Below are 236,798 nucleotides of genomic sequence, written 5' to 3'. Positions count from 1 at the left end.
TGCTTTTGGAGAGCAGCCAGGTACCACCCAAGTAACACCCCAGTAATGCACACAGCAAGGGTCTCCTATGATAAGAAATTCCACACTGAGCCTTATTCAGTTAAAGGTATGACTGAAGAGACCCTAATGAAATAGTTAAACATATGGACTGTGGTCATATGTTTATTCATTCAACAAATATTTACCGAGTGCGTAATAAGTGCTAGGCACTGGACTAGATAATGGCATACTAGTAAACCAGCTCTCCAAAAACAAACCGAAAAAATCCCTGATTTGAAGCATTAGCCAATTACCAGGGTGTAAATACTACCACCATAGTCAATATCAAGCTCTGTGACATCTCTGAATGTGGAACTGGAAAGAAATGGGCACAATTGGTACAAGCTGGCTCCAGCACACCACTGGACAATGAACAAGATACATACAGACCCTACGTTCATGAGCTTATACTAACAGTATAACAATAACTAACATTTGTTGAGTGCTTACTATATGCCAGCTAATATTCTAATAACTTTATAGTTATAAACCATTAAATTATTACCAAAACCCTATAAGGTTCAATATTTTTTAAAAGATATAGGACTATTCAGATTGTGTATTTCTTCTTGTGCGAGTTTTGACAGATTGTACCTTTCAAGGAACTTGTCTATTTCATCTAGGTTATCAAATTTGTGGGCATAGAGCCATTCATAATACTCCTTTATTATCCTTTTAATGTCCATGAGTTCTGAGGTGATGTCCCCTCTTTCATTTCTGATATTAGTAATGTGTGTCATCTCGCTTTCTTTTTTTTTTTTTTTTTTTGCGGTACGCAGGCTTCTCACTGTTGTGGCCTCTCCCATTGCGGAGCACAGGCTCCGGACGCGCAGGCTCAGCGGCCATAGCTCACGGGCCCAGCCGCTCCGTGGCATGTGGGATCTTCCCGGACCGGGGCACGAACCCGTGTCCCCTGCATCCGCAGGCGGACTCTCAACCACTGAGCCACCAGGGAAGCCCATATCTCGCTTCTTTTCTTAGTTAGCCTTGCTAGAGGTTTTTCAATTTTATTGGTCATTTCAAAGAAACAGATTTTCATTTCATTGATGTTCTCTATTGATTTCTTGTTTTTAATTTCTTTGATTTCTGCTCTAATTTTTATTTCTTTCCTTCTTATTTTGAATTTAATTTGCTCTTCTTTTTCTAGTTTCCTAAGGTGGAAGACTAGATTATTGATTTTAGATCTTTTGTCTTTTCTAATAAATGTATTCAACGCTATAAATTTTTCTTTAAGCACTGCTTTCACTTCATCCCACAAATTTTGATAAACTGTATTTTTATTTAGTTCAGAATATTTTAAAATTTTTATTTATTTATTTTGGCTGTACCGGGTCTTAGTTGCAGCGTGCAGGATCGTCGTTTTGGCATGTGGGATCTTTTTAGTTGCAGCACTTGAACTCAGTTGTGGCATGCATGCAGAATCTAGTTCCCCAACCAGGGATCGAACCCAGGCCCCCTGCATTGGGAGTGCAGAGTCTTACCCACCGGAGCACCCGGGAAGTCCCCAGAATATTTTTTAATTTACCTTGAGATTTCTCCTTTGACCTATGTGTTATTTAGAAGTATGTTGTTAAATTTCCAAGTATTTGGGGATTTTCCAGCTATCTTTCTGTTATTGATTTCTAGTTTAATCCCATGGGGATATGAGAGCAGATACTGTATGATTTCTACTCTTTTAAACTTGTTAAGGTGGATCTCATGGCCCAGAATGTGGTCTACCTTAGTGGATGTTCCATGCGAGCTAGAGAAGAATATATAATCTGCTATTGTTGGGCGGAGTAGTCTACAGGTGTCAATTATATCCAGTTGATTGATGATGGTGTTGAGTTAAACTATGTCCTTACTGATTTTCTGCCTGCTGGATCTGGGCATTTCTGATAGACAGGAGTTAAAGTCTTCAACTATAATAGTGGATTCATATATTTCTCTTTGCAGTTCTATGAGTTTTTGCCTGATGTATTTTTTGCCTTATGTTGTTAGATGCATACATACATATAAAGATCGTTATGGCTTTTTGGAATATTGACCCCTTTATCACTTTGTAATGCCCCTCTTTAGCCCTGACAACTTTCCTTGCTCTGAAGTTGGCTTTGTCTGAAATTAATATAGCCACTTTTACTTTCTTTTGACTAGTATTAACATGGTATATCTTTCTCCAACCATTAATTTTTTAATAAAAAATAATTTATTGTCAACAAAGGAGACATATACAACAGGAAAATAGGTGAATCTTTTTCATTTACTTTTAACTTATATATTTCTTTATATTTAAAGTGGGTTTCTTGGGAGTTCCCTGGTGGTGTAGTGGTTAGGACTCAGTGCTTTCACTGCCATGGCCCAGGTTCAATCCCTGGTCAGGGAACTAAGATCCTGCAAGCTGCATGGTGCAGAAAAAAAAAAAAAAGTGGGTTTCTTTTATATAACACATAGTTGGGTCTTGTTTTGTTTTGTTTTGTTTTGTTTTGTTTTTGCGGTACGCGGGCCTCTCACCGCCGTGGCCCCTCCCGTTGCGGAGCACAGGCTCCAGACGCGCAGGCCCAGCGGCCATGGCCCACGGGCCCAGCCGCTCCGAGGCACGTGGGATCCTCCTGGACCGGGGCACGAACCCGCGTCCCCTGCATCGTCAGGCGGACCCCCAACCACTGCGCCACCAGGGAAACCCGGGTCTTGTTTTTTGATCCACTCTGACAATCTTTGTCTTTTAATTAGTGTATTTAGGTCGTTGACATTTAAAGTGATTATTAATATAGTTGGATTAATAGCTACCATATTTTCTATTTGTTGCCCTTGTTCTTTGTTCCTATTTTTGTCTTCCACACTTTTTCTGCCTTTTGTGGTTTTAATTAAACATTTTATATCAGTCTATTTTCTCTCTTCTCTTAGCGTATCAGTTGTATTTCTTCTTTTTACTTTTCTTAATGGCTGCCCTAGAGTTTGAAATATAATACTTACAACTAATTCAAGTCCACTTTCTGGCGGTCCAATGATTACGACTCTACGCTTCCACTGCCGGAGGCATGAGTTCGATCCCTGGTTGTGGAACTAAGATCCCACATGCCTCATAGTGGGGCCATAAATAAATACATAAATAAATAAACAAACAAAAAAACTGCTTCACAGGTAGTGCAATACCTCATAATCATAAGATATTCCTAATTCCTCTCTCTTGTCCCTTGTATCACTGCTGTCATTCATTTCACTTATACATAAGCACATATATACATATTTGTGTGTGTGTATATATATACATGAATACATAATCAAATATATTGTTGCTATTATTAGTATTTTGAACAAAATGTTACTTTTTAGATCAATTAAGTTAAGAAAAATAAAAGGTTTTATTTTACCTTTGCTTATTCATTCTCCAGTGCTCTTCTTTCTTTATGTAGATTAAGGTTTCTGACCTATATTATTTTCCTTCTCTCTGATGAACTTTTTAAAACATTTCTTCTAAGGCAGGTCTAGTGAAAAAAATTTCCTCAATTTTCGCTTGTCTGAAAAAGTCTTTATTTCTCCTTCATTTTTTTTTTTCTCCATTTTTAAAGGATATTTTGCAGTGTACAGAATTCTAGGCAGGTGGATTTTTTCTCTTAACACTTTAAATATTTTACTCCACTCTCCTCTTGCTTGCATGGTTTCTGAGGAGAAGTTAGATTCATCCTTATCTTTGCTCCTCTATAGGTAAGGTGTTCTCCACCACCCCAATCCCAGCTTCAGCTTCTTTCAAAATCTTTTCTTTATCTTTGATTTTATGAAGTTTAATATTATATGCCTAGGTATAGTCTTTTTTGGCATTTTTCCTGTTTGGTGTTCTCTGAGCTTCCTAGATCTGTGGTTTAGTGTCTAACATAAATTTGGAGAAATTCTCAGTCATTATTACTTCAAACATTGCTTCTGTTCCTTTCCTTCTTCTCTTTCTAATACTCCCATTACACGCATGTTACGTTTTTGTATTTTTTCCCACAGCTCTTGGACATTCCATTCCATCTTTTTCAGTCTTCTTTCTTTTTGCTTTTCTATTGTTGTATCCTCAAGCTTGGAGATTCTTGCCTCAGCTGTGTCCAGGCTACTAATGAGCCCATCAAAGGCCTTCTTCATTTCTATTACAGTGTTTTTGATCTTTAGCATTTCTTTTTTGATTCTTTCTTAGAATTTCCATCTTACCCATCTTACATCTTACAGCTTACATTATCCATCTGTTCTTTCATGTTGTCTACTTTTTCCATTAAATCCCTTAGCATATTAACCATAGTTTGTTTTTAAATTCCTGGTTTGATAATTCCAACATTCCTGCCATATCTGACTCTGGTTCTCATGCTTATTCGGTCTCTTCAAACTGTGATTTTGGCCTTTTAGTATGCCTTGTAATCTTTTGTTGAAAGGTTGACATGATGCCCTGGGTAGAAGGAACTGAGGTAAACAGGCCTTTAGTAACGTAGTGGTAAGGTCTGGTGGGAGGGGAGTTTTTCTATAGATCTATGATTTGGTCTCCATCTTTTAGTGAGCCTGTGCCCCTGGACTGTGAATTTCACCAGGGCTTCTCAAGTTTTCCCTCCCCTAAAGGGGGCTGGAGTTGGATATTTTCCCTTCCTCCAGATAGGTTAGGCTCTGATAAAACCCCAGCAGCTTGAGCCCCGGTAAAGTAGTTTCTCCTGAGGGCGCACCTTATTAAGACGGACAGACGACTCTAATGTATTTCTCCTCCCCCCCAACCCACCAACCCCCAACCGTCTGCCAGAACACAAAGGGATTTTTCTCCATTACTCACTGTGAAGTCCTGGTAGCGCTCCTAGAGGCAAAACTCACAGAAATGGGTGCCTCCCACCCACCCGTGACTGGGTCACCTGCAGTTTTTAACTTTCAGACTTGTCCACACTGAGCCTCAAGCAATTTGTCAATTACAGGTCAGGTTTTCCTACCCCAGCTCTGGTTCCAATAGAAGTTTCTGCTCATGGGTTTCTGCTCTGGTCAGATGTGAGTTTCTGTATCTGTGTATCTATGTCTCCAACTTGGGAGAGCAGCAGTTTGCCCCGTGACTTCACTTATTTGGTAAATCTAAGAATTGCTGATTTTGCATTTTGTTCAGATTTTACTTTTTTAAAATTTAAGATGGAATGTTAACTCTAAGCTCCTTACGTGCCAGACTGGAAACCAGAAATCAACCATCTTTTTCCCCCCCTCATAAAACAAGAGTGAGAAGGGATATGGTGGGGAACACTTGAGGCAAGTGGGGAGATTTACAAGAGTTGCTATGGAGAAGAGGGGAGGAGTTGATACCGCTCAGAAATACACAGGATCACAGGAATTCATGGTAAAAGACCATGAATTTGTACTAGTGTTAAATTCCATGGTTGGGTAACTCCCCACAGTCCTCAGCAGAACAGACGTAGGGTCAGAAAAGGGGGACAGATGTGTTGCTCTTGGGTTAAAGTTTACAAGAGAGCAATGCATTTGAGAGCGTCGATAAGTGAGTTAGTGAAGTGATAGATCATAGATCTAAGCCGATTAACTAGAGAAATTGGAGGACGGGTAGGGTAGGAAGTTGTAGCCAAGGATATTGAACTTAAAGTAAAGAATCAGGTGATAATAAGGCCCATGATATGGCCATAAGAGTAAGTGGATGGTATAGAGCAAAAGTAAAAGGAGTTGAACATTAGAAGGTAAAGAGCTTGAACATTGGACAGTCATTTATTTTGACCCTGGAACTGTGCAAGATGATGGTAGCATCCACAAGTTACAGAAAGACTATGAGCAAGATTCCAGAATCTTAGATATGACCAGTTCCTTATATGTCAATTCCCTATATAACAAATAGGAGTAGATAGTCGTGTAGTTAGACGATAAGAGTCTCAAAGAGGATGGAAGACATGATCATCTCTTTGGGCTTCCATTTTCTCTTCTAGGAAAAAAAGGGGGAGGGATTAAATTGGGTCGTCTCCAAGAAATTTCACAGCTCTAAAACTCTGTGAACCCCTGTCTAGAAGATGACAGCCTAGAGGTGGCTCCCCACCTCCCAGTACAGTACTCCCTACCTTTGCTGCCCGCACTCTGCTGGGATTCCTGCATATCAATGCTCAGCTTTTCTGCACTCCTCAGTCATAACCAGGTGCTTCCCTGGCTCGTGGGCTGAGCTCTGCTACCTAAACTCCATGGACTCGACCTGGGTGCTCCTTGCTGTCTGTGCTAACATGGCTTACCTAGCTTGGTCCATCTGCTTAGCACATAAGTGGCTCTCTTTATTAACAGTCCATCTTTGTACCCATAGCCTCCATATCCCTCACTCACTCACCTCTGCTGAGATAACTGGTTCTTTGCTGACTCCTTTCTATTGAGCTAGGCATGCGGGGTGCTAGTTCCCTCATCAGGGATCAAACCCGTGCCGCCTGCAGTAGAAGCGTGGAGCCCTAACCACTGGACCACCAGGGAATTCCCTTTTTATTGGGGGAGAGGGGTATTTGTTTTATTTATTTAGGCACCACCACCTTGAAGATTTGTAACACCATAAGGAAAATTCGACGCTTCCAAGGGCTTCTCCCAGTACTACCTCTTATTTGATTAGAGTTGCCCCCTTCATCCAATGCCCATTTTACTCCAGTTAATTTCTGCTCCTCCATCTTCATTCATCTCAGAACTGAATTTTTGCCTGCCCCACACATTCATTCTGGGACTCCCATTTCCAGCTTCAGCCTTCAGCCTATCTCACGACACACCCCTCCAGCCTCTCACTTCTATCCTTCATGTTAACCCACTTTTCAGAAAAGGCCAGGTCTTTCCCCCTCTTGGAGTCTTTGCAATCTTGGTGGAGAATCTCTCCAGTTTGACTGCTATGTGCTTACCAGCTGTGAGGATTAGTGAGGCATCAGAATAGTTTGGCAGACATGCTGGGCTCTCCCTGAAGCTGCCATGCGCGCTTCTCAGAAACCACCAAGCAGGGAGCCCATCCTGCCAGCAGAGAGCTGCAGGCAGCAGCAGCTCCTTGTGACGTCCCTCTCAAAATGCAGGCGGGAAGGGTCATTATGTGTGCAGGACTCCCCAAAAGCTTCCAGTGAAACTCACTCAAGTATATAAAGAAGTGGTCATCAGAATATCTGTGTCTTAACCATCCCACTTTCCATACTGCTGCTAGAATTAAATACTGTATTTACCCTTTTCCTTCTCCACCAGATAATCTTCCTGGCTCCCTGCTGTCCTATATTAAAATTAAAATCATTTTTTAAATATATTAGATTTTTAAATTATTACTACAGGTTATTGCTGAAAACTTGGAAAAAACAGAGAAGTATAAAGAAGAAGATATAAATCACCTGTGTGATATTCTGACTTATAATGACATATATTTGGTCTTTGTCCGGTTTCTGGAACAGAGCTCCTAAAACCCTTGGAATTTCCTAAGTGATGAGAGCAACAAGTATGTATTTTGTTATGTTAATGAAGTGACTTTTGGACCACACTTAAGGATGGCTGCTGGTTGCCAGTGGACCCAACCACGTGACTAGGGGGTTGGAACTTTCAGTCTCCCCATTTAGCTCCCACTACCTCCAGGGAGAGGAGAGGGGCTGGAGATTGAGTTCAATCATCAATGGCCAATGACTTAATCAATCATGCCTATGTAATAAAGCCTCCATAAAACCCTGAAAAGACAGGGTTTAAAGAGCTTCTGGGTTTGTGAACACATGGAGGTGTGGGGAGAGTGGCATTCAGAGAGCATGGAAGCTCCAAGGTCCTTCCCACACACCTTGCCCTCTACATCTCTTCCATCTGGCTGTTATCTAGTACGTAACTTGTTTTCCTGAGTTCTGTGAGTTGCTCTAGCAGGTTAGTAGAACCCAAGGAGGGGGTCACGGGAACCTCTGACTTATAGCCAGTTGATCAGAAGCACAGGTGACAACCTGGACTTGCAATTTGCATCTAAAGTGGAGGGCAGTCTTGTGGGACTGAGCCCTTAACCTGTGGAATCTGATGCTATCTCCAGATAGATAGTATCAGAATTGAAATGAATTATGGGACACTCAGCTGGTGTCAGATAATTACTTGGTGTGTAGAACCCAACCACTCCCACCTCCCACTTTGGAATTGGGTGACAGGAAGATAACCTGTCATTCCATCTCCCAGAAATAATATTATTAATATTTTGGAGTGTTGCCTAACAGTCGTGTGTGTGTGTGTGTGTGCGTGTGTGTGTGTGTGTGTGTGTGTGTAGAAATATTTTTCTGTTTCTTGTTTTGTTTTACACAGTTAGGATACCTAATACTATTCCAGGATATAGCTGGGCTGTAACTCAATTAATTGTTTCATATCGTCAGGCATTTTTCCAACTGTTCCTTGCTATAAACAATGCTGCTGCCATGAACATCCTTGAGGAATTACTGGATCAAAAGATATGAGCAGTACAATGGAATATTATTCAGTCATTAAAAAGAGGGAAATCCTGCCATTTGCGACAACATGGATGAAACTCGAGGGCATTATGTTAAGTGAAATAAGTCAGACAGAGAAAGACAAAAACTGTATGATTCCACTTATATATGGAATCTAAAAACACTGAACTCATAGACACAGAGAGTAGAATGGTGATTACCAGGGGCTGGGGGGTGGGAGAAATGGGTAGATGTTGATCAAAGGGTACAAACTTTCAGATATAAGATAAATAAGTTCCAAGGATCTAATGTATAGCATGGTGATATAGTTAACAATAGTGTATTGTATACTTGACAATGCTACAATAGTAGAACTTTTATGTTCTCACCATAACAACAACAACAACAACGAAATGGTAATTATGTGAGGTAAAGGATGTATTAACTGACCTTGTTGTGGTAAACATTTCACTCTATATACGTGTATCAAATCATCACACTGTACACAGGGTTATATGTAAATTATACCTCAATAACTTTGAGGAAAAGAGATATGTCCACTTTAAGGCTTTTTATTCATTCTACCAAATTGTCCCCCAAAAAGTTAAAATTAATTTTTACTTCACTCACTCAATATGAGTTTTTATTTCATGGAATCCTTCCTGCCCACAATAATTTCATCTTTCTAATGCTTTGCCAATTTGATATTTATAGGTAAACAGACTTATTTTATTTGTGTTTTGTTTTGTTTGTTTGGTTTTGGGGGGTGGCCTCATCATGGCATGTGGGATCTTATTTCCCCGACCAGGGATTGAACCCGTGCCCCCTGCAGTAGAAGCACGGAGTCCTAACCACTGGACTGCCAGGGAATTCCCATAATCTTATTTTAATTTATACCCCTTACTAGGAGTTGTACATTTTTTCATGTGCTTATAGGTCTATTCTATCTCACCTAAACCCAATAGCCCAGTCTTGCAGCCTTCTTCCGCTGCACCCATCCACCTTACCAACCTCACTTCTCATGACTTCCCACCAATCTATAGCCTACACTAGCCAAGCTCATCTGATTGCACTCTTCATACATATGACTAGCTAACATGTGATAATCACCTGCTACGTGTTAGGCAATGCACAGTGCTTTGCAAGTATTAACTCATTTAAATCTCATAACAACCTTATAAGGAAGGTATTATTATTATACACATTTTAAAATGTGTATAAATAAATAAGCCATAAATAAATTAATTAACATTCCCTAGACCACACAGCCTGAATCTTGAATCTTGGAGGATCCAAAATTCAAAGACAGAGAGTTGGCTCAAGAGCCCATAACAGGCTGCAAATCCTCCCTTCTAAAATGGTAGCATGGGGCTTCCCTGGTGGCGCAGTGGTTGAGAGTCCACCTGCTGATGCACATGACATGGGTTCGTGCCCCGGTCCAGGAAGATCCCACATGCCGCGGAGCGGCTGGGCCCGTGAGCCATGGCCACTGAGCCTGCGCGTCCGGAGCCTGTGCTCCGCAACGGGAGAGGCCACAACAGTGAGAGGTCCGCGTACTGCCAAAAAAAAAAAAAGAAAAATGGTAGCATGACAAGCCTTCCTTTAAAATTTAATTCCACCAATGAGAAAATTTTTCAAATTTTAAGTATAGAGTCGGGGTTTTAAGTTTGAAAATAAAAGGCAAGCCAGAATTTCCGCATCCGGCTAAGAAAGTATAATAGGGACTGAATTCCATTGTTTCAACTGAAACAACTAAACAAATAGACAAAATATACAAAACAACAGTTCTCAAGACACTGGCGACCAGGCAATGCAGGATAGTGATTCCTGGGAAATGGGAAACAAATGAGGTGAGTCCTTCTGTTAGTTGCTCCAGCTTACTTCCCGGACAAAGTTTCCAGGCCAACGCACAGGGAGGGGGAGCCCAGGAGGAGTGCAGTAGTGCCCCAGAGCTGAGGAGACAAAGCTGAGAGTCCTGGAGGGCAAGGTGGCTAGAGGCCAGAGGCCAGAATATCAGAAGGAGAATGCTGCACAAAGAGAGGACTCCGGAGAGCTGCACTGGGCCCCCCCTAAGTATTCAGCTGAGTTTAGATCAGTGCATGTGTGGGTGGATAATATCCTAGATTGAAGACAGAACTACTTGAAAGGATTAGAAAGAGGAATCCTTGAAACTCACACAAGGCCAGGAAAGGTGCCTGTTCCTACCAGCCAGAGTGAAAGATCTCATAGTTTCTAGGCCGTCGTACAGAGTACACAGAAGACCTAACCTCAGTAGCTGTGGATAGGGGGAGGGAATCAACTTTAGACTAAATACTGTCCTTGTTCCACCTAACAAAGCTTAAATGCAAGACCTGAAAGGGTTAAACTGCTTCCAAGAAGCTTAAATGTGTTCTATAACAAAATTTAAGAATATATATAGGAAGACAAAAATATCCAGCACCCAATTAAAAATTACCAGGCATGCAAAGAAGTAGGACATTAAGGCCCATAATGAGGAAAAATATCAATAAACTGAACCTGACCCAGAAATGACACATATGATAGAATTAACACACAAAAATAGTTATTATGACTGCATCCCATATTTCAAGAAGCTAGAAGAAAGACTGGGCATATTAAGTATAGGTATACGAGGAATTTTACAAAGAATGTAACTGAACTTCTTGCAAAAAAAACTACAATGTTTGAGATGAAAAATACACTGTATATGATTAACAGTAAATTAGACATAGCAGAAAGAAAGATTAATGAATTTGTAGAATAGCACTAGAAACCATCCAAAATGAAACATGAAAAGAAAAAAGACAGAGTATCAGTGAGCTGTGAGACATCTCAGTGGCCTAACATACACAGTCTCCAAAGGAGAAGAAAGAGATGGGGAACAGACAAAAATATCTGAAGAAATAATTAATCAATAGATTTCCAAAGTTAACTAAAACCATAACCCACATATCTAAGAAGCTCAATGAACCCCAAGCACAAGAAAGTAGAAAATAATTACACCAAGCACATCACCTACACCAGCAACAAGAAATGTTAAAGGAAGTGTTTCAGACAGAAAGAATGATACCAGATAAAATTTCAATTTACACAAAGGAATGAAGAGCACCAGAAATTGTCACTATGTAGATAAATACAAAAACTTCCATTTTTATTATTTAAATAAGTTTAAAAGACAATTCACTGTTTTACAACATATTACAGGATTTACAACACATGTAGAAGTAAAGTGTATTATGCTAACAATAGCATAAAACCTGGGAGATTATTATATGTGAGGTGGTATAATATCATTTGAAGTTAGTCAACGATAAAAATTAAGAATTATACTATAATAGCACAACAAAAAGTTATAGTTAATAAGCCAGTAAGAGAGATAAAAAGAAATCATAAATATACACCTGTACATCGTAAGGAACTAGAAAACAAAGAGCAAACTAAACCCAAAGCTAGCGAAAGGAAAGAAAAAACAAGAGTGGCGATAAATAAAACAGAATTTGAAAAAATAGACAAAGTCAATGAAACTGTCTTAGTCAATTTGGGCTCCTATAAAAATTACCATAGACTAGCTTAAACAACAACAACAAAAACTTTTTTTAAGGAATTCCTTTATTTTTATTATTTATTTATTTATTTTTGGCTGTGTTGGGTCTTTGTTTCTGTGCAAGGGTTTTCTCTAGTTGCGGCAAGCGGGGCCACTCTTCATCGTGGTGCGCGGGCCTCTCACTATCGCGGCCTCTCTTGTTGTGGAGCACAGGCTCCAGACGCGAAGGCTCAGTAGTTGTGGCTCACGGGCCTAGTTGCTCCGCAGCATGTGGGATCTTCCCAGACCAGGGCTCGAACCCATGTCCCCTGCATTGGCAGGCAGATTCTCAACCACTGCGCCACCAGGGAAGCCCAACAACAAAAATTTATTTCTAACAATTCCAGAGGCAAGAAATCCAAAATCAGGGTACCAGTATAGTCAGGTTCTGTGAGAGATCTCAAATCAATGATCTCAACTTCAACTGTAAGAAACTAGAAAAAGAAGAGCAAATGAAATCCAAAGTAAGCAGAAGAAAGGAAACAATAAAGATCAGAGCAGAAATCAATAAAACAAAAACAATAGGGAAAAAAATCAATGAAACCGAAAAGCTGGTTATTTGAGAAGATAATAAAATTTATACACCTGTACTCAGATTGGCTGGGAAAAAGAAGTTACAAATATCAGGAATAAGAAAGTAGACATCACGGGCTTCCCTGGTGGCGCAGTGGTTGAGAGTCCGCCTGCCGATGCAGGGGACTGCGGGTTCATGACCCAGTCCGGGAGGATCCCACATGCCACGGAGCGGCTGGGCCTGTAAGCCATGGCCGCAGAGCCTGCGCGCCCGGAGCCTGTGCTCCGCAACGGGAGAGGCCACAACAGTGAGAGGCCCGCGTACCGCAAAAAAAAAAAGAAAAAAAAGAAAAGAAAGTAGACATCATTACAGATTTTATACATCTTAAAAAGATAATATAGGAATATTATTAACAACTTTATGCCCATATATTCAAAAACTTAGATGAAATGAATAAGTTCTTTACAAAACTGAGTCTATTAAAGCTCAATCAAAAAAAAATAGACAATCCAGATGGCCTTATACATATTAAAAAGACTGAAGTTGTAACTTAAAACATCCCCACAAAGAAAATTCCAGGCCCAGATGGCTTCATTGGGGTATTCTATGAAACGTTTAAAGAAGAAATAATGTCAATTCCACATAAACTGTTCCAGAAAATTGAAGAGAAGGGAACTCTTCCCAGTTTATTCCATGAAGTCATCATTGCTCAAAACCAGACAAAACATTACAAGGAAATAAAGCTACAGTCTAATATCTTTCATGAATATAGATGTAATAATTCTTAAAATTTTAGCAAATCAAATCAAACAATATATAAAATCATAACCAGGTGGAGTCTATCCCAGAAATTCAAGGTTGGTTCAACACTGAAAACTCACCATCTCAACAGAATACAGAAGAAAAACCATATGATCATCTCAGTCAATGCAGAAAAAGAATTTGATATAATACAACATGTATTCTTTTTTTTTTTTTTTTTTTTTTTGCGGTATGCGGGCCTCTCATTGTTGTGGCCTCTCCCGCTGCGGAGCACAGGCTCCGGACGCGCAGGCTCAGCGGCCATGGCTCACGGGCCCAGCCGCTCCGCGGCATGTGGGATCTTCCCGGACCGGGGCACGAACCCGTGTTTCCTGCATCAGCAGGCGGACTCTCAACCACTGCGTCACCAGGGAAGCCCGAACATGTATTCTTGATAAAAACTCTCAGCACACTAGGAATACAAGGGAATATTGCATGATACTACTACACCAGCGGTGCTACACTAGGAATACAAGGGAATGTCCACAACCTGATAGCAGAGCATCTATGAAAAACCTACAGATAACATCATATATAATGGTGAAAAAAACAATGCTTTCCTCCTAAGATCAGAAACAAGACAGGGGGCTTCCCTGGTGGTGCAGTGGTTAAGAATCTGCCTGCCAATGTAGGGGACACAGGTTCAATCCCTGGTCCAGGAAGATTCCACATGCCGCAGAGCAACTGAGTCCGTGCACCACAACTACTGAGCCTGCACTCTAGAGTCCGCGAGCCACAACTACTGAAGCCTGCGTGCCACAACTACTGAAGCCTGTGTGCCTACAGCCCATGCTCCGCAACAAGAGAAGCCACAGCAATGAGAAGCCCGCGCACCGCAACGAAGAGCAGCCCCTGTTCACCACAACTAGAGAAAGCCCGCGCGCAGCAACGAAGACCCAACACAGCCATAAATAAATAAATAAGAAACAAGACAGGGATGCCTGCTCTTACTAGTGAGGTCAACATCACACTGGAGGGTTTAGCTAGCACAGTAAGACATGAAAAAGAAATAAAAGGAATGCATATAGGAAAGGAAGGAGTAAAATTGTCCTTATTCTCAGACAACATGATCATCTACATAGAAAATCTGATAAAACCTACAAAATATCTACTAGAACTAATAAGTAAGATTGCAGGATATAGGATCAATACACAAAAATAACTGTGTTCCTATGAACTTACAATAAGCAATCAAAAATTGAAATTCAAAAAATGCCATATAGCAATAAATTGACATATTCAACAACACAGATGAATCTGAAAATAACTGTGCAGAGTAAAAGAAGCCATATCTAAAGGAACACATGCTCTATGATTTCATTTATATAAACTTCTAGAAAATGCAAACTAATCTTTAGGGAAAAAAGCAGATCAGTGATCGCCCAGGGACTAGGACGGGAGTGGGGGTGGGGGGGTCCAGTTGGAAGCAGTGGGAGGGAAGAATTAGAAAGGAGCAAGACTAAGCTTTGAGATAATAAATATGTTCATTATCTTGATTTGTGGTGGTTGTTTCATGTGTGTCAAAACTTATCAAATTGTACATTTTAAATATGTGTAATTTATCGTATGTCAAAATTTTTAAAGGACATTTTTCAGTTTTTAAAGCAGGCTTTGGGCAGGTTTTGTTTTTTGCTTTTTGTTTTTTTAATCTTCCCCTTGGTAGCTCACCTTTTTTGTATCTCGCATTTGATCCTGGGTACTTTTTCCTATTGGGAGGAAAAAAATAACACACCCAACTTCCGAAATATTAACCTTCAATCTAAAACTGGTTTTCTTTCACACATTTCCCTTTACAACTTACCTTGGCACCTTCCCTGTTATTCAATTCGTCTCAGCTACTAGGGGTGTTGATGGGAGAGAGCTGGTTTCTAAGGTAACAACAGACAGGAAGTTACCACGCTTGGGAGGCTGGAGTGCACACCTGAGAGATGACACCATAGACAACGCAGACCTCCCCTCAGTGGGAATTAAGGTGAGAAGTCCCTTCTCCACTGAATGCCTTGAGATCCTCAAAAGTGATGAGGGAGCAAATTTCTGGGGGTGATATCTCAAGGGACACTGAGAAGGGAGACGAAGACGTGAGAGCACTAAGATAAAATTTGCTGTTCACTGCATCATGGGAAAAATGACTCTCTGGAGGGCTGAGGACTTAAACCGCTGACCTCTACTACCAGCTCCACCCTCCCCAGTTTCTCCTCAATAAGCCCTGCACCTCTTCTTTCTGATAAGCTTTTGTCTGTGCGTTGTTCTTTGTTTTGGTTTGGTTTTGGTTTTTGGGGTTTGTTTTTTTTTTTCACCAGTGCCTGTAACATACAGCCAGTACAGTTGACAGTTAAGCATAGACTCTGGGGCCAAACTGCCTGTGTCCCCAGCCCTGTGACCCTGAGCAAGCTACTTTAGCTCTCTGAGCCTCTGTTTCCCATCTGAAAATGAGGATAATAACCACCTCAAAAGGTTGCTGAGACGATCTAGTGGTTAATACTCATAGTTTGTTTAGAAAAGTATTTACATAGTAAGCACTATGTATGTTTTGGGTATTATTATTTGATATTTCTTCATATTAAAATTTTATTGGGAACTCAACAGGTTGAATGATCAGAATGTTCTGAGTGACAATGAAATGATATCTGTAATAGAGGTTTAATATTGGTTATTCTGGCTACCCAGAAGTACTCTAGAGAAATCTAAATCAGCTAAAACATAAACCATAACATTTTCTCACCCTTAGGACTAAACAATATCTTAATTAAGCAAGTCTCTCTGCATCATTTTTCCAACTGATAAAGGTTGAAGAGGGATAAAGGTCTTCAATAAACAGTAGCACTGTCCCTCCATTGGTGATTTTATTTGCTAGGCCTGTCTCCTAACAGCATCCCAGAAGGAGAATGACTGAAACCTGGAGTCTGTCTTTCTAGACTTAACTCCTGGTTTGGGCTGAGGCTGTCTCTGCATGAAAAAGTTGTTTCTCTAGAACTCACACTGGGAACCATTCAAGTTTCTCCATCACAGCTCTCCCTCAGCTATGCAATTAAGTATTAAGTTTCTAGACTCCCTCTCAACACACACACACACACACACACACACACACACACACACAGTTTTTTCCTTTGCTTCTCTCACCTAAAAATGAGGAGGTATGAACTCAAGCCTAAATGTATCAAACTAATGGGATTTCATGCAAATTACCTAAAACTTCTCTGTGCCATAGTTTCCTTAAGTGTAAATAAATTTAACCTAACAACTAATGAATATAACAATGAATGCCCTACCTATCCCACAGGATGTTGGGCAGAGAGAGTTCATTTATTAATAGAGCTCTTGGAAAAAAGGTAAAAGGACTCTGTCGATTCAAGATATCACTTCTTAACGTTTATCCTGATTTTCCTGCCCAACAATCTGTAGTTTACAGAGCCCATGCTTGACCTTACTTAATCCTTACAACCTGCAAACTGCAGGTCACAAAGCTAGAAAGGAATACAGCCCCAAACAATCTCTGTTCTTTGGATTCGTAGTCTAGTGCTCTTTTCATTAACCAACAGCTGCTTCCAGATTCCTACAACCTAGTCTGTCTTGGGTACAATCTAATATATTTTTTTCCCTGAACTGAGACTGCAGTTCACTTAAATGACCAGCAAACTTCAGGGAGTTCTATCCTGCTAAGGTCACCCCTCCATCCCCACAGTCTTCAAAGTGGAGTATACAAAGAGATACACTGCTCTGCAAGAGGAAAATACTTAAGTGCATTCACAATAGTATTTAACAATAGTAAAAATAACTATTTAAGCTCTATATTAATATTTATTATTATTTATCTTTAATATACGGTCTGACGCCTGACCTAGCACTCTCACCGGGTCACTACTTCAGAGGTCATCTGTCACGTGCAGTATGTGAGATGTTTCCAGGAACCCGCAGTAATGCCACACACAGTTCAGACATTCAGTTTCTTTATAATGTATGCCATCCACTGGATGAAAATAAGCCTCTTAATTGCTACAAACTTTACAATTTTTAGTAAAGACAGGGAAAATGACCATGAAAATTCTTGTTTTGCTGAGATTCATTGGTTATCTCCTGGGAGAGGCCTAAAAAGAGATATAGAACAAAGCAGGGATACACATTTTTATTTTAAAAAGTTATATCAAAAATGGCTGGCAAGAGTATACTATCTAGCACTTATTTTCAAAAACAAAAAACAACAAAAATCCACTTAATCTGTCCCTTCAAGGTGAAGGTGACAGTCTATTAATTAGTGGGAAAGTTACTGCTTTTCTAAAGAAACTCATGCTTATTGAGAAAGCATTTGGAAAATGCCTGGCTGAAATGGTTCCAAAACTGTTACTTTAAAATTTATTTTTGGGTGGCACTGCGTGGCTTGCAGGATCCTAGTTCCCTGACCAGGGATCAAACCCGCACCCCCTGCATTGGAAGCTGGGAGTCTTAACCACTGGACTGCCAGGGAAGTCCCTGTTATTTTTTTAATCATCAAAAACAGTGTATTTCACCTGTAAAACTTTTGTCTGCACACTTGAAAACTAAGAAACAAAAATTTTAAATCTGTTAAAAAAATCTAAACGACACTTCCAAGGGGGTTTGGACCCATTTGTTAAAAATATAAAATGTAAAACCTTCCAGTCACTCAAGAAGGACTGATTGACTTCAGCTGTAAATTTACTAGTTGAATTTCAATTAAAAGCCTTTGCCTCGTGGTGAATGGGATAGGAAGATGAGTTATCATAATTTAATAAATGCAATCAAGAATGCACTCCTTCTGCTTGACTCTACCTCTTTGACAAGCATCTTTTCCAGTCATGACAGCCATTAACTTCCACTAAAAAGTACGATTTTAAAATGCACTTCACCTTTATTTTAATCTTTTAATATTTCTACTCTAGAGCAAGATTTATAACGTATGTAATAAAATACATGTAAATAATTGTTTAAAAATATTACATAGATTAAGAAAGCATGATAAGAAAAATGTTTGGTGACCACTGGCCTATCACCATAGAACAAGTGTCCACATTTGGGAACATCATTTTTGCAGGTAGTATAGGAAGGGAATAAGCAACAAAGTCAGTAGAAATTTGAACTGTGGTGCCTCAGATTCCGGGCAGACCACCTGTCTTTGGGGATTCTGGCCTAGGGGTTGGTGGAGATGAAGTGAAGTCCTTTCTTTTATTTACCAACTTGTACCTGGTATAATTCAGAGGAAGGTTCTAGTTCATTCTGGGTCCTCAGCGGATGCTTGTTAGTTTCTTTTTCCTCTTGCTGTTTGCAAATTCATCACTTCTAACACTGCTGGGGTCACTCAGATCCCGCTTTACTGCTTATGGATGTGTGTGGGTAAATACACATATACGTGTATCTTCCCCCAGAACAATCAAGGTGGTGTGGAAGGGAGAGAACATATGCAAACACACCACCTCCGCAGGGTATTTTACAATAGCATTTACCCAGGCAAGAAGACAAAGTTCACTCCCCAGTCCTAATGAAAAAATTTCCTTTTTGTCTTAATTATTTTTAACCGTAACGCTTGGGACCTTCTGACTAATGTCATGCTACTTGGAAAGATTTAGAAACCGTGATTCTTTGAGAGGGGGTTATGAAAATAGAACTGTCCTTGAAAGGATTTTCCATCGAGTTCAAAAACACTTTACCCAGCCTGGTATTAAGATGCCCAAACAACCGGAGCGGGAAGAGCAGAAGGGTCTCTTCCCGCAGTGTCGGTGGGTGTTAGAAGTGAGGGGGACCACCGAAACGGGAGGAAAAGGTTAAAAGAGCTCCTGGCATCCAGGCAGGGGGCCGCGACAAATTTTTGAAAAATAAGATGAGAAAAGAGGTGGAGGTAGTGTGAGCAGAGGCGGTGGGAGAGCAGGCGTTAACGATGGTGAACGCAAAAACCAGTCCACGTGGGGAGGGGGCCTAGGAGCGCCGGGCACCGCAGCAGGGTGGGAAGAGGGGGAAGAAACAAAGGTCAGGTCTTGAGCTCAGGGCAGTAAAAGGGGGAAAAGCACCCAAGGGAAAGCAGCGAGAAGGCGGCCGGGGTGGTGACGGCGGCGGAGGCAGTGCCGTGTGACTCGCGGGGTCCGGGCCGGGGTCGCCGGCGAGCCAGGCCGGGAAAAGCCAGGGATCCGGCTAAGCTCGGGATCGGCTAGGCCGCACCGAGGGGCAGGGCCAGCGACTGTGGGGCCGCGGAGGGGACCCGCCGAGAACCGGCGGCGAGGGGTCGCGTCGGGGTAGAGCGCACACGGAGACCTAGAGAGGTGCCGGGGGGCGGGAGCCGCGGCCTCAACACTCAGGGAAGGGAAGGGCGGTCGGCTTCCCGCCCCCGCCCCTAGCCGCGGCGTGAGGGGAAAGGCCGGCGGGCAGCGCTGGGAGGAGGAGCCTGCGGCCCCGCCCCCGCCGGAGCGAGGGAAGGAGAAAGGCTCGCGGGGAAGGAGGAGGGAGGGCAGCGCGGGGAGGGGGCGGCCGGCCGGGCCTGCGCCCGAGCGAGCGGCGAGCCGGGGGGGAAGGGGCCCGGAAGGAGGCGAGCGCGGCCGCGACGCCGGGAGCCGGACGCCTGCCCGTGCCGGCCTGCCGCCGCCGCCGCCTTCCCTGCCTGCGCCCGAGCCCGGAGTCCCGCGGCCGTCGAGACCGGAGCGCGGCGGTCGGGCGTGGGGCGAGCGGGCGAGCGGGGCCGGGAGCCGGAGGCCGCCCGCGGTCCTGCGCCAGGCGCGGTGGGCTTCTGCCTGCGAGATTAGGCGAGGGGCGGAAAGGGAGGAAAAAGAGAGGCCGAGCGAGAGAAGCCAGGCGATCGGATTGTCCGGGAGGCTGGTGTGGAGGAATATCCCACCTCGAACTCAAATCCACAATAATAATCTAAACTATTAATAATAAGGGAGCAGTTTTTCTGGCCAGGCGAGAGGGAGAACAGGGGGAACGGGAAGAAGCGAAATCTCCGTTTCATGGAGGCTGAGGCAAGAGAAAATTTCGGATCCTGGATGTGGAGGAGCAAAACAGAACTAACTCAGGAAATTGTCTTTCAGAAGAAGGCCGAACCTAGGCTGGGAGTCAGGCTGGGGTAGGTGGAGAAACCTGCAAGTTTAAAGGAAAAAGAAAAGGAGAGAATATTTTCAGAGATTTTTCTCTGGTTTGTGGTATTGCTACCATTTTAAAGGTAAAAAGCATTGCATTTCAGGTGTTCTTTGATTTTTTTTTTTTTTTTTTTTTGGTGCGATTGGCTCATTTAAGAATTTCAAAACCTTTCATATAAAAGCTTTTTTTTTAAGGAAATTCATAATTTTGGTTCCCAGGGTTGCACTGGACTTGGAAGGAGTGCTGTTGTGTACATACTAGTGTATGGTTTTATTTATTTTTTTACTGTGCAAATCAGCTGGAAGATTTTTTCCAGGTGTCAATTTGGATTTTTTTTTTTTTTTTTTTTTGGTCCCTCAGTATATTTGTTGTCGTTTTAAGCATTGGAGACCAGAGCATTATTTTTTCCCCCTTTGGAGCTTGAGGCTGTCTTGCCAACAGAAGGACAGCTAGGAAAACTAGATTAAAAGGATGGTTTTTATCTATATTTTGCAGTTAAGATTGATATTTTGAAGGCACATTCTTTCTGTGATTTTTTTTTTTTTTTTTAAGCCCATAGCGCTAACCTTGAAGAGATTTGTGGTTGGGTTTTTGGTTTCTAAGAAGGTCATAGTTTTTTCTCTTCTTCTTTCGGGTTTTTTCTGGTTTTTTTTTTTTAAGGGGGGGGAGGGGAAAAGGGGGCTAAGAAAGGAGACCATGTTAACTGGTAGAAGTAGAATGGAGCTTCAGTTACCAGGGTCCTGAGAGCTGGAAGAAAAAGGATTCTGTCTTCAAGTTGGGAGGCCATCCTCTCACCTTTCTTAAAAATTGCAAGCGATTCAGTCCTGATCAAGACATCAAAACTACAGGATTCTGGAACTGTGGAGACACTGAGAAACCATGAGTGTAAGGTTACCCCAGAGTATAGACAGGTAAGTTTGCTAATAATGTGGTTTTTCAACACTTACTTAAGGAAGGACTGGGAGGGAAAGTGTTGCATTTTGATAAAGGGTTTCAAAAGAAGGGTCTCTGTTGGGCTGTGGGAATTGGTGGGGTCTCTGGGGGCTCTCCAGGCATGTGTGTTTATGTTCCCTCTGTGTGTGTCCGTGTTCAAAACATATCTCCTGATTCAGTGTTTTTTAAGTATAAACAGTAGGCAGTGACGCCAGAAGTGGGGAAAGAGGGGGAAATGCTTTCCAGCCGCCTTTGACTTTTGCCAGGCCAGAGGCTGAATTTGAGTCCCTAACTTGCCAGCCTAAGGGTGGGAGGCGGGCACAGGCCTGGTCACGTGAGACCCCAAGGGTGATTGGGACCGGCTTTAGGTGTCGGAGCTGCTGGGGGAAGGGCCCTGGCAGGGGCGTGGGCCTCCACCGGCTGGTTGTTGTGGAATGGTGGGGCTTGGTGATGGGGTGGATCCCATTTCTAGAATGAGGAGGATGTTCTTGGCCTGAATGATGGGACAGAAACAGCCTTTGCACCCATACAGGTCTGGATTTTTACCGGTGGTTGATAATGGCCCCCAAAATGCATAGGTCAGCACTAGAATTTCTTCCTCTCCAAGCTTGGGGTTTAATTGAAATCTGCCAAACAGCTGATGCCCTAGGTTAAATCTTCCAAGCCGTTTTTAATAAGCTTGACTCTGCAAAATAGGCCTTCCCTCTGCCTAGAGCCCAAAGGAGTTGCTTTAGGCTCTTAGGCCTGATGGGCAGAGGCACTGGCCCTTAGAGTCGGAGCACAGGATGCCCTCCCCCACCCACCTCCCCCAAGAGTCTGCCCAGTCGCCCCATCACCGGTAACACTACAGTTTACAACTTTGTAAGGTGTCTGCCTTTTCCCTTCCTCTCCTGCTCAACCTTTTCTCCTTGAGAGTCTTTAGGGTAGTTTTGTGGGTGCTGGATGGATGGTTGGTTGGAGGACTGAACAAGCAAATGGAAGGACTGGGCCTGGAAAAAAAGAAATATATTGGAGAGATAGGGAAGAATATTTGCAAGGGAACAATTGTTTTCTCCCTGTCCAGTTAACCTCTGATAATCCATGCTGATAATAATTTCTTTTGGGCTGTGGAATGTGGCCTAAAATGATACAATCTCTCTCTCCCAAACACTAATCTCTGTATTGCCTCAGAGTCCCGTTTAGATTAGTTCAGCAGTCCCCAGATGGGGACCTGACTTGGCAGTGGAGAGAAGGCAGATAGCCACAAAGGACAGATAGTATATGTGGCTGCTTGAACCTCCATCCCTTCCCCTTTTTGTTGGCTTCTCTCTAGTTTGACTCTTGTAAAGGGAGAACTGAAGCGTGTGTCAAGGCAAGAAGTTGAAATGGTTACATGGCTGCCCTTCTCTTCATCCTCTTGGAATTCGGGAATTAGCGCACTTGCCTTTTTGAGATTTGGGGGTGAACTGTTTCTCTGAATTCAGAGATATAAGCAGATGGAAACCCAGGTGTTGGGGGTACAAGAAAAAGGCAATGAAGGTTCCTGGGCTATAGTGTAAGATGCTCCTCTGGGAGTTTGCATACCCTCACAGTCTCTCAGGATTTGTATAGCATGGTTTTTCTGAGTGCTTTCATAGGAATGTATCTCATTTGAGCCTCCCAATATTTCCGTGAGGCAGACAAATCAGAGGTTATTCTTCTCATTTTACAGAAGGGGTGATTGAGGCTCACAGGGGATACCTGGCTAGCCCAGTGCCACCTTCCCTGACTATTGGCAGAATCTGGACTCAGTCGCAGGTCTTCTGATTCTGAACCCGAGGCTCTTTCTCTTGCCCCACCCTGTCTAAGTAGGTTTGCATACTGGTCCTGTGGAATAGGGGCGGGGGCCCCGTTTTATTCTTTCTGGCAGTAGGGTAAGATGCTTTTCAGAACCCCCTTGCACTTGGGATAATGGAGCTTCGCAGGGTGAGAGTGTTCCTCACCTCTACCACTACCCCAATTCTCTTCCCCATTAAAGGATCAGTTCTGGGACTTGGGTCCCCTTCACGGTATCTCCAGTTGTATTGGATCGTACCCCTTTAGCAGTAGGTTCATTCTATGGGCTATTTTGACATCTCAGATTCAAGACCCTGTGGATTTTAAATAATTTACAGTTTTACGCAATTTTACACCATACTGGAGAGATTGAGTGGAGGGATTTCAGATTATAGAGTCAGGGATTCTCTTTTAGTTTATCAATTTGCTGTTTAGAGAGCATAGTGTAAGGTGCTGTGCTCAGTGTTTCAAAAAATTTAAGTATGCAGTTCTTGCTTACAAAGATCGTGCAATCTACTTGAGGAACTAGGAAAGGTTTAAGACTCCTGAAGACCACATAAAAGCAACACTGGACTATAAGCTCTGTAAAGGTAGGAACTGTGTTTTGTTTGCTCAGTTATAGCCTGCACGCCTGGCTTAGTGCCTTGCATGGGGTGAGTGCTCACTAAATATTTGACAAACGAATATTGGATTGAGTGAACATGTCAGCCTGTATAAATTCATCCGTTTCAGATTTTTCAACATTCATGTGTTAATTTCAAGTGTAGTCAAAGTAAGGTCAATTAGAGAAGGCTTCCTAGGTGATGCGTGTTTTCTAGGACATATGCATGGAGGACCATGTCTATGGAGAGAGATTGTGGCTCGAAGAATAGAAGGCTGTGGAATATTTATCCAGCAGAGTCTTTAATCCTCTCTTGGGAAGTGACTTCTGGGTCCAAAGAAACATGAAGTATTTGCAGCTCATCTTGATCTTACAGTGTTAATCAGTTGTTAGCGAAAGATGGGCTAAATTGTAGCTGTTCATGTCCTTTTCAGTTTTTGTCCATGGACAATTTATTGCCTGTTAATGTGTGTTTGATAGTGCAAGCAGAGGTAATAATACTGACGTATTTTTATAGGAATGGTAATGAGTTTTGCTAAGCCATCTATATCCATTTGCCTAGTTCTCCATGGCAAATGTTTTTGAGATGGCCAGATGGGTTAGGAGTTTGCATCCATAAAACAGCTTTTCTCTGTTCAGAGGTAGTTAGCTTATGTGAGGACCAAAGCAAATGGAGAAGTACTAGATTTAAGCTGAGAGTTCTTGGTTTGAGCCCTGGCATTCCCCTTAACTGTGTGATCTTGGGCAAATCACATGCCTCCTTTGGTTTCCTCATATGTAAGGCAGTAGCTCATTTATATGAAATGCTTTCCGGTTCACAAACATTTTCACATAGCTTGTCATTTGAGGATTGTAACACTTATTGTGTCTTTCTCACGGTGCTATTGAAAGGAGCAAATCAAATTAGATAGGGACTTCCCTGGTGGTCCAGTGGTTAAGAATCTGCTTTCTAATGCAGGGGACACAGGTTTGATCCTTGGTGGGGGAACTAAGATCCCACATGCCGAGGGGCAAGTAAGCCTGTGTGCCACGGCTACTGAGCCCACATGCTCTGAAGCCAGCGTGCCACAGCTAGAGAGCCCGAGCATCACAACTACTGAGGCTGTGCGCTCTGGAGCTCATGTGCCACAACTAGAGAGAAAAGCCCGCACGCCACAACAAAAGATCCCGAGTGCCGCAACTAAGACCTGATGCAGCCAAATAAATAAATAAAATATATTTTTAAAAAAACAACATTAAAAACAAATCAAATTAGATGATATATTTCAAATTGCTTTCTAAACCAAAACTCTATAACTTGTAGATGGTAAACTCATGGATTTGATTTAACATCATGCACTACTTTCTGAACTGGCCCAAAACAAATTAAGAGTGACTGAAAGATCTTTCCATTGTTTTGAAGAATTTAACCAGAGCGAACAGGCATTTTTGTTGCAGAAGTGCATGAGGTTAGAAAGAAGGCATACTTTTCTAGTGGTCAGGGTTGGGTGATGATACTAGAATATGAGAAGGGGAAGGTTATTGAATCTCCTTCCCAGGAATTTTGATGAATGGGAGAGGCTTGAGCTACCTTGGCTTCCTTAGATGGGGATAGAAAGGATTTGTTTTATGATCTCTGGCTGTTCCTTGTTTTAGAAGCATATGACTTGCCTAATTCAGAATAAACCCAGAGCCAGCAACTGTTCCTTATCAGGGATCTGAGATTGAATGTAACTTTTCCCTAGCCTGTAGCCTTTTTTTTTTTTTTTTTAAGAAGAGGCAAAATCTTTCATGAAGTGTATGGAGGAGGAGGGAGAAAAAGGCAGAGGAAGGGGGAAAGAGCCTTCAGGCTGAGTGGATGTTTGTAGAGAAGAAAAGCTGGTAGCCTAGGCTGAGGAGACTGGGCTTGTCTGAGAAGGAGGTGGGGGGAGGTTCGTCCCACCTCAGGCTCCCCCTTTGCACTTCAGGTTCTTACTGAGCCCTGGGAACAAGAAACCCCCAGACATTCAGCTGAGTTTCTGCCTAGTTTCGAGGTTCGCCTCCCAGAACAGTGACAGGGATCCAGAACTACAAAGAGTAAGTCCCCTGAAATGCTGAGTCTTCTCCAGAATGTACCCTTGTGCTCTCCAGGCGTGAGATGAGAGATGGCAGTGGATTTGCAGATGAAACATTTGGTGATTAATCACCATTATGAGCAGGAAAAGGCTGAGCTTACCTTCACATACTCAAAAACATTTCTGAAAGAGCACCCTTTGATGAACAAATTGATTTAGCTTTTTTTTTTTTTAAAATAGTCAGAGTCCCTTTTGTTCTGTTTAGGAGGGTAGACAAAAAATGTGACAAGTTAAATGACAATGAGTTCATCAGAAATAAAAAAGATTCTGTGAAGGTCACATGGCTAATTCCCAAATTGGTATAAAGACAAAAGAATTCTGGAAGCTCGCAACCTTCGTGGAATAGAGTTTGGAAACTTTTGGATAGTGTCTTTTGGATAGCAGTGATACTGCTTTAAAGATCTGGGAATCTGATGTATGTGAAAGGGCTGAATGCTGAAGTTCCATAAAACGTAAGAGGAATTGGTTTTAATCTATACTGACTGAATTTGCTTCACATCTTCATAGTGGCACTGACTTTAAAAATCCATTTTATTGGTTTATTATTTTTAAAACTTAATTTCAAGATTTGTCATGTGGTTTGGAAACCCTTTTCCCCATGGACTGTGCATTCTTCTTTCCTCAATCACCGTATTGGGAAAAGACCCAAGCATAGACCTGCTAGTGGCATCCAGGGTCACTCCTTTGCCCCATGGAGGGAAGCAGGACTACAGAAGTTGCAGATTGTGGTCTCAAAAGAAAAAAGTAATCATTACTTTATGAAAAGTTGTGTTAGATCCCCTATGAAAAGAGGTTTGGAGCCCTGATGGAAGACCCCCAGCATCCAAGTAAATAGCTGAGTGAATTAGGGTAGCCAACTTCTCAGATTTGATTCCTTCTAGCTGTTATGTTCTTTGAGCCTCTGAAAACATAATGCCTGTGCCCTTTCTTTCAGTGAGCCAGGACTTTTTTTTCAGGAATCCTATCTGCCTTCCTGAAAACCAGTGAAAACGAAAGTTTGAAAAAACCAGGGAACAGAGCTGTCTGATGAAATGGGAGGGGAAAGTGGAAGAAGCACAGTGATGTGGAAGTGTGGGGAGAGGCGGGGAAACCTGTGGCCCCCAATAAAATTGGAGTAGGATTTGGAAGACATTTTCAAGGCCTGGAAGAACACCCAGATTTATGGTCCTAAAACAATTGGACAGATTTGAGGGGAAAATCACAGAAGTCTTAAGTCTTAGGGGATCCTCCTCTTCCCTTTCCTCTTGACTCCAAATAGGGCATCTCCTGAGCTGGTCCAGAAGGTTGAGGGGCTCCCATTTTCAGTGATCTCTTGTGGTTCCATGAGTTGAACAGTTGTAAATTCTTTTGAATCCCAATTTTTCCTTTGCTACAATTTTTTTTTTTTTTTTTGGCTCCACTGTGTGGCTTGCGGGATCTTAGTTCCCCGACCACGACCAGGGGTTGAATCCAGCCCAGTGAAAGCGCCGAGTCCTAACCACTGGACCACCAGGGAATTTCCTCCTTTGCTACAATTTAAGTCCATCTTCCTGTCTTTTACTTCTGATTTCAACATAGGCCCTAAAGTCACTGGTATCCCTCTGTCGTCCTCATTGACTTCTTCAGGATTCTCCTCATTCTAAAGAATAGCAAACTAAGACGTGAATGTGTGAGAAGGGAGCTTTGAAAAGTTAGGGTGAAGTGATTTCAGAGGCCTGATTTCCAGCACTTTGTCCTCCAGTGTTTAAAGCTACCATAAAATGGTGCAATGGGATCTATAGTCACCAGTCGTGGACTGGCATCAAATCACAGAGGGAACGGGACCAGTCTCACAACCTTCCAGATGATGACCTATGATCTGTGGCACTTGCAATCAGTCGGTTGGACGGCAGATATTTATCAAATAGCTCCATGCACAGCTCAGTTCTTAGTGTTCTGACAGATAATTTGCAAGAATGTGGAGCTTACATTCTTGTTGGGAAATGTAATTAATGAAGCAACACAAAACAATAAAAAGGTAGTACATCATTACTGAATCTTGATGTAGACCAAAAAGGTACATTTAGAGACAAGTAGAAAGTTGGCGCTAGTGAGAAAAGCCAGGGGAGGGGTGGTTAGAAATTATTTAGGTTGAAGAAAGAGAGGAAGCTGTTTCAGACCGGGGAACAACATAAGCAAAGGTTCTGGGGCAGAACCAAGCATTGGGTGGTCTCAGGATGGTAAGAGTATTGGTCTTTGTAGAGCAGAGAAATTAGGCTGTCAAGGTGAGTATGGTGGGAGCGTGGGGGGGATAAAGGTATTCAGACTGGATGTGGTAGGAGAAAGGGAACCAGCAAGGTTTGTGTAATATATGGTGATAAAAGGAATGTTTAAGGAAAGAATTCTAATATTATTATGTAGGTGGGAAGAGAACAAAAGATAATGTGAGAACAAAGAAGGGTAGGATTTGAAAGACATTTTGGAAGGAAAACCAACAGGATATGTATGTTAAGGCTGAATCAGATTTGGTTCCCAAGTTTTGGAGACTGGCTATTGCTTCAGAGATTAAGACCATCATTAAAAGTCATTCTGCCTCCCATTGGTACCCAGCAATTCACTGAACATAGCATATCGAATGATACTTATCTTGCTGAGGGCCTTAGGTTAGGCTGTTTCTACCAAATAGATTTAGAGGTCTTCAGTGCAGTCTTCTAAAGAGAGGGAGAGAGGCAGTGAGTTCCGAGAGCTCCCTTAGGAAATGGGGTCATGATTTGAGGAGATTAGCATATATTTGATATCCTGATTAATTAATCATACCCCACTCCCCCACTGCAGACCAAACTCCAGGGCTCAAGGGATATCTCTGCAGAAACCATCCTAGTAGCATGATTATAGAGAGTATAGGACTTGAAGTGAGAAGAGCTTTGTGTGAGTCCCAGCTTTTCCGCTAACTAGCTGTGTGATCAGGACGATTTGTGTAAAAGCATTTTGTGAATTCTGTAGTGCCAAACATTTGGTGAGTGTTGTTGAGGCATTTGGTTTGGCAAGGACCCCAGATTGGCCTGAACTCTCCTCAGCTGCCGCGAGAAGACCTGTGCTTGGGTGCTGAGACCTGTGCTGATTCTAAACTGAGGACTGACAGGCATGGCTCTGGGAACACATTGAGCAAACACAGGACGGTACTAGTTAAAAATAAGGTGCGGAAGATCTCGTCCTAAGTCGATCCTTTTTCACTGGAAACCTTCTTTGCACAGTGTCTTTCCTTTCCAGCTCGAACTCCCCAGCTTGGGATCCATGTCTTCTTGCTTCAGTTCAGCCCACATCTCACTAATTGTAGGTCTTATTACTGTCCCCTACCATCCCGCTTCAGGTAGGCTAGCCTGTTTCCCAGGCCCACATCACTCTTTCCACATCTTTATATGAGTGTTCTCTTTCTCTCCCCAACTCCGGCTAGTCTTAATTCCTTCAGGGTGACCTTTTCTGGTTAATATCATCAAACTCTATAGTATATTTATATTATTCAACATTCCTTTTGCACATACATATAGCAATTGGACTCATTATCTTTCGTATGTTGGTATAAAATACTTTATATAAAAGATCTAGCAGAATCCCTAGCACGTGGTCGACTATTATAAATAAATGTTGGTGCTCTTCCATTCTTTGCATGTTTTATGTTGGTTATTGTGTCTTATCCTGTTTCTCAGGGTTCAAAAGCGATGTCTCTTCATTTTTCTAGATTGTCTTCTCGTGCTCAGTAGAGTTCTCTCTATACGAGGTATACTCCTCCCTCAGTTACCTGACTTGAACTGTAGTTCATTCTTGACATTTCCAATTTCCTCCATGCCTACCCAAGGGATTTCAAGAAAGCAACTCTGAACATTGCTGCTAGGAAGGGAGACCAAGAATTCCCCTTGTTCTTACTGGGTGCTAGGTCTTGGGCACTTGGTATTTCTTCTTGGGACAGAGCAGCCTTGTTGCGGTTGCTTGCCTTCAGCTTCTCCCAGCTCTCGGGGGGATTTCCCCATTGGCGGCCTGGTTTCCGGGCTGCCGTTCCCTGCAGGGGTCTGACGGGGCACAGGGCCCACCCTGCCATTGTCCTGCCTGCCCCAGGCTGGCCCCATTCATTTCCCAGAGCACAGCCCTCAGAAGCTTCCTTCCAAGAGACTGCTGCTGCAGAGAAAGGCCACTGTTGTTCTGGGGGGAGGTGGCTGGAGAGAGTGTAGTAAATAGCTTTGTGAATGGGACCTTGTATGAGACTAGAACCGCAGACCCTTTTCTCCGAGCCCTAGGGATGGGGGCAGAAAACCACTTGGGCTTCAGTGGGTTCACAGGAATAGGGTCTGAGGTTTAGGAATACTCATGCTATCCCTCAAATAAGGGGATTGGTCCATTTAACAAGTCTTCACTGGCTGGTGCCCCTCAAGCCACTAGGATTCAACGTGAATAAGTTGCTTACCCTGCCCTCTGGGAGCCTGTGGTGTTTTTTTTGTTTTTTGTTTTTGTTGTTGTTGTTTTTATTTAGCAGTACGTGGGCCTCTCACTGTTGTGGCCTCTCCCATTGCGGAGCACAGACTCCGGACACGCAGACCCAGCGGCCATGGCTCATGGGCCCAGCCGCTCCGCGGCATGTGAGATCTTCCCAGACCAGGGCACGAACCCATGTCCCCTGTATCAGCAGGCGGACTCTCAACCACTGCGCCACCAGGGAAGCCCGAGCCTGTGGTTTTGTGTGGGGAGCCGGCGGGCAAGCAGGAGTTGTATGATACCACCCTGAACTCTTCTGTGATATCAGTTGAAGCAAATGGGAGGGACGATAAAGAAACTTTCCTGGAGGAAGTGACCTTTAATTGAGGCCAGAAAATGAGAGCCAGGCTTGAGCGAAGGAAAGTCCAGGCAGAGGGAACAGCATGTACTGAAGACAGAAGAAAAGGAAGGACATGGTGTCGCGGGAGCTGAAAGTAGCTATGGTCTATAGCGAGACCTTGGAACAATTAATTAAATGAAACAGGAGCGTACAGGAGCTAGAGCCTGGGAATCATGTAATCCTCCCTATTAGGAGTTTTGGACTTTATCCTGAGAGCAGTGAAGCACCATTGCAATACAAGTAGGGAGTGACATGGTAAGATAGGCTTTTAGAAAAACAAGATCACCCGACTGCAGTGTGGACATTTAAATTGAAAGAACAAAAGAATAGAGAGGGAGGACAAATTAGGAGCCCATTGTGGTAATCTGGGCAGGAGGTGAGGGTGGCCTCTACTAGGGAAGTGACAGTGGAGATGGAGAAAAATGAAGGATTAGAAGACTAAGTAGTTGGTTATGGGACGGGGAGGGCGAGAAGGCGGGGGCAAGGCTGACAGCCTTTTCCTTGGCTTGGGCTGGCGGGTAGTACTATTCAATGAAAAAGGGAACTGAGGAGGAAGAGCGTGATTGAGGTAAGGAGTCCCTTTTGGACATGATGAGTTTGAAGCGCCTGTGGGAGATCCCAGGGAAGCTGTTTGGTAGGTTGGCAGCTGGTTATACAGGCCTGGAGGTCAGGAGGGCGTGCTGGGATGTGGGTCATCAACATCTGGACCGAGTGGTGGAAGTGTGAGGCTGTCCAGGACAGGGTGTAGAGTGAGAAGAGGGCCTTGGACAGAGCCCTGAGGGACACTGCATTCAAAGGTGAGGCAAAGAAAGAGGATCCCACACAAGAGACTGGTGGGGAGTGGCAGGAAAACAGGAGCCAGGGCAGTGTGGAATCTCAGAAATGAAGGGAGGGAGTGGCCAGCAGTGTCAAGTGCTCCCAAGAGGCAAAGGATGGAAAGGATAGAGAAGTGTCTGGATTTAGTAACTAGGAAGATTTTCACGGCCTTGGGGGGACGTGGGGAGGAGCCAGTTTGCAGTGAGTTTAAGAGGGAAGAGGCAGTGAGGAAAGGGTGATAGTCTGGTCAATTCTTTTATGAAGTTTGGTCAGAAAGAAGAGAAAAAAATGGAGCCCCTTAGTCCCCATCAATAGGCCTTTGAGTTCATTTTTTTCCAGGTAGAACTAGGTTGTCTTAAGTCAGAGGTTAGCATACATCAGAGTCTGCTGTGGGACAGGCAGGAGGGGAGATGTGTGACAGGATTGAAGGAAAGATTAGACCCAAGAGAAGAAGTCAGCTTTTAAAGTAGGGGCGGACACAATTGACAGGGAGAGAAAGATGGAAGGTTTATAAGGCCGAGATAACAGTGCCATAATGACGCCGCTTCTTTGTATTTCTGCGGTATGATATGTAGTTTGCAAAGTGTTTTTGGTCTGTTATCTTATTGAGGTAGTCCAGGCAAGTATTTGCATTCCCATATTAGAGGTGGGGAAACAAGCTCAGGGAGGCTTTAATGATTTGCCTAAGTCTGTAAACTAGTAAACAATGGGATTGGGATTAAACAAAAAAAAAATCTGTGTTTACGGAGCCCTAGCGTAGTGCTCTTTCCATTTTCCTGTCCCCCTGGCCAGGTTCACTGGTAAAAATGTGTAAATCTTTGAGGGAGCCAGACATCAGGTTTGCTTGACACAGGTGAAGGATGTCCTCCAGGAAAAGAGATTGGTAAATCGGGAATCAAGTCTCTTGAGTATTTAATCTCTTCCCGATAAGCTTTCCTTGCCCATGGCCTCCCCATAGGACCTGAGGTTTGCATTCACTGTCCAAGAGGAAGGAAACTTCCCTCCCTCTCTGCCTCCTGGTTGGTTAATGATGGGGAAAGAGTGGCACTCTGGGGCCGGGTAAGTTCAGTGACTTTGGGAAGAATAAAATCTCAGAAGTGACTGAGCATTCTTCCCCTAAGCAGTGTGGCACCTTTAAACTACTCAGGGGCCTTATCTGTGTGTACCCCGCGGTGCCTGGACTGTGTAGTGAATGGATGCTCAGTGAAGTTTTACTAAATGAATGAATACAATATTTATTTGGCCACAGTGCACAGCATGCAGGACCTTAGTTCCCTGACCAGGATGGAACACACACCCCCTGCAGTGGAAGCGCGGAGTCGTAACCACTGGACCACCAGGGAGGTCCCTGAATACAAGTTTTTAATTAACAGCTTTATGATATATAATTCACATACCATAAAATTCATAACTTTAGAGTGTACAGTTCAGTGGGTTTTAGTATATTCAGAGTTGTGCAAACATCCCTATTATCTAATTCCAGAAAATTTTCATCACCCCAAACTAAACCTCCTATCGGTTAGCAGCCACTCTCCACACCACCCAACTAGCCCCAGGCAACCATGAATCTACTTTCTGTCTCTGTAGATTTGTCTGTTCTGGACATTTCCTCTACATGGAATCATATAATATGTGGCCTTTTGTGCCTGGCTTCTTTCACTTAGCATGATATTTTTCCAGGTTCATCCATGTTGTAGCACATATCAGTACTTTATGCCTTTTTATGGCCAAATAATATTCCATTGTATGGATACACTACCTTCTGTTTATGCATTCATCAGTTGACGGGCATTTGGGTTGTTTCCACTGCTCGGCTATGATGCATAATGCTGCTATGAACATTTGTGTACAAGTTTTTGTGTGGATGTATCTCTTCCTTTCTCTTGGGTATATACCTAGGGTGGGAGTTGCTGGATCATATGCTATGTCTGTGTTTAGCATTTTAAGGAACTACCAAACTGTCTTCCAAAGTGGCTGCACCATTTTACATTCCCACCAACAAACTGTGAGAATCCAGTTTTCCCACATCTTCACCAATACTTGTTTTTTTGTCTGTCTTTTTGATTATAGCCATCCTAGTGGGTATGAAGTGGTACCTCATTGTGATTTTGATTTGCATTTTCTTAATGACGTTGAGCATCTTTTCATGTGCTTATTGGCGATTTGCATGTCTTCTTTAGAGAAATGTCTATTCAAATCCTTTGTCCATTTTTTGTTTGTCTTTTTTTAATATTTATTTGGCTGCGTCAGGTCTTAGTTGTGGCACACGGGATCTTCGTTGCTACATGCGGGATCTTTCACTGCAGCCCTCGGGCTTCTCTGGTTGCAGCATGAGGGCTCTAGAGCGCACCAGCTTAGTTGCCCCACGGCATGTGGGATCTTAGTTCCCCAACCAGGGATCGAACCCGCGTCCCCTGCATTGGAAGGCGGATTCTTAACCACTGGACCACCAGGGAAGTCCCTGTTTACTTGTCTTTTTATTGTTGAGTAATGGATACAGTTTTAAGCTAAGTCACTTAACCTCGCTAGGCCTCTCAGTTTCATCAGTCGTAAAATAGGAAAGTTGGATTTGATCTCTGAGATCCATCCAACTCTCATGTTAATCTGTGGAACTTCGGTCACTCCTTTAAGGTTCTACTCACCATGTTGCAGTACAGACTAGTTGTTAGGAATATGACTTTTGTGTCAAATAGACCTGGGTTTCCTGTTACTCCGTCCCTCTCAGCCTCAGTTTTTCCTTTTGGAAAATGAGAAAAAGTGTATTTCTCTCGTAGGGTTCTTGCAAAAATTAAGTAAAAGTAATGCATGTAAGGTGCTCAGCAAAATACCTGACATAGTTAAGAGTTCAGTATATGCTAGCTATTATTATTCTCATTACTACCTCCTATCTTATAGTCTCTAGTTGGATGAGCCAGGTCCCCATCCCTTAGGTGTGACTTAGCTGTCCTGGTCATGGAGGCTTTGCACAGATCAGTATTGTTCAAAATATCCATTGCTGCATAACAAACCACCCCAAACATTGGCTTAACATAATACTAATTATTTTGCTCAAAATTCTGGGGATTGACTGGGTTGAGCTAAGCAGTTGTTCCCAATTGGGATCTCTCAAACAGGTGCAGTTATATAGGGGCCGACCTGGCCTGGGCTTCAAAGGTCTCTCTCTCTCTCTCTCTCTCTCTCTCTCTCTCTCTCTCTCTCTCTCTCTCTCTCTCTCATCTCTCATCTCTCATCTCATCTCTCATCTCTCATCTCTCATCTCTCATCTCTCATCTCTAATCTCTATAGATTCTTAGCCTCAGAGATCACATAGTGTCAGTTTTGCCCTACTCTTATTAGTGGAGGGAGTCACAAAGGCCTGGCCAGGATTAGGGAAGGGATATGGACGCCACCTCCTGATGGGGAGTGCATGAAGAATGGGAAATACTGTCGTGGTTACTTTTGGAAAATTCAGTTTGCCACAGTCACTTAATTTCTTTATGGTTAATTTTTGTCCCTCCTGTCCTTCAAATACCACTTCCAAACTTACTTCCTAGTGAGGTCTTACCTGATTAACCGCGTGATTCAGGTTTCTCCTTTTTCCTGTATCTCTCACCACATAAATCCCTGTTGATTTTTATGTCGTATCTGCTTATCTTTTCTGGCATCTGTAATACTCCTGTAGTACTTACAACTGAGCTCTGTCCTCTTTACGTGGTGCCCGCTAGTGCCCTAAATTCTCCAGTTGGGGTGTTTCCAATAACTTTAATCGGCGAGTGTTCAAGTGTTGACTGGTTCTCTCTTGGTTAAAAGTTCTTGCAACTTTTCAGACTTACTAACTGCTAACTCTAATCCATCTGGCCCTGTAGGGAAACCCAAGTCCTACACCCTTTTGTTCTCTCATATGACGCTACATCCAACCGTATAAGTATATAGAAGGGTGGATAGGGGAAGATCCGGAATAACAACTGGGGTTTGTCCAGCACTTTACTATTTTTTGGAAAGTGCTTTAACAGTCATTCTGATATATACTTATTACAGTTGTTTTTCTCCTTTATATACGAGAACACGGAGGCTCACGGGAGTTGAGACTTGAAATCACAACTGTAGTGAACCTAGGTCCCTGGCTCTAAATCCTGGGCTTCCTCTCCTTGGTTGAGGAGGGTGTCTGGTTTGGGCCCTGTTTAACACTCTTAATCACCCAGAGCTCCGGGGAGCCCCACAGGACTGATCTCAGAAATCGCTTTCCACCTCCTAGTCTTTGCTGAAGGAGGTAAACGCAGACAAAATCTTCTACCATTCTAGCCCTACCTTCTCTGTAACAGCCATACAGTGATCTGGGACTCGGAGCTGTGTGTTCCTCCCATGGTCTCGCCCCTGCCGCTTTTATTCTTTACACCAGAGATTGAGTTCCTTGGGAGCCCTGTGAGCTTGGTTACTTTGGAAAAGGATCCTCCCAGTTGGGGAAAGTGTGTGTGTGTGTGTGTGTGTGTGTGTGTGTGTGTGTGTGTGTGTGTGTGTGTTTTCTAGCAGGAGGGTCTGAGAAATAGTGCTTATAGGCTAGGAAGCATGGAATGAGCAAAAGGATGGGAAGGTAGCTAGAGAAGATAGAAAAAAAAAAATCTCCCAAAGTGGTTAAAGTTCTCTTGTCTTCAGTTGAGGGAGAGTAAAGTCAGATGCAAAACTGATGCTTTCTCTGCATCTGACCCTGCTGGTGATCTGCCACGGCCTCCAAATTGATGCTTGTGTCATCAGGGGCTCTTGAGTGAGAGTCTGCTTCATTTCATTTCCTGTCTTGGTGATCCAGTGCTTGGGGAGTTTTATTAGGGTACTGTTGGAAGAACTAGGACACAAACCAGACAAAGTAAAAGAACCACTTAATATAATAATCCTTGCAGTACCAACCATATACAGTGCTTTTATTCCTCAAAGCACTTGCCATCTATTGTTGTACTCTAACCTCACTATATACTTGTGAGGAAGAGCCTAGGGCATGAGGGAGGCATCTCTCTTCAGCTGGCTTAGTTTCTGTTTCTTCCTCTCCCTCCTTGGAGGCGGGTTCCCCCAGGACACACTGTTTCGATAGCTCTTTCCAGCTTTTGGAATTGCCTCCCCTCTGATACAACTTAGCTCGTCCGTCTTTCCCCTGAATGGGGTGCCTTCCCTCCCTGGTGTTTATTAACAGGGGAGCCTGCTCATCTGTGGGGCCGTCCTGTCTGTCACCATCAATCTCATGGAGAGCCTTTTATATGAAAGCTACAAGATTAGAAAATAAATTGGCTGAGGCAGGATTACTGACTCAGAGGGCTAGGAGCCCACAGCTTCGGGAGGGCATGGAGAAGGGGTGGTGAGGAGGGAAGGATGAGATAACAAGCGGGCAGCATGAATCCCACTGGAAACTGAGGTTCTTCTTGCCTCTGTAGCAGATTTATCCCCCATCTCATTCTGGCTGCCATCATCTCCATCAGCATCTACTCCTGCCCTGTATTATGTGCTTACCCCTCTTCTAGATACCTTGGGGAAGATAATGGAGACTGGTGGTCCCTGACTTTAGGGAACCTAAAGGCTAGTTGGGAAGGCACCTGCAAAAGATCTAAGCACCCTTAAGCAGCAAGGGTGGAATAAAGGCATCACAGCTCACAGCCAGGGAGCTTACTGGCAGCTTGGTAGAGATAAGGAATCTCCTCTGCTTCCTGATTTTACCTTCAAGTCTTATTTGGCAATTAATTGACTTGAACAAGAAATGTGTATTGATCCCAGGTTGGTATGTCAGCATTGTGCTAGAGGTTATGGGGATTTAATATTTACAGGCAGATATTTAACCTGAGATATGTGTTCAAAAAATATGAAATGAATAATAAAGGAATAGTCACTCAAGATGCCAGAGAAGTGACGTATCTGATGCACCTTTTAAAAGATTTTCTCTGGTATTACGAATAGACTAGGGGTTCAAGAGAAAAGCAGGAAGGACTATTGAGCTCTTGCAGTAATCTAGGCAGGAGATGATGGGCATAATTACTGAGTTAAAAATCACTACTGTTTTTACTGTGGCACAGATACAAACATCTTTTTTTCCCCCTTAACCAACAGACTGTGCTTTTATTTTTAAAATTGAGGTAAAATTCACATAATATAAAATTAACCATCTAAAATATATAGGTCAGTGGCATTAAGTACATTCACAGCGTTGTACAACCATCACCTCTATCTAGTTCCAAAACATTTCATCTCCCCAAAGGGAAACCCCTTACTCATTAGCCGTCATTCCCCATTCTCCCCTCTCCCTTACCCCTACAAACGTCTTAAACTTAGGAATAGGGTGGGTTTCTATGGGATTTTGTTCCCTTCCCCCATACATCTTAGCTTTAATATATCTTTATTGGTCAGAGGTGAAAAGCGAATTGTTTATAAATGTACCCTAAAGTCAAGAGATAAATACATTAGATGTAAAATACATAGCAGGCTGGGCACCTCCCATACCTGCAGACAAGATTTTTGAGGGTTAGTGAATTGGCTGATTTAATTGCTACTTCATCTAACCTTCATGACTTCACAATCCACAGCCATTTATTTGCGTCATAATAATCCCTTGTGTTTGTGCATTACTTTGCAGTTTTACAGTTTGAGTGTTCTCACATATATTCTTTTTTTTGTAACAGATTTATTGAAATATAATCCACATGCCATAAAATTCACACTCAAGGTGTGGAACCATCACCATTATCTAATACCAGACATTTTCATCACCCCCAAAAAGAAACCTTATACCCATTAGCAGTCACTTTCCATTCCCCTCTCCCCACACCCTCGGGCAACCACTAATCTACTTTCTGTCTCTATAGATTTGCCTATTCTGGACATGTCATGTAAATGGAATCATACAATATTTGTTCTTTTGTGTCTGGTTTATTTCACTTAGCGTATTTTCAGGTTTCATCTATGTTGTAGTATGTGTCAGAGTTTTATTCCTTTTTATGGCTGAATAATACTGTATTCCATTGTGTATATATACCATCTTTTGTTTATCTATTTACTTATTTGGCTGTGTTGGGTCTTCGTTGCTGCATGTAGGCTTTCTCTAGTTGCAGTGAGCGAGCGTTACTCTTCGTTGTGGTGCGCGGACTTCTCACTGCAGTGGCTTCTCTCGTTGCAGAGCACGGGCTTCCGTAGTTGTGGCTCACAGGCTGTAGAGCGCAGGCTCAGTAGTTGTGGCACACGGGCTTAGTTGCTCCGTGCCATGTGGGATCTTCCCGGACCAGGGCTTGAACCCGTGTCCCCTGCATTGGCAGGCAGATTCTTAACCACTGCGCCACCAGGGAAGCCTCACATTTTGGTTATTTATGAATAATACTGTTGTTAACATTGGTGTACAGGTATATGTTTGAGTCCCTGTTTACAGTTCTCTTGGGTATATACCTCATAGGAGGATGACTGGATCATAGGATAGCCCTGTGTTTAGCATTTTGAGGAACTGCCAAACTGTTTTGCAAAGGTGGCTGCACCATTTCACATTGCCACCAGCAGTCTGTGAGGGTTTCTAATTCTCCACATCCTCTCCAACACTTGTCATTATTTGTCTTTTTTATTATAGTGGGTGTAAAGTAGTATCTCATTGTTTTGATTTGCATTTTCTTAATGACTAATGATGTTGAGCATCTTTTCACGTGCTTCTTGGTCATTGTATATCTTCTTTAGAGAAATGTCTTATGCTAAACCACCTTGCATTCCTGGGGTAAATTCCACTTGGTCATGGTATATAATCCTTTTTACATGTTGCTGGATTCAGTATGCTAGCATTTTGATGATAATTTTTGTGCATATAGTCTTATTTAATCTTTAGACTAGCACTATGAGATTAGGGTTCCCATGAAAAACTGAAGCATAAATTAAGCAGTTTTCCTGTGACTGCATAGTGTCAGGACTAGAATAGGAAAGTAAGACTTGAATTTAGTCTAATTTTCTTACCACTGCTTTACTTTGCCCCTCTTTTTAGCATAGATAACCAACAGTTGTTTTCATTTATTTGGGCTGTTTTCCTTTTTTGAAATCCTATCATTATTGCTTAGATTGAAAACTCCCATTACATGGCCACACAATTAAGACTTAATATTAGATGCATTTTGAATGATAATGAAATTTATATCCTTGATGGTTATTAATTTGATTTTAAATGTGTCCTTGTCATTGTCTCCTTTTTGAATAAGAAACATTGCAGAGGAAGGACGTATCTGTGATTCTTCTCTCTTTTTTAGTGCTCAGCATTTGCTGTGCCCAAATAAATACTAAATAAAGGCTTTAGGACTGGAAGGATGCATCTCTGTAGTGCCCACCTGAAAGCATCTAAGAACAGCTTATTCTGCTGGCCTAAAATCCTCTTGAACAGCTCTCTTCTACCTGAATTGTGTACCCCATCACACCTGTCTCTCTCCCTCCTTCCTAAGTAGCAACTGGCTCATCAGAGACTGTAATTGCTGAGAATTTACTGACAGAATCTCAGCATTAAATCTTTGGCTTTTGCCACCTTTCACACTGAGGTACAAGCATTTAGAGACCCAGAAAAGCTCTTCTGGAGAGCTCATGAGAGTGAGTGGGGAGCACGTGGGCAGACATTTCCCTGTAAGTATATAACATTGGTGGATATGTGTGAATGCTTTTAATTCAATTGCTTTATCCATGTCAGCATTGTAATTTATCCTTGCCGCCTCTGAACTCCTTAGCTCCTGCTCTAGTAAAAAATAGGGGGGGAAAAGAATTTATTTTAACGTTAGTCAAAGCCCAACATCCCTAGATATATCTTCTGAAAAACAAGACCACGTGTTCGATTACAAAGGCAAATGAAAATGATTTTTGTATTATACGTTTTTGCTGAATACTTGTGCTGCCTCTCCATTAATGTGGGTATTTAGGACTTGCCTGTGCACCAATTGATTAATCATTTGTGTGTGTAAAGAGATAGAATGCAAGTGTGTATGTACATATTGCGATTTTCTCCTGTTTTAAATCCAGAAGCCATTGCCTCATTTTACGGTCTAGCAGCACTGTGACCCGGAATAATGAACAGAATGTCTTGGGACACACTTGTGTTACCAGTTAATAGAGACTGCCTGCATCTCTATAATTGAAAAGGGCAATGTTTAGTTTCCAGTGTGGACTCAGAATTTTTTTTTCCCTTAATGCGTTTTTTTTTCCTTTTAATAGTTCTATTCTGGTATATTTGATCTACAATCAATGTATACATTTACAGTATATAATTTGATGCATTTTGCCATTGTGTACATCTGTGGCACTATCCCCACAATTAAGACAAGAAACATAGCCATCACTCCCAAAAGTTTCCTTATGCCCCTTTGTAATCTCGTTCTCTCTCTTCTCTTCTTTCCCATCCCCAGGCAACTATCCTCAGGGATTTCTTTTCTATCACTGTAGATTAGTTCACATCTTCTGTAACTTTATATAAATGGAATTATACTCTATGTCCTTTTTTCTTGCCTGACTTCTTTCACTCAGCACAATTATTTGAGGTTAATCCATGTTGTTGTATGTATCAGTAATGTATTTTTTTATTGCTGAGTTTTATTTCATTTTATGGATAATCTATGTATCCAGTCTCCTGTTGATGGACATTTGGACCACCACAAATAAAACTGCTATGAACGTTTATGTACAAGGCTTTGTGCGGACACATGTTTTCCTTCTTCTTGTGTAAACCCTGGGAGAGGATTGGCTGGGTTATATGGTAAGTATATGCTTAGCATCATAAGAAATCGCCAAATTATTTTCCAAAATGGTTTTACAATTTTACATTCCCACTAGACAATGTATGAAAGTTCCAGTTGTTCTACATCTTGGCCAACACTTGGTATGGTCAGTCTTTCTAATTTTAACCATATTAGTGTGTATGTAGTAATATGTCTTATTGTGGTTTTAATTTGCATATCCCTCATGACTAATGACGCTGAACATTTTTTATGTGCCTGTTTGCCATGCTTATGTCCTCTTTGGTGAAGTGTTTGTTCAGGTCTTTTGTCCATTTTTTAAGTGGGCATAATTGCTCAGTATTAACTCAGTTATTAAATTGTAAGAGTTCTTCGTGTATTCTAGATACAATTTCTTTGTCAGATATGTTTTTGCAACTATTTTCTCCCAGTGACATGCTTTTTCGTTTTTGTAACGATATCTTTTAAAACTTGTTTCACATTTGCATGCAGCAAAATACAGTGCCTTTGAAGACCAAAAGTTCTTAATTTTGATGAAAGCCACTATATCAATTTTTTCTTTTATAGTTTATACTCTTTGTATTGATTAAGTAAATCTTTGCCAAATTCAAAGTAAGATCTTCTAGAAGTTTTATGATTCTGGCTGTTACGTTAGATCTGTGCTTTATTTTTAGTTATTTTTTGTATAGGGTATGAGATAAGAATTGAGGTTATTATCTCTTTTGGCTTATGGATATCTAGTTGTTCTAGCACTATTTATTGAAAAGAGTATTCTTTCCTCATTGAGTTGCATTGGCACCTCTGCTGAAAATCAGTTGATCATATGTGTGTGGCCTGGACTCTACTTTGTTCCCTTAATCTGTCAGTAACACTGGTTTGGTTATTGTCATTTTATAATAAGTCTTGATATCAGATGATACAAGTTTTCTAGCGTTGTTGTTGTTGTTGTTTTGGTCGCGCCACACGGCTTGTGACAGCTTGTGGGATTTTAGTTCCCTGACCAGCGATCAAACCCTGACCCTCAGCAGTGAGAGCGTGGAGTCCTAACCACTGGACCACCAGGGAATTCCCTCTAGTGTTCTTTTGTTTTCAGAATTATTTTGGTTATTCTAGGTCCTTTTCATTTTCATGTAGATTTTAAAATCAGTTTGTCAGTTTTTACAAAAATGCCTCTTTGGGGTTACAGTTGAGATTGTGTTGAATCCATAGATCAGTTTGGAGAGGATTGGCATCTTAACAATATTCAGTCTTCCGATCTCTGGACATTGGATATTTCTCCATTTAGGTCTTTAATTTCTCTCAGCAGTGTTTTGTAGTTGTTAGTGTACAGGTCTTACACATCTTTTGTCAAATTTATCCCTAAATATTTCATATTTTAGATGCCATTTTAAATTATAGTTTTTAAATATCAATTTTCAGTTATTTTTTGTCAGTATGTATGGATATTCATTTTTATGTAGTTATCCTGTATCCTGCTACCTTGCTAAAGTCAATAATTCTCATAGCCTTTTTGTTAAAAGATTTTAGAACCGCTTGTTTGATTCTAAATCATGTTGTTGGCAAATTATGAGCTTTGCCTCTTCATTTCTAATCTGTATATTTTTTGAGTTTGGGAGAAAAATCAGGATTTTATAACTTTTTGCTAGACATGTGAAGCATATGTTGGATTCTCCCTCACTAGGGATTCTTTAAAAATAAATAAAAAGGGGATTATTAAGTCCTTCTATCCATTCCTTTATTCATTCAGTGAACATTTAGTATCCACTGTGTGTCAGTCACTATCTATTGACTAATGGAAGAGACAGACATATAAACAAGTAATTTTAATTTAACAAGTAAGTACAGTAAGTGCCATAGTAGTTATGATGCAGAGTACGTTGGGAACTTCGAGGCAAGGCGATTCAGAATCAGGGGAGAGAATGAAATGATCTCTGCAGGCCTGCTGCTACCCTGGATGGGTATGATTGATAAAAGAATACTCAGAGATTATTGATAGGAAAATGTTTAAACTACACTGTCCTGAGAAGTTCTACATCCTCCCCATCCTGATTGTTAGTTACAGTCGGCCCTCTATGTCCTGGGTTTTTGCATCCATGGACTCAACCAACCTTGGATCAGAAATATTCAGAAAAGGGCTTCCCTGGTGGCGCAGTGGTTGAGAGTCCGCCTGCCGATGCAGGGGACACAGGTTCGTGCCCCTGTCCGGGAAGATCCCACATGCTGCGGAGCGGCTGGGCCCGTGAGCCATGGCCGCTGAGCCTGCGCGTCCGGAGCCTGTGCTCCACAACGGGAGAGGCCACAACAGTGAGAGGCCCGCGTACCGCAAAAAAAAAAAAAATTCCGAAAAAAAAATTCCAGGAAGTTCCAAAAAGCAAAACCTGAGTTTGCTGTGCACCAGCAACTATTTACATAGCATTTACATTGTATTAGGTATTATAAGTAATGTAGAGATGATTTAAAGGATATGGGAGGATGTCAGGGGTTATATGCAAATACTTTGCCATTTTATATTAGGGACTTGAGCTTCCGGGGGTGGCAGGTGGAAGAGCCCTGGAATTATTCCCCCTTAGATACTGAGGTACAACTGTATTTACTTTATTATTGAAAGTCTGAAAGGACTACATCTTTATCTATAGTTAGTTCTTTTTCTCTTTCTTCTTCTTATTTTTTTTTTAATCTTAACATGAAGGCAACAGCCTTTGCTTCTAGCCTTAAATCTCACTGACCTGAGACCAGGAGCCATGGGAGCAGGGATATTTGATACCATGTTACTCTTAATAGTAAATTATGCTGCTGTGTTCTTAAGAACCCTTTGAGTTCGGTACTATTGCCCCCATTTCTGCAGGTTTTGTTTTTTTTTAATAAAGTGAGCTTGATCTTTTTTTAAAAAAATATTTTTTTTATTTAGTTGCACCGGGTCTTAGTTGCAGCAAGCAGGCTCCTTAGTTGTGACACACGGGCTCCTTAGTTACAGCATGCAAACTCTTAGTTGCAGCATGCATGTGGGATCTAGTTCCCTGACCAGGGATGGAACCCGGGCCCCTGCATTGGTAGCGTGGAGTCTTAACCACTGGACCACCTGGGAAGTCCCAATTTCTGCAGTTTTGTTTTGTTTTTTAAAAAGCACTTTAGCATGTATCCTGTTATTTTTTAAATTCTCATAGCAGCTCCTGAGGTCTTTACATTTCTCCTGTCATGTACATTGAAGGAGAAGTAAGCTTCTGACTTCGTAGCCCCAGCATATTTCTCGGAATCTGGTGAGTAGGAGGTGCTAAATAGACACTGATGTGTGTGTATTGGCATAATTTCTCTTATAGCCTAGTTGTCATGCTTTAGGCTCCTCTAAATAATATAGGATCATTCCCATTTTATAGATAAGGAAATTTCTCCAGGCCACCAGAGAGTAAATGATCGTAGGTTCTTCTTCTTCTCCTTCTTCTCGTTCTCCTCCTCCTCCTCCCCCCCTCCTCCTCCTCCCCCCTCCTCCTCCTCCTCCCCCTCCTCCTCCTCCTCCCCCTCCTCCTCCTCCTCCTCCTCCCCCTCCTCCTCCTCCCCCTCCTCCTCCCCCTCCTCCTCCCCTCCCCCTCCTCCTCCCCTCCCCCTCCTCCTCCCCTCCCCCTCCCCTCCCCTCCTCCCCTCCCCCTCCTCCCCTCCCCCTCCTCCCCCTCCTCCTCCTCCCCCTCCTCTTGCTTCTCCTCCTCCTCTCCCTCCTCTTGCTTCTCCTCCTCCTCCCCCTCCTCTTGCTTCTCCTCCTCCTCCCCCTCTCCCCCTCCTCTTCTCCTCCTCCTCCCCCTCCTCCTCCTCCTCCCCCTCCTCCACCTCCTTCTCCTCCCCCTTCTCCTCCCCCTCCTCCTCCCCCTCCTCTTGCTTCTCCTCCTCCTCCCCCTCCTTCTCACCCTCCTCTTGCTCCTTTTCACCCTCCTCCTCCTCACCCTCCCCTCACCCTCCTCTTGCTCCTCCTCCTCCCCCCTCCTCTTGCTCCTCCCCCTCCTCCTCCCCCTCCTCCTCCTCCTCTTTTTTCCTCTTCTTCTTTCTTCCTTCTCCTTCTCTTCCTCCTCCTCCTTCTTCTTCTTCTTCTTCTTCTTCTTCTTCTTCTAGAATTTAGTATTTTATTCGTTTGTAAAATGATATAACTTAAGAAACACTAACAGCACTCTTCATTTTAGAGGTGAGAAATCTTGCTTGCTATCATAGAGAAAGGCTAAAAACTTAGACATATCCACACTCCTTATTTGTTTCTGAAATGAGTCATGACTTCATTCTTCCTGTCACCCTGGCAAAAAGAATCTCTCACTTTCCTGAATTGAGAACTCCCAGAGGGCAGGGACCAATATAGCAAAGCGACTGGCACATGGTAGGAATTGAGTAAACATTCTTGACTGAGTAAATGAGTGTATCCGGCTCACCATGGGAAACACGCCCATCGGACCAATGCGCTAAGAATCTGGTGGCCAATTTTCCATTCCAATGCTTCTTCCTCCTTCGGGGGTAAGAAGAAGTGAACTGCACATACCTATGCTGCATGTGTTAAAGCCCTCTGTGATTTTATGATCGTTAGCAGACACACCCTACGCCTTAACGGAGGGCTACAGTGCATGTGTGACAGTAGACCTTCAGGCTGCAAGAGTGAATAAGACAATCCCTGCCTCAAGTAGCTGACAGACTATTAAATAGATAACTTAGTGCAGGGTGAGTGCAGTGATGGGGATGTGCACTGTGAGTTAGGGGCACAGAATAAAGATAACTGACCCAGTCATGAGAGCAAAGTGAGGTTGCTTTTTGTTTGTTTGTTTGTTTACTAAAAACGAATACAGTGTTTGTTATGTGCCAGGCACTGTTCTAAGCAATTTACACATAAGAACCCCTTTACTCCTCGTAAGAAATTGTTCTAAGCAATTTGCACATAAGAACCCAAGCTAGGTTCTGTTAGTGTCCCCATTTCACACTGAGGATAAGGAGCTACAGAGAGTTAAGGTCACACAGCTGGTAAGTTGTGGAACTGGGATTCAAACTCAGGCACTGCGGCTCTAGCGTCTGTGCTCTTAAGCACAGTGCCAACTGGGTCTCTTGTAAGTCCTGAAGTAGAGGGGGAAATAATGAGAAATATAAACATTTGTATCCAACTGACAGGATTTCTTGTTTGACTGGCTATGGGGTTAGAGAAAAGGAAGAGTCGAGATTGATTGCCAGAGGCTCTACGTTGGGTGAGAGAGAGAATACAGGAGTGGTAAAGAGGTGAGGTGTACGGAGATGAGGTTTTCAATGGATTGAGTTTGAGTGTTTACGGGTCGAGGTGTCTCCCCAGAAAGTTACATATAGAAATCAGAAACTTGAGAGAGTCTAAGGGCTGAAAAGAAGCTTTGGGAGTCGTCAGTGTTTTGAGAGCTGGTTAAAAGTACCAGAGTAGACACTGTCTCCTGTGAAGAGAGTGGCAGAGCCGAAGGAGAAAGAGAGAGAGAGATCAGCATTGTCAGATGCAGAGAGAAATCCAGTTTGATGAGATCTAGAAAAGAAAATCCTTCAAACTTTCAGTTAAGGGACTATTAACAGTTCAGGGTCAGCAATCTTACTGAAAACAATCCCATCCGTGTCCGGAGGTAGAAGTCAGATTACAGTGGGTTGAAGAGTAAGTGGGAGGTGAAAACGTGAAGATAGTAAGTGTAGACTACCCTATACTTTCCAGAAGTCTGGGTGAGGAAAGAGGTTGCTTGGTAAAAGCTAAAGGAGCTTTCTGGGTGAAGGAAATACTTGCTCCTCAGGCTAAGAGAGATTTGGATACATTTATGGGTTGAGGTGGTAGAGCCAATAGTATTAGAGGGATCCTGAAGATTTAGGAGAGGAGGAGTTCCTGAGGAAGCAGAGGGGAGTGGAGTCAGGGACCTCGTGAGAGGGCCTTGACTAGAGGAACGTAGCTAAGATGTGTGTGAATGTTGATTGAGGAGCTCACAGGTAGAAGTAGGAAATTGAAGAAGAATATGCCTGAGGACTCTAGTTATTTCAGTGAGGTCAGAAGAAAAACAATCTTAGGATAGCTTGAGGGCAGGCTTTAAATACAGAACTTGAGGAAAGCCATGAATGTTTGGAGTGGTGGTGGAGAGGGTGTGAAAAAGAGAATTGGGCTAATAAAGCCCTGACTAGAGGCACTAAAGGCCTGACAAAGGTTGGAGACCTTGGATCTGCACGCAGGATTGCATGGCAGTGTGGTTTTTCCCCAGCTAACTGGCAATAGGAGCAGAGGCCACAGATGGGAGTTTTGCTGCAGTGCTGGTTTGCTGGTTTGCGCCTTTGAAATAAACCCACCCACTGGACAAGGCTTCTGATGTGTGTGGGTCGGAATGGGAGATGCAAGGAGTTGGGAACAGACCCAAGTACAGGTGATGGCAGGGAAACGTAATTCAGTCCTGGAAATAAACCCCATTTCTCTAATGTAGAGCAACCATGGCCAGTGGTCCAGGCATGTAGTTAATTACAGACGTTCAACGCTAGATAGCAGAGCATAGGATGAGGAGTCCACATGAATATTAGCCTGTAAACTCCAGGTTCCCCTTCCCGTATCACTGCCTCATCAACCACCCAAAATGGCACCCTTATCTAAAGACCCTCAGTGACTTTGCATCAGACAAGGAAGGAGAAACTGACTTGTGTCTTATTTTGCTTTTGAAAGCTAGCAGTGCTTCTTCATACACATTAGGCACTCAATAAATTCTGTTGAATGAATGGCTCAGAAATGATGATGATGATGGTGATGATGATGATAGTAACTTAAAGCTTAAATAGCGTTTACTATATAAAGCACTGTTCTAAATAGTGCTTAATATTCAACAACAGTACTGTGAAATAGGGCTTCCCTGGTGGCGCAGTGGTTAAGAATCCTCCTGCCAGTGTAGGGGACATGGGTTTGAGCCCTGGTCCCGGAGGAAGATCCCACATGCCATGGAGCAACTAAGCCCGTGTGCCATAACTACTGAGCCCGCATGCCACAACTACTGAAGCCCCTGCGCCTAGAGCCCATGCTCTGCAACAAGAGAAGCCGCTGCAGTGAGAAGCCCGAGCACCGCAGCGAAGAGTAGCCCCCTGCTCGCCGCAAGGAGAGAAAGCACACGTGCAGCAATGAAGACCCAATGCAGTCAAAAATAAATAAATAAATCTATTTTTAAAAAATACTGTGAAATAGGTTCTCTTTTTATCCAGATTCAACATAGATGATTGAGCAAAAATATCAAATTAATACCTAGACAGAGAAACTGTTTACTTTGGATATATGAAGGATACGTATCCATCTGGAGTAGAGGATGTGGAAAGTAGTCGTATGAGAGTTCTAGGAAAGATCTTTTCTTCTAATCAGTAAACCCAGGAAAGTGTGGGGGTGGATGGCTGTTTGTTTTTTGTTTATGTTTTTGTTTTACACCTTTATTGAGATATATTTCACATACCATAAAGTTCACCCATTTAAAGTATACAGTTAATTGGTTTTTAGTATATTCACAGAGTTGTAAGACCATCACCACAATCTAATTTTAGAATTTTTCAGTACCCCAGAAAACACCGCCCTGTTCATTAGCAGCCCTTCCTCTTTGCTACTCCCCGCCCTTCACCCTAGCCCCAAGAAGCCACTAATCTACTTTATATCTCTATGAATTTGTCTATTCTGAACATTTCACATAAATGGAATCATACAATGTAAGGTCTTTGTGACTGGCTTCTTTCACTTAGCATGTTCATCCATGTTGTAGCAGGTATCAGTACTTCATTCCCTTTCTTCTCGCTGCTTAATATGTCATTGTATGGATACACCAGCTTTGTTTATTCATCCGTTGATGGACATTTGGGTGGTTTCCTCTTTTTGACTTTTATGAATACTGCTGCTATGAACATTTGTGTACAGCTTTCTGTGTAAATATGTTTTCAGTTCTCTTGGGGATATACACCTAGGAGTGGAATTGCCGTGTCATATGGTATTCTGTGTTTAATACTTTGAAGAGCTGCCAAATGGTTTTTCGAAGTGACTGCACTGTTTTACGTTCTCACCAGCAATATCCGAGGGTTCCAATTTCTCCACATCCTCACCAGCACTTGTTATTTACCATCATTTTGGTTCTAGCCCTCAGGGTCAGTGTGAAGTAGTATCTTACTGTACTTTTGGTTTACATTTCCCTGATGGCTAATGATATTGAACATCTTTTCTTGTGCTTATTGGCCATTTATATCTTTTCTGTAGAGAACTGTTTATTCAAAATTTTTGCCCATTTTTTAAATTGAGTTATCTGGGTTTTTTTTTTAATTAATTAATTAGGTTCCGCCGGCTCTTAGTTGCTGCAGGTGGGCTCCTTGGTTGCGGCAGGTAGACTCTTTAGTTGCGGCTCCAGGGCTCCTTAGTTGTGGCTTCTGAAGTCTTATTTGCGGCATGCATGTAGGATCTAGTTCCCTGACCGGGGATCAAACCCAAGTCCCCTGCGTTGGGAGCGTAGAGTCTTATGCTCTGCACCACCAGGGAAGTCCCCTGGTTTTTTTGTTTGTTTGTTTGTTTTTTATTGTTGACTTACACGAGTTTTTTAAAAATCTATTCTGGTTACAAGTCCCTTATCAGATATTTGAGTTGCAAATATTTTCTCCCATTGTGTGGATTGTATTTTTACTTTCTTGATGTTGCCCTTTGAAGCACAAGTTTTTAATTTTAATGAAGACCAGTTTATTTTTTCACTTGTTGCTTATGCTTTTAGTTTTATATCTAAGAAGTCATTGCTTAACTCAGGATGACAAAGATATACTCCTGTGCTTTCTTCTGAGAGTTTTACAGTTTTAGCTCTTACATTTAAGTCAATGATCCATTTTGTTAATTTTTGCGTGTGATGTGAAGCAGGTCCAACTTCATTCTTTTGTTATGGATTTCCAGTTGTTCTAGCACCATTTATTGAAAAGACTGTTCTTTTTCCATTGGATTGTCGTGGCACCCTTGTCAAAAATCAGTTGACCATAAATGTGAAGATTTATTTCTGGATTCTCTAGTTTGTTGACCTATATGTCCATCCTTAGGCTAGTCCTATTCTGACTTGATTACTATAGGTTTTGAAATTGAGAAATATGAATCCTCCAACTTCTTCAAGATTGTTTTAGCTGTTTATTTTCATATGAATTTCAGGATCAGCTTGTCAAGTTCTGCAAAAAAAAAAAAAAAAACACCCTGGGATTTTGATAGAGATTTTATCGAATCTATACATCAATTTGTGGAGTATTGGCATTTTTTTAAAGGTTTCTGTTTATTTAGAAGACACAGACTAACATTATTAGATGGTAAGGTTCACAAATGGGTTCATTTCTTTCCTTAGCTTTTTTTGGCTGCATTGGGTCTTTGTTGCTGTGCACGGGCTTTCTCTAGTTGCGGTGAGCAGGGCCTACTCTTCGTCGTGGTGCACGGGTTTCTCACTGCAGTGGCTTCTCTTATTGTAGAGCACGGGCTGTAGATGCAAGGGCTTCAGTAGTTGAAGCATGTGGGCCCTAGAGCACATGGGCTTCACAAGTTGCAGCACATGAGCTCAGTAGTTGTGGCTCTCAGGCTCTAGAGTGCAGGCTTGGTAGTTGTGGTGCATGGGCTTAGTTGCTCTGCGGCATGTGGGATCTTCCTGGACCAGGGATCGAACCCGTGTCCCCTGCATTGGCAGGTGGATTCTTAACCACTGCGCCACCAGGGAAGTCCCGAGTATTGCCATTTTAACAATCTTAAATCTTCTAACCCACGAACATGGATATCTTTTCACTTAATTTCTTTCAATGGTGTTTTGTATTTTTCACTATACAAGTCTTTCACTTCTTTTGTTAAATTTATTCCCAGGTATTTTATTTTTATGCTACTATTAAAAAGGAAATGTTTTCTTAATTTCATTTTTGTATTGTTCATTGCTGGTGTATAGATATATAAATGTTTTATATCAGCATTGTATCCTGTGGCCATTTATTAGTTCGAATAGTTTTTTGTGGATTCCATAGGATTTTCTATATACAGGGTCACATCATCTGTGAAGAGAAGTAGTATTACTTCTTCCTTATCAATCTGAATGCCTTTTATTTCTTTTTCTTGCCTGATTGCCCTGGCTAGAACCCCTAGCTCAATGCTGAAAAGAAGTGATGAGACCAGACATCTTTGTCTTGCTCCTGATCTTGGGGAAAAGGCAGCCAGTCTTTCACCTTTGATATTAGCAGTGGGTTATTTGTTTGCTTTTGAGGAAAGGATGAGATAGAATTTAATAGGTGCTCCAGGAAGCAAGTTCATGTTGGGAGAAGGCAAGAGAGGTTGAGTGAGATTCAGCCACTGAATATTGAACTGGGGGTGGCATGCTTTTGTAGTGGAATGAAATGGCTCAGAGCTGGACTACTTAGTGTGTTGAGGACTTTGTAGCCAGGTAGACGAGCTTCACCCCTGTAGAAGTTTTCCACCAGCTAGCTCAGACTAGCTAATGAATCTGCGTTGATAAGGAGTCCCCTTGTGTTTAGGTCAAATCATGGGTCACTTTGGTTTAGAAGCTAGGAGAAATAGAAGAAGGGTGTTTATCCCTTCTGGCTGCCCTTTAAGAGTTTAGTGCAATACCAGTGACCTCAGGATTACTCTTCTTGAAGAGCCCCATCTTCTGATCACTGTATTTGTTACTCAGTACTGTTTGTAAACAGTTGGCTCTTTGTGGATTTGCACTTAACTTCTCTTTTGCCTTTGTCTTCCTAACTCCTCAGATTGTAAATTTCCCAAGGACAAGAATCATGCCTCTACCTTAATATATGCCTCAGATGTCTAAATCACTTCTGAGTACCAATAAATAGTTATTAACTATCGATAAAGATAAATGTGATTATAAATACAAAGATTTCTGAGCCGTTTGGGAAGCATATTAAGTATAAATCCATTTTATACTCGTTAAGTGGACTTTTGGAAGAGATAAAGGAGGTCACCTGAAAGTCATGATTTTAAAGTTTAATATACACCCACTTGAGTTTTTAAATATGTGCACGAGTGATATTTCTAACCTGCCCCTAGAATTTATTTCAGTTCATTTCCACTTACCTACAGGTGACATACCAGGCAATCTGACTTTTCACTTCCTATGGACTTGGCCTTTACTAACTCCCACTCCTGAGTGCAACTTTGTGACTCAGCAACAGCTGGGAGGAAAAGCCTTTGAAAGCAAAGCTGTGCCTTGCCTTTTGTTCCTTTCCCCACCTTGTGAAGGAATGAAGCAGGGCTTAGGAGAGTAGCTCTCTTTGTATCTCTCCCAGACGCGAAGCCATTGGCTCTAAGTATAGAGTGAGAAGCTCTGAGGAGTTGAATAAAGGGTGAGATAGAGACGCTGCTGAACCCATTTTTCCGGCTTCTCCCAGTGTTGTTATCTCCAAAATGGCCAACACCTCTACATTGATGTGCAAACACATTCCAAGGCCTTGGTGTAATAGAAAGCACCAACCTGGGATAGGAGCCCTGGCTTCTAGTTCTCACCCTGTCACTAGAGGACCCAGAAAAATTCAATTAAAGACCTTCTTACTCAGCATAGGCTGCCATAACAAATACCATAGATTGGGTGACTTAAAACAATAGAAATTGATTTTCTCACAGTTCTGGAGGCTTGAAGTCTGAGTCCAGGTTACCACCATGGTTGGGCTCTGGTGAGGGCCTCTTCCTGGCATGTAGACAGCTGCCTTCTCATTGTGTGCTCACTGGCCTTTCCTTGGTGTGTGCACCTGGAGAGAGAGAGGGGGCCAACTCTCTGGTGTCTTTTCTCATAAGGGCACAAATACCATTATGAGGGCCCAACCCTCATGACTTCATTCAACCTTCTTTATCTGCCAAAGGTGCATCTCCAAATACCATTACACGAGTGTTGGGGCTTCAAAATAATAATTTGGGGTGGGGGGGAACACAGACATTTAGTCCATAACAAAGGCTCCAATCCTCAGTTTTCTTGTCTGTGAAATGAGGATGTTGAGATTCTTTCTAGCCCTTAACATTTATGATTCTGTGAGGTTGCATTTGCATTATTTTCTATTTTGACTTATTTATAATGTTCCCCGTTACATTCTCTCAGGCAGCTGAATGGGTTTAGATTTAAATGGAGTTAGGTTTATTCTTTTATTTAATAAGTATTTTTTTGAGTATCTGAGCATCTTCTTTGTGCCAGGAACTATTGTAAGCACTGAGACTATAGCAGTGAACAAAAGAGACAAAAATTCTTGCCTTCCTGGAGCTTACATTCTAGGTGAATTAAATAAGGAATAAAAGGATAATGTGTTAGGTAATAATTGCTAAAGAGAAAATAAGAAGTATCAGAAACGCAGGGTTGCAGTTTTAGATATGGTGATCGGAGAAGACCACCTAAGGTGGCATTTGAGTAAAGAGGGAAGAGAGTGTGTTTATTTTATTATTTTTTAAATTTTATTTATTTATATTTTTAAAAAGCAGGTTCTTATTAGTCATCCATTTTATACACATCGGTGTATACGTGTCAATCCCAATCTCCCAGTTCATCACACCACCACCCCCCACCCCCGACGCTTCCCCCCTTGGTGTCCATACGTTTGTTCTCTACATCTGTCTCAATTTCTGCCCTGCAAACTGGTTCAGCTGTACCATTTTCTAGGTTCCACATATATGCGTTAATATACTATATTTGTTTTTCTCTTTCTGACTTACTTCACTCTATGGCAGTCTCTAGATGCATCCATATCTCTACAAATGACCCAATTTCGTTCCTTTTTATGGCTGAGTAATATTCCATTGTATATATGTACCACATCTTCTTTACCCATTCATCTGTCGATAGGCATTTAGGTTGCTTCCATGACCTGACTATTGTAAATAGTGCTGCAATGAACATTAGGGTGCATGTGTCTTTTTGAATTATGGTTTTCTCTGGGTATATGCCCAGTAGTGGGATTGCTGGGTCATATGGTAATTCTATTTTTAGTTTTTTAAGGAACCTCCATACTGTTCTCCATAGTGGCTGTATCAATTTACATTCCCACCAACAGTGCAAGAGGGTTCCCTTTTCTCCACACCCTCTCCAGCATTTGTTGTTTGTAGATTTTCTGATGATACCCATTCTAATCTGTGTGCGGTGATACCTCATTGTAGTTTTGCAATTGTTGTTGCATTTCTCTAACAATTAGTGATGTTGGGCAGCTTTTCATGTGCCTCTTGGCCATCTGTATGTCTTCTTTGGAGAAATGTCTAGGTCTTCTGCACATTTTTGGATTGGGTTGTTTGGTTTTTTGTTTGTTTGTTTGTTTGTTTTTGCGGTACGCGGGCCTCTCACTGCTGTGGCCTCTCCCGTTGCGGAGCACAGGCTCCGGACGCGCAGGCTCAGCGGCCATGGCTTACGGTCCCAGCCGCTCCGCGGCATGTGGGATCCTCCCGGACCGGGGCACGAACCCGTGTCCCCTGCATCGGCAGGCGGACTCTCAACCACTGCGCCACCAGGGAAGCCCTGTTTGGTTTTTTAATATTGAGCTACATGAGCTTTTTATATATTTTGGAGATTAATTCCTTGTCTGTTGATTCATTTGCAAATATTTTCTCCCATTCTGAGGGTTGTCTTTTGGTCTTGTTTATGGTTTCCTTTGCTGTGCAAAAGCTTTGAAGTTTCATTAGGTCCCATTTGTTTATTTTTGTTTTTATTTCCGTTACTCTTGGAGATGGATCAATAAAGATCTTGCTGTGATTTATGTCAAAGAGTGTTCTTCCTGTTTTCCTCTAAGAGTTTTATAGTGTCTGGTCTTACATTTAGGTCTCTAATCCATTTTGAGTTTATTTTTGTGTGTGGTGTTAGGGAGTATTCTAATTTCATTCTTTTACATGTAGCTGTCCAGTTTTCTCAGCACCACTTATTGAAGAGACTGTGTTTTCTCCATTATATATCCTTGCCTCCTTTGTCATAGATTAGTTGACCATAGGTGCGTGGGTTTATTTCTGGGCTTCCTATCCTGTTCCATTGATCTATATTTCTGTTTCTGTGCCAGTACCATATTGTCTTGATTACTGTAGCTTTGTAGTATAGTCTGAAGTCAGGGAGCCTGATTCCTCCAGCTCCGTTTTTTTCCCTCAAGACTGCTTTGGCTATTCGGGGTCTTTTATGTCTCCATACAAATTTTAAGATTTTTTGTTCTAGTTCTGTAAAAAATGCCATTGGTAATTTGATAGGGATTGCATTGAATCTGTAGATTGCTTTGGGTAGTATAGTCATTTTCACAATATTGATTCTTCCAATCCAGGAACATGGTATATCTCTCCATCTGTTTGTATCATCCTTAATTTCTTTCATCAGTGTCTTATAGTTTTCTGCATACAGGTCTTTTGTCTGCCTAGGTAGGTTTATTCCTAGGTATTTTATTCTTTTTGTTGCAATGGCAAATGGGAGTGTTTCCTTAATTTCTCTTTCAGATTTTTCATCATTAGTGTATAGGAATGCAAGAGATTTCTGTGCATTAATTTTTTTAACATCTTTATTGGGGTATAATTGCTTTACAATGGTGTGTTAGTTTCTGCTTTATAACAAAGTGAATCAGTTATACATATACATATGTTCCCATATGTCTTCCCTCTTGCGTCTCCCTCCCTCCCACCCTCCCTATGTGCATTAATTTTGTATCCTGCAACTTTACCAAATTCATTGATTAGCTCTAGTAGTTTTCTGGTGGCATCTTTAGGATTCTCTATGTATAGTATCATGTCATCTGCAAACAGTGACAGTTTTACTTCTTCTTTTCCAATTTGAATTCCTTTTATTTTTTTTTCTTCTCTGATTGCCGTGGCTAGGACTTCCAAATCTATGTTGAATAATACTGGTGAGGGTGGACATCCTTGTCTTGTTCCTGATCTTGGAGGAAATGATTTCAGTTTTTCACCGTTGAGAATGATGTTTGCTGTGGGTTTGTCGTATATGGCCTTTATTATGTTGAGGTAGGTTCCCTCTGTGCCCACTTTCTGGAGAGTTTTTATCATAAATCAATGTTGAATTTTGTCAGAAGCTTTTTCTGCATCTATTGAGATGATCATATGGTTTTTATCCTTCAATTTGTTAATATGGTGTATCACATTGATTGATTTGCATATATTGAAGAATCCTTGCATCCCTGGTATAAGTCCCACTTGATCATGGTGTATGATCCTTTTACTGTGTTGTTGGATTCTGTTTGCTAGTATTTTGTTGAGGATTTTTGCATCTATATTAAGCAGTGATATTTGTCTGTAATTTTCTTTTTTTTTTTTTTTTTTGTATCTTTGTCTGGTTTTGGTATCAGGGTGATGGTGGCCTTATAGAATGAGTTTGGGAGTTTTCCTTCTTCTGCAGTTTTTTGGAAGAGTTTGAGAAGGATGGGTGTTAGCTCTTCTCTAAATGTTTGATAGAATTTTTCTAAAAATGTTTGATAGAATTCACCTGTGAAGCCATCTGGTCCTGGACTTTTGTTTGTTGGAAGATTTTTTTTTTTTTTTTTTTTTTTTGCGTTACGTGGGCCTCTCACTGTTGCGGCCTCTCCCGTTGCAGAGCACAGACTCTGGATGCTCAGGCTCAGCGGCCATGGCTCACGGGCCTAGCCGCTCCGCGGCATGTGGGATCTTCCCGGACCGGGGCACAAACCCGTGTCCTCTGCATCGGCAGGCGGACTCTCAACCACTGCGCCACCAGGGAAGCCCCTGTTGGAAGATTTTTAATCACAATTTCGATTTCATTACTTGTGATTGGTCTGTTCATATTTTCTATTTCTTCCTGGTTCAGTCTTGGAAGGTTATACCTTTCTAAGAATTTGTCCATTTCTTCCAGGTTGTCCATTTTATTGGCATAGAGTTGCTTGTAGTAGTCTCTTAGGATGCTTTGTATTTCTGCGGTGTCTGTTGTAACTTCTCCTTTTTCATTTCTAATTTTATTGATTTGAGTCCTCTCCCTCTTTTTCTTGATCAGTCTGGCTAATGCCTTTTCAATTATGTTTATCTTCTTAAAGAACCAGCTTTTAGTTTTATTGATCTTTGCTATTGTTTTCTTTGTTTCTATTTCATTTATTTCTGCTCTGAACTTTATGATTTCTTTCCTTCTGCTAACTTTGGGTTTTGTTTGTTCTAATTTCTCTAGGTCCTTTAGATTTAAGGTTAGATTGTTTATTTGAAATGTTTCTTGTTTCTTGAGGTAGGCTTGTATAGCTATAAACTTTCCTCTTAGAACTGCTTTTGCTGCATCCCATAGGTTTTGGATCATTGTGTTTTCATTGTCATTTGTCTCTAGGTATTTTTTCATTTCCTCTTTGATTTCTTCAGTGATCTCTTCGTTATTTAGTAACATATTGTTTAGCCTCTATGTGTTGGTGTTTTTTACGTTTTTTCCCCTGTAATTGATTTCTAATATCATAGCATTGTGGTGCTTGATGCTTGATATGATTTCAATTTTCTTAAATTTACTGAGACTTGATTTGTGACCCAAGATATGATCTATCCTAGAGAATGTTCCGTTCGCAGTTGAGAAGAAAGTATAATCTGCTGTTTTTGGATGGAATAGCCTGTAAATATCAATTAAATGTATCTGGTCTATTGTGTCATTTAAAGCTTGTATTTCCTTATTAATTTTCTGTTTGGATGATCTGTCCATTGGTGTAAGTGAGGTGTTAAAGTCCCCCATTATTATTGTGTCACTGTTGATTTCCTCTTTTAGAGCTGTTAGCAGTTGCCTTATGTATTGAGGTGCTCCTATGTTGGGTGCATATATATTTATAATTGTTTTATCTTCTTCTTGGATTGATCCCTTGATCATTATGTAGTGTCCTTCCTTGTCTCTTGTAACATTCTTTATTCTAAGGTCTATTTTATCTGATATGAGTATTGCTACTCCAGCTTTCTTTTGATTTCCATTTGCATGGAATATCTTTTTCCATTCCCTCACTTTCAGTCTGTATGTGTCCCTAGGTCTGAAGTGGGTCTCTTGTAGACAGCATATATATGGGTCTTGCTTTTGTATCCATTCAGCAAGCCTGTGTCTTTTGGTTGGAGCATTTAATCCATTCACATTTAAGGTAATTATTGATATGTATGTTCCTATGACCATTTTCTTAATTGTTTTGGGTTTGTTTTTGTAGGTCCTTTCCTTCTCTTGTGTTTCCCACTTAGAGAAGTTCCTTTAGCATTTGTTGTAGAGCTGGTTTGGTGGTGCCGAATTCTCTTAGTTTTGCTTGTCTGTAAAGCTTTTGATTACTCAATCAAATCTGAATGAGATCCTTGCTGGGTAAAGTAATCTTCGTTGTATGTTCTTCCCTTTCATCACCTTAAGTATATCATGCCACTCCCTTCTGGCTTGTAGAGTTTCTGCTGAGAAATCAGCTGTTAACCTTATGGGAGTTCCCTTGTGTGTTATTTGTAGTTTTTCCCTTGCTGCTTTCAATAATTTTTCTTTGTCTTTAATTTTTATCAGTTTGATTACTATGTGTCTCAGCATGTTTCTCCTTGGGTTTATCCTGTGTGGGACTCTCTGTGCTTCCTGGACTTGGGTGGCTATTTCCTTTCCCATGTTAGGGAAGTTTTTGACTACAATCTCTTGAAATATTTTCTCTGGTCCTTTCTCTCTCCTCCTTCTGGGACCCCTGTAATGCAAATGTTGTTGCATTTAATGTTGTCCCAGAGGTCTCTTAGGCTGTCTTCATTTCTTTTCATTCTTTTTTCTTTATTCTGTTCTGCAGCAGTGAATTCCACCATTCTGTCTTCCAGGTCACTTATCCATTCTTCTGCCTCAGTTGTTCTTTTGTTGATTTCTTCTAGTATATTTTTCATTTCCATTATTGTATTGTTCACCTCTGTTTGTTTGTTCTTTAATTCTTCTATATCTTTGTTAAACATTTCTTGCACCTTCTCAATCTTTGCCTCCATTCTTTTTCTGAGGTCCTGGATCATCTTGACTATCATTATTCTGAATTCTCTTTCTGGAAGGTTGCCTATCTCCGTTTCATTTAGTTGTTTTTCTGGGGTTTTATCTTGTTCCTTCATCTGGTACATAGCCCTCTGCCTTTTCATCTTGTCTGTCTTTCTGTGAATGTGGTATTTGTTCCACAGGCTGCAGGACTGTAGTTCTTCTTGCTTCTGCTGTCTGCCCTCTGGTGGATGAGGCTATCTAAGAGGCTTGTGCAAGTTTCCTGATGGGAGGGACTGGTGGTGGGTAGAGCTGGCTGTTGCCTTGGTGGGCAGAGCTCAGTAAAACTTTAATCCGCTTGTCTGCTGATGGGTGGGGCTGGGTTCCCTCCCAGTTGGTTGTTTGGCCTGAGGCGACCCAACACTGGAGCCTAGCCGGGCTCTTTGGTGGAGCTAATGGTGGACTCTGGGAGGGCTCATGCCAAGGAGTACTTCCCAGAACTTCTGCTGCCAGTGTCCTTGTCCTCACGGTGAGGCACAGCTACCCCCCGCCTCCCTCCAACACTAGCAGTTAGGTCTGGTTCAGTCTCCTATGGGGTCACTGCTCCTTCCCCTGGGTCCAGATACGCACACTACTTTGTGTGTGCCCTCCAAGAGTGGAGTCTCTGTTTCCCCCAGTCCTGTTGAAGTCCTGCAATCAATTCCCACTAGCCTTCAAAGTCTGATTCTTTAGGAATTCCTCCTCCCGTTGCCAGACCCCCAGGTTCGGAAGCCTGACGTGGGGCTCAGAACCTTCACTCCAGTGGGTGGACTCCTGTGGTAAAAGTGTTCTCCAGTCTGTGAGTCACCCACCCAGCAGTTATGGGATTTGATTTTATTGTGATTGCTCCCCTCCTACTGTCTCATTGCAGCTTCTCCTTTGTCTTTGGATGTGGGGTATCATTTTTGGTGAGTTCGAGTGTCTTCCTGTCGATGATTGTTCAGCAGTTAGTCGTGATTCCGGTGTTCCCTAAAGAAGGTGTGAGAGCATGCCTTTCTACTGTGCCATCTTGAACCTGGAAGAGAGTGTGTTTAATTTTGCACAGCCAGATTGGAAACTGAGACCTTGCTAGGGAAAGCTCTGTAATCCAGAAATCCTGCAGCAAACCTGGTTCTTGTTTGCCAACTACCCACTTCTCTCTCCACTAATCCTTCTCCCCACCACCGCGTCATCCTGTTCTCTGCCAGACACTCTGCGTTAATTAATGATTTCACAGCCCTTTTATAAATCTCAGCCCAAAGACTGTAATGAGTTCCATTTAACACCCCTGCTGTCACAGTCTGGGAGAATCTGGCTGCCTTAGAATCTGTACCAACTCCTGAGCTAGTTTGATGTTTAAATAGTTCTACAACTCCCTTCTCTCCCCTTTTGAATGCTTTTTCTCATTTGCCCTAATTTCCCCTCTCCTTTCTCCACATCTTTCCACATAGCCCTTGATCCCAAATCCTTTTATCCTGTCATGCTCTTGCTTTACTCTCCCCTTTCTTTTGTAACTTCCCTACTTCCTCCCCTTCTTCACTTTTGTTCATCTCACATCTGCATTTATTCCATCTCTGACTCTTCCCTTCTGCCTTGTATTCCTTTCCATCCTCTCATTCTCACCGTGCCCTGTGATGTGTGCAGAGAACAGGCTAACACAAGGTGAGGAGCTCTCTCCTTTCCTCACAGAGTAAGTCACATCTTGGCCTCTCTCCTGTCTCCCCCTCACTGCTGCCTGAGCGCACAGAACCTTATAGGGGAGAAATTCTAACACAAGTCAGTTAGGATTTAAAGGGCTGCAAATCTCAGCCAGGCTGTCCCTGCAGGAACCCCATCCTCACTAGGCCTGTGGCATAGGCCTCATCCTACAGGTCTGTGGCTGCCACTTCATCTTCTGGCTCTGGCCCTTGGCACATTTACAGTTAGTGGATTATGGGGATGGTTTCACATATCAGTCAGATCATTAAAGGTTCAGCATGATCCAGGGAAGGAGGTGCCAGCAGGTGGTGAAACCATTCATCGGTCACTGCCATCTTCACTGCCTTTCTGACCTGACCCCTGTCCAAGTGCCTCCCGACTTCCCCTGTGTTTCCAAGAACCAGAGCACTGAGTCCCATTCCAAAGCAGACTTCTGCACCAGAGGGCAAACAGGATCAGAGAGGTGTCCACTTCTTGCCCTCAGAACCCTTTTTTTCTAAGCCCTGCAAAGAGTGACAGAGAGACTAAATTCTATCCTGTTGTTATAGTGCTTTTGATGGGATGCATCCTTGCCCCCCACCTCCCTCCCTCAGTCCCACTCTGTCTTCAAATCAGAATCAGCCTCAGGATTGGAAGGAATCTTGGTAGTCATCTAATTAATCCAACCCTCTGATTCTTAGCCCATGTGGTTGTGTAGCTCCATCTTGAATATCTCTAGTTTTTCTTTGGCTATCTGGTCCCTTAGATTTGTGACTTGTGTCAGTGGCCATTTGTCAGCTGGTTTGTCGAACAAGTGGATCAAGCAGTGCTTTGTAGAATTCTGTATTTTGTAGTGGATGCTGTGTGTGTGTGTACGTATGTGCTTGTGCAAAAAAACCCACCTATTTTATCCAGGTGGCTGACAGAGGGGAGAGAATACAAAGATATTTCAAAAGTGGAAGACACATCCTTTCCTCTTAAGGAATTTACAGCTTAGTTGGGGAAACCAGAGATGTGGAAGTATATTGATTGAAGAATACTTAGAAAAAGAGTGTCAAAACAAGTGTCATTTAATGCACAAATTAGGTCTTTGTGGAGTGAGTTCCACAGAGGTGTTCGTCTTTGGTCATGCTGGATATGACAAATATAACTTGAAATAAATGGTTTGAATGGCTGTTTGTTTTTCACCGAGGTTGTTGTAAGTAACTAACCAATAATACAGAGTGAATTTATGAAGGCTTAGGTTACGCCTGCCAAAGGGGAGAGGTTGGTTAGGAGCAAATCAAGGAAAGCTTCTTGGGATTAATATGTTTTCTTTTTTAAACATATTTATTTATTGGCAGCATTGGGTCTTCGTTGCTGTGCGTGGGCTTTCTCTAGTTGCGGCGAGCGGGGGCTACTCTTCATTGCGGTGCACGGGCTTCTCATTGCAGTGGCTTCTCATTGCAGAGCACAGGCTGTAAGGCGCGTGGGCTTCAGTAGTTGCGGCTCACGGGCTCTAGAATGCAGGCTCAGTAGTTGTGGCGCATGAGCTTAGTTGCTCTGCGGCATGTGGAATCTTCCCGGACCAGGGATTGAACCCGCGTCCCCTGCATTGGCAGGCGGATTCTTAACCACCGCACCACCAGGGAAGTCCCAGGATTAATATGTTTTAAGTACGGTTTTGATGGGTGGAATTGGGTCAGTACCGGTCTGCTTTGGGGCTTTTCTCAGTTTGCTCTGTCAACCACAATTGTGAGGGCTCTGGACTGGCCTCAAGAAACTGCCCTGACAACCTTCATTTCTGGCCTCTGAGCCATAACTGTTCAAAAGCCCTCTAGGATGTTGAGGTCCACTCCCTATTTGGGATACCACCCCATCCCTATCCTCTGCCCTATGCCACATTCACTTCACCTCCTGAGAGTTCCTGGAGGTGATTCTAGGGTACTCAGACCCAGTGAAAGCCTTCAGCATTGTGGGGGCAGGAAGTAGGGACAGCCCTGAGACCACTGGCAGCAGTAGGGGACAGCATTCTGTTCTGTAATGGTGTATCCAGAGCAATCATCAGAGCTAAGCTGAGCAAATCCACCACCCAAACAATGGACGGTGACAACAGAAGGGAGAAGGAAGGTACTACATAAAGTACCCTTGTGCTGGAGTTTGAAATAACCGGAACATCAGTCCCATGTTTCAGAATAGAAGAGCAGCAATTTTAGAAAAGAAGGCGAGGTCTGACGTTCTTTCCTGTTAGCCAAGATTAGGAGGCACTCTGGGAGCAGTAGATTTCCTACAAGACTTTTCTAGGATCTTAGAGATAAGAGTTAGAGTTCTAGATCCCTTTGGCCTTCTAGATGTCATCTTTTTTTCATTCTGCGTCCAGCCAAGATTGTTCCGTCTGGAGAGATTGAGGTTACTGTTTCCTATTCCACAAGATCCCCTTCATTTTCACATTTGGGGGTCTCATCCACAGAATTCCTTCCCGACGTCATCTTTGTGGGACATTGGGGATGGATTGAGGGGAGGGGCCTCAAGAATGCTTCTCTTTCTGTGAAAATAACTTTCAGCCCTTGCTGCCATTCAGCATTAGTTATATCCATGAGATGGCTTCTTTCCCCCCTCACCCCACCCTTCTTCGGTTTTCTGGAAATGGAGCAGGGCTGGAAGAAAGAAAGGATGGAAATTCCCATTGCATCTCTCTGCACTGAGCAGTGGTTGAGATGGGATTTGGGTGAGGGGGATGGGAGAGGTAGAGAGATGGAGTCAGCCCTGGAGGGAGAGGCCAAGAGACTGCTGAGCCGATGGTATGGGCGTAATTACTCCTCTGCCTTGAGCTTGCCTGTAATTGTGGTTTCTGGGAGCCAGCACGTCCTGGAAATCTGCTGGAACAGCAGAGATTTGGGGTTTCCGCCTGGGATGGAGTTGAATTTTCCACTTGGAACAACTTGCCCAGCACCCGTGTTTGCTTGGGGGGTGGGCAGGGTGAATCCCTAAAGCTCTAAAGGGGCAATTAGGATAGTCTTAGGACTACAAGGCCCTCCTTTGGAACTGAACGAAAGGTTGTATATTCTGAAATTCTGGACATTAGAGAGGCGGCAGATAGCCAGATCTGGTGAAGAGTTGTATGCCGAAAGTTAGGAGATGAACTCTGTTCCTAACCTTGGGTAAGGGTCTTAATGTCTCTAGACCTTAGTTTTCCCATCTGTCATTTGATTTGAACATCTGTTTTTTTTAAAAAAAAAAATAAATAAATTTATTTATTTATTTTTGCCTGCGTTGGGTGTTCACTGTTGGATCTTCATTGCTGCGCGGGCTTTCTCTGGTTGTGGTGCGCGGGGGCTTCTCTTCATTGTGGTGAGCGGGCTTCTCATTGTGGTTGCTTCTCTTGTTGCGGAGCACGGGCTCTAGGCATGCAGGCTTCAGTAGCTGTGGCATATGGGCTCAGTAGTTGTGGCTCGCGGGCTCTAGAGCTAAGGCTCAGTAGTTGTGGCGCACAGGCTTAGTTGCTCCGCGGCATGTGGGATCTTCCCGGACCAGGGATTGAACCCGTGTCCCCTGCATTGGCAGGCAGATTCTTAACCACTGAGCCACCAGGGAAGTCCGAACATCTGTCTTTTTTACAAGGATCTTCCTAAATAATACATGAGGAAATGCTAGACTAATGTAAGGGAGCAACTCATGGTATGTTGATAAGAGTAAAAGGTAATAGTGCATTTTTGGTATTTATTGTGTACCCTGTGCTAAATGCTGTAAGGAATGCACCGTTTAATCTCATAACAATCCAGCAAAGTAGTTACTAACCTCTGTTACAGATGGGAAAACCTGAGGTTGAGAGATTAAATATCTTGCCTGAGGTCACAGAGCCAGTGTCAGCGTCAGGATTACCAACCCCGGGATCTGATTGCAAAGCCTGTGTGTTTGGCCAGCAGAAGTATAAATGGTAATCCGCACTGTGTTTTACGCTTGTGCCAGGAAAAACCCAGAGCCAGCCGGGCTTAATGAGGACTGGCTATTGGACTTGGAGACAGGGAATCTGAGTTCCAGTCCTGGCACGAGCCATCACTAACCTTGGGACCTCAGGCAAGTCCTTTATCTTCTCTGAACTGTAGCTTCCTCATCTGTAAAATACTTACGTTCAGAGTTCTGAGAATCAAATGAAATACTATTTAGCACTACACCTGCCACCCAGCAGATGCTTAATAAATGTTAGCAGAATCTAAATTCATATATGGAAAAATAAGCAGCCAATCCCTGTCATCTTGAATCTGTGATCTGAGATTTCAAGAGAACACTGACGTAAGTTAAGGATGGATCTGTGGCAAAAACAAACTTATGGTTACCAAGGTTCGGGGTGAGGATAAATTAGGAGTTTGGGATTAGCTGATACAAACTACTATATATAAAATAGATAAACAACAAGGTCCTACTGTATAGCACAGGGAACTATATTCAATATCTTGTAATAAACCATAATGGAAAAGAACATGAAACAGTAAATATATCTGAATCACTTCACTGTACACCAGAAACTAACACAACATTGTAAATCAACTATACTTCAGTTAAAAAAAAGAAGGATCTATGGTAAAGTAAAATAGGTGGTAAAAACTGTCTCGAACTAGAGAGCAAAGCATTAGCAGAGAACAGGCTCTGAAGTTAAACTGGTTGGAGTCAAATACCAGCTCCATCTCCCTCACTGGAGGCATGAAATTAAGCAGGTTACTTAACCTCTCTGTGCCTCAGCTTCCGACTATAAAACCACAACATTAATAGTACCAATTCATAGGGTGGTTGTGAGGATTAAATAAATAAGAATGGCTGGGGCTTCCCTGGTGGCGCAGTGGTTGAGAGTCCGCCTGCCGATGCAGGGGACACGGGTTCGTGCCCCAGTCCGGGAGGATCCCGCATGCCGTGGAGCAGCTGGGCCCGTGAGCCATGGCCACTGAGCCTGCGCGTCCGGAGCCTGTGCTCCGCAACGGGAGAGGCCACAACAGTGAGAGGCCCGCGTACCGCAAAAAAAAAAAAAAAAAAAAAAAAGAATGGCTAATATTTATTGATTATTCTTACTGTGACCAGGCCCTGGCTTAAGCATTTTAGTTTTACGTTTTAAATAATTAAGTCCTAACAACAATTCCAAGAGATGGGTACTATTACTATCCCCATTTTAAGGATGAGGCACAGAGAGGTTAAGTAACTTGTCAGGTCACGTAGCTAATAAGTGGCAGGACCAACATTTACATCTGAGAGAGGAGCTCAGGAGCCTACACTCTTAATCATACTGTCTTGTCTCAGTAAGTGCTTGAGAAACATTCTAGCTCTCATCATTGTAGTCATCACTGGTATCCCATCTATCAATCAGTTACCTCACAATTAGTATTTACTAAGAGTACATGGTTGCACTGTGCTCGTTACTGTGGGCTCTGTCAACAAGGAATATAACAGGATTTCTGCTGTTAAGTTTATTATCTATCTGGAGGGAGACATGATCAATATGGATGAAAAAATTTGAAAACAATCAAGTGCTAAGTGATAGAGTATGGACTCAAAATGCAGCAGAAATGAATTTAGTAAATAGTAAAAAGGTCATTGGAGAAGTTGCACTAGTTAATGAGAAAGCTTCCTAGAGCAGGTAATACTTGCCTTCAGCCATGGAAGACTGGGCCAAAGGACAAGGGTAAGCTATTTGGAGCACTGGAGTTTGGGAAGAGTTAGAATTTCAAGGTCGGTCATTCACCGTTCAACACATTTTCATTGAGTATATACTACGTGCATGGATAAAATCAACACTAGTTCTCAGTTGCCATTGTTTCTCTCCTGGTCAGTCCAGGTTGGATTCCTAAAGATTATGTTTTGGAGACTGGCGATTTCCAAGTTGAAGTACTGTTACTGCCCTGCTCAAGGTGGTCCCTTGTTGACATAATAAAACTTCATTATAATATGATTTGTGCCTGGATAGAATAAAGAGTATGTTTTCCAGGCCCCTGGAAAGGCGCTTCAGGGAACCATCTGGTTCATCCATTCCTCTCCGCGTCGCTCCCTCCACATGCGCATGCCACTACACTCTTTGCTCATAAGGAAACGAAGGCCTAGAAGTACGATTATAATCCAGAGCCCCCAGGATACTTTATTTAAACTACCCTGTGCTGCCTGATAGTAAACTGAGTCAAATTATGTGCTCTAAAATGTAGCTGTGTAGAACAAATGCTTGTCATTTCTGTTCACCTACACAGGGGGTTATAGTTACATTTCCCAGCGCCAGTGATTTTTGCCTTTTTTTTTTGGACCGTGCCGCGAAGCTTGCAGGATCTTAGTTCCCCAACCAGGGATTGAACCTGGGCCATGGCATTGAAAGCGCCAAGCCCTAACCATTGGACCACCGGGGAACTCCCTAATTTTTGTGTTCTTAATATCTCTTCCACTGTTGTGCAGCCCCCCACCCCACCCCAGTATGAAAGGTTTCATTCAGTAGGAAAGGGTATAAGAGGCAGCAGCACTTGCTGGAAGTGGTCAACAGCCATTGCTCTAAAAACCCTTGTCTTCCCACAAAATGACCTGGCATCTCCCCCAACAGAGAAGGCAGCAGCTGGTTTCCTCTCTTTGCGTGTATGAGCTAGATCAGCAGACTCGAGAAGTACCCAGCTAGGCAGAGCCAGTGGAGTGTTCTCGTTTGTGGTCTGCCCATTCTACCTCCTTTCAGGCAGGCATATACCTGAGTTGTTGCTTGGAGTTGTCTTAGACCAAGTTTATGTTTTAATAACAGTGGCTGGTCCAGCAGTCCCGGTCCCATCAGTCAACATGAGGGAAGGGAGTAAGGGTCAGAGAGGTCCAAAGTGGATCACTTGGCGATGAAACTGCGACGAGAGCTACGGGGATCTGGCTACTAGGGAAGTTGACTCACATGTTCTCTGGCTGGCTTTCTATCAGCTTCCTACCAACTATGTCTGTAAAGTACCCCTTGTAGAGCTCAGTTATTGGTTGGGGGGCCCAGGTTAGGTGGCTGGAGATGCAGGTGCTAACGAGACACAAAAATAGAAGATAGTGAGTCCTTCCTTCAGAACAAGTATTTTATTAGACAAAACACAGAATACTTGAGTTCCCTTTTAAAGTAATACGGAGGCAAGGATATATGTGTTTATAGCACAAGTCAAATGCTTAAGGGCTAGCAGGATGCAAAGAATAGGAGTGGTCATCATTAGAGAGTTAATTGAGGAAGGCTTCCAGAAAGAGGGGAGTTTCCGGGCAGTTTTTAGGAGGATGGAACAGGAATTTGTAGGGAGCCTGTTGCAGGCTGGAGAAGAAGCCCCCACCCCCACCCTTCTTTCTTCTCTCTGCCTCGGGCAGGGCTTCCTGAAATCACTAGCTGAGAATGTGGAGGGTAGGGACGCTCAGCCTGTGATGTTCTGGGTCCCCTCCCCCATTACAGCTGGTAGCTTAGATGCTATGACTAGATTTGCATCTTCCTGCAGTTACCTCAGCTGAAGAAAAGGGTACCACCTCCCTGAGGTAGGAAAGGGATTGCAAAGAAGAGCAGATGTGCTACTGTCAACGCACATCAACTCAAGTTACCTCTGCTAGACACTCATTTTATGGTTTAACCTCGGCAGTTTTAAAATCGAAGACTAGCTTTCTTCTGCCACCAAGTACTTGCCTCATGATTGTGTTATGAACTCAGGGAATTGAAACCACGAATTTAAAATCCACCTTAACAAAGTAAACCAAAAAGGTGAATCTTCTGAGACAAACGACCAAACTTTTTTAAAGCAAAATGGAGACTTCTTGGACTGGCTGTTATTCTGGGTTATTTGTTTTCTGGTTTGTCCTTTATTTGTGCCAACAGTAAAAAACTGACTCGAATAACAATTCTATTTTTACGGAGTAGAAAGCAAGGTATGCCTTGCTTTAAGAAAACCCAGTCTTTTGAAAGTTTGTTTTTAAATTAGTATCATCACCTTCCGGAGGGTTCACTTCAGGACACGTTTACTTATCTTTCCAGGAAAACTTTAGGTAAAACAAGATATACCTGTAGAGTGATTTTTGGTTTACAAATAATTTAGTTATCACAGTGCCCTGTGAGAAGTGCAAAGCGTGATCTTCCTGTTTCACCAGCACGAAAGCTGACACTTAGAGGTGTTATGTGGCTTGTCCACTGTCACACAGTGGGCATGATGTAGGCAAGGAAGAAACCTCCTTCCATAGATGGAGGCCCTCTCCACTCCACCCTCCTAAGCCTTGGGCCTTATGACAGATGCTTATTCTTTACCTTGTGAATTCTAGGCTTTGCTTCTTGTTCCTTTGCTTTTGTGAAAACTGGGAAATGAATAAAAATATTCTTAGCCATCTTGTGGGCCTCATTACCAGTGCAGACCTTGAAGTGCTTCTAGATGATTGTTGGTGAGGGTGTCGACTGTTTTCTCCCAGTCGAATGAATTTAGTTCTACCTGAGCCCCCTCTGGGTGCAAAGACCTGATATGCCAGAGAAACGTGGTGAGGGACAAAGAATCATGCAACGTTAGTGTGAGAAAGGACGAGAGATAATGTGGTCCAGCCCCTTCATTGCAGGAGAGGAAGTCAAGGTGCTGAGAGGGGAAGACTGGACTTTGGTCAGGCCAACGTAAGCTCATGTTCCTGGCTCTATCATTTAGCACCTGTGTTCTTGGGCAAACTATTTAACTTCTCTGAATCTCATTTTCTCATCTGTTAAGGAAAATAACAATGTCTACCTCACCAGGTTATTGTGAGGATTAAATGAATGCCTGTAACATATTAGGTGCTTGTTCTATATAATTTTCTTCTCCTTTTTCAAGGGTAAACAAAAAAATAGGGACAGATTTGGTCTAGAACCCAGATGTCTAGACTGTCAGTCCTGCCCTCTCACCACTTTGGCCTGTTCCCTCCCTGCTGCTATGGCAGCCTCCATGATCTCTATGATTTCCCTTTCTGTGTGCACCGCCACACCCCCAAACCCCCCCCCCCACACACACACGGAATTACACAGCTAGTGAATGGCAGCATTAGCACTGGTATCCAGGTCTCCTGGTCTCCTCTTTCTGTCCTGAAGCACATTATTTTTATCAAAGGTAGCAGTTTGGAGGATACTTAGACAAAAGCAAATGAATGTCAACTGATATAACAGCAATAGGTCATTTGCTTCCGAGGAGATCGGTGAGATGGTTGCGCCTGTATTAGATAACTCAAAATTTGTTTATTTTGTGCTGTGAGGCAGGATATGATGGCTTTAGCAGTAGCTTACTAATTATGTTTGACTTAGGGTCTCATAAATAACAAGAATAGCAATCATTTTTTGAGCATTGCTCTGTGCCAGACATTGTGCTAGAGACTTCACTTACATTACACCAGTTCTTACAACAGCCCTGCAGGACAGGTAGCTAGTATTCCAGTTTTGTGGATGAGAAAACTGAGGATCACAGAGAGCAGCTTTGCCTCGGTCACACAAATGATCAGAGACAGAGCCAGGACACACGCCCGTTCTAACTCCACACTCCCCCACGCCGCTCCTCAATATCAGTTTGAATTCCTGGGCATAGCCTGAGCGTTGAGCTTTTCCTGAGGCATGTGTGACAACTTGTAGACATCAGATGTGCATCTATACCTGTGCTGGTAGAGCCTGGGAGGCTAGTGGTTCTGAGTGAAGAGAAGGGTGCACAGCCAGAGTCGTGTGGCATTGTTCTCTGCTTAGCACTGCAGACAGCCGCCCCCAGAGCAGGGCTCACTGCTTCCTCACTGGGGCTCCAGAGATGCTGTGGCGCACCCTCATGGGCTCACAGTCCAGCAAACAAGGGAGAAAGGTCGGTGCCCATGTACGAAGTGCTTTGGCAGAAACGTGTAGCAGGTGCTGTGGGAAACAAAGGAGCGTGGGAGGAGTGACTCTGGGCAGATTTCTAGCTTCTTTTGACTGGTCTGAAGGGCACGAGGCCCTGCCATGGGAGAGAAGGCACGGTGCAGTACAGCTGTGGCCAGAGGAGGCCAGACCAGCACTGTCCAATAGAAATAGAGTGCAAGCCTCGAGTGTAACTGAAAATTTTCTAGTAGCCACATTAGAAATAGTAAAGAGAAACAGGTGAATTAATTTTAATGTGTATTTCATTTAACTCAATATATTCAAAATACGTTATTTCAACATGTAATCGATTAAGAATTATTAATATTTTACATTCTTTTTTTTTTGTACTTAGTCTCTGAAATCTTGTGTGTATTTTTTACTGACAGTGTCTCAGTTCAGACTAGTCACATTTCGGGTGCTCTGCGGCTTCCCTGTTACATAGTGCAGGGCCGGAAGGTACTCCTCATGTCGGCCTCCAGCAGCCACTCTCAGTAGTCTCTCTCTCTCCTGCCTTTGCTATTATATCCCAGCAGCTGGGCTCTCATTCAGGTACACATCATCTCTGCCCCACCTGTTCTCTGGGCCTCCAGCCTTAATCTCTTCTTGTCCACTCTACTCACTGCAGTCAGACCTGTCTTTTTTTTTTAAACATCTTTATTGGAGTATAATTGCTTTGCAATGGTGTGTTAGTTTCCGCTTTATAACAAAGTGAATCAGCTATACATATACATATATCCCCATATCTCTTCCCTCTTGCATATCCCTCCCTCTCACCCGCCCTATCCCACCCCTCTAGGTGGTCACAGAGCATCGAGCTGATCTCCCTGTGCTATGCGGCTGCTTCCCACTAGCTATCTATTTTACATTTGGTAGTGTATATATGTCCATGCCACTCTCTCTTTGTCCCAGCTTACCCTTCGCCCTCCCCGTATCCTCAAGTCCATTCTCTAGTAGGTCTGCGTCTTTATTTCCCGTCTTGCCCCTAGGTCCTTCATGACCTTTTTTTTTTAGATTCCATATATATATGTGTTAGCATACGGTATTTGTTTTTCTGTTTCTGACTTACTTCACTCTGTATGACAGATTCTAGGTCCATCCACCTCACTACAAATAATTTCGTTTCTTTTTATGGCTGAGTAATATTCCATTGTATATATGTGCCACATCTTTATCCATTCATCTGTCGATGGACACTTAGGTTGCTTCCATGTCCTGGCTATTGTAAATAGAGCTGCAATGAACATTGTGGTACATGACTCTTTTAGAATTATGGTTTTCTCAGGGTATATGCCCAGGAGTGGGATTGCTGGGTCGTATGGTAGTTCTATTTTTACTTTTTTAAGGAACTAGATCTGCTCCTGTTACTCCCTTCTAGAAAACCTTCAACAGCTCCCCTCTGTAAAGAATAAAATCCAGAACCTACCCTAACCTTTTCCTCTGTCCTTGTACTTCCTAACATGAATATGTTGTTTTAGTTTTGAAAACCTTTGATATACCCTATCTCATTTAATTCTCACAGCAGCTCTCTGAGATAGGTAGAGCAGGGCAGGTGAGTTATCCACATTTTTTAGGTGGAGAAACTGAGACTCAGTGAGTTTGAGAGAGTTTCCTAATGTCCACCAGCTGTTAAGTGGCAGAACCAGGACGAGAACCCATGTCTTTTCAGTTTTATCTCTTGTTGACTCCTCTTGTCTGGCCCTTTCCTCTTTTCTCCCCTGTGATGCACTGACAGCCTCACCAGATTCGCTGTGTTCTTGACCTCCTTCTGTGCCTCTGCTTATGCTGTTTCCTCCCCCTAGCATGTCCTTGCACAGCACAGCTTCCCATCAGAATTCCACCCTTCCCCAGACTCTGGTTAAATGTCTCCTCTCTGATTCCTCCTTTGGCCATCCCCTCAACCAGATCTACTCTGTAGTTACCAACACATCCTAACATGCATTTTCTTGTTTAGTGAATGCTTCGCTGCTTTGTTTACAGAATTGGATTCTAGAGATCTGAGAGATGGAAGGCTTTAGGAGCTTAACCAGTTCTTACAGCCAGGTTGATGTCACTCCCTGCTGTAAGTGCACGGAGAGGCTAACACCTTCCTACTTCATTTAGCCTTTGTTAAAACTGTGAAACTGTGGGTTTAACCCGAACATACATGCGTTGTGGAGGTTACTCAGAACACTTTTGATGGTAAGTATGTGCTTACGATATTTTGATGTCTGTAAAGTTCTTTTGTGTGTATTATCTGATTTCATCTTTCAACACATATTTATTTGAATGTCCACTATGTACTGTGTTCTGGAGCTGCTGCATGCTCTAGAGAATAAGAGACAATGACGTTTATCATTAAATGAGGAAAGTAGACATTAAACAATCAGGAAAACACCCAAATAACTAGTTACTCTTGAGTTAGACATTGCAAAGGGAAATTTCAAGGGAGACTCAGCTTCTTGGGTATCGGAGAGAGCTTCGCTGAGAAGAAGCATTTACGCTGAACCATGAAGAATGAGTGTGAGTTGGCCTGGCTGAGGTGGGAGAGAAGGCCCCTAGGTTTGGAGTATAGTGAGCAAGGTGGGGGGCAGCGGGGGAAGCACAAGAGATGAGAACCTGCCAGGCCATGCAGAGGATTTGGAACTTTATACAAGGACAGCGGGAAACCACGGAAGGGTGATGTGTGTTCTAAATTATCTTTTGAAGAAACCCCCCTGACTGTGTGTAGAGAATGGGTGAATTCTAAAGGAGTGGAGGCTGGAGGAGATGTGAGGAGACCAGTTGTTCTAGGTGAGAGGTGTCTTCCAACAGCGTGTGACAGGAAGGGGCAAAAGTAAGTGGATTCCAAAAATAATAGTAGGTAATATCAGTAGGAATTGGCGGTTGGTTAGATTTGAGGGGGTGTCAAAAATAACTCAGGTTTCTGGCATGAGTGACTGTGTGTGGCCCTGTTTCCTGAGGAGGAACTATTTGCTCAGGAGCCAGGGTCAGGCTTGGGCTGAGGAGATTGATTTCAGTGTGAACATTTTAGCTTCGAGGGATCCGTGATGGTGATTTGGTTCCGCCAGTCGCCCTTTGAGGAAAGTGGAATTACCCACATTTGTTACTGAGAAACTGAGACTTGGAGAGGTTGAGTGGTTTGCCTGAGACTACACAGTGAGGACAAGGCTGAGCCTGAGCTGGAGCCCATACTTTACCCCTAAAGCTGTGCTTTCCAGACCATACCACATGGGCCATGTGCTACCCTGTCAGCCTACCAGTTCTCTGCCTCCACACAACCCCGTCTGCCAAGTTGTCTGCCCTGATCGTCAAACAAGTCCCCAAGCCTCTTGTTCTCCAGGAGTCCTTCATGGAAGTGCAAAGGAGAGCTTTCCTGGCTCTGCCCTACCTAGAATTAGAACACACCAGGAGTCATCCCCACTTTTCCACGTATTGTTCACTCACTCAATCTTGTACTGTTCCGCTCACCCCTGACACATGTTGAGTGTAGGTCACCCAATCTGGACCTGGACAAGACTTCAGAAAACACAGTAGAGCCATTTGCATAGGACTTTACACTTCCAAAGAACTTAACAAACATTACCTCTTTGATCCTCACCTCAGCTCTGGGAGAAAGAAAGGACGTGTACATTACTTCAGCAAACATTTTGGAGCAGGTGCCCACCACGCACAAGACGCTTTGCTGGACCTTGGCCGGTGTTACAAGGATGAGTAAGATGCCGTCCTTGTTCTCAAGGGGTTTAAGGTCTACCAGGGAAGATAGATGATAGACTAAGAAGTTAAGGAACTTGTTTTGAGAGTTCCTCAAAGTTACTGTCCTCTAAATAAGGAATCACTTGGACTGCCTGTTGAAATAAAAATAGTATTCATACCACAGACCTGCTGAGTTGAACCCGCAGGGTTAGAGCCTCCAGTAATGCATATGCTGCTCCTCAGCTAGTAAGTGATCCACTTGAGATGTGAGCCTCTTCTGGCTACGTTGCCTACTTTCCCACTCCATTGTTCTGCCCTCTGCTTTTACAGATGAGAGAATTGACACGTGTAGAAGTCAAGTGGGTAGTGGCCCACAGTGAATTAGAGACAGAATTGGAATTAGCACCTGAATTTCCCTGATTTCCAAGCCCAACGCTTTTTTCTGCAACATCATTTAAAGGGTTAACTCTGCACTCTGGTTCTGATTGAAACCACTGCTTTTACTTGATCTGTACCCTTTTTTCCCTCTTAATGTCTTCAGTTATATAAGCTCTTAGGGAGCATTTATGTCATATTCTGTCAGCAAGGATTGTCTGCAAACTGGCCTCTTTTATTTACTATAGGGATGTGCTATGTTTCCAGCCTCAGACCATGGGGAAAATTCTACCCAGAGGCAGAATCCTTGGAAAGTTAGGGTGCCAGGAAGCTGCTTAAAGCTCCACCCTGGCAGATAAGGGAAACCAGACCAGTAGGACCAGGTCAGGGTTCAGTGAGTGTGGACTTTATCTAGAACTAAGGTCCTGGCAAGGTAGCTCTTTCCTGGTTACTACTCCTCGCTTTGGGCAGGGATTCAAGAACATTACTTTGCCCCAGACTCAAAACACCTAGGTCAGCCTGTGTATAGTGTACTTTTTATATCTATCTGTCTATCATATGTGTTCTATATCTTTATATACATGTATTGCATATATGTATTATGTATTTGTATCTCATGTATATATCATCATATATATTATATATGTGTGCACATGTAAGATGTATATATTATATGTGTGTTTGTATATGCGTGCATGTGTGTACATATGTATGTAAAAAAGAAAATAGAGAAAGCCCAGTAAAGACCAATTAGGTCTGCATACGGGCACAGGTCATATAGCTTTTTGTTTAGGAACACAGACCTTGAAGTCGGTTACTTAACCTCTGTTCACTCATCCAAGAATGGAGATGTACTACCTGCCTCACCAGGCTTTTGTGATGGTTAAATAAGATAATGTATGTCAAATGTTTAGCATGATACCTGGTAGCTAGTAAGAACTTAAATAATTATTATCACAGAACAGGGATATTCTCGGCTTTTCCCTCATTTACACATTTGTGGTGGAGTGGGGCTGAGGATGAAGAGACCTCCCATTGGAAGGGGCTGATACCACCCAGCTTAAGCCAGTTGTCACCATATGAGACTAAAGCCCCAGTGATGCCAGAACTTCTGCCTTTTCAAGAGAAACCAGAAACCTGTATTTTTAAATATGAAATTGCCTGATTTTTAAATTTTTTAACAATTAATTTTAAACACACATATATATATATATGTGTGTGTATACACACACACACACACACACACACACACACACAAATACCATAGGCCAACAGCAGGGAATTGTGGGCTGGTACCAGTCTTCAGCTTTGCTGTCTGGAAGGTCACCAGAACTTTCCCTGCTTCCTCACACACCCTCTAGGCTAGGATGAGGAGGCTGTTTCACCATGTATTTGCAGAGCGCCCATCCTGTGTCTGATGCTGGAGAGCATACCAGGAAGAACACCCTGTAACCATTGCCCTCTGGCAGAGAGGCAAGACTAACACAGCAGATGATAGGGAGCAGTGTAGGAAGGAGGAACATTTGTGAAAGAATGTGGGCTGCATTGTAAAGAAAAGGATGAGGAAATGGAAGATTTCTGGGAACTGATACGGAGTTTCTTTGAGGGTATATTAAGTGAGAAATCAAAGTATAAAAGGTGTAGGATACTACCTGTTGTGGAAGCAAGAAAGGAAAATAAGAGTATTTATATGTGTTTGCTTAGTTTTTACAAGAAGAAACACAGAAAACCAAAAACAAATGAAAGTAGTTACTTGGTAAGGAGTGGGATGAAGGGACAGGGACACTTCTGAATATACCTTTTAAATTGCATTTTGAGTTTTCAACCATGTAAATGTTTGACAGATTCAAAAAACAAAATTAAATAAATAAGCCTGAAAAAGCAAACCCTAAAATTACAGACAAATATAAAAAGAAACCTAGGGACTTCCCTGACGGTACAGTGGTTAAGACTCTACGCTTCCACTGCAGGGGGCGCAGGTTCGGTCCCTGGTGGGAGACTAAGATCCCACATGCTGGATGGTGCAGCCAAAAAAAAAGTAACCTAAATGCATTTCAAATTGATAACATAAAGAAGAATTAATCCAAAGTAACTTTCACACACAGTACTGGCTGTATACCTTTAGTGGGATATAGTCTAAGGACAGAAGGAATTGCAAGGAAATGCTGAACTTTGCTTAATAAGTTTGCTGTTGCCGGTGTTACTGATGTAGGAACTCTGAAAACAGTATTTGATGTATTACAGAAGAGAGCAAATGAGTAAATGTATTACTGTTGTTTGTGAACAAGGTTCTCACTATGGGAAAAGGAAGATAAAATATGGAGTTGGGGAAGATGAGGAAGAACCCTGTAGTGTTGGAGTCGAACAAGATTTTATTGTGAACTCACAATTTCTTAATCAATTTATTTCCTGGCTCTGTCCATTGAAAGGGCCTAGAAGCAGTGACAGCTTAGCAGCAATGAGCACCTAGCATCCAGATCTTGTTTCTAAATACATTTCCTACTAAAAGGAACCAGGGCTCCTTAGAGAAATGTTTGAGTCAAAGTCTGACATAGGGAAAATACAAGGTGAGCCTGGAGTATTTGTGTGTGTGTGCCAGAAAATAAGGATGCACTCAAAGACAGATAGTGACCTTTAAAGGACACAGCTGGCTAGTAGAAGCTCCCACCAGCCAAACTGGGACAACTTTAACATTTTTTTAAAAGCAGTAATGGATTATAATGCATTGCATTGGGGGGAAAAAATTCGTGAGTTCATAGCACTATTCCAGAAAAGGGACAAAATGACCTTCTTTACAAGTTTGCCTGCTAATAGATATAGAAGGAATGATAGAATTCCTTCACCTCATCATGCTGCCCCTTCAACTTTAATGTAGGTTTGAAAATTTTCCCAAAATGCCATTTTGCAGCCACCAGTGCAGTAAGTGGTTCAGGCCAGGATCATCAATGGATAGTAAAACTATTGGGTGGGAAGCTGTTGGACAACAGGATATTCACCAGTCTCAAAATATCACCCCACAGATTTCCCACTAATTCAAATGGGAAACTATACTTTTACCATTGAGAAATCTTAGGAGCACCAACTTATCTAAGTAATCAAACATAGGATCACCAGAAATGGGCAAGTTATGCTACATCACTTATCTAATATTATTTTAAAATGTTTAATCTGAATCTAATCCTGAGGAGACAGGCAGATCTGTTACAGGCCATTCAATAAGACAACTGGCCTGAACTCTTCTACATGTCAGTGTTAGGAGAGACTAAGAAAAGTGGGCAGGCAGGGGGTGATATTCTAGATTAAATGAATCTAAAAACCATGAATGAATGCAATTCTGAGATCTTTGACTGGATCGTGTATTGAGGCAGTTGGGGAACAACTATGTAGGAGATTAATGAAACAATTAGGGAAATTTGAATAGAGACTATATATTAGATAATATTATTATTTTTTGTTTTTATTTTTTGGCTGTGTAGGGTCTTCGTTGCTGTGCACGGGCTTTCTCTAGTTGCGGCGAGTGGGGGCTATTCTTCGTTGCAGTGCGCGGGCTTCTCATCGTCGTGGCTTCTCATCGTTGTGGCTTCTCTTGTTGCGGAGCATGGGCTCTAGGCACGCGGGCTTCAGTAGTTGTGGCTCGCGGGCTCCAGTAGTCGTGGCTTGCGGGCTCTAGAGTGCAGGCTCAGTAGTTGTGGCTCACGGGCCTAGTTACTTTGTGGCATGTGGGATCTTCCCAGGCCAGGGATTGAACCCGTGTCCCCTGCATTGGCAGGAGGATTCTTAACCACTGCGCCGCCAGGGAAGCCCTAGATAATATTATCGTATCAAAGTTAAACTCTTTGGGTGTGCTGATGGCATTGTGGTTATATAGAATTCCAAGGGTCTTGGGGGACATATGCTGAAATATTTAGGGGTAAAATGTCATGATGTGTGCAACTTTCAAATGGGAAAAAGTGTATAATCATAGAAAGATAAAGCAAGTGACAAATGTTAATTGGTGAATCTAGATGAAGGGTATATAGGTGTTCATCATGCTGCCCCTTCAACTTTAATAATAGGTTTGAAAATTTTCCCAAAAAATGTTGGGGTAAAAGAAATGTGAGCTGCAGTGGCCAGGGAATACTTCATGGAATCAGTGCCGTTTGACCAGAGCCTTGAAAAAGGAGTAAAGGAGGGATAGAGAGGAAAAAGGATGGAGGGCTTCATAAAGCAGAGGTGAGAATGAGCACAGAATCTTTTAGGATCCAGTAGAGGTAAGGAAAAGTGAACAAGTAATAAGAGTGAATTTGAAAGGTACTTGGATCCACTTGATGAAAGGCCTTTAACACCAGGCAGATGCACGCACATCCGATCATATAGAGAGTAAGAAGGGAAATCATAGGTTCTTGACCGGGGGGGACCCAAAGAAATATTGTTTGGGAAAGTTAGTCCCTTGTGGTAGAATGCTGGAGGGACTGGAGAGTGAAAACAAGAGGTGGTTTTTTTTGTGGTTTTTTTTTAAGTCATCTAGACTTGAGGCAATGGACATGTGGCTTAAAGTGATGGATATCAGTGATAATGTAAAGGAAGGAGCAACTCTGGGAAAACATAAAAGGACTTACCAGTCTCCATAACTGACTGGATAAATATGGGGGTTACTGAGAAGTTGATTCAGAAGATCTATCTCAATGATGCTGTTTAGAGAGCCACAAATTTTGCGAGAACTTCTCTACTCTCCTGGGCCTTCTCCATGCCCATCAAACTTAGGCTGATTGGAATCTGACCTCTGCTGCCCAGTTTTGATGGGAATATCATCAGGAAGAGGGAGAGCCCACCATTAAAGTCTTGATCTGCTGGTACAGGCATTTCTTCCTCCTCTAATTCAGTGGTAGTTTTTCCTCCTTTAAGCTCTCAAAGAGAAAACAAAATTTTTTTTGCATCTGTTAAAATTATACTTATGTTGTAATCCCCCATGTCCTCCACTGTCACTGCCCTAGCCTGTGATTTTTTTTTTTTTTTTTAGAGGAACTTTCAATGGCTGCTGAAATGATCCTTGTCTTTGCCCCTAACAGTCCTCTACAGCCAGGTACACAAACCTTGGCTTCATGTGCCTTGAATTACGTTGAACAGCTCACAACCTAGCTCAAATGCAAAAACCAAACCAGGTTAAGTTACCAGACCATTCCTTCTAAGCTTAAATGTGGGCATAGGAAACCAGTTTCCTGCAGAGTCAAGCAGAACAAGGCAAGGAGGAGGCCCAAGCTGTCCCAAGACAGAATGGGCTTTCTCCTGAAGTAGTAAGGAGGGAGAAGTGCAAGCCCATTCTGGGTAACCCAGGGGTGGGATGTTGTGGATCAAGCCAAAGACAGCAGATGAGCAGCTGGAATAAAAAGCCTTTAATAGTTCATTCTGAGAATCCCTCACCGATGTGGGGAGTGGAGCTGTTGCCCTTCAGTGTTTATACTAAAGTTCTCTATGTATATCTCATCCATTACCTGCAAGTGACTGTATCTTATTCATTTTTGTACCCCGTAGTGCCTGGCATAGTATGTAGTGCGGCGCTGTGCAATTGAACTTTCTGCAGCGATGGAAGTGTTTTATTCTGCACTGTCCTGTATGGTAGCCACTAGCCATAGTACAACTGAGAAACAGAATTTTAAAATTTAAATATCTACATGTGGCTAGTGGCTGTTGTATTAGATAGATAGCACGGGTCTGGAATCTAGGACTTCTTTTTTTTTCCATTTTATTGAGGTATAATTGACACACAGCACTGCCTAAGTTTAAGATGTACAGCATAGTGACCTGGCATCCATGTATTGCAAAATGATTACCACAGTACGTTTAGTTATCATGCATAGATTCTAGGACACTTACTAAATGATGAGCTAAGTTGAATCTTTACCTTGGATGAGGAGGTGGGGGGTGGCAGGGCATGATGGACTAGGGTAATTTGAAGAAAGCCAGAACTTCTGGAAGTTCACCTTCTTGTCTGGCTGCCAGGTGTAGTAATGGGGAGTAGAGTGAGAAGAATATCTAGGAAGAAGGAACAGTATGGGCAAAGACAGGAGCCGGAAACCATGGCAAGAGAAAGAACAGTGAAGAGCAGGGACCAAAAATAGGACGGAGCATTCACTGTGTCAGGCACGGGGTGCTGATCAACAAGACCACCCTGACTTCGTGGACCTTACGGCCCTACGGACAAGCGCACAAGCAGCTCCACTGATTGTATGCAGTAAGGATAGGTACTGGGAGCTGTGGGAGACAGCGGAGGGGCATCAGGCAGTACTTCCTTTTCGATGCTGTGCCTAATGGCTTCGCTTGAAGACAGGGTGACCTTTCTCCCAAGTACAATGGGGAAGCTCTAAAAGGTTTTAATCAGCAAAATGGCACAGGTAAATCTGCATTTTAGTAAGGTGGTTCTACTGCATTGGCCAGTTTCCACCCCGGGTCCTTCTTAGCTTGATTGTGGTTTTTCTTTTAAACCAACCACCTCCAGTGTCTTGTCTGGTTTATGTCTTGTTTCGTTTTTCTTCCCTGCTTCCTCCTTTCCTGCGTCACTCTCTCCTGGGCCCCACGCTCTCTTCTTCCTTGATGTCCTTCTCTCTCTGATCCAAAGATCAGCCAGTAAAAAGCAGTCTCACCTGTCCAGGTAAGTGGGGTGCCAGGGTGAAGGGGGAAGAAGACCCCTCTTTTAAATTTAAAAGTTATTTATTTGTACTGTGTTGTATTTATTATTTGAATAGTTAGTACCTTCACATGACTCAGAATTTAAATGGTACAAACAAGAAGATAAGGAAAAGATTCCAACTCCATCCCTTTGCCCCGGCACAGTTTCCTTCCTCAGAGGCAACCAGTGATCTATGTTTTCTTTTGTACCCTTTCAGAGGTATTTTACACATTTTATATATATGTAAGCAAACATATAAACAAATCGTTCCTTCTCTTTTACCGTCTACATAATTCTGCATCTTCCTTTTTCCACTCAACAGCATGTCTTGGAGACTATTCCTTATCATATGTAAAGAGCCCCCTCATTCTTTTATATGACTGAATACTGTGTCATTATATTGATATACTGCAGTTTATTTAACCAGTCACCCCTTATGAACACTTAGAGTCTTGGCAGTGTTTTGTCACTGCACACAGTGCTTACATGAAGCCCCTTCTACATAGTCATTTGCTAGATACGAATAGGAGACATCCTCTGGAGGGGCAGCAACTATTGATTAGGAACTGGCAACTTGTACACTTTTCTGAAAAGGAGAGGCATAGCAATGATCTGAGCTTCTCCTGTTCCTGCAGGGGCCCTATTATTCGATCTGGTTTGGTGATCCGTGGTACCTTGAGGTTGTAGGGCCTTAATAGTTTCTAAGCAGGGTGCCTCAAGCTGGCGGTAGGAATGGGGTTGCAATACTACCAGCAAACAGACCAGATTCCTGTTCTCCCATGATACACACAAAATAAATGGAATTTCAGAGGCTTGGGTCATCATTGTACGCCTCCTTTCTAGAACAGGGTACAAGCTGCCAATTATCCAACAGGTAAAGTTGCCAATTACCCAACTAAAGGCCTAGTTACCCTCCTAGAGACACTTGTTTTGGAGAGGGACGAAGAGACGAAGCTAAAGTGAGAGTGTCTCTGATACAGCCACTGCAGTCCTCTGCTGTGTCCCTGCAGGCTTCTGTGTGTTTGTGACCCTCCCATCCTTGCCTTCCAGTCCCCCCTTCCTTACAAATCATCACCTAAAACTAACTAGCTGTTTGTTTTTTTCTTGTCTTTTTCTCGCATTCATTTTCTCTGCTGCCTCCGTTCTGTTCCATCAGCCCCATTGCAGCCTGGTAAGACCCAACAAGCATGTATATTTGTTCACACCCTGTTCTTGCTATTGTCTCTTTGTCTCCTGACTCCAGGAAGGGCTATTTCCCTTCATGCCTTGCTGGGTATTAAAGAGATCATGCTTGCCTTGCCAACCTAGGATTCCAGATAGGTGATGTTGCCAGTGGGGTAGATGTGGCTGATCTCCCACCAGATTGAGCGGGTTACAGGGTGAGAGGGTCGGTCTCTTGTTACCCAAGACTCAGGGCCCCTTTGACAGAGCTTCCTTCTGCTACAAGGCTGGTCCCTCCCTGCCCAATTCATTGTTGTGCTTTTCTTACTCTTTCTCCAGGTTAAGTAGCCTGTCTTTGGGAGATTCAGCACCTGAACGCAAGTCCCCTTCCCACCACCGCCAACCCTCCGACACCTCTGAGACAGCAGGTAACCTTCTCAGGGCATTAACACGTAGACACAGAGGTGTTTACTCATACAGACAGATCTGTATACCCCAGATGTAAAACAACTTAGCCTTTATATTGAGCTCATAATGTGTGCTAGGTATTGTGTTATATGTTTTATACAGATTACCTTATTCAGTCCTTTTATCAATTGTGGAAAGTAGATTTTATCATACCTATTTTATGGATGAAGAAACTGAGACACAGAGTGGTTAAAAAATTTGCCAAGTGTACAGGCTTGTAGGAGACAAAACCAGGACCTAAAACCAGTTGAGTTTTAACTCTAGAATTCATGCTTTCTCCATCACAGGAAGCAGTCACACATACCTGCAGACGTGCACGATGTCTAGTACATGCCCACAGGGATGGAGTCAGTTAGGAGTTATAGTCTCTCTTTCTTTTTTCCTACGCTCTGCATATGGTTGTATGTGTGACAAACAGGGTTTTCTCTTGTCATTTATCCTTCCCTGGATTTTGACAAGGGGCCAGCCCTCAGTCACCCCACGTGAGTTACCCAGCTCTGCAGGACCAGCAAGCACTGGTGTCCCACCTGCTGTATTCATTGGACGTAATTTGATGGAAAACTTCCAGTCTCACTTAGGCTTCAATCCCAGGGCTGCTTCTCTGTAACACTAGCCTTCAGGCTGGAGTTGGCCATGCCCCTTCTTCGACCAGTCTCACCCAAACAGGCCTAAAAAGACAGACATACATGAGAGAGACAAACATCTCAGCACCTCAGAGAAAGGAATTTCTTGTATAGCATACAGAGTAGATGACCGGGTTTTGTCGATCCCTGAGGAAGGCAGGCATTGCAATAGTGTGTGTGGGCAGGAAAAGTCTGGGGAACCTGGAAAGGCTTTCTGGAGGAAGAAACACACTGGGACCTCCCTGGGTTGGTCTGGCTTGTGTGCACTAACTTTCTGATGACAGTTCCTACCGAACTCCCTTCTTTCTCCTCCTTACCTCTCACCAGGTCTCGTTCAACGCTGTGTCATCATCCAAAAGGACCAGCATGGCTTCGGCTTCACCGTCAGCGGGGATCGCATTGTTCTGGTGCAGTCTGTGCGGCCTGGTGAGTGTTGCGTCCCTGCCACCTGCAGTGTACAGTTCTTACAAAGCCACCATGTATGCGACAGTGCCATAGGACTTGAAGGACTTGCATGTGCTTTCTCTGGAGGCCTGGGCATCCTGGGGCATGAATGATTCATTCTAGAACTGGTTCCCCAGGGGCATCTGGGGAAGTCTCCACAATGCTAAGCTTCCAGGCAGAATTTCTAGGGATCACACTCCAGGCTTGTTTCCCCTGTTGGAAGTGTGAAAATGGCAGAATAGCCTTCAGGTCATCAGGCTGGTGCCTGATTGCCCTCCAGGGGAGCTCCTCGTCCTGGGTTGGAAGATGCCGTGGAGAAATCGAAGACCCGCTTTCTTCTTTCTCACCTTCACATGACCTTGCTCCGTGCACGAATGGTCACTGTGCTGCAGCAGTTCACAGTTGAGACAGGCACACTGGTCTAAATGTATTTGCAGATATATTAACACTAAGTAATAAATGACCTAAAGATGTGTGTTGGACAGTACGTGGGAGGAAAGGGTGTTTGTAAGTTTGTATTTGGGTAGTTGGTGGTTCGAAGCTAAGTATTTCCCTTCTGATCAGTTTAGGAAGCCTCCTTAGAAGAAAATAGGATTTCAGGAGTAGTTTGAAAGATGGCCATGGAAAACACATTGGCAGGATAGAAATTTGGTGGGAAGGGAGGGCATTATAAGCAAATCGATTGAGTAACCAGTGATGTGTGAAAAAGCTTCAGATATTTCAAAGCACTATCATACGTTAGGTGGTAGAATCATTGTTGTTAAGTGACCCAGACTGAAGAAGATGATCAGGAAGGAGATGGGAGTAGGGGAGAGTATGAAGCAAGTATCCCTAACACAAGCAAGTATCCGTAACAGGAGTGAACTTCAGTGTAGCCAGTGGGATTGGGCCTGGCAACGTGGTGCGTCATAGGCTTGAAGAAGAGTACAAGGAAAGGGGTAGGGGGCAGGCCAGCATTTTCCCACTAAGAACAGTGCAAAATGGGAAGGAAATATACTTACATAATTTGGGAGAAATATTTGGGATTTATTTAATGGGAAAAGTGAAAAGAGTATTTCAAATTTATGACCAAAATGAGGTATGTGGATCATACAGGGATATAAATAATTATAGCTCCTTATGTTTGGTAGTTAACTTTTGTCAGTGAGAGGTTTGTTTTTCATATCCTAGGGTAGAGCTCTGAAAAGATACTTTTATTCTTTGCTTCCATATTCTCTCAAGGTTCCTGGACTAGGGTGAGACAGAGCAAGTGGGACTGCCAGTAACTTGTACTTTGCCTCTATGGTCTGTTTGATACAAAAAGTATGGGGACCCCCTCCAGTGAAGTGTGAGTTCAGCACTCTTCCAATTTTGCCTCCTCTCAGACCTGGAGAGGAAAGAACAAAATGATGGCTTGCAGTAAAATACGAGTTTTGAAAAATCTGTGTATGTATGAGTACTTCGGGCAGGAGAGAAGAAGAGACTTCATTTGGATTGGCATTGAAATCACAAGAGCAACAAAGCAGTTGTTGTCTTTTCCAGATTTTAGGCTTCTCAGTTCACTGTTTCTCAAAGTGTAGTCTGTGTTCTGCCTACATCAGAATCACCTAGGCCCTTAGGATGATTGAAATCCTCATTCCGGGGCCCAGTCCCAGAAGTACTGAATCACTTGCTAGCAAGGGGGTCAAGGAATATGCTTTTTAACAAGTTCTCCTGGTGAGTCTCATGCTTACTGAAGTTTAGAACTTCTGCTCTAATTCCGTTACTCTGAAAAGTTTAATTTCTTTTAATCCCTAAGTTATTAGAAGTCACCTCATGTGTTTCATACATTCAGGCAAAATAGCTCTTTCCTCTCCACCTTTAGTTTCTAGATGACAGTGTAAAAGAGAGTTTTCAAGCTACTTGCAAGTACTTTTCCATAAATAGCACACTTAAGGTGAAGGTAGTCTGGGTCCCAATACTGAAAAGCCAAATTGGAATGTAGTCATCACTGTAATTTCTCTTTTCAGACTAGAAACATCTAGATGTGCTTTGTCGGAGTTTTGTTTTGATCAGATGAATGCAACTTACAGATTTAAGGATCATCTTGGGGCAGATTTACAAGAAACATAATTTTTATGCTTCTCGTGAACTTCTTTCTTTTTTTTTTAATACGCTTTCTGAATGAACGTATTTTAAATATTTATTTATTTATTTATTTAGCTGCATCGGGTCTTAGTTGCATTACGCGGGAACTTCCATTGCAGCTCGCAGGCTCTTCGTTGTGGCACACAAGCTTCTCTCTAGTTGTGACGTGCAGGCTCCAGAGCACGCAGCCTCAGTAGTTGCGGTGCACAGGCTCAGTAGATGAGGCATGTGGGCTCTGTAGTTGTGGCACGTGGGCTGTCTAGTTGAGGCAGACGGGCTCAGTAGTTGTGGCACGTGGACTCTCTAGTTGAGGCACGTGGGCTCGGTAGTTGTGGTGCGTGAGCTTAGTTGCCCCGTGGCATGTGGGATCTTAGTTCCCCACCCAGGGATCGAACCCGAGTCCCCTGCATTGGAAGGTGGATTCTTTACCACCGGACCCCCAGGGGAGTCCCTCATGAACTTATCTCATCATTAGTGTTTCTTATGCTTCCTGGGTATAACTTAAACTAGGACTCTAACTTATTTAAAACTACATTTGGCCTTCCATATGCGCGAGTTTCGCATCTGAGAATTCTGCATCCATGGATTCAACCAGCTGCAGATTGAAATTTCCATCTGCAGTTGGTTGAATCCACAGATGCGAAACCTGCAGGTGTGTACTACTCCATTTTAAGTAAGGGGCTTGAACATCTGCAGATTTTAATATCTGTGGGAGGTACTAGAACTAATCCCCGGTGGATACTGAGGGATGACTGTACGTGGTGATCAAAACCACTGCAGCTCCAGAACAATTTTTTAACAGAAAATAAAGCAGTGATCATTATCATCCTTAATGCTAGGAACCCCCATAATATCCTTGTGAACTTCTCAGGGCTTAGGGACCACAGTTTGAAAACGCTTGTTGTAATCCTTTTCTCATATTCCTCTTAAAAATGATTATTACTTCAGCAATTATTTAATACAGTGAACTCGTTCTTCCCACTGGATAATAGAAATAACTCTTATTTGACCTTGGAACATCTAGACACATTCAAATAAAGCACACATTACTCTCCCCAGAGCATGGCCCTGCCTCTCTGCCACCTTGGCCTGGCTCTCAGAGGAGAAGTCTGGCTTCTGAGCCAGGTGGAGGAAAGAGCAAGAGATGTGTCCTTATACAGTCCAGTCCAGCTCAAAGGTAGTTGTGTCACTGGAGCAGAATAGGATGTACACCCAGCATTTGAGGCACTTAACACAGAGAGGTGAGAAGAGATTTGAGGGGGAAGGTGACCTGACAGGGTTGTTGGTGTAGATTCAGCCACCTCTGGAAAGGTCGTGGGGCTCTGCTGACCAGGCCTTCTCCTTCCTCACAGGAGGTGCAGCCATGAAAGCCGGTGTGAAAGAGGGCGACCGGATCATCAAAGTGAGTGACCTTCCCTCTCCGCCCCAGAGGAGGGGGTGCAGCGTCACTTCTGGCCTTGGCCATCCTCCACACTTCCGTTTTCGTACCAGCTGTCATCAGCCACTGAGTAGGGGGGTGGTACCATGAGAGTGAGTAGTATAATGTGACAGAGACTGGGGACTAAGATAGCTGGGTTCCATATTCTAGGCCCTTCTTGACTCTGACCAAGCTTCTGTAATGTTTTACTATGCTAGAGAACATTGATAAATGGCTCCCTAAAGGAGTGGCAATTGACCACTGACCAGGAGAAGGATCCCCTGGGCTTCCACTGCCATTAACTCAATAATGTTGTTTGTCCCCCAACAGGTGAACGGCACCATGGTGACCAATAGCTCACATCTGGAAGTGGTGAAGCTTATCAAATGTGAGTTGGGGAGAGCTGACAGTGAAAGAAATTAGGGGATCAGATGGGGCACGGGTGGAAGCAGGCCTGTTGCCCCAGGAGGCTTCCTTTGTAGACGTGTGAGGCAGCCGAAGTCTTTCTTCTTGGCCTGATCATTGTAGACTACCACAGTTCCCCACTGTCATTTCAAGTGGAGACACTATTAGTCTCTCATCCGACATCTTTATTTTTCCACCCATCTTTGCCCTATGTTTTAGATCATATTCTACTAAGACCAGGTCTCACTCAGATACCACTCACTCCCCTCTCCCAGTCCCAGGAAACAAGGGACTGGGCAGGCAGCTCCCACATAGTTACGGGTGGGATTTTGGTTGAGGTCTCTGCATGAGGAAAGGAAAGGAAGGGATACTTGTGTTGATGCAGGATGGAAGGACAGGAATTAGAGGACAGGTGGGGCATTAAAAGTGAGGAGAACTTTACCTGCAGAATTATAAGCTTAATGGAAGGAGAAGGGAGAACCCCCTCCTTTGTACCTTGAATGTCTGCTATTGAGAACAATACCACTTGAGCAAGCCTCTCTTTGCCTTCCTCCAGCTGGTGCCTATGTTGCACTGACCCTCCTGGGCTCTTCACCCTCGTCCATTGGTGTTTCTGGGCCCCAGCAGGACCCAGTCCCAGCAGGAGCTCCCCGAGTCACCCCTGTGATCCCACCACCACCACCCCCTCCACCTCTGCCACCTCCACAGCGCATCACAGGACCCAAACCTCTGCAGGTAATGGTCTGCCTACTCCTCTTCTCATTCTGGTGTCCCTTTGAAGAGCTCCCCATTGGAATGAAAGCAGGTTAAATCAAATGGCAGGCTGGCAGAAAGAGACAAGCCAAAGAGCTGCATGAAGGCCATCAAAAAGTAGAGCAAAATGAGAACTGCATTAAAGGGGTGCTCCATGCCTTAGTGTCCTCTTTCCATGTAAGTGCATATGCAGTTTATCAGATAGCAGCATGCAGTGTGTTTCCTGTGTGTGTGCAGGACTCTAAGGAGGCCCTTTGAGAGTTCTCCTCCCCGTCGGGGAGAAGGTGCACACCTCCAGCCATGGTCAGAGGCATCTGTAAAGACTGTTGCCAGTCATTGTTACAAGGGTGTGGAATAAGTCAAGGAGTAGGGGAAAAGGCTTCCTGGGGAGAAAGGCTGCTTGGAGGAATGAAATATGGAGCCTAGTCTGTAGGGGAGAGAGTCAGGAAAGGACAAGAATAGTAGGGAGAGAACCCAAGGACCAGGATAACCTGTGTGAGGAGTTAAAGAGGACAGGAGGCAGATAGGAATAGGGAACAGGATTTTCTGGTTGGAAAGAAGACCGACCAGCAAGTCCTGGGAGACTGCAGAGAGCAATTGATAACAGATGTGATTACAGCCAGGGTTTCTAGGAAATTAGGAATGAAATCAAAATCAGATTTTATGTTTACTGAATTTCAGTCAGATACTGAGTGTTATACAAAACATTCTTACGACCTAGGCTCTACTCTCATAGCTTTCCTTGACCAGGAATCAGCTAGTAGACGAGAATAAAAGCTATTGATCTGGTCCCCAATTCTCACTACTATCATATTTTCCATTCTTAGGATCCTGAATTTCAAAAACATGCCACCCAGATCCTTAGGAATATGCTGAGGCAAGAGGAAAAAGAGTTACAGGTAAGGTCACTGCTGAGGGTAGATTGGCCATTGCCTTAATGAAATAATACTTTATCAGAGCAGTCTGCCAATGTGTACAACTTAATTTGCAGGCCATATCCTATCACAGTAAAACCTTAAAAAGTCAAACTTCAGGCCTACTAAAGAATTGTCATAGGCCAGTGGAATTTGTTAAAGCAGAATTTGATGGATAGAGTGAATAGGGTAATAGAGCTTATGGTAATAGATTAGAATGGTGACTATGTAGAGAAAAGACAAACAAGTGATGAGACAGGTAGAATAAAATGAGGGAACATGAGAACTGAGGAAAATCAGTTGGAATTGATCTTAGAGGTTCTGGGAAGGGAAGGATAAGAGGGAAGGAAGGTGGGGGTGGGGGGTGAATGCCAGGCCAGGCTGATGGAGGAGGGGATGCAGAGAGATTTCCAGGCCTGGGGAATGATGCACAGGGAGAACAGGAAGAAGATTAATTTGGCTGGACGGGAATAACCGGATTCCTATAACAGCCATGGCTTACAATGGGCTCCTTGCCCCTTCATTTCAATTCAACAAATTTCTAAGTTCCCACTGTTTGTAAAGCATTGCTTTAGTTCCTACAGTATACAGAGATTAAAACGATTAGACAGTTCTTGCCCTCAACATGTTTACAATCTCATGGGGAAAATTCACATTACGGTAAGAGAGTGGGAGGAACAAAGAGCTTGCAATAAGAGAACAAAGAAGAGAGCAGTTAATTAATAATGGGAAATGTGAGGGAAACTTCACTGAGAAGATTGTATTTCAGCTGGGCCTTGAAGGATAGGGCTTCAGTAGGCAAAAGAGATGAGGAAGAGAACGCTGGTAAATGGACAGCATAGGTCAAAGGCACCAAGACATGAAAATATACTCATTTATTTAACAAACATTGAGTTCCTGCTGTGTGCTAGGTACTGTGTGTGTGCTGCAGTGGAGGCATGGGCCAGTGCTAGGCACAAAGGTTAGAATGGTTATAAAGATAAGTGAGAGATGAATCTTTCCCTTAAGAAGTTTATAATCCAGTAGAATATCAATGGATGAATGAAGATAAAGTTATACTGCACTATAATAAGTGCTGATCCTTGCATTTTGATGCAAGTCATAGAATAATCAAGATAGTGTGATACTGGTATAAAGATAGACCTATAGATCAGTAGAATAGAATTCAGAGTCCAGAGATTAATCCATACATCTGTGGTCAATTGGTTTTTGACAGTGTCAAGATAGTTCAGTGGAGAAAGAATGGTCTTTTCAACAAATGGTTCTGGGACAACAGGATATCTATATGCAGAGAATGAATTTGAACTCTTACCTCACACAATAAACAAAATTTAACTCAAAATGGATCAAAGGGCCTTCCCTGGTAGCACAGTGGTTGAGAGTCCGCCTGCCGATGCAGGGGACACGGGTTCGTGTCCCGGTCCGGGAAGATCCCACATGCCGCGGAGCGGCTGGGCCTGTGAGCCATGGCCGCTGAGCCTGCACGTCCAGAGCCTGTGCTTCTCAACGGGAGAGGCCACAGCAGTGAGAGGCCCGCGTACCGCAAAAAAAAAAAAAAAAAAAAAAGGATCAAAGACTTAAATGTAAGAGCTAAAACTATTTTTAAAAACTATAAGACTCTTAGAAGAAAACACAGGTATAAATCTTTATGACCTTGGATGAGGCAATGGTTTCTAGGCTGTGACACCAAAAGCATAAACAACCCCCACAAAAAGATAAATTAGACTTCATCAAAATTAAAAACTTTTATCCATCAAAGGACACTGTCAAGAAAGTAAAAAGACAACCACAGAATAGGAGAAAATATTTGCAGCACATATATCTGATAAGGGTCTAGTACCAGAATATGTAATAGACGCTTAAAACTCAACCCAATTTAAAAGTTAGCAGAGAATTTGAATACACAGTCCAATAAAGAAGACGTACAAATGGCCAATAAGCACATGAAAAGATGCTTAATATCATTAGTCATTAGGGAGAGGCTAACCAGAACTACGAGATACCACTGCACACACACTAGGATGGCTAGAGCCAAAATAGCAGTTATTGGTGAGCATGTGGAGAAGTTGGAGAAATGTTTGTTTATATTTTGTCTACATATCCGCTCTCCTAATCTACTCCCACCGTAGTGCAGCCAGTTTGGCAATTCTTCAAAATATTAAACGTACAATCTGTCAATTCCACACCAAAGTATATACCCAAGAGAGTTCAAAGCATAAAAGCTGTACATAAACATTCATAATAGCATTGCTTAATTGCATAATGGCCAAGAAGTGGAAACAACCCAAATTCCCATTAACTGATGAGTAGATAAACCAAATGTGTTGTATCCATAAAGTGGGATATTATTCAGCCATAAAAAGGAATGAAGTACTGATACATGCTTTAACATGGAAGACCCCTGAAAACAGACTAAGTGAAAGAAGCCAGACACAAAAGGCCACATATTGTATGATTCCATCTGTGTGGAAGTCCAGAAGAGGTAAATCCATAAAAACAGAAAGTAAATTAGTGGTTGCCAGGAGGTGGAGGAAGGGGAAATTGGGAGTGACTGCTTTCTTGTTGGGTTGATAGAAGTGTTCTGGAATTAGATAGTGGGGATGTTTGTACAACTCTGTGAATATACTAAAAACCACTGAACTGTATACTTTTCTTTTTTAATATTTATTTATTTTCTTTATTTTTTTGGCTACGTCGGGTCTTAGTTGCGGCCTGCGGGATCTTTTTCGTTGCCGTGTGTCGGCTCTTGGTTTTGGTGTGCGGGCTTAGTCGCCCCGTGGCATGTGGGATCTTAGTTCCCCGACCAGGGATCAAACCCGAGTCCCCTGCCTTGGAAGGCGGATTCTTTACCACTGGACCACCAGGGATGTCCCCTAAATTGTATACTTTAAAATGGCGAAGTTTATGTTATGTGAATTATATGTCGATAATAATTTTTAAAATATTTTTTAAATGCCATTAAAGCCCAAAAGAAGGATTAATTAATTATGCAGTGATCAGAGGAGGCTTCATGAGATGACATTCCAGTTGGGTTCAGTCTTTTTCACTCTGGAATGTGCTTTGGGCCTTCAATGCCATGATGAGCTTGAAGTTTATTCTGAAAGCAGTGGGAATTGATCAAAGGATTTGAGTAGGGGAGTGATCATATCTTCAAATCAGTTTTCTTTAGAAAAGTGTGTTAAGTGGATTGACACATAAGGAAACTATCTCGGAAGCTGTTTCAGTAGATAAGAAATGATGAAAAAAAGTTTAAAAATAAAGTTAATGAGAAATTTAAAAAAAAGAAAGAAATGATGACCGATTTAACAAGAACAGCAGGAGTAAGAACAGAAGGAGGGATGGCAATGTGAGACACATTGAATTCCCTCCATTCCCTGGCGGTCCAGGGGTTAGGACTCTGCGCCTCCACTGCAGGGGGCATGGGTTCAATCCCTGGTCGAGGAACTAAGATCCCTCATGCCACTCGGTGTGGCCAAAAGAAAAAAGAACAGAAAGGGTTGGCAATGGGAGACATCTCAGGGGTCAGGTCAGTAGAACATATCAACTGGAAGGGGGAGGTAAAGAAGAAGAAAGCAAAGATAGCCCCAAGTTTGTGTGCCTACATAGATGGTGATACCATTGATGGAGTGAGGCGGAAGAGAGGAGCAGGGTTTAGGGGAAAGGAGTGAAGGTGATCTTTGGATGTACTGAGTTTAAGCACCCATGGGAGGTTCAGATAAAAAGATCATCCACCAGGCGCATGGAGATAACAAGGATGAACCTCAGGAGAAAAGATTGGGTTGAAATAGAGATTCGGGTGGCCTCAGCATACAGGTGGTAGTTGAAACTGGGGACTAGACGGTATCACCTAGGGCACCACTGCAGAAAAGAGGAGAGAGCTGAGGGCAGAATTTCGGAACATCCGTGCTTCTGTAGCACACCGCACCAACCTCTAACATCACACCAGTTGCTGTTGTATTTGTATTTTAATTATTTATTTGTCCTCCTCTATTGGGCTAAGTTCCTTAAAGGCCAGGACCATGCCCACATTTGCATATTCCTCCTGCACAGCTGGCACAGGGCCTGGTGTGTATCAGCTCCCTGTAAATGTTTGCAGGGCTGAAGGCTCACCTAGATTGAAGAGAGGAGGAGGGGGTAAAGCTGTGGTTGGGGAGAGGGGTGTGAGGTGACCCAAGACAGTGTTGAGTTAAGAAGTCAAAAGAGGATAGCATTTGGAGGAGGTGGGTGTTTAAAGAGGTCTGGAGAGATGAGGACTAAGAAGAGACCATTGGATTCAGTCAGTGGGTCATTTCGCCTTTGGAAGAGCGAGGTGATGAGCGGAACTCAGCTGTGTATGCTGAAGAGTGGCTGGAAGGCTACGAAGTCTGGGCTCTGCATAGAGACTCCTGTTTGGAAACATGTGGCTGTGAAAGGAAAGAGAAAAGACTGAGGCGGTGGCTTGAAGAATAATCAGACTTGATGGAAAAGGTTTTGTTGTAGTGGCTTGTTTTTGTTTTAAGACAGGAAACGAGCATTTTTGTAGGGTGAGGGGAAGGAGCCATTGGAAAGAGGAGACTTTGGAGATACGTGAACGATGCCCAGGAGGAGCCCGAGGCAGCTGGAGGCACTAACCTTGTGGAAGATTTAGACAGAGTTTCTATTCTGAGAAAGAGGGAAAGGGTGGCTGCAGATGCCTTGAAATGGAGTAAAGTTGGGAAAGTTCTTACCAGCCGATACTATGTGCAGAGACTAAGAGGAGGGTTGGGGGCTTGAGAGGCGTGGAGAAGATGAGACGGCAAGCATGGCCCCAGACGATCTTGGAGAAAATGTGCACCTGACGTCTTTATTTAACTACTTAACCCGCCAACTTCACTGAGCATTTCATTTGGTAGTAAAACGATAATAGCTGCCATGTATTCAGTCAAGTAATTATGCACCAGACATTCTGCTCAGCACTTTCCATACGTAATCTCATTCAGAACGTACAGCCATCCCCAAAGGCAGGTACCGTCGTCTCCATTTGATCCATGAGGACGTAGTAAAGCTTGCCCAAGTCTACACAGCTAGTAAGCCAGAATTCAGAGCCAGGCCTCCCTGACTGCAAAGCCCAAGCCCTAAACACGCATGCTGTGCTCTGCCATATGCTGGGAGGATGCTAGATAAGTCTCAGAGTGATTCCCAGCTACAGGGCTGGGGGACGGGGGTGCTTCTTCTTCTCATCTCCTGTGGTTCTCACTGTGTGTATGTTTCCTCCTTAGCACTTTTTTGTGTGTGCTGGTCTGGCCAGTCACTTAAATATCTAACCCTTCGGCAGCAGTCAAGGAAGACCTCATTTAGCAAGTAGGCCTTAAGAACAGGTCAGATTAGGACGGGCCTTTGTGTCATGTCTTCTTTCTCTAGTTGCCTCGTGTTCTTTTTCTCACCATTTATACCTCTTTCTGCTCCTGAGTGATGGTGAAATAACATGTATCTCCTAGGAGGCAGAGATCTCCTTTCTCTCCTCTTTGTTTTGGGATAACTGCCTACTCTCCCCACTGGTGAGTCGTCCATTCTCTACTAACCACTCCTCTGCCTTTTCCCTTCCTCCTTGTCCTCCTTGCCCCCACCCCGCCCCCCAGCGTATCTGTGAGGTGTATAGCCGGAACCCCGGCAGCCTGCTGGAAGAGCAGATCGAAGGCGCCCGGCGGCGAGTCACTCAGTTACAGCTGAAGATCCAGCAGGAGACTGGTGGCTTAGTGGTGAGTGATGATAGGCGTAGCTCTAGGAAGGGCACGTGCAGGTGGACGGAGGGGAGAATAAGGGAGAAATCTAGGACGGAGGCTTCCCGAGTCATACAGGACCGCAGGGCTGAGCCAGTGAGTGTTTAGTGTTTTACAAAGAAACAGGTCAGCAGTTCTTTATATAGCACCACAGAGACTGAGCACTGTCCTGACACTTGGGATCTCATAAAAAGAAATAGCCTGTTTCTTGCCCTCCAGCAGCTTACAGTTGCAATAGAAAGAAATAAATATGAAATAAATCAGACTGTCGGCTTTAATCTCCTAATTATCCATCCCCTTCTGGGTAGTTTCCTCATAGCTGATGTATATTCTGACACTAATTTTACTCAGTATTCATCTGGTAGCTTTTCCCATCACCTCTCCCTTCAGTAATGGGTCTTCTCAAAGAAGTACGAGCACTTTTAAAAGTCAGCCTAAGTAAAGGATCTCCAGTCAGTTGAGAGGGGTCTGTAGCAGTACTAACCACACTTTGTGGGAAATCCCAGAGAGGAGGCACTTCCTTATCTGTTCTAGTCAGGGACTTATTAATTAATAAGTATTAATTAGTGTCTTACTTCTCTCCGTCAGGCCTTAATTCTTTGGGTAAATAAGTAACTCTCCAAAAACTTTAAGATCTCCAAGAATAATATTTGCCAAAGCCAATAGAAAATTATTTGAGGATTATCTACTTTCTCTTTCAGAACATCCAGATCAAAAAAGTCTGGGAAACACAGGCTAATCAAATTTAAACTTTTATTTTCTGAAGGACTTCTCGGTATCACACGGTTGATAGGAGCTCAGGTTTAGGACTTAGACCGTCTGGATTCACCTCCCAGCTATAGTGCTCACCAGCTTTAAGACTCTTGGGCAAGTGACTTAACCCCTGGGAGCCTTGGTGTCCTCATTTATGAAATGGAGCTACGGCAGGATCTGCCTAGTAGTGGTATTGTCAGAATTAAAGGATGCCCTCAGCACGGGGCCAGTGCATGTTTGCTGCTGCCGCTGCCTCTGCGCTCGTGTGCTCTGTAAGTGGTTGAGTCTGAAACATTCAGCTTGGAATCTAGGGGTCTGAGCGCCAACCCTGGCTTTATAGTTTACCTGCTGTGTACCTTGGGCAAGTTACTTAAAACCTCTGGGCTTCTGTTTCCTCATTTATAACATGGGAGTACTATACCTGCCTCAGAGTTGTTGAAAAACTCAGTGAGATATAGACTAGAGTGCATCATAAACAGTAAAGCACTGGCAACATAATTCCCTCCACAAATGGCTGGTCAGCCCCAGTCCAGCGCCTGTCAGTCTTCAAAGATCTTTAGAGGCAGAGCTTTCCATCTGCTAGAGCTTTTCATACTCCTTGATAGTTCGGAAGTTCTTTCTGTGTCCAGCCCAACTAAGGCAATAGAGGCTTTGAGGTCCAGGGTGAGAAATCAAGTAAGTTTTTAGAATTTTGCTAATAGTAAAGCTCCCTTTTCACCATTAGGGGTCACCATTCTCCTCAAACTGTACAAATGAAGCAATAGCTCTTCCAAAGGGGCATTTTTCAGGCAATGAAGCAGAAGAGGCCACTAATTGTAAGCAGATGTTATCTGCTGAGACTGAGGGAAGGGTTGATTGGAGGAAAACAGTAGGGGGAGAGGTTCACAGCATATGTCCGCCCTCCGGACCTTTCTTTTTTAGGACATACTTCCGCTATATGGTGACACCAGCCAGAGATCATCAGAAGGTGAGTCCCGTCAGCACGCCTTTTCTCTCTGGCACATCTCTAGTCTACATTGCTTATCTATTCTGTTGTCCCGTCCCTTTGGGGCAGATTCAGGGGGTAAAAAAAATATATACCTGCCTCTGAGAAATAGAATAATGAGAGAAAGCAGTACCAGTGACAGGGAACTTGGATACAACTTATTCAGTAGAAATGAGTGTATAACCAGTAGCCCTGGATAGATAAGTGCCAGGAAAATACTAGAATGATGGTGGTCCAGACAACAGCATGCCTACCAGCACCTAGCAGCTAGGAGCTCAAGAGATGCTGTCATAAGAGGAGATGGATGGGAACCAGAAGAGGGTTGGGATGAGCTTGAGGGCTAGCACTCGTTGCAAGGTAGAGCTATGGAGGATTATTTTAGGAGGTGACACTGCCTGGGTTCAGGTGTACAGGTAGGTAAAAGCTAGGTTTAGAGGTTCTCGGGGAGTCGTGTAAGAGAGATGAAGGGAAACTGGGAAAGAAAGGCAGGTGGCAGCTTTGCCCTCCTGCCCTGGGCACAGGTTCCCAGAATAAAGGCCCTTCTTTCCCCCCGGCCACAGCTCCTTCCTCACTGTGTAAACTCCTTTATTCTCAGGCCGACTCTCTCTGGATTCCCAGGAGGGGGACAGTGGCCTGGACTCTGGCACAGAGCGCTTTCCTTCCCTCGGCGAGGTGAGTGCCAAAGCGGGGGGAGCCCCTTTTAAAACCATACATTCAGTTTTCCTTCTCTGAACACCTAAAGGTTCTGTGCTCACTGCTTACACCAAGGCCTCTGGCCTGTCATCTGTGGCCCTCTGGTATAGTTCCAGTTCTAAGGGTTTTAGTCATTCTGCTCTGGGATCCAAAAAAAGGGGGTTCAGTTGCATCCTGCACTCAAGATCAGCGAATCTGGCTTCTGTTTTATCATCGTCAACTCTGTAGTACAGAGTCGGGTGGAGAAAGAGGCCATTTCTTTAACTGTAGCAAGCCTTTTTTGAGTGTAAGGGAGCAGAGACGAAAATTCTCTAAAACAGTGACTGGACCAGAAACACATTGCCAGCTGGCTGCGAATAACACCATCTTGGAGTAATCGGAGGGGGCAGCCTCTCTTTCTTTGTCACAGATTTTTCTGTACTTGAACAACTTATCTTTTCTGGAGTGGTCAGAAGAACTTCAGGCTTTGGCTTCAAAGGTTGTCTTCTAGGTGTTCTCGGTCTGCATATATTAATTGCAAATATAAACTTGCAATATAAAAATAAGAGTGAATGGAAGAAGTAATAATGGTGTGAGCAAAATATTTACTTAGCCAGCTTAATTAAATACATGAATAAGTAATTGAAAACATGTTTAAAACCTAATTTTAAATAATAGTGGGAATTTTATTTCTTTACTGCTCCTGTCTATTCGTGGGAAGATGATGAATGTACGTGGAAGGATCAGTATGTCAGAAAGACACCAAGAAGGGGGAGGAGGGTCCTAAATAATCCACAGTTGACATTCCCCTGCGGGCTCCACATCTGGAAGCAATGCAGCCTAGTGGGCAGTGGGTTGAGACTGCTCAGGTTGCATCCAGGGAACACCACATTACTAACTATTCGACCTTCAGCAAGTCCCAGAACCTCTCCAAGTCTTAAGTTTCCCTGTGTGAGAAGTGGGAGGAATAATAGTTTCTACCTCAAAGGGCTATTGTGAGCATTAAATAAGGTGGTACATAACCAAGGGCTAGTATAATGTCAGGCACAGAGTAAGTACTGGACTTTTATTAGCCAACGAGCAGAGCCCTGACGGTCTTCTGGATGAGGTTTTTTTGGGTTTTTTTTAATTTTTGGCTGCGTTTGGGCCTTCGTTGCTGCATTCAGGCTTTCTCTAGTTGCAGTGAGCGGGGGCTACTCTTCTTTGCGGTGCGTGGGCTTCTCACTGTGGTGGCTTCTTTTGTTGCAGAGCACAGACTCCAGGCACGCGGGCTCAGTAGTTGTGGCTCGCGGGCTCTAGAGCGCAGGCTCAGTAGTTGTGGCACACGGGCTTGGTTGCTCTGCGGCATGTGGGATCTTCCCGGACCAGGGCTCAAACCCGTGTCCCCTGCATTGACAGGCGGATTCCTAACCACTGAGCCACCAGGGAAGTCCCTGGACGAGTTTTCTTCTCACAGAATTCTCTGTTCCTCTAGTCATTGGTGAATCGGAACTCAGTACTGTCAGACCCTGGGCCGGACAGTCCTCGAACCTCCCCTGTGATCATGGCCCGGGTGGCCCAGCACCACAGGCGGCAGGGCTCGGATGCATTGGTTCCCCCCAGCGGTGACCAGGTGAGTGATCAGAGCCACCGTGCGCTTTTGCTTTCCCTGTTTTCAGAACTGGGTTACCCATACGTGGCCTTGAACGATCAGACTAAACCCTGTTTTGAGATAGACACTAGAGGACAAATAGTAAAGGAAGAACATGGTTTAAATGCATACATGGAAGTAAGGCTATCTCAGTTTCTGGGTGAAGAGTCCGTGAATGCATCTGTAGGGAAGTGATGTCCAAGGAGCAGATCGCTGGTCTTTCTCTTAATGTCTGTATAGAATGGGAAATAGGTTGGTTCAGTGTTTCTCCAGAACACTAATTTTCAATCTTCTCTTTCTTTAGCGAAGTCCTTTTCTTGAGCAAAATCTTATTATTTGGTACCCTAATACAGAAAACAAATAAATGCTCAGCTATCTGGGACTTTTCCTAATCAATCTCCCCACCTCGGCCCCCACCTCAGGGGCACTTCTCCAGAGCCCTAAGGTTCTGCAAAGCCTGATTTGAAAGCCACTGCTTTCAAGGGTAGAACTAGGTCCAGGGGAGATTTCAGGAAGACAGTTTTTGGCTCCATACAAAAAGCTTGCAAAGAACCTGAGCTATCAGACAATGGAATGGGCTGACTTGGGAGCCCGGGAATTGCCTGTCATTGTTCAGGCAGAGGTTAGGTCATTCCTTGTTAGAGACAGTGGCAAGAAAGCTCCGAGTTTTGTAAAGCAGTGTTTCTTAAAATTCATCTGCTACCACCATAATTTTTTTTCCATATCCTCATACCAACTATATAATGTTACTTAATATTTTTCTTTAAGCTAACTCACTTTTTAAAACTTAAATTTTTTTTAAAGGAAATTTGCCATTATATTAAAACCAACATCATACGCCGTTTGATGCGCTAGTTCTCCCCATAGGATAGAGTTTAGTTACTTTCAGATCTTGGAGGGGGAAAGGCAGGGAAGTGGATCTCACATGTATTAAAATGCCTAGTGTACCAGCTGCTGTGCTAGATCTTTTAGGAACAAATCTCATTTAATTCTTACCACCAGAAAAGGAGATAGGCATTAGAACCTTCATTCAGTGAGAAAACTGAGGCAGAGACAGGCTAAGGGACCATTCAAGGACTCAGCTTGCTAATGGCAGCATCAGACTAGAACTTAGTTTTCCTGAGCCCCAGTGCAGGGCTGCCTCCTGTCCTAGATGCTCTTTGATCACCCCTCCCACTCCTCCACCACCACCACCACCACTCCCCCTTAGTAGTACTATAGGGCCAAGGTCAGGCTGCCAGGCAGGGTCAGGTGCACATGGTGTTCTCTTTTTTTTTTTTTTTTTTTTTGGTTTTTGGCTTTTGGGTTTTTTTTGCAGTACGCAGGCCTCTCACTGTTGTGGCCTCTCCCGTTGCGGAGCACAGGCTCCGGACGCGCAGGCTCAGCGGCCATGGCTCACGGGCCCAGCCGCTCCGCGGCACGTGGGATCTTCCCGGACTGGGGCACGAACCGTGTCCCCTGCATCGGCAGGCGGACTCTCAACCACTGTGCCACCAGGGAAGCCCCCACATGGTGTTCTTAAGGGAGGTTTTCATTTAGGTGGCTAATAGAGGCAGGTGTAGAGTAATTGGTCTTGGAGTCCTTTTCCTCCTTCTCTGAATTTGTTTCAACTTCTGAAAACTATTTAAATTGTTATTTTTGAGTGATAAGAGCAAATATAGTATAGTTCCAGTTTCTTAATAATAATCTATGTTAGTAAGAGCAAAGGTGGAAACCTGTACTATCCATGAAACTTGCAGCAGCTGGGGGATGGAATCATAGGGAATTCGAACTTTGTTATGTAATTCTGCAATGTTTGATTTTCTTATGATAAACATATTCTGCTTTTGCAATCAGAAAAACTGTATGTTTGTAAAGACTTTAAAAAAATAAATCCTCCCGCCCAAACAAGCAACAACCTAGTGCTTTCAGGTTTCACTAGAGAGCCAAGCAGAGACAGAAGTGATCACCCCACACCCCCTGGGCATCCTGGATCCCAAGGGATTCAGAGACTAAGGTGTTAGGGGAGAGGAGGATACTCAGAATGCGTCTGAGGAATTCAGGTCCAGCGCATCAGGCCTGACTCTGCAACTTCCAGCATGCCATTATAAGTGAGTGCTAGACTCTGATCTCTGAGATGCATCCTGGGTCTCTCGAGTTCTATACTCAGTCATTCTGAGCATAGAGTCTGTAAATACCCAGGAGAACAAAAATGAGTGAGGTGTGTCAGGGAGGAACTGTCAGGAAAAGCCCCTTGAGGAGGTGGAATAGGAGGCTGTCTTGGGCCTGAGAAAAAGTGGGCATGAGAAGTGCCTCCTCCAGATGGGTTCCAGAGCAATAGTCCTCGATGAGGAATCACTGCAAATGGGGTAGAGTGCATTGAGTGAAAAATATAGTTGGTAAGAAATCTTTGAAAGCTCAAGGAACCTTTAGGAGAAAGGCTTGTCCAGTGAAGCGTCTAAAATGTTTATTCGGTATGAACTCTCTCATCAGACCTAATCGATGGCATAAGGGGGACAGAGAGAAAGCCAAGCTGAGAAGCTTGGATTTTAGACTGGAAATGGGGAATCTACCATAGATTCTTGAGCAGGCAGAGAAGATGATGGAGACGGTGTTGGAGAAGGCAAAGCTCCATTCCCTTTTGCTCAAGGAGGCAGAGATGGACCACAAAGCTCTCCTCCAGCAGGGGTAGAGGGCACACCGTAACTGTAAAGGAGCGCTGTGGAAGACACTAGGTTTGGAGGGCGTGTTTTTGGGGTGGGGGGCGGTCTGTTGAGGAGAACAGAGCCCCCGCCCACCAGTCCAGCAGAAGCTCTAGGTTCTTATTTTGTGGGCTGACACTCCCTCCTCAGATCTTTCACAAACAGGAAGAGAGCACTTTCTCTCACTTCCCATCTTCATACGTCATGTGACCAGGCTGCTCTGAGTCTGCCCTGCCCCACCCAGAAGCAGTTGCCTTCTTGCAAGTGGAAATCATTCTTTCTGTTCTCTGAGATTTGGGGGGTGGTAGTGAGATGCCGGTGTTTACCAGCCCCGTGTGGCCTTCCACTTCAGTGCCATGCTGTCACTAACCAAACTCCACTGAGGGGGCTGGATCCCTGTCCTCTGACCTCTCATCTCTACAACTCGACTCTCTCCCCCAGGCTGTAGATCAAAGCCCAAAGCCTTTAATTATTGGCCCAGAGGAAGATTATGACCCGGGTTATTTCAACAACGAGGTAACAGTTTCCTGATTTTCTCCTTTCCTCATTCTCTTTCGTACCTGCTGCTCTGGACTAGAAGCGCTTGGACTGGCACCAGCTGTGAGGGAGCGTACGGGAGGGGCCGCGCTTATCAGCCCTGGCAGGCAGGGAGCATGGGGGCTGAGCTGGGGCAGGCAGTGCTTCTCTGCCCCCCAGCCCTGCCCGTCCTTCTGCCTTCCAGAGCGACATCATATTCCAGGACTTTGAGAAACTTAAGTCACGGCCGGCTCACCTGGGGGTTTTTCTACGGTACATCTTCTCTCAGGCGGACCCCAGTCCACTGGTAAGTCGCAAGTATCTGTCTCGATTGAGTACCTCCTTGTGCTTGGCCTCTGTCCCTGCTCTCTAGATGTCATAAGTCAGATCCATGGGCGTGGTCAGGCATCTCGAGGACAGAGACAAAACAGAAAAGAAGGTGCAACCTAGGTGGAAGGGATTCTTCACTGCTAACTGCATCGATAGCACAGGGAGGAACAGGAGAGCTGGGCCAAGAAAGCTGTCGTTCTGGGTCTGCTTGGAGGAGATGGTCTTTCTAGGTTTTTGGAATGAAGGTGGATACAGACTGACAGTGGGGAGTTGAGAGAGCAGCCCTTTGCAAGTATATAGTGTTACTGCAAGAAAGCTTGGCAGAGGGGGAAGGTGGTAAAAGGTCTTCAGTCTGAAGGTGATGACAAGGAAGATCGTGACGGGATGGAGGTCGGGGTGCTCTGCGACAGTGCCCAGAGCCAGCAGCCTTGCCAGTTTCTGTCGTTCTGCTCAGCTGCTTAGGAAGGGGGATGAAGGAGAGAGGCTGCTGTCATGTTCTCCAGAATAAACTTGTTGCCCGTGGCATGCACTGCGGCTCTTCCTTTCCGGGGCTACCACTGTTAGAAGCCAGAGTCAGCATCCGTTTGCTCAACAGGTGTTCAGTGAACACCTGCATGTACATCCCAAGCGCTGGTATCTCAGAAGCATTCCTGAATGAAGACGAGGCACAGCACAAAGAGAAATAACACCTGAACCCTTTAAAACAACAGATAAACAAGTACAAGACAAAATGTCAAGTGTGGAGAGGATACAGCGTTGAGGAGAGATTGCTTTGGGGGAATGTGTGTGCGCGCGCCAAGGGGTGGGGATGACTTGCCACAGGTTTCTGAAACGTGCTAAGCCAGGGTTTCTCAACCTCAGCACCACTGACCTTTGGAATTCTTTGTTGTGCGGTGCTGTCGTGTGCACGGCAGGATCTTTAGCTGCATCACTGGACTCCACCCAGTAGATGCCAGTAGCACCTCTCCAGATATAAATCAAAAATGCCTCCAGACATTACTAGCTGTCCCCTGGAGGGCAAAAGCACTCCTGGTTGAGAATCGCTGCTCTAATCCATTTTCTCTCTCCCAGCTTTTTTACTTGTGTGCAGAAGTTTATCAGCAAACAAACCCCAAGGATTCCCGAAGCTTGGGAAAAGACATCTGGAATATTTTCCTAGAGAAAAATGCGGTAAGGCAGTCATAGACTGGATTACAATTTTCAATTTTATTATATTGTTTGACCATTCAGAGGCAGAGGAAAAACTAAGCAAAACACTCAGGCCGAGTGGAGACAGTTTTTTTTGGTTTTGGGTTTTTTTTAATATTTATTTTATTTTTATGGCTGCATCTGGTCTTAGTCGCGGCACATGGGATCTTCACTGAGGCATGCGGGATCTTTTGTTGCGACGTGCGGGCTCTTTGTTGCTGTGCGTGGGCTTCTCTCTAGTTGTGGCGGGTGGGTTTTCTCTCTCTAGTTGAGGCGTGCGAGCTCGGTAGTTGTGGCACGCGGGATTAGTTGCCCCACGGCATGTGGGATCTTAGTTCCCTGACCAGGGGTCGAACCCACGTCTCCTGCGTTGGGAGGCGGATTTTTTACCACTGGACTACCAGGGAGGTCCCTGGAGACAGGTTCCTAAAGAGGATTCCTGGATTCTGTTCCTAGCTCCACTCTAAAGACTGATCTCCTCTCTGGACCTCTTTTGCCCACATGTAGCAAGGTAGAGTGCACATTGCCTCTCTCTGAAATGTTTGGAGAAAAAGAACTTGCACCAAGTCCTAATTACTCTCCCCTGGATCAATGCCCTGGTTCCCTTCAACTCTCCTTGCCTTGCCCATCCCTGGGATGCAGAAACAGAGACCCAGAGACATCAGATGATAGAAATCAGTGAGCCAAGAGGCGAGCCCAGATTTCTGAAGTTCAGCCTGACGTGCTCTTACTGCCCCGAGGCAGGGTTCAGAGGGAGGGGACCCCAGAGTGTCTGGGGTGGATGAACACGCTGCCTCTGGACACAGCTCCCAGGGATGTGTCAGGGATCCCCCCGGCGGCAGCACCTCAGCCTGCAGAGGGCAGTTCCCATCTTAGACTTCCTAATCTGATCAACTAAACTAATTCCAAAATGACTTTATTCATCCGGCAGTAAGCTACTAGGACTAATGAGACTGGGGAATAAACGGCTTTTCCCCAGGATTTTTATTTTTGTCCCCTTCAGTGGGTCTTGAGTAAGGAGGTTAGAGCTGCCCGTTGTTCCCTGTTGGCTGTTACGGAACCGCCGCAATGTCCAGCTGGTAGGTAGCCATAAAGCAAAGGCCAGGCGCTGTGCTCACTGGAAGCCTTGGTAACATGAGGCCAGTTTTCCCCTGGGAGTGAAGGAGCGGGGAAGCCCATCAAATCGCCTCATCAAGATTTCTCCCATGCTACTAAATTGGTACCAGTCCACTTTTGGGAACCTCTCCATTCCATGCCTCTTGACGTCCTTGAAGTAAGAGTGGGAAGAGTACAGGTGCCACCCTCGGAGTAGAGTCCCAGCTTGCCTTGCCACCTCAGATTCCACTTCTCAAATCCCGAGCCTAGAATTCAGCTGGAGAGAGGTGAATGGAGGGTAGGGTAGTGTAGGGAAAGGGGGAGAGAAGCTAGTGTTCTGGAGCCCTCCTTGCCTCTGCACAGTATCTCCCACATCCCCTGGGGTGTGTGGATCTCACCACTTCTGCCCCCACCCTTCTGTCTTTTAGCCTCTGAGAGTGAAGGTCCCAGAGATGTTACAGGCTGAAATTGGTAAGTTGGCTCCTAGGACGGTTAGTCTCCTCTTGGTGTCCGCCTTGCTGTGCTGGGCCCTCGGGAAGGGGCGGGGGGTCGGGGGGACATAGTCCCTGCCTTGGGCAGCTGTTCTCAGATAGGGGGAAATAGGGACAGTTCCTCCAGAACTCCTCGCGGTAGCTTATGGACAAGCACAGACAGAACGGACCCTGCCTGGGAGCTTGTTGCGGGGAGACAAGGCTTGGTTAGGAGAGCGGGGTCGTTCCTACCAACCTTCCATGTGACCTCTCTGGGCCTCAGTCGGCTCATCTGTACAAAGAGGAAATTGGATTCCTAAGCCTGGTCGAGCATCAGGATCCCTTGGGGAATTCTTCTTTAAAAATACAGAAACCAGTGCCTCACTCCACCCCACCTGAGAGTCAGGATCTCTGGAGTATTTTTGTTCTTTTGGTTTCGTTTGCGTGAGTTCCTCAACTCACACAGAGTGAGGAGGCAGGGAACGAGGCAGTTGCTCTGCTCCCGTCTCACTCTCAAGCCACGACTAGAAGAGCTGAGGAAGGTGGTAGAAAGAGGATATTAGTCTGAGAGGCTAATCATGGGAGCTTTCTAGACGTAATAGTTTGAAGCTGCCTTGGAAAAGAGGCACTTTACAGGCCCAGATGATAGGAAAGCTTATGGGCACAGGCAGAGGGTGAATGTAGGGACAGGAGAGACACCTTCCAGTTTCCGGTGGGGAGTTGGGTTTCCTTGCCTTTTTCAGCCTTGTGAGCTGTCCCTGGGTCAGTGGAAGGAGAATGAGCCTCTCAGAGGTTTGCACATGATGTCAGAGGGCAGCAGAGTCTGGACACATCCAGAGAGGGACTTTAATATTTCCCCACTTAATGGAGTGTAGAACACCCTGAAAATGTTTTTGTCCTTGCCTCGGGACTTGGATGTCAGGATTCCAGTCCTGAATTCAGGAATGACCTGGTAGGTCCAGGCCTCCACTTCCCTTGGTTAACAGGAGGGCAGAAAGCCAGCTTTCCCTCGCGGTACCCCAGGGAGCTAAGAGGCTTGAAGATGCTCAGCAGATATAACCTCCTCCTCTTGACATCCCTCCCCTATCTGTCTCCCCTCGGCTCCCACCGCAGACCTGCGCCTGCGGAATGGTGAGGACGTGCGCGCTGTTCTCTGTGAGGCTCAGGAGGCAGCCATGCCAGAGATCCAGGAGCAGATCCATGACTACAGGTGCCCGGCGCCCCCCCTCCTGCTCTCTCCCCTGCCTCCTCGCCCGTTTTCTTTCCCCTGCGGTGTATGTGCATCTCTTGTGATGTGTGTATGTGTGCCTCACTCTCTGTCCAGCAATGATGTACATGTGTTTCTTTCTCTGTGTGTCTCTCTGGCTCAGAACAAAGCGCACTCTGGGGCTGGGAAGCCTGTATGGTGAAAACGACCTGCTGGACCTGGATGGAGACCCTCTCCGCGAGCGCCAGGTGGCAGAGAAGCAGCTGGCTGCCCTAGGAGACATTTTGTGAGTCTCCGATCCACTTCTACCCCCTGAACATGCTGCACAGATTGACGTTTTGTGGGTCTGTTTCCCAACCTCTCCCCCTCTTCCACTGCTTGCCTGATCTGTCTTCCCCTGAAAGATGGGGAGAGTCCAGCCCTCTTGCTTCATTTCTCAGGCTGGGGCTGCAGGAATTTCAAGGGAGTTGCAGAGCCTGGGGCTCCTGACAGTAATTTGGTGATTATGACAAACCACGGGCTCCAGGAACGCAGGGAGCTTTCTGCTTCCCCTCCCTAGCCTCTTCTTGACGGGTCTCCCTTTTTGCTCTAAGGTCATATCTGATGCTGAGTGTGAGAACCACGCTGTGATTCTCCAGGGAATAAAGTTCCTTCAGGAGGCAGGCGGCTCATGGGAAATTGGGCTCTTTTTAACTAATCACATCAGAGGACTAGCCTAACTAAACTTATTAAGGAACTTCTGGCACAGCTGCTGTGGTTGCATCTCTCCAGTCTTATTTTCTAAAAGTGTCCCAGGTGCCTGGGATGACTTTGTAGGGACACTTGCAGGCTTAGAGGTAGATTTTTCACCCCAGTACTTCTTTCCACTCAATAGTTGTATGACTTTTTTTTTTTTGGCTGCGCTGCGAGGCATGCGGGATCTAGTTCCCTGACCAGGGATCAAACCTGTGCCCCCTGCAGTGGAAGCGCAGAGTCCTAACCACTGGACTGCCAGGGAAGTCCCGAGTAGTTGTGTGACCTTGATCAAGCTATGTCATCTACCTTGGTCTCATCTAAAATGACAGAGATTGGGCTAGATGATCTCGATAGTCTCTACTAACAGTGATATTTCAATCCAGCAAATTTCTGTGGAGTCCCCACTGACGCTAAGCAGTGTTCTAGCTCCTGGATGCATTAATAAACAAACAGCAGTGCTTGTGGGGCTTATGTTATCGTGGGAAGAGAAAGCAGTATGTAATAAATAAGTAAGTTATATACTATGTTAGAAAATAAGGCTGGGGGGTGGGGGGGAATAGAGCAGGCTGAGGGGAGTCAGGAGCACCTGAGCTAGTGGGTTGCAATTTCAAATAGAGCCTCATCCAGAAAGTTACATTTGGGCAACTGAAGAAAGTGAAGGAGTCATCCTTGGAAATATCCTGGGGGAAGAGCATCCCAGGCAGAGGGAACAGCCAGGGCAAAGTAGGAATGTGCTTGACGTATTTGAGGAACCGTAGGAGACCAGTGTGGCCAGAGAAGATTGAGAAGCTCAGTGCTGAATCAGAGAGGTAACAGAAAGAGCAGCCTTGCAGAGCCTGTGGACTGTTTTAAGGTCTTTAGTTTTTTTCTCTCAGTGAATGAGGAGCCACTGGAGCTGTGAGAGACTCGAGGGTGGGTGGTGGGTGGTGAGAGAACAAGGAGGGGTTCGAAACAGGGAGATCAGTTACGGGAACCCACGCTCCGACCAGAGAATTGGCGATGGAGGGTGTGAAGAGAGGTCAGCTCCAAGTATATTTTGACAGTAGAACCAACAGGAGGATTTCCTAAAAATTGATGTATAGGATGTGAGAGAAAGGAAAACCAAGGAAGACTCCACAGTTCTTACCTAAACCACTAAAAGGACAAAGGTGCCATCAGTCTAGTTAGGGACAGTCGTGTGAGGGACAGTTTTGTGGTAGAAAACCGGAAGCTCAGTCTCGGACATGTCAAAATCTGAGATCTTTAGACATCAAACTGGAGATTTGAGTAGACAACTGCATAGATGAATCTGGCATTTGACAAGAGATCCGGGGTGAGATGAGACCAGATGAGGTCCCACAGGGAGGGTATATTCTTTGAAAACAACCCTCTGGCCCTCAGCCAAACCCGGAATCTTTCTGGGCCTTAGTTTCCCTAGGAGTCAGATGGCACTAATCACCCCGACCGTGCCAGGGATGGCGGCAAATCCTGACCGAGCCTATTCTGAGGTCATAGGCACCACAGAGTTCTGTGGGGTTATAATGGACAGCACAGGCACCCTGCTTATAAAGGCTTCTATTTAAAAGAAGGAAGTGCTAGCCTCATTAAATGGAGATATGGGACCTATTATTTTGAGTAATAAATTATACGTGTAAATATTATACGTGTAAATAGCTTAGAATAGTGCCTGGCCCGTAGTGAGCACGCAGTATTAGTTGCTGTTACCATTAACCTCTTTTAAATAGGTTCCTCTGAATCAGGTCTCAAGGTATTATCTCTGCGCCCTCATCTTCTTTCCTCTTGCCTCAGTGTCAGCCCAACCCTTCTAATTTAGTTCTAGGTGGACACAAAGAGGAGACTTTTCCTCCGTGGTAGCTTCAGAGGCTGAAACAGATACCAAGCGAGAAGCTGTATTTGCCTCATTCCCCTTCCTTTTAGCTGGCTAAGGACACCATCATCACCATCACTCTGTGCTAATTGAGCCCCTCGGAGGAATGAGAACCCTCACCTCCTGAGCCCCAAGCTGGCTCCAGAGCTGAGACCAGGAGTCTGAGTCTGACCTTTTATCATCCTCCTCCCTTTCCTCACCCGCTCCCTTCCTCTAGGAAAGAACTTACCCTCCTCCCAGTATTGCACAGGCGGACGAGCCTCTGCCTTTGCAGTCTGAGTCGTCTGTTCTTTTCTTTTGTTCCAGGTCCAAATACGAGGAAGACAGGAGGTGAGTGAGTCTGTGCGGTTGAATCAAGGTGGGAAGGAGTGGGGTTGAGCTACTGGGCGTTGCATCTCTGCCCATCATAGGCGAGTCCCTAGCTCCAGAGGATCACCGTCTGTCCAAGTTTAGTTTCCAGATGTCTGTGTAACCACAAGGAGGTCACGAGGCCCAGGCCCTGGTACCCGGGGATCACTGCCTGGGACGTGGGTCTGCTCCTCAGTGTGAAGACACCAAGCTGCCAGCACTCCCCTTCCTGGCCTCGTCTTCTCCACCCACATTAGCCCTGTGTCTTTCTCGTAAACCACCGAAAGAAGGAGCAGTGACAGCATCAGCCTGTGTTAGCAGTGCCTGCAGAGGGGAGCTAGGGTACAACACATTTCCTCTGCTGACACATTTTGTTTTCCTTGAAGCCTATATGCATCCCTTTGTTTCTCAGTAGCCAGTGTTAAAATGAGGGTGCATTCCTTGAGCATACACGCACTCAATAAGGGAGAGAAGATGGGGTTAGAAGTCTGTTTCAGAGAAGACGAAAGCCAGGGCCGAAACATTTGCTTCATTGAATCCACAAAGTGGATAATCTGTCTACCGAATTGAGAGGCAAATACAGTTTTAAACACAGAGCTCTGGACAGTTTCATCTGTGGCAGTTGGAAGCTACTTGACAGATCATTTCCATCTCTTTTTCTCCTTGTACTTGGGGTGGGTGGTGGCAAAGGCAGCTTACCTGGACTTGCAGGGGCCGGTTGGCGTTTCTCCGCATCCCTTTGCCACCCCACCCCTGTGTATACGCTTGAGGACATTAGCTGTGGGCCTCAACCGTCGCCCATGGCTTATTAGTTGCTTATATTTTGGGGAACTGACGCGTCCTTCCACTGACCACTGTCCCCTCGTTAGGGAGCGTTCTGCATAGGAGAAGAATACGATTTCTTCTGGGAGTCATGCCAGCCAAGACTTTTCTCCCGCTTCTGCCTGCTGTCCCATCTGAGTATTCTGGGCCTCCCGCTGAATGCCCTGGCCCTTCGCCACCCCACTGGGTGGTGGTGAGGAGCTTGTGTAAAGCAGTCCCTGCTGGCGCTTTCCGATTCACCGCCCCCATTCCTCTTTTACAGTGCCCCCATGGACTTCGCCCTCAATACCTACATGAGCCATGCGGGCATCCGTCCTCGAGAAGCACGACCTTCCAACACGGCTGAAAAGGCCCAGTCCGCTCCTGACAAGGACAAGTGGCTACCCTTCTTCCCGAAGACCAAGAAGGTGACAGAGCTCCCCTAGAAAGAATCATCTCTTGGCACGGTTCCTGCGCTGAGGCAGACCGGGGAGAGTCATTGAGAATCCCCAAACTAGAGCAGCCCTCTCCCTCCCTGCAGTCCCAGACCAGAAGCAGATGTGCGAGATCAGATACAAGCATGAGTCTGCTTTCCCACTGCTTGTTTAGGGCTAGTCATAGAGGCAGTAGCACGGTGACCAGTGGCCCGGTCTGGGTACTGGGACCTTCTCCAAACCCTAGTGTCTCTTATCTCAGCAGAGCAGCAATTCCAAGAAAGAAAAGGATGCCTTGGAGGACAAGAAGCGAAACCCCATCCTCAAGTACATCGGGAAGCCCAAAAGCTCTTCCCAGAGCAGTGAGTATTTGGGGAGCAAAGCCTTGGACAGGGACCTCGGCCCCTTCACAAGCCAGCATGTTGGCAGAGGGCCTTCCTGTGCTTCAGGCAGCCAAAGGCCCAAACAAACTCTGAGGTCGCAGCTTCCTCTCGGTGCTATTGCATTCTCCCCTTGCCACACCCAGTGACGGCCCCTGAGGTACAGGGAACTGCTTCAGAGCCAAGGAGGCCAAGCCAGTCCCTGGGTCTAGGAACTCAGAGACAGTTGTAGACACTGAACAGCCATGCAGAGGAGTATTTCCCCCTTGGCAAGATTGCCCTGTTGACAGTCAGTGCCTCCTTCACCTTCATCCATGGACTTGTCTGTCCTCCTGAGGGCCTGTGTGTTGGGAGCAATTATGGGCCCTTGATGGAGGGTTTCAATTAAGCAGAACTAGGTGGAAAGGGAGCAGGTTTGGGACCCAGAGGCTCCCCTCATGCCATCAGTAATCCAGACCTCCATGGATCCTGTCACCGATCTCTTCCCAATTGTGTGTCATCTGTCTGGACATTGCTGCTGGCCCTCCCAGTCATTATCTTAAGGCCCCAGTGTTAGTCTTGGGGATCTGGGAAGGGCCACGGCATGGGCCTCCTGCCTTTCCCGAAACTGCTGCCTTGGGGGAAGGGGAGAGGAGGGGACTCTACTAGATCAGCCCTGATTTTTGCCACTACCTTTCATTTTCCAGCTTGATGTAATTTTTATTTTGACTCTTGAAACATTAATTTGACTTTTCATGGTTTACTTTTGTTTTTGTTTGTTTTCTTTTAGCATTTCATATTCCCTTGTCCCCTGTGGAAGGTAAAAGGACCATTTTCTTTGGGTTTTTCTTTGCATTAGCATTGAGTTTCCATTTCCCAAGTCCTGTCTGCCCTTCTTCCCCTCTCCTTCATCGCCTCCTGCCCTGGCTCTCTTTCCTCCCTCCCTTTCCTCACTCCATTACTCTTGTATGTTCCTCCATGCTGCTAAAGCTCCCCATGACACAAACGCCTGCCCAGGGGTGCCTGCCCAGGGGCTCCTGCGCTCACGCTGGGCGCAGGACTCTGCCTACCTAAGGCAGGGTGGGAGGGGCCGGGGCACTGCCCCCCGGCACCGTGCAGCTCCTCCTGGCAGCGCTGGCAGAGGCCAGCTTCTAGGCCCTCCAAGACTGGTCCACGGCCTGCGGCCTTTCTCATTCTGTCAGCTCTCCGTGGATGCGGCTCCAAAAGTCCAGGGCTCTATGTAAATGAGGGAAACCCTCGCATGTTGAAATGTCCTGTACAAGTTCCTCAGATTTTTGTTTTCAACTGAAATAATAGAATCCTCAGTTTTGAGTGTTGTATGGGGTTGTTTTTAGTACCTAATGGGTCTTCAGCAGTTTTGCCTTGGGGTATTTTCATTTCTATCATCTCCTTTGTTTAAGTCCTTCACTGTAGCACCTTCATCTCCTGACTCTTACCTTTGCCAGCACAGCGTCACTGCAACAGTTAAAGAGAATGACCCTAACGTATGTATGTTAGAGGCCTAATATCTTCTAGAATCTATGTATCAAAAATAAATACATATATAACATACATTAACCCAGAGGAGCTTAGAACCCAGAAGTGGGCAGGTTCATTTCCCATCAGTGAGGTCCATATGCATACAATTAAAGTGATTAATATTTTCTAGGTTCTGCAGTAAATCAAGGGGAGAGATAGCAGTGAGGGGCAATCAGGAAATCTGTTGCTAGAATTCACTTTCTATAAAGTGACAATTAAAGATAATGATTTTCAAAATAATTTTTAAAGTTAAATTCCTAGACTTGTTATGCTATTTTAAACAATATAAGTAAAGAAATATTAGGGGGGGAAAGTCTATAAAACAATGGAAAAACTAAAAGAATGGCCTTGAAACCCAGGCCCTTAGTTTTTAACACATACTTCCTCCCATCCACCCTGCCCGAGGCAGGCATGAGGCAAGCAGCAGGCCTGAGACGAGCAGCCCTGCCCAAGCCGCTTGCTTTGTGTCAGCCTGAGAGGCAACAGGAACACCCAGGGTAGGGCTGCTGATCCCCAGAGAGGATAAGCATGCTGGGTATTCACCATCTCTTTGAGTCATATCATTCTGTTGTCATTTCATGGTTTGATTGGATGTTCTCAAGTTCCCAGGACATCAGACAAGTCTGTATGCGTATCTAAAGACCAAACACCCACCAAAGCTAGAAAGCCTCAGCACTGAGACCCTTGCTGTTTAGGGCCATCCGCTAGTGCCCCTGTTTATTAGTGAAGGCATCTGATTGTTAGTGACATATAATTCACTTTTGTTTAGTTTCATTGTTATTCAGAGAATGGAGGAAGGGAGAGCAAAGGTTACTGATGAAAACTTTGCCCTTTTCAAAAACGCGTTCCTTTCTACATGTCTTTTTCCCCTGTTACTCTGGGTTATTCAGTTATACCAAATCTCAGGGCCACACCTGTTCCTTGTCACAGCTAGGGTGTAACTATATCCCAAGAACTGGGCCTTTTCCAAGTGGCCCATGGGAGAGGGAACAATGGGCTCTGCCCGGAGGCCTTCTATTATAGGACGTTCCCAGGCTCCCACGTCATCACCCAGCCAGGGATGCTCCGGGCTGCTGCAGTTGCCCCAGGGCCCAGATGCACAGTCTGGGACAGGCAGATCTGACTCAAATCTCCAAAATGGGAGTGATGGTAACAGGCCCTACTCCTAACATATATACACAGCCTCCTATTTTGCAGTTTTAGAAAAACATTACCTGCCTAAAGGATATGAAATCGTGACCTTTGAAGAGACCAGCTAAATGTTTTTCTGTTTCCTCTGGCTTGGAAATTTTCTTACGGATCTCAAGTTTAGATACACAGGGAGATTTATACGTTTGTATATGCCGATGTCAGAATCCCTGGTTAGTGTGGTTAGGACCAGGGCCTGGCGCCCGGGGCTGTTTGTCTTGCCTTCCCCATCCCATTATCCTTCCTATTGGTCCGGGCAGAGCAGCGTCTTTAGCCCAACTCCTGTTCCGACATCCTGGACCTGGAGCTGAGCTAATCGACTGTGAAGATAGGAGCCACTGAGCCCCTGGGCCTGAGGTCTCTTCTCCAGGGTCTTCACATGGCATCAGCTATGCCTTTTTTACTCTTTTACCTGCCTTCTCTACTTTGAACAAGAACAGCTCTCTTTTGTCTTAGCTTTGAAAAGCATCTGGAATTTGAATGCCGGAGAGTGACATCTCTCCTCTGTTCCTCCTAAGACCCCCCTCACTGGTAATGGAGGGTCTGATTCTTTAATGATGGAGAGGAAGAGGTGGGGGTGAGGGCAGAAAGAACAGGAAGAACAGAAAAACCAGAAATAGTGAACTCTAAAAGTAGTATAAATTTGAGAAATGCTTGGTAAAGTTGGCAACCTGGCCAAATCATACCAAGGTTGATGTGTTTTTGGTCTTCCTGGCTAACTTTTTTTTTTAACACATATATGGCTCTTGGGAATAACCTAGTAACGATTCTCAAGCATGAGAACCACTGTAATAAAGAATGTGAGAGCCAAAAGAAATACCCGTAGCAAATGCACTTTCAAACCCTCTCATTTTGCATCCCAGGAAAGAGTAGCCCCCAGAAAGGGGGAGGGACTGCCCGTGCCACGCCACACAGTAGAAGAGCCAGGGCTCACATCATGTCTCCTGACCCTCAGCCCCATGCTGTTCTCATCCGTGCTTGCTCATCGCTGTCTTCTGGGCTAGAGGGGAGCGAGGGCCCCAAGAAGTCACTCCTGAACAGAAAGCAGAGTATCTTTCATTATCTTTCTTCCGCTTCCAGTCAAACCAGGCAACGTGAGGAACATCATTCAGCACTTTGAGAACAACCAGCAGTACGATGCCCCGGAGCCTGGGATGCAGCGACTCTCGACAGGAAGCTTTCCCGAGGACCTGCTGGAGAGCGACAGGTAGCAGTGGCTGGCTGGGGCCTGCTGGCTGCCCAGGGAGGGGAGCGTGGGCAGGGTTCAGGGCTAAGGTTCAATGCCAGCTACTTTACCCCCCACTAGACTGTAAGGCTCCCTCTATAGAGCTCTCTCCCTCTCCCCCAACCTTCCCGCCTATGTGTTGGTGATCAGGCCAGCGGGAGAGAGAGCAGGGCCTCTGACCTTCCAGTCCAAGAACCATATGCCTTTAAAATTTCCTTTGGATTCACCCCCTGGCCACGCAGTAGCCTCCACCCCAAGAATGAACTAGATTATGTTATAAAGCAGCTAGTCAGGAAACCCTAAATGACAAGGCTAGAGAAGAGTACAGAGTGGGGCGAAGGGAAATCCTGGCAATAAGGAAGTCAGGCTAAAGACAGTCTGGGGCATCCGTGAAGAAGAGAGTTAGAGATGAGGTTCTGCTGGCTAGTTTAAAGGCAGACGGTGTAACTTGGGCCTCAGATGTACATCTCAGCGAAGAAGTAGAAAGGTCATTGATGCAAAACAAACTGCAAACTGCTCTTCTTTCAAGAAGCAAAAGGGGAATGGAGGCTGTGACATTGCTCACATTCTCCACCTCTGGCCGGATTCTAAGAAGAGCCCTTCTCTGGTGGTGAAATGTACTCTTAGACTTGCTCTTGACTGTGGCACGACAGCCATCAGGTCACGTCTAAAATTCTGTAGCCAGCACTTCAAGTGAGAACTGCCTGTAGTCAGAAATATCCCTGCAAATTCCTTAAGGCACACTTGAGGTACGGTAAATGTGGTCTTGTGTATACAAAACTAGTTCCTGTGTACACTGCTGAGCTGGACTAAAGGCAGACCCAAAGGCAAGTCAGCATGCAGCAGCCTGACTAGTCAAACCATTTTACCCCTGAAATAACTAATTATCAAACTGTAAGTCAAACATTCCTGCTTGTATGCAGGGTTACTCCTTTTTGTTTATACTAAGCCTTTATAAGCTTAATACTCATTAAAAGATTTTGCCATAGTGAGAATTAACCAAGATTTAGGCAAGATAAAGGTTAGATGTGTACTGGGGTCAGAGGTTGAGTTCTACTATTACTGAGTAAATTAAACATACAAATTATATGATTGCTGGGGTAGGTGTGATCTCACAGATGTATCAAATGTACAATTATAAGATATACTATCAACATTTTGAGGCAATATTTGAGACCATTTGTAAACGTATTCTTCAAGTTGTTAGGTAAAATTGCCCTGAGACATTCATTGGGATTCTGAGTCTACTCTCAGCAGAAGCCTTTGAATTTGATGACAATCTTTGAATTTCACTGACAATCTTAGAAGAAATGGCATCGGCAGCATGGTGGGTCAGAGGTTGTCGTAGAAACTAAACAGGTGTAAGAAGCCCCCCATTCTAGACAGCAGTGGTCTAGGAATTTTTGGCCAGAGGTGGGTTGTATGCCTCACTTCTTGGTGGGATCATTACTCACTTCTGGGTACTTGAAAGAAGCCCCAGGAACCTCATTGCATGAGGTTTGTTGTGGTGCTAAAGTGACCCATTGTGGGGCACTGGTGAAGGTGTTTTGAGTTAGTCTGTGTTGGAAGTGTTCTGTCAGACGTCAGGGGGTGAGTTCAGTAGGGCATCAGCCGGCAGTATGGTTTCTAACCCTGCAGACGAACCCCCAGGACCTGGGCGGGGGAGCGGCGTTGGGACCCTCTGGCAGTTCAGAGAGACTTGATGAATGGAGACCAAGGCATTTGGCTCCTTCTCCGCAGCAACCTGCTGTGCTGTTAAGAGCTCTCCAGACTCTCCAGGCCTTCTGTTGTCCTAGAGGCAGAGCAGGATGTAGATTAGTAATAATGTCAGCAAAGAACTAGCCCAGCAGGACCATGGGGGGAGGCACCATCCTGGGGCAGCCAGGGGTCAGAGATGCCAGCTGTCACAGGGCTGATGCACTGCAGGACTCAGAAAAGAGCAACACCCAGTCGTCAGCATCTCATCAAGCCCCACAGATACTCAGTGGCCAAGCACGGTAGGCCAGGGAGCAGGTTCCTGCCCATCAGTAAACAGGCCCCTGTAAGCACCCTCCCAAGCTGGTCTGCTCCCAAGAGGGGACTGGAAGCCTAGGAAGGATGCTGTCAGGATAAGAACAGAAGAAATCCACATCACAACTGGAGGGGTGGGAATCCAACAGCAGAGAGAATTTTCTGACAGGCAGTGTGGAGAATACTAGAGTGTGTGAAGAGGGTGCTTCTACTTCCCTCTTAAAAGATCTTGTGAAAGGAGACATCCGCCTCAAGCAGAGCCCAAGGTGGGAGCCGACCTGTCCCAAAGCAGAGGGCCAGATGAGCTGGCCCCGAGAGGGCCAGGGGCGGGGAAGGTGGGACCTTGCTGTCCCTGATGAGGGACTCTGGTGTCCACAGCTTTCCTGACGGGGACTTGGGGTCTTTGGCATCCGCACACCCCACAAGTCTGATTCTGTTAGTCCCAGATTTCACCTTCCTGTTGGGTTCCCTTCCTGACCAGTCGCAAGGAAGTTGAGAGGCGCTCTCCATCCAGCTGGGCTGGGGAAAGGAAGGATTTTGTAGAGTTGGGACCCTTTGGGTCTGGTGTTTGGGGTGGAAGCGCTGAGGCACCCCTGAGATGGAGCAGCAGGTCAAAGCTGGCCAGATATAAGACCCCAAGGTCTTTTGCCCTCCCCATCCAGTTCTCGCTCAGAGATTCGCCTGGGCCGCTCTGAGAGCCTGAAGGGCCGGGAGGAGATGAAGCGGTCCCGGAAGGCAGAGAACGTGCCCCGTTCTCGCAGCGACGTGGACATGGACGCGGCCGCAGAGGCCGCCCGCCTCCACCAGTCAGCCTCGTCCTCTGCCTCCAGCCTCTCCACCAGGTGGGCGGGGCTCAGGGGCTCAGCCCGCTGATATCTTGGGGGCCGGGTAGGAGCAGAGGGTTGCTGAGAGTTGACATTCTCTCCACAGGTCTCTTGAGAACCCAACCCCTCCCTTCACCCCCAAAATGGGCCGCAGGTGAGTGATGGGTGCCGTAGCGCCTCTGTTAGGTGTCCGTGTCCCAGCCGTGCTCAGCTGCCCCCGCTCCGCTTCCAGGGGCCAGCTGGTGGTGCAGCTCCTCTTCGTGGCCCACTGGCTTCCCATGGGCCCTGGGCAAGCAGGGTGGGCAGGAGGCGGAGGGACAAACCCCGTGTTTGAGTTTTTGCTCCGTGTGACGCTGAGCTGCCTGTTTTCCCCCAGGAGCATTGAGTCCCCCAGCTTGGGGTTTTGCACAGATGCCCTCCTCCCCAACCTCCTAGAAGATGATCTGGGCCAACTGTCTGACCTGGAGCCAGAGCCCGACGCCCAAAACTGGCAGCATACAGTGGGCAAGGATGTGGTGGCTGGGCTAAGCCAGAGGGAGATTGACCGGCAGGAGGTCATCAACGGTGAGACTCAAGCGGGAACAGGTGCAGGGCGCCTCAGGCGCAGATGGTGGTAGAGAAAATAGTGGGGGGCCTGGGGGCGAGAGCGGCTGCATTGTGGTCCCTGTAAGGGCCACCTCAGCTCTGGCCCCTGGGGAGAGAGAAGTTGACGCACCATCTGAAACCAGCACCAAAGGTGGTTTGGAGGTCACGAGATCCTTGCTGACGGGCTTTCCCTCTGTCTTTCTGCCCCTTCTTGTCACTGCCCCCGCTCAGAGCTGTTTGTGACAGAGGCTTCCCATCTGCGCACACTCCGGGTGCTGGACCTGATCTTCTACCAGCGGATGAAGAAGGAGGGCCTGCTGCCCCGGGAGGAGCTGGCACGGCTCTTCCCCAACCTGCCCGAGCTCATCGAGATCCACAGTGAGGAGCCCACCCCGCCTGCCCCCTTCCCTGGCCAGCCTTCAGGTTTCTGCCCCAGCTCTGCCCGCATGCCAGGACCCCCCGAGCAGATAGCCCCCAACAGTCCTCTTTGGTGAGAGAACCTGACATGCAGCCTGAACATCGGCATTCCAGCCCCCCACAAGTGAAATGACTTGAGACCCTACCCCACGGCCCTGCCGTCAGATCCCTCTTCTCTCGTCATGAAGGGCCTGGCCATGCGGCTCAACCCCAGGCACTTCTGTCTTTTCTCCTTGCCCCAGATTCCTGGTGTGAAGCCATGAGGAAACTCCGGGAGGAGGGCCCCATCATCAAAGAAGTCAGTGACCTCATGCTGGCTCGGGTACGGCTGCCCAGGCCTGGAGGAGGTGGCAGAGGAGGTGGGGGGGAGCTGTCCCAGGCAGGGATGTGAGGCCGGGGCCGTGTGGTGTCCCTTCTGCCTTGCAGTTCGATGGCCCCGCCCGGGAGGAGCTCCAGCAGGTGGCCGCGCAGTTCTGCTCCTATCAGTCCATCGCCCTGGAACTGATCAAGACCAGGCAGCGCAAGGAGAGCCGGTTCCAGCTCTTCATGCAGGTACGCTCGGCGTCGCCTCATCGCCACTGAAAGCAGCCAGTTCAGTCATAGCTCACCCAGTAAGGCGGAGGGGGACAGTTAACCGGGTTCACCATCTCCTGGACTGCCCTCCTGGCCCCCAGCTCCAGGCGCTTGGCCTCTTCTCTCTACAGGGGAGGGTAAACGGCAACTTGCTGCTCCATCCACGCCCTCCCCAACGCCCCCTCTTCAGAAACACTGACACATACTCGCTCTCAAGACGGAGACACTGGACTGGCCATCAGAAGGCCCCGCTCACCTACCAGTGCCTGTATTTACTTAGATGGATCTCAGTTTCCTTGTCTATAAAGTGGGAATAATACCTGCTTTATGTGGCTTATTTGACCACATCCCCTTCTTGGGCTACTGTCTTCCTGCCTCCACCAACCTTTCCCTAAATATTTAAGCACGAAGCTGCCACCTCTGTTTCTGAGTGATCCTCTGGGATTAGGACCTATTCGGCGTTCGCACAGTCCTCCGTGTCCTGAGCTCACAGCCAGCTCGTAATCCAGGCTGTCGTCTTCCTCTGTTCCTCCTTGTGTCTAGGAGGCTGAGAGCCACCCTCAGTGCCGGCGGCTGCAGCTTAGAGACCTCATCATCTCTGAGATGCAGCGGCTCACCAAGTACCCACTGCTGCTGGAGAACATCATCAAGCACACGGAGGGTAGGGCTCCCAGAAGGCTGACATTGGGAGGCAGCAGCCCGCAGCTCGGACCCTGGTTCTAGCGCTGACTTGCTTTGTGTCCTTAGCAAGTCGCTTGACCTCTCTGGTCTTCAGGGTCTTCGTCCTTGTGTTGTTGTGGTCACTCTCGAAGGTAACGATGGTCAATGTGCTTGGGCAAAACTCAGGTGCTGAGCAGCAGGAGGAGGTAAGGGCTGCCTCTGGCCTGTGTGGGGCGTCTGTGCAGATCAGAGGGAAGCATCTGAGGGACACAGGTTAGCGCACAGAGGGCACGTTGGCTCCTCTGAGGATCGTGGTCCCACGCCAGAGGCTGTGGCCGGATTTTAGCCCTGTTGATCCCCCTGCTGGACGTCTCTGTGAGATGCACAAAAGATACAGCCATGTGTGCTTACTCCACGGGAGTAGGGGACCGTGCTGAACAGGGGGGTCTAACCCCAGGTTGTCACTGTCCCTGGGATCCTGAGCAGCTTTCACCACCTCAAGTGTGGGATGCTGGCGTCAGTGTGTAGAAGTGGGAAGAGCCACAACCTGATTTGAACAGGTGTTCCTAGAGGGAGACACACACCATCACTGTCATCACCCACAGTCCCTGTCCCCGTTCCTGTCCTCCACACCCGTAGAGTGGCTGTGGCGGGAATTCCCAAGAGCTATCGGTGTCTTCAGAGCCTTGGTCTGAAACACAAGGACCCTCAGTATAAGTTGTCCTTACGATTGAGGTCCAAGTTAGGCAAGGGTGGCATATCTACACCCATCCCTGCTGGTTGGCGACTGGCCAGCAGCTATTGGTAGCCAGGCACTCTCAGGCTCTGACAGACTTCTCGGGCAGGAGCCCTCACCACCTCCTCTCTGCCCCGTGGGTAGGTGGCACCTCTGAGCACGAGAAACTCTGCCGGGCCCGGGATCAGTGCCGGGAAATTCTCAAGTACGTGAATGAAGCAGTGAAGCAGACAGAGAACCGGCACCGTCTAGAGGGCTACCAGAAACGTCTGGATACCACCTCCCTGGAGAGGGCCAGCAACCCCCTGGCAGCGGAGTTCAAGGTAGGAGGCTGAGGCTGCAGCGTCGTCAGCCCCACATGGCGCACGTACCTCTTGGGCACCCTTAGGAGCAGAGCTCCGGTCAGGACCTGGAGAAGGTGGAGGGGAGGAGACCTGGGCCTGTCTGTGATAGGATGGCGCGATGGGGACCCTGGAATACACACAGCCCCGGTTACCATTGTCACCCCATCCCGAGACAGACAAGGGCAGACAGCCCTACCATAAAGGCCAGATGTTCGAACTCAGTCTGGGAGAGCAGGGGATGGGAATAAACTCAAGGTAAAGGTGAAGGTCATTCGGGAGAACATAAAGCTGAGGGAAAGGGCAGGTGAAGCAGAGTGATCCTAGGAGAGTACACAGCACGTAGTAGCGGGTAGAGAGACCCCTGCCAGAACCATCGGCATATCCCCCAGCACAGCACGTGGCACGTGACTCTGTAGTCGCCTTTTTACTTGTCTGCATCCCCCACAGGAGTGTGAGGGCGAGGACTGCTCTTGTTCACCACTGGTGCCCAGCACCTTAGCACAATGTCTAGGTTTTCAGATACTTGTTGAATATATGGTGTCTTCGTAACAGAGTCTGGATCTTACAACCAGAAAGATGATCCATGAGGGGCCCCTGACCTGGAGGATCAGCAAAGATAAGACCTTGGGTAAGTGCCAGGGGACTGGGGCCAAGAGGGAACCTAGGGCACTGCCCCTGGGCTCTTCCCTCTCTGGACCATAAGCCCTGTACCCGGTGCTCTAAAGGGATGGTAAGGAGGCAGCTTGAAACACGACTGGGGACGAGAGCTCAGGGCTCCTTAAGCACAGCATGGGGAGGAAGGACCAAAAGCAAAGCAGTCAGAGGTCACCAGACTCCAGGGCTTCCTAGATCCTGGAGATGCCTGTCCAAGAGCCTCTGGTACCCCACGTGTTAATGGGGGATGAGTGGGCCACAGAGAACACCTCACAAGCACCGCACCCCTCCAGACCTCCACGTGCTGCTGCTGGAGGACCTCCTCGTGCTGCTGCAGAAACAGGATGAGAAGCTGCTGCTGAAGTGTCACAGCAAGACAGCCGTGGGCTCCTCGGACAGCAAGCAGACCTTCAGCCCGGTGCTCAAGCTCAATGCCGTGCTCATCCGCTCCGTGGCCACAGGTACCCGTGAGGAGACAGTCCCAGCCGGCCCACACCCCGGGGCCGTGAGCCCTGTTACTCGGGTCCAGCGAGCACTGGGTGATGCGGGGCCGATCTTGGGCTGTACAGAACTTATCAGCCCACCTGTGTTCCTTTCCTCCCAGCCCTGACTCACTGAAGCAGGAGGATGTGGTCCAACGTGGGGTAGGGTGATGGGTAGGAGGGAGACCAAGATGAGGGAGGACAGCGTGGTTCCTGTCCTCTGAGGCAGGATGGGATGTGGGCACTGAGGATGAGGTAGCAGAATTGGGCAGAGAAGAGCAGGACAAGCCTTCCTGCTGCAAAAGTGACGGGCAGAGCTCCCTTGCAGAAGACGGACGCGCCCACCGTCCAGAGCCTGGTCCAGTGCTCAGAGCATTTCAGTGAGAAGCAGAGTGTGTACAAGAAGGGCTCTGGAGCAAGAGCCAGGCAGCCAGATTCTCTGGGCTCATCGCTTCCTTCATCTGTAACACGGGGGGTGAGGTCTGTCTCTTGGAGGGGGGTGTAAAGGGAGGATGGGTGTGATGCAGTTTTATAAACCCTAAGCACCGTACACCCCTCAGCCTTCGCTGTTCGGAAAGCGAGAGGTAATGGGGGTGGCTGTGAAGATGGCATTAGGGGACCCAGAATTGCCTCTGTCCTCTGTAAGCGAGCCCCAAGTGCTTCTGAGGACCCAGGTCCGCCTGGCGCTGCACTCTTAGCTGGCCGAGGGTGAGGACTCCAAGTCCGCACTCTGCCGCCTCGGCTCAGGCTGCAGTCATGCCTCTGCCGCCGCCAATGCAGACGCTTCTGCCTTCTCTCTCTCACACAGATAAACGGGCCTTCTTCATTATCTGTACCTCCGAGCTGGGCCCACCCCAGATCTACGAGCTGGTGGCATTGACATCATCAGACAAGAACACGTGAGGATTGCCTGATTGCGGGGGGGGGGGGTCCCATGTAACCGCCGTCCCCTTGGGACCAGGGTGGTGTATGAGGATGTGAACAGGGAGGCCAGGGCTGCGCCCCAGAGCATTCACGGGACGGGGCCTTGAGGGGAAGTGGGAGATAAGACAGGAGTAGAGAGGTTTACCGTGTCACCTCCCCTGACCCCATGAGCAGGCCTGCCCTAGGGAGGAGGAGTCCCCAGCAGTCTTCCAGCCTTTCTGAGGCTGCTTTCCTTTCTCTGGCCCCCCTTCTTTCCCCTGGGGTTTTTCTTCCCTTCCCCCATCAAGCGTTGCAAATGCCCACATTCTTTAAAGGCCTTTGCCTCCGGGACCCTCATCCCCACCCAGGGCATTCAGTCACCCGTATTCCCAACAGTGGCCAGCCAGAGGCAGCGTGGCACGGTGGGAGGAGATAGGTTGAGTCAGGCAGTTTCTCAGACTCCGGGTTTTCATCTGCAAAATGTGGATAATGCTACCTCTTGAGAGTTATTTTGAGAGAAAGAAGAGAGATAGAGGGACTTCCCTGGTGGCGCGGTGGTTAAGAATCCGCCTGCCAATGCAGGGGACACAGATTCAAGCCCTGGTCCGGGAAGATCCCACATGCCGCAGAGCAACTAAGCCCGTGAGCCACAACTACGGAGCCTGCGCTCTAGGGACCGCGAGCCACAACTACTGAGCCCGCGTGCCTAGAGCCCGTGCTCTGCAACAAGAAAAGCCGCCACAATGAGAAGCCCGCGCACCGCAACGAAGAGTAGCCCCCGCTCGCCGCAACCAGAGAAAACCCATGCACAGCAACGAAGACCCAACACAGTCAAAAATTAATTAATTAATTAAAAAAAGAGAGAGATAGATATAGAATGCTTAGCACAATGAGTAACAGAGCGTTGGTGTTCAGTAATTGGTAGGTGCGAGTAATGTAACCCAATGTGAGCAGCCAGTCAGATCTGCAAGGAAGGGGACCCCGCTGGGCAGAGGGGGTCCTCAGAGCAGGGCCTGGCGAAGGGCTTCGCAGCTCTGACGCAGGGGGTCGGTAAGGGGAGAGGCCGTGTGCCTCGGTCCTGTTCTCACCACCAGTCCTCTCTGTTCCTGCTGAACAACAGATGGATGGAGCTCTTAGAAGAGGCGGTGCGGAACGCCACCAGGCACCCTGGAGCCACCCCAAAGCCCGTCCACCCGCCGCCCTCAGGCCCCCAGGAGCCAGCCCACCAGAGCCCCACACCCAGCAGGTGCTTAGCCCTCCAGGCCCCCTCACCATCCCCACTCCAGGCCACTCGTTTGCTGCTTCTAAGCCCTTCACCCCTGGGGATGGGCAGCCTCAGCGGCAGACGTTAGCGGGCAGGTGGCGGAAGGTACCCTCACATCTCTGCCTTCCGTCGCCGTCTGCTCTCCCCCTGCAGCCCCCCACTCGGCTGTAGTAGAGACTGTGCCTGAAGTGGGGTGGGGGGTATAAAATCGTGACCAGGAGAAGCTTGGCCGACACCCACCCTCCCCTCCAGGTTGCCAGCCAGACGGCAGGTGCCGGAGTCTAAACCCCTCCCTCCTTGGGCCCTGCTCCTTCATTGCCCATCCCAACTCAGGAGGCCTAAGTGGAATTTCACCTCCTCCTGGCTGGCAGAGAGCCAGACTTCCCAGCAGGCGATCCTCTCTCACCCTGGGCTGTTTCTTCCCTCAGGGAAGGACTGGATGACTCCGAGGTGTTCCGTAGTGAGCCAGAGCCTGAGACAGTACCTGGAGGTAAGTCCCCTGAGCTGTCTTTTTGGGAGCCCAACCCATTCCATTTTCTGTAGGCACAGTAGGGAGGTGGTCAGGTGTGCCTGTGAGGGTGATGGGAGAGGGCTGTCGGGGCCAGAGGTGTGAGGTTTTGATAAGGGTAGAGAAGAAACAGTGAGGAAGAAAGAGTCTGGAAGAGGAAAGAGAACAGGCTGAAGCGAATGTGGGCCAGCTCACTTGAACAGAGCTCTCAACCTGGGCTCTCTGGGTGCCAGGTATCGAGCAGGGGAGGAAGAGAGGGGCGGTCAGGTCCGGGGGTGCCTAACGGAGAGCAGAATGCACTCACATCTGCAGACACAGGAGTCTTGTGGGGGCAGGGATAGGGAGCCCAAAGGGCTGAAGGTACAGTCGCCGGGATGGGATTGGCAGGGGCAGGAGGGTCTCAGACAGAATTCTCGTTGAGTTTTTATGTGAAATAACTTAGGGTCTCATGTTTAGAGAGAAATCTCCCCGGTGGGCTCCCTGGCTGGGTCCCTTTTCTGTTTCCTTCTGCTTAGAATGCTTCTAACTCCCGCACACCCTTCAAGTCTTTGTGTAGGTGTCAGCTTTGCACCAATATACCTTCTCTGACCACTCGGTTTAATACCAGCGTTCCTGACCTCCCACACCCTGCGCCATGTTTTCTTCTTTCCTGTAGCACTTCTCTAATTTATGTAGACAGTTTACTTATTTTATTTTTCTTCATGTCCGTCCACTAGAATTTAAGTTCCGTAGGGCGGGGATCTCTGTTTTATTTACGGATGTATGCCAAGAGCCTGGGACAGTGCCTGGCCATAGTAGGTGCTCAGTAAACATTGTGGAATCAGGCAGTGTTCCCAGCCCCTTGAACCCAAAGCTGGGCCTGGGATCAACCCATACGTAGCTTCCCTCTTTCCCTGTCTTACACTGTCCTCCCATCCAAAACAGGCACTGGGCCCCAGCAGAGGGTCAAAGGGAAGCACCCGGTCCTGCTAGAGGGCCCCAAGCAGGAGGGCAGCATAGAAGAAGAGGAGCTGGGTACGCTGCCTCACCCTTCTGCCTCCCTGGATGGAGAGAACAGGGGCAGCAGGACAAGGGACCCCATCCTCCTGCCCCTCCCAGGCCCTCTGTTCATGGAAGGACTCGCCGATGCAGCCCTGGAGGACGGTGAGTGCCTCGTGGCCCCAAACGTCAGCCCCCCGGTGCCCCAGTAGCATGGCCATTGTGAACACCATGGCAGACACCCCACTCTCTTACCTGCTCAAAGGCTCTCCCTGTTGTGTTTGAGGAGAGATGGATGCAGAGAGACAATTGTCATTCCTGTCCCCCCACCCACCCACCCAGCTGGTTGGCCAGAGTCCCACAGCTCCACCCTGTGACTGGAGAAGTTTCACCAAGATTGCTGTGGGAGAGGGGAGCAGTGGCCCTCCTGCCACCTCTGCACCCTCCCCCGACTGGCGAGGTGTGTAGTCCTGTTTCCAGGAAGCCATCGCCCTGTTTCCCCTCCAGTGGAGAACCTGCGGCACCTGATCCTGTGGAGCCTGCTGCCAGGTCGCCCCATGGACCCACAGACTTCTGGGGAGCCCGAGGACAACCTGACACCTACACCTTCCGTCATCAGCATCACTTCTCACCCCTGGGACCCAGGCTCCCCAGGGCGAGCTCCCACTGGGGGTGAAGGGGACAGTGCCCCGCTCTCAGGGCCAGAGCGGGGCCAGCAGGAGGACACGGCTCTCTGTTCTCTGGAACACCTGCCCCCAAGGACCAGGAATTCTGGGATCTGGGAATCTCCTGAGCTGGACAGGAATCCAGAGGAAGAAGCTTCGAGCACAGAGGCAACAGGAAGTTACAAAGTTGTGAGAAAAGGTAAAAGACATCGGGGTGTCCACTGGGGAGACACACGCCCAATTTTGCTCGGGTAGCGCTGAGTCTTCCAGATGGCTACTTCCTTCCCCGCCTCTGTCCTGCAAACCATGTGTGCAGAGGCTCGTCCAGATCCTGGGGGAAGGAGACATGTTGCTATCACGCAAAGGCTTTGGGGTCGGACGGCTTAGGTGCAGAGTCCTAGCTCCGTCGCTTAGTACCCGTGTGACCTTAGGCAAAAATCTGAATCACCTCTGGACTCCATTCTACAATATAAGGGTATTACGACTGCTTGGCACAAATCAACTGTCAGTAAAAGTTTCTGCTAGCGTTTGTCACTGCTTTTCCAGTTCTGAGGAAAAGTGGGGCTCTTCTCGGGAGCTTCGTTCCCAGGTGACTCCAGATAGCAGCGAAGGAATTGGCGTGTAGGATGGAGGTGGCAGCGGGGCTAGAGGTGGAGCCAAGACTAGGGGCTGAGGACAAGGCTGGGGAGACGCATGGGGAGTGTGGGGCTGTGTTGAGTGAGCAGGGACGTAGGGAGGGCGCCCGGCTTGTGGAATGCCGTGGGCTGTAAGACAGGAAAAGCCAAAACTGGCCGGGATGGGGACTCAGGGCAGGTTTGTCTGGCCGGAGCTCGGGGGAGGGAGGGAAGAGTAAGCTGAAGAGAGGGCAGCCTGGTCTGAGGAGTGCAGCAGGAAAGATGAACTGAAGCACGGGATGCTTTCGAGGGGTTGAGGTGGGGGGGGGTGGGGGGGTCCATGTTAGTGCTAGGGGGTCTCCTTTCCTCCCCTAGTGCCCAGCTCTGCCTCCTTTTCCAGGAGCATTTTTCTTTCCATCTGCCCAAGGTGTGTGCTCTCTCCTGGGTTTCTGGGACCTGGCCTCCCTGCTCTCTCCTCTGGTGAATTGTTGGAGCGGCTGTCTTCAGCTCCCTGGGGTATAATCATGTGTGATCTTGCGTTCACTTTGTTCTTCCCTTTTTCTCCACCCCTGCTCCCTCCCCCCTTCCTTCTCCCTCTCCTTCCTGTTCTCTCTCCCTTCCCTCTCCTTCTCTCTCAGTCTCTACTGTCCCTGGTGGTGGTGTCGGTGCAGCTGAGGTGGCAGGCAGCAAAGTTGTCCCTGCACTACCAGAGAGTGGCCAGTCAGAGCCTGAGCCACCCGAAGTGGAAGGCGGAGCAAAGGCTACGGGTAATGAACTTCTCCTTGGAGCCAGAGACAGGCCAGGGCTAGAATGCAGGCCCACGGGGGCAGAACTGGGCTTCAGGTGTTAGACCCTTGCCTGCAGTCACGTGGCCACACACCTCCGTCCATACTCCCTGAACCGTCTGGAATGGGTGAGGAGTAGGACGTGGGCCTGAAGACGGAAGAATGGACCCTGTGCCAGCCCCTCGCGAGAGCGGCTCAAAGCAGTAGGGTTAAGCAGCTCTGCTTAGTCACGAAAGGGGGCGGGGAAGCCTGGCCCAGCGCCCAGGGCCCAGTGTCCTTAGCCCGACATTCTGAGCCACCTCTCCCCGACACTAGCCACCATCCAGTGTCACTGTGGAAAAGGGCTTACGTGGCCTTGCAGGCTCCTGGGCACTTACCTATGCTTACTGCCCTGTCAGTCAGCCTTACGTCCTTCTCTGTGTGTCCCCGACCCCCTCTGATGAGTTGAGGTACCTCGAGGATCGTGAAATAGATGGCAGTTGGGGCAGGGCACCGTGTCGAAGTTCAGCAGCAGAGCCTGAGATGGGGCAGAGGGAAGGAGGCTAGTGCCTAAAACCAGCCCACGCCCTCTTTACCCTTCCTTCAGGGAATGGGAGCCGCTCCCCTTTCCCAGAAGAAACACAACCACGCTGCCCCTTCTCCCTTAGCTTCCACCACTAAGCATCTCCCCTGCTCTGGGCCAAGCTGAGCAAAGTCGCCATCTCGAAGGCTCTCTGGCAGAGAAGGGCTTTTGGGAGACTGGTAGGCAGCACGAGGCCAGCCTGCTCCGAGCTCGTCTGCAGGATGGCTTCCCTGGCCCCGTCAGCCGGCCTGGGGAACACCAGGGGAGCGGAAGATGGTTTAGACTTCCTCTCTGTTTGCCTCCTAATCGCTTTGTCTTGCTGGGGACAGGAAACTGCTTTTACGTGAGCATGCCGGCAGGACCCCTGGACTCAAGCACTGACCCCTCAGGGGCACGCGTGGGGCCCTCCCAGCCCGATGGCCTCCCTGCCTGGCAGCCAGCGCCTCGGCCCGCGCTGCGGGAAGGCAATGAAGATCAAAGGCGCCTGGGCCGCTCTCCCCCTAGCCTGGCCCTCAGGGACATGGGCATGATCTTCCGTACCATCGAGCAGCTCACCGTCAAGCTCAACAGGCTCAAGGTAAGGGCTTGGGACCCTGGAGGCCTCAGTCCACTGCGCCGAGACCCATCACCCACACGAGTGAGCTACACGGTGTGTCTCCATGGGAGCCCTAGATCCTGGCCTGGGGCTCTACCCTCAGCCCAGCCAGCCGCCCTCAAGCACAACCCATCCCCTGGACCCCACGGAGAAGAGGGCATTGCCCCTTCCCCAGGGGCTCATGAACAGAGCGGCTTGAGAGCAGATGTCCCTCTACAACTCTTCCAGGACATGGAGCTGGCCCACAAAGAGCTGCTCAGGTCCCTCGGGGGAGAGTCGTCTGGTGGTACCACGCCTGTGGGCGGTTTCCACACAGAGGCAGCTAGATGGATAGACAGCTCCCTGTCCCCTCCAGCCAAGGAGCACCTGGCCTCTGACTCCAGGGACAGCTGCGAACTGGGGCCCTGCCCTGAGGACGGTGAGTGAAGTCCTCCGGGGGTGGGGTGGGGTGTGCAGGGAGAAGACCTCCGGCTCCTGAGGAAGCACTGCCGTGCAGTGTGAGGACGCGGGAGTTCTGAGAAGGGGCCTCGTCTCCCCCTGAGTACAGTTCATTCATTCGTTCCCTCAGCTTCAGAAAGAGGTCATTTTAGGGAAGGCGCACGGAAGCTCCCCTAAAACTGGGAAACTTATAACTGAACCCTCTTTTCCCTTGGGTTATGGAGATAACAAACCAGGGGGAGCCTCGTCTCACATCTGAAACCTGTTCTTAAGAAGTGGTTCAGAAGCAGATTGCATGGGCCAGGGCCATGGCTGTGTTCCAGCTTAGGAAGACAGACCCATACCTACCCGTGGGCTTTGGGGGCCGACAGAACAGAAGTGGGGTTCAGTACGCAGCCCTTTCCGGGTCGCACAGGGAACTCCAGGGTTTCTGGAGGAGGAGAATGCCTTGTCACGGAAGGATGGCACTGAAGAGCTGCTCTCACAAGCCTGAGGGCTTTGCAGGCGGAACACAGGGAGGGTCATCTCAGAGGCCAGCCCCTCACTGCCATCCCCACATCCCTGCAGGCCACAACGCCCCGCTGGAAGACGGCCTGGCGGACTCGGCCACTTCCCCAGGACTGTAGCTGTCCAAACCACCGAATCCTCCGCGTCCCGACTCCTCCTCTAGGGACTGGCCTGAGGCAGGGCTGGGGGGGGGAGAGCCCAAACCTCCTCCCCGCGGTGGAGGCAGGCGGTTGAAGAGACAGCTCCAGCCAAGACCGGGGGGAGATGCGCATGTTGCTTGGTCTGCTCAGATTGGAGTCAAGTTTCCGTGTCTTTTCCCCTCCCTTCAGCCCAACCCTTCGAGGCCTTGTGTCTCCTAAGCATGCTGACTGCATCTGAAAGGCCCCCCTCGTCCCACGGATGTGCACGCCTGTGTGTGTGGGTGAAAGGAGGCGGCTCCAGTGTAAATGCACTTTCTTCCTCCCCTCCCTTCTCCACAGAGCCCAAGGCTGGGGCGGGTGTCTCCACCTCTCCTCTTTGTCACTTTGGTTTCCTATAAATATGTATGTATTGTATGTGCATCTTTGCTATTGTAAATAACTTTGACCTTTTTTGTTTCTGATCCTGGCGTGCGGAAGGCAGTTACAGAGGGACTGCTAAGGGAAGAGGAGGTTCACTTGTATCTCTTTGTCAGCAGCCCAGCTCCAGGATCAGGGCCCAAAGGTGGAGCCAGCCCTGAGCGCTCCGCCCCCCCACCTCCCGTGGGCAAGGCGGCATCCAGCTTCCGGCCCGCCTGGCCAGAGAGCCTAGCCTCTGCAGCTCGGTGCTGAGCTACTCCCTCCCTCCTAGGACTTCTCATCTTCAGGGGAACTTCTTACCCCACCTGTGTCCACCCTGCCCCACCCTCTCCCTATAGAAAACCAGTGTATCAGGTACAGAGCTGAAAACTGGGCCCCAGGGAGGTGGGGGTAGGGGTTTGAATGCTGGAGTCCCTAAACTAACCTAGGACCATCCCCAGGGGCCACCACAGCCTTGGCCCCTATTACCACATCCACTCCACTCCCCACAGACTAATAGAATATACACACTGTGCTAGGTGTATATATACATATATATATATAAATATATATAATATATATAAAATACAGATATGGAAATGACTGTTTTGCTGTTAAAATAATGTATACTCTTTTATTTTCTTCCTTTCATGGTTAAGATTTTTTTTTAAGAAAAGTTAAATATTCTTCAACTGTGGTGGTGTGTGTGTGATTCTTGGAACTGCTGTGATCAGAGATACTGTGATATTCCCTCTGAGACTGATTGGAATTGAGTAGAGGGAACAGAAGGCAGCCCCAGACCCAGGCCTTGCCGTAGTCTCTCCCGAAGTTCCAGATGTGCACTTCACTGAACTTCAGACTAAGCGATACAGCCCCCGTGGCCAGAACACAAAAAGACAACGCGCGCGCGCACGCACGCACGCAGTGGCCCCAGAATCAAGAGCCCTCGTGAGCTGCCCTCAGTGAGCTGCCCTCAGTGAGCTTCAGGACTTTAAAGGCAGTACACAGGGGAGGGTCATCTCAGAGGCCTGGCCACCTGCTGTCATCGGTCCTCCGCGTCCTCCCACAGGCACCCCCTGGAAGCAGCTCATCAGACGTGGCCACACCCCCAGGACTGTAACCACTCAAACTGCTGCTCTTTGCTGTCGTTGTTGGACTAAGGGACAAATTCTCTTTCGCCCCCTAACTGACGTTTTCCCTCCTAAACCCAACATGATGCTGAGTGCTGACCTTGGGAGCTTACGGTCTAGTTGGGCATCAGAATTAATACACGATTCGTTCTTGATAAAGTGTAGGGGTGCGGACAAGAACTGTACGGATCCCCTGGAGCTTTAGAAGGCCTCGGGCAGGGGTAACTGAGAGGCTAGACGTTACTGGAGAGCGCCTGCTGTGTGCTCAGTGTTGGGAATTCAAAGAGCTGCTCCCTGCAGAAGCCCAGCCAGCCACCGAGAGGCTGAGCAGCAGCGCAGGTGGTCAGAGGCAGAGAGAGGACTGTTGAGGGCCATGGAGCCCCGCAGAGAGGCAGCGCTGGCAGGGACAGCAGGGCTCTGTCCAGGCAACAGAAAGCGGAGTCGGGGCCGAGAGGATGTGACCAGAGGTGAAGAAGGGACGCTCCCCGAAGAGTGGATGTCAGCTCCCCAGAAGCCGGCCCTGGGCTCTTGGGGCACGGTCGGGTCATCTCAGTGGAGGCTGCGCTGAGGGTGAAGAGTCGGGTCCCCCAGCTCTCCTGACCCCTCTGGCCCCCGCACTGCCTGGGTGGCTCTGGTTTCAGGCGGCTGACAGCAGCAGGCAGTGTCATTAGGGTTCGTGTTTAGTGCTTGGACTTTGCTACGTAGATGACAAGAGACTCGGCACCCTCTCTAAAGCAGCCTGACAACTCTACGTTTTCGTAAGCTGAGCCCTTGCCCCTCCTCCAAACCAGTCCAGACACGTGGGCCGGATGGAGCAGCAGAAGGGGGAAGGGACCCAGGAGGGTGGAAGGGTGGAGCCCGTGCTCCATCCCTCTGCCCCACCCGCTCTTCCACTCAGCCTGCGCGTGTTTGTTGGTTACTATCCCAAGTCTTTCCCTTCTGCCTCTGAGAGCAGAGGCAGTGCAAACCCTCGTGTATCACATGTCCTCCAGGGAACGGGACGGCTGGCACGGGTAGTGACTCTGGTCTGGGCAACAAGAACTAGGTCCTGAGGAGGCAGGAGAGCAACACCCCTGGTCGGCCACCACCAGAGGGGCTGAGATCACCCCCAGCAGAACCATAAAGCCATTCGGCCATTTCTGGCCATGTCAACGCGCTGTTAACAGGCGCAAAGTCCAAATATTCCCAGTAGTTCTGGGACAAAGTTTTCAGACAACCTCAAGGAAAAAAGTACAGCAATAGACTTTGTTAAGGATCTGAGCTCTCCCGTGGGAAGGCCAACCCACACATGGAAAGGAGATGCTTCCGTGGCCCAGAATCTCTGGGAAGAAGGTGGGAGGGGGCTAGGTGGAGGAAGCCACAGCCGCCTCCTCTTTGTGCTTGGCTTTACTGACAGGGTCCCTTGGCAGCATCAGCTCTTGGATCGTGGTGTACGCAGGACATTGTGGGGAGAAGCAGTTTTTCTGAAGGAAGAAAAGGAAGGCTGATAGCTGACAAAAGCAATGAAGATTAAGCATCTGGGAGAAAAACATTTCCTGGGACAGGGTGGGTTAGGGGCTGGAGGACATGGAGAAAAGGCAAAGGAGTGTGACCGCCCATCTCACAGCAAGAGAGATGAAGGCTGTGTTGTGATAAAAAGAATAAGGGAAACTACAGGCCTGTCTTGGAAATAGGGAGACAAGCTGCCTGCAGCAGCTGCAGTCCCTGGGCACTCACCGCCAGGGACAGCCGCAGCAGCCCCACGGGGCCCCTGGACGCGCTCTTGGACTCGGAGAACTGTGCCTGGTACTGCACTGCGGTTAGGAAGGCCTCTAGCCCCACCTCTGTGATGCGGTTTCCTGGTGGAAGAAGCAGACGACGTGGCCTCCGGCACTGCCAACCTCCTTCTTGCCTACACCCTCTGCGACCCTCTTACTCCAAAACTAACCCCCTGCTCCCCCAGCTCCCCAGCTCACTTACCTAGGACTAATTTCACTCCAGCTCTACTTCTCTGACGCCTCCTTTGTCTGACCTCCCTCACCCCCACCCCAAAGCCCCGTGCCAGAGGGCCTTCACCATCATGATGCCCAACCACTGGAGAACCAGGTTCCGCTCCGTGGAGCCAGGGCGGGGGCACCCTTGTGACAGCATGGGGCCCAGCTAGCCTCGTGGCAGGAAGGTGGGGCGTGGGGGGGGGGGTTGGCAAACGTACGGAGAAGGTTGAGATGCAAAAGGACCCTGTTCCCAGGCATGAAAACTTTCCCATCTCGGTGCTCCACGGGCTCCAGGAGAGGGTTGACCATCTCAGTAGCTTCCCCAACCACCTGCTCAGGCAGAATACTGATTGCAGCAGAGGAGAGGGGAGCTGGTCAACAGGCCATTCATTCATTCATTCAACATACATGCTTTGAGGGCCGGCTACAGACCAGGCTTTGTCCCAGGTGCTGGGGATACAAAGATAAATAAGCCCATACCCTCAAGAAGGAGCTTTGCGCAGGGGAGCCAGAGAGTGAGAGAGCAATGCAGTATGCTGTCAGAGCTGACAGAGGGGTAAGCTCAGTACTCTGGGGGCACGGAGGAGGCACAGCTAGCGGGTTTCGGCAGGGGTCCTGGAGGAGGTGGCCTGTGAGCTGACATCTGAATAGTATGTGGTCCCTGTCAGATGAAGATCGGGGGGAAGTGGCAGCAGGTGCAAAGGCACGAAATAGTGTGTTGGCATTCACTAAGTAATTCCTAACAGGGAGAGCAATGAGGGCGATGGACTGGAGGGAGATGACGCTAAAGGCAGGAGGAGAGGAAAATGCAACAGTCCTGGGGAGAGTCAGCAGCCTGGATCAGGCCTGGGGCAGGGACAGAAAACTGGCACTGAGGCAAGCCTCGCCCGCCTTCTCCACCCGACTTTCCTCTTGTAAGATCTTGTCCTTGCCAGAGAAGACTCCCAAAAGTGGAGGCGCCGTTCCCTGCCAAGGTGGGGAGGTCTTTTGATGACAGAACACAGGCATACCCTCAGAGATATTGTGGGTTCGGTTCCAGACAGCCGCAATAAAGTGAGTCACATTCTTTTGGTTTCTCAGTACGTGTAAAAGTTATGTTTACACTATACTGCAGTCTAAGTGTGCAATAGCATTATGTCTAAAGAAACAGTGTATATACCTCAATTTTAAAATACTTAACTGCTAAAAAAATGCTAACCATCATCTGAGCCTTCGGGGAATCCTAGTAGTAACATCAAAGATCACTGATCACAGATCACCATGACAAATATAATAATAATGAAAAAGCTTGAAATATTGAGAGAATTATCAAAATGTGACCCAGAGACACGAAGTGAGCAAATGCTCTTGGAAAAAAATGGCACCAACGGACTTGCTCGACGCAGGGTTGCCACAAACCTTCAGTTTGTATAAAAAAAAAAAAAAAATCTGCAAAGCACAATACAACAAGGTACGCCTGTGTAAGGACAGATAGCCCTCGGGTTAGGCTTAGGGTTAGCTGACTCCACTGCGGAGGGGTGGGAGCTATGGAGTCAGCAGTCCAGGAAGGTTTCCAAAGCAAGGAACAAGTTGGTCCAAGTTTAAATAGAAAAGGGAGGCTCCAGGGACAAAGGAGAGAGGGTCTCAAGTAGCTGTGCACAGGGTGGGGGAAGTACCACGACTAGGAAGACACCCTGCCCTCCTGGGGAGCTGCTGGCAGGGGCAAAGGAGAATGTGCTTCGTTCCCTGTGCAACTGTACGAGCAACCGTGGGCGTGGTGGTGAGGAACAAATGGCCTTTCGGGAAGCAGACTGAGTTGAGGCAGAGGATCAAAAGTGTGGGCTCCTAATAAGCAAGTAAAGGTAGAAGGGGAGGGGGCACTGAGCTCTGCTACCCCCTGCAAGCCCAGGTTGGATTAGGGAGGGGGCCAGGACTGAGGGCACAATGTGAGTTGAAGTGGCTGCTGCCACAGTACAGGGCCGGAGACTCCATGCCAGGAAGGCTGGGGAACTGGACCCCAGGGACGTGTCCCCCACCCCGCTTCTCCTGCAGCCTACCTCCAACTCCGGGAGGATGCTGCGCTTCTCTTTGCTCACAGTCTTGGTCCCTTTTCCCTTGCTTAGTTTCTGCTCAGGGATGGTTACCTCTGGAGTGGGAAGAGGAGCCAGAATGCACAGTGCAGACCTCTGCTATGACTCAGTTTCCCCAGAGAGAATGGACTGCGGCGAGGAAGGGGACTCCTCAAACTTTGGGTTTGGGTACAACAGAAATAGAGCTGAAGGGGGGACCCCCAGCTAGGTAGGCGGGTTTCTTCTCCGAGGGCAGGGCCACAGGGGTCCAGCCCAGGAGAAACGGTGTGGAGTGCCGTGGATGGGGCCGGTTGGGGCTTCCGACACCAAGGTGAGAAGACTAGCTCAGCGCAGGCCTCCCGCATCCCGCCCCGTGCTCCTCCTTCCTCCACACCAAGTGGGCGCCGCAGAGGGGTGCTAGCACTTACTCCCCTTGCCTGTCTTTGTGGAGTCTTCTTTCTTAGGGGTTCCTTGTGTGGGTGACTGCCCAGACCCTGACTTCTCCTCTTTCTTCACCACTTCCTGTGGGGGATGTAAGAAGAGAGATGAGAGTCCTACCTCCCTGGCAGATGGGGAACAGGTGTGGGAGGGGCCAGAGGTGGATTTTCAAAGGCCTTCCTCCCTCCGCCTCACCCTGTTCCTGCAGCGCCCAGGGCTCTGCTGCCCACAGCACACCTACCCCGGACTTCTCCTTTTTCTTGCCCAGACCCTTAGGGGTCTTCGTTGTCTGCATCTTGTCTTTCTCCACCATTGCGAAACTGCTGACCCTCATCAGCTGATTCTTCTCACGCTCTGTTTTGGAGTCCCCATGTCTGAGAGGTGGAAGGCTGTGCTCACAAATGGGCGGGGATGGAGGAGGAAGAGTCCGGCGCCCCTTCCCCAGTGAGGAGTGAGGGGAAGCCTCATGCCTGGGTGGCAGTCGGACTGGCAGCACCCCTACCCCAATCTCCCTGCCTAAATGCTAACATAATTTGTTTGGGACCCTTCTGGTGCAGGTGCTGTTGGGAAGAAATGGCAGAGGGACCCAGGGATGAGCTGGGGGTGGGGGGAGGTGGCATTCAGACTCATACTGAGGGAGAAAACAGTAGCTGACATATTTTTAACTAAGTGCCAGGCACTGTTCCAGGTGTATTAGATGAATTAGCTCATTTAATCCTGTCAACAATCCTATGAGCTAGGTACAGTTATCCCCATTTTACAGATGAGGAAACTGAGGCCCGAGAGGTTAAGTCACACGCCTAAGGTACCAAGCTGTTTTGTGGAAGGGCCAGATTCCAAGTCCCTGCGGTCTAAATCTAGTCCTCTTAACCAATACACTCTACCATCTGCGGAGTGGTTCTGCGGTAAGAACCCAAACGTTTGTTATATCTGTGCAGAGGTCGGAGAGCAAAACGGTCACGACAGAGGGAGAGAGGACGGGTTAAGACTCGGCCAGCTAGCTGAAAGCAGCCGACCTGGGCAGCGGTTCCAAGGGCTCAGGTCTCAGGCTCCGAGCGCTCCTCACCGATCGCAAGCGCTCCTGCGAACCTTTCTCCAGCAGGAGCCGCCGGCGCTCCACCACCTCGGTGTGCGTCAGCTCGAAGGGGCGCAGGACCTGGGGCGGGGCGGCACCTCGCGCTCAGCCGCCCGGGGAGCGGGAGGATGTGGGGGTCGCTCCCCGGCCCCGCTCAGCCCGCACACCCACCTCGGCCAGCTTCAGGGCGCCCTTGTCCTGAATGCGGTTGTGGGCCAGGGACAGCCAGAGCAGGGAGCGGTTGAGCCGGAGGCCCTGCGGGGGTCAGGGAGGGGCAGTGAGCTGGCTGGCCCCGGGCCGCCACAGCTCGCGCGGGGGCCCCTGCCGGCCTCGCACGCACGTCCGCGATGTAGCCCGCGCCCTCGTCACCGATGTGGTTGAAGCCCAGGTTGAGGGAGACCAGGGTCCGGTTGCAGCTGTGCAGCGTGGACAGAGCCTGGCCTAGGAGCTGCGCGCCGTGGTCGTCGATGTTGTTGTTCCGCAGAGACAAGTGCGCGATCCTGGGCAGCAGGAGGGAGAACGCGGGTCACAGGAAACACGGGGTCCTGGGCATTCCCCGGAACCTCGAAAAACGGGGGCATGAGGAGGGCCATTCGGTCTGAGGGTGGAGAGGCAGGAATTGAGGGTGCTTGGAGAGGTGCTGGAGGGGCAAGGGAACAAAGGGTGACTTGGAATGGGGGGCAGGCCCAGAGAAAGGGGGTGAGGGAAAGGAGTCTCACGTGCTGTCCACTGCCATGAGCTTGTGATAGGACTGCTCCGGCAGCGGGTTCCCCTCCAGAGACACCTTCCTGAGGGTGGGGGAGATCTGAGACCCAGGAGGCACCACTGAGGCCAGATGAGGGAAGGGGACAAAGAGGAAGGGTGGGGCTCTGGGAAGCAGCTTGGAAACAGAGGCAAAGGATGCACACACACACCCCCGCCCCGCCCAACTCCCTGATACAGGAAATTATGTGACAGTTCTCCAGACTAGAAATCCAGGAAGTGTGCCGTGTGAAGGGGTTACTCCCCAGAGTTAGTGAGGTGTGATAAGGGGGCCTCTGAGATGACCCCAGTGCTCCCCACTTCCTGGTATCCGTGCCCCAATGCAATCCTCTCCCCTTGAGTGTGGCTGGACCTAGTGACTCACTTCTAATGAATGGCATATGGCAAAAGCGATGGGCTGTCACTTCCAAGTTTAGGTTACAAAAAGGCTGTGGCTTCCAACCCGGGTGCTCTCTGGCACCAGCTGCCAAGTGGTGAGGGCACCCAGATGACCTGTGGAAAGGCTCCCGAGTGGAGGCGCTGTGGCCACTCAGCTGCCACATAAGTGAGCCTGGCGGCAGATGCTCCAGCCCCGGTCAAGATGACTGCAGCCCCGGCCAACAGCCTTACCGCAACCTCACCAAGATGCTGACCCAGAGGTGCCAGCTAATCTACACCCGGATTTATCTCACAGAAACTGTGAGATAATAAATGTTGGTTGTTTTAAGCCACTACGTTTTGAAGTAACTTGTTACACAGTAATAGGTACCCAATACATGACCCCTCCACAAGGCAGTGGCTTCTCCAACAGTACTGAGAAAATGGAGGTGTTTTTCCAAGTCACAAGAAAAAATGAAACTAATGGCTGGAAAATTCTCTATTAAAAAAAGTTTCTCTCGGGACTTCCCTGGTGGCACAGTGGTTAAGAATCTGCCTGCCAGTGCAGGGGACATGGGTTCAAGCCCTGGTCCGGGAAGGTCCCACATGCCACGGAGCAACTAAGCCCATGCACAACTACTGAGCCCGCATGCCACAACTACTGGAGCCCATGTGCCTAGAGCCCATGCTCTGCAACAAGAGAAGCCACAGCAATGAGAAGCCCGCGTGCAGCAATGAAGACCCAACGCAGCCAAAAATTAATTAATTTTAAAAAAGTTTCTCTCATGATATTTGCCCAACCTTTCAGCCTGGCTCATCTAGCATCTAAACTTGATTGCATTTATTTTTAATTATTTTTATCATGTTGATCTGACTTATTTTTACATATTAAGATGAATTCTATAGTTATCCTCCTGCTGGCTAAATTGCTTCTAATTCCCACGACGGAATACAATATGTGTTTTGTGGTGTTCAAGACAAAGAGCACCCAAGGACCTCCAGCTGAAGGAGACAAAATCCCTGCCCTCAAGAAGCATCCATCCCATCTACAGGAGGAAGACAAGTGAGGAGGCAAGCCAGTGACGGTGGGTTCTGTGAAGCAGGAGAAGTCAAGGGTGCTGGGGGAGCTTCAACAAAGGGCAGCCAAATCAGCTGTGTCCTTTATACAGCAACCACCCCTGTGGTTATACTGCTCCACACCTTGCTCTGGCTCCCTCCTATACAAGAATGCCCTTTCCCAGTTCCCTGCCGGGCCCCCTCCTATTCCTCTTTCAAGGCTCAGCTTGGCACCACCTCCTCCAGGCAGCCTTCCATGTCTCTCATGAACCATTCTTCCACCACTACAGTCCCCACAGTGCCCTGCAGTATCCACTCCTATGCCCTTCTCCCTCCCTCACTGGACTGCCAGTTCCTGTAGGATAAGAACCAGTCCCTAGTACAGTGTCAGACACCAGGAAGTGAGGAACCTCCGGGGAGAGAGCGGGTAGTGGTGGGACTGATGGAGAGGAGAGGCGATAAGGCCCCAAAGGTAGGCTCTTTAGGCACCAGAGTAGGCAGAAAAGGGGACCTCAATGCTTGTCAGATGAGAGCTTCAAAACCCAACAGACAGTAGCAGCACCCTCTTTCCACAGGGATGCCAGCCCAGGCCACAGGAGCTGGAACTTGTCACCCCCGTCCCCAAACTGCTCACTTCTGACCACCCAGCCAGCCAGGCTACCCAGGTAGCCTCCCCCTTGCCTATTCCCCTCTGCTCACCTGAGCGTGGATGAGCAGAGAGGCAGGAGGGCGATAAAGGTGGTCAGGGTCTTATCAGTCAGCCCCACCTTCCAGAAGCTGGAGATGGTGGGAAGCACAGAAACACAGCTGGAGCACCACCTCCTTCCCACCTTGTCCTCTCCAGCCACCCTGACACCCCAGCCACACCCTTCCTTATCACCTTCCGCACAGTCCCCAGGGCCTTCCGTGCCCCTTCAGTTCTTTCTCCCAGACCACTGGTGGCCCGTCTCCAACACTGGCCTCCTGCCCCTCCCCCAACCCCATGTCCCCTCACTTGATGGCCTGAAGCTGGCTGAGGGAGGGCAGACACTTAGAGAAGATACCCAGGATACGCTCCTCAACCTTCCAACCTGCGGAAGGGAAAGGAAGAAGGCGCCTCAGGCCCGGAGAGGTGCGGTGGTGGACGGCTGGTGAGAGGGACTGGTGGGGGGGCGGACCTCACCGCGGATGTAGATTTCCTTCACGGACTTGTCCTCAGGGTCCAGCTCCACCTGGATGGTGGGCCGGAAGAACACGTATTTGCTCTCCAGGCTGTTGAAGCTGCAGGACCCGGACAGCGGCTGTTCGTCTAGAAGGCAGGGGTGCGAGGAGCCGGGGAAGGAGGGAGGGGGCAGAGTCACCGCCCCCGGGCCCCACGCCCCGGCCGGCCTACGGGAGCCGGAGAGGCCGGGACGGCTCCCACGGAGCCGCGGGATTGGAGGACTCCGCCAGACCGCATCTGCGAGGGTTTGGAAAGGACGACGGAAGACCGCCCCCACCTCCCCACCAGCCCCCTTGAATCCACCCTGCTCACTCACACACACATTGCCCTGCGTCCCCGCCATTCGGCCCGCCGAGCGGTGGGGAATGGATGCGGTAGGCCTGGCAGACACCCCGGCGTCTCCACTGTCACTCACCTACGGTGGGCTTTTCCGACGTAGAGGCGGAGGGGACGAAGGTTGGGTGCGGGCGGGGCCGGGTGACCACTTTGGGGAAGTCCGTGTAGCCCCACCGCGTGCAGAGCTCAGCGAAGTCCACCTCGAGGACGCCGGTGCACTGGTACTCCTCTGTGGGGGCGGGGACGAGAGCGGGAGGGGAAGCGTAGCGCCGCGCCGCGCCCGCCCCCTGTAGCCCAAGGCTGCCAACAGAGGGCAGCAGAGACCAGAGGACGTCCCACCCAGCCCTGCGCCCCCGCCCGCCAGGGATCGGCGCACTGCGCCGCGTTCCCACGCTCGTCCGCGCGGGGTTTCGGGCTTCTGGGCGGGCAGCGGCCCCTCCATCGAGGCAGACGTCCTCTCAGCCATTTTTAACATGTAAGATGCGTTGTAGAGACCGACACTGAAAACACTTGAGAGGAAACAGTGGGAAATCAAGACCTAGGAGGAAGGGGACTAAAGGGCGTAGAATGTAGACAATGAGGGCGCCTCTTTTATGTGCCGGCTCGTCCACCCACCCCGTGGGTCAAGGCCGCTTCCACTCCCGCTCTCCGCTCCCTGGGGGGCCTCCTCCTCCCCAGCCCAGCCTCCTCCCACGTTCCTTCCTTGCGGGGACTGCCCAGGGTCACACGGAGAAAGAAGGCCCAGGCCTGATGTGAGCAAAGAAAGGAAAGCAGAAGGACCTCTCCACCTGCCCCCGCTCCCACCCCCATCCCCACGCCCGCACTCGGGTAGACCGAGGCCCAGCAGGGTGGTAGGCTTTTATTTATTTAGCAAACACTGATATAGCACTTACTCCTGTCCCACACGGTTCTATATATGCTTTGGAAATCTTAACTCATTCAAGAGTTTTATTAATTTAGACAGATGCCCACCACTTCCCATCGTGAGGGCTACGCAAACCTGAGGTGCCTGAGTCCCCAAAGACCCCTGCTCATTCCTGCTCCCGCATGGGCATCCCAACAAGAAGTGGTTCCTTGAGACGGGAAGGGGTGTCCCTGGCAAAGGCGAGAAACCGGAGGCAGAAGGGTGGGCTTGGTGCCAGCCTGCTCTTCCAAGTGCAGGACAGCCTGGAGCCCCACAGGCAGCAGGCGCTGCAGGGACTGTGCCCCGGACAGAACCCCTGCAGCCAACAGCAGGGAGCCTGCCCAGAGGGTGCAAGGGGGCTGGCAGGACGTGTGCTCAGCACTGTGGGGCAAGATGCAGAGAGGTTTGAGGGTTCTCGTGGCAAAAGGGTGAGAGACACAGGCACCCGAGAGACATTAGCTGAATGGACAAGGCTGATGAGAGGAGGCATTGGGAGGCTAGGGGAGCCCCTTGTACAGCTGACTCCTGCACACTGCCTGCTTTCCCAGACTCTTCCCTCTGCTGGGAGGGTCCTTCCCTGCTTCACTCACACCATCTTTCCCCAAACAGAGGTTCTCAAACTTTAACATCTTTCTGTAAGAATCAGTAGGAAAGCCTGTTAAAGCAGTTTGCTGGGCCCCATCCCCCCAAATTCTGATTCCATAGGCTGGGTAGAGTCTGTGAATTTGCATTTCTAACCAGCTCACAGATGATGCCAAAGATGGTCCAGGGAGAACCGCTGCTCTAGACCAGCACTGCCCGACAGGACATACTGGGACGATGGAAGTGTTCCACCTCTGGGCTGTAGCTAGCAGTGACCTAGTGGGCAGCACAGCTCCGAAAGGGCCTTGCTCCTGCTCTCCTCCCCTCCCACACTCCCTCCTCACACTCGCTATGACCTTGCCTCGTAGCTCCTTGAGAAATAGAAGCCACCAGATGCGATGTCCTCTCAATCTATCAACGTTCCTACAACTGCCTTCACTCGCTACCCCATTTGAGCCCTGCCACAACACACGATAGCGGCTGCTAAAGCCGCTGTGACCGTGTGGCCCTGTCCTGTTATCACTCCCTTTCTCTCCGACCCCTCTGGCTCCCCCTGCCTGGGGGAGCTCCTTCTCCTCTAAGATCACTGAGTCTGGGTCCTGAGCCCTTTCCTGTCTCCGGTTCCACTCCCCCCTCCCCAGGGGAATCTCTTTCATTCCCAGGGCTTAAATGCACCCAAACATCAGCAGCTCCCCAATTCACATCTCCAGCCCTGACATCTTCTCACCGCTCCACACGCTTCCATGCAGCTGCTCAGCCGACATCACCCCTTGGAGATCTCTTACATGCTCTTCCTTCAGGCCTGCCTGTCTCCATGAATGGCACCTTAACCCACCCCGTGCCCAGTACAGAAACATGGAATCATTCTTGCTACCTTCCCCACTTTCCACCCCATCCACTACTTCACCAACTCTTTTCTGCCTCAGAAGTACTGTTCCAAGGAGCCTAACCCATCTCCCTCACTACCCGAGTCCACAACTACCACTGTCCCTCACCTGGGCTATTGAAATGCCTCGTAACTCAGCTGCCTACCTTCATTCTCTCCCTCTGCCACTCCATTTTCCACACAGCAGCCAGAGTGGTGTGAGTGTGTGTGTATGTGTGTGTGTGTGTGTGTGTGTGTGTGTGTGTGTGTGTGTTAATGTAACTAGGTTCATATCTGTAGGAGATTCTATCCTGTCTTGTCTCTCCTTCTGGAAGATGCTCTTTCTCCAGCTCCCATAGCTTCCTCCGCCCGCCCAGCCACCAGCACTGACAAGGAGATGGCACCTGACCAATGTCTGACAATCAGAGTCTTTTCCCAAGTTGTTTTTCCTTGAGTCCAGAGACAGCAAGTTCCTGTCCCTCTTTGAAGGCAAAACTGGTAGATTTGAATCAAGAAGCCTTCCAATCAATTCCCCTTTGTGGATAATTCATTTGGGTTGGGGTTCTATCACTTGCAACATAAAGAGCCACGCTCATACGCGTACTTTTCCAATGGTTTTCTTTTCCTAGAGAATGTAAATTCCATTCCAGCTGGACTGTGTCCATCTCGTTCTCTTTCTATTGGACCTGACCACAGAGCAGGCATCCAAAAAGTAATTGTTGAATAAATGAATGAATATCTATAAAACTAAACTCAGAGTCACCTCCCGGCAGCGCCCCTGTGTCTTTCCACCACTCCCTGGACCTTCTTCTCTGATACAAATTAGCACATCTTATTGTATTTGTCAGCATCCCAAACCAGAGTGTGGCTTCTTTAAAATCAATTCAAACATCTGCCAAGCTGAGTCTCAGGAACTGTGCTGGGACGAAAACTGTGATTCATATCCCAGGATGGAGCAGGGCGCTTTGGGTGGGTGCACAATGTACGTTTGTTGAGTGAACAAGTGAATTTGCAGTTTATAAAATACTTTCTCACCATCAACTCTACTGTGCCTCCCAGTAATAGGCAGGGCAGGACTCCATACTATAGAGAAGAAACGTGCCTAGTAACACGTGCACACCTCATAACGGTGACCACTTATAACACCCTTACCATGTGCCCGGAGCTAGTTACATTCACATATTGAACTTCAGCTGGTGGATCCCTTTTCCACACAGCGCTCCTCAGCGCCAGAAATTCTGTTATTATTTACTGGCTCGTCTGTCTCGCCCGCCATTGCCTGGCACAACGAAGACGCCCCATCCAATCTGGCTAACCCGAGCGACGAGTGGCTGTTGGGAGCGCGCGGAGAAGCCTAGAGGCCTGATCCCCCAACCCCGCCACCAGCGTACCAGGGTTTTTGGGTTCCTCCTCCCCCACCGGCGGCAGGACGGTCGTCGGCTTCTCCTTGGCCCCGCGGTCTCCTTTCCTGGTCACTGCACCGGATGACTTCTGGATCCCGGGACGCGGGGCCCTGGGTGAGGCCACTGGTGGTGCGCTCGCCTCGCCCGACATGCTGGTGCCGTCCGCAGCGACTCTGGGGACACTCACGGGGGCAAGGAGGCAGGACGGGATTCTGTGGGGCTCGCCCTGGAGGTGGCCGAATCAAGGGTCTCTATTCCGCGTCCACAGGCGGGACCCGCCTGCCGCGGCGTCGCCTCAGCGTCCCTCTCCAAGACAACCGCGCGAGGTGGGCGGGCCCGAGGGCAAGGGGCAACCACAGAGCGCACGCGAGGCCGACAGGGGGCACCACAGAGTCATCAGGGGGCGGAAGGAGCCCGGAGGGCGGAGCCGCGGAACTAGGGCAGCCGAGAAGGGCGGGGCCAGGGCGGAGCCTGGGCAGCCCTGGGTCACAGGGGCAGGAGAGCCCTGGAGCCCTGGAGGGCCGGGCCCCGCGGACCCTGTGCGAAAGGAGAAGGACCTGGGCGGAGCCGTGGCGGAGGGAGACGAGCGAATATCGTACTGGACCGGAGTGGAGGGGGCTGGACTAGAGCGAGACCAGGACGGAGAGGCGGGGCTAGGGGGCGGGCAAGGAGCTGTCCAAAGTCACCCGAGAAACTGAACCGGGGAAAGCCGGGATCCGACCCCGTGTATTAGAGATAGCGGCAGTCGGAGGAATCTAGGGAAGCAGGGTCCGGTTGGAGACAGATCCACTCTCTGGGGTCGGCCCTCCTACCCTGTAAGGAGAGGACTCCTGATGGAAAAGGCCCAGAGAGACCCACCGAGTTAGCGAGCTGGCGTGGCTCTGGGTTTGTAATCTCGACCCCATCTATGTAGCCTCCTGGAGGTCTGGGGACTTAGTTGATCCGCTAACGAGTTTAGGAGGCGGGTCACGCTTCCAAGAAATCTTGGATTCAAAGTCCTCAGGTAGCCTAGACCCTACCGGGCCCCCATCAGAGTATACTCTCTCCCCTCTGCTTTCCGGGCTCCAGCCTCCCCACTCCAGTCTGTTCCCCTCCCCGACCGTCACTCCCAGACCTTCCCACCATTGAGCTTTTGTGCTGTTCCCCTGTAGAAACGCCACCCTTTGGGGAAGACTCTGACCTATGCGGTCTTTCAGCTCTCAGAGCACCAGTTTGCCCAGCTATCTTAGCACTTGCCAGCACTTACCACTGGTACTTTTAACTCACTCAGCCACTCAGCCTTTGGGGGAACATTTATTGAGTGCCTACCATGTGCCAAGGGGAGCCAGTGTTGAACATAAACACAGGATTCCTGCTTTCAGGGAACTTAAGAGTCTGGTGGGGGAGGCAGAGATTAATCAAATAATCACACTAAAAAGCAACACATTACAGAGGTGCCTGGCACCCTGTAGGCCTTCTACAGGTAACTGGTGCATGAACACATCAGTAATCAGTGCTGTGAAAGAGAACGTGGGGTGTGAGGGACAAGCAGGAGTTAACAGGTGAGTGGGGGAGGAAGAGCATTCCAGATGTGCCAAGTCCCTGTAGTAGGAAGACGTGTGGCTGATAGGAGGACGTAGAGGCCAGTGTGACTGGGGCAGAGTGATAGGGAACACAGTTCAGAGTGAGGCTGAAGAGACAGGCAGGCCAGGCCGGCAAAGCCTTTAAGGCTTTGGACAATTTTGACTGTAGCCCAAGGGCCATGGGGCACCCACGGAGACTTTCAGGCAGGGGTAACCTAACCAGCTTGTATTTTGAAGCAGTTGGTTGGCGGGAGTACCAAATGAATGCAGGGAGGCCAGTCACGCTATTTCTAGAGTTAACTGGGTTTGGGCTGCCTCTCCACTATATAGTGAGTGCCCCAAGACAGGATCAGTGCCTGGTACGCCTCTGAAAACACGCATGCACGCACACACAGAGCCTAGCCCGGGAGTGCACAGAAAAGTTACCCAATATACACTTCTTACAGCAATCTGAAATCAGAGTTATCCAGCAACATTCAACCCACCAGTTTATGTATACAGGGCCCTGGGGGCCTTGGGGAGCAATGGGTTGGGGAAAAGGAACACAGGTTTCCTGCTGACCAGTGTTTCCCATGGTAGAACCTGGGAGCCAGGCTCCCATCTCCTCTCCATTCACTTCCTCTATTAAACATGTTCATGTTCACGGCCGGCCAGTCCTCTCCCTGCTCCTGGCAGGGTACAGCAGGCTCTGTCCTCAGCCTTGAGCAGCAAAGAACCGGTGTGCTGACCTCTGCACACCATCTTGGCTCCTCAACGGTCCTGGCGCCGAAGTGGGGGTGACGGGGGATGCCGTACTGGAGGCAAGTCATAGTGTCCAGGTATGTGGCTGTTCTTGGGTGAGTCATAGTGGCCAGGAGGCAGGCCCGGAGGCAGAGACGGCTGGGAACCCACAGAGTCTCGGTCTGGAGACAGAGAGGGATGAAGATGAGAAGGAGGTGGCTCCTCCCCCTTCCCACCACTCTCCTCCCCTCTCCACCCTATTCTGCCGGAAGACGGATGCGTAGTGCCTGGCTATAGGCCAGTTTGTGCAGCTCCTCAGCCGCCAGTGGGGGAGGCCATCTCGACCTGCCCACCTCACAGGATAGGAAGATGCTCTGTCATCTGCCTTGTTCCCACCTTTTCTGGGTATCAAGTCTACAACTCAGGTGCTGTAAAGCCACCATTTCAAATCCTCAGCCCTCTGAGGGAGGTACCGCCACCTACAGGCTCGAAGAGGCAGTGTGACTTCCCAAACCACCATTTCAAATCCTCAGCCCTCTGAGGGAGGTACCGCCACCTACAGGCTCGAAGAGGCAGTGTGACTTCCCAAACGTCATGCCTGGTTTGAGCCCAAGTCTGACGCCCAAAGGCCTTGCTCTTGCTGCCACTTCATGCCCACTCCGCATTCCCGCCCTCTGTCCCTTCTCTTCTCCCACCTCCCCTGTCCCTGTTCTCTCTGCCCCAGTGGAGAAGGAAGGCTCACCATGGGTCAGGGGGCTGGGCTGCTCATAGGTGCCACTGTCTCTCTCTGGCTGGGGATGTCGCCGCCTCTGGCTGTCCCGGAGTTGGGGCGGCTGCCTGGGGGGAGACCCTGAGGGAGGGCCTTTCATCTCCATGTAGCTGCTCTCCCGGGGGCTCCCTAGAAGGCTGGGCAGGTCCCGGATGGTGGCGTAGGGGTTCTCACTGCTCAGGGAAGCCACGCTGGCCCCCAGCCCCTCTTCAGAGATGGGCCCTAAAGATAGGGGAAAGAAATCAGGCTCAGTGGAGGCACTGGCCCCTAAACCCCAGCGCAGCTCCCTCCGTCGCTCCCCCGCCCTGCCCTGCCCTCACCTTTACTGTAGAAGGGGCCTGGGCCATTCCTGTTGCTGTAGCTACAGCTGTAGCTTCGGTCCAGGCGGCTGTTACCTGAGGAGGAGAAAGCAACCTGCAATCAGGCCCCTGGTCCCCTGCTCAAGGTCCCACCTCCTCTAGAACTGGGGCCCAGAATCCCCTTCCACAGACACACGCACTCAGATGAAGCAGGACGCTGGGCTGTACACATCCCCCCTCACCAGAGGCCTTGGGCCCCAGGCTCCTACCCCTGTCCAGAGGCCCTGGAGGGGGCTGCCGGCGGTGCTTCCAGTCAGCAGGCAGTGTGGCGTGGTTGTTATCATGCCCGTGGGCTCCACCTGGCCGCTCGGGGGCCTGGAGGCTGGCAAAGAGCTGACTGCCTGGGACCTGGCAGGGGAGGGGTGGGACAGGGAGAGCGACGTGCGCGGCTGGAGCTTTCCGGAGGACCGGGCTGTGCCCACAGGGCATCCACAGTGCAGCCCCACCCCCAACACTGACCTTGTTAGGGGGCGGGGGGTTAGGTGAGCACTGAGACAGGGTGTGGTAGCTGGGGTTGGAGTAGTAGTGACTGTAGCTTGGAGGGACATCTGCACAAACAGACACAGTTGCAGGGTGACCTGCCCGGTCAGAGACAAGCCTGGGCCCAAGACAGTCATTCTGTTCCAGGAGATCCGTAATCAGCCTCTCTGACCTCTCTCACTCTCTCCATCTCCCCGCTTCCCACCTACAAGGTCCAGGGAGGGATGCAGGAGCCCCGCACCCCATCTGCCCTGTACCTGAGAGCCAGCCACTCATGTGCGTCCCCGCCCCCAGGCCAGCTCACCTGGCATGACGTACTCAGAGCCGTCCAGCCGCCCGCTGCTGTAGGCCACTGCCAGGTGCTGGTGCGCTTTGCCTTTTTGCCAATGGCGGTAGCCAATGAACAGCGCCACCAGGGCCACCACCAGGGATCCCAGCACTGCAATGCCAATCACTGCCCCGAGTGAGTTATAGGCCACTGGAGAGGTAGGCATCATGGTGAATGGCTCCTGGCTTCCTGTGGGGGACGGGGTGGTCACTCAGGACAGTGTCTTGGCCCTACTGGTGAGCTGGGGATGCATGCGTGGGAGAGGCCCCAGTAGGGGGGCAGGGTGATACAAGGGTACCACCTAGCAGAGACCTGGGCATGTACCTGTGTCCTGGTTCCCTGGGCACAGTGCGGGGCGGGGTGGGGGTAGGGAGGGGCTAGATGAGAACTCACCAATCCTGCAGGGGGCGCCACTGTGCCCTGGGGGACACACACAGGCCCCAGTCTCTGGGTGGCACCTCTCTCCGGGACCGCACTGGCATGGTTGGGAACAATTGGCACCGAACACCCCTGGAGAGCAGCCTGTTTAGAGAGCGGAGGAGGCAGGCGGGGATCAGAGGGGCCAGGGAACAGCAGTCCCCTCCTCAGGCTAGGGCTGACTTGGAGGCAGGGGCATGGAGTTCCCCTTCTGCTGGTACCTTCCAAGCAGAGATGTCCGGTCCGGCCTGGGGGGCAGAAACAACTCCCATGCTGGGGGTGGCAGGTCCCACCATGGCGACACTGGCAGAGCTGGGCACAGTTGGCCCCCCAGTGTCCTAGAGGGCACGCTGCAGGAGACAAGGTTGGAGCCTGTCTGGTGGGCAGGGCCAGCCCCTCCTGAGTGAATTCTCAGCCCCCAGCATCACTGAACTCTTCAGCTCAGCTTTGGTCTCCCCAGGGGCACCAAGGCTTTGAACCGTATCTACACGCTGATGACTCACAAATGCTTATCCGCAGCCCTGTGTCTTGCCTGAACTCCAGACCCACGTGCCCAGCTGCCTGCTTAACTTCTGCACTTGCCTATCTGATAGACTTTCAAAATAACGTGACCAGGGCCAGACAACCAAAGGCTTCCAAACTATCCTATATTGCTTAGCTCTAGACCTTTTTTTTTTAACATAAGAGAGAAATAAGTGTCTACACTATTCAAGGTATAATTTTTGTGTATCTGACACTAGCAAAAAATCTAATAGTAGTTACAGAATTCTATGGAAAAGCTCTTGTCCAAGATTACTTCCCTCTACCCTGCCCATCTTTTTCATGGTAATGGCTTCTCATTTCCCCTTTTCAAAATTTGTTTGACTCAGTTTTCTGGACTAATCTTTTCCATGATGTCCTTCTTATATTTATGTGGGAAAGAGGCCATGTATAAATAAGTAAAAATAAGTTGGCAATCCAAAAGAAAAAAAGAACATGTCCAAAACTGAGCTTATGATTTTCCCCGCCCCCGTACAAACACTGCTTTTCTCAGGCCTCCCGTGCAGAAAGGCAGGGAATTTTTTTCCCTGACCTGTTCATTGCTGCATCCTGAGCACCTAGAACAATACCCAGCATGTAGGTGATGCCCAATAAATTTTTGTTTATAGTGTTTATATAAATGGCTGAATCAAGGTGGGTTCGGAGGCTTTTATACCCAGGAGCAGGGGAAAGGAAGCCTCTGGTCCTCAGCCCACCCCCTCATGCACACATGCTCAGACACAGGAGCCACCACCTACGTTGGGAGCAGTCAGGGCCTGTCCAGCCAGCCATGCAGTAGCAGGTCCCATTCGAAGGGTGGCAGGAGGAGTGGTTAGCACACTTGCAGGGCACACAGCGTTTGCCGTAGCGGCCGGGCTGACAGGCTGGGGGAAAGGGGCTCGTGGTGACCAGGGGCAGGGGCCAACCCTCAGTCAGCCCGTGACCCCACTCTCTCCCTCCCTCCTTCCCACTGCAGCAACCGGCCTAAAGACTGGAGTCAGCACAAGAGACCAAGAGGGGTAGAGTGGGAGCTTCAGGCATCTGACACTACACTGCACATTACTGCTGGCAGGCAGGGGGAGGGGAGGGAGCCTCACATCTCTGGCAGGAGGGGCCTCGGAATCCAGGTGCACACACACAATTGCCATTCTCAGGGATGCAGGTGCCCCCATTCTTGCAGGTGCAGGTGTTGCTACAGTTGGTTCCCCAGAAGCCCTCAGGGCAGGGCAGGTGGCAGCGGGTACCTGTGAGAGGGGTAGGATGAGACTGGCCTGTGGCCCCCCTTCCGTAGGGTTTCTTCTGAACACATGTCCTGTGGGATGCACCCCCCAACTCCACAGTAAGCCCGGGGCCTGGACACCCAGAACGCTCACCTGTCCAGCCAGCTTGGCATTGGCAGTGTCCGTGAACAGGGTCACAGCCATCAGAATGGTCACAGTCACAGCGGCTGGCACAGCCTTCACCAAACATCCCCTTCTTGGAGAGGGAGTGGAGGGTAGGATAGGCCAGTCAGTTGGGGGGTGCTGTGCCCTTCCCTCCCCCAGGAAGGCAGACTGTTGTGCACTTACCAGGCAGGGGAACTGGCAGTGGGTCCCGTGCCACCCAGGGGTACAGGTACAGGCTCCAGTTTGGGGGCTGCAGGCTGCCTCGTGGGCACACTGGCAGCTGGCATTGCAACCAAAGCCCCAGGTTCCAGGCGGGCAGGGCACGGAGCAGTTACCATGCTGCCAACCTGGAAGAGGGGACTTGCAAGTAGGCATGGGGACCTGGCTCCCCTCCTGAGCCAGCACACACTGGGCATTGGCTCTGCCAGGCTCTGCACTATGAGCTGGGGCTGGGGGTGGGGATGCCCATGGCTGCATAGGAGACAAACATAGAAACTGTTGGATGTTGGACAGAAGGTTGAAAGACCGCAGGGGATGCACCACCACCTTCTGGGTCTTGGTTGCCTCTTCTGCAAAATGAAGGAGGGTGGCAGCAAACCCAAATGCTTACAGAGGCCCCAACAGGTAACTAAATGAGTTCTCCAGATCATGTGTAAGACAACAGGGAGGAGTGGGGACTGGAGACTGGACTTTTGTTAAATATGATAGAGAGCTAGTCAAACAAAACATATCTGTGTCCGAATCTAGCCTAAAGGTTGCCAACGTGCCACCCCTGGTAGATCTCCGAGGCCCTTGCTGGAGCTGCCATTCTGTGATTCTGTATGTCTGAGGATGAGGAATGATCTGCAAAGAGGTACCTCTGGCCTGGGCCTTTAAGGACAATTGGGATTTTTGTGGTTGAAAAAAAGCAAAGCGGATATTCCAGGAAGGAAGTAGCCTGGCTACTTTCCCAGCAGTCCAGCTGCTGACCAGTGCCTCCACCCTTACCCTGCAGCCTCTCCCCTACCCTTGGCCTGCCTCTACCCTTGGTCTCTCCCTTCTTCGCATGGCCCCGCCCCCAAATCCCCTTCCGGGAGATCCCAACCCGTTACCTTCCTTGCAGACGCAGGTGCCGTCGATGGGCGAGCAGGCGATGGCGTTTTCGCAGGAGCAGCGTGCGGAGCAGTTGACTCCATAGGTGTCAGGGGGACAGAGGCTAGCGCAGTGCGGGCCCTGAGAGCGGGCAGGAGCACCAGTGAGAGGAGCGGACGGGCTCCCGGGCCTCTCCGGCACCTCCCTCGCGGCGGAGCGCGCCTCACCGTGTAGCCGGGCGCGCACCGGCAGAGGCCGCTGTCGGGCTGGCAGACGCCGCCGTGCAGGCAGAGGCAGTGCTCCTGGCAGCCGGGCCCGTGCGTGTCCTGCGGGCAGCTCTCGTTGCAGTGGAGGCCCGCCCAGCCCGGCAGGCAAGAGCACTCCCCGCTCATCGGGTGGCAGCTGCGGGCGGAGGCGGGGGCGCGGAGCGGTCTGAGGCCGGGTCCGCAGGTCGACTTCCCCGCCCCCTCCGCGTGGTGGGAGCCGAGCATCGCCGAATTGAGGGGGACATCGGGGAGGCTCGGTGCTGTTCCGAGAGCGGTCTCTCCCCGTCCCCGAGGCCCCTCCCCTTTCCCTTCTGTGAGATCTGCCCCGCCCTAGGTCCTTTTTGTGACTCCGGTGGCTTCAGCACCGAAGGCCTCTCCCATTGACCTCCAGACCCCTTGACCACAGTGCCCGCGGCCTACTTGAGACTGTGTTCCGGGTCGCAGGTGCAGGGCATCTGGCAGCTGAGGCCGTAGAGGCCGTCGGGGCAGAGACGTTCGGCGCAGCGGTCCCCAGTGAAGCCGTGTTCGCACAGACACGCGCCGTTGGCCGGGAAGCAGCGGGCGCCCGTGGCGCAGTCGCAAGTCTCAGCACAGTCCTGCCCGAAGCGGCCCACGGGGCACTCCTCACGGCACCTGGGCACCTCGCAGGAGTGAGCCTGGCCACGCCGCCCGCCGCCGCCCCCGGCCCACCCCAGGCCACTCCCACCTCAAGCCAACACCACTCACCGGTCCCCTGTGTATCCCGGAGCGCAGCGACACTGCCCGGTGAACCGGTCGCAGAGGCCGCCGTTGTGACAGCGACATTCCTGGGAGCAGTTGGGTCCATAGGAGCCCTCGGGGCAGGGCAGGGAACAGATGGTGCCCTGTGGGGGTGAGAGGTCGGCAGAGCCCCAGGAGCCCAGCCCTCTCCCCATGGCCACAGGACCCGTCAATACCCCTACACCCCAAACCCTCAAACCTCTCCAGGGCCCACACAGCCTAACCCCCTCACACACATCCTCCTGGGAGCCCTACAGAGAACCGCCCACAGAATTCATACCCACAGGCCCCGCCCTGCATACCATCCAGCCAGGTGGGCAGCTGCAGGAGCCCTGAGAGGCCTGGAAGACACCCCCATTTTGGCAAGGAGGGGTGCTGGGGCAGAAGAAGCCAACACTGTCCTGTGAACAGGACACCTCGCAGCTGTTGGGCAGAGGGAGTGAGGTCAGTATGTAGACAAGCAGTACCTGCTTCCCCCTTTGCCTCCAAGGGCTGGTCAACCACAAACAGGCCGTCCCCAGGAGGAAGGCCCGATCCCAGGGCTCAGTGAGTCTCACCCCCGCTTCCCTGTTGGGTACTGCCGGGATCAAAAAACAAACGTGTCCAGGACTGGAAATGGCAGGGACACCCAGCCCCATCAGGAGGGGTAGAGCGAAGAGCCATGGGTGGCGTGTGCTCTCCACGCACCCTCTGCTCCACCTCTACCTTTGCTCATGCTCGTCCCTCTGGGGGCAACACGTCTGCCTGCCCTGGTTTTCTATCCTGAGGGCTCAACGCCAGAGCTCCTCCATGAAGCTGGATCTTTGATCTCCAGCTAGATGCACATTCTCCCTCCTGTGACTCCCCAGCTCTCCCTGCACCCTGCCTTGCAGTAGGGTTCTCTGCGTCCCTATCTCAGCCCCAATTTGGGACGTGCTTTCGCTCACACGCTAGTTCATGTTATCTTCACAGCAACCCTCCTAGGTGGACAATACTGCTCCCATTTTACAGACCGGAAACAAACACGTGAAGAGCCAATGATTTGCTCAAGGTTGCTCAACCAGCAAGCAGCAAAGCTGGGACCAGGATCTGGGCCTCTTGACTCCAACCCCACGTTTGGGATGCTGAGTCCCCTTGTGTCCCCACGTATGCCCGTGCATCCTGTGTCTGCGATCCCGTTAGTGTGTGTTCCTCCTGTTACACACCTGGGCCCGGTTCTCTCTGGGGGGCAGAGGCAGGCTCCGGTCTGTGGGTCACAGGGTGCCCCATGGCACTGGCAGCTGAACTGGCAGGCAGGGCCATAGCGGCCAGGGGAGCAGGGCCGAAAGCAGTGTGGAGGCTGCAGCCCAGAGGGACAGGAACATGCCCCACTCTTGGGGTCACAGGAGCTGCTGTTGCCGCAGTTGCAGGGCTTGTCACACTGTGGCCCCCAAACTCCCAGGGCACAAGCTGTGGGATGGGAGAGCGGAAGGGGGTCAGCAGGGGTCTTGCCCCTCCCCAGCCTCCAGTTAGTCCCCGTCTCTGTGTCCTGGCCCCCACACATGCCCCCATGCCTGGCTTTGGCCCCTCCCCCTGTACCACACCTCCAGAAAAGGCTGCTGGCTGCAGTGGGACTCTGCTGGGTGATCACCCTGGGGGCCTAAGCACCTGTGCCCTGGTAGGGAGGGTGTGCCCAAGGCTTCTGCATCCCTGGAGGCACAAGGGGTCATGCCCTGCCGTCACCAGCCACTCACCACTGGAGCAGTCGTCGCCCCGCCAGTCTTGCACACACTGGCACTGATTGGGTGCCACGCAGCGGCCATGAACACACTCTCGAGCACAAAGCGCTGGGGCAGAGATGGGGTGGGGTGTGTGTGAGAAGATGCTTCCACCCCTGCCGTACCCACCTGTTATTCTCTGAAGCCTAACCCCAGCTTCCTCCCACACCAGGGACCTGGAGTTCGCCAAGCAGCAGTTCTGCCTCTAAGATGCAAAGAGACTGAGAGTAAAGCAACTCAGGTCAGAGCGTGTCAAGACCTCAGGATTCCGGACTCCCGAGCTCCTTTCTGTGAAATTCTGGAAGCACCTTGTTGGGAAACGGGCAGGCGGGGTTCCTCACGTAGGGACCAGACATGGATGCTGTCCAGAGAGAGGGTAGGGGCTGGGCTGGGAGCTCAGGCTGGGCAGGGGTCTCTGTAGGGGCTGGTGACGGTCCAAGGCTGAGAGAAGGAGAGAGACAGAGCGGGCTCTGCTCTGGGGGTTTCAGGGTGCTGGGGGCGGGGGACAGGAGAGACTGGACGGCGACAGGTCGAGACAGATAGCAACAGAGAGACAGGGACAGGAAGAGTCAGAAAGAGTGCCAGACACCGAGTCCTGAGACACAGTGACAGAGAGATACAGGCAGCCCAGAGACAGAGATGCAGAGCCAGAGACTGCTGAGGGACATGGAGAGAGAGGGTGGGAGAGACATAGGGACAGCTAGAGACAGACGTATGAAGTGGCAGCTTTGTCCCTAGAGACAACAGGGCCAGCGGAGGGCAGAGGAGTAGCCCCACCCTGATGAGGGCAGGGAAGGACTAGGTGGCCTAGGCTCCACTCATTCCACAGCCCCACCCAGGACTCACGGACACAGGCTCCGCTGCTCTCATAGAAGCCCCGGCAGCACTGCAGGCGCATTCGGTGCTCCGTCTTCACCACCTGGCGGTACACGGTCCGGTAGACAACCCTGGGGGAGACCCGGAGGTGGCCCTCAGTCCTCCCTGCCGAGGCCCCGGCTTCCAACCTTCCACGGTGCGGCACTGGGGGAGGCCTGGGGCACTGCCCAACACTCTGAGCTGGGGTAGCATAGAACATTCCCTCCTTGCCTCCCATCCGGCCACACACGTGCACACCATACACCTTACCTGCACACCCCAAACACACATACCCCACACACAACATGCCTTGAGTGCCCCGAGGCCAGATGCTCCCTCTGAACTCTAAAGGTTCTGAGAAAAGAATGGGGGTACAGAGGGGCAAGGCCCGGGCCGAGGCAGCTCCACTGGCACCCATCTGCCGATGGAGGGGGATGGGCACTCACGTGGGCCGGGGGCAGGTGTGCGGGCTCTCCCAGGGCCGGTCACAGGGCTCCGAGGGGAGCAGGCTGAAGGGGCGGGAGTGTGACTCCTTGGTTGTGGTGGTGAAGCTGCAAGACAGGGAACGGAGTCGGGGCCCAGGGCAGGGAGAGAGGCCTGAGCTGGCAGAGCGGAGCGGGGGGGGGGGGGGGGGGGGGGGGGCGCGGGGGGTGGCGAGGGCTTGGCCACAGTGGGGAATATTTAGGCTTGCTCCCTCGAGCCTAGGATGGACCCCCCATCTGTCCAGCTTCAATCTGGAGGGATCCTCCCAGAGTTGGAATATTCCTGGGAATATTCCATTCCAGCCCTCCATTCCCCGCTGCCTCCTTTTCCCTATGTGGGGAAATTGAGCTAGAACTGACTCCTGGGCCCAGCTGATGGAGATGGGTTGAAGCGCTTCTGGCCAAATCTTGCCCTGGGCCTTGTTGCCCAGCCCTGTCCCCTGGGCTCTCCCTGGGCCAGCCCCTCTGCTTGTCCCATAGTGAATGGCTCCTACCCTGTGCTCTGTCCTGCAGCTAGCCTCGCACAGGGACCAAGGGATGGGGATAAAGAAAGGACAGGGTCACAGCTGAGATGGAGACAGACAAGATCAAGATGGGGATGGAATCAGAGGCATCCCATCTAGGGGAGCAGAGAGAGTAGAGGCAGAAATAGGAGGGAAGTGAGGGCTGGAGAAAGGGAAGGAGGCAAGGGAGGGAACTGGAAAGAGGAGCCCCAGTGGGGAGAATGGGGAGCTGGGGGCTTGCAGCCCTCAAGGCACAGTAGGGGCCCTCTCTCACCTTTCCCAGAAGCTGCAGGTGTTGGGGTCCTTGGGGTTGAGGGTTCCAGCCAGCCCCAGGCCCAGGGCCAGGAGAAAGAGGGCACGCAGAGGTGATGACATTGCTGAGGCCTGTGACAGGGCCAGGTGTGGAGCAGGTGAGGGGCACTGCAGCCACAAACCTGGAGGGCCAAGTCTCTGCAGAGACCAAGCAGGGGTGGCAGAAGAGATGAGGCTTTGGTCCTCTGGCCCGGGCTTCCCAGGCTCCAGGTCTGATTCCTGACCAGGTGGAGCACGGCCATGCCTCTGAGACTTTCTCACACGGTTTCCTCTGTCTGGACGTCCTCCCCCTCATTCTTCACTTTAAGCACGTCCTCCCCCCCATTCTTCACTTTAAGCACTCACCTTTCAAGGTCTAGCCCAAGTGTCACCCCTCTTTCCCTGCCCTGCTTCCCGATCCACACTGGCAGACTGCCCCCACCCATCCCTTCCGGGACCCCCAGCACCATTCACCCACACACCACTGTTCTAGTGCCTGTTCCCTGACCATGACCTCTAGAGGCAGGGACCTGTGCCTGAATTCCCAATCCCCAGCACAGCCCCTACCCAGGGCACTTTGATATTATACCAAGGTGTGAAATTGGAGCCGATGAAGGGAAGTTATAAGGGAAGCCAACTTGGGCTCAGTCAGAGGAAGAACTTTCCAACGGTCAAAGCAGTTCTGTGATGGAATCAGCGACCTCAGGTGGTGAGCTCCCCATCACTGGATGTAGGCAGGCAGAGGCCAAAACCACCCTGATGCTGTTAGGGGCTTCCTGCTTTATGGGGTGGGAGTAGGGCTAGGTCCAGGTGACCTTGAAGGAGGCCCCTCCCCACCACTGGTGCGCTGGCACGGCCCATACTGACTTCTGAGAGCCAGTCATGACTTCTCTTCCCAACTCCTTGTTCAGTGCTGTCACAGTAGTAGCTTGAAACCAAGCACGGGGGTGGAAATCAGCAAACATCACAAATCAGGGCCATCCCCCCACCCAGCCCCCCACCGAAGCCGGTTGCTTTGCCAGCTTTGCCAGCATACGGCTGCACCCAGCTCTAGGTGCTATCACCCAGGGGGTCCCCAGCCTGGCCTCAGACTTCAGAAGCCGCCACCTCCCTGTGACCACCCACCAGCCATCTGGAAATGGGCTCCTCCCCCCTCCTCCACCCCTGGCCTCGCCCAGTGGGTGGGAAGCAGGTCAGGACCTCAGAGGAGTCTCCTTCTGGCTCCTGAGCTCAGGAGCTGCAGAGGCCCTTGAGCACCCGCCGCCCCCCACCCCGCCAGTTTCAGATTCTCTGTTAACTTGCCCCGGCTCGGCTCCCTCCTCTACGCCGCCCTGAGGCGTCCACATCTGCTTATAATTTTCCCCGAGAAGAGAGAAAGGTCGTGGTAGCTGGCCCCTTAGCCCCCTGAGTATCTCTGGAATGCCTGCCTCCAGGCCCCACCCCAGGCCTTCCACCCACACACTCCCAGGGTCCCAGCGGGCCGCTCTCACCTCCCATCAGGGCAGTGCTCAGAGGGAAGCTCCCTAACCTAACCGCACCCCACTGCTGCGTTCTGCCCAACCAGTAAACCCTCCAGCCTGCTCCCCACCCTCTCAGCGGCTGGGCTGGCCCACCTCTCCTCGGCTCCCTCCCACCCACTGCAAATTTCTACCCACCACCCCACTCCTGTCTTGCAAAGCAGCAAGGCCTGCCCATGACTCTGGTTAGTGGCCCCATCACAGCTCCACCAGGGCAGATCTCCACCTGTAGTCTTTTTTGTGTCCCTCCCATCCATCCTCAGTCCCCAGGTAACTCACCAGGCCTCTATGGCATCCTGGGGCCTGAGAAACTCAGGTGAGCCAGGGGCAGGGCGACAGGGCCCTTGGGCCCCAGGGCCTGAGGAGCCCAGAGAGTGTCCTGGGGGATCCCGGTGCTCATGATATGCAGCCTGAAAACAGGAAACAGAGCCTGGCTAGAATGTGTGTATGTGGGGAGGGCAGCAGGCAGCATGATCATGGGCGGAGCATGGGGTGGCTCTGTCCTCCCACCACCCTGAACTTGGAAGGTAGGATGTGGGGGAGGGTGGGGAGTTGTTGGGGAGGGATGCAGCCTGGCCTCAGGGAGCCAGGCCACAGTCAGGAGTGCCCTTCAGCCCTTCATAGTCTGGCCCTTCCACCCACACAACCCCCAGCTCCCCCCCCAACAGTTGGCTCCCTCTCCCAACATCCCCAGACTCTGCCCTTCACCCCAGCCCTGCTCTGGTCACCTTCCCAGGCCTACCCTGTCTGATCCCAGCTGACCTTCTCCCCACTTCTCCCTCGAGTGTGCATGGCAGCAAGCCCATGGACAGGACCCCAAGCCCCCCACGTATCTCCCCCTCTTCATCCCTCAGTCTGGTCCACACTCCCCTCTTCCTGCAGCCCCCGCTGTGCCCCTGGCATGCGGGTCCTGTCCTCCAATTGGAGCTCAATCTGTCTGGATACAGGGTCCTCACCCTTGTCCCTGGGCGAGCCTCATCTCCAGCCACGCAGGGACCCCCAGACTTACCTGGGCCTGGATCTGTCCCCGGAGCTCGAGGCTGCGGTGACATGGACAAGACCTGCAGCAGGAAGGCCCTGATGAGGCGCAAAGGGGAGGGGCTGTCCTTCCTCTCACCTACAGCAGCCCCCTCCCACCAGCCACCTCCTCTTAACCAACTTCTGGAGGAAATGGTTCCCCCCGGGAGACTTTGAGGGGGACCTCGAGATGGGCAGGGGAGCATGCGGAGGGCCTGACCCTAATCCCAGGGGGTTGACTCTAATAATTAGAGGGGTGGGGAGATTCTCTTTTCCCAAGGGCTTCAGGGTAGGACTGGAGAGCAGAGAAGGTCTCAGCTGGTCAGTGGAAGGGGCTGGAAGCCAGGATGGGGTCGGTGAGATCAGTGGCTGGTCCGCAGGGAGGGGAGAGATGAGATGGGGATCCTGGCAGAGAGGGGCAGGGTTTGGCCTCACCAGCCCCAGACCCCGAGGAGGGAACACAGGCCAGACCAGGAGCCCAGACCTCCAGCCTGGCTGCCTAGGCTTGTTCCCATCTGAGCCTTTGTCCCTGAGGGGCTAGGGAACCTGAGACCCCGGCCCACCCTTCCCCAGCACCTCCAGTCCCAGCAGAACGGGGGCTATTGTGATCACACGTGCCCCTTCAAGGGGTTTAAATCAGACAACTAGTGGCCCCCCATCTGACCCCAGGGGCCCCCACTGTAGGCTCCCTTCTCCCTCTTCCTATACAGATGACCTCTGCCTTTCCCTTACTCAGCCCCCTTCCTCCGTGGCACCTCTGGATTGAGGGACCCACACACCTTCCCTCACAATTGGAAAACTAGTGCGACCCCCTATGTTGTTCACTGTGTCGGCACGGGCAGAGCGCTGAGCAATTTCTGTGGATCATTTCGTGTAAAGCTTATGTCAGCCCACTGTGGTAGGTATGATTATTCATTTTACTGATGAGGAAACAGGCAAGGAGAGCGTAAGTTCCCTGCCCAGGGCCACACAGCCGGTAATATCAGAGCTGGGATCCAAACCCAGACTGGCAGATCCATCCCTGAGGTTCCAGGCTCTCCCGAGCCCAGGCGGGAATCCCAGGGGCTTTACATCTCTTTTTAACAGCCTTGGTTATGGCGAGGGGGAGCCTGGCGGGGGGCTGGACAGGAGAAGGGGATCAGGCTGGGGGCTGCCACAAGAACGCGATCACAGGCGTGGGAACCGGGATGTGTTTACAGTCAAGAATGAGCTGACACTTCTCTCTCCTTCACCTCGAGATGCAAAGCAGCTGGGCGCCTGGCCAGGCCCCCCCCCCAGTCCCCAGTCCCGCCTGCGCGAGCCCCCAGTATCCCTGCCCTCTCGGCCTCCAAGCCCACACAGGGCCCAACCCAGCTCGCCTCCCCTGCTCTTCTGTTCAGCCTGATTCCTCTGGTGGGGAGTCCCTCTACCCTCACTGTACTCCAATCCGAACCCTGCTAGGAGGAGGGGGATGGGTCTGGGGCCTCTGAGAGGGGAGTAGAGTTCCTAGTGGACAGGAGATGATCCATGTCTATAGAAGACAGAGAACAAGAGTGGGGCTGATGGAAGTGAGACAGCAAGAGGAACTTCCCCACCAGCTCCCTTCCAGCTGCTCTTCTCTGGGAGGCGGTATAGCAAAGGATACCCTCTGAGCTCTGCATCCCCTCCCACCTCCCCATTCAAACCTGGGTTCGAATCCCATCTCTCAGTTCCCTCATCTCTAAAATGGAGAGGACAATGGTACTTCCCTTTGTAGGACTGTTCTGCGGAGTAATAAATGAGTTGATACAGATAAGTGTCTAGAGAGCTACATAAGAAGCTCAATGAACCATTGCAGTCTCCACGATGGCATCCTCAGCCTCACTCCTCCTGCACCTATCACACCCCTTCTCCACTCCCCTTGGCACTGTCATACTCTTTGAGTATTAATTCCAGGAAAAGCTGTTTCTTTCTTTTTTTTTCCTGAAGAACCCCCAGGATGATCCGGGAATGGGAATAGGGCCTTAGATGCTGACAGAGAGAAAGGAAGTGAGGAGGGGAGGGGACTAGGCTCCCCAGAGAACCTGATCCCCCAGAATGATGGGCTGCCCGCCAGGTATGCCTTCAAGCCAAAGGCGGTTGATGAGGCAGGACGCCTGGATTCTACTTCCCCCCAGCCCTCAGCCTGAGCACCAGCTCCAGCTTCTTGCTTGTTTCCACTGGTGCCTCCTCTCTGTCTCCCTCTCCCCCACTTCCCATCTTGGAGGCCAAAGTTTCTAGTACTTAAAAGCTGTACGGCCTCCAGCATGTCACTTGAGCCCTGTGAGCCTCCATTTCCTCATCTGTAAAATGGGAGAATAACACCCCATATCTCCCAGGGTTCAGTGGGGGTTGGAACTGTTGGTTCCAACGACCATCCTGGAACTGAGCCTCAGACCAGAGGCTGCTCAGTGGACATGTGTCAATGCAAAAACAGAATCCTCCAAGTTCTAGGCTCTCTGCCTCTTTCTTTTTGCCTTTTGTCTTGCTCTTCATCAGAAACTCTCTGCTTTCTGTCTTTTTTTTCTTCCTCCATCAGTTTCTTGGTCTCTTCTGCCTCTCTCCTTCCTTTTCTATATCAAGGCTACCACGTACAGTTGTGCAGTATGTTCACTGCACTAGGGAAGCCACCTTCAGGTATGGAGTGTAGGCTGAACTCCAGCCATGATCCACAAATCGAGCCCTGTGTCTTAGCTTGGTGCCAAGGTTGCCTCGCCCTGTAGCTCTCTTGTCTTTCAGGATCTCCCCTGTCTCTGTGTCTGTTCTCTGTGCCCTTTCCTAACCTCTCTTTGCCATGGAGACAGGATCACTTAGTCCTTCCCACTCAGCAGTGTGATCCTGAGTCCAAAGATTTCCCTTCCCTCCCCGTACAGGGATGCCCTCTAACCCAGCTCCGCCAGCAGCCTAGACGTCTCTGCTCCACGTGCCACTCAGAACACCCGTGTACACACTTGTACACACACACACAGAGCCCCTCCTACATCCAGCCAAGCCAGGCCTTCGGCACGCCAGGCATGTCTGCCGGATGGAGGGACAGGAAGCCTGCATGTGCTCCAGAGGCTGGGCGGGGAGGGAGCAGGGGTGAGGGGCCGGCCTTGTGTTCTCTGTGGCTCAGGAAACAGAAGCTAGAGGGTCCTCAGCCCGACCTGTTTACTCATCAGGAAATAGAGAAACTGCAGGGATTCTGATTCACCAAACATTCAGCACGTGCCTACTGGAAGCTAGAGCCAGTCCGGACCCTCACCACCACCCACAGGTGGAGTGGTTGTTATCCCTCTCCATTTCACAGGAGAGACCATGGAGGGTCTCGGGTAAAAAGACTTGCCCAAGGCCAACTGGTCGGCAGAGGCAACAGCAGGATTAGAATCTGCTTCAAAGAACAAAGCAGTGGCGGGTGGGAGGTAAGCCCTGGGGTGACACAGGCCAGGGAGCAGCTCCCCCTGCTGACTGCCACCCCCAGATACTGTTGGAAAGCGCAGCTCTGCTCTGGCCACTGCCTCCCTCTAATGCCTCCGTGGCTCCCCACAGTGCAGGAAAGGGCGCCCGGGGCCCAGGTGGCCAGCCTCTGCTCCCATCACACTGGACATGCCTCTCACCGCACGGCCACCTCTGCCCAGGCCACTCCTGGAATGCCCAGGTCCTACCCATCCTTCTAGGCCAGTCTCCTCCAGGAAGCCCCCTCAGTGGCTCTGCACCTCACCTGTTCCTCCCTTTCCTTGGACCTTTCTCCAGTCTCTTAGCACACTCACCACGGACCCCTGTGGCCCAAAGGACCCCAGTTCTTCCCTGAGGCCGGCTCCATACTGGACATAGACCAGTCCCCAAGAGGCCCAACACTTCCCCAAACTCTAGCCGAAGGCACCAGTGTCCCTCCTCTGGGGGCAGGTGGGACTAACCCAGGTCAAGTCAGGAGTTCACAGGCCCGGGAGCACCTCAAGTCTGATGGACGGATGAGGTAATGTACCCCATCTTGTGACTGCCAGCTTGTGAGTCTGGTTTCCCTACCAGGCTGGGACAGCCTCCAATTCCATTCTTGTCCCAGGCGCTATTAGGGGGCTGCTTACCCCCCAGGTGTTCCCTCAAGGTTCCCATCCCGTGGTCGTTATATTTTTATTAAGGTCTGTCTTCCCCACTGGAATGGAGCACCGTGGGGTCAGGGTACTTCTCTGCCTGCCTGACCACTGTGTCCCCAGCACTGGCCAGCACCTACACACACGCATCTAGGGTTCCTGGCACCCAGTGGGCAGTAATTAAACATGGTGTGGAGTGGATGGACTGATAAACTCTAAATCCTTTCCGACCTGAGTAAGCCCAACCTTACTCTGTGGGAAACGGGACAGGGAGGGATGTTTGGAGGCTGTGGCTTGTCCCCGGCTCACCAGACAGCAGGACCTTCCTTCTAGGGCCCTCAAGACACAACACTGGTAAGTCGATGGAAGGTGGAGTTCAGAAAGAACTTCCCAACATTACACAGTAAAAGGCGTCTCCAGACCTGCTCTCCCGACCTCGGGCAGGAATTCCTCAGGGCTGGCCTCCAAGTTCCTCCGGGCTGAGTGCATGGGAGTGCAGGGCACTGAGTCACCTGGAGAGGAGGGAGTGTGCCCGCACGCAGGGCCTGAGCCCTTATCCCGAACCTCCGGCCCAGGGACTACGCCCCTCACTGCCCATCCACACACCACCTCCTACACTGACGGACTAGGCCTCAGATGCCGCTATGTGAGGTGGGGTAGGAGGCACAGGCAGGAAAGGGGACTCACGAGGCTCCATGGCCCAGCACCCACCCGGTGCCGTTTCTGGAGACCTCCCTCTGGCCATGTGTGGGTGCTCTAACACCAATTCCTACCCCTTGTTAAATGCATATTGTGAGCCGGATCCTTTCTTTTCATCCTCTCAGCAGTCCTAGAAAGTAGGTACTATTATGCCACCTGTTACGTAGATGAAGAAATCCCAGGGAGTTCCCCGGTGGTCCAGTGGTTAGGACTCAGCGCTTTTACTGCGATGGCCCAGGTTCAGTCCCTGGTAGGGGAACTAAGATTCCACAAGCCATGCAGAAAGAAAGGAAGAAGAAAGAAAGCAAGAAAGCAAGCAAGAAAGAAAGGGAAAGAGAGGGAGGGAGGGAGGAAGAAAGAAAAGAAAGGAAGGAAGGAAGAAGGAAGGAAGGAAGAAGGAAGGAAGGAAGGAAGAGAAAAAAGAAATCCCGAAGAGGTTAAGTCATTTGCCCAAGGTCACACAGCCCACCAAAGGCGGGGTGGGGACTTGGACCACGTCTATCAAGCTCCGAAGGCTGTGCTGCCCCTTTCAGTCCTTCTACCCCTGGGATTTCTCTTTGGTCTTCGGACTTCCTCCTGTTTGACCTCCTCTACCACCTTCTTGTTCTTTCTCTCAGTCTCTGCTCTGTTTTTCCAAATATGCCTCTCGCTTCCCTCTGGGCCTTGTTGTTTCCAGAAGTCTCTATGCCTCTGCCTGTGTCTTCCTTGTCTGTTGGTGTCTGTCTGTCTCTCTGTATCTCTGTCTTTGTCTTTCCCTCTCTCCCCCCTCTGTCTTCTCTTGCTCCTCCTGCTGGCTTCTCCCCCATAGAGAAGCCTCTATGGTACCTCCCCCAGAACTAGTATGGACACCCTCCCCAGAGCTAGGACGGGCCCTAGGGCCCCTCTTGCATCCCGGGAGGGCTCTCTTTCAAGGTTTCCAAGGCTGCTCAAAGGAGAAGCTCCGAGCACTGTGGTGGAGGCCCTGCCTGGCTCAGGTCCCCTCTCCAGCAGAATGTGTTGGTGGGGGGAGGCAGACAGCAGCCCAGCGACCTCTATCTCTATCCAGGTTTCCGAACTGTGGATGGGACTGCCTGCAGAGCTGGTTTCCTCTTCTGGGAAAGTCTGATAGGGGATGGAAGCGGCGGCAGGGGGTGGGGGGGGTAGTGTAGAAACAGATGCCAACCCTCGGCTTCACCTCCCGTTGAAGAGAGGAAGACAGAGGGGAGTCTGGCTAACCCAGCTCCTAGGTGGCAGGGAGGGTAGCCCCAACTGCAATGGCAAGTTTAGCGGGTAGACTTTGGGAGACCTCAGAAGTGGGAGAGGCAGCAGCAGGAGACAGAGAGCTGGAGAGAGGAGAGCTGTCCCACACCCTGGCTCCCGCGTGCCCACACAGAGGGACTGTATCATGGATTGGGATGGGGTGGGACTCAGACAGCTCCCCGACCCCCCAGGCCCAGCTTAGGCCAGGGTTGAGAGCTGACCCCTTGCCCAATCCTGCCTGGAGCCGAGGTCTGGCTGAGTCTAGGAGCCTGGGAAACTCGGACCAGCACAAGCTGTTCCCATCCCCGGGGACTAGGGTCACAGCCCAAGCTCGGGAGAGGCCACTCATAAAAGGCCAGAGCAGGACAGCTGAAAGTTCACTACTGGAGGCCGGAGATGGGGTGGGGGTGAGGGATGGCCTTGCTGGGGCCTGGGCTCCGGGGCCCCCCACCCTCACTCCTCCTCACACATACCAGCCCATGGGGCTTTCTGGGGATCCACATGCCTGAGGCCTTGGGCCAACTTCTTAGTCCTCAAACCGGCAAAACTATGAGCCCCAGGGACCTGTAAACCTGGGTCCCTTCCCTCCATCCTCCTCAAACGTGTCTCCTGGTGGGGAGAGAGCCAACACTGTAATAAACACTGAGCAGGCACGGTTCTAAGCAGGAGACATGTTTATGCTCATCTTAGCCTCACAGCAAGCGCATAAGGTAGGCACTATATCTTATTATTCCCCTTTTAGAAATGAGAAACTGAGACACAGAGGTGAAGTCTCTTGACCAAGATCCTACAGGTAGTAAGGAGAGGAGTCGAGATTCGAACCTGGGCAGCCTTGACTCCAATGTGGGTGCTCTTAGCACTACACATCCCGTCAGCCAAGTAGAGGGCTTCGCTCTCCAGCCCTGAAAGGGGGCCAGTGGGGTGGTGGCAGCCGCTGGACACACAAAGTCCCATACAAGGGGCTAGGAAACAGCTTCATTTGCATGTCATTTACATGCTGTTTCATTATGGATGGAAACCCCCAATCGCCTTTGGCCCCTCTCCACTGCCCCATCCCCTTCAGGTCTCTCTGTCGGTCTCTCTTTTCCCCCCCACCCAGAGGTCCCCCGGTGCAGGGTGGTCGCGGGACCAGGGGCGCGCGGTCACTCACCTGCCTCGGGACCCTATCTCGCCGTCCGCCTGGGGTGGGGACTGCCGGGGTGGGCCTGGAGGAGGACAGGGCGGGGGTCCCTGCGTGGAGTTCCAGGCCGACTGCGAGAGCGGCGGAGTGGCCGAAAGTTGTGGATCGCTGGGCGGGGAGGGGCGCGGAGGGGCGGGGGGCAGGAAGGGGGTGGGAACTCAGGCCCTAGCCAAGGCAGGAAGTTTTGACAAGGAAACCGGGAGCCGGGGGAGGGGAGATCCAGAATGCCCGGGAGGGAGGCTGTGTAGGGGTGGGACCACTGAGGCCGAGCGGCGGGGCCGACCCGACAGCCTGGATCGGCGCAGAGAGGGGATGAGCAGGGGAGAAGAGCAGAGGCCCCGGGCCCGAGTCCCTCCTCGACTCTTCACCAGCTGTGCGGCCTTGGGGTACTCCGGCCTCAGCTTTCTTATCTGCAAAGTGGGGCGGTGCAGGGGAATCAGTGAGATCGTCTACGTCAGGCACCTTCCCACTGAGGCCCAACAACCGTTACCTTATTAAAGATACAACCCGGGGACCGACAGCATCCCAGACTGGGAGAGGAGCACCGGGAAAAGGCCTCTCCGCTTCTCTGGCCGCCGGAAAGCACCCTGAGGGAGGGTGTGATCCAGGGAAGCAGTGTTCGGCGGAGTCTCCGCCTCTGCCCGCCCCCTTGGTCCAGGGCCCGGGCGCTTCTGTGCACCTCGCGCCGCAGCCTCCGCGCGGAGGCAACTCGAGCCGGGCGCCACCTCGCGGCCAACGTCCGCCTCCCCACAGCCCGCGCACCGGACCTGGGAGAAGGCGTCACTCCGGAGGCCGCCAACCTGTACCCCACCTTTCTTGGGGCACCCTTCCCTTCTCAGTCTCTGAGGAGACAGAGGCAATTTTCATAACAACTAACATTTGCCTTCATCATCGTTAGCCCTTTAGGTGCTGCTTCTTTCAATCCTTAACTCGAGACAGGTTCTATTTACATGACATTGTTCGTGTAATTAGGACATCCGTAAGCGGCAAAAGCGGGATTTGAACCAAGGTCTGTGGTCCGTCTGATTACAGGGCTCCCTCTACAAACCACCGCCCGCGACAGAGAAATCTACAATAGTTCAGGAAGAGTAAAACAGGTACATTCCTCTTTGGCGCCTTTTACAATTCAACTTTTTTGAAGTATAATTGACATAAATTTAAAAACGTACCCACTTAAAAGTGTACAGTTCGATGAGGGTCTTTTACATTTTTTAGTATAGTAAAATATAAATAATATAAGTTTTACCATTTTAACCTTTTTTTTTTTTTTTTTTTTTTTTTGCGGTACGCGGACCTCTCACTGTTGTGGCCTCTCCCGTTGCAGAGCACAGGCTCTGGACGTGCAGGCTCAGCGGCCATGGCTCACGGGCCCAGCCGCTCCACCGCATGTGGGATCTTCCCGGACTGGGGCACGAACCCGAGTCCCCTCCATCGGCAGGTGGGTTCTCAACCACTGCGCCACCAGGGAAACCCCACTTTAACCATTTTTAAGGGTACAGTTCAGTGGCATAAGGTACATTCATATTGTTCAACCACCACCACGATCCATTTCCGTAACTTTTTCATCATCCCCAACTGAAACTCTGTACCCATTAAACTATAACTCCCCATTCCTCCTCCCCCAACCCCTCTATTCTACTCTTTACCTCCATGAATTTGACTACTCTAGGTACTTCACATAACTGGAATCACACAATATTTGTCCTTACAGTATGTGTCTGGCTTGTTCACTTAGTTCGATGTCCTCATTTGATGCAGTTTTGTTTTTTGTTTGTTTGTTTTGGGCATGCCATGGGTATTGTGGGATCTTAGTTCCCTGACCAGGGACTGAACCCCGGCCAGGGCAGTGAAAGCGCCGAGACCTAACCACTAGACCACCAGGGAACTTCCCCCAAGTTTGATGAGCTTTGACAAATGTGTTCATCTGTGTAACCACCACCCAATTTAAAAAAAAATTTTTTAAACATTTTCCTCTCCCCAAACTTCTCTTGTGCCCCTTTGCAGATAACGCCCCACCCACTACTCCATCCTCGCTCCCGAACCCCAGCCCTATGAAATCTCTGATCTGCTGTCACTGTAGATTTTTTTTCTAGAATTTCGTATAAATGGACTTATACAATATGTACTCGTTTACGTCTGGCTTCTTTCATTTACCATAAGGCTTTCATTCCTTGCTTCTCACCGAGTGGTATTCCATTGTATGGATATATTACAATTTGTGTTTACATGAGTAGATGGGCATTGAGTTTTTTCCAGTTCTACTTAGAAGTGGGGGGACTTCCCTGCTGGTGCAGTGGATAAGCCTCCGTCCTCCCAATGCAGGGGGCCTGGGTTCCATCCCTGATCAAGGAAGTAGATCCCACATGCCACAACTAAGAGTTCGCATGACGCAACTAAAGATCCTTTGTGCCACAACTGAAGATCCCGCGTGCCGCACCTAAGACCCGGCACAGCCAAATAAATATTCTCTTTTAAAAAAATAAGTGGGATTGCTGGGTTATAACAGTTATGAATGCTTCATGTATTCTGGCTTCAAGACCTTTGTCAAAAATATGTGTTGAGGGACTTCCCTGGTGGTGCAGTGGTTAAGAATCCGCCTGCCAATGCAAGGGACACGGGTTCGAGCCCTGGTCCAGGAAGATCCCACATGCCGCAGAGCAACTAAGTCCATGTGCCACAACTTCTGCAGTCCACTGCCTAGAGCACATGCTCCGCAATAGAGAAGCCAACGCACCGCTAGGAAAAGTAACTCCCGCTGGCCGCAACTAGAGAAAGCCCGCGCATGTAGCAATGGCGATCCAGCGCAGCCAAAAGTAAATTAATTAATTAATTAATTTAAAAAAACATAACCGGGCTTCCCTGGTGGCGCAGTGGTTGAGAGTCCGCCTGCCGATGCAGGGGACACGGGTTCGTGCCCCGGTCCGGGAAGATCCCACATGCCGCGGAGCGGCTGGGCCCGTGAGCCATGGCCGCTGAGCCTGCGCGTCCGGAGCCTGTGCTCCGCAGCGGGAGAGGCCACAACAGTGAGAGGCCCACGTAACGCAAAAAACCAAAACCAAAAAAAAAATAACCATTATTAAAATTTATTTTTAAAAATGTGTTGAGAATATTCCCTATTTGACATACAAGCAAGTGTTGTTTAGTTTGCTACTTTGAGAGGTGGAAGGTGAAGGGAAGGCGTGGATGGGATGGTGCTGCTCACTTTGGGGAAGGAAGGAAAGGAGAAGGCAAGGCTGGGCGTTGCTTTTCCTGACTCCAGTGTTACCAAAAATTTCCAACAGGGGGCAGTAGAAACCTGAGCACAGATCCAGGGTCCAGAGGCCAAAGATCATAGAGTTGCAGCATGTCGGAGGCCAGAGGAGCCTTGAAAGTTGTCTGATCCAGCACTTTCGAGGGGTAAATGGGGAGACTGAGGACCAGAGAGGAAGAACATGCGCTCCTCCCTCCTTCACCTGGGTCACTTGTTCTCATCCTTTCACATTCAGTTCAACTTTCCTTTCTCTGGGAGCCTTTCCAGCTTCTGCCTCTCCCTCCCCATCCCACTCCTGCATGTGAAAGTTTAACTCGCCCCTCTCTCTGTTACTCTCAGTTTTTCAAGGTCCAAATCATCTTTGTGATCTCAGGGCCTGGCACAAAGTAAGTGCACAATAATCGTTAGAGTAAACGGCTGCCACCCCGTGCAATGCTCTTCCAGGGTCTCTGGGCCCTAACTCTGCCTCCTGGGCCCAGCCCTATAGCTAGAAGGATGGAAGTTCCCCTGTGGCCTCCCTGGAAGGTACAAGGGGGCCTAAGGTCCTCATTCATCCTCTTGTTCAGTAGCACCTGTTTTGTGTTTACCTGGTATTGGGCTGCATCCGCAGGCCTGCAAGCCCTGTAATTGCCCGGCCTCAAGACCAAAGAAAGAGCCTGGAGTCACTGATAGAGGCATTAATGGTTTAATAGATGGGGGATCTTACACATCTGAAGCAAGGTCCTGGAGCAACACGGGGCAGGGGGTGGGGGTGGGGTAGGGAGGTTCCAGTTAGGGAGGGAATCGATGTCAGGTTGGCTCATCAGTTACCAGGGTAACCAGCAGAGGGGGCTCCCCCTTTTGATAAGCTACCATAATGAAGATAGCTCTGATCTAAAGATTAGAGCAATCACTAGCTGGGGCTGGGAGCAAGTATGTAGGCATTTGCTGATTAGGCTCTACGATAATAGGGAAGGTCAGTCATCGGACTAGGGTGTAGGTGAAGCAGGGACTGGTCAAGCGGGGGATGTACAGAGAGCAAGAGAACAGCCATCTTGGGTGGCCTGATACTGGCACCTGGGATACAGAGGAAATGACATCACGATGATGTTGATGGCAACTACTAACTTTTATTAAACAAACCCTACTGATTACTAGGCACACTTTTTTAAAATTTTAATATTTATTTACTTATTTGGTTGCACCGGGTCTTAGTTGCGGCAGGCGGGCTCCTCAGTTGTGATGTGCGAACTCTTAGTTGCAGCATGCGTATAGGATCTAGTTCCCTGACCAGGGATCGAACCCAGGCCCCCTGCATTGGAGCACGGAGTCTTAACCACTGCATCACCAGGGAAGTCCCCTAGGCACACTTTTAAGACCTTCACATTTAACTTATTTAGGGGAGAAATAAAAGTTTCCTCCCTCAAAGAGCTCACATGCTCATCGGGGAAAGAGTCAATTATTCCTTCATTGATTCATGAATAAGAGCTAGAGACATGAACAAAATAGGCAAAAATCTCTGCCTAAAAATGAAAGGTAAAAAAATGAAGCTTTCATTCTAGTAATAGTGCTGGTGAAGAGGTGATGAATGAAATCAGTAACATCATCACGCATTAGATGATGTGTTATCATAAAAACTAGAGAAAAACATGTAGACAACATTCATTGTCCATTGCAATGAATAATGACTTGTACGAATCTCTCTCCTCGCCTCATACCCTGAAGGAATATTCGTATTACCATATTGGAATTCTCCAGAGCAAGTGGTTACTGTTCACTCAACACAAACTCTGTTATAAAATCACTATACACTTTGAAATATTCCTCAGTGAGCCTTTTTCAGCTATCACCTTTAGTCCTAACTACACAAGAGTTTTCAATGTTTTTCTCTAATAGGATTGTTCCTGTAATTAGCTATAGAATAAAAGCAAATTATCGATGGGCAATGAAAACAGTGCTCTAACAAACAAAAAAAATAGAGAAAAACAAAACAGGAAGAGTGATAGGGAGGGCTGAGGGTGCTGTTTTTGGAAAGGTGGTCAGGGAAGGCCTCACTGAAAAGGCATCCTCCAGGTGAAGCCCTAAATGAGGTGAAGGAGGGAGCCACACAGATTTCTGAGGGAAGGGCATTCCAGGCAGAGGAAGAGCAAGTGCAAAGGCCCTGGGGCCAGAGCATATGCCATGTTCACAGACTAGCTAGGAGACTGGAACTGAGTGAGCAGCCGGGGAGCATGGTGGGAGATGTCAAGGACAGAGGTGTAATGGGGGTCAAATCTGCAGGGCCTTGTAGGCTGTGGTAAGGCTGTTGGATTTTGTTCTGTGTGAGACAGGGAGCCACTAAAGGTTATGGGACAGAGGAGGGACATGATTCAACTCAGGTTTTAAAAGAATGACTGTTGTGTTGAGAATAGGCTGTAGAGAGCACGGGTGGAAGCAGGGAGACTGGGGAGGAGGCCACGGCACTGACCCAGGGAGCAACCCGATGGCTTGGAGGTGCCGAGGAATGCGTGAGCTCAGAGCACAGTAGCACGTGCCCACAGAGGGAGTGGGTGCCTCTTTCCTCCAGGATGGCAAGGGATTGCTGAGGTCTTGAAGGAACTGGAAATGGTGGAGAGGGCTCCCCGATCCAGCTTCAAAAGAGGGGCTGAGTGGGACACGGGGCTGGTCTCACTGTCTCCTGGACACACAACTCACCTCAGGAGGCTGGACGTCAGCACACACGTCGCAGGCCACTCCCTGTCTCAGCCTCAGCTGCACAGAGGTGCGCTCCGGAACACACAGACACAGGGACGGAGCGGGTAGCTCGGCCTCTGCCCCACGCAGCCCACGGGAGCTGAAAGGATCCCTGAGATCCTCTCAGGAAAGCCCAGAAGGAGAAAGGCTAGCACGTTCTTGCTGCTCTCTCTGCCTCTCCAGCCAAGCATGTCATAAACGCTTGGCAAGGATGCTAATGACAGCGGTGAGGACGACCCACTGACAGGATGTGTGCCCAGCTGACCCTCTCCCTCACCTTCCTGGGTGTTAATGGGGGGTGGGCGCACTGAAATACAAGCTATGACACACACACACCCTGCCCGTTGCCCACCTTCCAACCTGAGCTTCCCTCCCTATTTCAGGCTCCCAGGTCCCTCCCTGGGTGGTCTCTGCCCTGAATCTGCCCAAAGGTCCCCAAGCCCTACTCTCCCCCTCCCAGCCCTGCCTCCAGCCTGCCCGCCAGTCTGCGTGGTACTCGAGCTCTGTCCCTCACCCCCTCCACTCTAGCTGTAATCACAGCTCAGCCCAGCCCCCCCTCCTGTGAATAATTGGGGCTGATTTAGGGGCTATCAGGGGAGGGGGTGGCTAATGGAGTTCATGGGGGGGCCGCCCTGGTGATGAAGGGAAGGTTGAGAGGCAATTAGCAGGGCTGACAGCCTCGGGAATCACCTAATGTGCCCTCCTGCCCGCAATAAGAGCTAGTGAAGGGTTTGGGCGTTGGGGGTGGCCTTCCCCCCCCCCACATCCAGGGGAGAACTTGGACTTGAGGAGGGATCTTGGCCCTCCCTCAGCAGGAGGTTGGAGGACAGATAGCAGGATGGACTTCCAGAAAAACAAGGGCAAGGGAGGGGGGGCACTTTGGGGAGGAAGGGAGGTTGACAAGATGAGCCAGGAACCCCTGGTGCTCCATAGCCCCCCACTTCCCAACACACACACACACACACACACACACACACACACACACACACACACATGAGTGCCCCAGCTGAATCCTATCCCTCACTGGGGACCGGCTCCTGATTAATACCAACATTAGCCCTGAACATGCTCCCCTCCTGGCCTCCCTGCCATTAATTACCTCCTCTCTCAGCCCAGCGGAGGGGAAGCCAGCTCCTCCGGGGCCAAAGGAACAGAGTCTGACCCCCTGCCCAAGCAGCCACTCCCGCCCCCCTCCTCCCTGCTTCCGAAGGAAAAGAGAAGAGAGGAATCCGGAGGGAAGAACAGAAGGAAGGGAGGGGAGATTGTGCCCTTCTGTGTCCAGCAGCACCACATCTCCCTCTCCGAGGCTCTCACCCCTTGGAGCCTCTCTGCCATCTAAGTTCCATCCCCACCCCTGAAGATGGTCAGCCTGGAGCTAAAAAACCTCTGGCTGGAAGAGGGGCCCCCTGGACGAGGTGGGCAGTCAGATCCCTCGGCCCCTTCCCCTGCCTACATCCCTGGTGGTTTCGTCAGAGCAAGACTTTGCACAGACGCGGGCAGAGAGCCCGGTTTACACAAACCAGCACACGGGGACTGTCACACGTGAACACAAAACCTGACACCCAAAGTCACCCTGGGGGTGGGAAGGGGGCGACACACTCCATTGGGAGGGGCTGCCCACCACCACACACAGAATCACGCCAGAAACATTCAGTCAGCTGCTTGGAGAGGGGCAGGTAACGTATCACAGAACGTTCACGTGTCAATGGGGGAGGCTCTGCCTCAGCTGAATGTGTACCAGCCTCAGGAGGAGGGATCCCTGCCTTTTCTCTCTCCCTCTCCCTCTCTCTCTCTCTCTCTCTCCCTCTCTCTCTCTCTCTCTCTCTCTCTCTCACACACACACACACACACACACACACACACACACACCCCTTAAAGCAAAGGGCAGTGAACTGAAACCAAGCCCACGTCTACTCCAGCTCCCACCCCACAGTCTGCTCCCTGCCCAGGGCACCAAGCCCTAACTCCCCTCTCAGCCCCTCTGCGTCTGTCTCAGTCCTTGTCCCCTACATTGTGTCTCTGCATGTCTTCCTTTGAGAAAACCCAGGCAGCCCAGCTCCCACTCAAGGATAAGGGGTGGGGAGGCTTCAGGAGAGTTTTTCTGAGCCCCTCCCAACACCCCCGTGAGCCCCATTATAAGACCAAGCGAGTCTGGAGACCCGACAATCGATATCCCTCAAAGATGAAGATGCTAATAACTTTATCCCCTCTTGTCCTCCAACTCTCTCCTACATTAGCTCTGACCACAGGCCCCAGGCATCTGGGACCTGCAGTGGGCAGGCCTGGAGCTGAGTAACCCCTTCAGATCCAGGTGGGAAGGAGGGTAGAGGCAAGAAAGACTTCCTGACACTCAGGAGTGGGAGGCCACAGGGTTAAAGGGTAGAAAGCCTCAGAAGCAGGTTTCCCACTCCTGGATGTATACACTGGAGACCTGACCCAGAGCCTGGGAGGATTTGTGACCTTAGAAACGCCCTACAGGGGCACCAAGGTCCGAGTAATCCCTGAGGGCTTCCCAGAGGAGGTGAGCCAGGAGGGGAATTCCCACTGGGGGAAGTCAGAGAGTTGAGGGACAGGAGTTGATGGGGTGGTGAGTGGGGGCCGCTCTGGCCCTGCCATCCCTGCAGACCTGGGGCCCATCCTCCACCAGGGCCAGTTGGGGGATACCCAAAGACCCACAGCCCGTGGGGTTTCAGAGGGCGAGAGAAGCCCTCTCCTCCCTCACACACTCCACAGCCAGGCTAGACCTCTCTGGAGCTGGTGCAGCTGGAGGGGGTGGTTGGGATCAGGGGACAAAAGCTTCTCTTCTGTGAGCACTATCCCCCCAAAATATTCTTCCTGCCAGCCTGGCCTATCCCACCCCAAAGACCAGGACCAGGCCTGGGACTGGGGTGCTCAAAGCCTGTCATAGGATAGAGAGGAGGAGGTGGAAAAGGAGGAGGAAGTGTGGGAGAGAGGAATGAAAGCAGCACACATTTTTATAGCACCTGCCACAGGCCAGGCCTCATCGGAAACTCTTTACACATGAGACTTGTTTAAATCTCATGATGGCCCTAGGAGATTAGTGCTATTATTATTATTATTATTATTATTATTATTATTGCGGTACGCGGGCCTCTCACTGCTGTGGCCTCTCCCGTTGCGGAGCACAGGCTCCGGACGTGCAGGCTCAGCGGCCATGGCTCACGGGCCCAGCCGCTCCGCGGCATGTGGGATCTTCCCGGACCGGGGCACGAACCCGTGTCCCCTGCATCGGCAGGCGGACTCTCAACCACTGCGCCACCAGGGAAGCCCTAGTGCTATTATTATCTGCATTTTGTAGAGGAGGATACTAAGGCACAGAAAGGCTGTGTAAATTGCTAAGTATCACAGAGCTGGTAGGCACAGAACCAGGCACTCTGGCTGCAGAGTCTAGAAGCTTGATCTCCAGCGAACCAAGCCCTCGAAAAAGAGGAAGGGACCCAGCTGAGTAGGAGGGGGTGTTAAAGAGCCTCTGGGTCCAAGGGCTCAGAGTAAAACACGCTGCCCCAGGGCTCTGGGCCGAAGCTGGGTCTCTCTGCTTTTTTTCCATGCCCTATGCATGCACCTCTTGTTTCTCTGCACTGCTCGGGGCTGCCCCCTCTCTCCTTGTCTTTGCCCCTAAGTGGGCTTTTCTGGCAGCTCTGGCCCTGTCTTGTCTCCATCTCCTGGCTCCAGGTCTCTCTCCTCCCCACTGCCCCAGAGCCAGAGCTGCTCAAACGTTCCATCTTAGCACTGGAGTCCGTCAGAGCTGGAGTGAGGCGGGGACGGGGCGGGGCCGGACAAAGAGAGAATCTGGGAGGGGACTGATGTTTGGAGCTGTGGAGTCCTCACTCCCCTCTGGGGGTGGGGCTGGACTGCCTGGTGGTTCAGCCTGGCTGTAGACTGAAAGTTGGGGTTTCTGGGTCCTGGCTTCTCCCGGGACTGTCAGCCCCTCTCTCATTGGACAGCCTGTCTAAGGCCACGTTAGGAATTGGGCAAAACAGGCTTTCTCCAGCTGGTACTTAGAGAGTCCAGGGCCTATGGAGTCTGGAATTTCTCTAGGATCTCTCTTTAGCTTGGTGGTTCAAGGGGACACAGGACAGGACATTCTCCACCCGGGCTGCCCCAGCACTCTGCCTGCACTGTTCCTGGAAACCTGAACAGATGCTCCGCCCTCCTGTCGGGAATCCAGCCCCCAAGGGAGCAGAGAGGAAAGAGGCAGAGGCTGGTTAGGAAGGCTGAGGGGGTCAGCCTTGGAAGGCTTGGACCCTCGGGTTCTATAGAGAGCCCATCCCCCCTGCTGGGGGCCCCTGGGGAGCCACACTGGCTTCTGCATCACTGATTCCTTCTCTCCAGAGCCCTGTGGAGATGCTGGCAGGAGCTTCCTTAGACAGGGGAGTTCTGGGTTCTTTCCTCAATGTTGGGTGTTCCTGCAGTATCCACCACCTCATCTGAGCCTGCGTCTCCCAACCAAGACAGCTGTCTCTGAGAGGGAGGGGTAGTGGGGAACTACATCAGGTCTGGGGGACTCAGATGTCCGATCCCCACAGCCTCAGGTGGCTGTCCCTGTGCCAGCTCCCCATGGGGTCCTCAGGGCCCCCTTCCATTGATCCCCCTGCAGGCGTTCATCTCAGCTGGTGTGTGTGTGGCAGGGGTGGGCATGGCAGTTAATGGACTTGGCACAGCCAGGAGGTAATTAACAGGGACGGGGCATGTGTCCCAGTGGCGTGGGGGGAGCACCATTAAAGACAATGGGATCCAACAGTTATGAGTCGGGGAGGGGGAGGTGCCACGTGTGTACACGTTTGCATGTGCACTCCTGGCTGTGTAGGGTGGGCTGGTGTGCCTGTCAATGTGCTCATCTACGTGCCCATCAATGAAGGGAACGGACGACAGGGGCTCTTAGGCCATGAAGTTGGCAAAGTGGGTGCAAGCTCCCTCCTTACCACCAGGACAAGGCCCCAGGCCCCAATCGCCTGAAGGAATCAAAGTCACTGGCTTAGGCCCCTGTTCCCAGATGGATGAAAGCTATCCAATTCCCTCTCCCACAGTCTCCCAGCATTTTCCTTTCCCTGTCCTAACCTTGTTCCCAGAACCCCTCACCTCACCTGTCCAGCTTTTCCAGCAATACCTCCAGCTGTGGTTTTAAGAGCCTCTGAGACTCTCATACTCTTGACCTTGGTAACGCTCCACATGCCCTGCAGGTCCCTTCTGCCACCTGATCTCCATCCCCTCTGCTTCAGTGATGCTCAATGTGGGCCAAACCCCAGGCCCCCTACGCCTCTACCCACAGAGTCTCCAAGGCTGGAAGTGTGTACCACTTCCCTCCTCGGCCCTGAAGACAGGCTCAAGGGGCCTGAGGAGGTGGGGAGGATGGGAGTGTGGGCAAGATAGAGGCACCCTCCGAGGAGGCCATGCTATTCGGCAGGACACTCTGGTTCAGCTGCTTGTCCCACCTGTGTCTGTTTACATCACTCATCTGTGCCTCCGTCTCTTCCTCTGTGTCCATCCGTCTGGGTGTCTCTTTCTCCTTCTCTGTTTGCACTCTCAGCCTGTCCCCACGTCTTTAGGTCCTGTCCCTCTCTGTGTCTGCATTGTCTCTCTCTTTGCACTGTCTCTGGGCTCACCTGTTGGATTTGACCCCCTGACCCTGTCTCTCCCAGCACGTTCCAACCTCCTCTCCTCCCAATCACTTCTGCTTAAGCCCTCCCTCCCGGGGGTGGCGCAGCAGCAGCCCCACCCAGCCCAGGGCATGAGAGGAGGGCCTTTGAACTTGGCCCTCAAGGACCAGACCCCCCCATCAATCAGCCCGCAGCCCTGGGTCAGACCTCCATTAGCACTAACCAGCCTGGACAAGAGGCAGACACCATCGGGCTAGGCCTACGGGTGATAAGACCCAGATTGAATCAGCGGGTGGGGAGAGCTGGGCACCCAGGGACATGAGACAGCCACGCCATTAGCCCTGAGGAGCCATGGGGAGCGTGGGTTATTGCAGGAGCTGGGCAGGTGATTGGAAGTGATGGGGCTGAGGGTGGGAGGAAATTGCTCCCCCCTGGCTCCAGGGTGAGGAAGATGGGGGCACGGCCCAGGTCCTGGGGTGGGGGACCTCACCCAGCCTCGGAGCTGACAGAAGCCTCGGGCCAGTGGTGTTCCAAGGGACAGAGGGGAAGGGAGAGCTTACCTCCTCCCTCGGGCAGAATGGAATGGGGAGATGGCTTGGTCCTTAGGAAATAGCCACCTTGCTCAATTCCTGGCCTCCAGGTATGGATCTCAAAGCACTTAGAGCCAAGAAGAGTGACAGAGGGGAAGGAACAAGGGGTCCTGCTTCCCTCAACCATGCCTTTATCCTACTCCTCCCCTGTCCCTGCCACATGTACACACACACACACACACACACACACACACACACGTGCGCATGCACGCGCATGTGCGCTCTCATGCACACATGCGCCCACATACGCAAGCTGTCCCCCCCCTTTTCTTTCTCAACCTTTTGTTGTATTGTGTGCTTGCTCTGTTCTGGGCGCACCAATACAAGGAACACTCACCCCACCAATGCTTCCATCCTGTCCACCTCCACATCTAACTTCAATCCCTCCTACTGCAGCCTTCCTGAGTGAAATACAGAGATAGGCAATTAGGGTCTGAAGGTCCGGGAAGCTTGACCTGAGGCTGTCTCACCGCCAGGCGGACAAGATGACCATGGGACTGGGAGGCAAACCACAACTACGAGGTGGAGGTGACAGCTGCATGCGGTAGGGGTAGGTGGCTGAGGTTAAGCAGAGAGGGGGAGGATCCCAGAGAATCATCCCCCTACCTGAGTCCCGATAACCCCCTCCCAGAACGACATCATCCCAAGAACTGGCAAGAGACACAGCCAAGGGATAATAAATATAATTGCTATTGCGGAACCCTGCCTAGAGAAGCAGGAACATCCTCCGCTCCCAGACCCCACCTGTCCCCTCCCGCATGCTGAGGGTGAGTTAGATGCTTTGAGATCACCCTGGGGCTGCTGGGAGCCGTGGGGGTCGCTGAGGGCAGGCTGCAGTATTCCGGCTACTCAGCCCCAGCCCCTGGGCCAGCCTCCTAGCCCAGGACATCCAGGTAGACAGGAGGCGCCTGGGCAAGGGCTTGCAGCCGGGTGTGCACATCCTTGATGCTGTGGCGTTGTTGGGGCTCCCGCTGCCAGCAGCCTCGCATAATGGCGTAGACCTCCGGTGGGCAGGCACGCGGCCGCTCCAGCTCACGTCCCTGTGTGATGCACTCGATCGCCTGGGGCCACCAGAGGGAGAGAGAAGAGGGCATACTGGGCTGGGGGCAGGAGAGTGAGGCCAGACCCAGCACTGCCTCTGCCTCATGGAAGCTCCCAAGGCAGGTCATACGATATGTCTGGGCCTCATAGCTACTAATAGTCTGAAAGGATGCAGTGAATCCCAAGATTCCTTTCCACTCTGACACTGAGCAGTGGAAGGATTAAAGCTAGAGAGACGCTGGGAGGGTTGGGCTGGGGTAGAATTGTATCTCGAAGGGCTGGAATCAGACCCTAGGAAGACTTGCCAGGTGGGCTAAGGAAGGGGAGGGGCCAAGGCATTTGCCAAATCCATCAGTTTAGTGTTGAGGGCTGCATGGAAGAAGGGAAGGGTTCTCCATCTCTCAGCTCCAGAGGGCAAAAAGAAAACAGATCAGGGCTGCAGGTAAAGGCCTTGAAAAGTGGCTGGCTTGCATTTTAAGGTAGAGGGCAACCCCACTTTTTTTCTCTTCTGTAGGTGCCACTCTGTGGGGACCTAGCTGCTCTTAAAAGACAACTGCAGCAGGAAAGATCAAAGTTAAACTCCAGGAAGGACGGCAAGAGCAGCTAAGGGATCCAAAGAAGGAGAGACTGTGGCAGGGAGATGCTTGAAGGGCCTGGCATCTCTTCCCACCTTCTTCCCTCCCTCGCCATTAGAGGGCTTGGGTTATGGGCGGCACTAATTCCATTCCTTCTCTCAGTGCTTGAGAAAATTAAAATCTATAACCCTCTCTCCCACGCCACCAGCCTCCAGGGAGCAGACTGCATTAGGAGGAGATATGGAAACTGACAGCTGTGAGCCAAGGAGGGGGTGGGGGGAGCTGCTCTGGGAGAGGGAACACCTGTGTCCAGCCAGGAGAGCAAGGGGAGGTGTAGGACCATCCTTCTTACAGTCTAACCTCCAGCCTCCCTGTTGCAGCGTCAGGCCCTCTCGTGCTGTGTTCCTCTTTCCATGCTTCTCCCTTTCACCCTGATGATGCCTACTAGGTCTATAAAATGCAGCTAGGGATGGAGGTCTGGGCTCCATTTATAAGTGCTTTGAGGTTCCCCCAGGAGCCAGTTAGAATAGGAGAAGGAAGAATGTGAGAAAAGAACAGGGTTGGGGTGGAGAGAGCAGTGTCAGCAGGATGCTGGGTGGGTGCCCGGCCTGCCGGCAGTGGGATGAGGGGCAAAAGGGGACAGAATTTCCTGAAAAAGCGACCCGAAGGGGCGGGGAAAGGGTGGCCGGCAGGGAATGACCCGTGGAGCGGGGCTGACCTCTGTGTTGGAGAGCTGGTACCAGGGTTGCTTGCCGTAGGTGAAGATCTCCCAGAGCACCACGCCGAAGCTCCACACGTCGCTCTCGGTGGTGAACTTGCGGTAGAGGATGCTCTCAGGTGGCATCCAGCGGATAGGCAGCATGGTGCGGCCTCCCACCTGCCGGCGTGCGGGCGCTGGGTCACCTCCTGCGGGCGCCCACCGCGGACAGCCTCTCCTGACGCATGACGCAGACCCGCCCCCAGTCCCGTCATTAAAAATAAATAGAAGTGGCTCTCCCGCCCAGGGCTAAAAGGGAAAAACCGATGGTGCTCGTTTCCCTCCGTGATAGTGGAGACAGACCCTCCTCCACTGGGGGCCGAGGGGGTAGGAGGAGGGTTAAAAACCAGAGCCAGAGAGTCTCAGACACCACACCGCCTGAGGAAGAGGAGGGCGTGCCCAGCAAGGGCAGGCACTGGAGGGGGACTCGGCATTAGCGTGTCTACAGTTTGGATGCTGTGGGAGGGGTCGGGGTGAAAGACTTACGCGGTAATAGTCGGTGCTGTAGATATCCCTGCTCATGCCGAAATCGCCGATCTTGACCACTAGTCCCTGACCCACCAGACAGTTGCGCGTGGCCAGGTCCCGATGCACGAAGTGCAGACCCGCCAGGTACACCATCCCCGCGGCGACCTGGCTAGCCACGGCCAGCAGCTGCCCCAGGCCCAGAGGCCCTGGAGCCACGTCCTCCCCGCCAGCCAACAGCTTGGCATCAGGCCCGTGGGACCTTTGAGAAAGAGTGAGGGAGAAGGATAGGCTGGGAGGAGAGAACCCCCAGGAGCCTGAGAGAAGGGAGCCCAGGGAGCTGGGGGGTGGGGGGTGGGGGGTGGGGGAAGGGACTCAGGGAATGTAGGAAGGAAAGAACAGGGGAGGCAGCTGTCTGGAGGGACCGGGATGGGGGCCGGCTGGTGTGCCCCACCTCTAGAGCTTCCACTGGTGCCCACACTTTCCACATTAATGCCTTCCTCTCAGGCAGCCCCCTTGAACTCCAAGCCCACTGGAGCTGCCCACTGGCCCCTACATCTCTTGCCCGGGTACACCTCCGACACAGCCCTTGCGAAGACGCTCAACATCTTCCCCCAGGCCTGCCCCTGCCTCAATGAAGGGAACATCCCCCACCCAGGCTGTGAGGCTGAAATCTGGTAGTCCTCGATTCCTGTCTCTCTCACCTTTGCCCTCGGTATCCAGCCTTCCTTCCAAAGGTTTCCAGGATGCCCTCCTCCTCCCCACAGCCATCCCTCTAGACCAGTACCTGATCATTCATCTCCATTCCCCAAATATTCCTTCTTCTGAAGCTGTCTGAGCTGTAGGTTTTGTCAGTACTGCCCTTTCCTACTGGCCAAATTTCTCCTCAACAATTTATTTCTTCACTTATTCCGGGTAACATCTCCAACGTGCCAAGCACCAGAGCTACAGTGGAGGGTAGGATGCAGATAAACAGGTTACAGCAGTGCAGTGTGGCGAGCACCCGATGGGCACTCAGGGTAGGGATGGAAGAAGTCAGGGAGGGCTTCATGGAAGAAGAGACATCTAAACTGAGACTCAAGCCCTTGGGAAGGGAGGTGGGTAAGCCACTTGAAGGGGTCGGGGACAGGGGTGGGTGAAGGGGCTGGGAAGGAGAGCCAGCGTACCAGGCAGAGGTAGAGGCCCAGAGGCGAGTAGAAATAGAAATAGGCCCTTCCTAGGGGAAGTCTTCCAGACTCATCTAGGAGCTTTCTTGTATCCCTCCTTCGGTTTCCCCGTGCTCTCTCCACTATATAAAGCTGCTTTTCCTCCATCCTGGACCCCAGATGGATCCTGGCTTGCATCCGGTCCCTAGCACAGAGCCCACACCGCATCTGGTGAGTAAGGGGAAGGGCTCCCCTTTGGCCTCCTCTTGACTTGGGTTCCTCTGAACCAATTCACCTCCACATTTAACCTCAGGTCTGCCCTCACCTCCTTCCCTCTCCACATCCTCCATTGGCTCCTCCCCATGCTCAAGATAAGCTCACACTCTGGGGTCTCTCCCAGCTGAATGTTGCAGCCTGGCTACATGAATGACCTGACACTCCCAAAGGGATGTTTGGAGACCAAATCACTACCATCAGCTGTACAAACACACTCATCCAGAACCACAGTCCCCCGTTGTCCCTCTTACTGGTAGGGAAACTGAGGTCAGAGAGGAAATCTACTTGGCAAAGTAGGCTCAGCTAATAAGTCACAGTTGATTCCAAACCCTGTCCCTTTCCCTGCCTCACACTGCCCCAACCTCACAGGGGGTCCACCTCATCGGAGTAGGACTCGACGAAGGGAATATGTGACCATCACAGTCAGGGGTTGAGAGCGGGGCTCTGCCTGGGGTCACATCTCCCTGGCCCATTTGTTACCTGTGTGCCCTTGAGCAAGTCACTTAACCTCTGTAAGCCTCATCTGAGAAATGGGTACATTTCTTGAAGCTATTAAAATTACCAGTACAAATTAGTTAACATATCAGAGTTGTTCTGTCCAAAGCCAAAGAAAGGAATTTTTGGTAACTTTCTTCATATATGCTAGGAGACTATGAAAAATAAGTATACGTTTACATTATTATACAGACATATATGTATAAGCACAGACAGTCATAATTAGAATGATATAAAATGTATAGCATAGTGCCTGGAGCGTGGAGAGCGCCTGATAAATGCCTGTTACTGCTGTTATCGTAGTTATCAAAACTGCCACCTCCTACAGGCCTGGCTTCTGTGTGCCACACGCAAGTGCACACACACTTTGCAAAGCCCACCCATCCTGAAGATTCAGCTCCTGACTTCTGCTAAGGCAACCTCCCTGACAGTGCCGCTCTGTCCTCCGCACGGACTCTCCTCACATTCACACATTTGCCTCACATTTGCCTTGCGGACAGGGCCTTCCTGCTTCTTCTTGGTGTCCCACCCCCCGCAGTTCAGCAGACAAGCAGGGATGTGCTTGTAGGGAAGGGACGACGGGCCAGGGGCCAGCGCCAGGGCCGGGCCCTCATACCGGAGGAAGCGGTTGAGGTCACCGTGCCGCATGTACTCAAAGACCATGAGCAGCGGGCGGCCCTCGGTGCAGACGCCAAAGAAGCGCACGATGTGCTGGTGCTGCAGCATGGTGAGCAGCTCGGCCTCCCGCTGGAAGTCCTGCCTGGCACTCTCAGACACCTCCTTCAGCGCCTGGAGGGCAGGGGCGGGGACAGGCCTGGGTGAGGGCCCAGCCTTGACCTCCCCACATCCAAGGTGACCCATCCACCCACAAGGTGTGAACCATGCCGGACCCCAGCCTCCCACCCACCAGCCTGAGCACCCCATCCTGGAATGATGGTGCTCTGGGAGGGGGGCCTGGGCCAGCAATATCGCTTGGCCAAGGTCTTACCTTGACGGCCACTAGCATCTTGTCCTGCTCAGGCAGCAGGCTGTGGCACTCAGCTAGGAAGACCTTCCCAAAGGCGCCCTCGCCCAGCTCCCACTTGAGCACGATATCCCGGCGCTTGATGTGATGAACACCTGCGGGGGGCTTGCAGGGTCAGACAAGAGCCCCAGTCTTGGGAAGGATGGGACAGGGGCAAGGACAGGACTGTCCAGCAGGGCTGTGCTCTGCACAGGGGGTTCCAGGCAAAGGGGAGGATGGACACTGAAAGTGAGCCTTCACACCTTCACCAAGCCCCATGACATGATGTGGACGTGGGTGGCAGCGGGGTGGGAGGGAAGGCTTGTTCAGGCCTGGGGTGGGCAAAGGCAATGACACACAGGGGCTTCTACATATGCACACACACATGTGCAAACACACACACACACAGGCTCGCCCGCACCCTTGACCCAGCCCCTCACAGGCATCACTGAAGTACTGTGGGTTCTCAATGATGTGGCCTTGGAGCCCAGAGCCTTTGCCCTCGCTGGGAGACAAGGAGCTGCCACCCAATGTCATGAAATGCAGGGACATGGCCAGTCCATCCTCTGGAGCCAGCACGGTGGGGCCTGGAAGGAGACACGGTAACATGGAGGGGTCACAGCCCAGGCACACGCTCTAGCTCCTGTCATGTTGCAGGGTGCCAGGTGACCCCACCTCATAACTTGCACGGGAGGAACAGAAGAGCTAGGAAGCCAGACAGCAGGCAGGAGGAAGGGAAGGCACTATGGCCATTCTCTGTCTGGCTCCTGTCCAACCCCAGGCCCCGTGGGCCACCAGAGAACTCCCCCACTGCTCCCCCCGCAGAGCCCAGACCTCCCAGATCCACTTAGTGTTTGACTACAATCCAGCCACCAATTAGCAGATGCTACCTCTGAAACCACCCCGGCTCCAGCACCGACACACTCATACTCACGAGCCCCATAGCCTGTCCTCGTATACCCCAAACACACACTCTGTAGAACTCCACGTGTGCACCGGCCCTCACACAGCGGACAGAGTGGGGAAGAGCCAGCAGGAAACAAAGCCAGATGGACGGACTGACAGACAGCCATTCTGCAGCCTCCCAACTCACGGTTGATCCCAAACTTGTTCCTCCGTCCACATTTGTTGAGCACAAGAAACGTCGTAGAAAGGAAGAGGCAGGCAAAAACAGCCAGGCCCACGGCCATGGAGACCTGAGGGTGTGGGGTGGTCAGATTTGGGGGTTGTCTGCACTCTCAAAGCTCCCCCATAACAAACTGTTTCTCCATCCTGCATAGATGCCCAGAGCCAGGCCTGCAGACCTGCCTCCTCCTCCCTTGGGTCACGGCTGTGAAGGGGGCTGATTAAGCTCAGGCCAGACTCTACTGATCTCTGTGCTCTGACCAGAACCGACATGCAGATGAGCCTCTAGCCCGGCCTCCTGATCTAAAGTCCTGGACGAGCTTCCACTTCCCACGCTCACCCCAAAAGGTGTTTCATCCTTCTCCACTGGGTCTCCGGATGTGCTGTTGGTGTCTGTGGGGACACAGGGCAGGAAGGATAGGCTTTGGCACACACGGTGTCTCCTCTACCGACTCCCCACCCTGGCCCCAGCTGACCCCGCAAGGATCAGGTTAACTGTACCCCCTGCCCCAGCCGCAGCTCCAGGGACCAGACAGAACCTGCCCTCCAGCCTGGGCTACTCACCCACCGGCGAGAAGGAGACTGCAGCAGGAGGGAGGAGAGAAAGCGATCAGATGGGGAAAAAAGCAGTGCGTCCCCTTCCCCCTCTGGGACTCATCCCTTCGTGGGTGGGGCTGGGGTGGGGAGGTGGAGCTGCTGGACCTCAAGGGAGAAGATGCACGTGGCCCTTTTCCAGCTGGGCCAGGGATGCCCTGGTGCGTGGCTCTCTCTTCAGCCAGCCCAAGTGAATGGAAGAGCTCAGGGGTTCAGGACTCGTGGGGTTTGGGGGAGGCAGGGGCAAAGGAGGACAGCGCAGAGCTGGACACCAGAACCCCAGGCTTCTTTCTGTCCAAGACCAGGCACTCCAACTTCTGAGGTCAGGATCACAGCAGGAAGTGGGCCAGGCATCCCTGGACACCTGGATCTGTACCCAGGTGGAACCCAGGGATAGGGGGCAGGGTTCAGGGTGGCCCTCACACCGGGGATGGGGTCCTCAGGGTTGAACTCGAAAGGGTTGTCCATGAAGGCGGCCATGACGGAGGCGGCGGCCTGGCCCAAGGGGTTGGTAGCCAGCAGCGTGTAGTTGCCGTTGTTGACGTGGGTGGGCTGGTTGAGGCGCAGGCAGCCGTGTCGCACGGTCTCATTGGCTGCCAGCTCCAGGAACTCGGTGAAGATGAAGCTGGTCTCGTTGAGCACAGAGCCATTGAAGAGCCAGCGCAGAGAGGGCGTGGGCTGCCCGTCCACCGAGAAGGGGATGCACCAGTGATGCTGCTCCACGGCCGGCTGCAGATGCACACTGGCGGGGACTGTGGGCCAGAGAGGGGGACAGACAGAGTCCGGGAGCAGCTGCGGGCCTGACCAATCCTAGGTGGGGCTGGGAGTGGACAGCTGGAAATCAGGGGGTAGGCCTAAGAGAAACTGGTCAGCAGGCCCTAAGAGGTTCATAAGGAGAGACGTTTTGGAGAAAGCTGACAGTAAATCTGAAATAAATCAGGCAGCAGGTACATAAAACTCAGGCTTAAAGAACTTAAGTGGTGGGTTTAAAGAAAATAAGTAACAGTCCTAGAGAAGTAGGGTACCGGCTTATGGACATTAGACATGGAGTCTTTTGGATGAGGGATCCAGAAAAATTAAGTGTAATCAAGCCTAAGAAGATCGGGGGCTTCCCTGGTGGCGCAGTGGTTGAGAATCTGCCTGCTAATGCAGGAGACACGGGTTTGAGCCCTGGTCTGGGAGGATCCCACATGCCGCAGAGCAACTAGGCCCGTGAGCCACAAGTACCGAGCCTGCGCATCTGGAGCCTGTGCTCCGCAACAAGAGAGGCCGCGATAGTGAGAGGCCCGCGCACCGCGATGAAGAGTGGCCCTTGCTTGCCACAACTAGAGAAAACCCTCACGCAGAAACGAAGACCCAACACAGCCAAAAATAAATAAATATATTTAAAAAAAAAAGAAGATCGGGAAGGGGGCCTAAACATCAAACAAATATATATATATATATATATACAGTTTAAAAGCTTTTTGAAAAAAGATATGGGTTTGAAATAGACCCAACCTGAAAGAAACAAAAGCCCCTCAATAATAGAAAAAAAAAAAAATATATATATATATATACATACACACACACAATTGATACTGGAATTCCAGCCAGCACTCATGCAATGGAATACTACTCAGCAGTGAACTGAATGAACTAATAGTTACTCCCATTAACGTGGACAAATCTTACAAAAATAATGTTGAGGGACCTCCCTGGTGGTCCAGTGGTAAAGAATCTGCCTTACAATGCAGGCGACGCAGGTTCAATCCCTGCTCAGGGAGCTAAGATTCCACATGCTGCGGGGCAACTAAGCCCATGCGCCACAACTACTGAGCTCGCGTACCTCAACAAGAGAGCCCGCGTGCCTCAAACTACAGAGCCCAAGCGCTCTGGAGCCTGCGCGTCACAACTAGAGAGAGAAAACCCGCACACGTCAACGAAAGATCCCTCATGCCTCAACAAAGATCCCGTTAAGATCCCGCAACTAAGACCCGATGCAGCCAAAAATAAATAATAAATAAATCTTTTAAAAAATAATAATGTTGAGCAGAAGAAACTAGACACAAAATAATACGAGGTATGATTCCATTTATATAATGTACAAGAACAGACAAAACTCAACCATATTGATAGGGAAGCATACGTGTGTAAAATTCTTTTTAAAAGCAAGGAAATGATTATCACAAAAGTCAGGATGGGGTGGAGGAGAAGGATGGGGTTCTGAATGGGGAGAGGAAGAGAGTGTCTTCTGAACTGCCGGTAAGAATAATTACTGTTTAAGGTGTATATGTGTTATGTACATATCTATGTATGTTATGTTTCACAAGAAGAAAAATGTATATAACATAGAAGATTTTAAATAATTTGTGGCAGACCTAGGGAAATTAGGCAGTAAGCCTAAAGGGGAACTTAGATGGGGAATTTCTTCTTTTAAAACTAGGATGTAGGGGCTTCCCTGGTGGTCCAGTGGTTAAGAATCCCCCTTCCAAAGCAGAGGTCGCGGGTTCGATCCCTGGTGGGGGAACTAAGATCCCCGCATGCCGAGGGGCAACTAAGCCCGGGCCACAACTAGAAAGAAGCCAGCATGCTGCAATGAAGAGCCCGCCCACCGCAATGAAAGATCCCGCGTGCCGCAACTAAGGACCAACGCAGCCATAAATAAATAACTTTTAATTAATTAAAAATTAAAAAAATAAAACTAGGATGTAGGGCAAAAGTTCTAAGGAGGAACGGACGTGAAGAAATACAGCAGAGCAGTGAGAACGGGCAGGCAGCTGGTGTTGAGGGCTTCAGGTAGCAAGGCTTGGGCAGGGGCCAAAAAGAAATCCATCTCCATCCCTCTGGCCTTGACGAGCCCCCAGGACTTCCCTCAAAGGATCAGGTTTTCATGGGAATCTGGAAACAGCTGGGAGGGAGCAGCTGTGGACACACACATCCCACCCCTTTCCTGCAGCCCCCCATGCTCACATCCTCTTTTCAGGGAAGAAGGAATGGGGGTGAGCTCAGGGGCAGTCATTGGGACTCACAGGAGACGTTGACCTGGACAGAGACTTCAGCCCGGCCCACGTCATTCTCCGCCCAGCACGTCACGTTCTTCCTATTGAGGTCACTGGTGACATTGGCCAGGGTCAGTCCCAAGGACGGCAGACTCCCAGATTGCTGGGTCAGAGAAGAAAGGGGAAAATCAAGAAAAGCTTCAGTTAGCTTGGGATTGGAGGCAGGGTGGCTGGAGCTGATGTCTTTGGGGAGCCCCTCTGGGCCAGATGGAAAAGGGAGGAAGGCCGGGAGGGAGGGGAAGGAGAAAGGTGTGGGGGAGAATATAGCAGAGAACGGCCCTCCTTTAGAGCTTGTTTGCAGGTTCTCCTGGATCATTTGTTTAATGATCTGAAAACTCTAGAACACAACCAATAACCTCAAAATAGGCACAACGTACCCCAAGCCATAAAACCACCCATCTAAACAGCTAAATAGATGTCACAAATCCCAAGTACTTCATATGCACAACTAACTGGAAAACCAGCTAGGACCTCACCACCTACTCATTCTTGTTTTACACATATTTCTAAGAAACTTAGTCTCAGCCCAAGGAAGATCAGAAACAAAGAGATGCTGCTGGTAACAGGGCAGCAGTTAGAAGCAACGGTAGAATCATGGTGACTACCTTTGGCAGATGGAAAAAGAGAGTGAAGTTAGAGAGAAGCTAAGTGACTTGGTTCTGAATCGTCATCAAAAGACTGAATCCGATTCAGATTCTCTTCCTGAGACACCATGGACGTTATATGGCCTTAAGACAATTCTTAATCTTGCTGAACCAAGATTTTCTTATTTTGTAAGCTGGAGAGGTAAACAAAATGACCTTTTGACATTTTAGAAAGCTATTTTCATAAAATGATGAAAACAGATGAAGTAGTGGACAAATCTGATTTATCTGGAAATTTTGTAAATGTGGAATCCCTTGAATAAATACCACGAAAGGTGAAGTTTCTCTGGGCTTCCACTGGAATATGTGAGTTCAAAGATTCCAGAGGAGCTCTGCAGCCTCTTATGCAAGGCCTGGGTTCCAGCCACCCCAAGGGGAAGCCCTGCCCTAAGCTTCTCTCGGCTGTCCCATCTCCTCCAAGTCACCCTGGGGTATGGGGTCCCGTGAACTCTTCCCTTGGAGCTGCTCTGCCACCCTTCACACTCCTGAGGGGGACCAGCCTCCCCTCCCCTCCATTTAACCCAGTTAGGCTATGGCTTTTCTATAGGAAGTCTCCAGGAAACAGAAGTGGTAGCAAACATGTAAAGCTCCCAAAGAGAAAAGCAAAAACCTGCAGCTTCCCAAAACAGCTTATCAAAGGTCTCTCCACAGATGGTCATGCCCAGCCTCTTGCTTCTGTCTTGTCCCCTTTTCCATGACTCACTCTTAGTGGCTTTGATCTCTGGGAGAGGAGGAACCACTCAGTGGCTTGTGGTTCCTCCTTCAATATTGTTCCAGGGGCCACCAGCAATTCTGGGGTTGACTCCACTCCCAAAGCGAGGGCCTCCAAATTGGACACCACACCGCTGCTTTCACTGACCCAGATTCTTCCAGGGACTGGACCCTCTGTGTCCACCCATGAGGGGCCAGCTTTCTGGGTGCGCACAGCCCAGCGTCGGCCCCTGCTGACCTTGTCCATGAGGCCTCCTGAGTCAACTACAGCTACTCTCAGCTGCCCGTCGCCAGCCTGAGGACAAAGGGCAAGACCTGGGAAGATGCCCAAAGACCGATCTGGATAAGAGGCCAGAGAGTGCCCAGAGGCAGGCAGGACATCAGAAGGCCATCATGTCTACCTCCTCAGCTGACAGACAAGAAAACCAAAATGCAGGCAGACTGAGGGATTTTTCCAAAAGTCACTCCAAGCATTAATTAGTGAGAGAGCTGGAACCAGACCTGTGCCTCCTTTATTAATATGCTCATCACACACTCAAGAGGATGTTGCTTCCAGAATCTCTAGAAAATGACCAAAAGGCCCCCAAGAACTGGCCTGGGTGCAGGACCGCAAATATTGTGCCCTGTCCCTGGTTCTCAGTTTCCTTATCTAGAAAGGAGGTGGATGGGAGAGTTGGTCTGTTGGGGTCCCCTGCTCAGCTCCAATGTGTGAGGGCTCTGTGACCCTCTCTCTTGTGGCCAGCACCGTGATCCCAGAGCGGGGACCTAAGTTTTGGTGGATCGGTGGAGCCTGGGGTCCTTGCTGGGCCAGGGCCTGGCCTGAGGGCATGTGCATGCCTGCGGCTGCCCAGCAGCACAAGCCTTAGTCCCAGGGGTCTAAACCATCTCTGTCCATCCCTCATCCTTTATGTGCTTCTTATTTGTTGTCTCTCTTTCACTGTCTTTGTCTCCTGTGCTCTGTGCAGGCCTCGAATCAGGAGGGGGGCAGGGGGGCACGGGCGGTGGAAGGCTTCTCACCATCACCGTGGCTGACTCCTCCAGCTCCGTGAAGATCCAGCCAGCCTGCTCCAGGCCCTGCCCCTCCACCTGGCACTGCAGCAACACGTCGTCCCCCACGTCCACGGAGGCATTGGGCATCTGGACCTTCAGCGTGGGCACACCTGGTGGCCCAGGATGCCCGAGGGGCGTTAGAGCTGGGGGCGGGGCTCCTTCTCCCACCCTCCTCAGAGACCCTGCCCCTGCCCCCCAACCTTCAGTTTCCCCCAGCTCTTGCCAATGCCCGTTTCCCAGTCCCTCTTCAGGGCTCACCCCCTGAGCCCTGCCCAGTGCCCTCTCCCCAAGCATGGTGCTCTTTCCCAGCCCCTCACACCACCTCCAGCACGTACCGCAGCTGGTGTTGGACATGAGGGCAAGGGGCCCCTGCCCGGGACACTGCAGCTTCTGTTCCCGCACTCCGCCCAGCCCCTCCTCCTCCCAGCGCTGCAGCCAGAGCAGGGCACAGGTGCAGTGCAGGGGGTTCCCCGACAGGACTCTGGTGGGTGTGGGGGACACCAAGAGAGTCAGGGGAAGGGCAGATGTGAAGGAGTACTACAGCAAGAGGGAGTGCAGTTAGACAGCAGGGTGGACTGTCTAGAGGTGAAGGAGTGGGGACACGGGAGAAGTTCCTCTCATGGACCCCCCTATAGAATAGAATGCCGAAAGTCAAAGATAGCCAGCTGTGGGCTACGTGGAATTCCCTCACCTGGGCTCCCCAGGGTGACAAGCCAGGTGAGGGCTCCAAGTAGGGTGACAAGGAGAGAAGGGCACAGCCTTCCGGGGTGACCCAGAGGCCTTAGGCGCCCTCCAAACAAACATGGACCACTGCCGTCCCACCCATCCCATGAACACTGTGGGCGGATATGCCGGTGTGCACAGGCCCCGAGAACCATGCCAGCCCCCAGCCCCCCAAGCACACACGCAATCAGTTGTCCAGGCCAGCTCTACACCCCCCACCCCAAATGTGCCCAGGGCAATCACCACCTCAATGGTGGGCCTGCTGCTCCTGCTTCGATGGGGGGGGTCACAACATGCATATGGACAGCCAAACACGCGGCCCCAGAGAGAACACCCCACCCCCAAAGTTCCACACAGACACAGCGACACATACCTTCACACAGAGGTTCAAGTGCCCGAGTGCACACGCACACACAAACACACACACACACTTGCCGCTCTTGACCCTGGAAGTCCCCACACTCACAGTTCCTGTAGGGAGAGGCCCTGGACGGTTTTCCAGGAGAGAGACTCCAGAGCATTGAAGGACAGATCCCTGCGGGAGTTGAGACAGAGCAGACAGACCCTGTGAGCGAGCGACCTCGCTCTGACCCAGTGTGAGGGAGGGGAGGAGCCAGGAGGAAGCTGACATCTGGCTCCCCCGACCCCAGCCCTGGCAACTACAACTAGCCCACGAGTCACTGGAGAGGGGGGACCGGTTGGGCTCTCTGAGTCCTGCTCTTCTCCCTGGGACAACAAGGGTTAACCGCACTGAACCCCCTCCCCAGACCCCAGGGAGGCGGGGTGGTCTGAGGGAACAGCCGCTACCCCTCCCCAAGCCTTGGCCCCAGCTGGCAAAGTGCTGAGGCCCCAGCTGGGGGCAGGGGCTCCATCTGTGCTGCCTGCCCACAGAGCCCAGGACGGGGCCAGAGGAGGAGGGGGATCACGGGGCCTCCACACTCCCTTGCCGCCTGCCGGACACAGTGGTGAGGATCTCAGAGTCCTTCCCCGGCTTCCCTCCCCACTCCTCCTTCCTTCCCCTCCTCAGGGACTAAGGAAAGCTGGCTGCAAGGGACCCCAGGCCCCCAGCCCCCTAGCTGTAGAGATAGAGAAAGGGAGTTGGGTGAGGGGCCAGCTCCAGGACTCTGCACCCTGTACCAGGCTGCCACTCCGGGGACCCTCTGCCTCTGAGGGGCCTGCCCTGACCCCTCCCCTTGCCTAGCTGTCTTTCAGTTTGTGGAGGCTGAGATGGCGGGTAGCCGCCACAGGGGGATCACAAAGACTACCCGCTTTAGCGCCAGACAGAGCTGAGTGTGCCTCTGTCCTGCCACTTACAGCTGTGTGACCTCAGCCCAGAAACTGAACACGTCTGATTCTCAGAATTCTCATCTATAAAATGGAGATGACACTACCTTTCTCACCAGGTTGATTGTGAAGATTCACCGACCTAAGTATCGTGAGGTGTCACTGAGTATGCTTTTTTTTTTTTTTTGCGGAACGCGGGCCTCTCACTGTCGCGGCCTCTCCCGTTGCGGAGCACAGGCTCCGGACGAGCAGGCTCAGCGGCCATGGCTCACGGGCCCAGCCGCTCCGCGGCATGTGGGATCTTCCTGGACCGGGGCACGAACCCGTGTCCCCTGCATCGGCAGGCGGACCCTCAACCACTGCGCCACCAGGGAAGCCCAAGTACACATTTTTAACTGAAGCCCTAGTACACAGTCAGTGAGGGTAACATCACCTCATTTTGTCATCGTTGTTACTAAATCACGGACACACAGAGCGTTTAGAGTACCCAGCACAGCTCTGAATGGCAGGCTCCCACCACACTTCCCATCTCTCCACCTGCCAGTGGTGAGAGGAGGAGCTGAACTCCTACCCTCAGAGGGGCTGCCAGGGACTCCAAGGGTCTCTCCTTTGGAGGTGTCTCCTGCCCACCCCTGCCCCTCCCCCTCCTCTACGGAAAGGGTGGCTGTGACTCCCAGGGGAGTACACCGAGTGGCAGATCTGATCCCCCAGCTCCCAGGCTATCCCAGGGGCCAGGGAGCAGGTGGGAGATAGAGTCCCGGCCAGAACCCGGGGCCCTGTTCCCGATCCTTGCTCCCTTTGGACTGATGTGTATCTGAGCCCTGGGAAGAAAACTGAGGCAGGCACCTATGAGAAGTGTCCCTGTAGCATGAAGCATGGAAGTGAGACAGCAAGAAGGACCTTCCAGCGGGCAGGGGTGGGAGCTGAGGGCACCGCCATCCCTGAAGTGGATGAGAAGAAGGCCCCAGGAGAACGGGCGGAACGACTTCCCTGACCAGGCTGGGGCCTTCCTCAGAACAGTTCCCTGGGGAGGGCCAAGCCCATTAGCCGCCCAAGCCTAGGTGTCTTCTCCCCCCCTCTGCCCAGCCCTGGCCACTCACAGGCGACGGAGACGAGGAGTGAAATGGAAGGCATCTGGCGCCACGAAACGGAGACCACTCTTCACGATGGTGCTGGGGAGGGTGCAGCAGGATCAACACCGAGGGTCGTAGCCCCCCTGGGTCACACTCTCTGCCCATGCCAGCCCTCCGGTCCCCCGTGCTGAGCCCTGGACCCCTCCCCACCCTCCTCAAAGCCTTCTCAGCCACCCTGGACCCCTGAGACCACTGAGCTCACTGAGCGGCCAGCCCCTCCGTCCTGAGCCTCTCAGGTCCTCCCACGCCCCTCCCAGGCCCCTTGAGCCCTCCCTGACCCTCTGGTCCCCCAGGCCCTGTGTGGAGCCCCTCACAGGTTTCTCAGCTCCCCCAGGCCCCTCAGGTCACTGAGCTTCAGCTGCCACAGATGCGGCTGGTTCTCGATGTAGCTGTGGGGAGAGGGGATGGGAGTCACAGGGGCCCAGGCCCACACTCGAGTTCCCACACCCACCCACCTCCCTCCGTCCCAATCACATGCGCGTGTGCACACATGCACCCAGTCACACAAAAACCTGTTTACACGCGTACACATGCACAGGCATGCCCACACACGTGCATCCTCATATGCATGGAGACCCACCACCTCACACAGCCACACCGTCCCATGCATGCATCCTCACACCACCACACATGCACACTCTCACACACTCAAGCATGCACACACACAGATGTGTAAACATAAGCACAGAGACACATCTCCTCACACACGTCCACACATGCATGCACGAACCCACAGGCGTGCCCGTGTGCATGCTCACGCTCTCCCATGGGGACAAACGTAGCTGCGTAACTCTCACGCGCGCACACACACACGCACACACACACATGAGAATGTGTGGGCACACTCACAAACACACACAAGTCCATTTGCAGCTTGGCGCTCTGCTTTTAAACACAGAGCCTCTCCTGCACACGCTTATCAGTAGGGGGTCACGCTGAAACACTTGCTTCCACAAAGGGCCCGCGCTCATCCCTGCCACTGCCCCACCCAGCACCAAGGAAGCCCTGTGGCCATGTAAATACGCGCTCCCAAACACACCGCTCAGGGCCACCGTCTGGGCTCACCCACACTGCTGTGCACGCGCACAGGGGCAGACACACACACACACCCCACCCTCACCCCCTCAAAGCTGGTCCCTCCCCACACTCAAGAAGCAACCCCTCCATCGCCCCCGCCATCTTTCAGCAAAGCGAGCGACAGGCATAGAGGCTGTCAGTCAGAGACCCCTTGAGCCCCTCCCTGCCCCAGGAGGGACCCAGGGAAGAGGAGAGGGGCAATGAGAGGACGGAGTCAGAGTTGGGGACAGTGGAGAGGCAACGAGTGGCTGTGTTTCACAGTGAGAGGGCAATGGGAAGGCTGAGGGTGGGGAGCAGGGTGCAGAAAAACAAAGAGAGAGCGAAACAGGGACACCTAGGAGGAAGGGACTGACAGGAGGAGACAGGCAGCGAGACAGAGACAGAGACAGACAAGGAGAGAGACAGATAAGAAAATGGAGACAGAGGGACAGATAGATAAGCACAGAGAGCCAGAGAAAGCAAGATGGGAAGAAGAGAAAGACAGAAGTAAAAGCAGGCGTGCAGGGCTGGGGGATTTCTGACACCGCAGGCCCTGTCCAGCTTCTGGATCTAGCACGCCAGGGAGTTCCTGAGAAGTCAGCTGCCCTGCAGCGGCACGTCAGGCCTGCCCCCACCACACACACCGGGGCCCCTGACTCACTGCCTGTTCTCAGAACTCTCCCCCTCTACCCTGTACTTTCCTCAATTGTGGGAACCGGGACCAGCCTGAATGACCCCTCCCCGCCAGCCCTTCCCAGACTTGGCCCCTGCAGGACAGCCAGGCATCAGGTCCTCAGTCCCCTGAGGTCTAGGGAGTAAAACTCCAGTGACTCTGAGAGAGTAGGTCCCTGTCCTGCCAACCCCCCACCAGCCCCTGCCCAAAGGACCTAGAGCTATAGGGAGCCCGGGAGGGGGTGAGAACGTAGTGTGGCCGGGTGTGTGCAAACTGTCAGGCAGCGTGCTCAAAGCTGCCTCATTCGTTTGGATTCATAATCAATCTGTCTATTCGAGTCCATTATCTCCTCCTTAGCTCTGCGGGTGAGGGAGGAGGAGGGGACCTTGCAGGCGGAGGCAGGGGTTAGACTGCCCCCCCCACCCAGAGGGACAGCTCAGCTCACCACCCTGCATGCCTCCCACCCCCCCCCAGCCCCAACCTGTCCACACTTCCACCCCCTCCCCCAGCTGTACCTACTAGGGGCTTGGAAGGGAATCAGGAAAAGAGAGGGCTGATGGGGAACATTCAGGAGCCTGGGCCCTGCTTTGAAGGCCCAGAGTGATGAATGGACGGGACTGGGGGTGACAGTCTGGACCTCAGGCCCCCTCCCATCATGCAGAAACCTAGGTCCAGACCAAGACAAGGCCATCTTGCCTCCTCATCTCCCTAGGGCCATTAGGGAGAGAGATCAAGTACCTTCCTGTTAATTACCACAAGATACCCAAGTAACTCAGTGCCAATTATCGCAGGCTGCTCAAGTCACTTCCAGACATCGATGGCCCCTGCCTCAGATACCTTCCAGCCTGTCATACATGAGGCCAGGGCTCCTTGCCCATTCGCTAACCCCAGGCCACAGGAGGAGAATATTCTAGCAGTTCCTTTCTTCTTCTAGAAGTCTTGCTGGCCCCGCCAGCCACATAGAATACTCGAGTATTTTCCAGCCACCACCATGCGATGCTTGAGTACCTCTAGGCCAGTAAGTACAGAATACTCCCATAGGTTTCACCCACTGCTAAAAAGTACTTGAGTATTTTGTAACCAATTACTGCAGGATGTCAGAGTACTGCAAATGCTGGAGATTCCTCTTAGTTTCCGGTCCCGAAGGGAGGAGAGTCTCTCAGCAAGGCCCCTGACTCCCTGCCCAAAGTAGGGAGACAAGGGTGGTGAGGGAGATGGGGTGGGGAGAGGGAAGCCAGGTGGGGCTCTCATTTCCCACGTCCAAATCAAGAGGTGGTGTGGACAAGAGATGGTGGAAGTGGGAAGAAGAGAGCTCAACCCCCAAGCTATGGCTCCTCAGCGCCTCCCACCTATTCCAGTTCAATTCCCAATTCCAGAGAGAATTGGTGTTGCCTGGTCATGACTAGGAAAGGGGAGGGGGCTGATTTCTCCCTGGAAAAGGAAAATGGTGAGGATGCCAAACTGGTGGGGGGGGGATGTCTCTGCGGATAACCAGCCCCTGCATAGGGCAGAGGGTGGACTCCTGGCTGAGCTCCAGAAAGCGGTTTCTAGAAGGCTGGGCTCTCTCAGGTCTGGTCCATAGAGAGCCCCCTTTCCTCTCCTCGAAGCTGGCACCGCAGCTGCCCTGAGCCCAACTTCCAGGCAGTAACTGCGGAGGCTGCCAGGGCAGCGGAGGAAAGCCGAGGGCTGCACGGTATCAGCCTCCCGCCGCGCCCGCCCCTCCTGATCCAGCAAGCAAGCGGCAAGCCAGTGCCCACGGGGCACTGCTATGCCCGCCTGTCCCTGCGCCCCCTCGCCCGTCAGACACTCACAGCTCCGTCAGGTTCTCGGCGCCTGGCAGGTGGCGGAGGCTATCCAGGGCCCCAGGCCGGGTGCAGCGCAGCCCCGAAGGGCCGTGGGGGCAGCAGACATCGGGGCAGGGTGCAGCGCCCGCAGATGCCAGCATCAGCCAGGCCAGCAGGCTGCCCGGCCCCGTAGCCCGGCGGTGCCCGCTGAGTTGCCCGCGCCGTCCGCCTCGCAGCATCGCGGCGGCGCCCGCCTCGCCCCGGCCAGGCCGCCGTCTGTGCGCTTCCAGCAGCGGCTGCCTGGCTTCCCGCGACATGTGCGCTGGGCAGTGTTAAAGACCCAGCCGCCAGGAAAGGGCGGAGCCAGCGGCCCCCGCCCGGCCTCGCTCCGCCCCCTCTGACTCCAACCCCTCCCCCTCCTATTCTAATTCCCCAACTCTGCCCCCACCCTGGCAGCCTACTCCCCCAAGATCCCCCCAGCTCCAGGAGACGCGGAAGGGCAGCCGCAGAACTCCTCGGAGGTGTCTGCTGGAAGTAGGGGAACTGGGAAGTTAATACATTATTTCTCCCAGCCTAAAGAAGCTGTATTTAGGTGGGAGGGGAGATGACTGAGCTTAGGGAAAGCTTGCCGTCCAGGTCATCCTAGCCAGTCCCCGGCCTCAGATCTCACTCCGCACGGGGCGCGTGCCTGAGAGACTGTGCATGTCACTTGAGATAAATTAGGTGAAACACTCTCTAAAGCCTAGAAAGAAATGGGAAGGGATCCCCAAATGACCAAACGCAGGACCTGGGGAAGGAAAACAGAAGAGACAGAAAGGGAAGGTGTCGCCCCAAAACAGCAGGAGAATGGAGACCCGGGAGCCGAGACGCCGATTTCCAGGAGAGGCCACGGGGTGGCGCTGGAAGCCCGCGCGCAAAGGTGTGAGCTCCTCCGAGGTTGGGTGGGTGGGGGCGCAGTCTGCAGCCCCCACTGCGCGGCGCCTGGTGACCCAGCGTCAGCCACTGACCCGGGCCAGCCGGCACTGGCCCCCAGGCTGGGCAGAGCCAAGCTGGGCTGGGCTGGCATCGATCGCCGTTCTGACAAGAGCATCGATTTCTGCGCGGAGAAATTAATAGCTCTCTTAGCTCCTCGGACGCGGGAGCCGCCCGCGGGCGGAGCTGGGGACCCGTCGGTCCAAGGAGGCCGCGAACCCGGAAAGCCCCGGGTCCCCAGCAGCAGTCAGAGGGCAGGCCCCAGCCCCTTCATCCCGCGGGCCTCAAGCCGGGGAAAGGGGAAGGAAGAGGGGTTCTGGAGGAGGGACTTTTGGAGAAGGGTAGGGCAGACAAGGGCCCAAGGAACCCGCAAAGGAAGCCCTCCGAGAGGAGAGTTTTCTCCACCAGGGCCCCAGCACAGACTGTCCCCCAATTTCCCGAGACAGAGACAGACCGACCGACCAAGTAGCCTGAATTCAGGAAGGTGACCAGACAGAAGCGGGACCCCACGGGGTCATTGCCCTCTCCACGAGGATTTTGGTTGGAACCAAGGGGCTTAACTAGGACAGAGCCTTGCGCCCGAAAGCAGAAGTGACAGGCTCCTAAGGAGGTTGCCAGGGGCTCAAAGAGGCGAAGGACTTGACTATTCCGGAGACAGGTCGCATTCCCGCCGGGTTTCAAGCTCACCGGGTCGCTGCTGCCAGCAGTTACCCCGCAGGTGTCAAGGCAGCAGGTGGCCGAACTTAGAACCACCCCTCCCCGAAGGGCCCGGTCGCTCGCCGCCGCTCGGCAGGCAGTGCAGCCCCAGTTGGGAGAAGTCCGCAGGGGCGAGGGAGGGGGGACCCACCTCAGCCACAGCGGGGCTGGGGGGAGCTCTGTTCTTGGCCCACCATCCCCCTGTATTTTGGGCTTATTTCCCCAACAGACCTGTCCACCCCTGAGTTGTCAGGCTAAATATTTTGGCTTGGCCGGAGGGGCGGAGAGAACCGAGAGGTCCCGGCAAACCAATCCGTTCGATCTGGGGCGGGGAGGCAGGAGCTGGGCGCGGCCCCTGCGTGCCACCCAGGGAGATACCGCGGCAGCGCGGCCAGCTGGCGCTGGGGAGCCGAGCGCGCCCGGAGGGATCCGGGGAGACTGTCCCCGGCGAGTCCCGCGCTCCCCGGGACTACCCCCGACCCCGGGCTTCTGCTCCGCCCTCGGGGTTGACCGGCCTCTTGCGCTGCCTTTTGCTCTGCACCCTGTGTGACTTTCTTTCCCTGGAAGCCTCTCTGAGTCTCTTCCCGTTGCTGTCTGCATCTCTGTCCTCATCTCTCTGTCTCTGTTTTCACGCTGAGTCTCTGGCTCCAGCGGCCTGTCACCATCTGTGTCTCTGTGGCTCTCATGACTTTTTTTCTGTCTCCTGCCATCTCTGTGTGGGATTCTTTGTCACTCTGCCCCTTCCCTTCCCCTTCCCTCTGAAGCTTGCATCTCTGTGTCCCTTCGGGCCTGTCAGGTCCTTCTCCTCCCCGGAGCCATCTGGAGAAGAGCCAGGACTGGGCACAAGGCAGGACTAAGACAATGGCAGTGGCCAGTCTGCGGCCATGGGTGGCCTGCCTGCTTGCGATCCTCCTCTCCTTGGGATTTAGCCTGGACACTCGCGAGGGTGAGTCCCCAGCACTGTCTCCTGGAGCCCCATCTCCCTTCCAGCAGACTGGGAGGCCAAACACTGAGCTTCCAGCCAGAACACATCTATTTACTTACTTCGACATGAAGACTGGGGTTAGGTCTCAGAAGGACTTCCCACCAGGAAGAGCATTTAGTTTCCCAGAGGCGGGCATTTTCCTCTCAGTTCCCTGGGAAATGAGAAGGACCCTGAAACAGGGATGAATAGATGTCCTCCATTCCTGCTTATGAAACAGTGATCCCGGTAAAGCCTGAATGAGAGTCAAAATGAGGGGATGAGTCTTAGAGGTCTTTTCTAGAGCCACTGGATGGGAAAGGGGCCAGGATGGGAAGGGGAGCTGAAAACTAGGCACCATTAAGTAACTGAACCCATTGTGCAGACAGGAAACTGAAGCTCAGAGAATTGAGAGATCAAGCTAGGCTGGGGTCCTGAGCTCCTGCCTCCAGGTTCTGTCCCATGTCCCCCACTATGAGGGCCCATCCGCTGGGGTAGGGAGCTTCTTTTAATTAGTCCCCAGGCTAAACATTTGCCATGTGTAGGGTTTTGGGGGTTGGGACCATGTAGATGAAGTGGCCCTCATGAGGGTGCTGGGGGCTGGCACGGAGAGGAAAAAGTGCTGAGGGTGGAAGATTCAAAGGCGGAAGGATGAAGAGATGTCCCTTCCCCCACACCCACCATTCCCTTCCAGACTGAGGAAACTCAGGAATCCAGTTCTCTGTGCCTGCCTGAGGGGTCCCGTGATGCCCTCAGACTGGGACTTCCAGGGGCAGAGCAGAGTCTCCCCTTCCTGCAGAGACAGAGGAGTGATGTGAGTGGGTTGGGGCAGGGGGTCCCCTGAAGAGTGCTAGTCACAGAGGCACTGCCTGCAAGGCATAGCCCCACCCCTGTACCCCTCCCCTCCTCCACCCCTCCCCTCCTCCACCCCTCCCCTCCTCCACCCCTCCCCTCCTCCACTGCTGTGCCAGGACAGGGCATAGCAAATGCCAGCCAGGAGCACAGTTGTCAGGACAGAAGCACGGCCCTGGGGGCAGGGGGGCGGGGGAGGGCGGTGTTTGGTCAGGGGACCCAGATGTCCCGTTCCCAGTGCAGCTCTGCATACCACCATGTCCTGAAGGGAGGCAGGCAGGGGTTAACCTGTGAAGGCCGTAGATTTGTTTTTCCAAATGACTCCCATCAGGGGAGCCCTAGAGAGGCTGGGGCATGATGAGAAGTGGCATGTGGGCTCCTGAGAGAACCCCCCATCTGCCTGCAGAGCCTGATTGGCCTTTGCCTGGAGGGACTAGAAGTGTTTTCTCATTCTCCCTGTCTGTGTGTGTGCAGGCGTACCTGCATGTGCTCAGACACACACACACACACACACGCACACACACACAGTTGCTGGGTAGAGCCAAGCACAGGGACCATTAATGACAACAGGGAGAAGGTGTGAAGTAAGCCCCAGGGAGCCAGCCTAGCCTGGCCACCCCCTTTTCACCATCAGGGGATGGGCCTAGGTATGTATGATGGGTGCCTTGTTGCTTGAGGGCTGGGTAGGAAGGGAGGGAGTGGAGGCTGGAGAGGTTAGCAGGACTTGAATGGCAAGCTGAAGGATTCAGACCTGAATCTTCCCGAGTGGGGGACATGGAAGGTATCCTTGGGAGAAGTGAGTGCAGGGACCAGGTATCCAGCCCATTAGGAGAATGGTCCTACGTGCCTTGGGGAAAGAAAGAAAAAGGGGGCTGGGGCCCTGCGATCCAGAGAAGCCAGACACACCCAGGTCCCCCAGGGAGGATTGGACTTGGGATCCAGATGTCCATCGATTCAACCCACAACCCCTGAGTGCCCAGTGGTTCCTGCCCTGAACTGGGCACCATGTGGGGATGCTGACTAACAAGGGTCCCACCCTCAGCAGCCTCCCTCCTTGGAGGGGGTGACAGACAGACAGAAAGCAATGTTGGGGCAATACCCCAGGTGTTCTGGTGTGGGTGCTGGACTAAGTGCAGCTGAGCCTGAAGTGATTAACTCAGAGGGCCAGGGAAGGTGGGGGCTTGACCTGAGGCTTTCAGGGCAAGAACTGAGGGTGTTGGCAGGCCAAGGAACTCTTCTGAGGCTAGAGGTATTAGCGGGGCCCAGTTTATCAACACCCTGAAATGTCAGGCTGAGGAATTTAAACTTGAACTTTTGGCAATGGGAGCCACGGAATGTCCCTTCGAGAGTAAACAGTTGCAGGGACCAGGCATCTAGCTTTCTCAGGACTGGGAGAGAAGTGGAGTGTCTGAAGCTCAGACTACTGCTGCCCAGTCACAGATTTCATTCATTCATTCCTTCATCAAATATTTATTGAGCACCAGTTTCATGCCAGGCACTATACCAGGCACCAAGGATACAGCAATGAATTATACAATGATCCCTGCCCTTCTGGTGCTTACAATAAACAAAATAAATAAGTAAATTGTATATTAGCCAGCGTTAAGCATTTGGAGAAAAATTAAGTAGGAAGGGAAGTGGGACTTTCCTGGTGGTGCAGTGGTTAAGAATCTGCCTGCCAATGCAGGGGACACGGGTTCGAGCCCTAGTCCGGGAGGATCCCACATGGCACAGAGCAACTAAGCCCGTGTGCCACAACTACTGAGCCTGTGCTCTAGAGCCCGCGAGCCACAACTATTGAGCCCACGTGACACAACTCCTGAAGTCCGCGTGCCTAGAGCCCGTGCTCCACAACAAGAGAAGCCACCACAATGAGAAGCCCATGCACCGCCAGAAGAGAAGCCCCCGCTCCCCACAACTAGAGAAAGCCCACGCAGCAGCAAAGACCCAACACAGCCAAAAATAAATAAATAAATTTATGTATTTATTACAAAAAAAAGTAGGAAGGGGAGTAGGGAGTGTTGCCCTATTAAATAGGATGGTCAGAGAAGTCCTCATTGAGAAGGTGACATCTGAGCAAAGACTTAAAAGAGGTGAGGGAGCCATTGAGAGGGAAGAGTGTTCTAGCCAGAGGGAACAGAAAGTGTAAAGACCCCAAGGCAGAAGCTTGGCTAGCTTGTTTGAGGAACAGCAACGTGGCCAGTGTGTCTGAAGAAGAGAGAGAAAGCGGGTGAAGTTGGAGAGTTGCAGGGGCCCTGTAGGCTGCGGTGAGGACTTTGGCTTTTCATCAGCGAGATGAAAGCCATTGGGGAGTTTTGAGCAGTGGAGGCACTCTGGCTATAGAGTGGAGGATAGAAGAGAGAGGGGACAGGGTGGAGGTGAGGAGACTATTTAGGAAGCTATTGCTGTAAAGCCAGGAGAAGATGATGGTGAAGGCAGTTCAGGTGGCCCTGGATACATTTTAAAGGTAGAGCCCACAGAGTGTAGGGGTTAGACAAGGAAAGGAATCATGGAGGCTTTAGTTTTGGAGTCTGACTGCAAGAATGAAGTTGCAATCAACGGAGAAGGGGACGTGAGTTTGGGAGGGAAGTTCAGAAGCTCACTTTTGCCCATGTTGGCTCATCTGGTGGGGATCCTCCAAGCTGCCAATGAGGTCTCTGAGGCCCGGGGAGGAGGTCACGCATGGGGTGCTTGGCCCAAACGGTACTGAGGGCTACCTGCACTTGTACCCACAGTGTGCCCCAGCCTGGACATCCGCTCAGAGGTGGCAGAGCTGCGTCGACTGGAAAATTGCAGCGTGGTGGAGGGCCACCTGCAGATCCTGCTCATGTTCACGGCCACCGGCGAGGACTTCCGTGGCCTCAGCTTCCCACGCCTCACTCAGGTCACCGACTACCTGCTGCTCTTCCGTGTCTATGGCCTGGAGAGCCTGCGTGACCTCTTCCCCAACCTAGCGGTCATCCGCGGTGCCCGCCTCTTCCTGGGCTACGCGCTGGTCATCTTCGAGATGCCGCACCTGCGGGACGTGGGGCTGCCAGCGCTGGGGGCCGTGCTGAGTGGGGCCGTGCGCGTGGAGAAGAACCAGGAGCTCTGCCACCTCTCCACCATTGACTGGGGCCTGCTGCAGCCTTCACCTGGCGCCAACCATATTGTGGGCAACAAGCTGGGCGAGGAGTGTGCCGACGTGTGCCCTGGCGTGCTGGGCGCCACTGGCAAGCCCTGTGCCAGGACCACCTTCAGCGGGCACACCGACTACAGGTGCTGGACCTCCAGCCACTGCCAGAGAGGTGGGCACTGGCACAGAACATGACTGGGGGCACAGAGGGGGCAGGGTCAAATGGGGCTGGCTGGCCATAAGATGGTATGGGTAAGTACTTTGCCGACACTATTTATTTTAATCCTCACTCATCCTATGAGGGAGGTGCTGTTACTCTTCCAGTTTTGCAGATGAGGAAACTGAGGCTCAGAAAAGTTAAACAACTGATGTAGCATAAGGCAGTCAAGGGGTGGGCACAAGACAGCATCAGGTAGTTATGGAGAGACAGTAAAAGATAGGTATAAGTTGGACGTGGTGAGGAGGGGAAGGGTGGCATGAATGGATACAAGTCAGCTGCACAAGAAGCAGTATGGGGCAGTGGACAAGAGCAAAGCTGACGGGCCTGTGTTTGAATCTCAGCTCTACTACTTACCAGCTATGTTTATTTAGCTAATCTGTGCCTCAGTTTCCTCATCTGTAAAACGATCAGAGCATTGTGATGAAGAATGAGCTATTCTGTAAAACATTAGAGCAGTGCCTGGGCCATGTTAGCAGTTCTATGCTTCTGATAAACATGGCCTCAGCACAGGCTGGCAGTATTGAAATGGGAAGGTTGGGAGCTGGGTGGAAGGAGAAAGGAGGAGGTGACAGATGAATGACAGGGCAGGTGAGGACAAATAATGTGACGTGGGATCTTCTTTAGGAGGTAAGGTGCATGGAGGGGAAACAGAAGGAAAGAGTGCAGAAAAGGAGGAGTGGAATAAGGAGGGGATGGTTGGAGGAGGAAGTGAAAGTTATAGGGGAGGGAAAGAAGACCTTCAGAGACTGGAAGCAGATCTGGGGTCCCCAAGCTGGGGCTCTTTCCACGCAGCTCCTGGAGGTCAGCTCCCCTCACCCCAATGCCTCAGCGTGAGGGCAGAAGAGTAACCAGATCCCTGCTGTATCCACTGGGCCCCACCTCCCCAATATCTCCCTGTTGGCTGTAAACACAGCTGCTGCACGTCCTCTCTCTGTATAGTGTCAACACGCCCTGGCTGACCCTTGCCACACGCATCGCTCTCGCAGACATCCAGCTGCCACTGTGCAGAGTAGCCAGGCCATTGGCACCCGGCCCCAAACCCATCCACATCTGCTTGGGACCACCTCCCACCCAGGGCAGAGCGCTGAAGAGGGAGGAAGTATGGGCAGGGCCATGGGTCAAATGACCAGGGACGGCCCCTCCTTCTACACACTCCCAGACGCACCTTGCCCTGGACCTCACTCCTCAGGAGAAGCTGACTTGTTCACCTTGGCCCCATGCCTGGCAATGATCTGGGCACTAGGCCTAGACAGGACAGCAGGCTGGGGAGCAGCAGCCCTGATAGACAAGGTCGCTGCTTGGTCCTGAGCTCTGACACCCCTGGCTAGGCACTGTGGGAGGTGAGGAGTCACAGAGAGGGGCCACGGTCCCTATCTTCAAGAGCCCCCGTCTGCGGAAAACAGAGTCAGCAACCAGTGTCATCTGAGCTGGAGGGATTTGGGTGCAGACTAAGAGTGTTAGCCCAGGAGCAGGGGGTGGAGCTAGGACCAAGAAGGCGTGGTAAGGTCTAATGCAGCACTCTGCCCACAGTGTGCCCCTGTCCCCGTGGGCTGGCCTGCACAGTTAGGGGTGAGTGCTGCCACACTGAATGCCTGGGAGGCTGCAGCCGGCCAGAAGACCCCCATGCCTGCGTCGCCTGCCGCCACCTCTACTTCCAGGGTGCCTGCCACAGGGCGTGCCCTCCAGGCACCTACCAGCATGAGTCCTGGCGCTGCGTCACGGCCGAGCACTGTGCCAGCCTGCGCTCTGTGCCTGGCCGCGCCTCCACCTTTGGCATCCACCAGGGTAGTTGCCTGGCCCAGTGCCCTCCAGGCTTCACCCGTAATGACAGCAGGTGAGTGTCAGGTGGGCGGGGGGGGGCACCCTTGGAGCAGTGAGGAGGCCCACACTGGTCCAGGGCTCATGCCACATCCTCTGCTTGCCCCTACTAGCATATTCTGCCACAAATGCGAGGGGCTATGCCCCAAAGAGTGCAAAGTGGGCACCAAGACCATCGACTCTGTCCAGGCAGCACAGGATCTGGTGGGCTGCACCCACGTGGAAGGGAGCCTCATCCTCAATCTTCGTCAAGGCTGTTAGTGCCTTCCTCAGGACCATACCTCTCCTCCTGGCCACACCCTTCCTCCAGGCCACACCCCTTACAATGATCCAGCCAAAGCACCGCTTTCCACCATCCTGGGTCCCAGCCCTGAGGGCCCCCTTCCCTTGGCCCCCATTCAGCTCCCCCCTCCCAATGGAACCATCACTTTCCTTGCCCCTGCTCCAGCCCTGTCTTCCCCATTCCCAGATAACCTGGAGCTGGAGCTGCAGCGCAGCCTGGGACTGGTAGAGACCATCACTGGCTTCCTCAAAATCAAGCACTCCTTTGCCCTCGTGTCCCTAGGCTTTTTCAAGAACCTCAAACTAATCCGGGGGGACACCATGGTGGATGGGTAAGGGGTCAGAAATAGTTCCCTCTGTCTCATCTCCTCCCCAACACTCCCAAAACTGTGGTGAAGAGTATGGGAACCAACTCTGCTACTTACTAGCTGTGTGACTCTGGGTAGGTTACTTAACTTCTCTGGTCCTCAACTTTCTCATCCGTGAAATGGGGTTAATATAACTCTACTTATTTCTTAGGGCTGTTGTGAATATTACTTGTTATGTATAAAGCACTAAAACAGAGCCTGAAACAAAGTATATATTACTACATAAAATTATAGTTACATATAACTCTATATGTATTGGCTATAATTGTTATCATCTGATCCTCTTAGCTGCAGAGCAAGACTGCCTGTGTTTGAAACCCATTCCTACCTTTACCAGTCGAGACCTACCCTTAATGTAGCCAGGATTTTTCAAAATAATGTTTTAAATTACCATCCAGCCAAGTGGTTTCTCATGTACCCCCAGGGGTGCCCCCACTCCAGCTGGAGAGGCATAGCCCCAGGCTGAGTCCCACTCCTCCCTGTGTCCCCAAAGCCAGGACAGAGCCTGGCACGTAGCAGGTGCTCAATTAATGTGAGATGAGGGAAGGAGGGAGGCAGAAAAACAGTTGACCCCATTTCACTGATGAGGAAAACACAGAGTGTGGGTGACTTGCCGGACCTCACATTTCTGGTCAGTGGCACCAAGTGGGTGTGTACGAATGCCCCGTGTGTACTGGTGTGGGTGGGCTGCTGTGTGCCGCTCCTTCCCTGTGCCCCCAGTGCAGCCCCTTCAGGAAGAACCCATAAGACACCCCTTTCCTCACTCCTTGCCCCCACTGGCCGTGCAGAGCAAGGTTCCCTGGCCTCCCCCAGGAACTACACTCTGTACGTGCTGGACAACCAGAACCTGCAGCAGCTGGGCTCCTGGGTGGCTGCGGGGCTCACCATTCCCGTGGGCAAGATATACTTCGCCTTCAACCCACGCCTCTGCTTGGAACACATCTACCGCTTGGAGGAGGTGACTGGCACGAAGGGACGGCAAAACAAGGCAGAGATCAATCCCCGCACCAACGGAGACCGAGCTGCCTGTGAGGCCCAATACCCCAACCCCTGGCACCCTGGCAGTGAGAGATGTTGACCCCAAGGAACACCCAGACGCACGCACACGCTGACTTTCACACACACTGAAATACACCAGACATGCTCCCGGGTGGAAGGGGACAATGTGATAATTTCTCTTCAGAGGCCACGTTGGGGGTGGGATGCTGCGGCGTCAGGGTGGGGGTTGGGAGTAGGCGGCTCAAGCAGGTGCTCTCAACACGGTCAAGAGCAAGTGTTCGCCCTTCACCCTGAACAGGCCAGACACGCACCCTGCGCTTCGTGTCCAACGTGACGGAGGCCGACCGTATCTTGCTGCGCTGGGAGCGCTTCGAGCCGCTGGAGGCTCGCGACCTACTCAGCTTCATCGTGTACTACAAGGAGTCGTGAGTGGCGGGGGCGGGGCCAGAGTGGGTGGGGCTAGAGCGGGGGCGGGGCCAGAGCGGGCCGGGGTCAGAGCCCCACCACGTCAATTTGTTCACCACCGCAGGCAGGTGAGGGCAGAGACCCGGGGGGGCTGTGGAGAGCCAGCAAGCCAGGACCCCAGAGTCGTTCTCCTTCGTAGGGCCCACGTCTGGCTCTCTCCTCTCACCTTCTTCATCCCTTCGTGCCTCAGTTTCACCTTAACCAGTGATGAGGAGAGGACAATCAGGATTTCTGAAAGCCCAGGAGAGGCGCCCTGCTGGGAAGGCCTGGATAATTAAACTTCACTTCACTAGGCTAATGCTTTGTACCGACCACGTGCTCCTGCCCCAGCAGCGGTTACCCACTAATTTGGTCAGTTTTATGCATATCCTTGCCAGCATTTCATTAAAGCCCGAGGAAGGGAGGGAGCAGGGACAACCAAGGACCAGCTGCTCTTTTCTTTGGAGAGAATGTACTGACCATAGCAGGATGGATAGTGGTTAGACCACAGGAAGAACTTCTCCAAAAGCATGGCTAGGGATCAAAAATAGAACTCTTTAGAGGAGAGAGATGGATTTGGGAAGGCAAGCTGGGAGAGCAGGAGTGAGGAGTACTAACCCTCTGTGGTAGATAGAAGATGGGAGCCACCTGGTTTGGAATCATTTCCTGTGAATTAAAATGGAGAGATCTTCGTTGCCCACTAGCACAGGGCCTGGCCTGGGAGGAAGGGAGAAAAACTAACGGTGGGGGGCCTGCTCACAGGGCCAAGGCTCTCCTAGGCCTCAGTGGAAGATGAAGGACTCTAGCACGAGGAGCTGGAGAGTTTGTTAAATACAGATTCCTGGGCCCCGCTCCCACAGATTCTGATTCCATTAGTCCTGGGCAGGGCCCATAAATCTGCATTTCTAACAAGCTTCAGCATTTCAGGTAATGCTGAATCTTCTGGGCCACGGACCGCACGTTAAGGAATGCTAACATGGACTGCAATGTAGAGCCCCGGCCTCCCACCCCTACCCACCGGTTGTACAGCTCACATTCCGCAGGACTATACACCACTGCCTTTGGGCTCAAAGGGCAAAGAATCTTCGAGGTCTTTCAGGAAACTCCCCTAGCATCTGCCTTGCAGTGTGGCTATGGCTGTGCTCCCTTAGAGATATACTGGGGATCCTGGCTCAATTCCAGCTCTGAGCAGACCCACTCAGTGAGTGTGTCATGTCCACAAGGCACCTGCCCCAAAGGGCAGACCCACACCTGCTTCTGAATGCCCTCATACTGGAAGAAGCATGACTATGACAGTCTTGGAGTGATTCAGAGAGGAGGGGGATGCTAGAAACTGGGGTTGGGGCTGAGCTGCCCCTCATCTCTAGGGATGGGGTGTTCAGCCCATTCCAGAATGCCACAGAGCATGTAGGTCCAGATGCATGTGGGGCCCAGAGCTGGAACCTACTGGACGTGGAACTGCCCCTAAGCCGCACCCAGGAGCCAGGTGTGACCCTAGCCCCGCTGAAGCCCTGGACACAGTACGCAGTGTTTGTGCGGGCCATCACGCTGACCACTGAAGAGGACAGCCCCCACCAAGGAGCCCAAAGCCCCATCATCTACCTCCGAACCTTACCTGCAGGTAGGCTGAAGCCTTTGAAGGGGGGTGGGAGCTAAATGCCTGGGTCCTAGTGAGAATGGGGGAACCCAAGCACCAGAAATAGAGAAGCTGGGTCACTGAACACCGGGCCTATAGAGGCTGGGAGGCTGGACCTCAGAGAGAAGGGCCCATAACCAGACAGTATTTGAAAGGGGGATCTGCAGCCCCTCAGTTGTACCCTACTCACACCCCCAGCACCCACAGTGCCCCAGGACGTCATCTCCACGTCCAATTCCTCCTCCCACCTGCTGGTGCGCTGGAAGCCACCGACCCAGCGCAACGGAAACATCACCTACTACCTGGTGCTGTGGCAACGCCTGGCAGAGGACAGCGACCTCTACCTCAATGACTACTGCCACCGCGGTGCGCAAGGAGGAGGCGCGGACCGGAGGGGTTGGGGTGTCGGGCCGCGGGCGCTGCCAGTCTAACTCTTTCCTTCGCCGCCGCCGCACCAGGCTTGCGGCTGCCCACCAGCAACAACGAGCCCCGCTTCGACCGCGAAGACGGGGAGCTCGAGGCCGACAGGGAGCCTGGCTGCTGCCCTTGCCAGCACCCACCTCCTGGGCAGGTCCTGCCACCGCTGGAGGCACAGGAGGCCTCCTTCCAGAAGAAGTTTGAAAACTTTCTACACAACGCCATCACCATCCCCAAGTGCGTCTCGGCACGAGAGAGCCGGGAGGCCAGGGTGCTGATGAGCGGGGTCTACGGGGCGGGGCGGGGGGAGGGGGCGGGGCCTGGGTTGTGGGTGGGGTTGGGAGGCGGTCCGCCGTTGCAGAGGGCACTGGGGCGCCTTCCAGGCGAGCCTGACAGGGCCCACCCCCCCGATCCCCCGGTCTCCCCAGATCCCCTTGGAAGGTGACGTCCATCAATAAGAGCCCTCAAAGGTGAGCGGGGGCGGAGCAGGGGCCGAGAGGCGTGGCTCCCGGGACCGGGGCCTGGCTCTGACTCGCGCCCTCCCTAGGGACTCAGGGAGGCACCGCCGGGCAGCCGGCGCTCTCCGGCTTGGGGGGAACAGCTCGGATTTCGAGATCCAGGAGGACAAAGTGCCCCGGGAGCGGGCGGTGCTGAAGGGCCTGCGCCACTTCACAGAGTACCGGATCGACATCCATGCGTGCAACCACGCGGCGCACACTGTGGGCTGCAGCGCTGCCACCTTCGTCTTTGCACGTACCATGCCCCACAGTAGGTGACCCCCCCCCAGCTCTACCCCGCCCACACACCGATCCCGAGGACCCTAACCAATTAGTGCTCCAACCAGCCAGTTTGACCTCCCGCCAACCTCAGGGCCGCAGTTTGCTCAACCTTTCCAGTCCCCATAATCCCAGCGTTTCCTCAAACCTCCCAGTTTAGCGCCCTTGGGTTTGAACATAAAGGTGAGAGGAAATACTTGTGGCCGGGCTGCCTGATGCCCTCTCCCGCAGGAGAGGCTGATGGCATCCCAGGGAAGGTGGCCTGGGAGGCAGCCAGTAAGAGCAGTGTTCTCCTACGCTGGCTTGAGCCACCAGACCCCAACGGACTCATTCTCAAGTACGAAATCAAGTACCGCCGCTTGGGAGAGGTAGGTACCCCAGGAGACACCCTAACCTAGCCCCAGTTTGTGCCTCCATCCTCTTCCCAGCCAGCTCTTCTGTGTTGCCCTCAGGAGGCCACAGTGCTGTGTGTGTCCCGCCTGCGATATGCCAAGTTTGGGGGCGTCCACCTGGCCCTGCTGCCTCCTGGAAACTACTCGGCCAGAGTTCGGGCAACCTCACTGGCTGGCAATGGCTCCTGGACAGACGGTGTCGCTTTTTACATCCCTGGCCCAGGTGTGCAGAGCCGCTGTCCCAGACCTGTACTCCCAAACGGCCCCCACCTGGGTCCCCGGCCACATCTCCCGCTGTGGAAACCACAGGCCCCTCCACCCCCTCCCTCCCCCATCCTCACCACCCACTGTGGAAAGAGAAGTGTCCTCTACCCTCTGACTTCTCCACCTTTTTTTATTATTATTGTTTTTTGCTTTTTTTCTGACTTCTCCATCTTTGACCCAAACCTCTGCCACCTTCTGGCCACCAGAGGAGGAAGACTCCGGGGGGCTGCACGTCCTTCTCACTGTCACCCCCGTGGGCCTCATGCTGCTCAGCATTCTTGCTGCCCTCGGTTTCTTCTACAGCAAGAAGAGGTGATGACGAGTCCCATATTGGTTCCCAACCCCCTTCTTCCCTGAGCCCTCATCGTAAGGTCAGTGCAATCAGAGCGTAGCAGATGAGACAGCAGAAAGGAATTCCTTAGAAGCAGTAACTCTTCCCCTGGGGGCGGCATGGAGGAAAGAGACACACCTTTCAGTTAGGGGGACCAACTTGTCCACGTTTGCCTGGGACTTTCCTGATCTTGGTAGTGAAAGTCCCAAATCCTGGGAAACCCCTCAGTCTGGGCATACTGGGTCTGTTGGTCACCATACTCTTAGCCTGAGAACTAATGAAACTGGTCCTATCATAGCAGGGGGAGAAGCAGGAGACCTCAGGATGTGTCCTGGGATCCTGGGATTCTTGAGGTCAGATCCCCCTAGGGCTGGATATGAGAGGGAACTGAGGGCAGGACTTTGATTAGCTGGGTTCTGAGGACTAGCTGAGCACACAGCAGCTTCTCTACTTCTGTCCTCCCTTTTCCCAGCCTGTCAGATCCCAGATCCCAGGACTAGGACCAAGACTAGCTTGGAAAGTGCTTGGTGTTCCCCAGCGGTCACCCTGATCAGAGCTAGGGGTTATGATCAGTAACTTCCTTCCTCCTTGTAATGTCCCTCTTCCTTGTCCTCTGACATTGCTTCTTCCTTCCCGAGGACCCTTCCAGCCTGACCCTCTCACCTCCCATTGCAGAAACAGCACGCTGTATACCTCTGTGAATCCGGAGTACTTCAGTGCCTCTCATAGTAGGTCTGGGGGTGGCTGGACGGGTGGTGTGGGAAAGGGAGACAGGAGGGGAGAAGAGGCAGACTTCCAGACCATCTTGGAGAAGGCAGCCTTGGGACCCGAGCCCTTCAGAAGAGAAGAGAAGTGGGTGGAGGTGTGGCAGAGAGCAGTACCCTCGCCTGGTGACTCCCACTTCCTCTCAGTGTACATCCCTGATGAGTGGGAGGTGCCTCGGGAGCAGATCTCCATAATCCGGGAACTGGGCCAGGGCTCTTTTGGGATGGTATACGAGGGGCTGGCACAAGGACTTGAGGTTGGAGAGGAGCTCACGCCCGTGGCCCTGAAGACGGTGAATGAGCTGGCCAGCCCACGAGAACGCATTGAGTTCCTCAAGGAAGCCTCTGTCATGAAGGCATTCAAGTGTCACCATGTGGTAAGGGAGGGTCAAGGGCATTGTCAGGGTCAAAATTAGGGTGAAGTTCATGTGGTAAGAGGGCAAAGATCAGAGATGATTTCAGGGCACCATCAAGTTCAGGGTTGGGCCTGTGGTTAGGATCCTAATTGGGGTAAAGCTCATGGCTGGGGTTAGAGTCAAAACAGGGTCATCCTAGGGCCATGGTAGGATCACGGCTAGGGCTGAAATCAGTCCTGGTGGAAGTCAACACTGAGTGTTCACATCATTATTAGGATCATGGTCAGAGTTGGTTCAATCATGAAGATTGGGATGATAGATCGATTAAGGTCATGGGTTAGCGTCAGGGTCATTGTTAGGTCATGGTTGGGGTTAGGAGGGTTGGTGTCTGGGTCAGCTGTGAGAGCAGAACAAGGTTTTGGCCAGGGAGATCAAGGGAGCTGGGTAGACCTGCAACCAGGCTCTTTATCCATCCCAGGTACGTCTCCTGGGTGTGGTGTCTCAGGGCCAGCCAACTCTGGTCATCATGGAGTTAATGACCCGGGGGGACCTCAAGAGCCATCTTCGATCTTTGCGGCCTGAGGCAGAGGTAGGGACCAGGAAGATCCTGGGCGAGGGGCTGGGGAGTTAGAGAGGACTTGGGCACAGTTGTAGGGGTAATCATGGGGCAGGAGTCCAGCCTCAAGTTCCTACTTCACTAGCCCCCTCTCTTGGCTCTAGAACAACCCTGGGCTCCCTCGGCCAGCACTGGGAGATATGATCCAGATGGCTGGTGAGATCGCGGACGGCATGGCCTACCTCGCTGCCAACAAGTTTGTGCACCGAGACCTGGCGGCCCGAAACTGCATGGTGTCCCAGGACTTCACCGTCAAGATCGGGGGTACAGAGGGGGCCAGGCGGGTGGGGGCAGCCTGGGTAGAGTGACTCCCCCTAAGCGAGGCTTGAGGAGACCCAGGCCTGTCCCACAGCTCTGTCCCTGATAGCCCCCCACCCTGGATCTCAGTCTCCTCGTCCGAGGCAGCAGGATTTGGATGGGATGATCTCTGAGGTCCTTTGAACCCTCACATTCCAGGATTCTTGGAGGCGGAGAGGGTTGGGAGAGGTATTCCTGGGGCAGGAGCTGGTGAATGGCTCTGCTGCCCCACACCCCGTCTACCCTCACTTTCCAGACTTCGGGATGACTCGAGATGTGTATGAGACAGACTATTACCGCAAGGGCGGGAAGGGGCTGCTGCCTGTGCGCTGGATGGCCCCTGAGTCCCTCAAAGATGGAATCTTCACCACCCACTCGGATGTCTGGTGGGGCCTGGCTGGAGCAGAGGGCTCAGGGGGTGTGGAGGCAGGGCCTTGGGAGAGGCCTGGGTGCACTCCTTAGGGTGCGCTGAGCTGCGTTAAGGGTGCTGGGCTCAGGCCCTCCTCCGCATCCTCCAGGTCATTTGGCGTGGTGCTCTGGGAGATTGTGACCCTGGCTGAACAACCCTACCAGGGCCTATCCAATGAGCAGGTGCTCAAGTTCGTCATGGATGGCGGGGTCCTAGAGGAGCTGGAGAGCTGTCCCGTTCAGCTGTGAGTCACCCCAGTCTGCCCTGCCTATACCTGTCCCACCCCCGTGAGTCTGGCCCACCTCCTCTGATGCTTTTACTTGCACTGATCCCCAGCTCTGAGCCCTCCAACTCAACATCCCCACTACAACCCCCATTTACTCCCCTGTGACCCTCTCAGACATAATCCCCCATGACCCCCCCTACAATCACACTGATTGACCCTCTCAGTGCAGGAGGCAGGACGTGTGCACCCCTCTGACACTGCCCCCCACCTCCCCCAGGCAGGAGCTGATGCACCGCTGCTGGCAGCAGAACCCACGCCTGCGCCCAACTTTTACCCACATCCTGGACAGCATACAGGAAGAGCTGCGGCCCTCATTCCGCCTCCTTTCCTTCTATTACAGCCCAGAGTGCCGGGGGGCCCGGGCCTCGCTGCTGCCCACAGATGCAGAGCCCGACTCCCCGCCAGCCCCTAAAGGGGCTTCCTCAGACTTCAGCCCCCAAAATGGGGGTCCAGGGCACTGAGGGGCACCCCATTCCCTGGCTGGTTGGCCTCCCATGGGCAGAGAGGAAGGGACCTGACCTTTGCAGCCGTGAGATGCTGAGACAGGGCAGGGGGTGGCCGAGGGGGGCACAGAGAGCAGGAGCAGGACAGATTGGGGGTGACGGGGAGAGCAGAGCAGAGTCATGGCAGGACAGATTTTCTCAGGAATCTGATCCTCCATGCGGAAGTAATCAAGGCCACAACAGAAGTGGAGGTTAGACCAAGGACAAGACATCCTGCCCTCTGAGTGAGAGAGCCTACTCAGACTAGGAAGAGAGGCCTGCCCGCCCCAGAGGCAGCGTCTGGGGAACCCCACCCTCGGCTTTGGAGCTCCTGTGGGCATCTGGGGTCATCAGCGCGTTTGAAACCAGATGAGCAACCAGAATCGGGGCTGGAACCCTCTCTGTCTGTGTTTGGGAGGCTGGGTTTCGGCATCCACGTGACTGCTCCTCTCACCTCCTCCCCTCTGCCCCGTCCCACAGGGGTTGTGAGGAGAACCCAGGGACCCGGGCAAGTGGGTTCCCAGCCTGGCCTGGAGGCCTGCCCTCACCCCCCTTCCTCTCCTTTGCCATACCCAAAGACCCCAAGCTTGGTGCCCCCCCTTCCTCTTCTCCAGGGCGTTCCCTTGGGGCAGATTCACCCCTTCTCCCAGTCCTTTCCCCCTCAATCCCCCTCCTACCCTTGGATTATTAAGGCTTTAATAGCCTTGCTTCCTCCCTGCCCTCACTTCTGCCCCCCACCCCTGCCTCTCATGGGAAGACTGGAGAAGGCACAATAAAGGCCGAGGTCTGTTTATACCCTCGTCCTGGGCAGCCCATTATCTCTCCATCTATATGGTGTTAACACTGGATGAACTTCCTCCCTCCCTCCTTGGGGACTTGAGGTGGTGACCCTGAGGCAGTGATATAGGATAAATACACTGCTGTCAAACACCACCTCCATGAGGACTGAGCAGCCAGGGTTGCCATGGCAGTGAAGCAGGACCATCCTGCTATTATCTGCGGCTCAGGTGGCCAGAAGTGGTTGAGCCCGGCAGGGGAACCTTCGTATCTGGCCTCCCAGCCTCACCAACCCGTCCCCTACACCTCATCCCTCCGTATTTCCACTGGGCAGACATTTCCTGGGGTATCACAGGACAGACTTGAAGTGGGCAGAACTTGGGGTGGGGGAGGGGTACTGATGACATCACCAGTCCGTGCTGGATGCCCCCCAGGCAAGGCAGGGGACACACGTCAGAGCAGAGTCTCTGTGTCTGGCTCCCTACTGTTATTCCATCCCAGGAGCAGAGATGCCCCGGAGGCAGGTTAAAGGAGCACATGGGAGTCTGTTTCCAGGCTCTTATGCCAGTGTCATCAGGGCATTCGAAGGGGAGGAGCTGCAGATGAACGACTTAAAACCTTGGTGAAGGGGGTGGTAGCAGAAGGGGCTGGGCCTGGCTCAAGGCTTTTTCGCATCCTGTATCAGCGTTTCCTGCATCCAGGTCCTCAGGGCCAGAGCTCCCATGCTGCCACACACGGGGGTTCTGCGGAGGTTCATACTTCTAAGCGTGCTTGCTCACTCCAGCACCTGTCCTGAAAACCACAGCTCCTTAAGGCATGAGCGGAGTGTGCATGAGTCTGTGCGAGGCCGTCTCTATGCTAACCACAACTCAGACACTATCCTGTTAGGGTCCAGGTGGGCAGCAAGGACCACGTGTCCCACCGCACGCGCCCCTGCCCTTCCCTGTCCCTGCCTGTCATTGCTGGCTAAGGCAACAGTGACCCCTAATGGTTGCTGGCGGAACCACAGCTTAGGGAAAAAAGAGTGGGGAAGGTTGTTGTCTCCTCCCTCCCTGAGTTGCTGGTGTCAGGCCACCAGCGAGTACAAGGGAGGAGAGACTCCACACATAAGCCCTGGATCTGAGACCCACACACTCGCACAGCAGACAGGCACACCTGCACTTGCACAGGCCCAGAGGGCAGCACTGGAGTCAAGTCCTCTCCCCACCACCCATGTCCCCTAACCTCCACAGGATGGGACATTGTGTGCTCAGGAAGCGCTGGGCACGTGGATGTGGAAGGGCTTAAAGAAGAGACTGGGAGTTGAAGAAAAGAGGGCTTCAGAAAAACACTGCCTGTGCTTCACCTCCAAAGATGAGCAGGTGGTGACTGGCCCAAAAGAACGTTTTGGAGAAAGATGTAGGAATGCTGGAAGACAAACTCTACTGCCATCTATGTCCTAGAAAAAAAGTGGATGTACACTGTAAATCAATTATACTCCAATAAAATTAAAGGAAAAAAACTTGATGTAATAAGGTAGCAAGAAAGATGGTGGTTAGACTTCAGAAGGGACTTCCCAACTATACAGAGAAGCTTTGTGGAGGGAAGAAGTGTCCTCTCTCAGAGACAGCTAAATACAGACAATAGGTTGGCCCGGGGAAGGAGAGTGATGGACATCTACCACAGAGGCAGAAGGATGAGGGCAGTGACTAAAATAGTCCAGAAACAACTTTCTTGATTTCCTCCTCCCCCACCACCACCCCGATTCAGACAGAAGTCCAGAAAAAATAACCTGCAGCTGGCTAGGAAGGGTAGGAAATGGTGTGGAGACAGATTAGCATAAAAGAATTACATGTTTACCATCTACCCCCTTGGAACTGTTCTTGTGCCCTCTCGTCAAGTCTCCCACCTGGGCAAAGGGATGCTGGAGGCTCTAGGTCTCATGTCCCACCCCCTCCCAGCTCAGGAGCCACTGATGCATCTTTGTGGGGAAGAGATTGGAGTCCTCCATAGTGAGAGGCCCAAAGGCCTGGGGCAGGAGGCTTCGAGGTCAAGTGGTCCGGGGTCAGGTGAGCTGTGCCACTGGACCAGGCCTTGGTTGAGGCAGGACAAATAGGGGTGTTCACAGTTCCTCTTCCTCTAGGCTCTGGGTACAGAACAGAAGGCTGCAGCCAGGGTGGTTCCTGGCTATCATCACGTAGGAGGAAGAGCCAGGTACGAAGACAGGAGAGGTCAGCGTGCTGCTCCTGGGTCAGCCCCACAGCCTCATACTCCCTCCGAGTCCCAGGGAGCTTGGATGGCAGGGCACCAGGTCTTAGATGCCCAGCCAGGGGGCAAACCTGGAGTAGAAACTTGGACCTTCCCCTTGGCCTAGTGTCAACAATGCCGTGGAAGCCCCTCCCCTGGTCCAGGAGTTGTTTGTCATCTTCTCCAACCTTAGCTGAGGTGAAGGACAAGGGAGATGTTAGTCACAGCCATTACCCCACAGCAAGGGTCTTCCTCCTTCCAGCAAGAGGCTTCAATGCCCAACTCCTCAGGCCACCAGTGCCCGCCCCCAGGGGCACAAAGGAGAGTTTGGGGGTCCTCTCATCCCTGTGAGGCCGATGGGCAGTGTGCTGGCCCCTCCTACCCTCTCCTGACCTTTGCCCAGGAGTCAGAGGGCCTGAACACCTGGGGCTTCTTCCGGCTGCTTTCCATGAACAGGAGCTCCTCTGGGTCGCTCATCTAAAGGCACGACTAGTGAGTGGACACTAGGGTGACACTATCTGTCCCTGGAGAGAGTGAGGGAAGTGACACTGAATGTGCCAACTCAGGAATCCAGGCTGTTGGGGTTGGGTTGGAGCCAGAAGGGAGGGCATTTGGTGAGCCCCTGGGCACGTAATCAGGAGCTTGAGATCAAGTGCTCAGATACCCCTGATGCCTGGCTGAAGGAAGGGTCTCAAAGGGGCCACACAGCTAAGAGTTTTGATGTCCTCGCTGTGGAAAGGAAGCCTAAGGGCCATGGGGCAGGCGTTCAGGGTGAGTGTGATGAGGGGTGGAGTGCCCCCTGGGCCCGAATATCTGGATTACCCAAACTCAGGGGCACTTGCCCTTCTCCAAAGCCAGGAGAGGTAGCCCCCTGCCCAGGATGGTAGCTGGCTGAGTAGATACTCCAGCCCAGCTTCCTCATCTGGTCCCTGGGAAGGCAGAACATCTGAAGAGTTTGGCATCTTGGACTGAGCAGGCCAGGAGCTCCTCTTCCCATCTTCCCTTCCACCACAGAGGGGAGATAGGAGAGATGGGGCCGCCGGTCAGGGTGGGGGTGGGCAGAGGGAGGCACTCCCAGGGTAAAGATGTCAACTGAAATCCTAGGACAAAGAAGGAGGGGCACAAGATATTCCCTCCTGTCTCTCTCTCCGGCCCCAGTGGCTGCAGCTCTCAAGCACCAGGGACATTGTCCGATGTCAGGCAGAGGGAAGACAGGAAAGGATGGGGATGCTGGGGAGGTAGTGAGGAGGGAGAAACAGGCAGAGGAAGGGGGTGTGGGAGAGGAGACCCAGAGAGGCAGGGAGACAGGAGTTCAGAACCCCTCTTCACACATGCACTGGAGGCTCTGAGGACATCCCAGCCTGCCCCTTGGCTCTCTGTGGGTCTGGCCCCCACCCATCCCCACTCATGAGCAACAACAGGGAAACTCTGTGCTTGATTGTATCTGGAGATGAAGAGGGGTCACATCCTGAGGGAGCAGAGGGTCACGCAGGTTCCCACCCTCTCAGGTTGTGTCAAGCTGGTCCTCAAGCAGAATTGGACAGGAGAGGGGAAGTGGGCAGAGGTGCAGGGGGAGAGAGGGGAAGGATGGCTAGGGTGGCAGTTGGGACAACATTCTGAGACTATGCAGAAGGATTTTTAAGCAAATGAGACAGAGGCCCCTTCCTCTCTAGGAGGCAGAGAAAGGAGAGCATGTGGACAAAAGGACAGAGGTTGACAGCTGGGTCAGGCAGGAAGAAGTAGAGATGAAGGAGAGGGGTCTAGCCAGCATGCATCTCTCCAAACGGCAATTGGAGTAGAAACTGCTGCTGAAGCAGGAAGAATGGAGGTGGAGCTATATAAAGACTTCCGGGGGGCTTTCCTGGTGGCGCAGTGGTTGAGAGTCCGCCTGCCGATGCAGGGGACACGGGTTCGTGCCCCGGTCCGGGAGGATCCCACATGCCGCGGAGCGGCTGGGCCCGTGAGCTATGGCCGCCGAGCCTGCGCGTCCGGAGCCTGTGCTCCGTGACGGGAGAGGCCACAGCAGTGAGAGGCTCGCGTATCGCAAAAAAAAAAAATTGTTTAAGACTTCCGGGGAACAGGGTCGGGGGTCGGGGGTCAGGGGGCATGGGGCAAAGGAGGCAGGGGCGGCCTCTTTTGGCAGCAGAATTACCTAAGGGAGAGACCTCCATGAGAGAAGTCCAAGGGCTGAAATAAGATAATGGACACCAAGTGCTTGGTAAGCTATAGAGCACTACACAAATTATAGTTGTTGTTATCTAATTGTGATATCATTTAAAAAGATGCTGCAGAAGTACATTTAGTGCCATGGAAAGATGGCCATGATGACCTGCAGAGTGAAAAGAGCAGGTTGCAATTAATATAAATGCCATTTTTTGCATTCACATGTACAAACCCAGAGAAGTATCTGAAAGTGTAAATATACATCTGGGAGATGGGGTTGTGCAGGATTTATATCTTCTTTTTGCTTATCTGTATTTTCTCTTTATGTTTTTAAAAAACATACATTATTTATGTTGTGAAAAACAAGCAGTTTGCTTTGAAAGGAATGAGACTTCCTCCCAGTGGGTCGAGGTTCTGGGCTCAGAAAGGGTGAGGTCAGAGTCGGCCGGGGCCCTGGCTCCGCCCTCTCTCTGCCTGGTGGGTTACCTTGGGGTCTGACAAATACATATCCTCCATGAACATTTTTTTCCTCTGTGCTCTAGGCTGGGCCAAAGTTGATTTGCGTGAATTTAGAATTAGCAGCATGTTTTTGTAACCCCACGATGCTTCTGGCTGGGAAGATATAAAACAGGAGGGAGGTAGAGAAGAGCAGACAGAGATCCCCAGCAACTCTGAGACCACCCACAGGGAGGCCCACAGCCCTCTGCTTGCAGTGTCCTTGGGACCACCTTCCCCAACCAGCCCTGCAGGATCAGCGTCCACCTATAGTGGCTTCCAGGGCCTGTGGCAACCTAGGTTCCCACCCCTGCTCATTCCTCAGCCTTACCCACGTACCACGCCAACACCCAAACGTGGCTTCCTTTTTTATCCCTTCCCCCACCCTCTGCCTCCCCATCTGAGTGTGGACCACCACACCCTTGGAGGCCTCCCCCAACATTCTTCCCCACTGGGCTCCCACCTTGTCTCTTTCCCAGCCTGAAAACACCCTCCTCCCTCCTATGAGCCCCTCCCCCAGAGCTACTTAGAATAGTACCTAATATCGATAATTCCTTATGCTGACAAAGAGCTTTCTGTTTCCAAAGTGTATGGCAAATCCACTTAGAGAGGATGGCATCAGTGATCTGAGAGGCCAGATGACTTGCCTACGGTCCCATAGCCAGTTCCTGGAGGTCCAGCCCCTTCTACCACGAACCCAGCCTCAAGGGCTGAGAGTAAACTGATTTGTCCTCTCTGTCCTTCAGTCCCTCCTTTATCTCTAAATTGCATCTTCCCTGGCATGTAAGCCTTCCACTTCTAGCTGCAACTTGCCTTTCCAGCATCATGATCTGCCCCACCCTAAAACAAACCTCATGTTCTAATCAGTCTAGGCTCTTCCCTATCCACCAGCTTGCACCATGCTGCCCATCACATGACCTGTGCTCTATGGGAATTGCCTCCACATCTGCCCCACCCCCTGCCCCATCTTTGGTCTCTGAGGCTGTTTCTGAACTCTGCACCATCACAGGGCACTGAGTGCCTGCTGCCTTATATAGCCATGATGTTAGTGTCAGGACTCCCCTTAGGAAAATAGAAACCACGCTAGGTATTTCCACAGAGAGTATTGAATATAAGGGGTTGGCTTTACTGGTGTGGGAGGGCTGAAAAGCAAAGAGGGAACACTAAGTACCACAGAGAAAACCACAAGAGGAAGCTCCCACCCCTAGGCTGGGAGAACAAGCAGGTAAGGTTGAGGTTGTCAGAGTATAGAACCTCAGGGAAGGGATACCCCAGAGGTAGGATCCAGATCTTGGAGGAGGTAGTGCTGCCCAGCTGGTGCTGGAGCAACGTTGAAAGGAAGCAACCGGAAGAAGCAAGTCCTCCCCTCTCTCCCTGTAGGCAACCTTCCTGTTGGCAGAACTTAATAAGAGCCCACTGGCAAAATACGCTCTGCAAAATATGGTTTGCAGAGTCAGCCCCAGCCTCACAGAGCAGAGTATAGAAGGGAGGGGTTAGAGCTGAGAGACAATAGGTAAGTGACCAGCACCCATGAGGGTCATTATTTATTATGATTATTAGACCTAAAATGTACTGAGCACCTTCTATATATCTACACTTGACATACACTCGAACATAAAGAATAAAGTGGGGACTTCCCTGGTGGTCCAGTGAGTAAGACTCCTCGCTCCCAGTGCAGGGGGCTGGGTTCAATCCCTGGTCGGGGAGCTAGATCCCGCATGCATGCCGCAACTAAGAGTCTGCATGTCGCAACGAAGACGTCCGAATGCCACAACTAAGACCTGGCACAGCCTAAATAAATTTTTTTTTTTTTTAAAGAATAATCTGGGGCTTCCCTGGTGGGGCAGTGGTTGAGAGTCCACCTGCCGATGCAGGGGACACGGGTTCGTGCCCTGGTCCGGGAAGATCCCACATGCAGCGGAGCGGCTGGGCCCGTGAGCCATGGCCGCTGAGCCTGTGCGTCCGGAGCCTGTGCTCCGCAACGGGAGAGGCCACAACAGTGAGAGGCCCACGTACCGCAAAAAAAAAAAAAAAAAGAAGAATCTGGTGAGCTTCATTATATCACTGACATTGTACAGATGAGGGAACCGTGCCTTCAGGAAGTGAAATAACTTGCCCAAAGTCCTGCAACTAATATATGGCAAAACTGGGATTGAAAGTCCACGATTTTTCCACTCTATCCTGTTGTCTACAAGGTGCCCCACACCGGGCTAAGAGGGCTCCAGAGAGGGGTGGGCATAAGTCCTTATGGGCAGGGATGGCAGACTGTACAATGGTCTGGCTGCAGCGCCAAACCTCCTTGAGCATGTTGCATGTGCTAAACCGCTGCTTACAGTAGTTCCTGCCATGGGTGAAGGAGCCACAAAGATGGACAAAAGCCAGGCCCTACCCTTGCAGAGCGCACTGTCTCCTGGGCAAGAAGGCATGCAGACAGATCACTGCAGTGCACCATGGAGCCGTGCAAGAACCAGGGCTCTGAGAGCACTGTAACTGAAACTCAGATCTCATCACTTCCCTGCTGAAAGCCCCTCAATAGCTCCCCGGTGCCAACCAGCAAAGGCAAAGCTCCCAAGCAGGCTGACCTCTCAAGCTCTCTGCCCCTCACACCCGTGCCACCCCCAGATGGCACTGCAGCTCTAAGCCTCCGCACCTTCACTCACTTTGCTCCTTCAACCCAGAACGTCCTCCACTCTCTCCACCTCCCCTTCCCGTGCGTCCTGAGGATCATCTGCTCACCCTTCAAACCAGCTCTCTCCACTACCACCTCCTCTCGGAAGGCTTCACTGCCCCTTCACAACATTATCCTGGGCAGCATGGACCACTCCTTCCTACACGCCCCCTGAACCACAGGCTTCTAGTTTAGCTCCTGTCACTCTGAATTATCTGGGTTTGTTTACCTATGTATCTTCCCTGCCCTCGAGTCTTATTTATCTTTGTAGCCCTCGAAACTATCACACACTCCAGTACATAATAGGTTTTTAATAGATGCTCCATGAATTCGTGATAACAAACCAGCCAAGGGCAGGGAGTGCAGAGAGGAAAAAAATACTGCCTTTGGAGCCAGACCTGAACTGAATCTTAGTTAAACATACTTACTAGTTTGCTTGAGCAAGTTGTTGGTAATTTAGTGCTCCCGGCCTCTGTCAAACGGAAAGTCCACTGCACTCCTCACAGCACAATGCCTGAGCCCAGACATCTGCAGGGCTACCTGCGTTCTCCTTCAGGTGGTCGTGGGTGAGGTCCAGGCCACATATGAGGGCCTCAGCCCCAAGGGCTGCACCAGGAAGTCTGCAGGCCTGACTGCCATGACTCCTTCCCAGCCACAAAGTCTACACGCTGGACATGCTAGAGGAGAGAGAGTGGGAACCCTAAATCTCCCCAGCCGCCCTAGACCTCAAGTTCCAACCCCCAGAGTCTACGAGATCCCAAACTCCCTTGAACATCTTCCTGTGCTGACCCACAATGCCCTTGGTGCCTTTGGTGCCCCCAGCTTCACAGGCACCGCAGCACATCTGGAGCTTCCTCTGGTAGTCTGGAGTCCCTAGAGATCACCAGGATCCTCTACACTTCTCCACCGCTCTCCCTTCCCCAGTACCTCCAAGCAGTCCTGGAACCTGACTCTCAGTCACCAAGAACCCTCTCCGCAGTCTCTCCAGACTCCCAGGGTCCCGCGGTCCTTGCAATCCCTCTCCGCCCCCTCCAGGCACTGCCAGCTCTAACCCTGCACCATCTGGACGAGCGGCCAGCCAGCTGGCGCAGGGGCTCAGGCTGCTGCAGGATTCCTTCCGCTGCACTCCTGTCACTGCCGCCCAGCCAGCCCTTTCCTTTGCCATGTTGCAATTCACTCTAACAGCAAATTCAGCCTGAGGAAACTTCTGGCAGCACACACATTCCCAAAGTACCCACAGCAGGGGAGAGAAGCAGAAGAGAAGTGGGGACGGCAAACTGATCTGACCCGGCGTGCTCTTCACATGGCCCCAAGTATTTGCCCAGACTTCCCCTGGGCCTGGGACTACCCCTCTGCCCACAACTTCTTATCAAGGCCCAGCCCAGATGCCCCTACATTGCACTCTCCTCTGAGACTCCTTCTTCCATCACCCCAGCCAGAAGAGAGCTCTCTCCTCTCAAGTCCTGGAGGATGCACATGGCTCTGGGCATGACCGCTTCTCCACTGTGGTCCTAGCTACCTTAGAACTTGAACTCCTTGAGGGAAGAGGACAGGATTGACATTTGGTGTTTGGACTGAATTGTGCCCCCTCAAAATTCGTATGTTGAAGCCCTATCCCCAATGTGACTATATTTGAAGATAGGGCCATGAAAGAAGTCATTAAGGTCAAAAGAGGTCGTTAGGGTGAGGCCCTAATCCGATAGGACTAGTGTCCTTATAAGAAGAGGAAGACACACCAGAGATATCCCCCTCTTCCCGACGTGAGCACAGAGGAGAGGCCATGTGAGGACACGGTGAGAAGGCAGCCGCCTGCAAGCCAGGAGGAGAGGCCCCACCAGAAACCAACCCTGCTGGCACCTTGATCTTGGACTTCCAGCCTCCAGAACTATGAGATAATAAATTCCTGTAGTTTATGCCACCCAATCTGTGGGTTTTGTTATGGCAGCTTGAGCATACTAATACATTCAGGAACTCAGGGAAAGCGTTCTGGGAAGGGAACACCAGCAGACAAGCCATCTCACATGTGCTCTTGAGCCCTTCCCGTTATCAGCCCCGGCAGCTCACAGGACAGAGGGGAGGGACCAGACCCAGCTGCTACAAGCCCAGCCAGAGGGAAGACCTGAGGTCTAACCCTCTGCCCCGGCCCTGAGGAGACAGTGGTTAAATGTTCCCATCACATTGCTAGGAACTTATAGGAAAGAAGGGAAAAAAATTCCTGAGCTCCTCCTGCAGATCAGACAGACCCTCTGCTGGACTCAGCACCCATTTGCTGATGGAATCCCACAACTGCCATTCCAGAGAGGTGTTCTCCCACGTTCCAGACCAGGCAACCAAAGCTTGGAGAGATCAAGCAACTTGCCCAGGTTGACCTTGGCACAAGGGTGGAGGGGGATGAAAATACAAATAAGGGTGAGAGATAGTCACAGCCTCAAGGTGCTAGAGCTCTTCCAAGTGCACCTACCTGACAACATGCTGAGGCACACACAAGATTTCGGCAGCAGGCCTGGAACCCGGTCTGCATTTATGGACGGGATCCGCTGTACCTGGGTCTAAGAGAGTTCATTCTTTGCCAGGGCTGCTGGCCTGGGCCCAGGCCTCCAGACAAAGAGAGTGAGTAATTCCATTTTAAAGGTGAAAAGTACTTCCGTTGCAATTATCACACGGTGTATCAAAGCAGTGGGCACGGTTTCCAGAAGGAGGGGGGTGGGGTGGGGGGAGGTGGGGTGTGGTGGTTGCTGTGCACACAGAGCAGCCGGAGCAGAGTCGTGGCATTTGGTGGAGCTGCACCAAGCCTGCCACCTCCCCGCCCACACCCCCAACTTGGTGATTAATTAAACGGCACGTTTGGAGAAGATGGCAATCAGGTGTTTGACTACTGATAATCAGACTTGAGGCTCTCCTGTTCAATTCTTCTCTCTCTTGAAAAGGAGACAACGGGGCTTCCCTGGTGGCGCAGTGGTTGAGAGTCCTCCTGCCGATGCAGGGGACACGGGTTCGTGCCCCGGCCCGGGAGGATCCCACGTGCCGAGGAGCGGCTGGGCCCGTGAGCCATGGCCGCTGAGCCTGCGCGTCCGGAGCCTGTGCTCCGCAACGGGAGAGGCCACAACAGTGAGAGGCCCGTGTACCGCAAAAAAAAAAAGAAAGAAAAAAGAAAGAAAAGAAAAGGAGACAATTGATGGGAGGGGAGGGTGGTGGGTAGATACTTACTACCAAGCAGTGCTCATCCTCATGGTGTCCTCCTACTCAGCGGGGTGGAGAGAGAGAGTCTATCCCCAGGGTCCTCCCTGTCCAAAAGGCAGAATCCCAAGATGGGGGTGACCAGGATTCTGGAATTCTCTGCAGAATCTGGGATGGGTAGACAGACTTCTGGGCTGGAGAGACCATTGCAGCACCTCCACACCCCTCCTTTCTGCCTCCTTTGTTTCCATCTTCCCCAACACCTTTCAGGCCCGCTCTGCCCTGCCCCAGGCCTGGGCCAGCCCTCCCTACTTCCCAAGGAAAGACTATTAAGGGAGGTTGTAACTGAGCCAGTGCTGGTGTGGCTGCTGTGGCTGGCGTGGCTGGCGTGGGAAAGGCCTGCGAGGGAGCCACACTGGCCCCAGCTGCGGGCGGCTCTCAGGAAAGGTCAGCAGCCCACAGGCAGGCAGCTGCTTTGGGTGCCTGGCCCTGTGACTGTCACAGTGCTCTGGGTCTTTGCACTCTTGTTCCCCCTGTTTGGGACACTTTCCCCAGACCCTGAAGGGCTGGCTCCTTCTCACCTGGTCAGTGGCTTACAGCGTCTGTCACCTCCTCAGGAGCGGCTTCCCAAAGCAGCATCTACTCTACGTCTAACATCCTGCAGTATCATCTTATTACTCGTATCACGATCTGAAATTATCTTTCTGATTTGTTACCGCTTCTTTTCCTCTCCCCTCACCAGAATGCAGGCTCCCAGAGGTCAAGGGCCATGCACATCTTTGCTGCTGCATTCCCAATGCCTAGGCTGCCTGACACATCCTGGGAGGGCTCAACTCTGTTGAACTGGCCAACTGGATGGATCTCCATTTCTATTTTTCTTTTTTGCGGTACATGGGCCTCTCACTGTTGTGGCCTCTCCCGTTGCAGAGCACAGGCTCCGGACACGCAGGCTCAGCGGCCATGGCGCACGGGCCCAGCCGCTCCGCGGCATGTGGGATCCTCCCGGACCAGGGCACGAACCCGCGTCCCCTGCATTGGCAGGTGGACTCTCAACCACTGTGCCACCAAGGAAGCCCCTCCATTTCTTATTATTGCTCTATTGATATACTAAATAAAATAATGATACAGAAACACAGCAGACTTTTCCAGTTGACGAAGCATTGTATGAGTCACAGCATATTTTCTACATACAACAGCTTAGTCTGGGTTATCCCCATTTTACATGTGAGGCAACTGAGGCTCAGGGGGACTGCAGGATTTGCCCCAGGTCACAGGGCCGGTAGGCGGTAGAGCAGGAGCTCAAACAGACCCAACTTCTATTCTCTTTCCACAGCCCTAGAGTCTTCTCTTCCTCTGACATTCTCATCCATGCAGGTGCCCACAGCAGGCACAAGTGTGCATAGGGAAGAAGTCTGCACCGTGACAGAGGCTGTCCTGCAACTGTGTACAAGGAGACATATGGAACTGCAGGACAGTGGCCTGTGGAGGGGACTGTTGCACAGCGTGAGGAGATGGGGAGGCGCCAACATGGAGCCACCTCTGCCTGTAGGGGCTTTTTTTTAAATTGAAGTAAGTAGAGTTGATTTACAATGTTGTGTTAGTTTCTGGTGTACAGCAAAGTGATTCATTAATATATATATATACACACATATATATTCATTATATATATACACATGTACACACATATATTCATTATACATATATATACACATATATATTCATTATATATATACACATATACACACATATATTCATTATACATATATATACATAAATATATACACATATATATTCATTATACATATATATACACATGTATGGTCATTATACATATATATACACATATATATTCATAAGAATATATATACACATATATATTCTTTTTCATATTATTTTCCATTATAGTTTATTACAGTATATTGAATACAGTTCTCTGTGCTATACTGTAGGACCTTGTTATTTACCTTTATTTATTTATTTATTTATTTTTTTACCTATTTTATATATAGTAGTGTGTATATGTTAATCCTAAACCCCTAATTTATCCCTCCCCCACCCTTTCCCCTTTGGTAACCATAAGTTTGTTTTCTATGTCTATGAGTCTGTTTCTGTATTGTCAGTATGTTCATTTGTATAATATTTTATTTTATTTTTTATAAATTTATTTATTTATTTTTGGCTGCATTGGGTCTTCGTTGTAGTGCGCGGACTTTCTCTAGTTGCGGCGAGCAGGGGCTACCCTTCATTGCGGTGCGCAGGCTTCTCATTGCTGTGGCTTCTCTTATTGCAGCATGTGGGCTCTAGGCGCCTGGGCTTCGGTAATTGTGGCATGTGGGCTCAGTAGTTGTGGCACACAGGCTTAGTTGCTACGTGGCATGTGGGATCTTCCCGGACCAGGGCTTGAACCTGTGTCCCCTGCATTGGCAGGTGGATTCTTAACCACTACGCCACCAGGGAAGCCCCTGTATCATATTTTAGATTCCACATATAAGTATATCATATGGTATTTGTCTTTGTCTTTCTGACTTACTTCAATTAGTATCTCTAGGTCCATCCATGTTGCTGCAAATGGCGTTCTTTCATTCTTTTTATGGCTGAGTAATATTCCATTGTATATATGTACCACATCTTTATCTATTCATCTGTCAATGGACATTTAGGTTGCTTCCATGTCTTGGCTATTGTAAATAATGCTACCATGAACATTGGGGTGCATGTATCTTTTCACATTCTTCAGGTATATACCCAGGAGTGGAATCGCTGGATCATATGGTAACTCAATTTTTAGTTTTTTAAGGAACCTCCATACTGTTTTCCATAGTGGCTGCACCAATATACATTCCCACCAACAGTATAGGACGCTTCGCTTTCCTCCACACCTCTTCCAGCATTTGTTATTTGTAGACTTTTTTTAAATTTTTACTTATTTTATTTATTTATTTTTGGCTGTGTTGGGTGTTCGTTGCTGCACGTGGGCTTTCTCGAGTTGTGGAGAGCGGGGGCTACTCTTCGTGCAGTGTGCAGGCTTCTCATTGCAGTAGCTTCTCTTGTGTGGAGCACGGGCTGTAGGCGCGTGGGCTTCCGTAGTTGTGGCACATGGGCTCAGTAGTTGTGGTGCACGGGCTTAGTTGCTCCGTGGCATGTGGGATCTTCCCAGACCAGGGCTCGAACCCGTGTCCCCTGCATTGGCAGGCAAATTCTCAACCACTGCGCCACCAGGGAAGTCCATTTGTAGACTTTTTAATGATGGCCATTCTGAGCAGTGTGAGGTGGTACCTCACTGAAGTTTTGATTTGCATTTCTCTAATAATTAGCAATGTTGAGCATATTTTCACGTGCAGAAGGGCTGTTTTTAATTCTCTAAAAGCTTTCTTTTCTCCGTTTAAAAATGTTCTCAACATGTTAATATATGTTGACTATCTCTGACATGCCAGCATTTTTCCAGGCACTGGGAATTCAACATAAATAAGAGAAGATTTTCACCTTGGAGTGGAAAAGAATGAAAAGAAACTCAGAAACCTATCTCTTCTGCCATTGATTCATTGCTTCCTTTTTTTTTTTTTTTTCCCCTTTCCTCCTACTCAGTTACATGGCGATCTTTCTTGTGGCTCTAGTTGTATAAGAGATCTTCTGCCAGCTTTCAGCTGGTATTCTCTTCCACATGAAGATGTAGTTTGGATGTGTTTGTAGGGGGAGGTGAGTTCCATGTCCTTCTACTTGACCGTCTTGATCTTCTCTATCTGATTCATTGTTGACTCGAGGAAATCGGATGCTCTTTGAGCTCTTTTACTATTAAAAAGTAAGAAATTGATCTAATTTATCAGTGTCAATACTAATATTACATTTGCAAAAGGCCTTATAATTTTCCAAAAAATTGTAAATATAGTTATTATGTATATTACTTTATAGGGGAAGTTTTTTTCATATCTTCATAAGAACAAGGAACAACTTTACTAGGCCTGGCTCATTAAAAATTCATGTACTAATTCTATAATAAAGCTATGATCTAGGGCTTCCCTGGTGGCGCAGTGGTTGAGAGTCCGCCTGCCGATGAAGGGGATACGGGTTTGTGCCCCGGTCCGGGAAGATCCCACATGCCGCGGAGCGGCTGGGCCCGTGAACCATGGCCGCTGAGCCTGCGCGCCCGGAGCCTGTGCTCCGCAACGGGAGAGGCCACAGCAGTGACAGGCCCGCGTACCGCAAAAAAAAAAAAAAAAAAAAAGCTATGATTTAGAAACGCAGCCAGACACATGCAGACCCACGGGGAAAAGGGTCTGTTGAGAGGAGGGCTAAGGGTGAACATTTCAGTTCACAGTCCCTCACTTACAGCGTGCTTCTTTTGTTACCTACTGGTTTTCAATAAGAAGTAAGAGGCACTAAAAGGTTAACATGCCGTGGGCATTTCTCTTCACCCAGATGTGAACTCCAAAAGAACAGGTTGTTGAGTTTTTATTTACTTTTGCATGCCTAGCCCCTAGCATGTTTGGTATTCTGTAGGCAGAGAATACTTGTTGACTAAATAGATAGAGCAAGAGTAACTATAAAGTAATGCCTTTGGTCCTGTAAATGCCTAGAGCTGTTCAGAGAAAAGGCATTATGTGAAATCCGAAATATCACTGCTCCTTTCCATAGCATTGTGGGAGTGTGTCATGATCGCTTGTGATGTCAGCAAAGCACATTCTGCTGGATGAAAATCTACATTCAAAGATACTATGGCTTTGCAAATGAGTCCATGTTGTGAGTTGAAATTGCAGCAAAGCATAGGTTACCAAAAGGGTACAGTTATGACCTGTGGTTAGAAAAGTTTCCTGGACTCTGATTTTTTACAGTTTGAACATTTTGGTCTTCACAGGCAAATTCCTCAGAGGGCTTTTTGTTCTAGTGATAGTTAAAGTCTTGGAAAGTCTGCACCTTTTCTGCTCTTCTCAGGTATCTTTAACATGAAATCATTCAGTGGGAAAGCAGTGAAGCAGGGCCCACCCATCCGTATGGGGTTATGTCCCTAACTTCTTGCCATCTGTATTGGCTAGTAGTTAATCAGATCTGATCCCAAGATCTGAAGCCAGACCACCTGGTTCTAATGCCCACTTCCTGACCGTGTGACCTTGGGCAAGTCCCTTGACCTTCTTAAGTCTAGATTCCCAGTCTGTGAAGTGGGGATGATAATCAGAGCATCTCCTTCATGGGTCTGTATAAGGGTATAAGAGTCCATGCCTGTAACGCACTTAGCACGGTGCTTGCTAATGGCAAACACTCAAGACTTGGTGGCTCTAATCTCCCTCCCCACCCCCATACCTAGAGGTCCCAAGTTGGAAGCCCCAGGTTAAGACTAATGTTCTCATTGTGTGACTGAAGCTAAGTCTCTTGACCTTGATCTCAGCTTTCTCACCTGTAAAATGATGCCAGGTAGCCCTCAAATAAGGCAAAGCCTGCCCTTGACAGTTATTTATCAAGTAATAACTGATTATACAAGGTAATGGTGGGCCGTTGGTAAAGTCTGAACACAGGGTAGGATGGCACACACACACACACACACACACACACACACACACACACACACACACACACACACACACACCAGTTTTGTTCCCTGAATGCAAATGGTAGGAACGAAAAAGTAAAGAAAGATATTTGTGTATATTATCCTTGTTAGGCTAGACACAGATCTCCTCAGATTCCCTCCATTGCCGCCTCCTTTCCAAAAGCCCTGGTCTGGAACTTGCTATAAAGGACAAGAGGTTGCTCCTTATACTTTCCAGCACTAAGACAGAGACACAGCATTTATTTGGACTCTAGATTTGGAGGCTAGGTGTGCTGCACTTGAGAATATCACCTCAAGCTAGTTGTGAGGTGACTCAGAAGGCTGGCAGTTTTAAGTGAGTCCCAGAGCAAGACAGTCCCCTGCAGCAGGTTCGGGCTGCAAACAAGCTGCCCCGCCTCTCGGGCCTTGTGAGCCAGCACGTTCAGTGGTGCTGGAAATCCCTGTTGTGATGGATAAGGATGCTGTGTGGAGTCTGGCAAGCTCTGATGGGGAACTGCAGCACATACCCTGGGATTCTGGAACAAGGTTATGCCCTCTCTGACAAAGAATTACATCTGAAAAACAGCTCCTGGTTCGATAGTGGGCCCTAATAGAGACTGAGTGCCTGACCACTGGGCGCCAGGTGACCATTCAACATGAGCTGCCCATCATAACACTGAATGTTATCTGATCCACGAGTCCTAAAGTTGGACAGGCAAAGCAAGTAATTTCATTCTGTGGTGGGCGTGATACATCTGTACCAGTCTTGAACTGATGCAGAATTCAAAAGTAAATTGCATGAGCAGGCGGCCCAGACTGCCAATCTCCTGCCTCTATTGCTACTGCTTCTTCTTCAACCACATTTGTAACCTCATAGGGATTCCCTATAACCAACTGATAGATGTGCCAGGATGACATGTTGGCACTAGCAGCAGTATGGTCTCACTCAGAGTGTCCCTGAAAGACAGTGCTAAAGGGAAATCCTCCCAGAGCTGCAGCATACGTCCGTCATCCTCTTTGCACATAGGGAAAGATGGTCCAGAGTAAGGATGGGCATGGACTACTAGGGAGTGGCAAACAGCTTGGCCAGTTGGTCAGAGGATGTCTGGGACATCTCTTAGTACTTCCTTGCCTGGCGATGACTGTTAATGGGTAGCTACAACCACCAACAGGGGCAGGGCAACTAGGGGTCTATACCTTGGGGGAATGAAGTTCTGGATCGCCCCACCAGAAAAACAACCCAGACCAGATGAAATGCTAACTAAAGGTGGGGGCATCTAGAATGAGTGGCGGAGGAGGGGGATGATGACTATCAATCAGAGCCTCTGGATCAGTTACAACTACAAGGATTGTAGCTTTTCTCACTTGTCCTCTCACCTCAGTCTTTGAGAAAGACACCCTTGACCTCCACCTTGAAGGGGGTTGTGTGACTGAGTGTAGCTCCCTTCTCGGAGAGTAAGGATGTTTCTGTTTGTACAGAACAAATGTAAGCCCTGTCTTGTAGTATAAGATCTGTGTATGATGGGAGGCACAAGGGGTAGACTGTGTTGGACACAAAACTTGTACACCTCCTTACATTCTTTTCATTGACTCCTTGGCTGGCTGCCTCCCAAACCACTTCCGCTTTTTTCAGAGCCCTTTTTCGGGACCTGAGCTGGCTAGAGTCCAAGCTGAATCCTAGGAATGCACAGTCTTCACACCTCACCTGTTGAACCTATCTCTCTGAGTCACCTCTCCATTTCTGATTAACATCAGACACCACACCAAGGACCATGAGATCTGGCTTCCTGAGCGGATACCAAGGTACAGGGGATGCAATCTCTAAGTCGGTTCCTGTGGGACCATCTTGATCAATGGGAAGTGGGAAGTACGAGGGAGCTGGGAAGATAAGTTCTTCCTCCTTTCTCCCCTCTGTGGGTTACTCCAAGTTGTGGTTTCAGCTTGCACCCTGTCTGGAGAAAGTCCTCAAGTGAACATACCTGTCAAGAAACTGGATGTTTCTCTTTTCAGCTCATTTTGAAGTGATAACCAATGCAGTAATATTATTCTACTTGTTTTTTTGCTTCACTTCTCTTCTCCTTATCCTCACCACCCTGAGCTTGTACCTCCCAAATAAAGTGTCAAACTTTGAGTCTTGCATTGAGCTCTACTAAGACACTTGCTAAGCTTGTTTGTCCTCAAGACTAAATCCTGAGCTGGGATGCTTCCTCGCTACAGGAGACATGATTGGGTTCATCAGCATAGCCGTTGCTCCTCCCCATCTGGGCATGTGGAAGAATACACATCCCTGGGAGTTCGCTGGTGGCCTAGTGATTAGGATTCTTGGCTTTCACTGCTGTGGCTTGGGTTCAATCCCTGGTGAGGGAACTGAGATCCTGCAAGCCACCTGCTTTGGCTAATAATGTGTTAGCGGAAGGAGCATGTTTCACTCCCAGAGATGGGGAGAGCATTTAGGAAAGAGTGGCTAACTCTCCATACTCCTCTTCCCGTGCCACAGTGACTGTGGGAGGGTGTGTAGCTATGGAAGCACCGTAATGTTTAGGCAACCTGGGAGGCTGAGCCACCACCTGGGCAACAGCTGCCCTGAAGAGATGCCCAGCTCTTCAGTGTAACTTGCATAGGTAAGAAACGAACTTTTGTTGTGTTAAGCTGCTGAGATTTTGGTGTTCTTTGTCACCTCAGCATAACCTAGCCTATACTAACTGATGTTCCACTTCCAAACCATATGAAGGAGAGGTGTTCAAGAGAATCACACACCATCATGGGAGGAGGGCTTCAAGAAGAGGACAGGGGCATCTTGCTCCCTAGTTGACGTCTGCTGAGCCCACTCTGCTTTCGGTGCAGAGCGTAGTGAGGGAGATCATTCATCATGCCTTAGTCTCGATCCCATCCCTGGGGGCTGGGATCAAGGCTAAGGCAACAGTTTTTAAGGAAGGGAAGAGGGCTCAGGCAGCTCAGGGGGAGGCAAGGCTTTGGGGTATGGGTGTGGCTGGGCCAGCCGTGACTCCTGGGGGAAGTCTTTCCCTCTCAGAGCTG

The 236,798-nt window shown here is 50.2% G+C and overlaps 5 protein-coding genes across 24 annotated transcripts; 2 read left to right on the top strand and 3 right to left on the bottom strand.

The window, feature by feature from the left end:
- The first annotated feature begins 19,871 nt into the window (after window positions 1-19,871).
- On the top strand, window positions 19,872-131,578 carry ARHGEF11 (Rho guanine nucleotide exchange factor 11). Of its 6 annotated transcripts, none has more exons than XM_067728250.1 (43): window positions 19,872-21,285; window positions 81,144-81,176; window positions 82,351-82,365; window positions 82,695-82,783; window positions 83,774-83,872; window positions 87,349-87,398; window positions 87,744-87,801; window positions 88,375-88,553; window positions 89,399-89,470; window positions 95,083-95,202; window positions 96,898-96,943; window positions 97,557-97,633; window positions 99,108-99,245; window positions 102,386-102,460; window positions 102,666-102,767; window positions 103,862-103,960; window positions 105,502-105,544; window positions 106,657-106,753; window positions 106,914-107,036; window positions 109,659-109,682; window positions 110,785-110,929; window positions 111,198-111,297; window positions 112,085-112,114; window positions 115,102-115,228; window positions 117,919-118,098; window positions 118,187-118,234; window positions 118,457-118,644; window positions 118,897-119,043; window positions 119,325-119,404; window positions 119,509-119,634; window positions 120,199-120,316; window positions 121,196-121,374; window positions 121,948-122,023; window positions 122,343-122,510; window positions 123,340-123,430; window positions 124,555-124,680; window positions 125,127-125,188; window positions 126,131-126,349; window positions 126,692-127,048; window positions 128,135-128,230; window positions 129,140-129,387; window positions 129,634-129,823; window positions 130,411-130,908. In XM_067728250.1, exons 1-43 carry the CDS (start codon window positions 21,254-21,256, stop codon window positions 130,467-130,469), a joined length of 4,731 nt encoding a protein of 1,576 aa, XP_067584351.1. In that variant the 5' UTR covers window positions 19,872-21,253; the 3' UTR covers window positions 130,470-130,908. The 6 variants fall into 6 exon arrangements, with proteins under 6 accessions (XP_067584351.1, XP_067584352.1, XP_067584353.1 ...); XM_067728251.1 differs by having other exon boundaries at window positions 19,873-21,285; window positions 111,201-111,297; XM_067728249.1 differs by having other exon boundaries at window positions 19,876-21,285; window positions 128,102-128,230.
- Window positions 131,579-133,242: 1,664 nt separating this feature from the next.
- LRRC71 (leucine rich repeat containing 71) lies at window positions 133,243-145,467 on the bottom strand. Its single transcript, XM_067728254.1, has 15 exons — window positions 145,005-145,467; window positions 141,342-141,491; window positions 140,888-141,013; window positions 140,720-140,795; window positions 140,425-140,502; window positions 138,270-138,338; window positions 137,891-138,050; window positions 137,722-137,805; window positions 137,492-137,631; window positions 136,717-136,849; window positions 136,466-136,559; window positions 136,026-136,114; window positions 134,208-134,319; window positions 133,733-133,854; window positions 133,243-133,479 (listed from the first exon to the last, which is right to left on the bottom strand). Exons 1-15 carry the CDS (start codon window positions 145,165-145,167, stop codon window positions 133,360-133,362), a joined length of 1,716 nt encoding a protein of 571 aa, XP_067584355.1. The 5' UTR covers window positions 145,168-145,467; the 3' UTR covers window positions 133,243-133,359.
- An 828-nt stretch (window positions 145,468-146,295) lies between these two features.
- PEAR1 (platelet endothelial aggregation receptor 1) lies at window positions 146,296-167,839 on the bottom strand. 14 transcript variants are annotated; one of them, XM_067728234.1, is made up of 26 exons: window positions 167,728-167,839; window positions 167,208-167,647; window positions 166,880-166,959; window positions 160,045-160,096; window positions 157,885-159,445; window positions 157,502-157,853; window positions 156,689-156,793; window positions 156,234-156,334; window positions 155,364-155,456; window positions 154,836-155,079; window positions 153,954-154,074; window positions 153,619-153,755; window positions 153,313-153,525; window positions 152,854-153,028; window positions 152,647-152,767; window positions 151,739-151,902; window positions 151,544-151,646; window positions 151,268-151,414; window positions 150,929-151,054; window positions 149,873-150,001; window positions 149,628-149,756; window positions 149,211-149,423; window positions 148,609-148,974; window positions 148,388-148,462; window positions 148,041-148,289; window positions 146,296-147,480 (listed from the first exon to the last, which is right to left on the bottom strand). In XM_067728234.1, exons 6-26 carry the CDS (start codon window positions 157,600-157,602, stop codon window positions 147,329-147,331), a joined length of 3,264 nt encoding a protein of 1,087 aa, XP_067584335.1. In that variant the 5' UTR covers window positions 157,603-157,853; window positions 157,885-159,445; window positions 160,045-160,096; window positions 166,880-166,959; window positions 167,208-167,647; window positions 167,728-167,839; the 3' UTR covers window positions 146,296-147,328. The 14 variants fall into 14 exon arrangements, with proteins under 14 accessions (XP_067584335.1, XP_067584343.1, XP_067584345.1 ...); XM_067728242.1 differs by lacking the exon at window positions 166,880-166,959 and having other exon boundaries at window positions 148,609-148,774; window positions 148,886-148,974; XM_067728244.1 differs by lacking the exon at window positions 166,880-166,959 and having other exon boundaries at window positions 148,636-148,774; window positions 148,886-148,974.
- A 12,235-nt stretch (window positions 167,840-180,074) lies between these two features.
- On the bottom strand, window positions 180,075-199,236 carry NTRK1 (neurotrophic receptor tyrosine kinase 1). Of its 2 annotated transcripts, XM_067713816.1 has the most exons (17): window positions 199,010-199,236; window positions 195,784-195,858; window positions 195,437-195,508; window positions 193,519-193,587; window positions 192,665-192,810; window positions 192,297-192,439; window positions 189,895-190,027; window positions 187,309-187,635; window positions 186,854-186,871; window positions 186,630-186,682; window positions 186,258-186,360; window positions 185,605-185,751; window positions 185,150-185,280; window positions 184,778-184,950; window positions 182,267-182,507; window positions 181,742-181,900; window positions 180,075-180,468 (listed from the first exon to the last, which is right to left on the bottom strand). In XM_067713816.1, exons 1-17 carry the CDS (start codon window positions 199,219-199,221, stop codon window positions 180,283-180,285), a joined length of 2,388 nt encoding a protein of 795 aa, XP_067569917.1. In that variant the 5' UTR covers window positions 199,222-199,236; the 3' UTR covers window positions 180,075-180,282. The 2 variants fall into 2 exon arrangements, with proteins under 2 accessions (XP_067569917.1, XP_067569927.1); XM_067713826.1 differs by lacking the exon at window positions 186,854-186,871 and having other exon boundaries at window positions 199,010-199,221.
- Window positions 199,237-201,511: 2,275 nt separating this feature from the next.
- INSRR (insulin receptor related receptor) lies at window positions 201,512-216,925 on the top strand. Its single transcript, XM_067713801.1, has 22 exons — window positions 201,512-201,596; window positions 205,199-205,750; window positions 207,329-207,632; window positions 207,730-207,872; window positions 208,086-208,230; window positions 209,080-209,294; window positions 209,564-209,690; window positions 211,092-211,330; window positions 211,544-211,711; window positions 211,804-211,999; window positions 212,191-212,232; window positions 212,310-212,530; window positions 212,770-212,906; window positions 212,991-213,153; window positions 213,401-213,506; window positions 214,201-214,253; window positions 214,437-214,666; window positions 215,124-215,234; window positions 215,366-215,525; window positions 215,815-215,944; window positions 216,077-216,211; window positions 216,471-216,925. The coding sequence occupies exons 1-22, from the start codon at window positions 201,512-201,514 to the stop codon at window positions 216,712-216,714; spliced, it is 3,906 nt and encodes a 1,301-aa protein (XP_067569902.1). The 3' UTR covers window positions 216,715-216,925.
- Window positions 216,926-236,798: the final 19,873 nt, after the last annotated feature.

The sequence above is a fragment of the Pseudorca crassidens genome, chromosome 2 (genome assembly GCF_039906515.1).
Source record: "Pseudorca crassidens isolate mPseCra1 chromosome 2, mPseCra1.hap1, whole genome shotgun sequence".
Classification (NCBI taxonomy): domain Eukaryota; kingdom Metazoa; phylum Chordata; class Mammalia; order Artiodactyla; family Delphinidae; genus Pseudorca; species Pseudorca crassidens.
The sequence above is the reverse complement of the archived record's forward strand: the minus strand, read 5'-3'. Positions and strand labels throughout refer to the sequence as shown.

Coding starts and splice junctions, on each gene's coding strand:
- PEAR1 (XM_067728234.1), bottom strand. CDS start 157,602: ATGTCATCACCTCTGCGTGCCCTCTTTCTCCTGGCCCTGGGCCTGGGG. Junction 153,029..153,312: donor GACCCGGAACACAGTCTCAA/GTAGGCCGCGGG, acceptor CTCCGCCCGCAG/CTGCCACCCGATGAGCGGGG. Junction 151,055..151,267: donor AGGCCCCTCCTGCCAGAGAT/GTGAGGCTCCCT, acceptor CCTTTCCCCCAG/CCTGTCAGCCCGGCCGCTAC.
- LRRC71 (XM_067728254.1), bottom strand. CDS start 145,167: ATGTCGGGCGAGGCGAGCGCACCACCAGTGGCCTCACCCAGGGCCCCG. Junction 141,014..141,341: donor GTCGGAAAAGCCCACCGTAG/GTGAGTGACAGT, acceptor CCTGCCTTCTAG/ACGAACAGCCGCTGTCCGGG. Junction 140,796..140,887: donor GAAGGAAATCTACATCCGCG/GTGAGGTCCGCC, acceptor TCCCTTCCGCAG/GTTGGAAGGTTGAGGAGCGT.
- INSRR (XM_067713801.1), top strand. CDS start 201,512: ATGGCAGTGGCCAGTCTGCGGCCATGGGTGGCCTGCCTGCTTGCGATC. Junction 212,531..212,769: donor TGCACGTACCATGCCCCACA/GTAGGTGACCCC, acceptor CCTCTCCCGCAG/GAGAGGCTGATGGCATCCCA. Junction 215,526..215,814: donor CTTCACCGTCAAGATCGGGG/GTACAGAGGGGG, acceptor CTCACTTTCCAG/ACTTCGGGATGACTCGAGAT.
- NTRK1 (XM_067713816.1), bottom strand. CDS start 199,221: ATGCTGCGAGGCGGACGGCGCGGGCAACTCAGCGGGCACCGCCGGGCT. Junction 184,951..185,149: donor AGATGCTAGTGGCCGTCAAG/GTAAGACCTTGG, acceptor CCTGCCCTCCAG/GCGCTGAAGGAGGTGTCTGA. Junction 182,508..184,777: donor GACCTCAACCGCTTCCTCCG/GTATGAGGGCCC, acceptor TCTTTCTCAAAG/GTCCCACGGGCCTGATGCCA.
- ARHGEF11 (XM_067728247.1), top strand. CDS start 21,254: ATGAGTGTAAGGTTACCCCAGAGTATAGACAG. Junction 110,930..111,197: donor TCTTCCCGAAGACCAAGAAG/GTGACAGAGCTC, acceptor CTCTTATCTCAG/CAGAGCAGCAATTCCAAGAA. Junction 129,388..129,633: donor TCAAGCTCAACAGGCTCAAG/GTAAGGGCTTGG, acceptor CAACTCTTCCAG/GACATGGAGCTGGCCCACAA.